The sequence below is a fragment of the Peromyscus californicus genome, unplaced genomic scaffold, assembly GCF_007827085.1.
Source record: "Peromyscus californicus insignis strain IS unplaced genomic scaffold, ASM782708v3 Scaffold_10__1_contigs__length_136768540, whole genome shotgun sequence".
NCBI lineage: Eukaryota > Metazoa > Chordata > Mammalia > Rodentia > Cricetidae > Peromyscus > Peromyscus californicus.
This window is the reverse complement of record NW_026294391.1, coordinates 136,245,267-136,533,624: the sequence shown is the minus strand read 5'-3', so window position 1 is coordinate 136,533,624 and position 288,358 is coordinate 136,245,267. Positions and strand designations below refer to the sequence as shown.

The 288,358-nt window shown below is 38.1% G+C and overlaps 3 protein-coding genes, 2 long non-coding RNA genes and 1 pseudogene across 12 annotated transcripts; 3 read left to right on the top strand and 3 right to left on the bottom strand.

Moving 5' to 3' along the window:
- Positions 1–58,498: 58,498 nt before the first annotated feature.
- On the bottom strand, positions 58,499–87,158 carry LOC128116445 (uncharacterized). Its single transcript, XR_008220466.1, has 4 exons — positions 85,615–87,158; positions 83,331–83,396; positions 74,975–75,042; positions 58,499–58,654 (listed from the first exon to the last, which is right to left on the bottom strand). It is a non-coding gene; the product is annotated as an uncharacterized LOC128116445 (long non-coding RNA).
- Positions 87,159–115,571: 28,413 nt separating this feature from the next.
- Positions 115,572–116,379, top strand: LOC128113367 (chromobox protein homolog 3-like; annotated as a pseudogene).
- A 21,180-nt stretch (positions 116,380–137,559) lies between these two features.
- Tmlhe (trimethyllysine hydroxylase, epsilon) lies at positions 137,560–253,226 on the top strand. Of its 8 annotated transcripts, none has more exons than XM_052742946.1 (9): positions 137,563–137,700; positions 196,818–196,880; positions 206,122–206,303; positions 218,891–219,067; positions 231,851–232,130; positions 233,792–233,911; positions 242,885–243,121; positions 251,807–251,945; positions 252,547–253,226. In XM_052742946.1, exons 3-9 carry the CDS (start codon positions 206,123–206,125, stop codon positions 252,676–252,678), a joined length of 1,266 nt encoding a protein of 421 aa, XP_052598906.1. In that variant the 5' UTR covers positions 137,563–137,700; positions 196,818–196,880; position 206,122; the 3' UTR covers positions 252,679–253,226. The 8 variants fall into 8 exon arrangements, with proteins under 8 accessions (XP_052598949.1, XP_052598906.1, XP_052598889.1 ...); XM_052742938.1 differs by lacking the exon at positions 137,563–137,700 and adding an exon at positions 194,041–196,443; XM_052742929.1 differs by lacking the exon at positions 196,818–196,880 and having other exon boundaries at positions 137,564–137,700.
- A 5,017-nt stretch (positions 253,227–258,243) lies between these two features.
- LOC128113382 (uncharacterized) lies at positions 258,244–269,104 on the bottom strand. The gene is made up of 2 exons (XR_008219428.1): positions 268,993–269,104; positions 258,244–262,669 (listed from the first exon to the last, which is right to left on the bottom strand). It is a non-coding gene; the product is annotated as an uncharacterized LOC128113382 (long non-coding RNA).
- Positions 269,105–269,322: 218 nt separating this feature from the next.
- Positions 269,323–269,884, top strand: LOC128113380 (histone H2A-Bbd type 2/3-like). Its single transcript, XM_052743028.1, has one exon. The coding sequence runs from the start codon at positions 269,323–269,325 to the stop codon at positions 269,689–269,691; it is 369 nt and encodes a 122-aa protein (XP_052598988.1). The 3' UTR covers positions 269,692–269,884.
- Positions 269,885–272,345: 2,461 nt separating this feature from the next.
- Positions 272,346–274,074, bottom strand: LOC128113373 (histone H2A-Bbd type 2/3-like). The gene has a single exon (XM_052743014.1). The coding sequence runs from the start codon at positions 272,905–272,907 to the stop codon at positions 272,539–272,541; it is 369 nt and encodes a 122-aa protein (XP_052598974.1). The 5' UTR covers positions 272,908–274,074; the 3' UTR covers positions 272,346–272,538.
- Positions 274,075–288,358: the final 14,284 nt, after the last annotated feature.

Here is a 288,358-nt window from a genome sequence, read left to right as displayed (position 1 = left end):
TGTCTTCTCATGTTTTCCCAGGGATCTCTCATGTTCTGTTCATATTTTTAAACAATTTATTTGGAAGACTTCCTTTTTATAAAACCAGTATTACTCTGATACCCAAACAATTAAAAATTAAAGGCCAAACTCCCGGTTGAACATAGACATAAAAATTTTCAAGCACTTAAAACCAAATTCAAGAACACAAGAAAAAGGTCATCTAAAATTGTCATATCAGCTTCAACCAAGAGATGCAGGGATGGTTCATTATATACAAACAATAAATGTAATCTACCATGTAGACTTAAGTACAGAAACCATATGATGCCAGCCAGCCACCCAGGAAGTAAAATGTGTAAAAATGAGGTAACAAGCCATGATCCATGTGACAAAGCAAAAATAGAAATATGGGTTAATTTAAGTGTAAGAGTTAGCTAGTAACAAGCCTGACCTATCAGTCAAGCATTTATAAGTAATATTCAGCATCTGAATTGGTTATTTGGGATCAGGTTGTCAGAACAGGAAACATTCAATTACATATGGCAGTCCAACTTGGGGCCAGAATTTCTTCATAAACCCTGACAAAAGCTTAAGAAGGGACTCTAGACACATAAGAACAGAGTCAAGAATGGCTTTTTGGTAGCTGCATTTTCTCAGGTGAGCTCTGTTTGCTGGCAGTGAGCAGAGGCACGGCTCCTTTAAGAGACAGTTTTCTGACTCAGCATTAGCAGCAAAATCCACATGGCTCTTTCAAGAGGCCCTACTGCCAAACAGGAGTTTATAAGTTTATAAGTAGTTGTGGCATACTACTGGGTGGCAGCATGGACCCCAAAACTTCCCAGAGTTGGGGCAGTAAACATGGTTATCAGAGCTGGTGGTAGATGTACCTCCACCATAAGACTAGTCTCTCAAGGAATGGGGCAGAGCCAGCCACTTTGGTCCTAGCCATGACACTTAACAGTTTAAAGACTCATGTGGTCAGCAAAAGATAGAGATATGCAGTAAAGACAGATTCAGACAAAAATAAAACTCTCTAAATAGGTTACAGTGTGTTTAAAAGTATATGTAGGCTTGGGAGAGAAAAGAAAAAGGGTAGAGAAAGTCCTTAAAAAAGGAATAGAGTAATAAAACATAATAAGCCACATAAAGATAGAAAATACACAGAGAGTCTAGATCATGTATATTATTGTGTTGTCTTTAAAATTTTTGGCTGCTAAGAGGCCTTGGATTATGAAAACTGCTATATTAAACCAACCTATATATTTTAAAATTATCTTGACTTTAAAATTTAAGTCAAAAGATATGTTACTTTGGAAGAGAGGTTATACTTCTGTTTCCACAGGAAATGATAGGCTGTAGAGTCTTCCAGGTTAAGAAAAATCAGGTTTGATCAAGGAAACCCCCCTGAAAAATCTCTGATGAGAACGGATGGCCCAGATGATCCAATGTACTCTCCCTACATATTAACAACAAACATGCCAAGACAGAATTCAGGGAAACAATCCAATTTACAATAGTCTCAAAATATCTTGGAATAAATATGACTAAGGAAGCTTAAGATTTGTGCAAGGAAAACTTCAAGACACTGAAAAAATTGAAGAAGATACTAGAAAATGGAAAGGAAAGGCCACCCATGCCTATGGATTGATAGGACTAATATTGCAAAAATAGTGAATCTACAAAGAGCAATTCCCATCAAAATTCTAACGCAATTCTTCACAAAAATTGAAAAACAATTTTAAAATTCATATGGAAACACAAATGACCCAGGGAGAAAATAATGCTAGAGATATCACCATTCCTGATCCCAAGTTATACTACAGAGCTATAGTAAATAAAGCATTAAAGCAGATACACTGATCAACAAAATTGAATTGGGCACCCATATATAAGCCCATACTCTTACAGTAATCTGATTTTTTAACAAAGAGACAAAAAATAAACATTGAAGAAAAGACAGTATCTTCAATAAATGAGACTGGATAAAATGGATTGCCAAATACAGAAGACTGAAACTAGATCATTATGTCTCTCTTATCCTGCACAAAACTCACCTCCAAATGAATCAAAGACAATGTAAGACCTGATACACTGAACCTGTTGGAGGAGAAAAATAAGGCATATACCTTAAATTATAAGCACAGTAAAGAATTTCCCGAACAGGATCCCAGTAGTTCAAACATTAAAAACATCAATAGGGCATTTGACAAAATCCAACACCCCTTCATGATAAAGGTATTGGAGCGATCAGGAATACAGGGAACATACCTAAACATAATAAAGGCAATTTACAACAAGCCAACAGCCAACATCAAATTAAATGGAGAGAAACTCAAAGCAATTCCACTAAAATCAGGAACGAGGCAAGGCTGTCCACTCTCCCCATACTTATTCAATATAGTACTTGAAGTTCTAGCCAGAGCAATAAGACAACATAAGGAGATTAAGGGGATACAAATTGGAAAGGAAGAAGTCAAGCTTTCCCTATTTGCAGATGACATGATAGTATACTTGAGCGACCCCAAAGATTCCACCAAGGAACTGATACAGCTTATAAACACCTTCAGCAACATAGCAGGATACAAGATCAACTCAAAAAACTCAGTAGCCCTCCTATATACAATGGACAAAGAAGCGGAGAAGGAAATCAGAGATACATCACCCTTTACTATAGCCACAAATGACATAAAATACCTTGGGGTAACACTAACCAAGCAAGTGAAGGACCTATATGACAAGAACTTTAAGTCCCTGAAAAAAGAAATTGAAGAAGATGTCAGAAAATGGAAAGATCTCCCATGCTCATGGATAGGCAGGACTAACATAGTAAAAATGGCAATCTTACCAAAAGCAATCTACAGATTCAATGCAATCCCCATCAAAATACCAACACAATTCTTCACAGACCTGGAAAGAATAATACTCAACTTCATATGGAAAAACAAAAAACCCAGGATAGCCAAAGGAATCCTGTACAATAACACAACTTCTGGAGACATCACGATCCCTGACTTCAAGCTCTACTATAGAGCTACAGTAATAAAAACAGCTTGGTACTGGCATAAAAACCGACATGTGGACCAATGGAATCGAATTGAAGACCCTGACATTAATCCGCACACCTATGAACATATAATTTTTGACAAAGAAGCCAAAAGTGCACAATGGAAAAAAGAAAGCATCTTCAACAAATGGTGCTGGCAAAACTGGATATCAACATGTAGAAGGCTGCAAATAGATCCATATCTATCACCGTGCACAAAACTTAAGTCCAAGTGGATCAAGGACCTCAACATAAATCCAGCTACTCTGAACCTGCTAGAAGAGAAAGTAGGAAGTAGTCTTGAATGCATTGGCATAGGAGACTACTTCCTAAATAGAACACCAGTAGCACAGACTCTGAGAGAAACAATCAATCAATGGGACCTCTTGAAACTGAGAAGCTTTTGTAGAGCAAAGGATATGGTCAACAAGGCAAAGCGACAGCCTACAGAATGGGAAAAGATCTTCACCAACCCCACATCTGACAGAGGACTGATATCCAGAATATATAAGGAATTCAAGAAATTAGACATCAAAATGCCCAACAGTCCAATTAAGAAATGGGCTATAGAACTAAACAGAGAATTCTCAACAGAGGAAACTCAAATGGCTGAAAGACATTTAAGGAATTGCTTAACATCCCTAATCATCAGGGAAATGCAAATCAAAACAACTCTGAGATACCACCTTACACCTGTCAGAATGGCTAAGATCAAAAACACTGAAAACACCTTATGCTGGAGAGGATGTGGAGCTAGGGGAACTCTCCTCCACTGCTGGTGGGAATACAAGCTTGTACAACCACTTTGGAAATCAATATGGCGCTTTCTGAGAAAATTGGGAATCAATCTCCCCCAAGATCCAGCTATACCACTCTTGGGCATATACTCAAGAAATGCTCAACCACACCATAAGAGCACTTGTTCAGCTATGTTCATATCAGCATTGTTTGTAATAGCCAGAACATGGAAACGACCCAGATGCCCTTCAACTGAAGAATGGATAAACAAAATGTGGTACATATACACAATGGAATACTACTCAGCAGAGAAAAAAAATGGCATCATGAGGTTTGCAGACAAATGGATGGATCTAGAAAAAATCATCCTGAGTGAGGTAACCCAGACTCAGAAAGACAAACATGGTATGTACTCACTCATAGCAGGATACTAGACATGAAACAAGGATGACTTGTCTGCTACTCACATCACCAGGGAGGCTAACTGGGAAACAGGACCCCAAGAAAGACACAGGAATCGCCCAATGACAGAGAAATGGAATGAGATCTACATGAACAGCCTGGACATGAGTGGGGGTAATGAAAGGCGAGGGTTGAGGGAAAGAGAGCTTGGGGGAGCGGGAGATCCCAGCTGGATCAACAACAGAGAGGGAGAACAAGGAATAGGAGACCATGGTAAATGAAGACCACATGAGAATAGGAAGAAGCAAAGTGCTAGAGAGGCCCACAGAAATCCACAAAGATACCCACACAACAGACTGCTGGCAATGGTCAAGAGACAGCCCGAACTGACCTACTCTGGTGATGGGATGGCCAAACACCCTAATTGTTGTGCTAGAAACCTCATCCAACTACTGAGGGATCTGGATGCAGAGATCCATGACTAGGCCCCGGGTGGATCTCTGGGAGTCCAATTAGCGAGAATGAGGAGGGTTTATATGAGCGAGAATTGTTGAGACCAAGGTTGGATAAAGCACAGGGACAAATAGCCAAATGAATGGAAACACATGAACTATGAACCAATGGCTGAGGGGTCCCCACTTGATCAGGCCCTCCGAATGGGTGAGACAGTTGATTGGCTTGATCTGTTTGGGAGGCATCCAGGCAGTGGGACCAGATCTTGTGCTCATTGCATGAGTTGGCTGTTTGAAACCTGGGGCCTATGCAGGATTGTTTGGCTCGGCCTGGGAGGAGGGGACTAGACCTACCTGGACTGAGTCTACCAGGTTGACCTCAGTCTGTGGGGAAGGCTTTGCCCTGGAGGAGATGGGAATGGGGGGGGGTTGGGGGGAAGGTGAGGGGGAAGGGAGGGGGGAGAACAAGGGAATCCGTGGCTGATATGTAGAACTGAATTTTATTGCAAAATAAATTAAAATAAATTAAAAAAAATCAATAGCCAAATAGAACCTCACGAAATGAAAAAGCTTCTGTACAGCAAAGGATATAATTGAGGAGTGAAACTTCAGAATGGGAAAAGAGTTTTACCAGCTATAGATCTGACTGAAGGTTAGTGTTTAGAATATACAAATAACAACAACAGCAAAACAAGAAAATAAACAACTTTATTAAAATTGAGGTATGAAACTAAACACAGAGTTCTCAGAAAGAAGAAATACAAATGGCTGAGAATTTTTTTCTTAATGATCAACAACCTACCAATACAAAGTATAAATTCTCATCTACTAATTTATTCCTTTGGGTTTTACAAGGGTAGATTTTTTTGCATGAGGATATCTGTAGTTGTGTAGTTCTACAATTAAATGGCAATGTAAGTCTAATTATTTAGAGAAATATTAGGGCAGCTATACTCTTTAGTATCAGTTCTATAAAGTTGATATTTTTATTTCTTTGCATGCAACTTTTCTCTTTCAATTGATTTAAATCTCTGACAAAGAAAGGGTGGGCACATTTTTGTCAGATAACACCCCTATAGTGTAGTGGGTAGCCATTCCAGCTTTGGTCTGGAAGTTCCAACCCCCACTGAGGCTTCGGTAACTATCATGCCTACAAGGCAGGGCCAAGGGAGGGCCCTGAAGACCTGAGATCTGAATGCGCTGGCTCTCTTCCTGCTTGGACCGTGGATGCTAGAGGTAGACCGAGGAGAGTTCTCTAGAGAACACCGCAGGACTGCGCTGCGACTTTTACAGAACCCGCCACCTACCTATCCCTTCATTTGTAAGTTACGCCATTAAATAAATCTCCTTTTAACTACATGGAGTGGCCTTAATAATTTCACCAATACTATAGCCATAAAGTAGGACTCCTACAAACCTCTTGAAACATCTATGGATTTGAGTCATGATCCAGAGTATGTCTGAGGAATTCTTACAAGTTTCTCCATCACAAATTTTGCATATTTCCCTAAACAAGATTTTTTTTATGAATAACCTTTTATTATTGCCATTGACAAAGTTTAATACCTTCTTGAGAAACTATTGGTACTGGACATTCAATAACCTTGAAAAACTCCCACTAGGAAGACTATACATAAGATCTTGTACTTAAAGAAAAATCACAGATGTGCTTATCTATACTGGAACCTCCCACCTAATTTTATAAGACTTTTAAACAAAGCAGAGATCTTTCCAAGGGTATCTTAGCATTGTAGCATTAAATGAGATGACTTAGACTGAAATTAAGGAGCATCTACAGACCCTACTGAGTGGCAGGTCTAGTGTAAATGGACTGTTGCAAAATGAAGAGTTCTCATATTTTAGTAAGATTTTTCTCCTTTCCTTTATAGTCTATACTCTGAATATTTCAGAAATCATTCTGATTCCCACATCCTAAAGTGTATTTAGGAGGAAGTTCATATGATATTATTTCAGGGGAGAATTCTTTTTACAATTGCAGTTGAATGGCTCTAATACCCTTCAAAAGGAATAAAAAAATCTTGCTAATATGACTCCATTTAGGGTTGATTGTAATATGAGAGACCCTCCACCAAAAAAATGTGATTAGAGAGCCTTATAGAGGTTTTTGATGAGGAGCTTTTTTCTCTTGATCTTCCTCTTTCAGTCATGTGAGGACACAGCAAAAGAACCTTGCATAATGTTGGCATCTTAATTTATTTTCTTTACTTTATAGCTTCTAAAACTATGAGGACATAATTTTTTCTTTATAAAGTATGCAGCCTCAGGTATTTTGTTATAATAAAAAAGCACAAATTAAGATAATGAGTATCAATTATTATAGAAAGTTCATAATCTAATAGATTTTTAGGAGCATGGATCATCACTTGCTCCAACTTGCTTTAACACTAAGATACAGAGAAGAGAACGAACTTAACAAAAGTCACAACAAAAAGTGTAAACACAAATAAGTAAGTTAGTTCAAATTTTGACATTTTGATTCTAGGTTCAATGACTAGATGAATCATATTCATATAGAGAAAAATATTAATGAAAATCTCATAGTCTTTGAAGGCTTGTGAAGAATGAGATAGCACTCTAAAAGAAAGGTGAGATAAAAGTGTTTCAAAAGATCAAGAAAAAGTTCAGAACTCATAAAATGTTGCCTAGATAGAAAATACAATTAAGCCTCCATTACTGGTTACCAAAAATATAAATTATTGATAATAGAAAGAAGTGGTGATCACAAGGAACTCACATGTATGACCAAGAGCAAAATTTGTCACAAAATAATACAGTTACCTACTAGAAATCCCACGCTCATTTTTATAAAACTAAAGACTCAAACTTATTTACTATGAACTTTATTTTATATATATCATACCTAGACAATCTGTTATATTGCCTTGACATATATACAAAGTACACAAGCATATTGCACACCTTTGGCACAAAGTTACTTTGGAAATTTCAATGAACAGAAAACAATACATAACATTAACAATAACTGTAATAGACATTTGGCCTGCTACACTTTTCTTACACTGACTGATTCATATTGTTTTGGATGTCTAATCACTATTAGTCATTCTAATAGGTGATATTTTTCATTACAGGACCACTTCATGTTTTTCTTTTCTTTTTCCATTCAGAAGTATACTTTTCATTTCTCCTCAAGCAATGCATAGACAAGCAACCATTAATTGTTCTAGTGTATAGCTAAACTTCTACCATACTCTTTTATGACTATTTATAGATGTGTTTTACTTGCTTTATAAAATTATTAGATAGGCAGATAAAGTGAATGTGACATTTTACAAAGTGTTTATATTATAACTAAATAGAAAGGTGACAATGCAACTATATGGGCTCACAACTAATTGGATAATTATACCTAAACAATTCTGCTCAGTGAATTGATCATAAATTCTATGAGGAGAGAAATCCCCAGGAATTTTTTATCAAATATTAAATGATAAATAAATATTAAGAGTTGAAGTAGATATAAGCTCCCATCCCTAACCCAGAGCTATCTCCAATTGATAACCACTCACAAAGGAAAAATTAGTTTTCTCCAGTGGAGTCTCACTGGGTATATAAACTACTTTTTTTGGTGGTTGTTTTTTTGTTTACAAATAACTCTTAAGAACAGGCTCCATGCCCAGAAGCAGAGGGCAAAAATGACATTTTTGGAGGTTCTTTGTCCCATAATGCTTTGTCAGGGATTTTTGTTTTTTACCTTACAGGTCCTTTGTGTATATTTTATGGTTTCCAGTTTTTTTATTTCATGGGATTTCTGTGTGTGTGAACATGTGTGTGTGTGTGTGTGTGTGTGTGTGTGTGTGTGTGTGTGTGTGTATCTGCATCTATACGTGTTTCTTGTGATTTTTCCTTTGGCTCTTTTTCTTCTGTTTGTTTTGTTCTATTTTTGTTTGCTTATTTTGTTTTATCTTATTTTATTTCATTATTATTCTTTAGATTTCTGTTTGTTTTCTGATGTGAGGGGGTGGGATTTGGATGGGAGGGGATGTGGGGAGAATATGGGAAGAATTGGGAAAGGGAACCCATAATCAGAATATATTGTATGAAAACATCTATTTTCAGTAAAAGAAAAATAGAAAAAATATTATGAAAAGAAATAAAAGGTATTGAATAGAGGGGCATCTATAGAACTTAGTCTGTTCAATATTTTTGCTTATGACTTGGTTGTAGACTAAGAGAACTGAAACAAATTCAATACTTTAAAAATATTGGAAATGAAAATTAAAACCACTTTGAGATTTCATCTTATCCCAGTCAGAATGGCCAAGATTAATAAAACTAATGAAATCAGATGCTAGTGAGGATGTAGGGAAAACAGAACACTTATGTACTACTGGAGGGAGTGCAAACTGGTACAGCCGCTATGGAGTTTCCTTTTCAAAATCTAAGAATATATTTACCACAAGATCCCGCTATGCTACTCTTGAGCATGTAACCAAAGGACTCTACATCTTACTACAGAGATACTTACTTTATAATCCTTGTTCACTGCTGCTCTATTTATAATAACCAGAGATTGGAAATAGCCTAGATGTCTGTCAACTAAAGAATGGATAATGAAAATGTGGTACATTTACACCATGAAATATTATTCAGCTATTAAGAAAAATGAAAGTATAAAATTGTAGGTAAATGGATGGAGTTAGAAGTGATCATCCTGAGTGAAATAACCTAGACCCCAAAGACAAATATTGCATGTTTTTTCTTCTATGTGTATGCTATTTTTAAGCTTAAGATATGCATATTTCAACTTGAGACCCATGCCATGAGAGGGAGCCCATGCCTGACAATGCCTGGAGGGCCAGAAATCAGAGTCCAGATAGCCCAGAGACTTAGGATAGAAACAATGACAGCAGGCAAGAAAAATAAAGTCAATGAAATGATTCCTAATGATATTTTTCTATACTCATAGACTTGAGCCTAGCATAACCATCATCAGAAAGGCTTCATCCAGCAACTGATGGGAACAGATGCAGAGACCCACAACCAAACATTAGGCAGAGCTCAGGGAATCCTGCTGAGGAGATCAAGAACAGATTGTAGGAACCAGAAGGATCAAGGACACCACAACAAAACAGCCCACAAAATCAACTAACCAGGGCTCACAGGAATTCAAAGGGAGCCTATCTGGATCTGACCCAGGTCCTCTACATATATGTTCTGGTTGTGTAGCTTGGTGTTCTTGTGGAACTACTAACAGTGAGAGTGGGGGCTGTCTCTGACACTTCTGCCTGTTTTTTGGACCCTTTTCCTCCTACTGGGTTGCCTCATCCAGCTTTAATGTGAGAGTATGTGCCTAGTCTTATTGTAACTCAATATGCCATGTTGAGTTGATATTTCTGGGAGGCCTGCTCTTTTCTGAACAAAAAGGAGGAAAGTGGATCTGGGAGAAAGGGAAGGTGATGAGGCTGGACTGGGAGGAGAAGAGGGAGGGGAAACTGCAGTGGGGATGTAATATATAAGAGAAGAATAAATAAAATAGAAAAAGATATGAATGTTCATTTAGAACACCCACAGAGGCCAGGTAGCTAATAAAGAACCCTGTTGCAGAAATTTGTTCAACTATGCAAAAATGTGTTGCAATTGTTTCTGTTGAGGAATATTTGCTTAACTATGTAAAGGTGTGTTGTATTTGTTTAATTATGTAAAGATGTGTTGCTGTTTCACCTTGCCTGACTAAGGCACCTGATTGGTCTAATAAAAGCTAAACAGCTAATAGCAAGGGAGGAGGTATAGGCGGAACTTCCAGGCAGGGAGAGTAAATAGGAGGAGGAATTTAGGCTTGGGGAAGAAAGTAAAGAAGACAACAGGGAGATGCCAGAGGTCAGAAAAACAGACATGGAGGAAGCATTAAAGCAGGACATACAGAATGAAAGGTAAAAAGCTCTGAGGGGCGCAAAGCTACAGAGAAACCCTGTCTCAAAAAAAAAAAAAAAAAGCTCTGAGGCAAAATGTGGATGAATAGAAGCAGGTTAAATTAAGTTAATAGAGCTAGTGGAACAAGCCTAAGCTAAGGCCAAGCATTCATAATTAATAATAAGTCTCTGTGTCTTTATTTGGGAGCTGACACAAAGAAAATTTCAACTCCAGAACCCTGGGGAGGAGAGGATCTTCCAAGAAATTAGAAACAGAATACAGTGTTATAAAGAAGAAACTGGAACAGGAAAGATTAAATGGAGTCAGGGATGGGAGGACACAGTAGAGGAGAGAATATGGGGAAGCATTACTAACACTAAAGGCCTATTGAAAAAGCCATATGGAAACCTCTACTGTAGAAGCATGTGTGTGTGTGTGTGTGTGTGTGTGTGTGTGTGTGTGTGTGTGTGTGTGTGTGTGTGTGTTTAAATGAAGTTACCATATAATGGGGGAACAACACCACAACTAGACATCATACATATCAAATAAAATTCCCAGTATCAACAATGAGTTACATCTTTTATCTGTTTGTTTGTTTTGTTTTTCAAGACAGGGTTTCTCTGTGTGGCTTTAGCTATCCTAGAACTCACTCTGTATACCAGGCTGGCCTCGAACTCACAGAGATCCACCTGCCTCTGCCTCCCAAGTGCTGGGATTAAAGGCATGGTCTGCCATCACCCAGCTGAGTTACATCTTTTGGGGTTGTTGGTTAGTGGAGTCCCACAGAACCTCCAAACATTACAGGCTATGGCCAATACTATTCTTTACCCTCTACAACTTGGGGGGAAGACCCTATTGCTTAAGATACCATATATTTATATCATAGAACTTGGTAAATATAGCTGGTACTCAACTGGAAGCTTCACCCACAGTGGCTAGTATTTATAGTGCAGGAAGATGCTATTCATGCCACTGAAGGAGAAAAATAATGATCAGCCTTAAACAGATATTAACCCTGAAAGGTATAATAATAACCTACCTAACAAGATATGACCACTGGTGCAATAATAGCACAAATGTTATGGGAATAGTCGACCAGTTTTTAAAAACTGGATTTAAGGCCCACTCCAAGGGATGGAGCCCATATATGACACTGTCAATGAGGCCAAGTACATAAGGCAATATAGATTATGGACCCTAGGAGAAAATGTATTGTTATTCTGCTAAATGAGCATAATGATAAAATAACTCCCAATGTCTTATTACTATACCCAGAGATCAGTGCATCACTCAAATCTTATCAGGGAAGTTTCTGCAATAATTAAAACAGATACACATAACTGATCAATAGAGAGAGAATAAGAGACTTTGGAATGCTCATCCCTAAATGGGATATCTATATTACATCCCTCCCCTCATCTATACAGGAGGCGGTGCAAAGATTGTTAGAGTCAAAAGTGGTGGATGACTTCAAGAAAACAGCATTTACTAGACACAGTAGGGCAGATGCACCTATGAACTTATAGAAATTCTGACAGCAGGTACAAGTTCAAGCCAGACAAAATCCCAATTTTGAGGAAAGGAAGTGGGCATGAAATACTACCCTTAACTAATGAACTAATAACAATTGGCAGCTTCTGGGAGAGGGAAAGTATGTTTTCTTCAATGGAGTGACATCTGGTATATAAACAGCATTCCAGGGCAGGCCCCTTGACCAATGCAAACTGAACTTGACTTTTGTTTTAGAGAGAGAAGAAACATGAAATTGGGTCAGAAGAGAGGTATGGGGGCATCTGGGAGGAATTGGTGGAGGGGGAAGGAATATGATCAAAATATGTTACATGAAATTCTCATAGAATAAATAAAAAATTTATTTAAAGATATGATAGTGATCACTGGGAAGTTATTTAAATACACAGGAAAGAGTACACTTCATTTAAGAGGTTGGTGTATAAGAAAAACTTAAATAACACTAAGCATATAAGTGAACAATGTGTGCTTACTTAACAAAAGTTTAATATAAAAATGAAATAAGACATAAAAATCCTAATTAAGCTTTCTGAAAAAATCACATCTGGAGGAGTATGACCTGTTTTGAGAGGTACATATAAATTTGATAAGTAAGTGAACTTTATCAACATTGTGTAGGACTAACAGTGGAATAGTTCTTTCTTTGTAAGGCAGTGGGTTTCTCAATACTGGAATTATTCAAGCATAGACAGAAATCTACATAAAAAGATGTTGTACAGGAAACTTGTCTTCAAAATGAGATGATAGTGAAAAACTAGAAGGGAAGTGTTTGAACCTCCCAGGTCTTTCTCACACTGGTTACCAGAAAAGGACTATAGGTATTCAATAAGATAATGACTCTTTTAGCCCAATGACCTGACAGGAATTTTGGTAGCTAGGACTGCCATACCAGCTTCCCAGTAAAATTTACCTCAATAAAATACATAAATACTAGGTTTTCTTTGTATAATCATGATGTAGAAAAGGTTGAGAACCACTGTGAAAAATGAATTCTGAGTTGTTTTGCTTTAAATTATCATTGGATATTGTGCTAATCAAGGTCAAAGTTGTCACTAACAATTCATCCAGATCTCTTTCTAAATGGCCACACCCATAACTGAGAGTGAAACATGAGTATGTTTATGATTCCACATATGAGAAAAAAGCATGCAATATTTATGAGTGTGGCTTATTTCACTTAAGACAATCTCAAGTTTCATCTGTTTTCTCACAAATATAATTTCATTCTTCTTTACAGCTGAATAAAATTCCACTGTGCATATATATCACACATTTTTATCCATTCATCTGCTGTTGGGAATCTAGACTGATCCCATGATTTGACTATTGCAAATACTTCTGCAATAAACACCACTGTGCAGGTATCTCTGTGGCATATTGGTTAAAATTGTTTGGGATATATTCTCAAGAGTGGTACAGCTAGATCATATGGCAGTTTTTAGAGCAAGTACAGTAATAGCTCTTGGCTTCAGAAAAATTTCTCTTGGGTTAGGCAAGAAAAAATGGCCTTGGGTTAGGCAAAACACGTAGGTATTATTTTCCTCATTTATGATTTAAGTCTAGGTTGTTGTGCTGGCTAGTTTTATGTCAGTTTGACACAAAGTAGAGTCATTTTGGAAGAGGAAACCTCAATTGACTTTTGATTGATGATTGATGTGGGAGGGCCTAGCTTACTATGGGTGGTGCCATGCCTGGGCTGGTGGTCCTGGATGCCATAGGCTTAGCCAGCTATGAACAGCAAGCCAGTAAATAGCACTCCTCCATGGCTTCTGTTCCAGTTTCTACTTCCAGATTTCTCTCTTGAGTTCCTGCCCCAACTTCCCTGGATGATGGACACCAAGCTAAAATAAAATAAACCTTTTCCTCACCAGTTTGCATTTAGTCATGGTGTTTTACCACACCAATAAAAACCCTAACTAAGACAGAAATTGGTACCAATTCATGGTATATTGCTGTGACAGGCTTGACCATGTTTTGGAGAGGTTTGTGGGAGGACTTTAAAACTTTGGTCTAGAAAAGCTGTTGAGTTGTCAGATGTGAAATTTGAGAGTAAATTTTGAGAAGCTCTTAAAGACTCTGCTGGGGCCATCAGTATTTTGAAATAAGAATCACTAAAGTGAAACCTCTGGTTCACTGGGACAATTGATACTGGCCAGTTGGGGTTGAAGAATCAGCTGTGATTAATAAGAGTCCAGCATTATTGAGGCCAAATCTTCTGGGAAGTGTTTCCTTAGGATCAGCACACAAAGTCTGTGGTCTAGAGAATGCCAAGGCTGTACCTTGAGCTGGCAGCCAAACTTGGTATTTTGTAATAGTCTCCAAAATGGCATGAAAGGGTCATGGAAAGAAGCTGAGGCTTGGTGTTGTATGGCAGGGGTACAGTCCCCAAAGAGAGGCCAGGAGAGCCCATTAGTAATGGTGTAGCTTCAGTTTCAGTAGAAGGCCGGGAAATGAAGGGATCATGGAGAGAAATTGAGGCTTGGCACTATGTGGCAGGGTTAGAGTCCCTGAAGAGAATCCAGGAGAGGATATTTGTGAAAATGTAGCCCAGTTGCATCAAAGATCTCAGCATTTTGGAGAAGCAAGTATCCTGGGATGACTGCTAAGGACAGCAGCAGCTGTGGAGTGGAGCAGGCTTGATCCTAAGAGATAAGCTGTGTGTCCTGTAGCAAGTCCTTTGGAGCCTAGAAGAGTATGAATCCCAGAAGCCTGACACTGAGCTTTACATTGCTGGACTTTGGTTTTTATTTTATTTGACTGTTACTGTGCCCTGGTTATTCCCTCTTGGAGTAAGAAAGTGTTTAATTTCTTTTTTCATTTTTTATTTTGCTCCTTACTTATTATTATTAAGAAATTTTCTATTCATTTTACATACCAAACACACAGTCCCCTCACCTCCCTCCTCCCACCCCCCAGCCTTCCCACCCAACCCCACACCTTCCCACCTACTCCAAGGCAAAGTCTCCCATGGGGAGTCAGCAGAGCCTGTTACACTCAGCTGAAGCAGGTCCAAGTCCCTCCCCTCTGCACCAAGACTGCTCAGGGTGTCACACCTTGGGCACTAGGCTCCAAAAAGCCTGCTCATGCATCAGGGACAGGTCCTGGTCCCACTGCCTGGGGGCCCCCTAAACAGTTTAAGATAAACGACTGTATCGCCTATCCAGAGGGCCTAGTCCAGTACCATCGGGGCTCCTCAGCTATTGGTCCACAGTTCATGTGTTTCCACTAGTTTGGCTGGCCTTCTCTGTACATTTTCCCATCATGATCTCTATGTCCTTTGCTCATAGAATCCCTCCTCTCTCTCATCGATTGGACTCCTGGAGCTCGGCCTAGGGCCTGGCTGTGGATCTCTGCATCTGCTTCCATCAGTCTTTGGATGAGGGCTCTATGATGACAGGGTATTCAGCCATCTGATCATTGGAGTAGGCCAGCTCAGGCATGTTGCATGAATCTTAAAAGTTCTTATTAATAAAATCAAACCCATGGCCAGTTATTGGGGTGAAATGCTGGATGGTCAGAGAGACAGAACAAGCCACAGCTAACCTCACCTGGCCAACTTCTCAGCTGATCTTGTTTCCTCAGACTGGAAGCCTCTGTGTCCCCATATCCGAATGAATCTCAGCTGAACTGTGCTGCTCAAAACCTAAAAGCTTAACTAGCCAAATGCTTCTAGTTTCTGGTCCTCATGCCTTATAAACCTTTCTGCTTTCTACCACCACTCCCTGGGATTAAAGGCTCGCTTTCTGGGATTAAAGGCGTGAGTCACCATGCTTGGCTGTATCCTTGAATGGATGGATTTCTCTGCCCCTGGAATGCTAGGATTAAAGGTGTGTGCTACCACTGCCTATCCTAAGTATCTAGTGGCTTTTCTGTTCTCTGACCCCAGATAAGTTTATTAGCATACACAATAATTTGGGGAACACAATACCACCACAAAGGTACCCTCTTGACTATTGCCAGTAGTCTAAGGTGCGGTCATCCTTGTGGATTCCTGGGAACTTCCCTAGCACCCTGTTTCTCACTATCCCCATGATGTCTTCATTTATCATGGTATCTCTTTCCTTGCTCTCCCACTCTGTCCCTGTTCCAGCTCAAACCTTCCATTTCCCCTATGTTCTCATCCCCCATCCCTTGCCCTCCATTACCCCCCTCACCCCCAGTTTACTTGTGTAGACTCATCTATTTCTTCTTCACTGGGCGATCTATGAGAATGTGGGTCCTTCCTAGGGTCCTCCCTGCTAGCTGGCCTCCCTGGAGCTGTGGTTGCAGTCTGGTTATCCTTTGCTTTACATCTAGTATCCATTTATGAGTGAGTATATACCATGTTTGTCCTTCTGAGTCTGGGTTACCTCACTCAGGATGATATTTTCTAGTTCCATCCATTTGCCTGCAAATTTCATGGTGTCATTGTTTTTCTCTACTGAGTAGTACTCCACTGTGTATATGTACCACATTTTCTTAATCCATTCTTCAGTTGAGGGGCATCTAGGTTGTTTCTAGGTTCTGGCTGTTACAAATAATGCTGCTATGAACATAGTTGAGCATGTGTCCTTGTGGTATAATTGAGCCACTCTTGGGCAATTGAAGACCCTGACATTAATCTGCACTCGTATGAACACCTGATTTTTGACAAAGAAGCCCAAACTGTACAATGGAAAAAAGAAAGCGTCTTCAACAAATGATGCCGGCATAACTGAATGTCAGCATGTGGAAGACTGCAAATAGATCCGTATCTATCACCATGCACAAATCTGAAGTCCAAGTGGATCAAAAACCTCAACATAAATCCAGTTACACTGAACCTCATAGAAGAGAAAGTAGGAATTAGCCTTGAACACATTGGCACAGGAGACCACTTCTTAAATTTAACACCAGTAGCACAGACACTGAGAGCAACAATCAATCAATGGGACCTCCTGAAAAAGAGAAGCTTCTGTAGGGCAAAGGACACAGTCAATAAGACAAAACGACAGCCTACAGAATGGGAAAAGATCTTCACCAACCCCACTCTGACAGAGGGCTGATCTCCAAAATATATAAAGAACTCAAGAAACTAGACATCAAAATACTGAACAATCCAATTAAAAAATGGGCTATAGAGCTAAACAGAGAATTCTCAACAGAAGAACCTCAGATGGATGAGAGACATTTGAGGAATTGCTTAAACATTCTTAGTCATCAGGGAGATGCAAATCAAAACGACTCTGAGATATCATCTTACACATCTTAGTCAGAATGGCTAAGATCAAAACCACTGAGGACAGCTTATGTTGGAGAGGATGTGGAGCAAGGAGAACACTCCTCCACTGTTGGTGGGAGTGCAAACTTTTTTTTTCTTTTAATTTTACAGGGACCCACTGCTAAGAGACTTTGAACTTTTAAAGAGATTTTAGAATTTTAGAGACTGGATATTTTAGAGACTTTAGATATTTTAGAGAGACTGGATATTTTAAAGAGACAACATTTGAAGTATTTGAGGTTTTAAAGACTGGGGGACTTTTAAAGTTTGGAATATGTTTTATATTGTGATCATTGAAATTAATATGACATCCTGGAGACAACATGAAAAGAAGGGTTATGGTTTAACAGTGATGTGTTTGTGTGTCGAGTTGACAACGGGTCAATTGTGTTGGCTTGTTTTATGTCAACTTGACATAAGCTTTAGTCAGTTTGGAAGAGGGGACCTCAAATGAGGAAATTAGCCTCTGGGAAAGCCTGTTGTGCATTTTCTTGACTGATTATTAGTGAGGGAGGACCCAGCTCACTGTGGTCAGTGCCAACTCTGGGATGATGATCTTGGGTGCTATAAGAAAGCAGGCTGTGCAAGCCAGAGAGTAAGCCAGTAAACACCATTCCTCCACAGCCTTTGCATCAGTTCCTGCCTCCAGAGTCCTGCCTTGAGTTCCAGCCCTGATTTCCCTGGATGAGGGACTACAAGCTGTAAGATAAAATAAAACCTTTCCTCCCCAAACTGCTTTTGCTCATGGTGTTTTACTAAAGCAATAAAACCCTAACTAAGATTATTGTCAATGGTATTTGGCCAAATTCATACAAGGTAAACCCAAGAGTAGAACATTTCCTAAAGACTAATGCAGCATTTGTCCATCATCTTTCATTGTTGCCTTAACTTTGAGCTTATGGCAACCTTTTCTTTTTATGTAGAACACTAGATGCTGTGTGCTGTTTTACCTTCATCTACCTATTCAAATGAGTCCCTTGTAAGTCCCATTCTTAGGCCTTAGAAAGTGCTGAGACAATCTATTGGATTGTGATATTTTAATTTAGAGTTGGTGGAGGTCTTAGGGATATAAAGCCAAATGAGACAAGAGCATTTACAGGTTGGGAAATGGGAAACAGTTTGGAATAAATTACCAATTTTCTTTTGAGTGTTTGAGCTCAAGATTTAAACAATCATCTTTATCCTGATAATGTTTTTTGTTAATCACTCTCTCCCTGAGTCATTCTGATTTCTGAGGCAAGGAGCCAATTTTCTTATACAGGAAGCTTATTGTTTCTCCCAGTGTCTGGGGGGTGGAGATACCTTAAGAGTTGGCATTTGAGCTTAGTGAGGAAGCAGGTAAGGCCTGCCAAGGGCTGGTACAAAACTGTTCTCCATCTTCTTAAGGGTGTCATTTCAAGCCCTAACAATTTCCAATAATTTCAGACATTCCAAAGCAGACATTATGGATACATAATGCTTTGTTTATTTATCTACCTGCCTACCTCTCTATCTCTCTACTATCCATGTTGTGATTAGGTACTAGAATGCAAATACAAAATCTCAATACAGTTTCTAACTTTAAAGAACTTCACATTATGAGAAAAACACAACAATTAGCACGATATGCTTTTCAACTACAACATATATATAACATTTTCTTATAACAAAAAGTTTTCTTTTTTGTCAACTAAATATGAAGTATATTTGAAAAGCCAATTGTATTGCTTCTGTAAAATTCTTCGTAGTTTTCTCTAAAAGGGGCATTGCAGTGGGAAAAATCTCTGGCCAAAGTTTGTTAGAAATGCTGCCAAAGTGGGAAATCAGCCAAAGTTTCTCTGGTGCCCTTCCAACCTCCCTGACTACTGGCTCTGAAATCTTCACTGTCTTCAGACTATCTCAGGTTTTACAACTCTCTCCCTACAGCACCTCATCCCTATCTGCCTAACACAGGAAGTTCCTGAGTATTTAATCTTTTCTCTGGTAAAAGTGTATCTCTAGTCTTTTTTTCCAGGAGGCACTAGATTTGGAAAAACAGAATCTCTGGAATTGGGCACTGATACAGAAACAGTGCATTACATTTTACCTCAGGTCAGTTCTACTATCATTCACAAAGGGCAGTGTCCCCCCCCCTCCCATATACTAAACCTTTACAGATATGGCCTACCAATTTCTCTTCTTTGTTTTTTTTTTTTTTTTTTGGTTTGGTTTTTTTTAGTCAATTTCTACAGTATCTGTCTTTTTAAAATTCATCTATTATTTTACATCCCAGCTGCAGCATCCCTCCCCTTCCTCCCTCCTCCCACCCTCCAATCCCCTCCTCTCCTGTCTCTATCCAGGGAAGGACACATCCCCTATGAATATCAATAAACATGGAATATCAAGTTGCAGTAAGACTAAGCACCTCCCTAAGTATTAAGGCTGAGCAAGGTGACCTAGTATGAGGAATAAGGTCCCAAATGCCAGTAAAAGAATCAAAGACAGCCCCTGCTCCCATTAGTAGTCCCACTAGAGGACCAAGCTACACAACTGTCAAATATATGTAGAGGGCCTAGGTCAGTCCCATGCAGGCTCTCTGGTTGTCAGTTCAGTCTTTGTGAGCCCCTATGAGCCCAGGTTAGTTGATTCTGTGAGTTTTCTTGTGGTATCCTTGACCCCTCTGGCTCCTACAATTCTTTGTCCTCTTCCTCCACAGGATTCCCAAACTCTGCCTAATGTTTGGCTGCAAGTCTTTGCATCTGCCCCCACCAGTTGCTGAATGATGCCTCTCTGATGGCAATTGGGTATCTGTATTTATTTTGCATCAATTCCACAGTATTCATGTTTCACTCTCTGTTACAGATGCAGTAATTTAGAAAGACACCTAATTTAATTGCTAGTGATAACTTTGACCTTGGTTTGGACAATTCACCAATCACATTTTAGATCAGCTCAGATTTCATTCTTCATAGTAGTTCCCAATTTTTTCTACATCATGATGATGCAAAGAAAAACTAATATTTTTACATTTTATTGGAACAAATTTTACTGGGCAGCTGGTATAGAGATCCTAACTACCCAAATTCCTATCTGATGATTGTTAGGGCTTAAAGAATCATTATTTTATTAAATATATATGGTCAATTTCTAGTAACCTGTGTGACAACTAACACACAGTTGTGTGATACTAACTGGAAGGATCCAAGACTTCCTTTTATTTTCTACTATCCTCTCATATTAAGGATGAGTTTCCTGTACAGTATCTTTCCCTGCTATTTAAACACTACCAAATTGTTTCAGTTGTATAGTGGGAAATATAGCAGAGTATTTTTAATTCCTTCCATCCCCTAAGATATTTCCTTTAGTGATTTCACTTTTCATATGCCAGAGTCACCTAATACATTCTTATTATTGTAACACTAAAATAGTTATTTTTAGAAAATTTAAGAATCAAAATTTTTCAAAAAAATTTATATTCATTTATTCTTCTCTGTTGCTTTTCTTTTTTATTTTAGTCCATGTTTCTGATCTTTAACATTCTCCTTTTTTTCTAATGAACATCATTTAACATTTATTGAAGGTTAAGTCTACTAGTGACACCATCCCTCAATTGTCATTTGCTTGAGAAAATCTTTATCTCTCTTTCCTTTTGTAGGAAAATTTCAACCCAATATCAATTTCTAGGTGGGTATGTTTTTTCTCTTGTCCTTTTAAAGATTTTTCTTGCATGATGTATGAAGAAAAGTGTTTTGTAGTTATTATCTTTACACTAAACCTAAGTGTCCTCCCCATGACAACCTTGGGTCTTGAAAGGCAATAAAAAACAACAAAACTTCTACTAATACCAGAATAGTTATAATCTAAAAAAAACATTCTAGCTATGGATTGAACTATGGATGGACATCAATTGGGAAGTAAGTTCAAATGCTTATAAGAGACTATAAAAGAAAATGGAAATAGAAAACTGGCATGTGAGAAAGTGAAAGAATTGTAGTTTAGGGTGCACTGTAGTAGCCTCAACTGGTTCTGTAACAAACTGAGCCCCAGATTTCTGAATATACACAGAAAACACAGTTAACTATTATATATATATATATGAAACATCTATGCCAGGCTTGTCTTGAACTTTCTATGATGCCTAAGATGACCTTGAACTTCTGATCAAACTCCTGATCTTCCTGTTTCTATCTCTCAAGTGCTAAGATGAGATTTCAGGCATGTGCAGTCACACTTAGGTGATATGTGTGTTGGGGGGAGGGACTGGAGAGATAGCTCAGTGGTTCAGACCACTGACTGATCTTCCAGAAGATTTCAGTTAGATTTTATGCACCTACATGATAGCTCACAACCACCTACAACTCCAGTTTCAAGGGATTTGACACTCTCTTCTGGCCTCCACAGGTACCAGTCACACAAGTGATGCACAGACATACATGCAAGCAAAATATGCATACACATAATATATATGTGTATATGTATATGTGTATATATATATTTCAGCCATAAAGAAGAATGAATTAGGTAATTTGTGGGAAAATAATATGTTTTATCCTATTTTTGGCACCTAGATTCTCTCTCTCTCTCTCTCTCTCTCTCTCTCTCTCTCTCTCTCTCTCTCACACACACACACACACACACATACACTAAATCATAAATGTATAGGTTAAATGGAAGTAAAAGTAAAATTGTCTAGGGGAACAAAAGGGACTAATAAGAGGGGAGGCATTTAGAAAGGGAGGGTAGGGATGAAATAGAAAGGAAAAATATATTCATTATGATACTCATCAAAAGGATGACAATAAAGTAAAAAATATGAGCATATATAAATCACAATTATTTCAGGAAGGAAGAACATTCAGTGGTCAGTACATAGTAACCAGTAAATATTAAGAGAAAACTAACCTAGTTTACAAATAATACATTACAATGAGATTTGTTTTACATTCACCAGGTTGGCAAAATCTAGTCTGATAACTCCAAGTGTTGGTGGGAATGAGGAGAAATAGGGACTTTGAATTGGTGGAGGATATTCATTGCAAAGTATTTTTATAGATAAAACTTGGAGTACACTTGAGTGTTGCTTTTAAAGAAATGGATAAATAAGCCCTAGTTCACATACTTAATAGAATACCCAGAAGAAATTAAATGAATGAACTAGATCAATGTGCACCAATATAGGAAAACCTTATAATATAATGCTGCATGAAAACTTTCAAAGGCTATGAAAAAGTAAAACAATCATCTCAGAATTTTAAGCATGAAAATAATATAATACATATATGCATACATATTCAGTGAAAGTATAAAGACACATTCTTAATTTTCAGTATGTTTGAAGTGTTTCACAAACAAAAAGTTAAAAATATATCAAAGAATAATCTTCACCACTCAGCATGGCATCACTAGTAGAACAAAACTGAAACTTATTAGGTAACAGTCCCCTGCTTTTCTTTGTAAGTGAAAGCAAAGTAGTTCTTCAGATCTACCTGGCTTATTCACAGGCCACACTAGATTATTAAAGGCACCGTGGGCAGGATATAAGGTCATAATCCTCTACTTCTTTTGTGATCTATGTAATTTGAGCATGACTACCTAGTCTTGCACAAATTTCCTGGAGGCTAGAGGGCTAACAGGGTCTCTCTCATTTTGCCTCAGCCTCAAATTTGAAGTCTGAATTCTCCCACAAAGATATGTAATGTATTTCCTAAATAGGATATTTATCCCTAGAATTTATTTCAGGGACTAAGGAAATTATTATCAAATATGGAGTACTGGTCTCCTTGTTCTTGGACCAGTAAGTAGTTAGTTCCCTGTAAAGCCTCTGGTTTTCCCTATGGCTTTCAGTGTGGGGTATCCTAGTCTCTGCCATTAATCACCAGAAATGGGAGGAATCTATTTCAAGTATTTGATAATGATAGGGCATGGAAATTCCTCACCATCTTTTATATTTTGGCAAGGTTGGAACTGGTGTGCTAGCTTGAATTACGTCTATGATGATACCAAGATTGCAAATAGTTTCTTTTCTTGGACGTGCTAACACAAGTTATGTCATTTATGCTATGATGTGATCTTAACCATTCCCCTCTCACTTTTTCTCTCTCCCATTTTTATGTGCTCCACTTTCCTATCACATCTTGTAACAAGTCTTACCCTTTTCTGGCCGTGTTCTGCTTCTCACAGGACACGAATAGCTTCCTCCACATCATAAACATACTATCAAACAGTTTGAAGTGAGAAAGAGGCTAGATCGTTCTGCTGGGACATTTTAAATTTTTTTTTTTAATTCTGGCATTAAAAACTGCTTTAATCAACTGTTTGGCCATCCCATCACCAGAGTAGGTCAGTTCGGACTGTATCTCAACCATTGCCAGCAGTCTGTTGTGGGGGTATCTTTGTGGATTTCTGTGGGCCTCTCTAGCACTTTGCTTCTTCCTATTCTCATGTGGTCTTCATTTACCATGGTCTCCTATTTATTGGCTTGATCTCTTTGGGAGGCATCCAGGCAGTGGGACCGGGTCCTGTGCTCATTGCATGAGTCAACTGTTTGAAACCTGAGGCCTATGCAGGATCGCTTGGCTCGGCCTGGGAGGAGGGGACTGGACTGAGTCTACCAGGTTGATCTCAGTCCGCTGAGAAGGCTTTGCCCTGGAGGAGGTGGGAATGGGGGGTGGGCAGGGGGGAAGGTGAGGGGGGCGGGAGGGGGGAGAACAAGGGAATCCGTGGTTGATATGTAGAACTGAATTGTATTGCAAAATAAAAATAAAAATATTAAATAAAAAAAAGAAAGACTCACTAAAAAAAAAACTGCTTTAATAGGTCCTTGAAACACTTAGGCATAAATTATTGGGGTGCATCCCCTAGCTGATTCCTTTCATTTGGCCAGGACTATCTAATGTCTATGATGTTGCCATTTAGAAGGGATTCCCCCACCACCTCCTTGGTTTGATGGGCTTTATGTTGGTATTATCTAAGGGCTGGATGAGTGGCAATATAACTCATTTTCTCACTTTTGTTTCCTTACAGAAAAAATACCACACTCTCCCATATCCTAGAGTCTCATTATCTAGACAGTGGGATACTTAGAGGGCAGTCCTTTAAAAAGATGTTTTGCAGTATCTGGCAATTCTGCAGCACTATATTATCAAACAGTCATAGTTTCTGGAATTGAAGGACCTCCTAGACGCATCTGAATATGCTGTTTTTGCTTTGACTTATAATAATATTGACTAATAAAGCAAGGATCGCAGGTTTCTGTTTTCTAATACTTCAATCTCAGGTTTTCTCCCACTTCTTGAGATTCCAATTATTTGCATCCTATTCTTATTACAAGGCAATAGCTCATACCTCTTTACCTGTTCAATTTCTTTCTTCTCAGCTCCACAAAGTGGCATATCAGGGTTTTTAACTTAGAACTTTAATTTTTCAATTTTCAGTTAGATCAGAGGCTAAGAGATACATCTCTTTTACATTTTAATTCTTTTTCTGATTTCTTTATCTCCTCACTCACAACCAGCTGGGTATTAATGGCTATTCAAAGTGATTACAGCAATGGACATCCTACTACAAGCAACAAGATTCTGCCTTTATTTAGCAAAGCAGAACAAGAAGCATTTTACAAACAGCTGCTTCAAATCTAGCAATTTCAGGACATCCCCATATCCATTCATTGATTTAAAAACATTTAATATAAAGGCAATTTATCCTTACATGAGGTTAGATGACCACCTCATGGTTATTTCCTCACAGCACATTTAGTGATACTGAAGTTATTAGTAATCATTATGGAATGATGTGGTATAAAACAGACTCTAGAAGATTTAAGGAGTAAATAGACAAAAGAAATGATGACAATTCTTCTGAAAAAAATGGCTGGGAATAGGATAAGGGACATACAATAGGGAGATAAGAAGTTAAGAGATCTGGCAGCTCTTGCAGGGTGCCTGGGTTCAGTTCCCAGCATCCATAGTCAGCTCACAGCCCACCTGTAACTCCAGTCCCAGGGGATCTGACACTTTCTTCTGCCCTCTACAGATACCCAGCACACACACAGTGAGTGCACTTACACACATGCAGGCAAAACATCCATATACAAAAATGATAATGATGATGATGATGATAATAATAATAGATACCACTAGCAAAAGGGAAAAACAATATACAAGTATGAGAAAAATCATTATCTTACATGTATTTGATAAAGAACTGCTGCACAACATATATGAATAATTTATAAATCAAAAAGAAAAGACAATAGGCCTAGTGTAGAGGTACATGTCTTTAATCCCAGTACTAGAAAAGCAGAGGCAAGAGGATCTGTATGAGTTTGAGGCTAACCTGTTCTACATAATGAGTTCCAGGCTAGTCAAGGATACAGTATGATACCCTATCTAAAAAAAAGTGACAGGACACTTCATAAATTTCCTCTATCCTTATGTTCCTATTCTTTTATCCTTGGACTTCTAGTTCCAGACAGTATAAACATTTTACTGTTTAAGGTGTATCTTATAGCCACATTATTCTACCACATTATTGCCTAAGTCTTTAGTAAAAGAAGCTCAAATTGAAATGTAAATCAAATCATAAACATTTATGCTCCCTTTGCTAATATAGTATGTATTAAGCATAGCACACCCATATTACTGTTTAAATTAATGAGTGTGGTGATATTTTATTTGTGCTCTAATAAATAAAGCTTGCCTGGAGATCAGAGGAAAAAGCCAGTCATTTTAAGTAAACACCAAAGTCATGCAATGTTAGCACACGCCTTTAATCCTATCACTTGAGAGGCAGGGATCTGTCTGAATCTATGTGAGTTCAAGGCCACACTGGGAACAGAGCCAGGCATAGTGACACACACCTTATATTCCAACACTAGTTAACCATGGAGGTCTGGAGGTCTGTACAGACAGTGACAGACTGGGCAGGAAGAGGAAATGATGTCGCTGGACAGAGAGAGCAAATCAGATGGCAGAACAGCAAGGCATATAGGTGAGGGTAGACAGGAAGTATCTCGCTTTTGGAAGCTGCAGAGTTGGTGAGGTGAGGTTAGCATGTGGCTATTCCTGTTCCTCTGATCTCTCTCAGGTTTTCACCCCTATATCTGGCTCTGTGTTTTCTATTAATAAGACTGTTTAGAAATTCATCTACAAGTGAGTATATATGATTAGCATTATAAAACATTTTTGTTAAAAATCATATAGAAAATGCCTCAATTTATAACTGATGATAGATAGGCATCCTTAAATGAATTTCATTGCACTGTGAATGCAAATATGTATATTATAATTCTAAATGTAGACAATCCATCCCTGCATGCTCTGCATATTTCATGATAACCACAGCCAATTCACCATAGAGAATATAAAATCCTACAATAATAATAAAATTCTTCAGTAAGAATTTCATTCACACCAACTGGTACTATTAAGTAAATGAAGTTCTAAGCAATCCAAAGATACTAATAATAGTTAAAATACTATACCATATTTATATTTCCCAAATCTATAAATGTTTCCATCTTAAAATGTTATACCAGCTGGATGTGATGGTGTATGTCTTTAATCCCAGTACTCAGAGAAGGCAGAGACAGGCATATCTCTGAGTTTGAGGCCATCCTGCTCTACAAAGTGAGTTCCAGGACAGCTAGGGCTGTTACACAGAGAAACCCTGTCTTCAAACACTAAAAAAGTATTAAATCATTCAGAAGATACAGATGGAATCATCAGCAATTTTTTGTTTTAAAAATATTTTGATATATTTCATCTTACATATAGTCACCTTACCAATTTTGTATTCATTTAAGTATTTTCCCATTAACTTTTCTGAATATATTTTAAACTTTTCCTGCCTCTAACTTGTACCATTTATTTCTAGGGCACAGAAGAGAACCTTTTCCTATTCATACATTAAGAATAGCATGACTTCAATAACAAAGTTGACTAATATGAAACAAAAAAATACAGCAAAAAAACTCAATAAAATTTAGTATAAACAGTATGCTTTTTAAAAACATTAATAATGCATTATACAATTGAACCAATTAATGTATTACAAAATACACCATATATTATGACTAAGAAGAATGGGTTCAAAATTCAAGATTTTAATTTATTTTATTAACCAACATGAAGTGAAAAATACATTCATCTCAACAAAAACCAAAAAGCAGTTGGTGAAATTATATGTTTATTATCATTGAGCATTCCCTAATACCATAGAAGTGTAAAGAAACTTTCCATTATCTTTCTTTCTTACTTTTATTTTACAATTATCTTTCTTTTTTTTAAGAAAATTTGTATTCATTTTACATACCAAACACAGATCCCCTTCTCTTCCCTCCTCCTGCTCTCCCAAACCTTCCCCCCCCAGCCCAACCCCCAGCCCTCCTCCAAAAATGTAAGGCCTCCCATGGGGATTCAGCAAAGTCTGGTACATTTGGTTGAGGCAGGTCCAAGCCTCTCCCCCTGCTTCAAGGCTGTGCAAGGTATCCCATCATAGGTAATGGTCTCCAAAAAGCCAATTCATACACCAGGGATAGATTCTATTCCCACTGCCAGGAGCCCTTTAAACAGACCAAGCTACACAACTGTCTTGCTTATGCAGAGGGTCTAATCCAGTCCCATGCAGGCTCCACAGTTGTCGGTCTAAAGTTCTTGAGTTTCCACTAGCTTGGTTCGGTTATATCTGTAAGTTTCCCCTGTGGTGGTATTGTGTTCCCCAAAATATTGTGTACCTTAATAAACTTATCTGGGGTCAGAGAACAGAAAAGCCACAAGATACTTAGGCTAGAAAATGTTAGCACATGCCTTTAATCCTAGCATTTCAGAGACAGAAATCCCTCTGTATCTCTGTGAGTTCAAGGCCGCATTGGAAACAGCCAGGCATGGTGACACACGCCTTTAATCCCAGAAAGCAGCCTTTAATCCCAGGGAGTGGTGGTAGAAAGCAGAAAGGTATATAAGGCGTGAGGACCAGAAACTAGAAGCATTTGGCCTGGTTAAGCATTTTGGCTGGTTAAGCATTCAGGCTTCTAGCAGCACTTCAGCTGAGAGCCATTGGGATGAGGACACAGAAGCTTCCAGTCTGAGGAAACAGGACCAACTGAGGAATTGGCAAGGTGAGATAGCTGTGGCTTGTTCTGTCTGATCATCCAGTGTTCACCCCAATAACTGGCTTCAGGTTTGATTTTATTAATAAGAACTTTTAAGATTCATGCTACATTCTCCATCATGATCTTGATGCCTATTACTCATTAGAATCCCTCTTCCCTCTCTTCAAATGGACTTCTGGAGCTCAGCCTGGTGCTTGATTGTGGATCTCTGCATCTGTTTCTGTCAGTTACTAGATGAAGGCTCTACAGTGACAGAGTATTTACTAATCTCATTATCAGGGTAGGCCAGCTCAGACACCCTCTCCACTACTGCTAGCAGTCTAAGCTGTGGTCATCCTTGCGAATTCCTGGGAACTTCCCTAGCACCAAGCTTCTCCCTATCTCTATAATGTCTGTCTTCTTCAATCAAGATATCTCTTTCATTGCTCTCCCACTCTGTCCCTGTTCCAGCTCAACCATCCCATTCTCTTATGTTCTCATCCTCCATCCCCTACCCTCTATTGCCTCTCCTTACCCCCGGTTTACTCAGGAGATCTCATCTATTTCCCCTTCCCAGGGCAATGCGTGTGTCCCTCTTAGGGTCCTCCTTGTTACACAGCTTCTCTGGAGCTGTGGGTTGTCATCTGGTTGTTCTTTGCTTTACATCTAGTCTCCACTTATGAGTGAGTACACACCATGTTTGTCTTTCTGAGTCTGGGTTACTTCACTCAGGATGGTATTTTCTAGTTCCACCATTTTTGCCTGCAAATTTCACAATGTCATTGTTTTTTACTACTGAGTAGTAATCCATTGTGTACATGTACCACATTTTCTTTATCCATTCTTCAGTTGAGGGGCATCTAGGTTGTTTCCAGGTTCTGGCTATTACAAATAAAGCTGCTGTGAACATAGGTGAACAAGTGTCCTTGTAGTATGATTGGACATTCCTTGGGTATATCCCCAAGAGTGTTATCATTGGGTCTTGAGATAAACTGATGCTCAATTTTTTGAGTCATCATACTGATTTCCAAAGTGGCTGTACAAGTTTGCACTCCCACCAACAGTGGAGGAGTGTTCTCCTTGCTCCACATCCTCTCCAACAGAAGCTGTCAGCAGTGTATTTCATTTTAGACATTCTGACAGATGTAAGATGATATCTCAGAGTCGTTTTGATTTGCATTTCCCTGATGACTAAGGATGTTGAGCAATTCCTTAACTGTCTTTTGGCCATTTGAGAGTCTTCTATTGGGAATTCTCTGTTTAGCTCTGTAGCCCATTTTTTAATTGGATTGTTAGATATTTTGATGTCTAGTTTCTTGAGTTCTTTATATATTTTGGAAATCAGCCCTCTGTCAGAGTGGGGTTGGTGAAGATCTTTTCCCATTCTGTAGGCTGTCATTTTGTCTTATTTGCCCTACAGAAGCTTCTAATTTTCAGGAGGTCCTATTTATTAATTGTAGCTCTCAGTGTCTGTGCTACTGGTATTATATTTAGGAAGTGATCTCTGGTGCCAATGTGTTCAAGGCTACTTCCTATTTTCTCTTCTATCAAGTTCAGTGTAACTGGATTTATGTTGAGGTATTTGATCCACTTGAACTTGAGCTTTGTGCATGGCGGTAGATATGAATCTATTTGCAATCTTCTATGTGTTGACGTCCAGTTATACCAGCATCATTTGTTGAAGATGCTTTCTTTTTTCCATTGTACAGTTTGGGCTTCTTTGTCAAAAATCAGGTGTTTATAGGTATATGGATTAATATCAGGGTCTTCGATTCTATTTGTCCACATGTTGGTTTTTATGCCAATAGTAACCTGTTTTATTACGATAGCTCTGTAGTAAAGCTTGAGACCAAGGATGGTAATTCCTCCAGAGGTTTCTTTATTGTACAGCATTATTTTAGCTATCCTGGGTTTTTTATTTTTCAATATGAAGTTGAGTATTGTTCTTTTGAGGTCTGTGAAGAATTGTGTTGGGATTTTGATGGGGATTGCACTGAATTGGTAGACTGCTTTTGGTAAGATTGCCATTTTTATTATGTTGGTCCTACCTATCCATGAGCACAGGAGATCTTTCCATTTTCTGATATCTTCTTCAATTTCTTTCTCCAGAGACTTAAAGTTCTTGTCATATAGGTCTTTCACTTGCTTAGTTAGAGTTACCCCAAGGTATTTTATATTATTTGTGGCTATTGTGAAGGGTGATGTAAGAAAGAAAAGATTCTAAAATGGAGCTAAAAACAGCTTCCTAGTTATCTGAGGCCAGCCACAGCCTGCGGGCTTGAGCTACAGTATGGCAGGTTTGTGGCATATGGGCTTGAATGCAGCATGGCTGATTCCTGCCACTGTACACAGAGGCATCTCCAAGCCATGCAGCATGGTGCATGGTAGATATAGCTTTTCCTAGTACAGACCAAAAAAAAGTTTCTGGGCTACATGTTGCTAGCTGGAGGCATAGACCCACTGCTCCTGAGAGTTGATGGTTCACATGGCCCAGAGCTGGAGGTGAATTACCTCCACCATATTGAAAAGCTAAAATAGGCAGAGTCAGCAACCAAGGCTGCCATGTCAGTCCCCAAAACACAGTTTAGCAGTTTAAAATCTCTCCTGGTCAGAGAAGGATTATAGATTCACAATAAGTCAGATTCAGATGGAATAAGCCTTTAAATGGTTTACAATGTGTGCAAAACTGTATGTAGGTTTGGAAGAGAGAGGAAAAGGAATATAGACAGTTACATAAAAAAATAGAAAGTTTTAAAAAATAAAGTCCTTAAAGAGACAGTAAAGGTAATATTAAAAATAAGCCACATAAAGATGGATATCACACAGAGAATCTGGATTGTATTGTCTTTGGGATTTTTAACTGCAGAAAGACATTTGATTGAAAAGGCTACTCAGTTAAACCAATATGTATATTTTAAAGGTATTTGGACTTCAAAATTTGGATCTAAGGATATGTTGCTTTGGAAAGGAGGCTTTACTTTTGTTTCCACAGGAAGCAAGAGGCTATGGATTTGTTCCAGGTTAAGATACATCAGGTTTGACTAGCCAAGACCCCCTGAAAAGTCTCCAGTGACACCATGGCCTAGACTATCCAACATCCAAAATCAAACTCAAGGCAACTGGCTCACAGTCTACATCAGTCAGGACTTGACCATAATTCTTAATTTTCTCAGGATCCCCATTAGATTGCCAGTGTCCTCATCCAGCAGGAAGTAGTATGAGAAGCTATGCCTAAATTCCCAAAATATTGTTTATAAATGATTTTTTATTTAAAGGGGGTTGATTATAAATGCAATCTCTTTCTATAGAAGAAAAGGGGATAGTATAGATATGATAAGATGTAAGGGTAGATTATTGAACCTACTTTTAAAAAGCAACAACTTGTTTGAAAATGTTTTACATTGCTATGGGTTTTAGTTGATTGATACAAATTTAAAGTTAATTTTGTTATACTATATGTATATTTCTACTCTTTTTTAAAGTATTTTGTTTGTGCAACTCATTTGAAATTGTAGTGTATAGTTGAGAAATACAGATTAATAGTTAATCATCTATGATAATCAAACTTATAGTCATGTTAGTTTAGTTTTCTAGGTATACATAGATATATTTCAGATAGATAGCTAATCTTCAAACACTTCAAAGACCTACAGAATATGGAATTTAAAATGTTTTAAAAACTTAGACTTTCTGCATGGAGAGACACATCTGCTCCTGGCAGCACTGGTTCAAAGACAAAAATGGGCATCAAAGATATTCCATATGGAGTTTATCTTCTTCTTGGCAAAAATAGCCATTTGGGCAAGAAACTGTTCTTGCCTGGACTGTTTGACAAAAATGTTGTATCAACTGGACATGAAGGACCCATAGGAAGGTGACCACTGAATTTTGCAAGGCAAAATGGTCCTTCAGGTTCCTGCTTTGCAGAGGAGACTGCCAGATATTCTACAGGACACATGGAGAAGCGATTAAAAAAAACTCAAGACCTGTAGGCTAAAGATGGATGACCCAACATTGCACAAGAACTTTGGGTGAATGTCGGGGCAGCCAGCTGTCTCTGTCATTTTAGATTTTTGGAAGTTGCTTACAATGCACTTCCTGTTTACTTAGGTAATATTATATCCTTCTGAGGTCTTTGATGTAGTTGAAGACTAGATAGTTATAATTATGGTTTTCCTTAGTTATGATAAGAGATAAAGTAGATATGAAACCTTAGATTCACAAATATAGGATAAATAAAATATTTTCTTTAAATTTGCCAAATATAAATAGACTAGATATTATAACTGTAATTCTTGCTTGATAACTGTTTTGTTATATGTAATTTTACCATGTTAAAGTTAAAACTTTCCTTTTTAATTAATCAGAAAAGGGAAAATGCTGTGGGATAATGCTTTTGTACACTGGTTTAATAAAATGCTGATTGGCCAGTAGCCAGGCAGGAAGTATAGGCAGGGAAAGCAGATAAGGAGAATTCTGGGAATAGGAAGGCTAAGTCATGAGATGCCAGCTTGCTGTGCAGGGAGCAGCATGTAATAGCACACAGGTAAAGCCATGGAACATGTAGCAACATATAGATTAACAGAAATGGGCTAAGTTTAAGTGTAAGAGCTAATGGCTGAGGAGTTTTAGTTAATATAACCCTCTGTGTGTTTACTTGGGGGACACGAGTGGGAGAGATTTGTCCCGACCGCCATCTGGCTGGGACACAGGAAAACTTCAGCTATAGTGATGTTTCTCTGATTTCTTTCTCAGCCCATTTATCATTTGTATATAGGAGAGCTACTGATTTTTTTTAGTTAATCTTGTATCTCCCCCACATTGTTGAATGTGTTTATCAGCTGTAGAAGTTCCCTGGTAGAATTTTTGGGGTCACTTATAGATAATATCATATCGTCTGCAAATAGGGAAAGTTTGACTTATTTCTTTCCAATTAGTATCCCTTTGATCTCCTTATTGCTCTAGCTAGGACTTCAAGTACTATATTGAATAGATATGAGGAGAATGGACAGTCTTGTCTTGTTCCTGATTTTAGTGGAATCACTTTGAGTTTCCTTCCATTTAATTTGATGTTGGCTGTCGGCTTGTTGTAAATTGCCTTTATTATGTTTAAGTATGTTTCTTGTATTCCTGATCTCTCCAAGACTTTTATCATGAAGGGGTGTTGGATTTTGTCAAAGGCTTTTTCAGCATCTAATGAGATGATCATGTGTTTTTTTTCAGTTTGTTTATATGGTGTATTACATTGACAGATTTTTGTATGTTGAACCATCCTTTCATCTCTAGGATGAAGCCTACTTGGTCATGGTGGATAATTTTTTTGATGTGTTCTTGGATTCAGTTTGCCAGTACTTTATTGAGTATTTTTGCATTGATGTTCATGAGAGAGATTAGTCTGTAATTCTCTTCCTTTGTTGCATCTTTGTGTAGTTTGGGTATTAGGGTAACTGTAGCCTCATAAAAAGAGTTTGGTAATATTCCTTCTGTTTCTATTGTGTGGAACAATTTGAAGAGTGTTGGTATTAGCTCTTCTTTGAAATTCTGATAGAATTCTGGTCCTGGGCTTTTTTTTTTTGGTTGGGAGACTTTTTAATGACTGTTTTTATTTCCTTAGGGGTTATAGGTTTATTTAAATTCTTTATCTGGTGTTGATCTAATGTCAGTATGTGGTATCTATCCAGAACATTGTCCATTTCTTTTGGACGTTCCAATTTTGTGGAGTACAGGTTTTTGAAGTATGACCTGATAATTCTCTGGATTTCCTCATTGTCTGTTGTTATGTCTCCATTTTCATTTCTGATTTTGTTAATTTGGATGTTCTCTCATTGACTTTTGGTTATTTGGATAAGGGTTTGTCTATCTTGTTGATTTTCTCAAAGAACCAACTCTTTGTTTCATTGATTCTTTGTTTTATTCTCTTTGTTTCATTGATTCTTTGTTTTGTTCTCTTTGTTTCTATTTTATTGATTTCAGCTCTCAATTTGATTATTTCCTGGCATCCATTTTTCCAGGTTGAGCTTTTGTTCTAGAGCTTTCAGGTGTGCTGTTAAGTCACTAGTGTGAGATTTCTCCAATTTCTTTATGTGAGTATTCAGTGCTATGAATTTTCCTCTTAGCACTGCTTTCATAGTGTCCCATAAGTTTGGGTATGTTGTACATTCATTTACATTAAATTCTAGGAAATCTTTAGTTTCTTTCTTTATTTCTTCCTTGACTCAATGGTGATTCAGTTGAACATTATTCAGTTTCCATGAGTTTGAATGTTTTCTGTAATTTGTGTTGTTGAATTCTAACTTTCAGCCATGGTGGTTCAATAAAATACAGGCAGCTATTCCAATTTTTTTGTATCTGTTGAGATTTGCTTTGTGACCAAGTATGTGGTTGATTTTAGAGAAGGTTCCATGTGGTGCTGAGAAGAAGGTGTATTCTTTTGTGTTAGGGTGGAATGTTCTGTAGATATTAAGTCCATTTGAGTCATAGCATCTGTTAGATCCCTTATTTCTCTGTCAAATTTCTGTCTGGCAGACCTGCCTATTGGTGAGAGTGGGGTATTGAGGTCTTCCACTATTAGTGTGTGGGGTTTGATGTGTTCAATTTTAGATTGAAGTCTATTTTGTTAGCCACTAGGATAGCTACACCAGCTTGCTTCTTAAGTTCATTTGATTGGAAAGTCTTTTCCAAGCATTTTACTCTGAGGTAGTGTCTGTCTTTGAAGTTGAGGTGTGTTTCTTGTATGCAGAAGAATGGATCCTGTTTTTGTATCCATTCTGTTAGCCTGTGTCTTTTTATAGGTGAATTGAGTCCATTGATATTAATGATATTAATGATCAATGATTGTTAATTCCCGTTATTTTTTGATGGTAGTGTGTATCTATTTCCTTTCTTTGGGATTTGCTGCTATGCGATTATCTATTGCCTGTGTTTTCATAGTTGCATCTAATGTCCTTAGGTTGGATTTTTTTCCTTCTAGTGCTTTCTGTAGGACTGGATTTGTGGATATTGTTTAAATCTGGTTTTGTCTTGGAATATTTTGTGTACTCCATCTATGGTGACTGAAAGTTTTGCTGGGTATAGTATTTTGGGCTGGCATCCATGGTCTCTTAGTGTCTGCCTAGGACCTTCTGGCTTTCAGTCTCCATTGAGAAGTTGGGTGTTATTATGATGGTTCTGTCTTTATAAGTCACTTGGCCTTTTTCCTTTGCTGCACTTAATATTCTTTCCTTATTCTGTATGTTTAGTGGTTTGATTATTATGTGATGGGGGGACGTTTGGGGGTATCTAGTCTATTTGGTGTTCTGTAAGCTTCTTGTATCTTCATAGGCATTTCCTTCTTTAGGTTGGGAAAGTTTTCTTCTATGATTTTGTTGAATATATTTTCTGTGACTTTGAGTTGGTATTATTCTCCTTCTTCTATCCCTATTATTTTTAGGTTTAGCCTTTTCATCGTGTCCCAGATTTCCTGAACATTTTGTGTTACGACTTTTTTGGCATTAGTGTTTTCTTTGACTGATGAATCCATTTCCTCTATCGTATCCTCCAAACCAGAGATTCTCTCTTCCATCTCTTATATTCTGTTGGTTATATTTGCATCTGTAGTTCCTGTTCATCCTCTCAGATTTTCCATTTGTGTCTTCTTCATTGTTTCTATTTCAGTTTTCAAGTCTTGAACTGTTTCTTTCACCTGTTTGATTGCTTTTTCTTGGTTTTCTTGGCTTTCTTTAAGGGATTTATTGATTTCTTCCAATTTTTTGTTTGTGTTTTCCTCAATTTCTTTAAGGGAATTTTTCATTTCCTCTTTAAAGGCATCTATCATCTTCATAAAGTTATTTTTAAGGTCTCTTTCTTCTGTTTCTTCTGGTCTTGCTGTTGAAGAATCACTAGGTTCTGTTGGTGCCATATTGTTCTTTATGTTGTTGTATGTATTTTTGCACTGGCTTCTATCCATCTCTTGGTCCAATTAGTGCAAGAAGTGCCTGTGTCTGAGAGAGTTGTTCTTGGTCCAATCTGTGCTGGCTGTTTCTGTGTCTCAGGGGGCCACTCTTGGTCCAATCAGAGCTCTTGGTCCAATCAGAGCTCTTGGTCCAATCAAAGCTGGCAGATTCTGTGTCTCAGGGAGCTGCTGAGGTCACAGGGGCATGAGTGGGTTTGGGGCAGAACGTGGGTTTTGTAGATTGCAGGGTCCGTTCCAATGGGAGGTACTGGTGGGAATACCTGCCTGCAGGAGTCTTCCCTGGTGACCTGCATCTGGGACAGCAATGGGTGGGGGTAGGGGGGCATGGGTTGTGCCCCTGGGGTCTAGGTCCTAGAGCTAAATTATTTTTCAAAGGTTTTCTTTGTGGGGTTTTCATCCATATTTTATTTTGGTCATTTCTTACCCCTCCCCTACTTATCTATCTACTCCTCTTTTCACTATTGTACCTTTTCACTCCCAGTATTATCTTTAATTTTATTCTATTGTCTTTCTCATCCCTCTCCCGTAAAGCTTCTTTATTAGTTAAAAGTGTCTCTTTCTAGTTTCCCAGCTTTTATTCATATTCATTCCTACAGTTAGAGGAAAATGGACACATACACACATATTACCACTACCACTACTAACAACAACAACTAACAAGATTCAACAATCATTGTTCACTGATATTTCTCATTATCAATGGTCTCAATTCTCCAATAAAAAGACATAGACTATCAAAACTTATGTAAAAACAGGACTATCCATCTACTGCATCCAAAAATCACATCTAAACTTCAAGAATAGATATTACCTCAGGGTAAAGGGTTGGAAAAATATATTCCAAGCAAGTGGACCTAAGAAGCATGCTAGTATGGAACTCCCTGGGACTAAAGCTGGATATCAACAACAACAAAAACAACAGAAAGCTTACAAATTCAAGAAAACCAGCAATTAATTACTGAATTAAAAATGAGTCAAGACATAAATTAAGAAATTAAAGACTTTATAGGATTTAATGAAAATGAATACACAACATACACAAACTTATGGGACAAAATGAAAATGGTTCTAAGAGGAAAGTTCATACTACTAAGTGCCTACATTAAAAAAAACTGGAGAAATCTCATACTAGCAACCCAACAGCACACCTGAAAGCTCTAGAACAAAAAGAGGGAGAACTCTCAAAAGGAGTAGAAAGCAAGAAATAGTCAAACTCAGGGCTGACATCAATAAAATACAAGCAAAGAGAACATACAAAAAATCAATGAAACAAAGAGTTGGTCCTTTGAGAAAATAAGATAGACAAATCCTTATCAAAATGAACTAAAAGGCTGAGGGAGAATATCCAAATAACAAAATCAGAAATGAAAAGGAAGTCATAGCAACAGACAAATGGGAATCCAGAGAATCATGAGGACATACTTTAAAAACCTGTACTTCACCAAAATGGAAAAATATAAATGAAACAGATGATTTTCTCAATAGGTACCACTTACTAAAGTTTAATTAAGATCAGATAAGCAATTTAAACAGATCTATTTCCCCTAGTGAAACAGATGCAGACATTAAATGCCTCCCAACCCAACCCCCCAAAAGCCTAGGGCCAGATGATTTTAGCACAGATTTCTACCAGACTTTCAAAGAAGAGTTAAGGCTAATACTCCCAAATTATTCCACAAAATAGAAACAGAAGAAACATTGCCCAACTCATTTGATGAGGCCACAATTACCCTGATACCCAAACCACGTAAAGACTCAACAAAGAAAGGGCATTGCAGACCAATTTTCTTTATGAACACAGATGCAAAAATTCTCAATAAAATACTTGAAAACCCAATCCATGAACATATCAAAAAGATCATATGACATGATCAAGTACTCTTCATCCCAGAGATACAGGGATGGATGGCTCAATATATGTAAATCAATAAGTGCAATCCAAAATACAAACAAACTGAAGGAAAAAAAACACATGATCATCTCATTACTAGATGAAGAAAAGACCTTTAACAAAATCCAACACCCCTTCATGATAAAAATCTAGGAGATATTAGGTATACAAGGGATGTACCTGGACATAATACACACAGTACACAAAAAGCCCATAGCCAATATCAAATTAAATGAAGAGAAACTCAAAGCAATTCCACTAAAATCAGGAACAAGACAATGTTGCTTACTCTCCCTAACTATTCAATATATTACTGAAAGTCTTAGCTAGAGCGATAAGACAACTGAAGGAGATCAAGGGTATAAAAATTGGAAAGGAAGAAGTCAAAGTATCTTTATACATGATATGACAGTATACATAAGTGACCCTAAAAATCCCACCAGTGAACACCTACAGCTGATAAACATTTTCAGCAAAATAGCTGAAACAAAATTAACTCACAAAAATCAGCAGCCCTCTTATATACAAATGACGAATGGACTGAGAAGGAAATCAGGGAAACAACACCTTTTACAATAGCTTCAAATAATATAAAATAAATTGGGGTAAATTTAACCAAGCAAATGAAAGTCTTGTATGACATAAACTTCAAGTCACTGAAGAAAGAAATTGAAGAAGATATCAGAAGATGGAAAGATCTCCCATGCTCATGGATCAGTAGGATTAACATAGTAAAAACAGTCATCCTACCAAAAGCAATCTACAGATTCAGTGCAATCTCCATAAAAATTCCAACATAATTCTTCACATATCTTGAAAGGACAATTCTCAACTCCATATTAAAAAAAAAACAGGACAGGTAAAACAATCCTGAAAAATAAAAGAACTGCTGGAGGTATCATCATTCCCAATTTCAAGTTGTACTACAAAGCTATAGTAATAAAATCAACATGGTATTGTCATAAAAAACAGACACATTGATCAATGGAATTGAATTGAAGACCCAGACATAAATCTACACAGCTATGGACACCTGATTTTTGATAAAGAAGCCAGAAGTATACAATGGAAAAAAGAAAGCACATTTAACAAATGGTACTGGTCCAACTGGATGTTGCTATGTAGAAGAATGCAAACAGATCCATATCTGTCACCCTGCACAAAACTCACATCCAAGTGGATCAAAGATCTCAACATAAAACCAGATACACTGAACCTGATAGAAGAGAAAATGGGGAATAACCTTGAATTCATTGGCACAAGAGAAGACTTTCTTAACAGAACACATTTAGCACAGGCACTAAGATCAACAATTAATAAATGGAAACTCATGAAACTGAAAAGCTTCTCTAAGGCAAAGGATTTAGACAATGTGTCAACCTACAGAATGGGAAAATACTTTCATCAACTCCACATCTGATATAGGACTAGTATCCAAAATATATAAAGAACTCGAGTCTAGATATAAAAAACCATATAATTCAATTTTTAAAAATGGGGCATATATAAAAATAGAGACTTCTCAAAAGAGAAAAGTCAAATGGCTGAAAGAAACATTCAATATTCTTAGTCATCAGGGAAATGCAAATCAAAATGACTCTGAGATTCCATTTTACACCTGTCAGAATGGCTAAGATAAAAAAATACAAGTGACAACTCATGCTGGTAGGGATGTGGAATAAGTAGAACATTCATCTATTGCTGGTAGGAGTGCAAACTTGTACAGCTACTCTGGAAATTATTGTGAGAGTTCCTCATGAAGATGGGATTCAATCTACCTCAAGGTCCAGCTGTTAAGTAAATGATAGCCAAGCTACAATATGTAGGCCCAGTGAGGTTAGGTATAGAAGGAGGGACTAGGGGGATACATAGATCTCCCTGAGAGGGGAAATAGATTTTATGGTTGAACTGAGGGTGGGGGTGAGAACAGGAGGATCAGGTGGGGAGGTGAGATGGGGTTGAAGAAAGAAATTCTGGGAGAAACAGCTGGAATTGAGGGGCACTTGAAGGGTGGTATAAAAGACTAATGCAAGGGCTGGAGAGATGGCTCAGAGGTTAAGAGTACTGGCTTCCAGAGGTCCTGAGTTCAATTCCCAGCAACCACATGGTGGCTCACAACCATCTGTAATGAGATCTGGCGCCCTCTTCTGGTGTGCAAGCATACATGCAAGCAGAATGCTGTATACATAATAAATAAATAAATCTTAAAAGAAAAAAAGAAGACTAGTGCAGTGGAAACTTTCTAAAATATATGAAGGTGATCCTAGTGAAGTCTCCAAATATGAGGGAAATGTAGTCCCAACTGGCCATCTCTTGTCACCAAACGACACTTCCAGTACTGAGACTGGGTTATATCCAGTTGTGTTCTTGGCCAAAGGGGTTCCATGGAAACCCCCAAACAGCCCAGGTTGTTGTCAAGATAATAGGTTGCTCTCCACAAACTGACAGCAAGGTCCTATTGCTGAAGACAAGACCCACAGAACTCACTGAACATGGAGACGACAATCTGATGCATACAGATTTATGTCTTATGTTCTAGTGTATTTAGTACAGGAAGGTACTCTACAGGCTATCGAAAAAGAAATGTAAACACCAACCCAGCCACAAAACCTTTGATCTACAATGCTTTGCCTGAAAAATATGCTGCTAGGGCAATGGTAGCACAAAGCTTGTGGGAGTAACCAACCAATGTCTGATTTGACTTAAGGCCCATACAATGAGATAGAACCCATACCAGACACTGCTTGAGTAACCACAATCCAGAGACCAGATATCCCAGAGACCTAGGGTAAAACCAAATACTACTGGTCTAAAAAATAATAACAATAAAATGACTCCTAATGACATTCTTCTTTACTTAAGATCAGTGCCTTATTCAGCCATCAAAGAAGCTTCCTCCTGCATTAGATGGGAACAAATACAGAGACCACAGCCAGATATTACCAGAGACTGAGAGACCTTATAACACACAGGTCTAAATGGGATATCTCTATTAAATCCCTCCCCTCAGAGCTCAGGGATCCCTGAAGAAGAGGAGGCAGAAAGAGTGTAAGAGCCAGAGGGGATGGAGGAGACCATGAGAACAAGGCCCTCTTAATCAACTGAGCAAAGCTCATATGAGCTTACAGAGACTGAAACAGCAAGCATAGGGCTTACATCAGGTCCTCTGCATATATATTATCACTTTCAGTTCGATATTTTTATGGGACTTGTGAGTGTGTGAATGAGTTGGTCTCTGATTCTTGCACCTTCTCTTGTGCTCTCTTCTTTCTGTTGGTTTGCCTTGTCCAACTTTGATGTGGTGAGTTTTGTTTAATCTTATAATATTTTATTTTGTTGTGTTTCGTTGTTATCACTTAGAAACCTGTGACACACTTCCTAAAAGAAGGCCACACCCACTTCAACAAGGCCTCACCTCCTACTCTTTTTTAAACACTTCCACTAATTGTGAACCAAGCATTTGAACATTGTTTTTGTTTTGTTTTGTTTTGGTTTTGGGTTTTGGTTTTTTGTGACAGGGTTTCCCTGTGTAACAGTCCTGGCTGTTCATGAACTCACTTTGTAGACCAGGCTGGCCTTAAACTCACAGAGATCAGCCTGCCTCTGCCTCCTGAGTGCTGGGATTAAAAGCGTGTGCTGCCACCACCCAGCTGCTTTGAGCCAGTCAGACATAATGATGTATTCCCTTTATCCTGGCACTCAGCAGGCAGATCTCTGGGAATTTGAGGTTACCCTGGTCTGCACAGTGAGTTCCTGGACTGCCAGAGATACATAGTGAAGTCCTGTCTCAAAAAACAAAACCAAACAAAGATGCAAACAAAAACCTATATGAGCCTATGGAGGGTATTCTCATTCAATCAACCAAACCTACCCATGTCAGGGGAAGCTTTTTGTGAATATTACCCTGGATTAGTGGAAGAAGGGAGCAACCCTCTATTCCTGACTATAGATGTGATTTGACTAGCTGCTTTATCATCCTGCTTTCAGATGGACTGTACCTTTCAACCGTGAGATAAAATGAACTCTTTCTGCCTTAAAAAAAGAAAGAAACCTGCTCTTTTCTAATGAGAGACAGAAAAGGAGTGAATCTGGATGGGAGAGGTGGTGGGAAGGAACTTGCAGGGTGAAGAAACTGTAATCAGTATATACTGTATGATAAAGAATATTTTTTAATAAAAGGGGAATGATGTTTTACTTGAAAGAAGCTAATAAAATTGATAAAATCTTGGAAATAATGACATAGAGAAATGACAATAACAAAAGCAATAAAGTATTAAAATATATATATTACCACAGACACTTTGAACACTAAAACTGTTATAAGACATCATAAATAACTCTATTCCAGTAAAATGAAATTTTAGATAAAGTAGAAATGTTGCTAAAAATTATACAGATTCGATCACTGTCAAAAGGGGCAGAGGACCAAAATGACACCTGAATTAAGACCCTCCAGAAAGTCTCTCCTTTCAGAGACATTAATTGAATAGATATTTGTTTGCACATATTTACAAGAACTAATGAAGCCAAATAAGATACTGTTGCCAGTTTTTAGTATACTAAGAAAAGAAACACTGCAGAAGTCATGAAGGAAAGAGTTTCCCATATTATCCCACTTTTAAGTCTAAAGAATGCAGCCTGGAAAGAGATGAAAGGAATTAAGCACAGGACTTAAATTTGTCCCAGTATCAATCAGGTCTACCAAATGAAAGCCAGTGTTAGGCACATCCTCATAGCCCATAGTTCTTGACGACTGAGCCTCCTTTTTTCTTATAGCCTAGTGCTATAAGATCAGCTTTAGTGAGGCCCAGGCAGACATACACCAAAAATTTCTGTACCAGGGTCAATGTTTGGAGGTAGAATTTCAATACCTACCAAGGCACCAGAAGACACTAGCACATTACTAGGACAGAAACTGAGATTGTGCAGATCCCTATTACTGTTGAGACTTGGGTATTGGCCCAGGCACACACACACAAAAAGACTGCTTCAACAACTCCTGCTCCAAATTTCAGGAGCATGACATAGAGCAGGAATTTGTTTAGGGGATAAGACAACATAATGATATCATTAGTATGCCATGCCAGAAACATAGATGGATGTATTTCTGGTTTTCTATAACATCAGACTTTATGGAATAACAATAATTTCACATGCTAAATCAGTTTTATTGACTTCAATTTTCCAAGTAATTTCAATTCTACTTTATAGTTGGCTATTGGCAACCACAGGTTCTTTTATTCTAACCTTAATTACTCTCAGATCACACATTATAAATAAGTCACAAAATGTCCCTCTCTCTCTCTTCCTCCCTCCCTCCCTTCCTCCCTCTCCCTCCCTCTCCTCTCACACCTGTAGCCTCAGACTAGCCTGGAACTCATTATGTAGCTCAGGCTGCTCTTAAATTTGTGGCAATTCTCCTGCCTCAGCCCCCTTAAGTGATGGGATTACACATATGAGCCACCATGCCCAACAAGATAATTTTTTTTTCAGGACAACATCACTTGTGGCATAACACGGTGATCTAGAGATAAAGGATGCTCAGTAGCATGGGTAGAGTTTCTGATGTTGTGCTGGTCTAAGTAGGCTAGGGGATTCAGCCTTGCAGTATTGGTGGCCATAAGACTATCTACTCTATTTCTCCTCCAACTTCCAACAACATAATAAGAAGGGAGTGATTATTCAACTGATAAAGGAAGGGATGATACACATCAAGTTGTTCCATAAACTCCTGGGACTATTCATTCCATGGTGAGGCACAAAACTGGGCATAATCCTGTTGTTCCTGATTGTAGGCAGGTGACTGAGATAAAAATGTAATAAACCCAGACATCATCAATGAGGGGATGGATTACCCTTTTCAGATACTCTTCTAATTCATTTTCAACACACTGCAGATTTGGAATAAGCTTAGACTTGAAGCACCCTCTAGTGCTGGAACAATGACTACAAAGGAAAAGCAGACTTATGCAAAAATGGTGCTTTAAGGCACCACAAGCAAAGGTATAGCTCAGAATCGCCTCTAACTTGTAATCCTCCTGTCTCTGTGTGGTACCACCACAACCAGCTAGGGTATCATTTAATGCTGAGATCATAGACATATCTATAGGTTCATAGTCAATAAGCAGTTTACTTAGAAAAGGTAGGTACATACAAATTCAGGTTATGAAAACTAAAATAAATACATAGTCTTTTCATGTAAAGGTATTATCATACATGAACAAACATTAAGAAAGTTCCGGGAAAGCCAGGCATAGTGACACTCACCTACAATCCTAGCACTTAGGAGAACTGGGGGTAGGGTTACTGTGAGTTTGAGGCCAATATGGGGTACATAGTGAATATCAGACTGGCCAGAGCTACATAGAAAGACCGTAACTCAAAAAAGAGCCTTCAGGGAACCATAATATAAGAAACAAAATAAGATACTAACAGCCAACTATATAGCATCACACATGTGTGAACACTTGGGCAAAACATTCAAAATAGCTGTTTTAAGGAAATTCAGTGAACTACAAGAAACCATAGAGAAATATTTTTTCTTTTAGAAATCTTCCCAAAGATTGAAGTAATTTTAAACAGAAATAATTAAAATTAATAATATATTAATCAAAAGATAAAGAGCCCAAGCCCTTGGTTTGGATCCCAAAGACCCAAGCTGCTGAAATTCTTTCTTGCCCCCATCCATCCCACCCCATGCTGTACCTTGCCCCTAAATGGGCAGATATCTACTGCTCAGGTACAAGCCAGGTCAGTCAGAAGAACATAGACCCCTGCTGTACCAAAGGCCACATTAGCTGCCAGAAGTCCAGCCCCCAATTCTGAGGAGACTCCCTCCTGGACCAGAGGTCATGCAGGCCACCAAAAATACAGACCACAAAGATTAGATCCAACAAAGACAAACTCAGAAATCAGCACCTAGACCTATATTCATCCCAAACTCAGATGCCTAGACACTAGTATAAGAACACAACCAACAACAGCCAGGACAATATGGCACCACCAGAGCCCAGCTACCCTCACTACAGCAGCTCCTGAATATCCTAATACAGCTGAAGCACAAGAAAACAACCTTAAAACTAACTTTATAAATATGACAGAGGTACTTAAAGAAGAAATCCCTTAAAGAAATCAAGGAAAACACAAATAAACAATTGGAGGAAATGAATAAATAACTTAGAGAAATCCAGGAATCTGGTAATATTTTATTTGTGCTCTAACAAATAAAGCTTGCCTGGGGATCAGAGGAATAAGCCAGCCACTATATTAAACATAGAGGTCAGGCAGTGGTAGCACATGCCTTTAATATTAGCATTTGGGAGGCAGAGATTCATCCAGATCTCTGTGAGCTCAAGGCCATGCTGAGAACAGAGCCAGGCATGGTGGCATAAGCCTTTAATCCCAGCACTAGTTAAACATAGAGGTCTGTATAGACAGGAAGTGATGGAGCTGGGTGGAGAGAGGAAGTAAGATGGCAGGGCACAGAAAGGTATATAAGGCATGAGTATACAGGAAGTAGCTCTCTTTAGACTGAGGATTTCCTAGAGGTAAGAACTTGTGGCTAGCTTGCTCTGCTTCTCTAATCTTTCAGCTTTCACCCCAATATCTGGATCCAGGTTTTCTATTAATAAGACTTTTAAAGTTCAATTTACATCTGGAGACCCAACATTTGTGGCACAAATTCAAGAAAAAGCCACTTGCCTGGGGCTCAGGCCTGAGCTGCCTGTGGCCAGATGAAAAAGCTGCTTGCCTGGGGCTTAGGCCTAAGCTGCAGGAGGCCTGAGTCTCCACCCCATGTGGGTTGGAGTCTCTTTGGCTTATTCTCTCGTGGTGGGTTGTGGGCTCTCTCTGGATCCCCATCTTGGACTGCTACCACACTAGATAGCTGCATTGAAACACCCTTGGGCTTCTACTATTCTATGCAGTTGGCAGACTTGGTGAGACAATTAAGATATCTTAAAGGGAGAAATTAGTTAAAAGAGAATTTTTCCCCATATTAAAAAATGGGAAACATTTTTACAATGGTGGAGATTTGGTCTCTGTTTGATAACACATTAGGCAATCTGAAAATGGAACAATTAAATGAGAGGATAATTAATGTTGATGGGATTTATATAACATCAATTATGAATATTATTTGTTTAATCATTTTTGTTTTATCATTTAAAAGATTGGTTAATATGAGGGCCAAGATAAAAGTTTTAGAAAAACATGTTAAAATAGATCATAGAGATATTCAGACCCAGAAAGAAGAATTTAAAGGTGAACCTATCTCAGTATTGCATTATATGATTACAGAGAAACAGCCTAAGGTTTTCAAACAGCCAACTGTAACCTATCCAGTAACTTTACATTACAGGAACTGCCAAATGCTCAAGGCTGTGTACGAGCTGATTAGACTTCTGTGCAAATGTTAGATTTGAGGAGATATAAGGAAGCTATAGTCTCATACGGTATGCATTCTCTGTTTGTAAAGCAGATGTTAAGCTTGTGGGCAACTTGTAATAGAATTATCCCTCAAGACTAGAAAGATTTGGTTACAGCTGTTTTAGAGGCTGGAACCAAGTTACAATGGAGGACCTGGGGGAAAGAGGAGGTTAAGACCATAGAACAATGATGTAGGGCTAGAGGTATGGAAATTTCCTGACATCAACTTCTTGGAGAAGGAGATTATGCTGTTACAAAAAGATAATGTTTATATGATGATCACACCCTAATTTTATGCTGCATGGCAGCCTTGAATGCTTAGGACAGAATTGAAGAAGTAGGAAAGAAAATTGAGTCATTTACAAAAGTTTTACAGGGCCCAAAAGAAACCTTCATGGATTTTTTTTACAAAGGCTGTCTTCAGCAGTAAATAGAATGATACCAAATTCAGAAGCAAACAGATAATAATTGAATTTTTGGATTCTGAGAACATGAATGCAGCATGCAAAAGAATAATCAGGCTATGAATGGCAAGATCAGCACACTTGGAGGATTGGATCAGGGACACAATTAATATTGAGTCTCATGACCATGATTATATGTGAATAGGAGGGGTGATATCAAAAGCTTTGAGGAAAAATAATAATGTCAAAATTTTTAATTGCAGGAAACAAGGTCATTTGAAAAGGGACTGTAAACATGGCGTTTCTAGAAACAATGTTTCTTCAAGGAACAATGGCAATAAAACACCCCTCCCTTCAGCATTATGCAGAAGGTGTGGTAAGGGTAAACATTAGACTAACGAATGTAGACCAATAAGGGACAGACAAGGTAATCCTTTGTGTCTGCCATTGGTAACCTCCCAGAGGAACCTCATGCAGGCCCCCACAGCAAATTCAGTTCAGATTTTTCCTGCCATCATAGAAGAAACCCCTTCTTAGAGTAATTAAATAACCAAATGCCTATTGGAATAAATCAGGCTTCTCAGGGGGATAAAACAGCTGTAGCAGAGAGAACAGAAAATTCAGAAGAAACCATAAAGCAAATTTTTTGGCAAACTTCTGTAAATGAACAAAGACCGAATTAAAATTATGAATAAATGACATTCTCTTGGAAGGTTTGGTAGACACAGGTGCTGATGTTACAATAATTGCACCAGAATCTTGGCATCCAAATTGGCCTCTTCAGGAGGTAAATGTTCAGCTGTTAGGGATTGAAACATTATCTCAAGTGAAACAGAGCACAAGATGGCTCGAATGTATAGGGCCAGAAGGAGAGAGAGGAAAATTAAAGCCATATGTGGCTAATATAGCCATGAATTTATGGGGGCCATGATCTATTACAACAATGGAATACTCAGATTAACATTCCTCCAACCTCAGAAACAAACCATAAACTAACACATGTTTCTGAGAGAAATATTAGGAGGTATTGTAAAGAGCAGTCACCAGCCATCCAGATTGTACAAGAACAGGAAACAACAACTGCTGATCTTCCAAAGACATCACCAGCTCTACCTTTAAAATGGTTACCAGACAAGCCTGTATGGGTTCAGCAATAGTCTTTAACAACAGAGAAACTTCAGGCTTTGAAGAGCTGGTACAAGAGCAGTTAAATGCTCAGCATATTGAAGAATCAACCAGCCCTTGGAATTCTCCTGTATTTGTTATTAAAAAGAAATCTGGTAAATGGAGAATGGTAACAGACCTAAGAGCAATTAACAAAGTAATTCAGCCAATCAGATTTCTAAAATCTGGAATTCCTTTGCCTACTCTGTTACCTAAATTGTAGCCTCTTGTAGTTATTGATTTAAAAAACTGTTTCTCTTCAATACTCTTACAAAAAAAGGACAAAGAAAGATTTGCCTTCACGGTGCCTACTTCTAATAATTCTCAGCTTATCAAGAGATATCAATGGAGAGTTCTCCCACAGGGAATGGTAAATAGCCCAACCCTGTGACAATATTTTGTATGATAGCCTTTGGAAGTAATAAGTAAACAAATTCCAAAATCTATAATTTACCATTACATGGGTGATATTTTACTAGCTGATTCAAATGCAGATACTTTAGAAAGAATGTTTGAAGAAGTAAAAAAAATTTCACCTTGTTGGGGATTACAAATTGCTCCTGAAAAGATAGAAAGAGGAGATTTTATTAATTATTTAGGGTATAAAATAGGTCTATAAAAAATTAGACCCCAAAAGGTGCAAATTAGGAGAGATTGATTATGAACTCTTAATGACTTTCAAAGATTATTCAGAGACATTTCCCATCTATGAACTGTTGTTGGGGTAAAAAATGATGAACTGAGAATTTGTTCAAAACCTTAGGAGGTGACAAGGACTTAAATAGTCCAATAGAATTATCAGCTGAAGCTGAGAGAGAATTGGCCTTGGTGGAAAAGAAAGTATGCTGTGGGATGTTCTGTATGGCAAATGTGTTGCTGATTAGTCAATAAATAAAACACTGATTGGCCATTGGCTAGGCAGGAAGTGTAGGCGGAACAAGGAGGAGAATAAAGCTGGGAAGTGGAAGGCTGAGTCACAGAGACACTGCCAGCCGCCATGATGAGAAACAGCATGTGAAGATGCCGGTAAGCCACGAGCCATGTGGCAAGGTATAGATTAATGGAAATGGATTAATTTAAGCTGTAAGAACAGTTAGCAAGAAGCCTGCCACGGCCATACAATTTGTAAGCAATATAAGTCTCTGTGTTTACTTGGTTGGGTTTGAGCAGCTGTGGGACTGGCAGGAGATAGAGATTTGTCCTAACTGTGGGCCAGGCAGGAAAACTCTAGCTACAAAAGTACAAGAAGGACATGCAGATTGTGTGGATCCAAAGCTTGATTGTATTTTGGTTATTTTACCCTCTAAGCATTCTCCTACAGGAATTTTAATGCAGAGGGAGGATATTGTTTTGGAATGGATATTTCTTCCAAATAAACAGAGTAAAAAATTAAAAACTTATGTGGAAAAGATCTCTGACTTGATTTTAAAAGGAAAATTGAGACTTTGTCAATTAGCAGGAATAGACCCAGCAGAAACTGTAGTACCTTTAACTAAGGATGAAATTGACAAATTATGGGCAGAAAGTGAACCTTGGCAAAGAGCTTGCAGTAATTTTTTGGGAGAGATTCACTTCAAAAATTGGAATTGTATGCTATTCTGTTGGCATTAATGGATTTTTCAGAACCTCTCAACATAGTTACTGTCTCTCAGTATGCTAAAAGTGTGGTCTTACATATTGAGACTGCAAAATTTATTCCTAATGAGTCAGAATTAACTTTGTTATTTATTAAGTTACAAGATATAATCAGGAATAGAAAGCATCCTTTGTACATAACTCACATCTGATCCCATATGGGTCTTCTAGGCCCTCTAGCACAAGGTAATGATGAGATTGATAAACTCTTGATAGGAAATGTGCTGGAGGCCTCAGAATTTCATAAAAAAAAATCATGTCAATTGTAAAGATTTAAAAAAGGATTTTTCCATAGCCTGGCAACAAGCCAAGGATATTATAAGGAAATGTCGTACTTGTTCTTACAATCAGACTCCACTACCAGCAGGATGTAACCCAAAGGGTACTCAGAGGAATGAAATCTGGCAGATAGATGTTTTTTACTTTGCAGAATCTGTAAAATTAAAATATGAACACCATACTATTGATACTTATTCAGAATTTCAATGGGCAACTGTTTTGTGTTCCAAAAAAGCTGATTCTGTAATTAGCCCTCGCTCCCAAGCCACCCCACATCCCTACATCTCCCAAATCAAGGTCTCCCATGGGGAGTCAGCAGAGCCCAGCACACTGAGCCTAGGCAGGTCCAAGCCCCTTCCCACTGCACCAAGGCTGTGCAAGGAGTCACACCACAGGGACCAGATTCCCTAAAGCCTGACCATGCACCAGGGACAGATCCCGATCCCCCTGCCTGGGTGACCCTCAAACAGTTCAAGCCAAACAACTGTCTTCCATATCCAGAGGGCCTAGTCCAGTCCCATGGGACCTCCACAGCCACTAGTCTAATGTTTTTTATTTATTAACACCATTTAGAAATTTGTTTACAACATGCCATGAACGTGTCATACTGTAGATCAAGCCTGCATGCCACGGCATCTCTGTATCATGGCTTACCTGAGAAACACAATTAGGAAGCTGCTCTTGCCTCCATTTTAGAACCGTTTTAAAAAGCTTTCTCAGGTTTTTGGTGGGAATTCTTGCTACCATGTTGGGCACCAAATGTAACTGTAAATTTCTCTGGTCCCACCCGGCCCCAATGTCCCAAAGCTGCTTATAAAATAATCACTCAGAGGCTTAATATTAACTGTAAATTATATGGCCTATGGGTCAAGCTTCTTGCTAGCCAACTCATAACTTAACTCAACCCATTTCTATTAATTTATATGTTGCCACGGGGCCGTGGCATTACTGGTCTGCTGGCACTTTGTTGCTCCTTCAGAGGTGGCTGGCATCTCCTTGACTCCACCCTTCTTCCTCGCGTCTTCAGTTTGATTGCACTGCCTAACCTTATACTGCCCTGCCATAGACCAATGCAGCTTTATTTATTAACCAATCAGAGCAACACATATTCACAGCACACAGAAAGACATCCTACAGCAAAGATGCATTACATTCATTTATACTGTGGAATATTTGTTTAATGATGTAAAGATGTGTTGCATTCTTTTATGTTTCATTTGTTTAATTCTATAAAGTTGTCTTCAACATCCTTAGCCATCAGGAAAATGCAAATCAAAATGACTCTGAGATTCCATCTTACACCTGTCAGAATAGATAAAATAAAAAACACAAGTGACAGCTCATGATGGAGAGGATGTGGAATGCAAACTTGTACATCCACTTTGAAAATCAATATTGTGGTTTATCAGAAAGTTGGGAATCAATTTACCTCAAGAGCCAGCTATACCACTCTTGGGCATAAAACCAAAGGGTGCTCAATTATACCACAAAGACACTTGCTCAACTATGTTCATAGCAGCTTTATTTGTAATAGCCAGAACCTGGGAACAGCCTAGACATCCCTCAACCAAAGAATGAATAAAAATAATGTACATTTACACAACAGAGTCTTACTCAGCTGTTAAAAATGATGACAGCATGAAATTAGCAGGCAAATGGATGGAACTAGAAAAAAATCATCCTGAGTGAGGTAACCCAGACCCAGAAAGACAAACATCATATGTATTTACTTATAAGTGGATATTAGCTGTTAAGTAAAGGCTAATCCACAAATCTAGAGAAGCTATTTAATAAGGAGGGCTTAAGGGGGATGAATGGATCTCTCTGGGAAGGGGAAATAGAGTAGTTTTAAGGGTGGACAGGGACAGGTGGGGATGGGAACAGGAAGGATCAGGTCAGGGGATGGAGGGAGAGAGTACTGGGAGAGATGACTGGAATTAGGGGGCATTTCAGGGGATAGGTAGAAACCTCCAGGAATCTATGGAGGTGTCCCTAGCAAAGCATCCTAGTAATAGGGGATAAGGAGCCTGAACCAGACATCTTCTGTAACCAGGCAAGACTTCCAGTGGAAGAATTGTGACACCAACCCAGCCACAAAACCTTTGACCTACAATTTGTCCTGCCTGCAAGTTGTGCTGGGGTAAAGGTGGTGCAGAAATTCTAGAAGTGGCCAACTAATGACTGGTAGCTTGAGACCCATGCCTCAAGAGGGAGCCCATGCCTGACACTACCTGGAGGGCCAGGAATCAGAGTCTGGGTAATCCAGAGACCTAGGATAGAACCAAACATAACAGGCAAAAAAAAGCTAATGAAATGATTCCTAATGATATTCTTCTGCTATACTGGTAAACCAGAACTTAGCATAACAGTCATCAGAGAGGCTTCATTCACAAATGATAGAAGCAGATGCAGAGACCCACAACCAAACATTAGGTGGAGCTCTCAGGGAATCCCACTGAAGCGGGAAAGGAAGGTTGTAGGAGCTAGAGGGGTCAAGGACATCACAAGAAATCTCACAGAATCAACTAACTGGGGCTCATAGGGGCTCACAGAGACTGTAGTGACAATCAGGAAGCCTATATGGTTCTGAACTAGGCCCTCTGCATATATGTTATGGTTATATAGCTTGGACTTCTTGTGGGACTCTTAACAGTGGGAGCAGGAGCTGTCTCTGACTGTTTTGTCTGCTTTTGTGACCCTTTCCCTCATACTGGATTGCCTTGTCCAGCCTTAATATGAGGTGAGGGGCCTGATCTTACTGCAATTTGATATGCTATGTTTTGTTGATATCCCTGGGAGGCCTAATATTTTCTGAAGGGAAATGGATGAGGAGTGGATCTGGAGAAGAAGAGAGGTGAAGGCAAGGGACTGGGAGAAGGGGAGGGAGGGGAAACTGCAGTCGGGTTGTATTGTATGAGAGAATAATAAATAAATTTTTTTAAAGAGGCAAAAAAATAACTGAACTTTGTAACACATCACGCAGTTTTGATTAATCTTTTTATTATTCTTTAACTATTTTTCTTCTGATTGAATTTTAAAATTTTAACTTGCAAAAATACTTGTATATATTTACAATGATGTATGTTTTAATCTAAGTGATTATAATATAAATATCTAATAAAATGAATTAAAACAAAAATATCAAACTTACATTAAATTAGAGAGAATAGCAGATTGATCTCATCTCGTTATTCATCTTCAACTCATGGAAAGCTTTATTTCATCTACACTGTTTTTCAGTAAATCCCTTATACTATATCACACTATAAAAATTTCAGTATGTGTGTATAAAATATACTCTTAAATTGAATTACTATATGGTGATATTTTGTTTGTGCTTTAACAAATAAAGCTTGCCTGGAGATCAGAGTGTGGAGCAAGCCACTAGTTAACCATTGAGGCCAGGCAGTGGTGGCACACACCTTTAATCCCAGCACTTGGGATCTCATGCCTTTGATCCCAGTACTTGGGAGGCACATGCCTTTAATCCCAGCACTAGGGAGGAGGAAACGGAAAGTTATATGACTAGGCAGAGAGAGGAATATAAGGCAGAGGGAGACAGGAGCTCGGCCTTTTTCAGGCTGAGGAGTTGTAGCGGTAAGAGGTGACTGTGGTTGTTCTGCTTCTCGGATCTTTCAGCATTTACCCCTATATCTGACTCCAAGTTTTTATTATTAAGACCAATTAAAATTCACACTACATAACTGAAATACCATTATTCCACCAAACAATATTTCCTTAATGGCATCAAATACTTAGCCAATGTTATTAATATCTGTATCTATATACCTTTCCTATCATCTATCACCTTTAAAAACTTACTTTCTTTCTTTCTTTCTTTCTTTCTTTCTTTCTTTCTTTCTTTCTTTCTTTCTTTCTTTCTTTCTTTCTTTCTGGCCACAGTTTCCCCTCCCTCCTCTCCTCCCAGTTTCTCCCATCCCCCTCTATTGCCACCCTTTAATCCACTCCTCCTCCGTTTCTCTTTAGGAAACATCTTTTTAATACATAGTTCCCAGCTCATGACTTCTGTCTTTGTTATTTCCTAAATGCCAAGAACATTGGTTCCTGAAGTAAAATAGCTTCAAAGCAATAAAGATAAAAAGACAGTCTTTTATTATACTTGGATTAGCCCATTTATATTACTATAACAAAATATTTGAGACTAGGTAACTTATGAAGAGATGTTTATAGTTTTGGTCCAGAGTTAAGGACATTCATATTGGTAAGTCCTAAGCCAGTGAAGAACATCACATGGCAATAAATAGGGAATGAATATGTATGTGTCCTGGTTTTTCTTCCTCTTCTCATAAAACCACCAGTATTCAAACATGGAGGTTCCACTCTGGTTGCATTTTCTGATCCTGATCATTTCCCAAAGGCTCCATCTCCAAATACCATTGTTTTGATACTGCAGAATGAGGATTAAGTTTCAACATGAGAATCCCCGAGGACACACTCAATCCATATTGGATCATTATTCTCTTGCCCTCTAAGGTTTATAGTCTGGTCACAATGTAAAATACAACCATTTTATTCCCAGTAGTCCAAAATGAATTCTAACATTAACTAAAAAGTTCAGAACTGAAGGTCTCAAGGCAAACTCCTTCCATGTATGAGCCTGTAAAATCAAGTTATTTATTTCAAGTACATGATGATAGGACAGATACAGGGTATATATTCCCACTGAAGAGGGGAGAAATAGGCAAATACAAAGGAAAACCAAAACTCAGCGAGAACACACTAAGTTTTTTTTTTTAATCTATTTTTTTTAATTTATTTTGCAATACAATTCAGTTCTACATATCAGCCACGGATTCCCTTGTTCTCCCCCCCTCCCGTCCCCCTCACCTTCCCCCCAACCCCCCCCCCCCATTCCCATCTCCTCCAGGGCAAAGCCTTCCCCACAGACTGAGGTCAACCTGGTAGACTCAGTCCAGGTAGGTCTAGTCCCCTCCTCCCAGGCCGAGCCAAACAATCCTGCATAGGCCCCAGGTTTCAAACAGCCAACTCATGCAATGAGCACAAGATCTGGTCCCACTGCCTGGATGCCTCCCAAACAGATCAAGCCAATCAACTGTCTCATCCATTCAGAGGGCCTGATCCAGTGGGGACCCCTCAGCCATTGGTTCATAGTTCATGTGTTTCCATTCATTTGGCTATTTGTCCCTGTGCTTTATCCAACCTTGGTCTCAACAATTCTCGCTCATATAAACCCTCCTCATTCTCGCTAATTGGACTCCCAGAGATCCACCCGGGGCCTAGTCTTGGATCTCTGCATCCAGATCCCTCAGTAGTTGGATGAGGTTTCTAGCACAACAATTAGGGTGTTTGGCCATCCCATCACCAGAGTAGGTCAGTTCGGGCTGTCTCTCGACCACTGCCAGCAGTCTGTTGTGTGGGTATCTTTGTGGATTTCTGTGGGCCTCTCTAGCACTTTGCTTCTTCCTATTCTCATGTGGTCTTCATTTACCATGGTCTCCTATTCCTTGTTCTCCCTCTCTGTTGTTGATCCAGCTGGGATCTCCCGCTCCCCCAAGCTCTCTTTCCCTCAACCCTCGCCTTTCATTACCCCCACTCATGTCCAGGCTGTTCATGTAGATCTCATTCCATTTCTCTGTCATTGGGTGATCCCTGTGTCTTTCTTGGGGTCCTGTTTTCCAGGTAGCCTCCCTGGTGATGTGAGTAGCAGACAAGTCATCCTTGTTTCATGTCTAGTATCCTGCTATGAGTGAGTACATACCATGTTTGTCTTTCTGAGTCTGGGTTACCTCACTCAGGATGATTTTTTCTAGATCCATCCATTTGTCTGCAAACCTCATGATGCCATTGTTTTTCTCTGCTGAGTAGTATTTCATTGTGTATATGTACCACATTTTGTTTATCCATTCTTCAGTTGAAGGGCATCTGGGTTGTTTCCATGTTCTGGCTATTACAAACAATGCTGATATGAACATAACTGAACAAGTGCTCTTATGGTGTGGTTGAGCATTTCTTGGGTATATGCCCAAGAGAGAACACACTAAGTTTTAAAGCTCTTAAGTCCAGCACCCTATACATATTTGCAGCAATGGGTGGGACCCAAGAACTTGGGCAACCCTACCTCTATGGATGTTTTTATGGCTGGTCATAGATCACATGGCTATTCTTTCAGATTGACTTTGCATTCTGCATGCAACTTTCCCTGGTAGACATTGCACACTGTTAGCAGCTATACATATCTGGAGTTCTTATTAAAGCCCCATACTCCTGACTTCTCCATCCATCTGCCAATTTAGAACTCTCTGCAGGAGCCCTGACCCTATGGCTAACTTCTACCTGGGATCCCAAGATTTGTTCTAAAACTTTAGCAGAAAATCATGACCTCATTACTCTTACATTCTAAATACCTATAGAATCAGTACCATATACATACCCAAAGATCTACCACTGGCATAAGTGGTGCCTAAGTCCATCTGAGCCATGGTTCCAGACATGAAATGCTTTGCCAAATGAAGCAGGGAAACAAATCCTGAAGCATCCATTAGTGGGAAGCCTATAGAGAATACACCTCAGAGACATTCCTGTAACATTTCTGGAAATCATCTGGACTTGTGATGAGTGAGGGAACCTCAAATATTTATGAGACAATCTAAAGGCCCTTTCATGCCACCTTTATGCAAAGCAACTGGCTCACTTTTATGTACATGAATTCTTTTAGGAAGCAGTGTCTCAGTTATACTCTTGTATATATTTTTGTTCTCTTTCTTTCTATATTCTTTCCACTGTTTCCTTTTGACCTTGAATGTCACTATAAATCTTACTAAAAGCCAATAGTAACTATGTCACAATTTAAATGCTTTGTTGTTTTGAAATCTTCCTCTGACAGATAAATTAGTAGATCACATTTTTGTGATGATAATTTATAAGGTTTTACACATGCTAGACAATTTTTCTCCTACAGAAGCTTTACCCCTAGCCTTCACTTTTTAGAGGAAGGGTTTGACTATGTATCTTAGGCTTGCCTTGAACTTGCTATGTAGCCCACAGTGGTCTTGACTTTGTGATTATTCTCTTTTTACTTCCCAAATTCTGGAATTACAGGCCAGTACCACCATACCAGGGAGGCTATTATTTTTAAGTTCAGAGTTTCATAGTTATATTTCAGAGTCTTGTCATAATTCAGTTAGATTCTCTGGGATCTTTGTGCTTTTTTTGATGTATGTGTTAATTTATATAAACTTCTTTTTAAATACCTCTTTTGTAGCATCCAATGGGGTTATGTGCTCTACCATTTATTTATTTCTTCTTAATTTCTTCCTTGGTCCATTGGTTCAAGAATAAGTTATTTAATATCCATGTAACTGTATAATTTTCAAAGGTTGTCTTGATATGATTACCAATTTTATTGTATTGTAGTTAGAAAAAAATAATTGAGTTGATCATTAAAAAATAATTGAAACTAGTTTTGTGACTTATTCTATTATCTATCCTGAAAAATGTTCCATGCATTGATGAAAAAAGAGTACATTTAGCAGCTTTTGGATAGAATGTTCTGTGGGCATCTATTAGGTCTTAATGATATATATATTACTGAAAATGGAGAGGTAAAGTCATATAGTATTATTGCATTGAGTCTAATTCTCCCCTTCAGGTTTATTAACTTAAAATGTATATTTTGTGTGTCATTTTTAATGTTTTTGAATAAAAGCCCACTTAATATATGGTTATTGTTACAGTTTGAATGTAAAATGTCTACCACAGGTTCTTCTGTTTAAACACTTAAGTTCCAGCTGGTGGCACCATTTGGAGAAGTTGTAGAAACCATGAAACATAGCTAGCAGACATAGGCTACTGGGGTGGGTTCAGAGAGTGTTAGCCCTTTCCAATTCCATCCTGTCTTTCTCCTGATCTGCCAAAAAGTGATGAGCTGCTATTTCATGCTCCTGCTACTAGGACTGAGCTGCCTCAGCCACTATTGCCTTCCTTCCTATGATGTACAGTCCCTTGAAACTGTAGGCCCAAATAAATCCTTTCTCCCTTAAGTTGATTTTGTTAGATATTTTGCTACATGTATGAGAAAACCCAACTAATTAAATTACTTCTTTCTTTTCCATTCCATTTGCATGAAGTATTTATTCTATTCCCTCACTTTCAGTCTGTGTGTATCCTTATTTTGAAATATAGATGTTTGATTTTACACGACATCTTCCTACATTTTACCTAATGCATTAAAATAGCCATTTTAATTTTATCTTAAAACAGGTCTATACTAAAGATATAAATTATTTACATGACATATTGACAATATTAGAGATTCAAAATTTACATGTATAGATACTCTAAACCAATTAATTTTATAGCATTTCAAATTTCTTTATTTTAGTTTGAAAAACTATAATTATCTTAGTTAGGGTTTTATTACTGTGAAGAGACACCATGACCCTTGACAACTCTTATAAAGAAAAACATTTAATTGGGACTGGCTTACAGTTCAGAGGTTTAGTCCATTATCATCATGGTGTGAAGCATGGTGGCCTGCAGGCAGGCAAGCTGCTAGAAAAGGAGCTGAGATTTCTTCATCTAGATCAGCAGGCAGCTGAAAGACACAATGACACAGTGGGCCTGACTTGAACATATGAGACCTCAAAGCCCACCCCAGTGACACATTTGCTCCAACAAGGCCACACCTACTCCAACAAGGCCACAACTCCTAATAGTGCCATTCTTTATGGACCTACAGGGACTGTTTTTATTCAAACCACATTAACCGACCCTTTCTTTCTTCCTTCTGTTATCCCCCTGCCCTTTTTGAGGCAGAGTCTCACTCTGTAATCTCAACTGGCCTGGAAATAAGTATGTATGTAGCTTCAGCTGGCCTCAAATATATGACACTTCCACTTCAGCTTCCCAAAGAGTGAATTATAGGCATGCCTGGCCAAACATTTCCTGTAGGACAGTTCTGGTGGAGATATATTTCTTAAGATTTTATCTGGAAATGTCATATCTACATAAAATATTTGGGGGGATATAATACTGGTTAGCACAATTGCTTCTTCATTACTATAAACACCTCATGCTACTCTCTCCTACCTGTAATGATTCTGCTGAGAAATCTGTTCTCATACCAATTAGGGATACTATTTTGTATTATTAAATAAATATTATTTTGCTGCTCTTGGGAATCTTCTTTTACCCCTTTTTCTACTTGCTTATTTATTCTTCTCTCATATATTACATCCAGACTGCAGGTTCCCCTCCCTCCTTTCCTCCCAGTCCCTCCCCCCTACCACCTCCCCTCTCTCCCAGATCCACTCCTTCTCTATTTCCATTTAGAAAAAGGCAGACCTCCCAGGGGTATCAAGTAAACATGGCATATCAAGTTATAATAAGATTAGGCACATACCCTCATATTAATACTGGACGAGGCAACCAAGTAGGAGGAAAAGGGTTCCAAAAGCAGGCAAAAGAGTCAGAGACAGTTCCCACTCCCACTGTCTTTAAGAGTCCCACAAGAACACCAAGCTACACAACCATAACACATATGGAGAAGACCTAGGTTAGACCCATATAGGTTTCCTGATTCTCACTCCAGTCTCTGTGAGCCCCTATGAGCCCTGGTTAGGTGATTCTGTGGGTCATTTTCTTATGGTGTCCTTGACCCCCTCTGTGTAGTTGGAAGTTTTCCTGTGTCCCGGCTGGCTGGCGGTCAGGACAAATGTCTCCCACTCATGTCCCCCAAGCAAGCACACAGAGGCTTATATTAATTATAACTGCTTGGCCACTAGCTCAGGCTTATTACTGACTAGCTCTTACAGTTAAATTAACCCATAATTCTTATCTATGTTTAGGCACGTGTCTTGGTACCTTTTCTCAGTTCTGCCTTGTCATCTTGCTTCCTCTGTGTCTGGCTGTGACTCCTGACTCAGCCCTTCTTCTTCCCAGAATTCTCCTTATCTGCTTGCTCTGCCTATACTTCCTGCCTGGCTACTGGCCAATCAGTATTTCATTAAACCCGTGTACAAGGGCATTATCCCACAGTACCTCTGGCTCCTACAATCCTTCCTTCCTCTCTTTGGTGGGATTCCTTAAGAAGTCTGCCTAATATTTGGTTGTGGGTCTCTGCATTTACTCCTATCATTTACTGAGTGAAGCCTCTCTGATGACTACTATGCTAAACTCTGGTTTACCAGTATAGCAGAAGAATGTCATTAGGCATCATTTCATTGACTTTTTTTGCCAGTCATGTTTTTGTTCTACCCTAGGTCTCTGGGATATTCAGCCTCAAAGTTCAGTTCTTTTAATTCTTTTTCTGGTTTAGTGATTTAGATGAATTGACTTAACTATTCTGGTTTTCATTTTCTTTGCACTGAATTGTATTAAGAGAAGAAATTACAGTACCACCTTGAGAGCAACCATTTCTTTCTTAATGTCTAGAATAAGTGTACAATATTTGTTTAATACATGTCTGCTGAATGAACAAAAGAAAAATGAAATACTCTGTTGTAGTCAACTGAACTTATTTTAGATTTGACTATTACACTGTCAATACAAAATTTATCTTATCAACTTTAGTAAAATTTATTTATTACTGTATGTAATAAGATCTGTTAAGTAACATCTAAATCTGTAAGATAATATACCACAAAGTTGTTTGCCAGAGGCAAATTCATCATTTGAAAGAGATTTTATAGCTGAACATGGTGGCACAAGCACTTGGGAGACAGAGACAAGTAGATCTTCATGAGTTCAAAGTGAGCTTGGTCTACATTGTGAGTTGGAGACCAGCCAGGGATACATAGCAAGACCCTGTCTTTAAAAAAGGGCATTTTATTGATTTGGCTGTTTACTTATGATGTAAATAGATTACTTATGATAGATTGGGTATAAGTGTAAATATAGACAGATAAATTAATAGAATAGTAAATGTGATGAAAACAGAGACATTTAAGTTTTCCATTTGCATTTACGTATAATTTCTAGTGTTTCCTCTGAAACTACACCATGCATGCAATGATTTTCTTAAAAGAGCTGCAGATGTGTTCAAGGCATTGAATGTATGATAGTTGACAAGAAAAATTAAACCTTTGTAAATAAGTGCCAGGCAAACACTTGGAGAAAAAAATGCACCTTGATTAAATTAATAAAAGAAGTAAGAAATTCTAAGCATGCAAATGCCAATGATTTTCACATAAACCAGAAATGTCATCTTTTTGCACCTTCTTATTGGCACTGGGGTTCAAAATGGAAATAAGCAGACTCTTTTTAAAAAGGGATGTTTGAAAATGCTAAATATTGTTGCTAATATAGTGTTAAATATGAAAAATATCAATGGCATTTTTATATCAGCATATAAACTAGGTACTTTGCATTCATTACTTTAATTCTCTTACTAATCCTGCAAGTTATGTATCATTGATACAAAATTGGAGATACAGATAACTTGACTAAGTTTGTAGTTATTAACCAAACCCTGTTTTGTTTAGCTTGGAGCCCAAGCTTTTAATGTTCTTCATGAAATGTCTGGTGCTAGATACTCTGAAACACAAATATCACCTCAAGGGTATTTGGTATTAAACATAACAAAGGGATAAAAAGCAGTGGTTGGCATGGAAAGGAAGTTTACACACATAATTCCCTTCAGAAGATGAAGTTTATTAGGGGAAAGGTCCTCATAGCCATGGTGGGGCCTTGAGGTGAGAAGAACAGCATTAGACAGAAACAATATAATATATGTAATATATGGACATCTAACCATGCTGGGTGCCTTAGAGGGAAAGAGAGGCTTTCCTTTAAAGCCTGAAGAGGAGCTTCACTATGAGTAAAAATGAAAAAGGAGGGAGAAGGAGGGAGGGAGAAAGAGAAGGAAGGAGGAGAGGTGAAGAGAGAGAGAGCATGGAAAGGATTGGATTACAGAGGAATCCCTTCAGAAAGCAGCCTTCATAGAGCCTCCCTGACCATATTCTCTGAGGGGTCTCCAGACTAATCCCCAGAATGATGGAAAGGTCTGACTTTTTACAACCTTTTAGTGGTGATAGAAGTTTCACATCACATGATTCAGTTCAACATAGCATAAGTGACAAATAACATGGAAGAGCCAGATACTGGTTAGATTATAATTCAGGGGCTGCTTTTATGCTACAACACAATTTCTTAACTCCCAGTCCCAAGAGGATTACAGGGAGCCATGGCCTAATTTCTTCAGGCTATATGATTTGACCTAAAGGTACATGTTGTGGAATATTCCTTTACACTGTGGGAAGGTATGCCACTGTGATTGGTTAAGTAAAAAGCTGAACAGCCAATAGCTAGGCAGGATTTCCAGGCACAGAGGATGCTGGGCAGAAGAATGTCTGAGTTACAAAGAGATGCCAGGAATGCAAAGCAAGCAGCATGGCATTACAAAATAAAGGTAATGAAGGCATATGAAAGAATGCAGATTACAAGATATGAGTTAATTTAAGTTGTAAGAGTTAGTTAGAAACAAGCCCAAGCTATTGGCCAAGTCTTCAGAATTAATAAGTCTCAGTGTCATTCTTTGTGAGCTGGTGGCCCAAAAATAAAAATCTATTTACATATGGTGCCCAATGTGGGGCATCTATTTCCACATAAGACCTGAGAAAACTTTTTTTAAAAGGTTCCAAACACATAAAAACAGGGCTAAATATGGCTCTCTAGTTCCACAGTTTCTCATGCAGGCCACAATACAGAGAAACATCTCCCAGCCATTGCCTGTGGGCTTGAGCTGCCAACATGCCATGAACTAAGCTGTGTTGTGGTTTAAGATTTTGCTTGTGCAGACAAAAAAGGTTGCAAATATGCAGTAAAGCAGGTTCAGACAGAAAAATCTTCTAAACAGGTTATAGTGTGTTTAATAATGTGCATATGCTTAAGAAAAAAGAAAAAGGATATAGACAGTCATAGAAAAATAGTTTAAAAATAATAGTAAAGTCTTTAAAGAAAGAGTAAAGAAATATAGGGGGAAAAGCCATATAAAGATGGGAAATACACAGGGAGTATGGATTCTATATGTTGTTTTGTTTACTTTGAATTTTTTGACTGCTAATGAGCAAAATACAGCTGCTGGGAGACATGGGATTGTAACAGGGACTGCTAAATTAAACCAACTTAGATTCTTCAGGGATATCTTAACTTTAAAAAAGAAGTAAAAAAAAATGTTACTTTGGATAAGAGGTTATACTTTTGTTTGCATAGGAATGAAAGTCTGTAGATTCATTCAAGGTTAAAAAGGATCAGGGAAGACCTCCTGAAAATCCTGGCTACACATAAAGAAATAAAACTAGAAAAACTACAGGACAGGTGATGTATATTTTACCTGCTCAAACATAAAAAAAATCATCTTGTCCATACTTGTGTTAATGTGAATATATATGTTACCTTTGAAAGTTTATGTATTTTCAGAGCAAGGGGACTAGCCACCAATGAAAACAGGTGGCCCAGGTGATCCAGCCTATCAGAGTACCTCTGTTATAGTTTCTTCAGAGTTCTACATCCAGAACAGCTTCAAGGATGCTGGCTGAGATTGTTCCAGCCCCATAGACTATTCTAGCAAGGACTTGACCATTATCCTAATTTTCTCAGGGTCCCCCAAAGATTCAAACACCCCTAGACAACAGGAAGTAGTCTAGCAAACACAACACTCACATTCCCAAGAGATAGGGGTGAGTGGTTCTTGGTCATTCGATGGTTTGTGGATGTTTGTTATCATTTAGAGGGATTTGTTACAAGTTGTTATTGGTCATGGTCAGAGAGAAAGCTAAAAAAAGGAGATTAAATTCAGGGATCTCTTTCTGAAGAGAAAAAGGGGGCATAGAAATGATAGAATAAAAGGGCAAATTATTGAGTCTACTTCTAAACTAAAAAAAAACTACTAGTCTTAAATATTTTACATTGGTATGAATTTTTATATATTGTATATTGATACAAATTTAAGGTTAGTTTTGTTATACAGTATATATGTTTCTACTGTTATTTAGGGTATTGTGTTTATGCAGTTCATTTAAAAATGTAATATATAATTAAAAATGCAGGTTAGTAGTTAGTCATCTATAACAAACTTGTAGTTATGTTAGATATGTTTTCAAGGATAAACAGATATATTTAGATAGATACATGGTCTCCAAACACTTCAAAGACCTACAGAATATGGCATTTAAAATGTTTTGTTAGCATGGGACTTTTTATGAACATGAGACACATCTGCTCCTGGTGACATCAATCTACTTCGAAAGAGGATGATGGGCATTGAAGGACCTCCATATGGAGTTTACTTTTTTGTGTCGAAAACTAGGCATTTAGGCAAGAAACTGCCCTTGCCTCAACTGCTGACAGTATGCTGTCCAAACTGGATAAGCAGGTCACAAAGAAAAGTGACTGTCAAACCTAACTGCTTCTTTCCACAGCACATGAACTAGTCCACTTCTCTTTCTCTCCAATTTCTCCACCATATATTTGCTCATCTTAATGACACCTAATTGCCTGGTGCCTTGCAGTGGATGTCTTCAGCCAGCCTGCACTGTGATGACCCAAGCAGGTCTGTGGGTGTCTTATGTTAGGACCCAGGCAGGCCTGTGGGTGTCTTCCAACTAACTGGGCTGTGAGGGTCCAAGTGGGCCTGTGGATATCTTCAGCCAGCATCTCAGTTGCTTTTTTACAGTGATGGAAATCTAACTGATACAGGAATTTCAGATTTTGGATTTTTGGATTGGGGATGCTCAATTTATACTACAAATAAAGCTTTTTAAAACATATTTATTACAATAGGAATGGTATTTCTGAGTCATAAGTAAACTGAATGCTTAACTTTATAAAAACCTGCTAGCTAGTTCTCTAAAGCTAGTGTACAATTTTATTTCACCATCAGCAATGTATGAGGACTTGAAATGTTCCACAGTCTCACCAGCACTGATACTATTATTCTTTTTAAACACAGTATTTTAGTTTGTATGAAGTTTTGGTTTGGTTTGATTTTTTTCTTATTTTTTGTCTTTTTGTGTTTTTGATTGTGACTTTACTTTTCCTTTGGGTAAAGAGAAAATAATGTTTAGTGTCTGTTCATGTTATTATTAGCTATTTCTGTATCTTCTTTTGTAAAGTGTATAATTATTTTGTTCTCTGCTAATATGGTACATTATGTTTATTTATATTTATTTTTGGTGTATAGGTGTTGTGTCTATATGTATGACTATGTACCTTGTACATGCAATACCTGAAAAGGCCAGAAGAGAGAGTTGGGTCTCTTGAGATTGGAGTTATAGGTGGTTATGAGCAGTAATGTGGAGGCTGGGAATTGAACCTCAATTTTCTGGAAGAGCAGGAAGTGCTCTTAACTTCTGAGTTATCTCTCCAGGCCCCATGATTTTATTTTTAAGAGTTCTATATGTATTCTAAACATCTGATATCAATAACACATATGAGTGGTGAATATTTTCTCTCTACTTCATAGCTTGCTTCTACTTTTGTAACATTTTTGGTGTGCAGGCATCTTTAATGTTGATGACATTTAATTTATTACTTTTTTCCTTTTTTTTCTATTTTTGAGATTATAATATAATTACAACATTTTCCCTTCTCTTTCCTCCCTCAACCCCTTCCATAAACTCCCCTTTTCTCTCTTTCAAATTCATGGCATTGTTATTCCAGGCATATATCCCTAGAATAACAATTAATACCATGAATATATATTCTTAAATATAACCTGCTCAGTCTGCATAATGTTACTTGTATGTACATTTTTAGGGCTGGTCATTTGGTATTGGATAACTAATTGGTGTGCTCCTCCCTGTGGAAGACTATTTCTCCCACTCTCAATATTTCTTTCCTTTATGCTTAGGTACTTTTTTCTGTGATAAGAAACATTTGCCTAATGCATATTTCCTTCTCTATGCACTTATGTTTTAGCATTTATATTCAAGGTCCATGATTTACTGTATATTTAGTTTTTTATATGGTATGAGTTAGGGAGGTGCATTTTCTCCAATATTCAGCAGTGTGGGAGACCTCCTTTCTATATTTTAATGGCATTGGTAACTATAAAAAATTAATTTAGGTAATCAAGACAAGGCAGTGTTGGCAGAGGAACATGTAGATCAATGGACGCAAATTGAAAAAAAAAAACAACAACAAAAGAAAACCACAGAAATAGAGCCACATGGTTTTGCCCAACTGATTATTTTAACAAATAAGTTAACAAAAAAAGTACATGACTTAGTTACTTTTCTATTGCTTTAAAGACAGTATGACCAAGGCAATTTATAGAGGAAAGAATTCAATTGGGGCTTACAGTTTCAGAGAGAGCGTCCATCATGACAGAGAGCATGACAGCAGGCAGGCAGGCATGAACTAGAGCATTATCTGAGAACTTAGACCTTGATTGACAGGCACAAGGCAGAGAAAGGACACTGGAAATGGCATGGACTTTTGAAACTTTAAAGCCCATTCCCAGTGATACATTTCCTCCAGCAAGGCCACACCTCCTAATCTTTCCTAAACAGTTCCACTGACTGGGGACCAACTACCCATTAAAATTTAGATTTCATCAGGTACCATGCCCTTCTACTCCCTGCCTCTATACCTCCTCCTGAGACTTGTGTTTGGTATGAATACAGGGTTATGGCCCAATGCCTACCACTCTCAGGCCTTGATCTGGGAACTGAGGAAGACAGATACAGGGAAGACAATAGCTAGCATGACTACAGAGCGGCAATCCATATTCATCTTGACATTTGCTCACTGATGCCCACTTTATAAATCTGGTTATACTGGAAAAAGAAAAGATGTGGAAATTTATCTTTTGAGATAAAAAAACAGAGTTTACAATTCTATGTATGCCCTGTGGCTGGGCCCTCTATTTGCCAAGAACAAGGGTTTCCATTGCAAAAACTGGGGCTGTAAAACAGAGGCTCCTGAAAACACATAGATGGATATCTAGAAAGAAAGCCCCCTCCCAAGAAATGCACAATAGGAAAATGTAATCCAATGGCCAGAAAATTAAAAATCTAGAAGTTCCCTAACAAAGATTCTGGCCTTTGGAAAACCTGTGGAATCAGACTCTATGCCACAGGAAGGAACCCTTGAGATAGAGTTAACCATTTCCAGCTGGAAATTGGCAAGAATTTTTGGCTGTTCTTAGACACCCAGCCCCTGTATTACATAGGGATAGGAACTAAACAGACTGTCAGCCCATTGACTGACAAAACTCATTGTGACTGGGGGCAGCCCAAATCAATGTTAGAGGATTACAAGGGGCTGAAACTTATCTAACTTCTAAACCTTTAACCTAGGCACTTCCCCTTATTCTGATGCTTGATATTCTGCCTTATGGGTTAATTCACCTGATAATGGCAATATTACCAAGCCCATGAGACTACTTGGTCGGCATGTACTAATGGTTTGACTAAACGTGCCTCTTTAGATGTTTTCCAAACTAAGTAGACAGGTTTATCAGGACCTAGAAGTATTATAAGTTTCTGTTTCTCTTACAGAAATCAGACAGGAGTGCTGGACACTGGGCCCCTGGACTATATAGGAATGGGAACTAACTAGCTTGTCAGCCCATTGACTGACAAAACTCATTGTGACGGGGGGCAGCCCAAATCAATGTTAGAGGACTTAGGGTCTGAAACTTGTCTAATATCCTACACCTTTAACCTAGGCACTTCCCCTTATTCTGATGTCTCCTATTCTGCTTTATGGATTAACTCATCTGGACAATAGCAATATTACCAGGCCTCTGAGACTACTTGGTGGGCATGTACTAATGGTTTAACTAAATGTGCTTCTTCTTATGCTTTATATAACATAGACCTTGGGCTACTAAAGATGAGGTGGGGGGAGCTCATCCCACTTTTGGTCAGAGCAAGCCTAGCCAGCTCAATAGCCATAGATACATCAGCCTTTATCATGGGAGATAAAAACTTTAGACTTACTTCTAATGAAATAAAGGTAACTATGCAAGGCTTTGGAAAAATATGTTGTTTCTATGCTAATCAATCAGGAATAATTTTTAAAAAATCTTGCCATGGTTTCGGAAAACTTCAAAAGAAAAAGAGACAAAGGCATACATAATAGATAATTGGTACCAGTGTCTGTTCTTTTGGTCCCCTGGCTAACTACTCTGCTATCAGCACTAGCTGGGCCTTTAATTCTCACTTGGTTTGGATTAATGGCAGAGCCCTGAATCTTAAACTATATGGCCAATTATGTATTAGTTCAGTGAAATTAATGGTCCCTAAGACCAACTACACCTCTTTAAAGCAGGATGAGTCCAAGATTTGATAAATTTACTAAGACTAGTGGGAAATATAACAGTCTCCCAGACCTTAGTAGGCCCCCAGACCTTAGCACAACTGACTCCATGATGGAAGTACCATTCAGGTCATAAAACTCAGCATGTAGACAGTACTACCTGCCAAAATGAAAACAAAGACTAATCCATCAAAGTCCATAGTTCTGGGAAAGTCTCTAAATGTGCTAACTTTGCTTTTTGGCTTCTTTTTTCCCCCATAGTTCTGCTTCTGGCTAACTGCTCTTCTTAACTGAAGTATGCCAACCCCAAACATGGTTTTTATACTTAAACTCTCACCCTGAGAAAGACTCAATGCAACACTGGGGTCCTGAACACCCAGTATAGTCACCAGTCAGCTAATAAAGACTTTCTATTGGCTTTAACCCATGTTCAATCAGTCTTCTTTGGAGGATGCTTCATAACATTTTCATGCTTGATTTTCAAATGAAAACAATAACCAGGTCATAAGTATACATAACATGATATAGCTACCCCATGTACAACCACAAATACATGTATATTTAACCAGGTCATACTTATGCCTAACATGATATAACTGTCCTATATACAACTGCAAATGCATTATGTAGTTTTGAATAAGTGGCAATGTCTCTTGAGGGGCACTGACATCTCAATTGATGTTATATTACATGATAAATGAAGGAAAGAAAACAAAAGTATGTACACAACATTCCTAACAAAATATGACAGAAACACTAAAGTCAATTATAATCCTGTTTCTGCAACTAATCACACGTCCTTAGTATTTGTAACTCCCTTCTACTACCCCATTCTGTATTTCCTCTACCCTCAGCAAGCACTTCACTAGGTTTAGGGTCTTTACCTGGTGTAGACAAATTTCTAAACAGTCTTATTAAATAAGAAACACAGAGCCAAATACAGATGTATAAGCTGTAGAGATCAAAGCAATAGCCGTAAACTAACCTTAGCTAACCACGTCGCCATAGCTTCCCAAGAGAGCTTCTTCCTGTCTAACTTGAACCTTTATTGCCTTCCTGTTCTCCCTTCTCATTGGCCCTAAGCCCAGCCACATCACTTCCTTGTCACTGCCTGTCTATACAGACCTCCAGGTCTCTATGGTTGGTATTGGGATTAACGGCGTGTGTCACCATGCTTGGCTGTGTCCTTGAACACACAGAGACTCTGCCTGCCATGTGATTGGATTAAGGGTGTGTTCCACCACAGCCTGACTTCTGTTTATGACTGACTATGACCTCTGATCTCCAGGCAAACTTTATTTATTAACATACAAATAAAATATCACATTCAACACAAACAAAATATCACCACAACCTGGAGGAGTGTGGGGGCCCAGAGAGGCTCTCTAGTAAGACATTACTCAAGGTCAGAGAATCTGAGTTTGCTTTACCCAGCAGAGCTGTATAATGGGATGATTTGTCCATGGGCATGGCTACCCTGTGTTTTGAAGGGTCTACACTTGACTGTATGTTATGCTTTGATCTTGAAAGGGGGAGGTCTTTTGCCTCGCCCCTTGGCATTATATAAAAAGCCCTTTTGAATAAACCTCAAGGTGACTGGGTATTGACCCAGGGCCCTCCTGTAGCTATCCTGTGTCTCTGTCTTTCTTATGGTCTCTTTCTATCTTTCTAATACTTCCTCATTTCTCTCCCCTCCCCCTAAACCCTTTGACAGGTCAGAGCTGGACTCCTACAGAGGAGTGACCTATAACTTCATTCCTGAAGAGTCTGTTCCCTTTGTCATGCTGCCTAGATTGGGTCATTGTACTTTCTCAATGATTTTAATCAGAGGACATAGTAACATCAAGAGGATCCCCTTACACTCCAGACATAATCTTTCTTATCTCCATTGTGGAGAAGCAATCTAATTTCCTCCAGTAGTCTGGATCAATCACCCCTCCTAACACTGTTATTTCTTACTTAGACTGCTGGCTTAAGGGAATTAGAAGCCCAAAGTGGCCCAGGGGAAGTCTGAGATTTCAGTTCAATGGAATTTTTTTTTTTTTTGTGTGTGTGTGTGTGTGTGTGTGTGTGTGTGTGTGTGTGTGTGTGTGTGTGTGTGTCTCCTGACAGGAGTACTCCCACATCTGGAACCAAAACTCCTAGACCTGCAGAACTTAAGATCACAAGAACAGGATTCAATTTTTTTTCCTAGTAGATCACTAGGGGTTATGATGGAACCACTCTCTTTTCTATCCCTTGATTCCTGGAACCAAGAATCCTGACTATGGTCAGGAGCTATCATATACTGGATGCTGATTCAAAGCATAAACTGCCTTATGGAGATAAGACCTTCAGGCTTCTGCCACCTAATTGGTATTGCAACTGTGTCTTTAAAGAGCCACTCCATCATTCTGTCAGGCCAGCAGCTTCAGCATGGTAGGGAATATAAGACCAGTTGGTGAGCATGAGCTCACTGTAGCACTTCTCTGACTGTGAAGTAAGCTCCTTGGTCAGAAGCAATACTGTGTGAAATATCAGGATGGTGGATAAGGCATTCTTTAAATACATGGATGGTTGTTTTGGTAGAAGCATTATGCGTAGAAAGGGCAAATCCAAAATCAGAATAAGTATCTACTCCAGTAAGGACAAAGCATTGTCCTTTCCATGAAGGAAATGGCCCAATTTGGTTGACTTGTCACCAGGTCTCTGGACAGTTACCCTGAGGAATGGTGCCATATCAGGGGCTTGGTGTTGGTCTCTGATGTTGGCAGATAAACCACTCAGCAGGAGCTATAGCCAAGTCTGCCTAAGTGAGTAGCAGTCCATGTTGTTGAGCCGATGTATATCCTCCATCTCTGCCACTATGGCCACTTTGTTCATGAGCCCAATGGGTGACAGAGATGGCTGGGGAAAGACTCTGACTGTCCACAGAAAGGTTATCCTATCTCCTTGATTACTAAACTCTTTCTTTGCATTTACATGGGACACAAGTATCTTCACATCTTTTGCCCATTTAGAGAGATCTATCTGCATATTTCTTCCCCAGATATCTTTCTCACCAACTTTCTAGTCAAGCTTTTTCCAAGCCCTGATAATATAACCAATTCACTGGCTACATCCCATAAATCAGTGAACAATGACACATCTAGTTGTTTCTCCTTCCAAACAATGTATGACCATATGTACTGCCCCAAGTTCTGTCCACTATAAAGGTTTCCCTTCACTGGTATCTCTCAGGGTTGCTCTAGAAAGGGTTTGTAATGCTGTAGTTGTCCACTTCTGGGTTGTGCCTATATAATATGCAGAAACATCAGTAAACCAGGTCCTGGTCTTCTCTTCCTCAACCATTCATAGGGCACATCCCATGAGGCTATAGCTGTTTGCTTGAGAGCAGATGGCATTGTAATAATAGTAGAAATGTCATTTAATGATAATTACCATGGCATATAATGGTAATGTGCAGAGTGGCTTACAGGCTGTGGTCCAACAATGCCTGTCTCCTCACAGAAAGTCCAAGAATCTAATAGTTGTTCAGTCCACAGGGCTGGATATCTCAGCTAGTCTTTAGTATACATTGGAATCCTGAAGAAGTAGGTTCTAATACCAGTGAAGGAATACCTCAGCAGCAGGACAGATGAACTTTCCAGTAAGTGTGAGGGCAAGCAAGAAAGAAGCAAAAGTTTCCTTCTTCCATGTCCTTTTATATAGACTTCCATCAGAAGGTGTGGCCCAGATTTAGGGAGGGTATTCCCACATCAAATGATTTAATAAAAAAATCCTCACAGGACTAATTTTAGTTAATTCCAAATGTAATCAGTTGACAACTAAGAATAGTCTTCACAGCCCTACACCCACAAGCATATAGACATCATTAATTAGACTCAGTGGATTATATAAAAATAAAAATAAAAGAGGACAATAAGTTGAAAGGGAGACATGGGGAGGTTCTGGAAAAAGAAGATAGAGGTAGGTGAATATGATCAAAATATATTGCATAATGTATGAAATTCCCAAACAGTAAAAAATGCTAAATTTAAAAAGTATATTATTATAATAAATAACTGAATTTTTTGGTAATATTTTATTTGTGCTCTAATAAATAAAGCTTGCCTGGGGATCAGAGGAAAAAGTCACCCATTATAAACAAACACAAAAGTCTTGCAATGTTAGTACATGCCTTTAATCCTATCACTTGGGAGGCAGGGATCTGTCTGGAACTCTGTGAGTTCAAGGCCACAATGGGAACCCTAACCCTGTTTAATTAGGTAATATTATATCCTTCTGGGGTCTTTGATGTAGTTGAAGACTAAATAGTTATAATTTTCCTTGGTTATGATAAGAGAAAAGATATGAAACCTTAGACTCACAAATATAGGATAAATAGAATATTTTCTTTGAATGTGCCAAATATAAATAGACTAGATATTGTAACTGTAATTCTTGCTTGATAAATGTTTTGTTATGTGTAATTTTACTATGTTAAAGTTAAAACCTTCCAGCCGGGCGGTGGTGGCGCACGCCTTTAATCCCAGCACTCGGGAGGCAGAGCCAGGCGGATCTCTGTGAGTTCGAGGCCAGCCTGAACTACCAAGTGAGTTCCAGGACAGGCGCAAAGCTACACAGAGAAACCCTGTCTCGAAAAACCAAAAAAAAAAAAAAAAGTTAAAACCTTCCTTTTTGATTAGACAGAAAAGGGGAAGTGCTATGGAATGTCATTCTGTATGCTGTGAATGTGTGTTGCTCTGATTGGTTGGTAAATAAAATGCTGATTGACCAGTAGCCAGACAGGAAGTATAGGTGGGATAAGCAGAAAAGGAGAATTCTGGGAAGAGGAAGAACAGAGTCAGGAGTCACCAGCCAGACACAGAGGAAGCAAGATGATAAGGCAGAACTGAGAAAAGGTATCAAGCCACATGGCTAAACATAGATAAGAATTATGGGTTAAATTAAGTGTAAGAGCTAGTCAGTAGTAAGCTTGAGCTAATGGCCATACAGCTCGTAATTAATATAAGCCTCTGTGTGTTTATTTGGGTCTGAGTGGCTGCAGACCAGGTGAGACACAGGAAAACTTCCAACTACAGAATTTCATTCAATCACAGAATCTCAGCTTAAGTCAATTATAGGCTCATCCTATACCAAAATAACACTATCATTAAGCTAAAACCCATCAGAATACTTCTGTACATCAATTCCATGTGCTGTCTATAATTATTGCATGCTGACATTTCTGGGCAGAGTTTTCTGAACCTTTCTTGCTTCAGGGAGCTGTCCAATTCAGAAATTCCTTTCTCAAATCAGCTCTGCTAAACTTATTTGTATGATGTTTCCCTGGAAAAGAGTCACTAGAGATATACTTTGGATCCTACTCCTGATACAGCTCTCTTAGAAGAGAAACATCATACAAATTAATGTAATAGAAAAGAAGCCTATTACATTTTTGTTTGATCTGTACAAACAAAAATTCTCAAACAAATGAAACAAAGGCTACATTGGATCTTGGCAAGAGGGAATATTGGCCTGTGAACCAATTTCCATACTTGAGCCAGTTTGCAAATCCAGAACCCCCTGAGTGAGGGGATGGCCAGGTCCCCCTGAGGTAGTGTCTAGCTAAATACTTAGGAGTTTCACTGTTAGCCTTTGTCCCATTCTGATGTTTACCATATAAAACATAGAACTTGGCAGAATTTTATGGTTCTTTCCCCTAAACCAGTGCTCATAGGCAAAGCTTCTGAATCTGCATTAATCTTATTGGCTCAGAGTCTACATCTAATTATTGTGGGAATGGGTTCTCACTTCACCTACTATCCCTCCCCCAACCACAGGCAATATAACATGAAGGACTCCAGCTGCTTGAGTTAGGACAGGGTAGTAAACATAGGGCATTTTCTTGAAATACAGTGTCAGGCTTACCACCATGAAAAGTGACACGAAATAGAATTAAATGGCCACTATCCTCAGACCACTGTCTGAAGGAGTCTCTGGACCTGCCACAGCCCTGGTAGGATGGACTTGTATTCTGGTTCACATTATTTCTGGCAAGCTTCACAGGTTGTGAGCCATAAAAGGACTACAAAAGCAAGCAGACAATGACATTGTGGAACTTAGTCTTGCCCTTGTGTTATGGTGGCCTCGGTAGGATGTAGATTCCAGGTATGACCTAGCATTGCAGCAATGCTGATGGCATAAGACCCACTAACTAGATTTATCCTATAACTCTAGGTAGTACAGCATGGATAGAGAAATCATCTAATTGGGGTAGGAAGAGGCACACGTTGCTACTTTGAAGTCTAGGGCCAGACACTATAGTGAGGCTCAGGGCTTAGCAAAATCCCATGATGCCTGATCCCAGGAAGTGATGGTGAACAACATATCTGGGCCCACCTTAGCCACAAGGAGAATCATTCAGGGGCAAACTACCCTTTCAGACACTTCATAGCCCATCCTGAACAATCCAACTACACATTTGTGACAAATTTGGACATGGGGTGCCCTATAGTGCCAACATAATGGCAGCATCCCAATAATATCCTTGCAGAAAATCTAGACATAGAGTATCACCTAATATTGAAATAGTGGAAGCAACTACATGCAAAGAGAAAGGAAATAGACTAATTAGAGTTTCTAAAGGATGGAAACAAATAAATCCAGATTTGAAGACCGGGATAAATACCTAATATTTCAATGTGAAGAAGTCATACATCAACAATATCAAGAACTTCCAGGGATCCATGGATTTACCTAAAAGATAAAAATAAGACATCAGAAACTGATCATATAGCAAGAATATATTAAAAATTTGAAAGAATTAAAAGTTCACAAAAACTAAAAATAGACTGGCAACCCTGAAATTATATACACACAAGTAATTATATACACACAACATTATACTCACTGAGTAGATTATATTTATATATTTAAGGACACACACACACACACACATATATATATAGATATAGATATAGATATAAATACATATATATGTAACCACAGTTAAGAAAGAGAAGCCAGAGTCCATGAATTTGAAAGAGAGCCAGGAGTACATGGGAGGGGTTGGTAAGAAGAAACAAAAAGGAGGAATTATGTAATTATATTTAAATTTGAAATATTAAAAAGTTAAATATGACTGTGTGATTTAGGGATCTCATTAATGGGTATATATCCAAAGGTAATGAAATCAGTATATCAAAGAGTTACTTACATTCCCATGTTTTTTTGTAGCACTATTCCCAATAGCTAGGGAATCAAGTGAAATGTGTAATAGATGAATGAGTAAAGACAATATAGTACATACACAAAATGAAATACTATTCAGACAAAAGAATGAAGAAATTCTGTAATTATAATAGTGGATGGAAATGGAAGACATTATATTAAGTGAAATAAACCCAGCACAAAAGCAAATACTACGTTATACTACTCATGTGTAGTCTAATAAAGATTTTCCCATAGAAATTGAGAGTAGAATAACAGTTGCCAGAGGCTGGGAATAAGGAGAGGGTGGGATAAGGAAAAGCTAATCAATAGTTACACTTAAATAGGAGAATATTTCAGAATATTTAGGTTATACTTACTTGAAATATTTAAATTACCCTTGAACAGAAGAAAGAAGCTCTGGTGTGTGCTTGTATTTAGGATGACTCTAGAAAGTGATAATGTACTGTACATTTTAAAAACCTAGAGTAAAGTGACTTGGGATGTTTTGTCACAAAATAATAAATATTTATGGAAGTATATATTATATGTACAACTTTTATATGTCAACTAAACAATAAAAAGAAATGAGTTCCTCAAAGAATAAGTAAAAATATGTTTTTTTAAAGAAATTGGTCACATGCTTAAGTATTACCTGAGAAAAGTAAGAATCCAAATTCTTTTCAAGTTAATGTAATGAGTACTCTTTGATACATAAAACACGCAATTTAATTAAAAGAGGCAGTTCTTAAGAGTTTTCATAGCCAGGTGGTGGTGGCACACACCTTTAATTCCAGAACTCAGGAGGCAGAGGCAGGCAGATCTCTGAGTTCAAGGCCAGCATGGTCTACAGAGTGAGTTCTAGAACAGCCAGGGCTGCACAGAGAAACCCTGTCTTGAATAACAATAAATAAATAAATAAATAAATAAATAGATAGATAGATAAATAAATAAATAAATCTTAATATAATATAAAATGACTTAATACTTAGGTTTACTGATAAAAATAAGCTTATTTCTATATTACAAAATTTGTCAGCAAGAAAATTAAAATGATGATGAGTAGCTGTTTTTTTAAATTTCCTTAATTACCTTTATTCATTTATGGTGTGTGTGTGTGTGTGTGTGTGTGTGTGTGTGTATTTGAGTATGGGCACATGCATTCCACAGTGAGTAGGTGGCAGTCAGAGAACAACTTTCAGGAGTCAGAGTGTAATATGCTCTCTCGTCGGGACTGCCAGCCAGCAAATAATGACATGGAGACATATTATTAATTATGAAAGCTAGGCCTTAACTTAGGCTTGTCCCACTAACTCTTATAACTTAATTCAACCCATTTATATTAATCTACATTTTGCCTCATGGCTTTTTAACCTCTCTTTCATTCTGTATGTCCTAATTTCCTGCTTCCTCCATGTTTCTCTGTCTGGCCCCTGGTATCTCCCTGTTGTCTCCTTTTCTTTTCTCTTCAAGCCTAACTTCCTCCTCCTTGTCATTCTTCCTGCCTGGAAGTTCCACTTATACCTCCTCCCTCACTATTGGCCATTTAGCATTTTATTAGACCAATCAGGTGTCTTAGGCAGGCAAGGTAAGACAGCAACACATCTTTATATGATTAAACAAATCCAACACATCTTTTTTTTTTTTTTTTTGGTTTTTCGAGACAGGGTTTCTCTGTGTAGCTTTGAGCCTTTCCTGGAACTCACTTGGTAGCCCAGGCTGGCCTCGAACTCACAGAGATCTGCCTGTCTATGCCTCCCGAGTGCTGGGATTAAAGGAGTGCGCCACCACCACCCGGCCCAACACATCTTTACATAGCTAAACAAATATTCTGCAACATAAACAAATGCAACACATCTTTACATAGTTAAACAAATATTCTGAAATATGAACAAATGCAACACATCTGTACATAGTTAAACAAATGCAACACTGTGGTGATATTGTGTTCCCCAATATATCGTAGACTCTAATAAATTTATCTGGGGGGTCAGAGAACAGAACAGCCACTAGACAGATATAGAGGCCAGAAAATAGTGGCACTCACACCTTTAATCCTATCACTTGGGAGGCAGAGATCCATCCGTATCTCTGTGAGTTCAAAGCCACACTGGAAACAGCCAGGCATGGTGACTCACGCCTTTAATCCCAGGAAGTAATGGAGGAAAGCAGAAAGGTATATAAGGCGTGAAAACCAGGAACTAGGCTGATTAAGCTTTTAGGCTTTTAGCAGCAGTTCAGCTGAGATTCATTCTGGATGAGGACTCAGAGGCTTCCAGTCTGAGGAAATAGGATCAACTGAGGAATTGGCAAGGTGAGGAGGCTGTGGCTTGTTTTGCTTCTCTGATCTTCCAGCATTCACCCCAATTCCTGGCTTCAGGTTTGTTTTTATTAATAAGAACTTTTAAGATTCATGCTACACAACACATCTTTGCATAGTTAAACAAATATTCTGCAACATCAAAGCATCAAACTCAGTTCATCAGGCTTGGCAGCCTACTAGCTATTTAATATATATTGCTTTTTATAAGCAATCCAAGTGTAATTATTTAAAAAATAAGCAAGTTAGGGGCTGGAGAAATGGTTCAGGTTAAGAGCATTTGCTGCTCTTTAGGAGACTGGAGTTCAGTTCACAGCTCCCATGTGCTATGGCTCACAGCTGCCTATAACTCTGATGCTCTCTTCTGGCTTCCATAGGCACCCTCATATACATGGTATATATACACACACATGCACACACACACACACACACACACACACACACACACACACACACACAGAGAGAGAGAGAGAGAGAGAGAGAGAGAGAGAGAGAGAGAGAGAGAGAGAGAGAGGAAAGTCATGTACAGATTATTAAAATAAATATTTTAAGCAAAATAAGTGAGCTAAATAGATGTAAATAAGATAACTATTTCAACATAAAAGATTCCTTTTCATTACCATAAGGCTTTAACATTCTTTTTTTTAATTTTTATTTTTTCTTATAACTTCTTCCTTAGTCATTTCCATCTTGATTCCTAATATGAGATATGCTGTTGTTCTCTTTCTGTATTCTCAATATGATAATGAGGTCATTGATTTAGAAAGGTATTTTATGTGTTTATTCATGGTTCTGCCAGGAATTCATAACAACAAAGGACTCTCTAGGAGGCCCTGATGAATGGACAAAGGAAACTTTAGTTCTGTGTCCTTGTACTGGATCAGACATGAAGCCAGTCTGATGCTGGGGACAGTGCCTCACAGGAGTATACATTAAAGCTCCTGGGAACAGGACACTGCCTCCTGGGCTGTGGTTATTGTCCTAAGGAATCTGTCTGATGTTTCCCATGTTCTGTTTAACATTGTCTGACTTGCCTCTCTGCTAAACTTTGTCCTTTACCCCCAGCGAATAGTATATAAGATAGTATACTTAATAAATTTGCTTAGCATAAGGCATCATCTTATGCAATATTTCTTATCTAACTATTGTTTTTATCTTTTTAACGTTTTATAAAATCTTTATTGACAAATAATTCACATAGTACATAATTTGTCTGTTTGCACAATTTGATAGACTTTAGTCCAGCATCCTCATAGGCCCATTTCTTATCCCAGGTCCTCCCATTCAACCTTGTGATGTTCAGGACCTGTACTCTTCTGGTTCAGACCAGTTCTGAAATTTTCAGTTTTATGCTACAAAATATTAAGGTTACTTCATTGTTCAATTTTCAGCTTTATTGAGATATATTTGAGAAAAGGAATATATTCAAAGTAAAAATAATCAAAACTTTTAGTATGCATCTTCCTATGTATATGTGATAACAATTAATGAAAAAAGAGGCTATGTATTTTTTTTCTTTTTTTATTTAAAGTTTTTTCATTTTACATAGGAACCACATTTCCCCCTCTGTCCCGTCAGCCCACTCCTTTCACCTTCCCCCATCCAACCTCCCATCCACTCCTTAGAGAGAGTGAAGCCTTTCATGGGGACTCACCAAGGTCTGCCTCATCAAGAAGAGGCAAGACCGCCAGGTGGTGGTGGCACACGCCTTTAATCGCCTTTAATCCCAGCACTGAGAGAGAGCCAGGCAGATCTCTGTGAGTTTGAGGCCAGCCTGTTCTATAGAGCGAGATCCAGGACAGGCACCAAAGCTACACAGTGAAACCCTGTCTCAAAATAATAAAAAAATAAAAAAAGAGGCCAGACTAAGACCCTCCCTGCTGCAGCTGCATCAAGTTTGAGCAAGGTATCCCACCATAGGGAGTGGGTTTGAAAAGGGCTTTAACATTCTTATCATTAAGAATGAGAAGTTATGCCCAGTGGTGGGATCCAGGACAGGCACCAAAACTACACAGAGAAACCATATCTCGAAAAACCAAAAAAAAAAAAAAAAAAAAAAAAAAAAAAAAAAAAAAAAAAAAAAGGAAAAAAAAAGAATGAGAAGTTAAGGCTAAGGGAAACTTGTAAACAATTTATCATATTTAGCCAAAAAAAGGAAAAACCTAACAGAATAGAAATAAAATTTTATCTCCTCTACAGTCTCTCTAAAGATATTTGGGACAGTTAGTAAACATGTTCTGTGTCACACTGACAAACTGTACTTTGAAAAAGCATATACTTCTAAAAAAGAATGATTCACAGATTTGCCAATCTATAGATTGCTGGTATGACAAGACAGATGGTTCACAATGATTTTATTTCCAGCATCCACTGGAAATTAAGGTCAGTGGGGGTTAAGAATTTAAATAAGATATGTAACTAAAGTTAACAGAGTGACTGGAGAGATCATTCAGTGGTTAAGAGTACTTTTTATACAACAGTGAAGAATTGAGTTTGGATCTTAGCACCTATATAACAATTCAGGTGTGGCCTTTCACATGCCTGTAACTTCATCACAAGGGGGCAAGGGTGCTGTAGGATGGTCTGTATGTCAAATGTGTTGCTGATTGGTCAATAAATAAATCACTGATTGGCCTGTGGCCAGGCAGGAAGTATAGGCGGGACAAGGAAGAGAAAAATTCTGGGAAGTGGAAGGCTGAGTCAGAGACACTGCCAGCCGCCGCCATGACAAACAACATGTAAAGATGCCAGTAAGCCATGAGCCACATGGCAAGGTATAGATTTATAAAAACGGATTAATTTAAGATATAAAAACAGTTAACAAAAAGCCTGGTATAGCCATACAGTTTGTAAACAATGTAAGTCTCTGTGTTTACTTGGTTGAGTCTGAGTGGCTGTAGAACTGGTGGATGTCAGAGATTTGTCCTGACTGTGGGCCAGTCAGGAAAACTCTAGCTACAAATGGCGCCCAACGTGGGGCAAGAGTTTCCACCTAAAAACTGAAAAAAAAAGATTCTAAAATGGAGCTAAAAACAGCTTCCTAATTGTCTCTCTCAAATGAGCGGCAGCTGCCGGTTTGAGCTACTGGTGGGTTCCTAATGTGCGCGCTCGACCTGCGGTATGGCAGGAATGAGGCCTCTGCAAATGACACATTAAGCTGCTTGGTGGATTTAGCCTTTACTAGTACAAAACAAAAAAAAGAGGTTTCTGGGCTACATGCTGCTTGGATAAAAGCATAGACCCACGATGGCTCCCAGAGCTGGCGGTAAGCATACCGCCGCCATGTTGGGAAGCTGAGGTGGGCGGAGCCAGCAGCCACAGCTGCTGCAGTTTAAGGCAATAGATTCACAATAAGACAGATTCAGATGTAATAGTTTAAAATATGTGTAAAATACATGTAGGCTTAAAAGAGATTAAAAAGGTGATATATACAGTTACAAAAACAAATACATAGTTTTAAAAAATAAAGTCTTTAAAGAGACAGTAAAATTAATATAAAAAATAAGCCCTGTAAAGATAGATATCACACAGAGAATCTGGATTGTGTTGTCTTTGGGATTCTTAACTACAAAAAGATATTTGATTGTAAAAAAAGCTGAGTTAAACCAATATACATATTTTAAAGGTACCTTGACTTCAAAATTTAGATATAAAGATATGTTACTTTAGAAAGGAGACTCTGCTTTTGTTTCCACAGAAAGCCAGAGGCTATGGATTTGTTGCAGATTAAGACACATCAGGTTTGACCAGCCAAGACCACCTAAAAGGTCTCCGATGACACCATGGCCCAGATGATCCAACATCCAGAACCGTTTCAAGGCAACTGGCTCAGATGATACAGCCTCACGGACTACTCCATGATCCTAAAATTTTCTTTGTTTCCCCAGAAGATACAGCGCCCCCCTCCAACAAAAAATAATAAGAAAAGCTACGCCCAAATTCCCAAATATACCAAGCTAACTTTGGAGATGTATAAAGGTTAAAACCTTCCTTTTTTTTAAAAAAAAAGGGAAAGTGCTGTAGGATGGTCTGTATGTCAAATGTGTTGCTGATTGGTCAATAAATAAATCACTGATTGGCCTGTGGCCAGGCAGGAAGTATAGGCGGGACAAGGAAGAGAAAAATTCTGGGAAGTGGAAGGCTGAGTCAGAGACACTGCCAGCCGCCGCCATGACAAACAACATGTAAAGATGCCAGTAAGCCATGAGCCACATGGCAAGGTATAGATTTATAAAAACGGATTAATTTAAGATATAAAAACAGTTAACAAAAAGCCTGGTATGGCCATACAGTTTGTAAACAATGTAAGTCTCTGTGTTTACTTGGTTGGGTCTAAATGGCTGTAGAACTGGTGGATGTCAGAGATTTGTCCTGACTGTGGGCCAGTCAGGAAAACTCTAGCTACACAAGGGGACAGAGACAAGAGGGTTTCTTGGTTTTGCTGGCTGCCAGCCTAGGAAAAAAAAAACAAAACAAAAAACAAGTTACAAGTTTAGAGAGAGATTCTACCTCAAATCAATAAGATGGGAGAGTGATAGTAGTTGACAACCAATGCCCTCCTCTGGTTTCTGTGAATGTACACACCACACACATGTGTGCAGACACACATACTAAGGAGGGTTTATTTTCATAAGGAATAGCTTTAAGATATGAGAATGTTAATTTGTTATTTTAAGAGAAGAAAGTATATTTTTTCTCCTAAAGTAGATAACTAGTTCTTATATAAGAAAAATTTAAGACAAAAACTGAGTGAATGAAAAACCTGTTAAAGTTTATAGAAGATGGCTCTTGTAAAAATAATCTTATTTTTAATCAAGTTAAGTAAGGATAAAGGGAATTGTAGGATTTTTTCCTAAAAATTGAGCATTAACATCAAAAGTAAACTGACATAAAACTATAATTTGAGACTTAAACATAAGTATAACAAGCAATGAAATTGAAGCAGTAATGATGAGTCTCAACTGAAAAAAAATCTGGGATCAGACAGATTTACTGTTGAATTTAGACATCTGAAGATGAGCCAACAATAATTTTCCTAAAATTATTCCACAACATATAATATGATGGAACACTATCAAAGTTATTTTACAGTATTTACCTGATACCAAAACTGAATGAGGACATATACACAGGCAAAAAAAAAAGTAAATTATAGACCAATTTCTCTGATTAACTTGAACCCAGAAATCTGAATGAAACATCTGCAAACTGGATTTAACAAAACATTAAAAAATCATATCATTGCCGGGTGGTGGTGGTGCACGCCTTTAATCCCAGCACTCGGGAGGCAGAGCCAGGCGGATCTCTGTGAGTTCGAGGCCAGCCTGGGCTACCAAGTGAGTTCCAGGACAGGCGCAAAGCTACACAGAGAAACCCTGTCTCGAAAAACGAAAAAAAAAAAATCATATCATATGCAAATTAGCTTCATTCCAGAGAATCAAATATGATGCAACATACCCAATAAATGTAATATAACACATAAACAAACCAAAAGACAAAAAATTTCCATGATCACCTTAATAGATGTAGAAGAAGCCTTTGACAAAGTTCAATGTTCCTTCCCATAAAAGTTCTGGAGAAACTAGGAATGGAAAAAAAAATACCAGGACAAACCTAAAGTCAGCAATATAATAAAGGAAAACATTTCCTCTACAATCAGAGACAAAAAGGTTATTCACTCTCTACTTCTATTGAATATAATCCTTGAAGTCTTAGCCAGAAAAGAAAGCAAAAGAAATAAATAAAATAATATAGACATGAAAGGAGGATGTCAATTTATCCTTATTTGCAGATGTTTAAAAACTTGTCAGAAGAGACCCAAAATATTCCATCACAAAACTCCAAGAACTGAAATTGCCACACAAAATTCAGTAGCTTTTCTATATTCCAATAATGAATGTGGTGGGGGAAAAAAAGCAGGAAAATAATGCCATATTCAATACCATCATAAAATAACTAGGATTAAACCTAATAATATGAAAGACCTCTATGATAAAACTTTTAAAACACTCAAAGAATGCAGTTGAATAAGACACAGAGATGGGTCGACTCCCTATGATCACAGACTGTGATAATTTTGTAAAAATATCTATATGTCCAAAAGCAATGTCGAGATCCAATACAATTCCCTTCAAAATTCCATTGGCATTCTACACAGAAATAGAAACAACAGCAACAACAACCCTATTTCATATGGAAACACAAAAGACCATGAGTAGTCAGGGCAATGGTGATTTAAAAAAATATTCTGAGGTATAACTGTACCAATGAATTTAAAGAAGACACAAACAAACACCTCATTGAACTCCAAGAGGATAACAATAAATACTTGGATGATGGCCAAGAAAATACAAATATGTGGCTGAATGAAATGATGAAGATAATTCAGGATTTGAAAACTAAATTCAATAAAGGAAATGAAATATTGAAGGAAACACAAGCCAAAATGAAGATGGAATTGAAATAACCCCAATATCCTAATTAGAAAAATCAGGAGAGAGCCTAACAAGTAGAATGAATCAAGCAGAAGATAGACTATCAGCACTCACAGATAAAGCAGAGTATCTAAACCAAATATGAAAAAATGAAAACACAGGAAAGGAACACACAGGAAATATGGGACACCACCAAAATACCAAATATTAGGCATAGATTAAGGAGAAGAATCCCAGATCAATGGCATAGATAAGATCTTTAATATGATCATAGAAAAAAACTTCCCTAAACTAAAGATGATACAGATAAAGATAGAGATGATAGATAGAGATAGAGATATATAGAGATGATATAGAGACAGAGACAGAAACAGATGCAGGAAGTATATAGAATCTGCAAATTGACAAGATCAAAAAAGAAACATCCTAAAACATAATATAATTAAAACACTAAATATACATAATAAAGAAAAATATCAAAAGCTACAAGAGAGAAAATACAAATTACATATAAAGGAAAACCCATCAGAATAACACCTGATTTCTTGATAGGTACTCTGAAGGCCAGAAGAGCCTGGAGTAATATATCCTAAGTTCTAATAGACTATGACTGTACCCAGCAAAACTATTTGCCATAGTTGAAGAAAGAGAAACTTTCCATGATACAAGCAGCCTAAAATATCATATACAATAACAACAAAATCACTAAGCAGAATACTGGAAGCAATACTTTGAACTGAAGAGAGAAATAAGCACAGCCATGAGACTCTCAAAAAAATAAACTAAGTTATAATTTAATGAAATACAAACCAGAAAAAAAATGACTGCAATCTACACACACCTTTCAAAACTAACTCTAAATATTAATGGCCTCAACAGTAAAAAGACACAGGCTAACTAAATGGATTAAGAAACAAAATCCATTGATCCATTATCTACAAGAAACACATCTTAGCTTTAAAGATAGGCACCACCTTAAAGAATGGAAAAAAGTGAAAGAATGGAAAAAAGTATTCCAAGCAAATGGAAACAAGAAGTGAGCAGGCATTGCCAACCTAATATATGACAAAATAGACTTGAAACTAAAACTAATCACAAGAGACCAAAGAAGGGCATTTTATTTTAATCAAGGGATCAATTAATCAGGATAATATCACAATACTAAAACTTTTGGTTCATCCAGTTTCATAAAAGCATACTAATGAAATTAAAGACACAGATTAACACAAATCCAATAATTTTAGAAGGTTTCAACACCCACCCCACTGTCTCCAATAGATAGGTCATTTAAACAATAAATAAATAAATATGGAATCTTCAGAATTAAATGGCATCTTACATTAAATGTATGGATCAGATACTTACATTTTACTCATTAGCATGTGGAAGCTTCTCTAAAATAGACCACAACCAGGAACATAAAAAAACCTTAAAAAATACAGAAAAATTGAAACAATTCCATGCATCCTATCGAGCCATTATGCAATAAAATTTAAAATCAAAAGCAAACAAAATTTTAGTAAGTGTATATACTCATGGAAATTAAACAACTTTTTACTGAATGATGAATGGGTCAAAGAAGAAATCAAGAAAAAAATGAAAAAGTATTCCTGAAAGTAAACAAAAAGAAAAATACAACAAAAACTCTGGGATCCCAGGATTTTTCTTTTGTGATACCAACAAGTTCACAAATCATGATATGGAGACTTAATATTAGTTATGAACGCTCAGCCTTTTCTTAACTATTATTTTAATTTGTTTCTTTTTATCTATGTTTTGCCTCAGGGTTTTTACCTTTCTTTATATCTTACTTTCCTGCTGTCTCTATGTTTGGATGGCTGGTAGATGCTTGGTTGGCCCCAGGTGTATCCCTTTCTTTCTCCCTTGTTCTCTCCTCCTTCTTTTCTCTCAAGTGTAGATTTCTCCTACTTATTCTCTCTGCCCACCAGCCCTACCTATCCTCTCTCTGCCTAGCTATGGGCCATTCAGCTCTTTATTAGACCAACCAGGTGCCTTAGGCAGGCAAGGTGAAACAAATGCAATACTTCTTTACATAATTAAACACACATCCTTACATCATTAAACAAATACAGCACAAACAAATGTAACACACCTTTATACAGTTAAAGTGATATTCTACAGAATAAACAAATGTAACACATCTTTGTCTAGTTAGAATTATTTTAATATTAATTCCATACCACTCTGGGACACATTAAGAGGGAAGTTTATAACTGTCTTACATTAAAAGATCTGAAAAAGTACAAATAACTTAATGATGCAACTCAATAATTTAGAAAAACAAGAACAAACCAAACCCAAACCCAGTAGACAACAAATAATAAAAATCAAAGCAGAAATTAAAGAGATAGTAACAAATAAAACAATACAATGACTCAATGAATATGAGAGCTGGTTCTTTGAGAAGATAAAGAAGATTGACAGACCCTTAGCCCAAATAACCAAAAGAAAGTAAGAGATTACTCAAATGAACACAATCAGAAATGAACATGGAGACATCCCAACTTCTTTTCAATATAGTCCTGGAAGCATTAATTGGAGCAAGAAAGACAAGAGAAGAAAATTAAAGGGATACAAATAGGAAAATAAGAACTCAAATCATCCCTATTTGTAGATGATATGATATTATACAAAAGAGATACCCGCCCCTCCCTTCGGATGTGGCTGAGCTGAGGCATGCAGCCGGAGACTCTGCAGGACCCGCGTGGCCCGGAACATCGGAGTAGTGAATTCTTCAAGTCTTCAATTAAAAAAAAAATGACCTCCAATGTAGATGTATCCAACCTTCTTATTAAATAAGAAACACAGAACCAATGCAAAGAAGAAAGCCAAGAGGTCAGAGCTAAGAGCTAAAACCTTACCCTTCCTCCTGCGGTGGTCCTACCTCTCCGAACCAGAGCTACCCCTGTGTTAAAGTCTTTATATAGAGTTCCTGTCTTGCCTTCTCATTGGTTGTAAACCCAACCACATGACCGCCTCCTCACGGCCTGTCTGTATAGGCCTCCAGGTTTTCCATGATTGGTATTAAGATTAAAGGCATGTGTATCCAATAATGGCTGTATCCCTGAACACACAGAGACTTACCCAGCTCTGCCTACCAAGTGCTGGAATTACAAGCGTGCACCACCACTGCCCTGCTTTCCTATGGCTTGCTAATAGCTCTGACCCCCGGGCAACTTTATTTATTAACATACAAATAACATTTTAATACAAATAAAATATCACCATATTTCCCCTTTTCTATTTTAATAAAAAGGAAAAAAAAGGAAAAAGCTTATAACTAATATAAGAAAAACTATATACAAAAGGACAATAACTATATACAATATATACAAGTAATAAATACCTAAACAATGTCTAGTCCATTTGTATTTGACAAATTCAGAGAAAATAATTTCATTATCTATCCTATTTTGGTAAGTCCAAAATGTATCCTAATTAATCTTCAACTAACTAACCTTCAACTATAACTAACTAATCTTCAACTCCCTCAGAGACCCAAGAAGGAAATAATATTAGCTAACAAAAATAAAAACAGGAAGTGCATGCAAGCAACTTCCAAAAAATTTGTGAGTTGACAGAAACAGCCAGCTGTCTGGACAGTCACCTGAGGTTTCTCCGCAGTGCTGGGGCATCATCTTCAGCCTATAGGCTTAGCATATCTGACAGACTCATTTGTGAAGTAGGATGTACACAAGGTCAACAGTTCAACCTCACATTGAGTGAGAGCAGTCCATGTACCAGAAACACCTGAATTCCACTAGTGTCATGTCATGATTCAGGATTTTAAATTCTGGAAATTGTTGATGGTTTTTTAATTCAGCTGTCCATTCTTCTTGGCTGTGTATATATGGCTTCATCTCAGCATCCCATTCTTCTCCATATCCCTCTATCAAATGCCAGTCTACTATTGAGAGGCGTGAGCTTAGTTACTCTTCAAGAATAACTGTTTCAGCTGCTGTTCCATTGCACATCAGAGGCCATCGGCCCACTGCCTGTTCAGCTGCCTTCGAAGAAAAGGGCACTGTACCTTTTCTGAATTGCTAAGGCCACTTCAGGGATGGTGCCATATTGTCCTGGCCTCTGAAGATGCCTTTTGATAAAGCCATAACCACACTTGTTTTGGCAAGAATCAGTAGTCCTTTGTTTCATGTCCTGTCTGTTCATTTTGTCAGCAGTTGATTCGAGGATACTTTGTTGTCCAGTGGCTAACTTTAGCCACAATGAAAGCTAACTCCATATACAGTTTCTTCATGCCCATATTTTCTCTGAAGTAGATTGGTACTGCCAGGAGCCGACATGTCTCATAATCATAACAAAAAAGAAAAATTTTCTAAGTTATTAAAACATTTTAAATGCCATATTCTGTAGATCTCTGAAGGGTTTGAAGATAACCTGTCTATCTAAAATATATCTACTCAATCTTGAAAACATATCTAATATAACTACAAGTTCTATTATAATGTCTAACTACTAACTTTCATTTCTTTATATCCTAATAGTTGGTAATAACATTCAAGGATCAGAAAATTGCATTATATTGTTAGATGAACGGTACAATTAAAAAAATATATATAACATTTTCTAACAATATCAATTTCAATATATATAATTTGTATACAATATAAAACAATCCAATCCAATGTAAAGTATTTACATTTTTCTTTTCTTTCTTTCTTTTTTTTTTATAAGAACCTTAAATCTAATCTCCTTTGCTTAGCCTTTTTCCTAACCCTTGACAACAACTTGTAACCAACCCCCCTAATCAATGAAAATTATCCCAGACCCAAAACCCATTAAAAGACCAAAAAAAAACCAACCGCCCCACACCACCTCTTTGGGAATGTGGGCGTCGTATTCTTGAAATTGCTTCCTGCTGGGTATGGGCGAAGGTATCTTTATCCTGAAAGAAAAATTTTAGGTTAATTGTCAAATTCTAGGAAAGGTAAATATATCCTTCGTTATCCAGTCTGTGTATAATGCCAAATATCAGGGTTTATCTCAAATCCTTATTCAAGTAGTCTTTGAGACTGGATCATCTCAGCTAGCTCTTCTCAAAATTGCTCTGAGCACTTTGTAGTTCAAAGCTGATCTGTAGATGATGTTTGTCAGCTTAGTGATGTTATTATTGTCCACGTGGAATTGTTGTTGTTGTGGGGCCCCATCTTCTTCCTGGAGACTTCAGTTGATGTTAGGCCTAACCGTGATTTTCTGCAAAAAGCTGATAAGAGACTCGAACACAAAGACTATATATGCAACTTTTTAGAATTAGTTAGTACTCTATATGACCATTTATATCTTAAAGTTTAAAATGTATATATATCTATATATATATTGATCTTGTAAATTTTGATATAAAATTCATACTTTAAGAAAAGTTTAAAGAATCAGAATAGAATCAAAGAGTTGAGATTCGTAATAGAATAGTCCCTTAATTAATTTGGCTTTTCTCCTGTCCCATAGCAGAAGATGGCTCTTTTCTTCTGGCATGATACAGGGAGTTTGCATTTTCCTTTTAACAACATGCTTGAGTTTAAAGAAGGAGAGAGCCATTCTCCAACTCCAAAGTCAGCTTTAAATTTTAATTGAACTGGGACTATTAGAAATTAAATAGTGTTAAATCTTTAAAGAACAGCAGAAACAAACATTTAGAAAGACATAAAAATTTTTTTAGATAACATAACCATACGCCACCTCACTCTGTTTCTTAAGATAGATGATTTGTCCCTTTTCTTCAGTTGTCTCATTTGTCCAGTGTTCTTCAGATTCCTTAACCTTCATTCTCCTAAAAGACAAAAACAAAAACCTTTCCCCAAGGTGGTTTTTTTTTGGGGGGGGGGGATGTTCCTTTTTGACAAGTTATCTGATTAAATGAAAACGCATGTGTTACTGGTGTAAGTTAGTTTAAATTGGATGTTTACGATAGTTGATGAACTATCACCTCCTCTAATTAAGAGGTTTCTCTTGTTCAAATCGAACCTTTATCAATTTTGATGGTACCCACAGCTTATCTTCTCCTGTAGAAACAAAAGCAAAACCTCGTCCCCAATGTAACACATATCCTGGTTTCCATTCTGAGGTCAGCACATCCTTAAAGTATATATGTAGATGTATCCAACCTTCTTATTAAATAAGAAACACAGAACCAATGCAAAGAAGAAAGCCAAGAGGTCAGAGCTAAGAGCTAAAACCTTACCCTTCCTCCTGCGGTGGTCCTACCTCTCCGAACCAGAGCTACCCCTGTGTTAAAGTCTTTATATAGAGTTCCTGTCTTGCCTTCTCATTGGTTGTAAACCCAAACACATGACCGCCTCCTCACGGCCTGTCTGTATAGGCCTCCAGGTTTTCCATGATTGGTATTAAGATTAAAGGCATGTGTATCCAATAATGGCTGTATCCCTGAACACACAGAGACTTACCCAGCTCTGCCTACCAAGTGCTGGAATTACAAGCGTAAGCTACCAATGCCCTGCTTTCCTATGGCTTGCTAATAGCTCTGACCCCCGGGCAACTTTATTTATTAACATACAAATAACATTTTAATACAAATAAAATATCACCATATTTCCCCTTTTCTATTTTAATAAAAAGGAAAAAGCTTATAACTAATATAAGAAAAACTATATACAAAAGGACAATAACTATATACAATATATACAAGTAATAAATACCTAAACAATGTCTAGTCCATTTGTATTTGACAAATTCAGAGAAAATAATTTCATTATCTATCCTATTTTGGTAAGTCCAAAATGTATCCTAATTAATCTTCAACTAACTAACCTTCAACTATAACTAACTAATCTTCAACTCCCTCAGAGACCCAAGAAGGAAATAATATTAGCTAACAAAAATAAAAACAGGAAGTGCATGCAAGCAACTTCCAAAAAATTTGTGAGTTGACAGAAACAGCCAGCTGTCTGGACAGTCACCTGAGGTTTCTCCGCAGTGCTGGGGCATCATCTTCAGCCTATAGGCTTAGCATATCTGACAGACTCATTTGTGAAGTAGGATGTACACAAGGTCAACAGTTCAACCTCACATTGAGTGAGAGCAGTCCATGTACCAGAAACACCTGAATTCCACTAGTGTCATGTCATGATTCAGGATTTTAAATTCTGGAAATTGTTGATGGTTTTTTAATTCAGCTGTCCATTCTTCTTGGCTGTGTATATATGGCTTCATCTCAGCATCCCATTCTTCTCCATATCCCTCTATCAAATGCCAGTCTACTATTGAGAGGCGTGAGCTTAGTTACTCTTCAAGAATAACTGTTTCAGCTGCTGTTCCATTGCACATCAGAGGCCATCGGCCCACTGCCTGTTCAGCTGCCTTCGAAGAAAAGGGCACTGTACCTTTTCTGAATTGCTAAGGCCACTTCAGGGATGGTGCCATATTGTCCTGGCCTCTGAAGATGCCTTTTGATAAAGCCATAACCACACTTGTTTTGGCAAGAATCAGTAGTCCTTTGTTTCATGTCCTGTCTGTTCATTTTGTCAGCAGTTGATTCGAGGATACTTTGTTGTCCAGTGGCTAACTTTAGCCACAATGAAAGCTAACTCCATATACAGTTTCTTCATGCCCATATTTTCTCTGAAGTAGATTGGTACTGCCAGGAGCCGACATGTCTCATAATCATAACAAAAAAGAAAAATTTTCTAAGTTATTAAAACATTTTAAATGCCATATTCTGTAGATCTCTGAAGGGTTTGAAGATAACCTGTCTATCTAAAATATATCTACTCAATCTTGAAAACATATCTAATATAACTACAAGTTCTATTATAATGTCTAACTACTAACTTTCATTTCTTTATATCCTAATAGTTGGTAATAACATTCAAGGATCAGAAAATTGCATTATATTGTTAGATGAACGGTACAATTAAAAAAATATATATAACATTTTCTAACAATATCAATTTCAATATATATAATTTGTATACAATATAAAACAATCCAATCCAATGTAAAGTATTTACATTTTTCTTTTCTTTCTTTCTTTTTTTTTTATAAGAACCTTAAATCTAATCTCCTTTGCTTAGCCTTTTTCCTAACCCTTGACAACAACTTGTAACCAACCCCCCTAATCAATGAAAATTATCCCAGACCCAAAACCCATTAAAAGACCAAAAAAAAACCAACCGCCCCACACCACCTCTTTGGGAATGTGGGCGTCGTATTCTTGAAATTGCTTCCTGCTGGGTATGGGCGAAGGTATCTTTATCCTGAAAGAAAAATTTTAGGTTAATTGTCAAATTCTAGGAAAGGTAAATATATCCTTCGTTATCCAGTCTGTGTATAATGCCAAATATCAGGGTTTATCTCAAATCCTTATTCAAGTAGTCTTTGAGACTGGATCATCTCAGCTAGCTCTTCTCAAAATTGCTCTGAGCACTTTGTAGTTCAAAGCTGATCTGTAGATGATGTTTGTCAGCTTAGTGATGTTATTATTGTCCACGTGGAATTGTTGTTGTTGTGGGGCCCCATCTTCTTCCTGGAGACTTCAGTTGATGTTAGGCCTAACCGTGATTTTCTGCAAAAAGCTGATAAGAGACTCGAACACAAAGACTATATATGCAACTTTTTAGAATTAGTTAGTACTCTATATGACCATTTATATCTTAAAGTTTAAAATGTATATATATCTATATATATATTGATCTTGTAAATTTTGATATAAAATTCATACTTTAAGAAAAGTTTAAAGAATCAGAATAGAATCAAAGAGTTGAGATTCGTAATAGAATAGTCCCTTAATTAATTTGGCTTTTCTCCTGTCCCATAGCAGAAGATGGCTCTTTTCTTCTGGCATGATACAGGGAGTTTGCATTTTCCTTTTAACAACATGCTTGAGTTTAAAGAAGGAGAGAGCCATTCTCCAACTCCAAAGTCAGCTTTAAATTTTAATTGAACTGGGACTATTAGAAATTAAATAGTGTTAAATCTTTAAAGAACAGCAGAAACAAACATTTAGAAAGACATAAAAATTTTTTTAGATAACATAACCATACGCCACCTCACTCTGTTTCTTAAGATAGATGATTTGTCCCTTTTCTTCAGTTGTCTCATTTGTCCAGTGTTCTTCAGATTCCTTAACCTTCATTCTCCTAAAAGACAAAAACAAAAACCTTTCCCCAAGGTGGTTTTTTTTTGGGGGGGGGGATGTTCCTTTTTGACAAGTTATCTGATTAAATGAAAACGCATGTGTTACTGGTGTAAGTTAGTTTAAATTGGATGTTTACGATAGTTGATGAACTATCACCTCCTCTAATTAAGAGGTTTCTCTTGTTCAAATCGAACCTTTATCAATTTTGATGGTACCCACAGCTTATCTTCTCCTGTAGAAACAAAAGCAAAACCTCGTCCCCAATGTAACACATATCCTGGTTTCCATTCTGAGGTCAGCACATCCTTAAAGTATATATGTAGATGTATCCAACCTTCTTATTAAATAAGAAACACAGAACCAATGCAAAGAAGAAAGCCAAGAGGTCAGAGCTAAGAGCTAAAACCTTACCCTTCCTCCTGCGGTGGTCCTACCTCTCCGAACCAGAGCTACCCCTGTGTTAAAGTCTTTATATAGAGTTCCTGTCTTGCCTTCTCATTGGTTGTAAACCCAAACACATGACCGCCTCCTCACGGCCTGTCTGTATAGGCCTCCAGGTTTTCCATGATTGGTATTAAGATTAAAGGCATGTGTATCCAATAATGGCTGTATCCCTGAACACACAGAGACTTACCCAGCTCTGCCTACCAAGTGCTGGAATTACAAGCGTAAGCTACCAATGCCCTGCTTTCCTATGGCTTGCTAATAGCTCTGACCCCCGGGCAACTTTATTTATTAACATACAAATAACATTTTAATACAAATAAAATATCACCATATTTCCCCTTTTCTATTTTAATAAAAAGGAAAAAGCTTATAACTAATATAAGAAAAACTATATACAAAAGGACAATAACTATATACAATATATACAAGTAATAAATACCTAAACAATGTCTAGTCCATTTGTATTTGACAAATTCAGAGAAAATAATTTCATTATCTATCCTATTTTGGTAAGTCCAAAATGTATCCTAATTAATCTTCAACTAACTAACCTTCAACTATAACTAACTAATCTTCAACTCCCTCAGAGACCCAAGAAGGAAATAATATTAGCTAACAAAAATAAAAACAGGAAGTGCATGCAAGCAACTTCCAAAAAATTTGTGAGTTGACAGAAACAGCCAGCTGTCTGGACAGTCACCTGAGGTTTCTCCGCAGTGCTGGGGCATCATCTTCAGCCTATAGGCTTAGCATATCTGACAGACTCATTTGTGAAGTAGGATGTACACAAGGTCAACAGTTCAACCTCACATTGAGTGAGAGCAGTCCATGTACCAGAAACACCTGAATTCCACTAGTGTCATGTCATGATTCAGGATTTTAAATTCTGGAAATTGTTGATGGTTTTTTAATTCAGCTGTCCATTCTTCTTGGCTGTGTATATATGGCTTCATCTCAGCATCCCATTCTTCTCCATATCCCTCTATCAAATGCCAGTCTACTATTGAGAGGCGTGAGCTTAGTTACTCTTCAAGAATAACTGTTTCAGCTGCTGTTCCATTGCACATCAGAGGCCATCGGCCCACTGCCTGTTCAGCTGCCTTCGAAGAAAAGGGCACTGTACCTTTTCTGAATTGCTAAGGCCACTTCAGGGATGGTGCCATATTGTCCTGGCCTCTGAAGATGCCTTTTGATAAAGCCATAACCACACTTGTTTTGGCAAGAATCAGTAGTCCTTTGTTTCATGTCCTGTCTGTTCATTTTGTCAGCAGTTGATTCGAGGATACTTTGTTGTCCAGTGGCTAACTTTAGCCACAATGAAAGCTAACTCCATATACAGTTTCTTCATGCCCATATTTTCTCTGAAGTAGATTGGTACTGCCAGGAGCCGACATGTCTCATAATCATAACAAAAAAGAAAAATTTTCTAAGTTATTAAAACATTTTAAATGCCATATTCTGTAGATCTCTGAAGGGTTTGAAGATAACCTGTCTATCTAAAATATATCTACTCAATCTTGAAAACATATCTAATATAACTACAAGTTCTATTATAATGTCTAACTACTAACTTTCATTTCTTTATATCCTAATAGTTGGTAATAACATTCAAGGATCAGAAAATTGCATTATATTGTTAGATGAACGGTACAATTAAAAAAATATATATAACATTTTCTAACAATATCAATTTCAATATATATAATTTGTATACAATATAAAACAATCCAATCCAATGTAAAGTATTTACATTTTTCTTTTCTTTCTTTCTTTTTTTTTTATAAGAACCTTAAATCTAATCTCCTTTGCTTAGCCTTTTTCCTAACCCTTGACAACAACTTGTAACCAACCCCCCTAATCAATGAAAATTATCCCAGACCCAAAACCCATTAAAAGACCAAAAAAAAACCAACCGCCCCACACCACCTCTTTGGGAATGTGGGCGTCGTATTCTTGAAATTGCTTCCTGCTGGGTATGGGCGAAGGTATCTTTATCCTGAAAGAAAAATTTTAGGTTAATTGTCAAATTCTAGGAAAGGTAAATATATCCTTCGTTATCCAGTCTGTGTATAATGCCAAATATCAGGGTTTATCTCAAATCCTTATTCAAGTAGTCTTTGAGACTGGATCATCTCAGCTAGCTCTTCTCAAAATTGCTCTGAGCACTTTGTAGTTCAAAGCTGATCTGTAGATGATGTTTGTCAGCTTAGTGATGTTATTATTGTCCACGTGGAATTGTTGTTGTTGTGGGGCCCCATCTTCTTCCTGGAGACTTCAGTTGATGTTAGGCCTAACCGTGATTTTCTGCAAAAAGCTGATAAGAGACTCGAACACAAAGACTATATATGCAACTTTTTAGAATTAGTTAGTACTCTATATGACCATTTATATCTTAAAGTTTAAAATGTATATATATCTATATATATATTGATCTTGTAAATTTTGATATAAAATTCATACTTTAAGAAAAGTTTAAAGAATCAGAATAGAATCAAAGAGTTGAGATTCGTAATAGAATAGTCCCTTAATTAATTTGGCTTTTCTCCTGTCCCATAGCAGAAGATGGCTCTTTTCTTCTGGCATGATACAGGGAGTTTGCATTTTCCTTTTAACAACATGCTTGAGTTTAAAGAAGGAGAGAGCCATTCTCCAACTCCAAAGTCAGCTTTAAATTTTAATTGAACTGGGACTATTAGAAATTAAATAGTGTTAAATCTTTAAAGAACAGCAGAAACAAACATTTAGAAAGACATAAAAATTTTTTTAGATAACATAACCATACGCCACCTCACTCTGTTTCTTAAGATAGATGATTTGTCCCTTTTCTTCAGTTGTCTCATTTGTCCAGTGTTCTTCAGATTCCTTAACCTTCATTCTCCTAAAAGACAAAAACAAAAACCTTTCCCCAAGGTGGTTTTTTTTTTGGGGGGGGGATGTTCCTTTTTGACAAGTTATCTGATTAAATGAAAACGCATGTGTTACTGGTGTAAGTTAGTTTAAATTGGATGTTTACGATAGTTGATGAACTATCACCTCCTCTAATTAAGAGGTTTCTCTTGTTCAAATCGAACCTTTATCAATTTTGATGGTACCCACAGCTTATCTTCTCCTGTAGAAACAAAAGCAAAACCTCGTCCCCAATGTAACACATATCCTGGTTTCCATTCTGAGGTCAGCACATCCTTAAAGTATATATGTAGATGTATCCAACCTTCTTATTAAATAAGAAACACAGAACCAATGCAAAGAAGAAAGCCAAGAGGTCAGAGCTAAGAGCTAAAACCTTACCCTTCCTCCTGCGGTGGTCCTACCTCTCCGAACCAGAGCTACCCCTGTGTTAAAGTCTTTATATAGAGTTCCTGTCTTGCCTTCTCATTGGTTGTAAACCCAAACACATGACCGCCTCCTCACGGCCTGTCTGTATAGGCCTCCAGGTTTTCCATGATTGGTATTAAGATTAAAGGCATGTGTATCCAATAATGGCTGTATCCCTGAACACACAGAGACTTACCCAGCTCTGCCTACCAAGTGCTGGAATTACAAGCGTAAGCTACCAATGCCCTGCTTTCCTATGGCTTGCTAATAGCTCTGACCCCCGGGCAACTTTATTTATTAACATACAAATAACATTTTAATACAAATAAAATATCACCATATTTCCCCTTTTCTATTTTAATAAAAAGGAAAAAGCTTATAACTAATATAAGAAAAACTATATACAAAAGGACAATAACTATATACAATATATACAAGTAATAAATACCTAAACAATGTCTAGTCCATTTGTATTTGACAAATTCAGAGAAAATAATTTCATTATCTATCCTATTTTGGTAAGTCCAAAATGTATCCTAATTAATCTTCAACTAACTAACCTTCAACTATAACTAACTAATCTTCAACTCCCTCAGAGACCCAAGAAGGAAATAATATTAGCTAACAAAAATAAAAACAGGAAGTGCATGCAAGCAACTTCCAAAAAATTTGTGAGTTGACAGAAACAGCCAGCTGTCTGGACAGTCACCTGAGGTTTCTCCGCAGTGCTGGGGCATCATCTTCAGCCTATAGGCTTAGCATATCTGACAGACTCATTTGTGAAGTAGGATGTACACAAGGTCAACAGTTCAACCTCACATTGAGTGAGAGCAGTCCATGTACCAGAAACACCTGAATTCCACTAGTGTCATGTCATGATTCAGGATTTTAAATTCTGGAAATTGTTGATGGTTTTTTAATTCAGCTGTCCATTCTTCTTGGCTGTGTATATATGGCTTCATCTCAGCATCCCATTCTTCTCCATATCCCTCTATCAAATGCCAGTCTACTATTGAGAGGCGTGAGCTTAGTTACTCTTCAAGAATAACTGTTTCAGCTGCTGTTCCATTGCACATCAGAGGCCATCGGCCCACTGCCTGTTCAGCTGCCTTCGAAGAAAAGGGCACTGTACCTTTTCTGAATTGCTAAGGCCACTTCAGGGATGGTGCCATATTGTCCTGGCCTCTGAAGATGCCTTTTGATAAAGCCATAACCACACTTGTTTTGGCAAGAATCAGTAGTCCTTTGTTTCATGTCCTGTCTGTTCATTTTGTCAGCAGTTGATTCGAGGATACTTTGTTGTCCAGTGGCTAACTTTAGCCACAATGAAAGCTAACTCCATATACAGTTTCTTCATGCCCATATTTTCTCTGAAGTAGATTGGTACTGCCAGGAGCCGACATGTCTCATAATCATAACAAAAAAGAAAAATTTTCTAAGTTATTAAAACATTTTAAATGCCATATTCTGTAGATCTCTGAAGGGTTTGAAGATAACCTGTCTATCTAAAATATATCTACTCAATCTTGAAAACATATCTAATATAACTACAAGTTCTATTATAATGTCTAACTACTAACTTTCATTTCTTTATATCCTAATAGTTGGTAATAACATTCAAGGATCAGAAAATTGCATTATATTGTTAGATGAACGGTACAATTAAAAAAATATATATAACATTTTCTAACAATATCAATTTCAATATATATAATTTGTATACAATATAAAACAATCCAATCCAATGTAAAGTATTTACATTTTTCTTTTCTTTCTTTCTTTTTTTTTTATAAGAACCTTAAATCTAATCTCCTTTGCTTAGCCTTTTTCCTAACCCTTGACAACAACTTGTAACCAACCCCCCTAATCAATGAAAATTATCCCAGACCCAAAACCCATTAAAAGACCAAAAAAAAACCAACCGCCCCACACCACCTCTTTGGGAATGTGGGCGTCGTATTCTTGAAATTGCTTCCTGCTGGGTATGGGCGAAGGTATCTTTATCCTGAAAGAAAAATTTTAGGTTAATTGTCAAATTCTAGGAAAGGTAAATATATCCTTCGTTATCCAGTCTGTGTATAATGCCAAATATCAGGGTTTATCTCAAATCCTTATTCAAGTAGTCTTTGAGACTGGATCATCTCAGCTAGCTCTTCTCAAAATTGCTCTGAGCACTTTGTAGTTCAAAGCTGATCTGTAGATGATGTTTGTCAGCTTAGTGATGTTATTATTGTCCACGTGGAATTGTTGTTGTTGTGGGGCCCCATCTTCTTCCTGGAGACTTCAGTTGATGTTAGGCCTAACCGTGATTTTCTGCAAAAAGCTGATAAGAGACTCGAACACAAAGACTATATATGCAACTTTTTAGAATTAGTTAGTACTCTATATGACCATTTATATCTTAAAGTTTAAAATGTATATATATCTATATATATATTGATCTTGTAAATTTTGATATAAAATTCATACTTTAAGAAAAGTTTAAAGAATCAGAATAGAATCAAAGAGTTGAGATTCGTAATAGAATAGTCCCTTAATTAATTTGGCTTTTCTCCTGTCCCATAGCAGAAGATGGCTCTTTTCTTCTGGCATGATACAGGGAGTTTGCATTTTCCTTTTAACAACATGCTTGAGTTTAAAGAAGGAGAGAGCCATTCTCCAACTCCAAAGTCAGCTTTAAATTTTAATTGAACTGGGACTATTAGAAATTAAATAGTGTTAAATCTTTAAAGAACAGCAGAAACAAACATTTAGAAAGACATAAAAATTTTTTTAGATAACATAACCATACGCCACCTCACTCTGTTTCTTAAGATAGATGATTTGTCCCTTTTCTTCAGTTGTCTCATTTGTCCAGTGTTCTTCAGATTCCTTAACCTTCATTCTCCTAAAAGACAAAAACAAAAACCTTTCCCCAAGGTGGTTTTTTTTTTGGGGGGGGGATGTTCCTTTTTGACAAGTTATCTGATTAAATGAAAACGCATGTGTTACTGGTGTAAGTTAGTTTAAATTGGATGTTTACGATAGTTGATGAACTATCACCTCCTCTAATTAAGAGGTTTCTCTTGTTCAAATCGAACCTTTATCAATTTTGATGGTACCCACAGCTTATCTTCTCCTGTAGAAACAAAAGCAAAACCTCGTCCCCAATGTAACACATATCCTGGTTTCCATTCTGAGGTCAGCACATCCTTAAAGTATATATGTAGATGTATCCAACCTTCTTATTAAATAAGAAACACAGAACCAATGCAAAGAAGAAAGCCAAGAGGTCAGAGCTAAGAGCTAAAACCTTACCCTTCCTCCTGCGGTGGTCCTACCTCTCCGAACCAGAGCTACCCCTGTGTTAAAGTCTTTATATAGAGTTCCTGTCTTGCCTTCTCATTGGTTGTAAACCCAAACACATGACCGCCTCCTCACGGCCTGTCTGTATAGGCCTCCAGGTTTTCCATGATTGGTATTAAGATTAAAGGCATGTGTATCCAATAATGGCTGTATCCCTGAACACACAGAGACTTACCCAGCTCTGCCTACCAAGTGCTGGAATTACAAGCGTAAGCTACCAATGCCCTGCTTTCCTATGGCTTGCTAATAGCTCTGACCCCCGGGCAACTTTATTTATTAACATACAAATAACATTTTAATACAAATAAAATATCACCATATTTCCCCTTTTCTATTTTAATAAAAAGGAAAAAGCTTATAACTAATATAAGAAAAACTATATACAAAAGGACAATAACTATATACAATATATACAAGTAATAAATACCTAAACAATGTCTAGTCCATTTGTATTTGACAAATTCAGAGAAAATAATTTCATTATCTATCCTATTTTGGTAAGTCCAAAATGTATCCTAATTAATCTTCAACTAACTAACCTTCAACTATAACTAACTAATCTTCAACTCCCTCAGAGACCCAAGAAGGAAATAATATTAGCTAACAAAAATAAAAACAGGAAGTGCATGCAAGCAACTTCCAAAAAATTTGTGAGTTGACAGAAACAGCCAGCTGTCTGGACAGTCACCTGAGGTTTCTCCGCAGTGCTGGGGCATCATCTTCAGCCTATAGGCTTAGCATATCTGACAGACTCATTTGTGAAGTAGGATGTACACAAGGTCAACAGTTCAACCTCACATTGAGTGAGAGCAGTCCATGTACCAGAAACACCTGAATTCCACTAGTGTCATGTCATGATTCAGGATTTTAAATTCTGGAAATTGTTGATGGTTTTTTAATTCAGCTGTCCATTCTTCTTGGCTGTGTATATATGGCTTCATCTCAGCATCCCATTCTTCTCCATATCCCTCTATCAAATGCCAGTCTACTATTGAGAGGCGTGAGCTTAGTTACTCTTCAAGAATAACTGTTTCAGCTGCTGTTCCATTGCACATCAGAGGCCATCGGCCCACTGCCTGTTCAGCTGCCTTCGAAGAAAAGGGCACTGTACCTTTTCTGAATTGCTAAGGCCACTTCAGGGATGGTGCCATATTGTCCTGGCCTCTGAAGATGCCTTTTGATAAAGCCATAACCACACTTGTTTTGGCAAGAATCAGTAGTCCTTTGTTTCATGTCCTGTCTGTTCATTTTGTCAGCAGTTGATTCGAGGATACTTTGTTGTCCAGTGGCTAACTTTAGCCACAATGAAAGCTAACTCCATATACAGTTTCTTCATGCCCATATTTTCTCTGAAGTAGATTGGTACTGCCAGGAGCCGACATGTCTCATAATCATAACAAAAAAGAAAAATTTTCTAAGTTATTAAAACATTTTAAATGCCATATTCTGTAGATCTCTGAAGGGTTTGAAGATAACCTGTCTATCTAAAATATATCTACTCAATCTTGAAAACATATCTAATATAACTACAAGTTCTATTATAATGTCTAACTACTAACTTTCATTTCTTTATATCCTAATAGTTGGTAATAACATTCAAGGATCAGAAAATTGCATTATATTGTTAGATGAACGGTACAATTAAAAAAATATATATAACATTTTCTAACAATATCAATTTCAATATATATAATTTGTATACAATATAAAACAATCCAATCCAATGTAAAGTATTTACATTTTTCTTTTCTTTCTTTCTTTTTTTTTTATAAGAACCTTAAATCTAATCTCCTTTGCTTAGCCTTTTTCCTAACCCTTGACAACAACTTGTAACCAACCCCCCTAATCAATGAAAATTATCCCAGACCCAAAACCCATTAAAAGACCAAAAAAAAACCAACCGCCCCACACCACCTCTTTGGGAATGTGGGCGTCGTATTCTTGAAATTGCTTCCTGCTGGGTATGGGCGAAGGTATCTTTATCCTGAAAGAAAAATTTTAGGTTAATTGTCAAATTCTAGGAAAGGTAAATATATCCTTCGTTATCCAGTCTGTGTATAATGCCAAATATCAGGGTTTATCTCAAATCCTTATTCAAGTAGTCTTTGAGACTGGATCATCTCAGCTAGCTCTTCTCAAAATTGCTCTGAGCACTTTGTAGTTCAAAGCTGATCTGTAGATGATGTTTGTCAGCTTAGTGATGTTATTATTGTCCACGTGGAATTGTTGTTGTTGTGGGGCCCCATCTTCTTCCTGGAGACTTCAGTTGATGTTAGGCCTAACCGTGATTTTCTGCAAAAAGCTGATAAGAGACTCGAACACAAAGACTATATATGCAACTTTTTAGAATTAGTTAGTACTCTATATGACCATTTATATCTTAAAGTTTAAAATGTATATATATCTATATATATATTGATCTTGTAAATTTTGATATAAAATTCATACTTTAAGAAAAGTTTAAAGAATCAGAATAGAATCAAAGAGTTGAGATTCGTAATAGAATAGTCCCTTAATTAATTTGGCTTTTCTCCTGTCCCATAGCAGAAGATGGCTCTTTTCTTCTGGCATGATACAGGGAGTTTGCATTTTCCTTTTAACAACATGCTTGAGTTTAAAGAAGGAGAGAGCCATTCTCCAACTCCAAAGTCAGCTTTAAATTTTAATTGAACTGGGACTATTAGAAATTAAATAGTGTTAAATCTTTAAAGAACAGCAGAAACAAACATTTAGAAAGACATAAAAATTTTTTTAGATAACATAACCATACGCCACCTCACTCTGTTTCTTAAGATAGATGATTTGTCCCTTTTCTTCAGTTGTCTCATTTGTCCAGTGTTCTTCAGATTCCTTAACCTTCATTCTCCTAAAAGACAAAAACAAAAACCTTTCCCCAAGGTGGTTTTTTTTTTGGGGGGGGGATGTTCCTTTTTGACAAGTTATCTGATTAAATGAAAACGCATGTGTTACTGGTGTAAGTTAGTTTAAATTGGATGTTTACGATAGTTGATGAACTATCACCTCCTCTAATTAAGAGGTTTCTCTTGTTCAAATCGAACCTTTATCAATTTTGATGGTACCCACAGCTTATCTTCTCCTGTAGAAACAAAAGCAAAACCTCGTCCCCAATGTAACACATATCCTGGTTTCCATTCTGAGGTCAGCACATCCTTAAAGTATATATGTAGATGTATCCAACCTTCTTATTAAATAAGAAACACAGAACCAATGCAAAGAAGAAAGCCAAGAGGTCAGAGCTAAGAGCTAAAACCTTACCCTTCCTCCTGCGGTGGTCCTACCTCTCCGAACCAGAGCTACCCCTGTGTTAAAGTCTTTATATAGAGTTCCTGTCTTGCCTTCTCATTGGTTGTAAACCCAAACACATGACCGCCTCCTCACGGCCTGTCTGTATAGGCCTCCAGGTTTTCCATGATTGGTATTAAGATTAAAGGCATGTGTATCCAATAATGGCTGTATCCCTGAACACACAGAGACTTACCCAGCTCTGCCTACCAAGTGCTGGAATTACAAGCGTAAGCTACCAATGCCCTGCTTTCCTATGGCTTGCTAATAGCTCTGACCCCCGGGCAACTTTATTTATTAACATACAAATAACATTTTAATACAAATAAAATATCACCATATTTCCCCTTTTCTATTTTAATAAAAAGGAAAAAGCTTATAACTAATATAAGAAAAACTATATACAAAAGGACAATAACTATATACAATATATACAAGTAATAAATACCTAAACAATGTCTAGTCCATTTGTATTTGACAAATTCAGAGAAAATAATTTCATTATCTATCCTATTTTGGTAAGTCCAAAATGTATCCTAATTAATCTTCAACTAACTAACCTTCAACTATAACTAACTAATCTTCAACTCCCTCAGAGACCCAAGAAGGAAATAATATTAGCTAACAAAAATAAAAACAGGAAGTGCATGCAAGCAACTTCCAAAAAATTTGTGAGTTGACAGAAACAGCCAGCTGTCTGGACAGTCACCTGAGGTTTCTCCGCAGTGCTGGGGCATCATCTTCAGCCTATAGGCTTAGCATATCTGACAGACTCATTTGTGAAGTAGGATGTACACAAGGTCAACAGTTCAACCTCACATTGAGTGAGAGCAGTCCATGTACCAGAAACACCTGAATTCCACTAGTGTCATGTCATGATTCAGGATTTTAAATTCTGGAAATTGTTGATGGTTTTTTAATTCAGCTGTCCATTCTTCTTGGCTGTGTATATATGGCTTCATCTCAGCATCCCATTCTTCTCCATATCCCTCTATCAAATGCCAGTCTACTATTGAGAGGCGTGAGCTTAGTTACTCTTCAAGAATAACTGTTTCAGCTGCTGTTCCATTGCACATCAGAGGCCATCGGCCCACTGCCTGTTCAGCTGCCTTCGAAGAAAAGGGCACTGTACCTTTTCTGAATTGCTAAGGCCACTTCAGGGATGGTGCCATATTGTCCTGGCCTCTGAAGATGCCTTTTGATAAAGCCATAACCACACTTGTTTTGGCAAGAATCAGTAGTCCTTTGTTTCATGTCCTGTCTGTTCATTTTGTCAGCAGTTGATTCGAGGATACTTTGTTGTCCAGTGGCTAACTTTAGCCACAATGAAAGCTAACTCCATATACAGTTTCTTCATGCCCATATTTTCTCTGAAGTAGATTGGTACTGCCAGGAGCCGACATGTCTCATAATCATAACAAAAAAGAAAAATTTTCTAAGTTATTAAAACATTTTAAATGCCATATTCTGTAGATCTCTGAAGGGTTTGAAGATAACCTGTCTATCTAAAATATATCTACTCAATCTTGAAAACATATCTAATATAACTACAAGTTCTATTATAATGTCTAACTACTAACTTTCATTTCTTTATATCCTAATAGTTGGTAATAACATTCAAGGATCAGAAAATTGCATTATATTGTTAGATGAACGGTACAATTAAAAAAATATATATAACATTTTCTAACAATATCAATTTCAATATATATAATTTGTATACAATATAAAACAATCCAATCCAATGTAAAGTATTTACATTTTTCTTTTCTTTCTTTCTTTTTTTTTTATAAGAACCTTAAATCTAATCTCCTTTGCTTAGCCTTTTTCCTAACCCTTGACAACAACTTGTAACCAACCCCCCTAATCAATGAAAATTATCCCAGACCCAAAACCCATTAAAAGACCAAAAAAAAACCAACCGCCCCACACCACCTCTTTGGGAATGTGGGCGTCGTATTCTTGAAATTGCTTCCTGCTGGGTATGGGCGAAGGTATCTTTATCCTGAAAGAAAAATTTTAGGTTAATTGTCAAATTCTAGGAAAGGTAAATATATCCTTCGTTATCCAGTCTGTGTATAATGCCAAATATCAGGGTTTATCTCAAATCCTTATTCAAGTAGTCTTTGAGACTGGATCATCTCAGCTAGCTCTTCTCAAAATTGCTCTGAGCACTTTGTAGTTCAAAGCTGATCTGTAGATGATGTTTGTCAGCTTAGTGATGTTATTATTGTCCACGTGGAATTGTTGTTGTTGTGGGGCCCCATCTTCTTCCTGGAGACTTCAGTTGATGTTAGGCCTAACCGTGATTTTCTGCAAAAAGCTGATAAGAGACTCGAACACAAAGACTATATATGCAACTTTTTAGAATTAGTTAGTACTCTATATGACCATTTATATCTTAAAGTTTAAAATGTATATATATCTATATATATATTGATCTTGTAAATTTTGATATAAAATTCATACTTTAAGAAAAGTTTAAAGAATCAGAATAGAATCAAAGAGTTGAGATTCGTAATAGAATAGTCCCTTAATTAATTTGGCTTTTCTCCTGTCCCATAGCAGAAGATGGCTCTTTTCTTCTGGCATGATACAGGGAGTTTGCATTTTCCTTTTAACAACATGCTTGAGTTTAAAGAAGGAGAGAGCCATTCTCCAACTCCAAAGTCAGCTTTAAATTTTAATTGAACTGGGACTATTAGAAATTAAATAGTGTTAAATCTTTAAAGAACAGCAGAAACAAACATTTAGAAAGACATAAAAATTTTTTTAGATAACATAACCATACGCCACCTCACTCTGTTTCTTAAGATAGATGATTTGTCCCTTTTCTTCAGTTGTCTCATTTGTCCAGTGTTCTTCAGATTCCTTAACCTTCATTCTCCTAAAAGACAAAAACAAAAACCTTTCCCCAAGGTGGTTTTTTTTTGGGGGGGGGGATGTTCCTTTTTGACAAGTTATCTGATTAAATGAAAACGCATGTGTTACTGGTGTAAGTTAGTTTAAATTGGATGTTTACGATAGTTGATGAACTATCACCTCCTCTAATTAAGAGGTTTCTCTTGTTCAAATCGAACCTTTATCAATTTTGATGGTACCCACAGCTTATCTTCTCCTGTAGAAACAAAAGCAAAACCTCGTCCCCAATGTAACACATATCCTGGTTTCCATTCTGAGGTCAGCACATCCTTAAAGTATATATGTAGATGTATCCAACCTTCTTATTAAATAAGAAACACAGAACCAATGCAAAGAAGAAAGCCAAGAGGTCAGAGCTAAGAGCTAAAACCTTACCCTTCCTCCTGCGGTGGTCCTACCTCTCCGAACCAGAGCTACCCCTGTGTTAAAGTCTTTATATAGAGTTCCTGTCTTGCCTTCTCATTGGTTGTAAACCCAAACACATGACCGCCTCCTCACGGCCTGTCTGTATAGGCCTCCAGGTTTTCCATGATTGGTATTAAGATTAAAGGCATGTGTATCCAATAATGGCTGTATCCCTGAACACACAGAGACTTACCCAGCTCTGCCTACCAAGTGCTGGAATTACAAGCGTAAGCTACCAATGCCCTGCTTTCCTATGGCTTGCTAATAGCTCTGACCCCCGGGCAACTTTATTTATTAACATACAAATAACATTTTAATACAAATAAAATATCACCATATTTCCCCTTTTCTATTTTAATAAAAAGGAAAAAGCTTATAACTAATATAAGAAAAACTATATACAAAAGGACAATAACTATATACAATATATACAAGTAATAAATACCTAAACAATGTCTAGTCCATTTGTATTTGACAAATTCAGAGAAAATAATTTCATTATCTATCCTATTTTGGTAAGTCCAAAATGTATCCTAATTAATCTTCAACTAACTAACCTTCAACTATAACTAACTAATCTTCAACTCCCTCAGAGACCCAAGAAGGAAATAATATTAGCTAACAAAAATAAAAACAGGAAGTGCATGCAAGCAACTTCCAAAAAATTTGTGAGTTGACAGAAACAGCCAGCTGTCTGGACAGTCACCTGAGGTTTCTCCGCAGTGCTGGGGCATCATCTTCAGCCTATAGGCTTAGCATATCTGACAGACTCATTTGTGAAGTAGGATGTACACAAGGTCAACAGTTCAACCTCACATTGAGTGAGAGCAGTCCATGTACCAGAAACACCTGAATTCCACTAGTGTCATGTCATGATTCAGGATTTTAAATTCTGGAAATTGTTGATGGTTTTTTAATTCAGCTGTTCATTCTTCTTGGCTGTGTATATATGGCTTCATCTCAGCATCCCATTCTTCTCCATATCCCTCTATCAAATGCCAGTCTACTATTGAGAGGCGTGAGCTTAGTTACTCTTCAAGAATAACTGTTTCAGCTGCTGTTCCATTGCACATCAGAGGCCATCGGCCCACTGCCTGTTCAGCTGCCTTCGAAGAAAAGGGCACTGTACCTTTTCCGAATTGCGAAGGCCACTTCAGGGATGGTGCCATATTGTCCTGGCCTCTGAAGATGCCTTTTGATAAAGCCATAACCACACTTGTTTTGGCAAGAATCAGTAGTCCTTTGTTTCATGTCCTGTCTGTTCATTTTATCTTGTTTATTCGAGGTTACTTTGCTGTCCAGTGGCTAACTTTTGCCATAATGAAAGCTAACTCCATATACAGTTTCTTCAATGCCCATATTTTCTCTGAAGTAGATTGGTACTGCCAGAAGCCGACATGTCTCGTAGTCATAACAAAAAAGAAAAATTTTCTAAGTTATTAAAACATTTTAAATGCCATATTCTGTAGATCTCTGAAGGGTTTGAAGATAACCTGTCTATCTAAAATATATCTACTCAATCTTGAAAACATACCTAATATAACTACAAGTTCTATTATAATATCTAACTACTAACTTTCATTTCTTTATATCCTAATAGTTGGTAATAACATTCAAGGATCAGAAAATTGCATTACATTGTTAGATGAATGGTACAATTAGAAAAATATATATAACATTTTCTAACAATATCAATTTCAATATATATAATTTGTATACAATATAAAACAATCCAATCCAATGTAAAGTATTTACATTTTTCTTTTCTTTCTTTCTTTTTTTTTATAAGAACCTTAAATCTAATCTCCTTTGCTTAGCCTTTTTCCTAACCCTTGACAACAACTTGTAACCAACCCCCCTAATCAATGAAAATTATCCCAGACCCAAAACCCATTAAAAGACCAAAAAAAAAACCAACCGCCCCACACCACCTCTTTGGGAATGTGGGCGTCGTATTCTTGAAATTGCTTCCTGCTGGGTATGGGCGAAGGTATCTTTATCCTGAAAGAAAAATTTTAGGTTAATTGTCAAATTCTAGGAAAGGTAAATATATCCTTCGTTATCCGGTCTGTGTATAATGCCAAAATTCAGGGTTTATCTCAAATCCTTATTCAAGTAGTCTTTGAGACTGGATCATCTCAGCTAGCTCTTCTCAAAATTGCTCTGAGCACTTTGTAGTTCAAAGCTGATCTGTAGATGATGTTTGTCAGCTTAGTGATGTTATTATTGTCCACATGGAATTGTTGTTGTGGGGCCCCATCTTCTTCCTGGAGACTTCAGTTGATGTTAGGCCTAACCGTGATTTCCTGCAAAAAGCTGATAAGAGACTCGAACACAAAGACTATATATGCAACCTTTTAGAATTAGTTAGTACTCTATATGACCATTTATATCTTAAAGTTTAAAATGTATATATATCTATATATATATTGATCTTGTAAATTTTGATATAAAATTCATACTTTAAGAAAAGTTTAAAGAATCAGAATAGAATCAAAGAGTTGAGATTCGTAATAGAATAGTCCCTTAATTAATTTGGCTTTTCTCCTGTCCCATAGCAGAAGATGGCTCTTTTCTTCTGGCATGATACAGGGAGTTTGCATTTTCCTTCTAACAACATGCTTGAGTTTAAAGAAGGAGAGAGCCATTCTCCAACTCCAAAGTCAGCTTTAAATTTTAATTGAACTGGGACTATTAGAAATTAAATAGTGTTAAATCTTTAAAGAACAGCAGAAACAAACATTTAGAAAGACATAAAATTTTTTTTAGATAACATAACCATACGCCATCTCACTCTGTTTCTTAAGATAGATGATTTGTCCCTTTTCTTCAGTTGTCTCATTTGTCCAGTGTTCTTCAGATTCCTTAACCTTCATTCTCCTAAAAGACAAAAACAAAAACCTTTCCCCAAGGTGGGTTTTTTTTTTTTTGGGATGTTCCTTTTTGACAAGTTATCTGATTAAATGAAAAGGTATGTGTTACTGGTGTAAGTTAGTTTAAATTGGATGTTTACGATAGTTGATGAACTATCACCTCCTCTAATTAAGAGGTCTCTCTTGTTCAAATCGAACCTTTATCAATTTTGATGGTACCCACAGCTTATCTTCTCCTGTAGAAACAAAAGCAAAACCTCGTCCCCAATGTAACACATATCCTGGTTTCCATTCTGAGGTCAGCACATCCTTAAAGTATATAGGTTGATTTAATTTCGTAGTTTTTTCTATTATCCAATGTCTCTCTGCAGCTGTTGTTCCTTTCTCATTGGCATTGAGAAAATTCAAAGTTAATAGAGCATTATGTAGTCTATTTCTGGGGGTTTTTGTTACTCCTTTTTGTTTATTTAGCATATCCTTTAGGGTTCTGTTTGATCTTTCTATAACTGCTTGACCTGTAGGATTATGTGGTATACCTGTAACATGGTTTATATTATAATAAACAAAAAACTGTTTCATTTCAACAGAGACATATGATGGAGCATTATCAGTTTTGATTTGTGCAGGTATACCCATAATGGCCATAACTTCTAGCAAATGAGTGATTACAGAATCAGCTTTTTCAGAACTCAAAGCAGTTGCCCATTGAAATCCTGAATAAGTATCGATAGTGTGGTGTACATATTTCAGTTTTCCAAATTCTGCAAAGTGAAACACGTCCATCTGCCAGATTTCATTCCTCTGAGTACCCTTTGGGTTACATCCTGCTGGTAATGGTGTTTGATTGTAGAAGGAACAAGTAGGACATTTCTTTACTATTTCTTTGGCTTGTTGCCAGGTTATGGAAAATTCCTTTTTTAAACCTTTACTATTTACATGATGTTTTTTATGAAATTCTGAGGCCTCCAGCACATTTCCTATCAATAATTTATCAATCTCATCATTGCCTTGTGCTAGAGGGCCTGGCAGACCAGTATGGGATCGGATGTGAGTTATATATAAAGGATGACTCCTTTTTCTGATTGTATCTTGTAATTGAATAAATATTGAAGTTAATTCTGAAGCATCGTGGATAAATTCTGCAGTCTCAATATGTAATACTACTCTTTCAGCATACTGAGAGTCAGTTACTATATTGAGAGGTTCTGAAAAATCCATTAATACCAACAGAATAGCATACAATTCTGATTTTTGAACTGAATTATAAGGACTTTGAACCACTTCACTTAAATTTTCTGATTTGTAACCTGCCTTTCCTTGTTTGTTGGCATCTGTATAAAATGTACGAACTCCAGATATGGGTTTTTTTCTCACAATTCGAGGCAAGATCCAATCAGCTCTCTTTATAAGATCAATTCTATTGCTTTTAGGATATTTGCTGTTAATTTCACCCAAAAAATTACTACAAGCTTTTTGCCAAGCTTCATTTTCTATCCATAATTTTTCAATGTCCTCCTTAGTTAAAGGTACGACAATTTCTGCTGGGTCTATTCCTGCTAATTGACGAAGTCTCAATTTTCCTTTCCAAATCAATTCAGAGATTTTTTCCACATAAGTTTTTAATTTTTTATTTGGTTTATTTGGTAAAAATATCCATTCCAGGCCGGGCGGTGGTGGCGCACGCCTTTAATCCCAGCACTCGGGAGGCAGAGCCAGGCGGATCTCTGTGAGTTCGAGGCCAGCGTGGGCTACCAAGTGAGTTCCAGGTCAGGCGCAAAGCTACACAGAGAAACCCTGTCTCGAAAAACCAAAAAAAAAAAAAAAAAATCCATTCCAATATAATATCTTCCCTCTGCATTAATATTCCTGTAGGAGAATTCCTAGAAGGTAAAATAACCAAAATGCAATCCAGCTTTGGATCAATACGATCCACGTGCCCTTCATGTACTTTCTTTTCTACCAAGGCCAATCCTTTCTCAGCTTCAGGTGATAATTCTCTTGGACTATTTAAGTCCTTATCACCTTCTAAGGTTTTAAACAAATTATTCAGTTCATCATTTTTTACCCCAACAATAGTTCTTAGATGAGAAATGTCTCCAAATAATCTTTGAAAGTCATTAAGAGTCTGTAGTCGATCTCTCCTAATTTGCACTTTTTGAGGTCTAATTTTTTGAAGTTCTATTTTATATCCTAAATAATTAATAGAATCTCCTCTTTGTACCTTTTCTAAAGCAATTTGTAATCCCCAGCAAGGCAAAATTTTCTTTACTTTTTCAAACATTCTTTCTAAAGTATCTGCATTTGAATCAGCTAGTAAAATGTCATCCATATAATGATAAATTATAGATTTAGGAAATTTTTATGTACCACTTCTAATGGCTGTTTTACAAAATATTGGCACAAAGTTGGGCTATTCAACATTCCCTGTGGGAGAACCCTCCATTGAAATCTTTTAACCGGTTGAGAATTATTATAAGTAGGCACTGTGAAAGCAAATCTTTCTCTGTCTTTTTCTTGTAAGGGTATTGAAAAGAAACAGTCTTTTAAATCAATAACTATGAGAGGCCAGCCTTTTGGTAACAGAGTAGGTAAAGGAATTCCAGATTGTAAAGAGCCCATTGGCTGAATTACTTTGTTAATTGCTCTAAGGTCTGTTACCATTCTCCATTTACCAGATTTTTTTTATAACAAATACAGGAGAATTCCAAGGGCTGGTTGATTCTTCAATATGATGAGCATTTAACTGTTCTTCCACCAGCTCTTGTAAAGCCTGGAGTTTCTCTGTTGTTAAAGGCCATTGCTGAACCCATACAGGCTTATCTGTTGACCATTTTAAAGGTAGAGCTGTTAGTGTTTTTGGAAGATTATTAGTTGTTGTGCCCTGTTCTTGTATGACATGGATGCCTGGTGAGCACTCATTAGAATAATATCTTTTAATATTTCTCTCAGAAACATGTACTAATTTATGATTTGTTTCTGAGATTGGAGGGATATTAATCTGAGTATTCCATTGTTGTAACAAGTCTCGACCCCACAGGTTCATAGCTATGTTAGCCATATATGGTTTTAATTTTCCTTTCTGTCCTTCTGGACCTATACATTCAAGCCATCTTGCACTTTCTTTCACTCAAGATAATGTCCCAATTCCTAAGAGTTGAATGTTTACCTCCTAAAGAGGCCAAGTTGGATGCCAAAATTCTGGTGCAATTATGGTAATGTCAGCACCTGTGTCTACCAGACCAGACAACAAAACACCATTTATTTTTATTGTTAGTTTTGGTCTTTGTTCATTAATAGAAGTTTGCCAAAAAATTTTCTTTATGTTTTTTCCTGTATTTCCTATTTTCTCTGTTTCATCATCTCGACTAACATGATTTATTCCAATAGGCATTTGGTTATTTAATTGCTCTGAGTAGGGGTTTCCTCTACAACTGCAAGAAAGGTTTGAACTGGATTTACTGTGGGGGCCTGCCTGAGGCCCCTCTGGGAGTTTCCCGAAGCTCGAGGCAGAGGGTTACCCTGTCTGTCCCTTGTTGATCTACATTCGTTGGTCCAGTGTTTTCCCTTACCACACCTTCTGCATACTCCAGAAGGAAGGGGCATTCTGTTGCCAGTGTTCCTTGAAGAAACATTATTTCTAGGAATGACCTGTTTACAATCCCTTTTCAAATGTCCTTGCTTTCCACATCCAAAACATCTAACATTGCTCAAATCTTTTGAAATTGCTTTTCCTACCCACATATCATCATGGTCATAAGCCTCTAAATTAACTGTATCTCTAATCCAATCTTCCAAAGGTGCAGATCTTGCCTTTAATGGCCTGATTATTCTTTTGTACGCTGCATTTGCATTCTCAAAGGCTAAAGATTCAATTATTATCTGACTAGCCTGTGAATTTGGGACCATTTTTTGTACTGCTGAAGTCAATCTTTGTAAGAAATCTGTGAAAGATTCTTTGGGGCCCTGTATAACCTTTGTAAATGACTCAGTTTTTTTCCTGGTTCTTCAACTCTGTCCCATGCATTCAAAGCTGCCGTTTTACATAGAACTAGGGTTTGGACGTCATATGAACATTGTGTTTGTACTGAAGCATATTGGCCTTCGCCAATAAGCTGATCCTGGCAGACTTGTATTCCGCTATCCCTCCATTGTCTTTCTATATTTTTAGCCTCATTACTGAACCACATTTTCCACTGGAGATTTTGTCCGGGTTCAAGAACAGCCTGTGCCAATTCCCGCCAGTCCTTTGGTAGAATCCTATTACAAGTTGACCAGGTGTTTAATGTTTGCTTTACATATGGGGAGTGCATGCCATAAGATGCTATTGCCTCCTTAAATCTTCGTAAGTCTAACATTTCAACTGGAACCCAAGTATTTTGTTCATTCTCTTCATCAGGTAGCTGCTGTACGGCTACTGGATAAATTAAGGGTGATTGTGTGAAAACTGGCTTTCTTTCTGTAACCTTATGATCCAATTTTGAAACAACTTCACTATTTATTTCTTCTGTCTGAATTTGAATTTCTCTATAATTCATTTTTACCGGTTTAACAAGTTTTTCTAAGACTGTTATCCTGGCACTTAAGTTGACGATCTTTTTAAATAGTAAAATGAGGATAAGAAAAGTAATAAACTGAGTAATTCGTTCAATATTAATCTTTTCATATAGTTGTTCCATTGTCAGAGTGCCTAAAATTTCAAACAAAGCCCAATTTTCTTCCAATGTACACATAAAGCCCATTTTTTTTTAATGTAGAAAAAAATTCTCTTTTAAATAGATATGTTAATTGACTTACCAAGTCTGGGTAGAACAGTAGAATCCCAGGGAATTTCACAGCCACCTGGTGTTCGAGGTGTGAATCCAGCGAGAGAGAGAGAGAGAGAGAGAGAGAGAGAGAGAGAGAGAGAGAGAGAGAGAAAGCATAGCTGCTTGAGCTGAGTCAAGCCTTGGCTTTACAGGCAGGGGCCCTGTTCAGCAGGGCAGGCCTGAGTTGTTTGTAGCAGTTGCAAGTAGCTCCAGCTGCGGGTCAGTCAGGCCTGGGCCCAAGCTAGGCAGCCGGGCCGCCCAGGCCTGAAACCGGACCTGCCGCCAAGCCAAGCCAAGTGGTTTTTAATGAATTCTTGTCACGTTGGGCACCAAATGTAGATGTATCCAACCTTCTTATTAAATAAGAAACACAGAACCAATGCAAAGAAGAAAGCCAAGAGGTCAGAGCTAAGAGCTAAAACCTTACCCTTCCTCCTGCGGTGGTCCTACCTCTCCGAACCAGAGCTACCCCTGTGTTAAAGTCTTTATATAGAGTTCCTGTCCTGCCTTCTCATTGGTTGTAAACCCAAACACATGACCGCCTCCTCACGGCCTGTCTGTATAGGCCTCCAGGTTTTCCATGATTGGTATTAAGATTAAAGGCATGTGTATCCAATAATGGCTGTATCCCTGAACACACAGAGACTTACCCAGCTCTGCCTACCAAGTGCTGGAATTACAAGCGTGCACCACCACTGCCCTGCTTTCCTATGGCTTGCTAATAGCTCTGACCCCCGGGCAACTTTATTTATTAACATACAAATAACATTTTAATACAAATAAAATATCACCATACTCCAATAAAACTACATTGCAAAAAATGGGAAAGAAACAGAATGGAAAGAGTAAAAAAGTTGAAGAGGCAGAGCCTGAAGAATTTGTGGTAGAAAAAGTACTGGACCGGCGTGTAGTGAATGGGAAGGTGGAGTATTTCCTCAAGTGGAAAGGGTTCACAGATGCTGATAATACTTGGCAACCAGAAGAAAATTTAGATTGTCCAGAATTAATTGAAGCATTTCTTAATTCTCAAAAAGCTGGTAAAGAAAAAGATGGTACAAAAAGGAAATCTTTATCTGACAGTGAATCTAATGATAGCAAATCGAAGAAGAAAAGAGATGCTGCTGACAAACCAAGGGGTTTTGCCAGAGGTCTTGATCCTGAATGAATAATCTGTGCCACCGACAGCAGTGGAGAATTAATGTTTCTCATGAAATGGAAGGACTCAGATGAGGCAGACTTGGTGCTGGCAAAGGAGGCAAATATGAAGTGTCCTCAGATTGTCATCGCCTTTTATGAGGAGAGGCTGACTTGGCATTCTTGTCCAGAAGATGAGGCGCAATAATTGTTTGCATTTATATATATAAAATCTGGATCTCTGGTTTTGAATTACTAGTGTGGAAAAAATAGCGTTCTAATGAAAATCGAGTTTGATATGCTGGTTTTGAAGTATTGACAGTAGTTGGGATATTTTTGGTTTTTGTTCTGCATCAAAAGGCACTGATTCCTTTGAGCAAATGAAAGCTTTCTGTAGTTGCTTCTTTAACAATAGAATATTTGATACCATGTTGTATTTCCTCGGCTTTGAAGAACATCTTTTCTTAAACGCTGAGATTTTACAGTCATTACTCAACCAGAACTTATTTTTAACTGGGACACAGAAGGACCATTCTGGGTTTTTTGTTTATATGTGTGTGTATGCATAAAACACTTGCGTAACTGTTTTTCATTTTGTCTTGTTTTTTAATGCTCAAAAACTGTAGATGAAAACGTGTTGATGAGATTCCATCATTGTGAACGTTTTCCTAAAATCATAACCTTTCAGATTAAGTAGATGATTCTGTAATTTATTGGATAGTTTTACAGCAACCACATCAGAATTTATGTATTATCACATAAACACAGTAGTTTATTTACAAAAATTTGTCCTTACAAACTTCCCCTTCAGAAAATGGAATTAGACAAAGTAGTAGTATGATTTAATAGCAAGACTTAAGCTGGGTGTGGTGGTGCATGCCTTTATTCCCAGCATGAAGGCAGACAGACCTCTGATTTAGACTAGATCAGCCAGGGCTACACAGAGAATCCCTGTTTCTAAAAACCAAACAAAAAGACTTAAATGGGCATGTAAATGTTCCTCTAGTGAACCATTCCTTTATAGAAAGTTGAAATCTACTAAAAGGTTATGATTTGTGGAATATCTGTTTGCTGTGGAAATGGGATCATGGTTAGAGATGATGTTGGCAAATTCAGACCCGCTGACATAAATGAACAAAATCTGGTAATATAAATTAATGACTTGCATGCTTTTTCTGTACCCTGACTCATTCCTTACTGGTAGGATCAATCTTTTCAGTATTTGTGTTCTGGTTCAATGAGCCAGAAAAGTAACTTTGTAGTATCAGAATGTCATCCAACTGTATATTTACTTTATTGTAAATAATGGTGAACAGTGTTCAATAAATAGTTTTATATTCCTTTAAAAAAAAGAGATACCCAAAATTCCACCATGAGACTTTTAGAAATGAAACTACTTTTAGCAAAGTGGCAGAGCATAAAATCAACTTACAAATATATTCCAACAACAAACACACATAGAGGTTACAGACACTCCCATTTACAATTGCATCAAAACTAATAAAATACCTTGGAATAAACCTACTCGAGGAGATGAAAAATATCCACAATGCAAACTTCAACTTGCTGAGAAAAGGGTTGAAAAAAACCCACTAGAAAATAGAAAGACACTTCATGTTCATGGATCAATAAAATTAATATTGTGAAAATGACTACTTACCAAAAACAATTTACAGAGTCAACTCCAATCAAAATACCTATAACTTTCTTATTTCTCCTGCAAAGCAGTGTTTCTCTGTGGAACAGTTCTAGCTTTCCTGGAACTCACTCTGTAGACGAGGCTGGCCTCGAACTTACAGAGATCAGTCAGCCTCTGTCTTCCAAGTGCTAGGATTAAAAGTATGCACCACCACTGCCCAGAGTTCTACAACATTCTTAGAGAAATATTTTAAAAATCCTAAATTTCATATGGAACCAAATAAGAACACAGAAAGCCAAAACAATCTTTAGCAAAAAGAAGACTACCGGTGGGATGGCTATTTCAGACTTCAAAATATATTATATAGTTATAGTAATAAAAATAACTAACCTTGAGCTACTTGCTTAAAGCAGGTGCTACAGACAACTCAGGCCTGCCCTGCTGAACAGGGCCCCTGCCTGTAAAGCCAACACACGTGGTTGGAGCTTAAGGAAGTCAGAGCCAAGCCTTGACTGGGCTCAAGTGGGAACACTTGGCTGGATTCAAGCTCTTAGGCAGAACTTGCAGCTACGCTTCTTGCGTTCTCTCTCTCTCTCTCTCTCTCTCTCTCTCTCTCTCTCTCTCTCTCTCTGGATTCACACCTCGGACACTAGGTGTCTGTTTTGAAATTCCCTCAGATTTATACTGTTCTACGTGGACTTGGTAAATCACTTAACATATCAGATATTTTAAAGGAAACTATGTAAAAGAGAAATTTTTTCCACATTAAAAAAATGGGTTTTCTGTGTACATTGGAAGAAAATTGGGCTTTGTTTGCAATTTTAGGCAGTCTGACAATGGAACAACTATATGAGAAGATTAATGTTGATCAAATTATGCATTTTATTACTATGCTTATCCTTATTTTACTATTTAAAAAGATAGTCAATTTAAGTGCCAGGGTGACAGCTTTAGAAAAACTTGTTAAACCTGTAAAAACTCAGACAGAAGAAACTAACAGTGAAGTTGCTTCAAGATTGGATCATAGGGTTACAGAAAGAAAGCCTGTTTTCACACAGTCACCCTTAGTTTGTCCAGTAACCATATAGCAGTTGCCTGATCAAATGACTACATAAAATATTTGGGCTTCAATTGAAATGTTAGATTTACGAAGGTTTAAGGAGGCAATAGTATCTTATGGCATGCATTCCCCATATGTAAAGCAAATGGTCAACATATAATAGGATTGCACCACAGGACTGGTGGAAGCTGGCACAAGCTGTTCTGGAACCCAGTCAAAGGCTTCAGTGGCTAACTTGGTTCAAGGATGAAGTTAAAAACATAGAAAAACAGTGGAGGGATAAAGGAATACAAGTCTGCCAGGATCAGCTTATTGGAGAAGGTCAATATGCTTCAGCACAAACACAATGTTTATATGATGTCCAAACCCTAATTTTATGTCAAACAGCAGCCTTGATTGCATGGGACAGAGTTGAGGAACCAGGAAAAAAAACTGAGTCATTTACAAAGGTTGTACAAGGCCCAAAAGAATCTTTCACAGATTTTTTACAAAGACTGACGTCAGCAGTAAAGAGAATGGTCCCGGATTCAGAAGCTAGTAAGATAATAATTGAATCTTTGGCCTTTGAGAATGCGAATGCAGCATGCAAAACAATAATCAGGTCGTTAAAGGCAAGATCTGCACCTTTGGAAGATTGGATTAGAGACACGGTTAATGTTGAAGCTCATGAGCATGATGATACGTGGGTAGGAGAAGCAATTTCAAAAGGTTTGAGGAATGTTAGATGTTTTGGATGTGGAAAGCAAGGACATTTGAAAAGGGACTGTAAACAGGTCATTCCTAGAAACAATGCTTCTTTAAGGAACAATGGCAACAGAATGCCCCTTCCTTCTGGAGTATGCAGAAGGTGTGGTAAGCGAAAACACTGGACCAACGAATGTAGATCAACAAGGGACAGACAGGGTAATCCTTTGCCTCAGTCTTCGGGAAACTCCCAGAGGGGCCTCAGGCAGGCCCCAATAGCAAATCCAGTTCAAACCTTTCCTGCAGTCGTAGAGGAAACCCCTACTCAGAGCAATTAAATAACCAAATGCCTATTGGAATAAGTCATGCTGGTCAGGATGATGAAACAGAGAGAATAGAAAATTCAGGAGAAAACATAAAGAAAAATTTTTGGCAAACTTCTATTAATGAACAAAGACCAAAATTATCAATAAAAATAAATGGTGTTTTGTTGTCTGGTCTGGTAGACACAGGTGCGGACATTACCATAATTGCAACAGAATTTTGGCATCCAACTTGGCCTCTTCAGGAGGTAAACGTTCAACTGTTAGGTATTGGGACATTATCTCAGGTGAAACAGAGTGCAAGATGGCTCGAATGTATAGGTCCAGAAGGACAGAGAGGAAAATTGAAACCATATGTAGCTAACATAGCTATGAACCTGTGGGGTCGAGACTTGTTGCAACAATGGAATACTCAGATTAACATCCCTCCAATCTCAGAAACAAATCATAAACTAGCACATGTTTCTGAGAGAAATATTAGAAGGCAATATTCTGAATGGTCACCAGCCATCCATATTATACAAGAACAGGGCACAACAACTGATGATCTTCTAAAAACAATAGCTCTACCTTTAAAATGGTTAACAGACAAGCCTGTATGGGTCCAGCAATGGCCTTTAACAACAGAGAAACTCCAGGCTTTAGAAGAGCTGGTAGAAGAACAGTTAAATGCTCAGCATATTGAAGAATCAACCAGCCCTTGGAATTCTCCTGTATTTGTTATTAAAAAGAAATCTGGTAAATGGAGAATGGTAACAGACCTTAGAGCAATTAACAAAGTAATTCAGCCAATGGGCTCTCTACAATCTGGAATTCCTTTGCCTACTCTGTTACCAAAAGGATGGCTTCTCATAGTTATTGATTTAAAAGACTGTTTCTTTTCAATACCCTTACAAGAAAAAGACAGAGAAAGATTTGCTTTCACAGTGCCTACTTACAATAATTCTCAACCGGTTAAAAGATTTCAATGGAGGGTCCTCCCACAGGGAATGTTGAATAGTCCAACTCTGTGCCAATATTTTGTACAACAGCCATTGGAAGTGATATGTAAAAAATTTCCTAAATCTATAATTTATCATTATATGGATGATATTTTACTAGCTGACTCAAATGCAGATACTTTAGAAAGAATGTTTGAAGAAGTAAAGAAAATTTTGCCTTGCTGGGGACTACAAATTGCTCCTGAAAAGATACAAAGAGGAGATTCCATTAAGTATTTAGGATATAAAATAGAGCTACAAAAAATTAGACCCCAAAATGTGCAAATTAGGAGAGATAGACTACAGACTCTTAATGACTTTCAAAGATTATTTGGGGATATTTCTCATCTACAAACTATTGTTGGGGTAAAAAATGATGAACTGCATAATTTGTTCAAAACCTTAGAAGGTGACAAGGACTTAAATAGTCCAAGAGAATTATCACCTGAAGCTGAGAAAGAATTGGCCTTGGTAGAAAAGAAAGTACATGAAGGGCACGTGGATCGTATTGAGCCAAAGCTGGATTGCATTTTGGTTATTTTACCTTCTAGGCATTCTCCTACAGGAATATTAATGCAGAGGGAAGATATTACATTAGAATGGATATTTTTACCAAATAAACCAAATAAAAAATTAAAAACTTATGTGGAAAAAAATCTCTGACTTGATTTGGAAAGGAAAATTGAGACTTCATCAATTAGCAGTAATAGACCCAGCAGAAATTGTCGTACCTTTAACTAAGGAGGACATTGAGAAATTATGGACAGAAAGTGAACCTTGGCAAAGAGTTTGCAGTAATTTTTTGGGAGAAATTAACAGTAAATATCCCAAAAGCGATAGAATTGATCTTATAAAGGGAGCTGATTGGATTTGCCTCTAATTGTATGGGAAAAACCCATATCTGGAGTTCGTACATTTTATACAGATGCCAACAAACAAGGAAAGGCAGGTTACAAATCAGAAAATTTAAGTAAAGTGGTTCAAAGTCCTTATACTTCAGTTCAAAAATCAGAATTGTATGCTATTCTGTTGGTATTAATGGATTTTTCAGAACCTCTCAATGTTGTAACTGACTCTCAGTATGCTGAAAGAGTAGTATTACATATTGAGATTGCAGAATTTATCCCTGATGCTTCAGAATTAACTTCACTATTTATTCAGTTACAAGATACAATCAGGAAAAGGAGTCATCCTTTATATATAACTCACATCTGATCCCATACTGGTCTGCCAGGCCCTTTAGCACAAGGCAATGATGAGATTGATAAATTATTGATAGGAAATGTGCTGGAGGCCTCAGAATTTCATAAAAAACATCATGTAAATAGTAAAGGTTTAAAAAAGGATTTTTCCATAACCTGGCAACAAGCCCAAGAAATAGTAAAGAAATGTCCTACTTGTTCCTTCTACAATCAAACGCCATTACCAGCAGGATGTAACCCAAAGGGTACTCAAAGGAATGAAATCTGGCAGATGGATGTGTTCCACTTTGCAGAATTTGGAAAACTGAAATATGTACACCACACTATCGATACTTATTCAGGATTTCAGTGGGCAACTGCTTTGAGTTCTGAAAAAGCTGATTCTGTAATCACTCATTTGCTGGAAGTTATGGCCATAATGGGTATACCTGCACAATTCAAAACTGATAATGCTCCATCATATGTCTCTGTTGAAATGAAACAGTTTTTTGCTCTTTACAATATAAAGCATATTACAGGCATACCACATAATTCTACAGGTCAAGCAGTTATAGAAAGGTCAAACAGAACTCTAAAGTATATGCTAAATAAACAGAAAGGGGTAACAAAAACCCCCAGAAATAGACTGCATAATGCTCTATTAACTTTGAATTTTTTTAATGCCAATGAGAAAGGAACAACAGCTGCAGAGAGACATTGGATAATAGAAAAAACTACAGAGTTAAATCAGCCTATATACTTTCAGGATGTGCTGACCTCAGAATGGAAACCAGGGTATGTGTTACATTGGGGACGAGGTTTTGCTTTTGTTTCTACAGGAGAAGATAAGCTGTGGGTACCATCAAAATTGATAAAGGTTCGATTTGAACAAGAGAAACCTCTTAATTAGAGGAGGTGATAGTTCTTCAACCAGCATGAACATCCAATTTAAACTAACTTATACCAGTAACACATGTCTTTTCATTTAATCAGATAATAACTTGCCAAAAAGGAACATCCCCAAAATTAGTCTTGGGGAAAGGTTTTTGTTTTTGTCTTTTAGGAGAATGAAGGTTAAGGAATTTGAAGAACACTGGACAAATGAGACAACTGAAGAAAAGGGACAAATCATCTATCCTAAGAAACAGAGTGAAATGGCGTATGGGTATGTTATCTAAAAAAATTTTATGTCTTCCTAAATGTTTGTTTCTGCTTTTCTCTAAAGATTTAACACTATTTGTTCTTCTAATAGTCCCAGTTCAATTAAAATTTAAAGCTGACTTTGGAGTTGGAGAATGGCTCTCTCCTTCTTTAAACTCAAGCATGTTGTTAGAAGGAAAATGCAAACTCCCTCTATCATGCCAGAATAAAAGAGCATCTTCTGCTATGGGACAGGAGAAAAGCCAAATTAATTAAGGGACTATTCTATTACTAATCTCAACTCTTTGATTCTATTCTGATTCTTTAAAACTTTTCTTAAAGTATAAACTTTATATCAAAATTTACAAGATTAATATATATAGATATATAGATATATAGATATATAGATATGCATTTTAAACTTTGTTAAGATATGAATGGTCATATAGAGTTCTAATTAATTATAGAAAAAAGGCTTCAATTAGCTGCATATATATGTCTTTGTGTTCGAGTCTCTTATCAGTTTTCTGCAGGAAATCACGGCCAGGCCTAACATCAACTGAAGTCTCCAGGAAGAAGTTGGGGCCCCACAACAACAACAATTCCATGTGGACAATAATAATATCACTAAGCTGACAATCATCATCTACAGATCAGCTTTGAACTACAAGGAGATCAGAGCAATTTTGAGATGACTAGCTGAGATGATCCAGTCTCAATGACTACTTGAATAAGGACTTGAGATAAACCCTGAACTTTGGCATTATACACAGACTGGATAATGAAGGATATAGTTACCTTTCCTAGAATTTGACAATTAACCTAAAATTTTTCTTTCAGGATAAAGATAACTTCACCCATACCCAGTAGGAAGCAATTTTAAGAATATGACGCCCACATTCCCAAAGAGGTGGTGTGGGGCGGGTGGTTTTTTGGTCTTTTAATGGGTTTTGGGTCTGGGATAATTTTCATTGTTTAGGGGAGTTGGTTACAAGTTGTTGTCAAGGGTTAGGAAAAAGGCTATGCAAAGGAGATTAGATTAAAAAAAAGAGAGAAAGAAAGAAAAGAAAAGAAGTAAAAGACAATTACTAGTTTTAAATACTTTACATTGGATTGGATTGTTTTATATTGCATACAAATTATATATATTGAAATTGATATTGTTAGAAAATGCTATATGTATATTTCTAATTGTACTTATACCGTTCATTTAACAATGCAATTTTCTGATCCTTGAATGTTATTATTACCAACTATTAGGATATAAAGAAATGAAAGTTAGTAGTTAGACATTACAATAGAACTTGTAGTCATATTAGATATGTTTTAAAAATTGAGCAGATATATTTTAGACAGGTCATCTTCAATCCCTTCAGAGATCTACAGAATATGGCATTTAAAATGTTTTAATAACTTAGAAAATTTTTCTTTTTTGTTATGATTATGAGACATGTCGGCTCCTGGCAGTACCAATCTACTTCAGAGAAAATAGGGGCATTGAAGAAACTGCATATGGAGTTAACTTTCATTGTGGCAAAAGACAACAAAGTATCCTCGAATCAACTGCTGACAAAATGAACAGACAGGACATGAAACAAAGGACTACTGATTCTTGCCAAAACAAGTGTGGCTATGGCTTTATCAAAAGGCATCTTCTGAGGCCAGGACAATATGGCACCATTCCTGAAGTGGCCTTAGCAATTCAGAAAAGGTACAGTGCCCTTTTCTTCGAAGGCAGCTGAACAGGCAGTGGGCCGATGGCCTCTGATGTGCAATGGAACAGCAGCTGAAACAGTTATTCTTGATGAGTAACTAAGCTCATGCCTCTCAATAGTAGACTGGCATTTGATAGAGGGATGTGGAGAAGAAAAGGATGCTGAGATGAAGCCATATATACACAGCCAAGAAGAATGGACAGCTGAATTAAAAAACCATCAACAATTTCCAGAATTTAAAATCCTGAATCATGACATGACACTAGTGGAATTCAGGTGTTTCTGGTACATGGACTGCTCTCACTCAATGTGAGGTTGAACTGTTGTTACCTTGTGTACATCCTACTTCACAAATGAGTCTGTCAGATATGCTAAGCCTATAGGCTGAAGATGATGCCCCAGCATTGCGGAGAAACCTCAGGTGACTGTCCAGGCAGCTGGCTGTTTCTGTCAACTCACAAATTTTTTGGAAGTTGCTTGCATGCACTTTCTGTTTTTATTTTTGTTAGCTAATATTATTTCCTTCTTGGGTCTCTGAGGGAGTTGAAGATTAGTTAGTTATAGTTGAAGGTTAGTTAGTTATAGTTGAAGATTAATTAGGATAGAAAGTGAATTAGATACATTTTGGACTTACCAAAATAGGATAGATAATGAAATTATTTTCTCTGAATTTGTCAAATACAAATGGACTAGACATTGTTTAGACATTTATTACTTGTATATATTGTATATAGTCATTGTACTTTTGTATATAGTTTTTCTTTTGTTAGTTATAACCTTTTTCTTTTTTCCCTTTTTATTAAAAGAGAAAAGGGGAAATATGGTGGTATTTTACTTGTACTGAAATGTGATTTTAATTGTATGTTAATAAATAAAGTTGCCTGGGGGTCAGAGCTATTAGAGCCATAGCAAGTGCGTGGCGGCGGTGGCGCATGCCTTTAAGGACCTGGAGGGCAGTACATACAGGCAGTGACGAGGCAGTCACGTGTTTGGGTTTACAACCAATGAGAAGGCAGAACAGCTAGACTATATAAAGACATACACACAGGAAGTAGGTCCCTTTTGAAGAGCTCTCTTGACTGAAGAGGATCGCTGAAGCAGGAAGGGTGAGGCTCTTAGCTCTGACCTCTTGGCTTTCTTCTCTGAATCGGCTCTGTGTTTCTTATTTAATAAGATGGTTGGTTACATCTACAATATGTGCTTCAGAAATGGTATGACAGTCACAGAAATACAATAATCATGGTGTAAGACTATAAGACTATCAACCATAGTTCTAGTAATTAACTTAAAATGTTGCATGCAATGGAAATAACCAAATTTGTCTATGAATTGCATTACTATAGTAGGAATTCTCATCAGCACTTTAACTATGACCATTTTATTTGTCACATATAATGTTTAATTGCTTACCCTAGTACTTTCTTGACTATAATCCTATTCTGTTTAATCTTCAAGAAGGTTCTTGAAAGAACAGAAAACTGCAGGTTTCTATTCACTTTTAGAACTTATCTTGGTATAGAATAAATCCCAGAAGTCTAATAAAGAAACTGACTCACTCATAAAACTTGAACTTGAATTATCTCATCATAACAAATTATCTAAATACAAAAAAATAATTTGGTAGAACTTCATTCTAAATCAGACAGTATAGAAATTGTTAAGATAAATGAGTTTCATAAGATTTATCCAATTCAAATTACCTACAATATCTTTCTTAAAAATGTATCTTCTCCCCCCCTCTCTCTCTCACATACACACACACACACACACACACACACACACACACACACACACACACACACACACACACGTATGTACAAAGAGGATAGAAGAGAGCACAAGATCCCCTGGAGCTGGAGTTACAAGCTACTGCCAGCCACCCACCATGAGTGCTTGGAAATGAACTCTAGTCCTCTGCAAGAACAAGTGTTCTTCATTTCTGAGCCATCTTCCCAGCCCTACTACTTATTTATTAAACAGTAGGTGGTGTGAACTTGAATTAGAGAAACAAAATTGGCATTTGAGAAGATGTAAATCTAGAGTTAAGTGTAGACCCATGGAGAGTCTGGATGACCACATTAGCTTTCTTGAGTCCTTAAAGCTTCCATAATTTTTAAACCTCTGCACCCTATGACCCATGATGGGAGAGATACAATTATCCAAATTCTGAAAATAATTGGTGGCATAACTATTCTAAAATTAATAAATAGTTGATAAGCAATACTTTGTCAGTTTCATATTTTCTAATGTGACACAAAAGAGCAAAGCTTTAATGCTAGTACAAGCCGTGTGTGACCCACAAACTAGAGCTACAAGAGACCATACTAAGTTCTTTTTGCCATTCACACTGCACAAAACATCAGAGTCTCAACTCTTAGATCTAGAGCTCTCAAAAGGACCTTTTTAGAAGAACTCTTTAATATTCCCAGAACTCTTCATTTTTTTAGAAACCTCAAGGTAAAGCTCACTAGGGAATTTTCCTCCCACATGCAAATATTCTTTGACATAGGTTTTCCCAAGGCCATAGATCAAGACTTCTGTGCTATCATGAAAGCCTTATCCTTTTTCCTGCTGTCCCCTTCCCTTTCTATAAAGTAAAATCCATGGAACTACACTATAGTTGGCTTTAAAAAGCTGTTTTAGTGGAGGAATATAAGAGAGCAATTGTTGGCTTTGTGGTCTAGTACCCCTAAATAAGGACTCTTAACATCAATGCCTGTGCATGTTCTCATTGAGAATTACCTGAAATCATAAGGAAGGAGCACAAAGCTACCCTTGATATTTTAGACATCTCAATCTTAGGTGCTTTCATATACTCATTGGAAATGGTACCATGAACTGTATAATTAGTCACCTACTTGCTGCCCAAGTATAGAAACCCTATACATTCTATACCTATAAAACACAGATTGAATTTACAGACACCATATACTCAAGACCCAGAAATTACACATGTGAATATGAGTAATTGCTGAAATGATGTCACAGGATTCAATTCAGTAAGGTCTTCTTCATTAAATTTGATTATAACCATTTTGTCCTGCTCTAAAAGGACCACTAAGTGGGCTGAGAATATACCTGTTGGCAGAGTGGGCTTTTTAAACCATGCATAAGGCCCTAAGTTCAATCTCCATCACACACAAAAAGGGGACCACTAAAGAAAGTTTCACATTGTCATGTTTAAGAGCTATGCAGACTAATGAATGGACAAATTTAACTGACTCTTGTTCAAAAACCACTAGGTGGCCATCGTTTTCCAGCCTTCAATAGCCTATGTTGCCTCTGGAAAATTTACTTGTGCTGTTCTGCCTCTTCCCTCATTTAGACTGTTCTGTTCACTCCCACTTTCCAAATAGTTTTTCCTGAAAGAGCCCTTAACAGCTTCCATATTCATAAACCAAACCAATCAGTGATTGAAATTGGTGTCAACCCTAAAATATTGAAGAAGTGTAGTCAGAAGGTTTCTCCAGTCCTGCCTGGCCCCATAGTCCCACAGCCACTCAGACCCAAGTAAACATATAGAGGCTTCTATTACTTACAAACTGTATGGCCTATGGCAGGCTTCTTGCTAGGTAGCTCTTATAACTTAACCCATTTCTATGTGTCTATAAGTTGCCACATGGCAGTGGCTTACTGGTACTTTCACATCTTGCTTCTCCTGGCAGTGCTAGTGTCTCTCTCCAGACTCTGCCTTTCTCTTTCCTATCTCTCTCCTTGGATTTCTGCCTGCCTCTAAGCTTTCTTGCCATAGGCCAAATCAGCTTTATTTATTATCAAATGGGAGTTACACATATTCACAGCATACAGAAAGACATCCCCCAGCTGTTTCTGTCATAACTCACATTTGTTGGAAGTCACTTGTTTGCACTTCCTGTTTAACTAGGTAATATTATTTATTTCCTTCTCATATCTCTGAGGGAGTTGAAGATTAGATAGTTAAAGTTTTCCTTGTTAACAAATTCAGAAAAGAAACTTACTAAAGAGGTATAAAGTGTATAAGTTTGAAAGACATCAAAAGATAGTTTTGGGTTGGTAATGCAAATTAGATAGAAGGTGAATTAGATACAACCCTTTGGATTCACAAAAAATAGGATAGATAATGGAGTATTTTCTCTGGATTTGTCAAATGCAAATGGACTAGACATTGTTGATGTTTTTGTTGCCTGTATATATTGTATATAGTTATTGTACTTACTGTATATAGCTTTTCTTAGGTTAGTTATAACATTTTTATTTTAGAAAAAAAGGGGGAAATGTGGTGATATTTTATTGTGCACTCCAATAGAGCTTATCTCAGGATCAGAGGAAAAAGCCAGCCACTATATTAAACATAGAGGTCAGGCAGTGGCAGCACACACTTTTAATCCCAGCATTCAGGAGGCAGAGACTCATCTGGATCTCTGTGAGTTCAAGACCACACTGGGAACAGAGCCAGGTGTGGTGGCACACGCCTTTAATCCTAGCACTAGTTAACCATAGAGGTCTGAAGGTCTGTACAGACAGACAGGAAATGATAGAGCTGGGCAGAAAGAGGAAGTGATGCAGATGGGCAGAGAGAAGAAGTAAGATAGCAGGGCACAGAAATTTATACAGGTGTGAGTATACAGGAAGTAGCAGGAAATAGTTTTCTCTGGAGGCTGAGGAGTTGGTAAGGTAAGGTTGGCTGTGGCTTGTTCTATTCCTCTGATCTCTCAGTTTTCACCCCAATATCTGGCTCTGGGTATTTTTTTTATTAATAAGACTGTTTAGCAATTCGTCTTACAAAGAAGGGCTGGGAAGATGGCTAAATGGGTAAAAAAATTGTCATGAAAGCAATAACTAAGTTCAAGTCCCTAGCACTCAAGTAAAAGCTAGTATTGGTGTTAACTAGCTTGCCTAGCCAAAATGTCAAGTTTCAAGTTCAGTGAAAGATCCTTCTCTGCCTCAAGTAAATAAGGCAGATAGTGATAGGACACTTGGCACCCTGCTTTGGTCTCCACATGCATGGGTGCATGCACTCACACACAAACACACAGACACATGCATACACATCACACACACAAACAAAATACAATGATGGGAAAGAGTTGGTTTATCCCAAGGAAGGTTCAGGAAAGGTTCCTGGGGGCTCGCTCTTGGAATATTTTGTATTTTATAGCCAAATCAGACTTTTAAGCATATTGGAGAAGTGAAGCCATTCTATAAAGAGTGGATGTGAACAATTCTTGTTCAACAACAACAAAAATATTGAATAAAGTACCACGTGGCTTTAGATCTTCCCTTGCCTATGTTAGGGGCTTATGTATGCTACTAAACAGAACTAAACTTATCTCCTCATTTACCACTATAAATAAGGTTTATGTAAGAAGATATTCAATTTTGCTGTCTGTCTAACACAACCAACAAATAAATACATAGAAGAAATTTCTTAAGGTGAAGGGAACATATGGTGTGTGTGTGTGTGTGTGTGTGTGTGTGTGTGTGTGTGTGTGAGAGAGAGAGAGAGAGAGAGAGAGAGAGAGAGAGAGAGAGAGAGAGAGAGAGAGAGATTAGTAGCTAGTTGACTGGTATCTTGAGTGGTGGATGACAAGGGTACCTATTTCCAACATTTTCCAATTTTTGTGTTCCTTTCTATGAGTCTTCAGATATGACTTGTTATCACAGCTTTGTGTCAACAGAAATGGCTACTTCTTTAAGTCAGACCACAACACAGTGAACTATGATTCTTAATTGCCACCATGAGCTGTACAAAAACCATAAATAGCTACACTTGAATACTGCTAATCTATTTTATTATCTGAACTTTGAATTATATTAATTTTGGTGAGTTCATTTCATGGAAACTCTTGTTAAGGAGCTCGTTTTAGTTTCTTAATATATCCTCATGTGAGCCTGCCTGGTACAGAGTCTCTCCTCAGAAGTTTCAAACAACCATGTCACAATCATCCTTTGTACATTAAGTGATCTCATCACAGAATAACAAAAAATATGAAAAACATGTAAGGAATCATCAAATTAATTTGACGTTGTGACTTTCAGATTCCACACTGAGACCAAACAAGTCATTATGATGGTGACAGAAAGAATTGTTGGTGTCTAGGATTTTGATTAATTCTTAAGATTGAGAAGCTGACCCAAAGGATACATGTGTTAAATTTAGTTAAATTTGGCCTAAGATTGTTTATATATGTAGCAAACTCTAATCTAACAATATGTTAACATACTGCAACCTATTTTAATATACAAAAGTTCTCTTTAATCCAGTCTTTCTTTCAAGTTTCAGTCAGCTGCTATCCAAAAACATTACATTTAAAATTTTAGGAATGAGCATTTTTAAAGTTTTAAATAATTAATAATTTAATTTATCATATCATTTTAATTGTTCTATTTTACCAATATATTTGATTAGTATTAATTATCAGTTTGATTGGATTGAGAGGTGCTTGGAGGTTAGGAAAGGCTAGACGATTCTCTGCGATCATCTGTGAAAGTTCTGACCTAACCAATGGCTTCAAGGACTCAAAATTTGAAGACAATATTTAATTGGAAGGTCAAGAAACTATGTAAAATGGTGCCTAGTTGGAGGAAGTAGGTCACTGAGGGTGCCGCTTTGAAGGGTACATCTTGGCCCCTGTCTGGTCTCTCTCTTTCTCTCCATCCTGGATATTATGAGGCAAGTGACCTCTGCCATATGCTCTCATTTCCATAATACTCTGCTTTGTTTCACGTCCAAAACACTGGATCCAACCAACTATGGGCTGAAACCTTTGAAACCATTAGAAAAAATAAATCTTTCCTTCTTTTGACTCTTTCCCTTAGGTTGCTGTTAATGACAAGTGTGACAATATGTATAGTTTTGAAAATATATAGGAACTATATACATGGTGTCCGTCATCCGCTGGGGATCTTGGAATACATCCCTTAAAGAAAAGGAAGACAACTGTAGTAATTTCATTCTTGTCATACCAGCTGAGGTTCAGACAGCTACAGGCTGTAAACTGCTCAGACAATGCCTAAACAACATAAACCGCAAGCTGTAACCAAACATGCTAATTTTGTACATCACTCTCATGTTCTATTTACAAATAACTGATTGCCCATGTGGTGGGGGTAGAGCTTTCTATATCTTTCCTGATACTGAAAGCTGCCATATTCATGAATTGTTCTTCAATCAAATAAACAGTCCTAAATTTATTTAACTCTTTTATTTTAACCATTTTAGGGACCATTTTGACTAATACAAATGCAAATCAGCATATACAGCTTGAACTTTTTAAGAATTCTTAAGGTAGGGCAAAGGACATGGTCAATAAGACAAAACGACAGCCTACAGAATGGGAAAAGACCTTCACCAACCCCACATCTGACAGAGGGCTGATCTCCAAAATATATAAATAACTCAAGAAACTAGACATCAAAATCCAATCTAATAATCCAATTCAAAAGTGGGCTACAGAGCTAAACAAAGAATTCTCAACCAAAGAATCTCAGATGGCTGAGAGCCATATGAGGAATTGCTCAACATCCTTAGTCATCAGGGAAATGCAAATCAAAATGACTCTGAGATACCATCTTACACCTGTCAGAATGGCTAAGATCAAAAACACTGAAGACAGCTTATGTTGGAGAGGATGTGGAGCAGGGGAACACTCTTCCACTGTTGGTGGAAATGCAAACTTGTACAGCCACTTTGGAAATCAGTATGGCAGTTTCTCAGAAAATTGGGAATCAATCTTCCTCAAGACCCAGCTATACCACTCTTGGGCATATACCTGTAGATGTAACCAACGGTTTTATTAAATAAGAAACACAGAACCAATGCAAAGAAGAAAGCCAAGAGATCAGAGCTAAGAGCCTTACCAGCCTGCTGCAGCTAGCCTCTTCAGCCAGGAGACCTCTCCGAAAAAGAGCTACTTCCTGTGTGTTTGTCTTTATATAGTCTTTGTGTTCTGCCTTCTCATTGGTTGTAAACCCAAACACATGACTGCCTTGTCACTGCCTGTCTGTAGAGACTTCCAGGTCTTCTATGGTATTGAGATTAAAGGCGTGTGTCTCCAATGCTGACTGTATCCCTGAACACACAGAGATCTACCTAGCTCTGTCTACCAAGTGCTGGGATTAAAGACGTGTGCCACCACTGCCATGCTCTTGCTATGGCTCTAATAGCTCTGACCCCCGGGCAACTTTATTTATTAACATACAATTAAAATCACATTTCAGTACAAATAAAATACCACCATATATACCCAAGGAATGCTTAATCACACCACAAGGACACATGTTCAATTATGTTCATAGTGGCATTATTCATAATAGCCAGAACCTGGAAACAACCTAGATGCCCCTCAACTGAAGAACAGATAAAGAAAATGTGATACATATACACAATGGAGTACTACTCAACAGAGAAAAACATGACATCATGAAATTTGCAAGCAAATGGATGGAACTAGAAAAGATCATCCTGAGTGAGGTAACCCAGATTCAGAAGGACAAACATGGTATGTACTCACTCATAAGTGGATACTAGATGTAAAGCAAAGGATAACCAGACTGCAACCCACAGCTCCAGGGAGGCTAGCTAGAAGGGAGGACCCTAGGAAGGACAAATGGATCACCCAGCGAAGGAAAAATAGATGAGATCTACATAAGCAAACTGGGGGTGAGGGGGGTAATGGAGGGCAAGGGGTGGGGGATGAGAACATAGGGGAACAGGAGGTTTGAGCTGGAACAGGGACAGAGTGGGAAAGCAAGGAAAGAGACACCATGATAAATGAAGACATCATGGGAATAGGGAGAAACAGAGGGCTAGGGAAGTTCCCAGGAATCCACAAGGATGACCCCACCTTAGACTACTGGCAATAATCGAGAGGGTGCCTAAGCTGGCCTACCCTGGTGATCAGATGGCTGAATACCCTAACTGTCATCATAGAACCCTCCTCTAGTGACTGATGGAAGCAGATGCAAAGATCTATGGCCAGGCACCAGGCTGAGCTCCAGGAGTCCAATCGACGAGAGAGGAGGGATTCTATGAGCAAAGGCCATCAAGATTGTTGTGCCCAGATCGTGACCCCCAGAGAGACCACCAAAGACGAGCATGCTGGAATGCAAAAGCAAGGTTTAATTCTGGATATCCAAAAGGGATACAAGCCTAGGCAGGGACTTCGTCCAATACATCCAACACAGTGGAGGCTGGAGGAAGTGCCCGCCTGTCTGCAAGCTCAGTTTTTAAAGGGAAAAATCACAAGGTTACATCGTTTAGGGGTGCTAGTACAGGTACAATTCTGATTGGCTCACTTCTAGGGGCTTTCTAGAAATCATGGCTTAATCTTACTTCTAAGGGAGTGGTTGCCCGCCACCATTTCTCATTGGCTGCCCTCAGGTGGGGGCATTTTTATGGTCAGTTACCTTGGAAACCAGGGAGAGGACATTCCATAGTCTGGCAGGCATTACCTCGTGACTATCTTGTGACTCTGTACTTTTACACTTCCTGGTTTCTGGTATCTGGACTGACTTGTTTCAGTAACTATTGGCCTATTCCTAGAAGGAAAAATCTTAGGCCTTAGTTTTTGGGTGAAGGCATTTTGGTCTTATTTCTAAGATGGCTCATTTTGGTCTCACAAAGATCATGATGGGAAAATGTACAGAGACGGCCAGTCAAACTAGTGGAAACACATGAACTGTGGACTGCTGTGGGATGGTCTGTATGTCAAATGTGTTGCTGATTGGTCAATAAATAAATCACTGATTGGCCCGTGGCCAGGCAGGAAGTATAGGCGGGACAAGGAGGAGAATAGAGCTGGGAAGTGGAAGGCTGAGTGAGAGAGACACTGCCAGCTGCCATGACGACAAGCCGCATGTGAAGATGCCGGTAAGCCACAAGCCATGTGGCAAGGTATAGATTAATAGAAATGGATTAATTTAAACTATAAGAACAGTTAGCAAGAAGCCTGCCACAGCCATACAGTTTGTAACCAATATAAGTCTCTGTGTTTACTTGGTTGGGTCTGAGCAGTTGTGGGACTGGCGGGTGGCAGAGATTTGTCCTGACTGTGGGCCAGGCAGGAAAACTCTAGCTACAGTGGACCAATATCTGAAGAGCCCATCCATGGTACTGGACTAGACCCTTTGGATAGGCGAGACAGTTGTTTAGCTTAAACTGTTCAGGGGGTTCCCAGGCAGGAAGTGGGATCGAGACCCATCCTTGGTGCATGAGCAGGAATTTTGGAGCCCAATGCCTATGGTGAGACACTTTGCGCAGCCTTGGTGCAGGGAGGAGGAGCTTGGACCTGCCTTAACTGAATGTATTAGGCTCTGCTGACTCCCCATGGGAGCCTTTGCCTTGGAGGACGTGGGAATTAGGGGTAGGTTAAGAGGGAAGGCTGAGGGGTAGGAGGAGGGAGGACAGGGGAATGTGTGGTGGGTATGTAAAATGAATAGAAAATCTCTTAATAATAATAATAAAAAAAGATGAGCCGGGCAGTGGTGGCGCACGCCTTTGATCCCAGCACTCAGGAGGTAGAGCCAGGTGGATCTCTGTGAGTTCAAGGCCAGCCTGGTCTACAGAGTGAGATCCAGGACAGGCACCAAAGCTACACAGAGAAACCCTGTCTCGAAAAACCAAAAAAAAAAAAAAAAAAAGACAATTGAAATTTCAATAAAACGCTAATAAAACTAAGATGTTAAAGTAGAATACAGAAATAATATTAGTCACAAATAATGATCCCCATATATCATTCACTACAGTAGTGCATACAAGACATGATGGTAATTTTGCCTAGATCAAGAGTTGGCAATTTTTTAAAATCTTTTTTTTTAAGATTTGTTTATTCATTTTATGTAGGAGTGCTCTATCTGCGTGTACACCTTTATGCCAGAAGAGAGCATCAGATCCCACTATAGATGGTTGTGAGCCACCATGTGGTTGCTGGGAATTGAACTCAGGACCTCTGGAAGAGCAACCGTGGTCTTAACCACTGAGCCATCTCTCCAGCCCCCAAGGCAAATTAGAATCCATAGACCCAATCTTGCTTCCTGTTTCTGTAAATAAGCTTTTATTAGAAAACCTCCACACACATTCACTTATGTGTTTTCTGTGACCTGTGGCTACTGCTACTTTATAAATTAGAATTTAGTTACAGACAGATTGTATATGTCTCAAAAATAGCTGAAAATATTTACTATATGATTTTACAGATAAATAGTTCTAACCCCTGGCTTGGACTATAAGCAGTGAAGGGAAGAATAAATGAATGTGCATATTATATCTTGAAAGTTGAATACAAACAAGCTTAGTATGTTCTAGGAAAAGAAGAATATAATTGTGGGAAATTTTTCTATTTAATATCCTACACATTATTCCTAGGTTGTTTGTTTGGACTTTGGTCTTTTGTTTTAGACAGGTTCTCATCATGTAGAAGTGACTAATCTCAAACTCATAATGTTCCTGACTGGGTCTTCTTAGTGCTGAGATTACAAGTATGTGAAATCATGCCCAGCTGTTCCTAGGTTTTAATCCATCCATATATTCACTCATTCCTAAAATATGCTCTGTGTCATACACTATGTGAGTTGTTTTACACACACACACACACACACACACACACACACACACACACACTCAAAGAAGTCAACTTCTTGCCTTTTCTTGGGGGACTTTATAATCAATTTCCTCTTATCTTTACTGATCTCATTCACTATTATCATGTTCCTTCATATCACTAGACATTAGATCATGCTTCCCTTCTATTTGGAATATTTTTCTTTTTCCTATTTTTCTGATCATCACTGATTTGTTCTTTAAGCATAAAATTATAAGGGCATGAACTTTGTCCTGGTTTTGATCATCATTTTGTACTCAGAGATCAGTGCAAAGGTTGACATATAGTAAGACTCAATATTTGTTGCATGAATGAACACCAGCCAGATTAAATCTAGATTTTCATTTTATTTAGCTATTCTTCTTAGCATTAATTCACATTTTGGGTATAATCTTTCATGTGTATATTCAGTGGTCTTAGGCAATTCTTAGACAAATATTAATTGAAGAATACATCTTATGCTTGAAAATCAGGTTTGAAAAATAAAAACGTTCTTTTGTATTTGAAAAATACAAAATTTCAAAATTCTGCTTGTTCACTGCAAGGTAGAGACATACAGAAAGAGAAATTATAATCCAGAATAATTGGTAAATGAGGCATATGGACTCAATGGAAAAGGAGAATATACATTTATATAGAAATTATAGTGCAGGAATCACGGAGGAATATCTAAATTGAGTTTAAAAAAAAGACTATCAATTTTCCAAATAAACAACTGTAGACAGGAAGAATTCCAAGATAAAAACCACAGAGGAATATTAAAAGCCTCAGTCATAATGAAAACTTTTTCTTCTTCTGTTGATGTTGAATTCGCAAACTATTTTCTTTCGTGCCTTTATGACAGATTACTTTACGATCCATTTCTTAGTTTTTCTATTATGCAATATTATTAAATTTCATTCACACAAAGTTGTTCATTCCTTGTGGTTTATTTCTCTTCTAAGGCTCACTATATTAGCACTGTAGCTGGGCCTTTGATTCAAAATGTTCATCTGAATTTATGGAAATCCAGTAGTGAGAGATATGTGACATGTGGAAGGTTAATGTAAGAAATTTAGTTCTTACAAAATCTCAGTAAGTTACTTTTAAGACAAACATAACCAGAAGATTATAGAAGAGCACAGAAATAGCAGGCAGTCAACCCGAGTTTTACATGTATTTTAATATCCTGGACCCATCTTTCTCTTATTATACCTCCAAAATTGTTCAATGTAACTAGAGCAGTTGACTGATCTTTCTGGAACCTAGTCTTTAAATGCGCCCCCGTGACGCTCCCACTGTGCATGGCCGGAAGGAGCGGGGCGGGGCCTTAAGGTTCTCGCAAGGCTAGAGCAGCCTGGGGGAGGGGAACGGGAGCCAGACTGCCTTGGGGGCTGGGTAGTAAAAAGCAAAAGGAGCGACAAGGCTTCACTTCAGCCGTCTTTGCTTGCTTTTGTCTCCGCAAACTTCTGAATCGCGACCACCAGCCCAGGTAGGTGCCGCCCCTCGGGTCTGTGAAGGGGTGTCTTAGCTGGCCGGGACCCACGGGTTCACCTAGTCTTGTGCTTTGTGCCTGGCACAGTGGGCTGTGGTGGCTTCAATCCCCATCCCAGGGTGATAGTACTCACCTTACACTGGCTGAGGAAGACACTCCTGCCTTTCCGTAAGGCTATCGTCACGATTTGTGCTAGTTTTGCGACACAGTCTTCATGGAGATCAGTATAGGGCCAGTTGGGCCTAACTAAACACTGTGAAAGAGCTGGAACAAGCTGGGCTTGAGACTGACGCCCAGTATACATGGTTTCAAACTCAGACCTTCCAACCTTGAATCTGTCACTCATTTGGTCTCTAGAGTTCAGCATGCCTCACTTTGCTCAGCCATGAAGCTGAGGGAGGAACCCTGCTTTTGCACGAATTTACAGCACTGCCTTATTTCTATCTCATTTTTACTAATGTTCTCTGACCAGATTTTACCCTTAGTGTGCCCCTTTCAGAGCAAGGCTGTCAACATAGTTGCAGAATAAGTCTTGGGAGAAGGTAGGTTAGAAACCTTTCTTTCTGTTCTGAAAAAAACTCTGAAGAACCTCTTAAAACTACTGGAAACGACATTCATTTAGTGCACGAATTGAATATTAACTCTGAATAATGCTCTTGTGAATACTTTATTAGTAAGGATTAGTAAGGATTTAAACAAAATTATTGTTCAAAATGTTATGTATTAAATGAACATAATACACCACCAGCTAGTTTCATGAAAAAAAAAGTTAGAAATTTTACTATTTAATTACTGAATAAAAACTCTGAGCTCTCCTATTTGGGAACACTTCAATAGTCTATTTCCATACAGTGGTCTTATTTTATTGTTGCTTTTTAGTAAGGTGTTGACCTTGTTGGGATACACTGTGGTTAAAACTTAAAAGCAGTTCATTTTACATTAGGTAAGTGACTACAAAGCAGAAATAATATAAGCACTTTGGGCCAATATTGGGACTTCCAAGTCTTCCCTATTATAGAACAACCATGAAAAGAAAATATGATTTACCACAATATTAAAGAAGTCATACATTGTTTCATAAGTAATGTGATGAACAGAATGTTCACTGGAGTGGTAGAGTCTGGGGACTTCTACCATGTGTTCCTCCCAGTTCTTTCTTGAAAATACAAACTGGGACAGATAGGTAACTTCCTTGTCTTGGTGTCTGTCTCAGGAGTCTCAAAAGTAAAATTCTGCCCCTGTTTGTCAACTCTGAGAATGACAACAAAATATCCATTCAGTGTCTGCTGTCTGGCAGCTGTGTTTTAGGCCTTTCAAATCTGGGGCTTGAGGACTAAACTTCTGGAACAATAAACCTCTTTGCTCTTAGGATTCTTTACCTAGTGATCAGAGATCCACCAGTTGAGTCCCACTATGACCTTATCTACAACACCAGGTACCCCTCATGTTTATCTGAGCTGTACATAAAACTTCTATCGTTCTATGCAAAGACTAACAGCAATGAAAAAAATCTTGGAAAACCTATCCTGTGCCACACCTGCGGGTTCTAGGTAAGGAGTGGCTGATAATGAAGGAGATGTTCTGAGTAAGAAAGGAAATTGATGGCTTCTCTGTTGTGCATCTGTTGAATGGCCTTGAGGGTGACTTTAGGCTTAGTTGTTTGGCAGGACCCACTGGTGACTGCTTTGTTAGTCATATTTTTGCTCTATTAATCTGTTTTCCTGTATTCCTCATACTTTGTTTAGTAATGAATGCCTACTCTGTGCTAGGAGGACAACCCATTTACTGCCCTTAGGAGCATAGAAATGTAACATAAAAAGGAGACAAGAATTGAACTTTAAACATGCTCAGTTATGAGGCATCTTCACCCTTCTCCATCATATGTTTCTAGCTAGTATAGAGTCTTGTCACTTCCACATCATGAATATTTTAAAAATCAATCCATTTTTCTTCTACCTTCCAAATTTCAAGACATCAAAATGTAATCAAAATACATTATATTCATGTATACTTATATCGTATTGAAACCCCTTTGTATAATTTAATTCCTTGAATACCTAACTGTGGGTTATCTACTGCTTGTTCATATTATTATTATATTATTATTTATGTAACTTTATGTTTAATATTTTGCCAAACTTTTCGAAAGGGCTGTACCATTTCACATTCATCAGATTCACATAAACCACCCTCAGTGTATGAAAATTTTGAATTAATTTCACCCTCCTCAATCTCATTATTTTTCTTTTCCAAAAACAATTACAGTTTTTCTTGTAGTGTGAGCTATTATACAGACAGACATGTAGACCAATGGAATATAATAGAGGATCCAGAAAGAAACATCTTAATTTTGCCAAAGGGATCAAAAACATATTGGAGAAAAGACAGCTTCTTTGACAAATAGTGCTGGAAAAACTGTCTATCCACATGTAGAAGAATGAAACTAGACCTATATCTCTCCCCCTGTATGCAAATCAATTCAAAGTGACCCTAAAACCTTAAATATAATGCCTGAAAATTGCTGGAGAAAAACAAAGGGAAAATACATCAGGATACAGGTATAGGTAAGGACTTTCTGAAAACAACTCCAATAGCACAGGGAATAACTCCAGGAATTGGCAAATAGGATTACATGACACTAAAAAGCTTCTGTACGACAAAGGAAAACAAGTCCTACTGTATTTAGAAGGCCTTTTTTCCTTGGTGTCATCTAGCCTGTTGGCTCTTAGATTAGTGGTTTTACCCTAGTTCTCAGGTATGGATTCCATCTCATGGAATGTGCCTTAGTTAAATCAGCTATTGGTTGGTTACTCCCACAAGCTTTGTGTCACCGTTGCCCTAGCATATCATTCAGACAGGATACCATTGTATATCAAAGGGTTTGTGGCTGGATTGGTAATACATTTCTCTTTTGGTAATGTTCAGAGTGCCTTCCTGTGCCAAAGATGCTAGAACATAGGGGTGAAGGCTCTCTGTAGGCATCAGCTCAACTTCTCCATGTTCAATGAGTTGTGTAGGTGTTGTTTTCAGTAATGGGGCCTGCTGTCAGTTTGTGGAGAACAACAAATAACCTTGGCAGCAGCCTGGGTTGTTTGGGGATTCAAGTGAGACCCTTTAGCTAACAACTCAGTTAGATGTAACCCAATCGCAGTACTGGAAGCTTTGTTTGGTGACAAGAGATGGCCAGTTGGGGGCTCTGTTTCCCCATTATCTGATGATTTCCTTTAGATAGCTTTCATATATGTATATATTTTAGGAAGTTTCTATTGTATGAAGTGTCCATACTATCCCTCAAATAACACTTAATTTTAGCTGTCTCTCCCCATATTCCTTCCCTCAGCCCCCTTGATCCTACTGTTCCAGCCCCAACCCTCAATCATAATTATCTATTCTGTTTTCCTTTTCTAACAAGAGCTATCTGTACTGTACCCTCTAGTTCCTTCCTCTATACCTAACCTCACTGGGACTATGGATTGTAGCTTGGTTATCATTTACTTAATGGCTAATATCCACATACAAGTAAATACATACCATATTTACCTTTCTGGGTCGGGGTTACCTCATTCAGGATGATTTTTTTTCTAGTTCCATCCATTTGCCTATAAATTTCATGATGCCATTATTTTTAACAGCTGAGTAATACTCCATTGTGTAAATGTGTCAATTTTTAAAAATCTATTCTTCTGTTGAGGGACATCTAGGTTGTTTCCAGTTTCTGGCAATTATGACTAGAGCAGCAATGAACATAGTTGAGCAAGAGTCTTTGTGGTAGGATTGATCATCCTTTGGGTATATGCTCAAGAGTTATATAGCTGGACCTTGAGGTAGATCTTCCTGAGAAACCATCACACTGATTTCCATAGTGGCTGTACAAGTTTGCATTCCCACCAACAATGTATGCATGTTCCCCTTACTCCGTATCCTCACCAGCATGAGCTGTCATTTGTTTTATTGATCTTGGCCATTCTGACTGATGTAAGATGAAATCTCAACATAGTTAGTTTTGATTTTCATTTCCCTGACAGCTGAGAATGTCAAACATTTCTCTAGTGTTTCTCAGCCATTTGAGTTTCCTCTTTTGAGAATTCTTTGTTTAGATCTGTGCCCCATTTTTTATTGTTTATTCTTCTCTAATACAGTATATCCTAACCAAAGCTTCTCCTCCCTCCACTCCTTAGAGTTGCTCCCTAGGTCCCCACTCCACCAGGTCCACTCTCCTCATTTCCCCCAAGAAAGAGCAGACCTGCTAGGGACATCAACCAAACACTGAACAGCAAGAGACAATAAGACTAAGAACAAACCCTCACATCAAGGCTGGGCAAGGCAACTAGGAGGAAAGGATCCCAAAAGCAGGCAAAAGAGTCAAAGATACTCCCACTCCCACTGTCAGAAGTCACTCCCAAAACGAAGCCAACAACCATAACATATATGCAGAGGACCTAGCATAGACATATGCAGGCTCTGCAGTTGCCACTTCAGTCTCTGTGAGCTCCCATGAGCCCTGCTTAGTTGATTCTGCTGGCTGGGCTCTCCTGGTGTCCTCAAACCCTCTGGCTCCCACAGTTCTTCCTCACCCTCTTACACAGGTGTACCCCATTTTTAATTGGATTCTTTGTTTTCTTGATATCTAAGTTTTTGAGTTTTTTATATATTTTGGATATTAGCCTTCTATCAGGTGTGTAGTTGGCAAAAAGTTTTCCCATTCTATAGGCTGCCACTTAGTTAGAATGACAGTGTCCTTTGCTCTGCAGAAGCTTCTCAATTTCATGAGGTCCCATTTATTAGTTGTTGATCTTAGTGCCTATTCTAACAGTGGTCTGTTCAAAACATCTTTTCTTGTGCCAGTGAGTTTGAGGCTATTCTCCACTTAATTCTTCTATCAGGTTCAGTGTATGTGGTTTATGTTGAGGTCTTTGATCCATTTGGAGTTGAGTTTTGTGCAGGGTGATAAGTATGGATCTATTTGCTGTAATTCTCTTTATTTGTTGGGTTTTTATGTGGTTTTGGTATCAGGGTATCTGTGGCCTCATAAAATGAATTGGGCAGTATTCCTTCTGTTTCTATTATGGAATAATTTGAGGAGTATTGCTGTTAACTCTTCTTTGAAAGTCTGGTAGAATTCTGTGCTAAAACCATCTGGTCCTAGGATTTTTTTAGCTGGGAGGCTTTTAATGACTACTTTTGTTTCACTAGGGGTTATAGTTCTGTCTAAATTCCTTGTCTGATCTTGATTTAACTTTGGTAAGTAGTACCTATCAAGAAAATTATCCATTTTTTTTTAAGATTTTTTTTCAATTTGATGAGGTACAGGTTTTTAAATTATGTCTTCATGATTCTGTGGCTTTCCATAGTAGCTGTTCATATGTCCTCCTTTTTACTCATAATTCTATTAACTTGGATATTCTTCCTCTGCTTTTTAGTTAGTTAATTTGCATAAGGGTTTGTTGATCTTACTGATTTTCTTGGAGAGCCAACTCTTTGTTTTATTGATTCTTTGTATTTTTTGTTTGTTATTATTTTATTGATTTCAGTCCTGAGTTTGATTATTTCTTGCCATATACTCCTTTTGTGTGTGATTTTTTTTTGTTCTAGAGCTTTCAGGGGTGCTGTTAAATTACTAATATGAGATCTCTCCAATTTTTTTTATATAGGCACTTAGTGCTATGATCTTGCCTCTTAGAACCACTTTCATTGTGTCCCATACATTTGTTTATGTTGTTATTCATTTCCATTTAATTCTTTAATTTCTTAATTTCTGACTTGATCCATTTTTCATTGAGTAGAGACTTCAATTTCCTTGAGTTTGTAAGCTTTCTGTTGTTTCTGTTGTTGTTGATATCCAGATTTAATATGTGGCTGTCAGATAGGATGCAAAGTGTTATTTCAACTTTTTTGTGCCTGTTGAGACTTATTTTATGTCTGAGTATATGGTCCATTTGAGAAAGTTCCATGAGGTTCTGAAAAGAAAGTATTTTCCTTTGTGTTTGGGTGAAATGTTCTGTAAATATCTGTTAGGTCCATTTGGTTTCTAACATTTGTTAGCTCCTGCATTTTTCTGTTTAGTTTTTGTCTGGATGATCTGTCTGTTGGTGAGAGTGGGCACTGAATTCTCCCACTATCAGTGTGTGAGGGTCAATATGTGATTTAAACTGTAGTAGTGTTCTTTTACAAACATGGGTGACCTTGTGTTTGAAGCATAGATGTTAAGAATTGCAGTGTTCACTTGGTGGATTTTTTTCTTTGATGGTTATGTAGTGCCCTTTCCTATGTCTACTGATTAGTTTTGGGTTGAAGTCAGATATTGCGGTGGCAACCCTAGCTTGCTTCTTAAGTCCATTTGCTTGGACTATCTTTTTCCAGCCTTTTACCTTGAGGTGATGTCTGTCCTCAATGTTGAGGTGTGTTTCTTGGATGTAGCAGAAGGATAGATCCTGTTTTCACATCAATCCTGTTAGTTTGTGTCTTTTTACTGGGTAATTGAGACCATTAATATTAAGAGATATCAGTGAGCAGCATTTGTTGACTCCTGTTATTTTGTTATGGTGGTGTGAATGTGTATGTGCATGTGTGCATGCATGTGTGTGGTGTTTCCCCTCTTTTGCTTTGCTGGTCTGGGGTTATTTTATTTTTTTCTTGTGTTTTCTTGAATGTAGTGAACCTCTTTAGGTTGGAGTTTTCTTTTTAGCTCCTTCTTAGGGCTGGATTTGTAGATAGATAATTGCTTACATTTGGTTTTATCATGGAGTGTCCCATTTTTTCCATCTATTGTGATGGAAAGTTTTGCTGGGTATAGTAGTCTGGGTTGGCATCTGTGGTCTCTTAGAGTCTGCAACACATCTGTCCAGGCCCTTCTGGCTTTTAGAGTCTCCATTGAGAAATTGGGTACAATTCTAATAGGTCTGTCTTTATATGTTACTTGTTATTTTTCCATTGCAGCTTTTAATATTCATTCTTTGTTTTAACTATTTTGTGCCAAGGGGACTTTCTTTTCTGATTCGATCTATTTAGTTTGGTGTTCTGTATGCTTCTTGTAAAGAAGGCATCTCCTTTATGTTGGGGAAGTTTTCTTCTATGATTTTGTTGAAAATATTTTCTGTGCCTTTTACCTGGGTTTCTTCTCCTTCCTCAATTCCTACTTTTCTTAGATTTGGTCTTTTCATACTGTCCCAGATTTCCTGGATGCTTTGTAGGATTATTTTATAGATTTAACATTTTCTTTGACTTGATTATCCATTTCCTCTGTCATGCCTTCAATGCCTGAGATTCTCTCTTCCATCCCTTGTATTCTGTTGGTGAGGCTTGCCTCTGAGGTTCCTGTTCAAGTTCCTAAATTTTTCATTTCCAGATTTCCCTCAGTTTGGGTTTTCTTTTTTTTGGTTTTTCGAGACAGGGTTTCTCTGTGTAGCTTTGCGCCTTTCCTGGGACTCACTTGGTAGCCCAGGCTGGCCTCGAACTCACAGAGATCCGCCTGGCTCTGCCTCCTGAGTGCTGGGATTAAAGGCGTGCGCTACCACCGCCCAGAGAGTTTGGGTTTTCATTACTGTTTCTATTTCCACGTTCAGGTCTTGAGCTGTTCTATTCATTTCCTCTCACTGTTTGTTTGTGTTTTCATAGATTTCTTTAAGAGATTTGTTAATTTCCTCTTTAAGGACCTTTACCATCTTCATACAGGTGGTTTTAAGGTCTTTTTCTTGTGCTTTAGTTATGTTGTAATATACAGGGCCTGCTGTGGTAGGGTTTCTGGACTCTAGTGGGGACATATTGTCCTGGTTGTTATTGTGTTTTTACACCGGAATCTAAGCATATGAGTTTGGGAAGATTGTAATTCTAGGTGCTGATATCTGGTCTTGTCTTTGTTTGGTGGGTGTTTTTGTTCCTTAGTTTCTGTTTCTTAGGAGAGTATGATTCTTAGGAGAGATTGCTGTGTGTTGCCTGGTAGGGAATTCTTTTTGGGTCCTCATAGGTGTGGCCACTGGGGTTTCTAGGTAAAATTTGTTTCTAGGTCCTGGAAACTGACACTTAACAATGGGGGTTGGCTGGAGGTGGGAGGCTGAGGGGGACCACAGGAGGGTGGAAAGCAGGGTGTTCCACCAGGATCTTCTTAGTCCCCTGGTAATGGGAGCAGAGAGTGAGGAGAAGCCACAGCAGGTGGTATCCTACAGAGCTGGGGGTGAGACTTGGGCATTAGACTTGAAGGAATGGAGGGAGAGGTAAAAATCTGCTGAGAGGCTAACTGATTACCTGGAAAGAGTGGCCTGTGGGTTCAGAGGGATTGCCTGCTGGAATTGGAACTGGGACAATGGGATGAGTCAAGGGAAGGAAGTTTGAAGAAGGAGTTTTTTGTGATCTACTGGAGGTGGTGACAGAGAAGTGGAGGCCAGAGCAAGTAGTCTGCTACAGAGGTGGGGATGAGAGTGGGAGATTGGATTTTGATTTGGAGGAGAGGTTTAAAAATTGAATATCTGCACTTAGCCTACCTGCTTCCCTGTCCAGAGTCTAATTAATGCTTCTTAGTTTATTGTTTCATTTTGGCTTATAATCTGATGTCATGAAGGGGTATTTTTGACAACTTTTCATTTTGTCTTTGCTTTTGGATAAGTAATTTTGCCAGGCTCTTGACTAAGCCACTCCAAAGCCCTTCTATAATTGCCTAATTTGACTGATTTTCAATTTCTTACTCTTATTCTTCACTGTCCAAAAGTAGAATCTGTATTATCTTTACTACAATTCCTAATGCAGTCTGCTCAGATTTAACTGTATCATTCAGTAAGTAAAATATTGTAGTTGTTGGCCAGCAGCATTTCAGAAGTGGCTGTTTCTTTGTTGTATCCATGATGATATTGATATTGGCTCACGTGTGATTACATGTTCTTATTGGCATTTCCAGCTGTTTCTACTTTGGTATTTCTGTTTATTCTGTAACCAATAATTGTTGGAATTTTTAGTCACTTTTGTTTTATTAGCACAGTTTAATTATACATAAATGGCTTTCATTATGGTATTTTCATATTAGCATACAACTTATTTTTAGTCTATCCACTCCCATCTGTCCTCCCTTATCTTTTCCCTCCTCCCCTTGACTGCTTTCTACTTCCATAATAGTCTTCCTTCTACTTTTACATCATCTTCTTTTCTGATACTAGAGGTTGAACCTAAGACCTTGCACATGCTATAGTAACATTAAAATACATCTCTAGTCCTTCATTTTCCCCCTAGATACCTCATATGAGAGAAAACATATGCTACATGTTTCTCAGTATTTATTATTTCACTAAACATGATGATCATCAATTCTAATCATTTTCCTGAAAATGCCAGAATTTTGATCTTTGTGGCTGAATTTTACTACACTGAGCACATATGCTATATTTTTTCATTCATTTACATTGATTAGCATCTAGATTTATTCCATAACTGGAATGTTGTGAGTAGTACACCAGTAAATAAGAATGTATAAGTATCTCTTTTGAATATTGACTTTGATTCCTTTGGTATATGTACTTGAATGATAAAACTATTTTATATGATAGTTCTATTTTTAGGTTTGTTAAAAATATATTTTAATTGAAATAGAATTATATGATTCTTCCCCCTTCCCTTTCCTCCCATGACCCCCTCTCTCAAGGTGAAAGCTTCTTTTTCTTTGGTTATTACTGTCACATACATAATACATATTTATATATGCAGATGCACAAATATATATAAATACAACCTGCTGAGTCTGTTTTTGTTGTTTATGTGTATATGGTTTCAAGACTGACCACTGTATATTAGACAGCCAATAAAGGGGCTCGTCCCTGAGAGAGGCTAATTCTTAGTTGCCTGTAGTTCTTTTTCTAGGAATGGAACTCCATGAAAATTCTCCACTTCCATGTTGACATATTGATTAATATTGCCATTGTTCCAGTCTTGTTTATGCAAACATTTCAAGGAGAGACTTCCTGATATTCTGGGTCTTATAATCTTTCTTTCCCTTCTGCCATATTCTCTTGCTATAGATGCAAGAGCCGTGATGTAGATGTATCCACTAGGAATGAGCTTCTTAAGATCTGTTATCTGTACATTATGTCCAGTTGTGGTTGTCTGTGATGGTTTCCATTTGCTATAAAGAGAAGCTCCTTTGATGAGGGGTGGTACTTACACTTATCTGTGGGTATAAGGATAAGATTCAGCATGCAGTAAAGAACTATGTTTGTCTGGCAAAGTGGTGGTAGTAGATTCTTTTCTTTAGCCCCAAACATTTAAAGGAGGTTTCTCATGCCTGGTACAGGGATTTTGTTAGTCTATGGTTCTTGTGGGAAGTATTGTCAGCCCAAGTGGCTTAACTTCCTTAACTTTTATTTTAAATTTTTTTTTAGAAATCTCCCTCCTGATTTATGCAATGGCTAGACTAATTTACATTTCCACCAACAGTATAAAAAGCCACCCCCCCCGTCTCGCAAAACTACACAGAGAAACCCTGTCTCGAAAAACCAAAAAAAAAAAAAAAAAGCCACCCCCCAACATTCTCACCATCATTGTTGCTGTTTGTTTTCTTCCTTTCTTTCTCTGCTGCACAGAAGCTCTTTAATTTCATGTCAAATCTTCATGTCAAATCTCTGGGCTTTCAGAGTCATATGAAGAAAGTTACTATGAATACTATATCTTGAAGTGCTTTGCTTAAGCTTTCTACTAGTAGTTTCAGATGTTCATGTCTTATATTAAGGTCTTTGGTACATTTTGAGTTGATTATTGTATGTGGTAAGAACTAGTTTTATTTTTCTATTTGTATAGATCCAATTTTATCAGCAAAACCTATTAAAGGGGCTTTTTTTAAAAAAATGTGTTTTAGCATCTTTATCAAGAATCAAATAGCTGTAGCTGTGTATATTTATGCTCTATTCCATTCCATTAGTTTGCATATCTGTTTTAATACCAATACAATGCTACTTTTGTTACTATTGCTTTTTGTGTATTTTAAAATTAAATATTATGATTCCTAGAGAATTACTCTGTTTGCTCAGGATTGTTTTAGCAATCCCTAAATAGGTCTATATGAATTTTAATATATTTCTTTTAGTTCTGTGAAAAAGGTCATTGGTATTTTCATGAGATTGCATCTGATCTGTATATAGATACCTTTTTGTAATATGGTTGTAGCTGGAGTTTTCCTGCCTGGCCCACAGTCAGGACAAATCTCTCTCACCTGCCAGTCCCACAGCCGCTCAAACTCGACCAAGTAAACACAGAGACTTATATTGGTTACAAACTGTATGGCTGTGGCAGGCTTCTTGCTAACTGTTCTTTCAGTTTAAATTAATCCATTTCCATTAATCTATACCTTGCCACATGGCTCGTGGCTTACCGGCATCTTCACATGCTGTTTCTCATCGTGGTGGCTGGCAGTGTCTCTCTGACTCAGCCTTCCACTTCCCAGCTTTATTCTCCTCCTTGTCCCGCCTACACTTCCTGCCTAGCCAATGGCCAATCAGTGTTTTATTTATTGACCAATCAGCAACACACTTGACATACAGACTGTCCCACAGCACTTCCCCCCCCTTTTTTTTTAAAAAGGAAGGTTTTAACCTTAACAAAGTAAAATTACATATAATTTGGGAATTTGGGCGTAGCTTCTCTTACTACTTCCTGCTGGAGGGGGGCGCTGTACTTATGGGGAAACAAAGAAAATTTTAGGATTATGGAATAGTCCGTGAGGCTGTATCGTCTGAGCCAGTTGCCTTGAAACCATTCTGGATGTTGGATCATCTGGGCCATGGTGTCATCAGAGACCTTTCAGGGGGTCTTGGCTGGTCAAACCTGATGTGTCTTAATCTGGAACAAATCCATAGCCTCTGGCTTTCTGTGGAAACAAAAGCAGAGTCTCCTTTCCAAAGTAACATATCCTTATATCCAAATTTTGAAGTCAAGGTACCTTTAAAATATACATTTTGGCATAACTCAATAGCTTTTACAATCAAATGTTTTTCTGCAGTTAAAAGTCCCAAAGACAACACAATGCAGATTCTCTGTGTAATATCCATTTTTACGTGGCTTATTTTTTATACTACCTTTACTGTCTCTTTAAAGACTTTATTTTTTTAAAACTATGTATTTGTTTCTATAACTCTATATATCATCTTTTTTGTCTCTTTCAAGCCTACGTATCTTTTACACACATTGTAAACTATTACATCTGAATCTGTCTTATTGTGAATCTATTGCCTTAAACTGCAGCAGCTGTGGCTGCTGGATCCACCCACCTCAGCTTCCCAACATGGCCATGGTTTACCACCAGCTCTGGGAGCTATCGTGGGTCTATGCTTTTATCCAAGCAGCGTGTAGCCCATAAACCTCTTTTTTTTTTTTGTTTTGTACTAGCAAAGTCTAAATCCACCATGCAGCTTAATGTGCCACTTGCAGAGGCCTCATTCTCGCCATAGGCAGGTCGAGCACGCACGCTAGGAACCCACCAGTAGCTCAAACCAGCAGCTGCCGCTCATTTGAGAGAGACAATTAGGAAGCTGTTTATAGCTCCGTTTTAGAATCTTTTCTCAGTTTTTAGGTGGAAACTCTTGCCACCACGTTGGACGCCATTTGTAGCTGGAGTTTTCCTGCCTGGCCCACAGTCAGGACAAATCTCTCTCACCTGCCAGTCCCACAGCCGCTCAAACTCGACCAAGTAAACACAGAGACTTATATTGGTTACAAACTGTATGGCCGTGGCAGGCTTCTTGCTAACTGTTCTTTCAGTTTAAATTAATCCATTTCCATTAATCTATACCTTGCCACATGGCTCGTGGCTTACCGGCATCTTCACATGCTGTTTCTCATCGTGGTGGCTGGCAGTGTCTCTCTGACTCAGCCTTCCACTTCCCAGCTTTATTCTCCTCCTTGTCCCGCCTACACTTCCTGCCTAGCCAATGGCCAATCAGTGTTTTATTTATTGACCAATCAGCAACACACTTGACATACAGACTGTCCCACAGCATATGGTCACATTTAAATTATTAATTCTGCCAATTTATGAGCATGAGAAGGCTTTTCCATTGTCTACAATCATCTTTGGTTTCTTTCTTCAGTGTCTTAAATGTTTCATTGTGTAGGTCTTTCATCTTGATTATATATATTCTTAATTTTAGATTTTTTTCTTCAGTGCTCAGAACTGAACCCAGGGCCACAAAATTACCAGTAAGAGCTCTATAATTGAGTCATATCCCCAACCCATTTTTATTTTCAGGTATTGTGTGTGTATGTTATTGAACATACATGCAGGTGTGTGTGTGTGTGTGCACGCGCGTGCTCATGTGTTAAGATATGTAACATTATGTTAAATTTGTTGATTTGCATATGTTGAGGCATCCATCCATCCTGGGAGTTAAACAACTTGATCATAACATGTAATAGTTGCTGTGGGATGTCCTATATGCTGTGAATATATGTTGCTATGATTGACTGATAAATAAAACACTGATTGACCAGTAGCCAGACAGGAAGGATAGTATAGGCAGGACAAGGAGAGAGGAGAATTCTGGGAGGTGGAAGGCTGAGGCAGGGAGACGCTGCCAGCCACCAGGAGGAGAAGCATGATGTAAGATACTGGTAAACCATGAGCCACGTGGCAAGGTATAGATTTATAGAAATGGGTTAATTTAAGATATAAGAACAGATAGCAAGAATCCTGCCACGGCCATACAGTTTATAAGTAATATAAGTCTCTGTGTGTTTACTTGGGGGACGCAAGTGGGAGAGATTTGTCCCGACTGCCAGCAGGCTAGGACACAAGAAAACTTCAGCTATAAATAGTTTTAATGTGTTATCAAACTTCATCACTATGTTATTGGGGATTTTTACGTCTATGTCTACCAGCAATAATGCTCTACAGTTTTTGTTGTTCTTATATCCTTACTTGATTTTAATATCACATAAGTACTAGACTTACAGCGTATAGAAATGTTCATTTCCTTTCTATTTTATGGAGTATTTTAAGGTGCATTGGCATTGGTTCTTCTTTAGTAAAATTGAGCAGTGAGTCTTTTTGATCCTGTGATTTTCTTTTTTCCCCAGAATTTATTTTTTAATGTTTTTAGTTGAAATAGAACTACATCACTTTCTTCCCTCCAGCCCCTCCATTCCATGCTCAAGTTAATAGTCTTTTTTCCTTTTATTTTATTTGGTGTGTGTGTGTGTGTGTGTGTGTGTGTGTGTGTGTGTGTGTGTGTATGTGTGTGCACTCATGTGTGTGCAAATATATATACAAATACTACCTGCTGAATCCATTTTTATTAGTGGTTTGTATATCGTTTTATAGCTGACGACTGAATTGAACAACCAATAAAGGAGCTTATCCCTGGGAAAAGTTAATTCTCCTTCTCTTAGAATTCATTAGTTGCCTGTAGTTCTTTTTCTAGGGATGTCACCCTGTGAAGTTTCCCCCCTTCCATGTTAATATGTCTATTGATATTACCACTGTTCCAGTCTTTTTTATGTAGACATTTCTAAGAGAGACTGTTTCACAGCAGACTTCCTAGTATTCTGGTGCTTAGTCTTTCTACCCCTCTTCTGCAATGTTCCTGAACCATAGATGCAGGAGCTGTGATGTAGATCTATCCACTGGGGCTGGGCTCATCACAATCTGTTGATCTCTGTATTATGTCGAATTGTGATTTTTCTGTGATGGTCTCTACTTGCTGTAAAGAGAAGCTTCTTTGAAGAGGGGTAGTAGCTATGCTTATATCTGAAGATTTAGAACTAGGAACTGCAGATGAAAAAACTGTAGTGTTTGTCTTTCTGGGTGTGGATCACCTCACTCAATATAATCTTTTCTAGGTTGATCCATTTACCTATAAATTTCGTGATTTCATTTTTCTTTACAGTGAATAGTATTTCCGTTGTGTATATGTACTACATACTCATTATCCATTCATCTGTTGAAGGGCATTTAGGTTGTTTCCCTTTCCTGGCTATTGTGAATAGGGCCTCTGTCCTCCACATGTGCCCCCCTCACCTCTCTCACACACACATACAAAATAAATAAAGTGCATTTTTAAAATGTACCATTGACCATCAGGAAATATAAAAATCTGTGTAGTCCATGCAAGGTGAGGTTTGGAATCATCTTTGAAGAATGGAAACTTTATAAAGAATAAACAGTAGGGATGAAGCTTCCAATAGAATAACAGCTAGATTTCTTCATGTTCTATGACTCAGGTATGTGATGTCTTCAGTACTATCTTCAGTAGGTCTTACTGATAAGTTCTGGGGAATGGGGGTTACCAATAGCATTGGTTACATATAATATTTGGGGATCTATGGGACCTCATTGACCAACAGTTATAAAAGAGGTAACTTATTCTTGGTAGTAGGGGTTTTATTTGGTAGTGTCCGCTGTCTAGTTGTGATTGGTCCCCCATTATAGGGTAACTCCATTTAAACTTCATATATGAATATTTATTCTATCAGTTCTGTTCTTCTAGAGAACCTTGACAAATATATTTGTTAAGAAAGTTGTCAATTACCTATCATCTGTAAGTATTCTAAATAAAACATACGTATCCAAATCTTTAAAGATAACATCCACATTTGAAAGAAAACATGATATGCTTGTCTTTCTGAGTCTGTGTTACCTCACTCAGGATGAACTAATTAAGGGACCATGGGGGAAGAGGGGATCTTTCAAAGAATGGGAAATAGAATATAGTGTTATAAAGGGGAAAGTAGGAAAGAGAACAGGAAGTATTAAATAGGGTAGGGTGAAATGGCAAGATAGAGAAAGGAATATGGGGAGGTCTAAGTAATACCAAAGGCCTTTTGAAAAAGCCATATGGAAATATAGTACTGTAGAAGCTTGTGGGGGGGGTGAGATTTTTTAGAGTAGCTTATGGGCTGTGGTTCTGCTAGTCCAACACTGGCTGTCTACCAATGGAAAATCCAATAATCTAGTACTTGTTCAGTCCACAAGGCTGGATATCTCAGTTTGTCTTCAGTGTACACAGGAATCTTGAAGAAGTAGGCTCTAATGCCAGTGAAGAAATGAACTTGCTAGCCAGAATGAAGACAAACAGGCAAAGAGAGAGAAAAAGAGCTTCCTTCTTCCAAGATCTTTATATAGACCATCAGCAGAAGGTATGGCCCAGATTAAAGATGATTCTTCCCACCTCAAAGATACAGATTAGAAGTGTGTCTTCCTACTTCAAATGATTTAGTTAAAAAGTTTCTCACAGGTGTACCCAGCTGCTTGGGTTTTAGTTAATTCCAGATGTAGTCAAGTTGACAAGAATAGCCACCACACCATGGTTCAGTTGCCACTGCTTTTCACACCCATTTTTTTTTTTTAGCTGACATACAAAGTAATTATTGTGATATTTTTATACATATATTTATTTGGACTTTGTTTGTGCTCATTCTCTTCCCCCCACCCTTCTTCCCCCCACCATTGGCACCCTTTATCTCTCAAAACAGTTCCCTTCTGCTTTCATAGTGTGTATATGTATGTGTACTCTTAAAGCACTTCTCCCATAGTAATTTCTCATTTAGAATGAAAATTTGCATCTTTCTAAGGATGATGAACATTTTTTAAAAGATATTTCTTAGATGTTTTTATTTCTTATTGTGAGAACTATGTTCATATCTATGACCTATTTTTAAGTTAGGATCATTGTTTTCTAATACTTTGGGGTTTTGTTGTTCTTTGTATAATCTATATATTAGTCTCTATCAATATATAGTTGGTCAACATTCTCTTCTACTCTGTGGACCTCCTCTTTACCCCATTGATTATTTGCTTTACTTTAAGAAGCTTTTTAGTTTTATGAGGTCTTATTTTTCAATTATTGGCTTTAATTCCTGAGCAAATACAGTTCTATTCAGAAAGTTCTTTCTTACACCTTTATCTTATAAGGTCCTGCCTATGTTTTTTTTCTATCAGTTTCAGTGTTTCAAGTTTCACATTGTCTCTGACCCATTATCCATTTGGAGTTGATTTTATGCAAGGTGGTAGACATGGTTTTAATTTCATTCTTCTACAATATGAACATCCAGTTTTCCCAATATTATTTGTTGAAGATAATGTGTCATTCCTGTAGTGTGTATTTTTGGCATCTTTGTCATATCAGAGGATTCTAATTACATTCACTCATATTTGAGTCTTCTATTTTGTTCCATGGATCTACATGTCTTTTTTGCCACTACAGTGTTCTTTTTTTCTTTATTATTACTATACCTCTGTATATAGCTTGAAATCTGATATGGTAATCCCTCCAACATTGGTCCTTTTGCTCAGAATTGCTTTGGCTGTGCAGGGCCTTTATTGCTTCCATATGAATTTTAGGATTTTTTAATTTCCTTTTATATATTTTATTTTTCATATTTGCTTGTGTGATTTAATTCCTCTACTTTATCTTCAAGTACTAATATTCTATCTTCTACCTGATTGATTCTTGCAAAGCATTCCTCTGAGTTTTCTAATTGAGTTATTGATGTTTTTCAACTTCTTCATTTCAGCTTGAATTTTCTTCAGTATTTCTTTCTCTTTATTGAATGCAGTTTTAAAATCCTGAATTGTCTTAATCATTTCCTGGTATACATTTAGGTCAGTCTTTCTCAACCTTCCTAATGCTGCACCCCTTTAATGCTGTTCTTCCTGTTTTGGTGACCCCCAACCATAAATTTATTTCATTGCTTCTCCATAACTGTTTGCTACTGTTATGGATTATAATATAAATGTCTGATATACAGGTTATCTGATATGCAACCCCCAAAGGGGTCACAGCCCACAGCTTGAGAACCACTGATCTAGGTAATTCTCATTGAGGGATATTTCTACAGGACTGTTGGATGTAGGGATGAGCATACTATCTTGTTCTTTCATTTTGTGTGTGTGTGTGTGTGTGTGTGTGTGTGTGTGTGTGTGTGTGTGTGTGTGTGTGTGTGTGTTGATCTGGGCATGTAGACTTCTTTCATTGATTGTGTGTCTGATGTGAGATTCTAGGCTGACTCTGTTGTGTGGAAGTTTGGTTTGTTTTTGCTGTTGTCCAAGCTTGGATGATTTCAAATCTGGTATGAAGAGTTGTTACATTAGTCCTTTAGGCACTTAGTGCTGATTTTTTTATTGGAGTGGTGGGAGTTATTCCAGTTAAGTAGTAACCAAGAAAGCATGCAAATGTGACTCCCAGGTTGGTCTGCCTGGGCTCATGCACAAGCTCTGCTATATGATCTAGGCTTGGGCGTGTGAGTAAAGTTTGGGTAGCAATCTAGAACACTCACCAGGCTGAGCTGGTACACAGTGTGTGTGACCAGGGCTAGATCTGCGAATGGGGAAACACCTCAGGGTTGGGATATGGCAGTGCATTTTAAATCCAAATCAGTTAATGCTTTTTGTGTTCTAACTTTGTACCTTAAACCTTACTCCTTGTACATTGATGGTGAAACATTTATTAGTGGCAAGAACAGAGGTTGATAGCTACCCATATTAGCTATATATGCGTATAGCTTTGAAGATATGTTTTTGGCCCATAGTGTTCTGGCAACCAGTATTGAATTTAGTTATTGTGGTGTCCACCACAAAGTGCCTCTAAAATGTCTAACCAAAAGGAGTGTAATTGGCCAAGTGCCCAGCTGCTGCATTCCTTAATCCATTATTATTTTCCTGCCAAAGCCACAGTTCCCATGGACGGCTCCCAAGTACTGAATGAACAAGGCAAGAATACTAATGAAGACCATTCCATGGAGACCTGGATTCTTCTAATAGCCATTTTTGGCTTGAGGGCTCTCCAACAATTTTGCTGAAACTGTACAACTGCATTGCAGTCTAAGATCTTGCTTACATCTCCTTCTTCAGGAATTAGTCCTGCATCATGGTATGATAGTTGTCCCAGTTTTTTAACTCTCTCTACATATTCCTTCACATGAGTTTACCCCAATAACTTTCTTGCATATATATTTCTATCTTGGCAGCTGTTTGTTTTGTTTTTTTTCCCTTTTTATTATTATTAAGAATTTTTCAATTCATTTTACATACCAACCATAGATCCCCCCTCCTCCCTTTTCCCACTCCTCAGCCTTCCCCCTTAAACCATCCCCCTTCCCACCTCCTCCAAGGCAAGGCATCCCATGGGGAGTCAGCAGATCCTGGTACATTCAGTTGAGGCAGATCCAAGCCCCTCCCCTCCCTGCACCAAGGCTGCTTAGGCTGTCACACCATAGGCACTGGGCTCCAAAAAGCCCACTCATGCACCAGGGACAGATCCTGATCCCCCTTCCTGTGGGCCCCCTGAACAGTTCAAGCTAAACAACTGTCTGGCCTATCCAGAAGGCTAGTCCAGTACCATGGGGGATCCACAGGTATTGGTCCACAGTTTATGGGTTTCCACTAGTTTGGCTGGCCATCTTTATACATTTTCCCATCATGATATCAGTGTCCCTTGCTTATAAAATCCCTCCTCTCTCTCATTGATCCGACTCCTGGAGCTCAGCCTGTAGCCCGGCTGTGGATCTCTGCATCTGCTTCCCTCAGTCACTGGATGAAGGCTCTATGATGACAGTTAGAGTATTCAGCCATCTGATCACCAGAATAGGCCAGTTCAGGTCCCCTCTTGACTATTGCCAGTAGTCTATGGTAGGGTCATCCTTGTGGATTCCTGGGAACGTCCCTAGCACCCTGTTTCTCCCTATTCCCATAATGTCTTCATTTATCATGGTATCTCTTTCCTTGCTCTTCCACTCTTTTCCTGTTCTAACTCAAACCTTCCATTTCCCCTATGTTCTCATTCCCCATTGCTTGCCCTCCATTACCCTCCCTCACTCCCAGTTTGCTCATGTAGATCTCATCTATTTCTCCTTTGCTGGGCTGTGTCCCTCTTAGGGTCCTCTTTGTTAGCCAGCTTCTCTAGAGCTGTGGGTTATAGTCTGGTTATCCTTTGCTTTACCTCTAGTATCCACTTATGAGTGAGTACATGTAGCTGAATTTTTCCTGTGTCCCACCCGGTCTGCAGCTGCTCAGACCAAAGTAAACACACAAAGGCTTATATTAGTTAAAACTGCTCAGCCATTAGCTCAGGCCTACCCCTGACTACCTCTTACACTTAAACTCAGCCCATTTCTGTTAATCTATATGTCACCATGTGTTCCTTTACACGTGGCTTTACCTGTGTGCCATTACATGGTGGTCCCTGGATGGCAGGCTGGTGTCTTCTCTCCCAGCCTTCCTGTTCCCAGAATTCTCTTTGTCTGCCTATCCCACCTATAGTTCCTGCCTGACTACTGGCCAATCAGCATTTTATTTATCAACCAATCAGAGCAACACACATTCACAGCATACAGAGCATCCCACAGCACCTCCCCTTTTCTGTTTAATTAAAAAGGAAAGTTTTAACTTTAACATAGTAAAATTATATATAACAAAACAGTTATCAAGCAAGAATTACAGATACAATATCTAGTCTATTTATATTTGGCAAATTCAAAGAAAATATTCTATCTTATATTTGTGAGTCTAAAATTTTATATCTAATTTATCTTTTATCATAACCAAGGAAAATTATAATTATAACTATCTAGTCTTCAACTACATCAAAGACCTCAGAAGGATATAATATTACCTAAGTAAACAGGAAGAGCATTGTAAGCAACTTCCAAAAATCTAGAATAACAGAGACAGCTGCCTGCCTGGACAGTTGTCCAAAGTTCCTTTGCAATGTTGGGGCATCCATCTTCAGCCCATAGGTCTAGTATCCCAGTTATTTTTTCCTGTGTCCTGTAGAATGTCTGGCAGTTTCTTCTCTGAAGCAGGAACCTGAAGGACCATCTCACCTTGCAGAGTTCAGTGGTCACCTTCCTATGGGTCTTGCATGTTCAGTTTATGAAACATTTTATCATCAAGGACACTTTTTTTGCCCAGTGGCTAACTTTTGCCACAAAGAAAGCAAACTCCATAATGAGTTTCTTCAATGCCCTTTATCTTCTCTGAAGTAGATTGGTGCTGCCAGAAGCTTACATGTCTCAATGTTGAAAAAGTCAAAATTCTTAAAACATTTTAAATGCCATATTCTGTAGGTCATTGAAGTGTTTGAAGATTACCTACCTAATTGAAATATATCTATGTATACCTAGAAAACTTAACTAACATGACTATGAATTTGATTATCATAGGTGATTAACTATTAATCTGTATTTCTTAATTATCCATTACAATTTAAATGAGTTATATAAACATAATACCTTAAACTAGAGTAGAAATATATATATACAGTATAACAAAATTAACTTTAAATTTGTATCAATAAACTAAAATCTATAGCAACATAAAATATTTATCATGTATTTCTATAACAAGTACATACCATGTTTGTCCTTCTGAGTCTGGGTTACCTCACTCAGGATGATATTTTCTAGTTCCATCCATTTGCCTGAAAATTTCATGATATCATTGTTTTTTACTGCTGAATAGTACTCCGTTGTGTATATATGCCACATTTCCTTTATCCATTCTTTGGTTGAGGGCCATCTAGGTTGTTTCCAGGTTCTATCTATTACAAATAATGCTGCTATGAACATAGTTGAGCATGTATCCTTGTGGTATGATTGAGAATTCCTTGGGTATATGCCCAAGAGTGTTATAGCTGGGTCTTGAGGTAAATTGATTCCCAATTTTCTGAGAAACTGCCATACTGATTTCCAAAGTGGCTGTACAAGTTTGCATTCCCACCAACAGTGGAGGAGTGTTCCCCCTGCTCCTCATCCTCTCCAACAGAAGCTGTCTTCAGTGTTTTTGATCTTAGCCATTCTGACAGGTGTAAGATGTTACCTCAGAGTTGTTTTGATTTGCATTTTCCTGATGACTGAAGATGTTGAGCAATTCCTTAAATGTCTTTCAGCCATTTGAGATTCTTCTGTTGAGAATTCCTTGTTTAGCTCTGTAGCCCATTTTTCTAATTGAATTGTTTGGTATTTCGATGTCTAGTTTTTTTAATTATTTTTATATATTTTGGAGATCAGTATTCTGTCAGATGTGGGGTTGGTGAAGATCCTTTCCCATTCTGTAGGCTGATTGTTTTGTCTTATTGACCATTTCCTTTGCCCTACAAAAGCTTCTCTGTTCCAGGAGGTAATATTTATTAATTGTTGCTCTCAGTGTCTGTGCTACTGGTGTTATATTTGGGGAGTGGTCTCCTGTGCAAATGCATTCAAGACTACTTCCTACTTTCTCTTCTATCAAGTTCAGTGTAACTGGATTTATGTTGAGGTCTTTGATCTACTTGGACTTGAGTTTTGTGCATGGTGACAGATATGGACCTATTTGCAATCTTCTACATGTTGATATCCAGTCATGCGAGCACCATTTGTTGAAGATGCTTTCTTTTTTCCATTGTAAAGTTTTGGCTTCTTTGTCAAAAATCAGGTGTTTATAGGGGTGCAGATTAATGCCATGGTCTTCAATTCAATTCCATTGGTCCAAATGTCAGTTTTTATGCCAGTACCACGCTGTTTTTATTACTATAGCTCTACAGTAGAACTTGAGGTCAGGGATCTTGATGTCTCTAAAGGTTGCTTTATTATACAGGATTCTTTTAGCTATCCTGGGTTTTTTGTTTTTCCATATGAAGTTAAGTATTGTTCTTTCCAAGTCTGTGAAGAATTGTGTTGAGATTTTGATGGGGATTGCATTGATTCTGTATATTGCTTTTGGTAAGATTGCCATTTTTACTATGTTAATCCTACCTATCTATGAGCATGGGAAATCTTTCCATTTTCTGATATCTTCTTTGATTTCCTTTTCAGGGACTTAAAGTTCTTATCATACAGGCCTTTCACTTGCTTTAGTTAGAGTTACCACAAGTTGTTGTATATTAGTTGTGGCTATTGTAAATGGTGATGTTTCTCTGATTTCTTTCTCAGCCCATTTAGCATTTGTATATAGGAAGGCTACTGATTTTTTTGTTAATCTTGTTTCCTGCCACATTACTGAAGGAGTTTTTCAGCTGTAGGAGTTCCCTGGCAGAATTTTGGGGGTCACTTACGTATACTATCTTATCATCTACAAATAGTAAACGTTTGACTTCTTCCTTTCCAATTTGTATCCTCTTGATCTCCTTTTGTTTTCTTATTGCTCTAGCTGGAACTTCAAGTACTATATTGAATAAATATGGGGAGAGTGGACAGCCTTGTCTTGTTCCTGATTTTAGTGGAATCGCTTTGAGTTTCCTTCCATTTAATTTGATGTTGGCTGTCAGCCTGCTGTAAATTGCCTTTGTTGTGTTTAGGTATGTTTCTTGTATTCCTGATCTCTCTAGAACCTTCATCATGAAAGGGTTTTGGATTTTGTCAAAGGCTTTTTCAACATCTAATGAGATGACCATGTGGTTTTTTCCTTTCAGTTTGTTTGTATGGTGTATTACATTAACAAATTTTCATATGTTGAACCATCCTTGCATCCCTGGGAATGAAGCCTATTTGGTTATGGTGGATAATTTTTTTGATGTGTTCTTGGATTCTGTTTGTCAATATTTTATTGAGTATTTTTGCAGCAATGTTCGTTAGGGAGATTGGTCTGTAATTCTCTTTCTTTGTTGCATCTTTGTGTGGTTTGGGTATCAGGGTAACTGTAGCCTCATAAAAAGAGTTTGGTAATGTTCCTTCTATCGTGTGGAACAATTTTTAGGGTATTGGAATTAGTTCTTTTTTGAAAATCTGGTAGAATTCTGCACCATAACCATCTGGTCCTGGGATTTTTTTTTGGTTGGGAGATTTTTAACGAATGTGTCTATTTCCTTAGGGGTTATTGGTCTATTTAAATAGTTTATCTGGTCTTGATTTAACTTTGGTATATGGTATCTACCCATAAAATTGTCCATTTATTTCAGGTTTTCCAATTTTGTGGAGTACAGGTTTTTGAAGTATGACCTGATGATTCTCTGGGTTTCCTTGTTGTCTTGTTGTTATGTCTCCCTTTTCATTTCTGATTTTGTTAATTTGGATGCTCTCTCTGCTTTTTGGTTAGTTTGGATAAGGGCTTGTCTATCTTGTTGATTTTTTTCAAAGAACCAACTCTTTGTTTCATTGATGCTTTGTATTGTTCTCCTTGTTTCTATTTTATTGATTTGAGCCCTCAATTTGATTATTTCCTGGCATATATTCCTCCTGGGTGAGTTTACTTCTTTTTGTTCTAGAGATTTTAGGTGTGCTGTTAAGTTGCTAGTGTGAGATTTCTACATCATCTTTATGTGGGCATTTAGTGCTATGAATTTTCCTCTTAGCACTGCTTTCATAGTGTCCCCATAAGCTTGGGTATGTTGTACATTCATTTTCATTGAATTCTAGGAAGTCTTTAATTTATTTCTTTATTTCTTCCTTGACCCATTGGTGATTCAGTTGGACATTATTTAGTTTCCATGAGATTGTAGGCCTTCTGTAATTTTTGTTGTTGTTAAAATCTAACTTTAAGCCATGGTGGTCCGATAAGATACAGGACGTCATTCCAATTTTTTTGTATCTGTTGAGATTTGCTTTGTGACTGAGCATGTATTCAATTTTAGAGAAGGTTCCATGGGATGCTGAGAAGAAGGTATATTCTTTTGTGTTAGGGTGGAATATTATGTAGATATCTATTAAGTGTATTTGAGTCATAATGCCTCTTAGTTCCCTTATTTCTCTGTTAAGTTTCCATGTGGCAAACCTGTCCATTGATGAGAGTGGGGTGTTGAAATCTCCCACTACTAGTGTATGGAGTTTGATGTGCGATTTAAGCTTTAGTAATGTTTCTTTTACAAATGTGGGTGCCCTTGTATTTGGGGCATAAATGTTCAGAATTGAGACTTCATCTTGGTGGATTTTTCCCTGTGAGAAATATTTAATGTCCTTCCCAATCTCTTTCGATTGATTTTAGTTTGAAGTCTATTTTATTAGGTATTAGGATAGCTACACCTGCTTGCTTAAGTCTGTTTGATTGGAAAGTCTTTTCCCAGCCTTTTACTCTGAAGTAGTGTCTGTTTTTGAAGTTAAGGTGTGTTTCTTGTATGCAACAGAAAGATTGATCCTGTTTTTTTTATCCATTCTGTTAGCTTGTGTCTTTTTATAGTTGAACTGAGACCATTGATATTAATGGATATTAATGACCAGTGATTGTTAATTCCTGTTATCTTTTGGTGGTAGTGTTTTTAATTCCTTTTTTTTGTATTTTTTAGTGCAGGATTATCTATTGCCTGTGTTTTCATGTGTGTACCTAACTTCCTTAGGTTGGATTTTTCCTTCTAGTGCTTTCTGTATTGCTAGATTTGTGGATAGATATTGTTTAAATCTGGTTTTATCATGGAATATTTTGTTTACTCCCTCTATGGAGATTGAGAGTTTTGCTGGATATAATAATCTGGGTTGGCATCCATGGTCTCTTAGTGTCTGCATAATGTCTGTCTAGGACCTTCTGGCTTTTAGAGTCTCCACTGAGAAGTCAGGTGTTATTCTGATGGGTCTACCTTTATATGTTTCTTAGCCTTTTTCCTTTGTAGCTCTTAATATTTTTTCTTTATTCTGTATGTTTAGTGGTTTGATTATTGTGTGGTGAGGGGACTTTTTTTGGATCTAATTTATTTGGTTTTCTGTAAGCTTCTTGTATCTTTATGGGCATTTCCTTCTTTAGGTTGGGGAAGTTTTCTTCTATGATTTTGTTGAATGTGTTTTCTGTGCCTTTGAGTTGGTATTCCCCTTCTATCCCTATTATTCTTAGGCTTGATCTTTTCATGGTGTTCCAGATTTCCTGGATGTTTTGTGTTATGACTTTGTTGGCTTTAGTGTTTTCTTTGACTGACAAAGCTATTTCCTCTATTGTATCTTCAATGCCAGAGATTCTCTCTTCCATCTCTTGCATTGTGTTGGTTATACTTGTATCTGTAGTTCCTGTTCATTTATCAGATTTTCCATTTCCAGCCTTCCCTCAGTTTGTGTCTTCTTTATTGTATTGATTTCAGTTTTCAAATCTTGAACTGTTTCCTTTACCTTGTTTAATTGCTTTTTCATGGTTTTCTTGGCTTTCTTTAAGGGATTTATTGGTTTCTTTCAATTTTTTGTTTGTGTTTTCCTCAATTTCTTTAAGGGAATTTTTCATTTCCTCTTTAAAGACCTCTAGCATCTCCTTAAAGTCATTTTTAAGGTCGATTTCTTCTGTCTCTTCTGTTTTGGGTTGTTCAGATCTTGGTGATGTAGAACCACTAGGTTCTGATGGTACTGTATTTGTCTTTATGTTGTTGATGGTATTTTTGCACTGGTGTCTATCTCTCTCTTTTTCCACTTGGTGCAAGTGGTATCTGTGTCTGAGGGAGTCTCTCTTGGTCTGCTTGATACTCTTGTTCCAATGGGAGCTCTTGGTCTAATCAGGGTTTTTGGTCCAATCGGTGCTGATGAACTCTGTGTCTCAGGGAGCAGCTCTTAGTCCAATTAGTGCTGACTGGCTGTGTCTCAGGGAGCAGTTGCAGTCTCCAAGGGAAGGTGAGGTTTGGGGGAGGTGGGGCTTGAGGGTTACAGGGTCTGGTGGGGGATGGTAGTATTCTGACATGTCTGCAGGAGACCTGTCTACTGGCCTGAAACTGGGACTGCAATGGGTGGTGGTGTAAGGACACAGGGCTGTTCCCCTGGGCCCAAAGCCTAGAGGCTGGGGTGTTCAGCTATAAGGACAAAGACTCACCTTTTAGTCCAGTTGGCACTGTTGTGCTCTGTCTCAGGGAGTAGTCCTTGTCTCTGAGCTTTGTTTTGTTTTGTTTTGAAACAGTGTCTATATATCCTTGGCTGTGCCAGAACTTGCCATTTAAACTAGGCTGGCCTCAAACTCACAGAGCTCTGCCTGTCTCAACCTCCTAAGTACTGGGATTGAAGGTGTGTGTTACCATTCCTGGCTTGACATCTGTTGTTTTAGAAGATTTAAACCAATGAGGTTGTCAACATTGCAATTGGGGAAGTTTTATATATAATCTGCATATTTCATATCTAGCTCTTCTCCAGATGATTCTTTTTAGACATGCCTGGTGTTGCTGGATCATCACTCCCCGCTTCTCTCCACAACCCATTCTCTCCTATACTTTACTTACTTGCCCACCTCAGGTGGGAATTTAATTATGAGAACTTGATGTAAATGAATATTCCTTTAGTTCATATAACCCAATACATTATTTGGTAGTTATTACTAGATGCTGGTAACATTGAAGAAAATGATATCATCCTTGCTTTCCTTGGATTTTTTTTTTCCAAAAAGCAAGCAAACAGTCAAATAACCACAAAAATTTAAACAAATGCATAATTATAAGTTTTAATGAGTACATTCACAGAGAAAAGCAAAAGTGATCCTTAAGGAAGTATTCAGTGTATTATTGATCCTCTTCTTTTCCCTGTATCCACTAATTACCTTGATAGTTTTATCCAGTCTGTTGACTTTTAATAACAATGGACAATTCCCAAATTTGTATCTCTAGCTCATATTTCTTTTTTGATCTAAAAAATTATATACGTAGCTGCCTCTCTGTTATTTCCACCTATAAAGCAAGGAAATAGCTCAAGTTTAAAATCCTTATCAACTCCCCATCTTTTCCTGCAAAACTATATTCTTCCTTATCTTTGTTAAGAACAATTCCACTCTCTCCGTTTCTCAGTCCAAACAACTTAGATCATCATTTTCCCCATTCTGTATCTAATTAGTGAGGAAATCATATTGTCTGTACCTTCAAAATATACAGGTTCTGTTTCCTTTTCAATGTATGTGCTGCTACCACTCTAATCTAAACTACTATTATTCCTGCATTTCTGCAGCAATAGCAGTATTGCATTAGCCTACCAATAGGTCTCTCCTCTTTCCAGTTCCTTAATACAGCAACCAAAACAGTCCATGTAAAATTCATCAACCTGTTACTTATTTTCCTAAAACAAAACAAAACAAAACAAAAAACCAACCTATAATGGTCTTTCATTTCTATCACAATAACAACTATATTTTTAAAAAATCTAATCTGGCACACCCACCCCCATTTCTGCCTTCTCTTTTCTTATTGAACTTCAGCGATAGTGACTTCTTTGCTACTCTTTGGTCCTAATAAATGATCAGAGCTTAGAGCCTTTGCACTGGTTGTCATCTAACACTTGCTTTACCTCTGATATCCTCATGATTAACTTCTCTTTTGATCCTCTTTTTCTATTAGTCATCTTTCTGAGTGAGTTCTACCCTGACCAAGATAGTTAAAAGTCCAACTCCAATATACTTTGTATGTTTTGAGACAAGGTTTCCTGTAGAACAGATTGGCCTCAGACTTACTAGGTAGTCAAGGATGACCTTGAATTCCTGATCCCCTTGCCCAACTATTGGGTAAGCATGTGTTACCACACCCAGATTTGCCTTGCTGTTTTATTACCTTATAATTACTATATAATTTATATATTCTACTTGTATTTACCTACTTTCTCTTTAACAGGTATGTCCAACCCATGGCCCATGGGCCACGTGTTCCCTGGGATAGCTGGGAATACAGGTCAAACACAAAATCATAAACTCACTTAAAAGCTGTACAGATTTCTCATGTACAGATTCTAGCTTCAAATTTTTAGATTTCTGTGTTTAAGCTGGAGTTTTGTAGAGATCAGGACATAAGAAAGGAGACATGAGACAGATGTGAAAATGATGCCTTAGGAGGGTGGCTAGTAAAACACATGTGATATTAAAGTAGAGGAGAGAAAATACTAGGCATGGAAAGGTTTTAATGCTATGGTTAAAATATCAGAGTGGGATGGAGGGTTAACTAAAACTAAGGAATGTAGATGTAATTCAGTGGTCTTATCAGACAAGAAACACAGAGCCGATTCAGAGAAGAAAGCCAAGAGGTCAGAGCCAACAGCCTCACCCTTCCTGATTCAGGGATCCTCCTCAGCCAAGAGAGCTCTCCGAAAAAGAGAGAGCCCTACTTCCTGTGTGTCTGTCTCTCTAGTCTCCTTGTTCTAGCTTCTGATTGGTTGTAAACCCAATCATGTGACTGCCTCGTCACTGCCTGTATGTACCACCCTCCAGGTCCTTAAAGGCGTATGCCACCACTGCCACGCACTTGCTATGGCTCTAATAGCTCTGACCCCAGGCAACTTTATTTATTAACACCACATTTCCTCCTTTCTAATTTAATAAAAAGGAAAAAAAAGAAAAAGGTTATAACTAACAAAAGAAAAACTGCATACAAAAGTACAATAACTATACACAATATATACAAGTAATAAATGTCTAAATAATTTCTAGTCCATTCTTCTTGGCTGTATATATATGGCTTCATCTCAGCATCCTGTTCTTCTCCACATCCCTCTGTCAAATGCCATATTCTGTAGATCTCTGAAGGGTTTGAAGATGACCTGTCTAAAATATATCTGCTCAATTTTTAAAACATATCTAATATGACTAAAAGTTTCATTGTAATGTCTAACTACTAACTTTCATTTCTTTATATCCTAATAGTTGGTAATAATAACATTCAAGGATCAGAAAATTGCATTGTTAAATGAACGGTATAAGTACAACTAGAAATATAATATAGCATTTTCTAACAATATCAATTCCAATATATATATCTTGTATACAATATAAAACAATCCAATCCAATGTAAAATACTTAAAACTAGTAATTGTCTTTTTCTTCTTCTTTCTTTCTTTCTCTTTTTTTTCTTTTTTTTTTTTAAACAAGAACCTTAAATCTAATCTTCTTTGCTTAGCCTTTTTCCTAACCCTTGACAACAACTTGTAACCAACCCCCTAAACAATGAAAATTATCCCAGACCCAAAACCCATTAAAAAGACCAAAAAACCACCTGCCCCACACCACCTCTTTGGGAATGTGGGCGTTGTATCCTTAAAATTGCTTCCTGCTGGGTATGGGCGAAGTTATCTTTATCCTGAAAGAAAAATTTTAGGTTAATTGTCAAATTCTAGGAAAGGTAACCATATCCTTCATTATCCAGTCTTTGTATAATGCCAAAGTTCAGGGTTTATCTCAAATCCTTATTCAAGTAGTCTTTGAGACTGGATCATCTCAGCTAGTCATCTCAAAATTACTCTGAGCACCTTGTAGTTCAAAGCTGATCAGTTGTCTCATTTGTCCAGTGTTCTTCAGATTCTTTAACCTTCATTCTCCTAAAAGACAAAAACAAAAACCTTTCCCCAAGACTAATTTTGGGGATGTTCCTTTTTGGCAAGTTATTATCTGATTAAATGAAAAGACATGTGTTACTGGTATAAGTTAGTTTAAATTGGATGTTCATGTTGGTTGATGAACTATCACCTCCTCTAATTAAGAGGTTTCTCTTGTTCAAATTGAACCTTTATCAATTTTGATGGTAACCAAAACTTATCTTCTCCTGTAGAAACAAAAGCAAAACCTCGTCCCCAACGTAATACATACCCTGGTTTCCATTCTGAGGTCAGCACATCCTTAAAGTATATAGGCTGATTTAATTCTGTAGTTTTTTCCATTATCCAATGTCTCTCTGCAGCTGTTGTTCCTTTCTCATTGGCATTAAGAAAATTCAAAGTTAATAGAGCATTATGCAGTCTGTTTCTGGGGGTTTTTGTTACCCCTTTCTGTTTATTTAGCATATCCTTTAGAGTTCTGTTTGATCTTTCTATAACTGCTTGACCTGTAGGATTATGTGGTATGCCTGTAATATGCTTTATATTGTAATAAGCAAAAAACTGTATCATTTTAACAGAGACATATGATGGAGCATTATCAGTTTTGATTTGTACAGGTATACCCATGATGGCCATAACTTCTAGCAAATGAGTAATTACAGAATCAGCTTTTTCAGAACTCAAAGCAGTTGCCCACTGAAATCCTGAATAAGTATCGATAGTGTGGTGTACATATTTCAGTTTTCCAAATTCTGCAAAGTGAAACACGTCCATCTGCCAGATTTCATTCCTTTGAGTACCTTTTGGGTTACATCTAGCTGGTAATGGCGTTTGATTGTAGAAGGAACAAGTAGGACATTTCTTTACTATTTCTTTGGCTTGTTGCCAGGTTATGGAAAAATCCTTTTTTAAACCTTTACTATTTACATGATGTTTTTTATGAAATTCTGAGGCCTCCAGCACATTTCCTATCAATAATTTATCAATCTCATCATTGCCTTGTGCTAGAGGGCCTGGCAGACCAGTATGGGATCGAATGTGAGTTATATATAAAGGATGACTCCTTTTCCTGATTGTATCTTGTAATTGAATAAATAGTGAAGTTAATTCTGAAGCATCAGGGATAAATTCTGCAGTCTCGATATATAATACTACTCTTTCAGCATACTGAGAGTCAGTTACTATGTTGAGAGGTTCTGAAAAATCCATTAATACCAACAGAATAGCATACAATTCTGATTTTTGAACTGAATTATAAGGACTTTGAACCACTTTACTTAAATTTTCTGATTTGTAACCTGCCTTTCCTTGTTTGTTGGCATCTGTATAAAATGTACGAACTCCAGATATGGGTTTTTCCCTCACAATTCAAGGCAAGATCCAATCATCTCTCTTTATAAGATCAATTCTATCGCTTTTGGGATATTTGCTGTTAATTTCTCCCAAAAAATTACTGCAAGCTCTTTGCCAAGGTTCACTTTCTGTCCATAATTTTTCAATGTCCTCCTTAGTTAAAGGTACGACAATTTCTGCTGGGTCTATTCCTGCTAATTGACAAAGTCTCAATTTTCCTTTCCAAATCAAGTCAGAGATTTTTTCCACATAAGTTTTTAATTTTTTATTTAGTTTATTTGGTAAAAATATCCATTCTAATGTAATATCTTCCCTCTGCATTAATATTCCTGTAGGAGAATGCCTAGAAGGTAAAATAACCAAAATGCAATCCAGCTTTGGATCAATACGATCCACATGCCCTTCATGTACTTTGTTTTCTACCAAGGCCGATTCTTTCTCAGCTTCAGGTGATAATTCACTTGGACTATTTAAGTCCTTGTCACCTTCTAAGGTTTAGAACAAATTATGCAGTTCATCATTTTTTACCCCAACAATAGTTCTTAGATGAGAAATATCTCCAAATAATCTTTGAAAGTCATTAAGAGTCTGTAGTCTATCTCTCCTAATTTGCACCTTTTGGGGTCTAATTTTTTGTAGCTCTATTTTATATCCTAAATAATTAATAGAATCTCCTCTTTGTATCTTTTCAGGAGCAATTTGTAATCCTCAGCAAGGCAAAATTTTCTTTACTTCTTCAAACATTCTTTCTAAAGTATCTGCATTTGAGTCAGCTAGTAAAATATCATCCATATAATGATAAATTATAGATTTAGGAAATTTTTTACATATCACTTCCAATGGCTGTTGTACAAAATATTGGCACAGAGTTGGACTATTCAACATTCCCTGTGGGAGGACCCTCCATTGAAATCTTTTAACCGGTTGAGAATTATTATAAGTAGGCACTGTGAAAGCAAATCTTTCTCTGTCTTTTTCTTGTAAGGGTATTGAAAAGAAACAGTCTTTTAAATCAATAACTATGAGAGGCCATCCTTTTGGTAACAGAGTAGGCAAAGGAATTACAGATTGTAGAGAGCCCATTGGCTGAATTACTTTGTTAATTGCTCTAAGATCTGTTACCATTCTCCATTTACCAGATTTCTTTTTAATAACAAATACAGGAGAATTCCAAGGGCTGGTTGATTCCTCAATATGCTGAGCATTTAACTGTTCTTCTACCAGCTCCTCTAAATCCTGAAGTTTCTCTGTTGTTAAAGGCCATTGCTGGACCCATACAGGCTTGTCTGTCAACCATTTTAAAGGTAGAGTTGTTGATGTCTTTGGAAGATCATCGGTTGTTGTGCCCTGTTCTTGTATAACATGGATGGTTGGTGACCATTCAGAATATCGCCTTCCAATATTTCTCTCAGAAACATGTGCTAGTTTATGATTTGTTTCTGAGATTGGAGGGATATTAATCTGAGTATTCCATTGTTGCAACAAGTCTCAGCCCCACAGGTTCATAGCTATGTTAGCTACATATGGTTTCAATTTTCCTCTCTGTCCTTCTGGACCTATACATTCGAGCCATCTTGCACTCTGTTTCACCTGAGATAATGTCCCAATACCTAACAGTTGAACGTTTACCTCCTGAAGAGGCCAAGTTGGATGCCAAAATTCTGGTGCAATTATGGTAATGTCCGCACCTGTGTCTACCAGACCAGACAACAAAACATCATTTATTTTTATCAATAATTTTGGTCTTTGTTCATTAATAGAAGTTTGCCAAAAAATTTTCTTTATGTTTTCTCCTGAATTTTCTATTCTCTCTGTTTCATCATCCTGACCAGAATGACTTATTCCAATAGGCATTTGGTTATTTAATTGCTCTGAGTAGGGGTTTCCTCTATGACTGCAGGAAAGGTTTGAACTGGATTTGCTATTGGGGCCTGCATGAGGCCCCTCTGGGAGTTTCTCAAAGACTGAGGCAAAGGATTACCCTGTCTGTCCCTTGTTGATCTACATTCGTTGGTCCAGTGTTTTCCCTTACCACACCTTCTGCATACTCCAGAAGGAAGGGGCCTTCTGTTGCCATTGTTCCTTGAGGAAACATTGTTTCTAGGAATGACCTGTTTACAGTCCCTTTTCAAATGTCCTTGCTTTCCACATCCAAAACATCTAACATTCCTCAAACCTCTTGAAATTGCTTCTCCTACCCATGTATCATCATGCTCATGAGTTTCAACATTAACCGTGTCTCTAATCCAATCTTCCAAAGGTGCAGATCTTGCCTTTAACGGCCTGATTATTGTTTTGCATGCTGCATTCGCATTCTCAAAGGCAAAGTTTCAATTATTATCTTACCAGCTTCTGAATCCGGGACCATTCTCTTTACTGCTGAAGCCAGTCTTTGTAAAAAATCTGTGAAAGATTCTTTTGGGCCTTGTACAACCTTTGTAAATGACTCAGTTTTTTTCCTGGTTCCTCAACTCTGTCCCATGCATTCAAGGCTGCTGTTTGACATAAAATTAGGGTTTGGACATCATATAAACATTGTGTTTGTGCTGAAGCATATTGACCTTCTCCCATAAGCTGATCCTGGCAGACTTGTATTCCTTTATCCCTCCACTGTTTTTCTATGTTTTTAGCTTCATCCTTGAACCAAGTTAGCCACTGAAGCCTTTGACTGGGTTCCAGAACAGCTTGTGCCAGCTCCTGCCAATCCTGTGGTACAATCGTATTATATGTTGACCAAGAGTTTAACATTTGCTTTACATATGGGGAATGCATGCCATAAGATACTATTGCCTCCTTAAACCTTCGTAAATCTAACATTTCGATTGGAGCCCAAATATTTTTTGTAGTCATTTGATCAGGCAACTGCTGTATGGTTACTGGACAAACTAAGGGTGACTGTGTGAAAACAGGCTTTCTTTCTGTAACCCTATAATCCAGTCTTGAAGCAACTTCACTGTTAGTTTCTTCTGTCTGAGTTTTTACAAGTGTATCAAGTTTTTCTAAAGCTGTCACCCTGGCACTTAAATTGACTATCTTCTTAAATAGTAAAATAAGAATAAATATAGTAATAAAATTCATAATTCTATCAACATTAATCTTCTCATATAGCTGTTCCATTGTTATACTGTCTAAAATTGCAAACAAAGCCCAATTTTCTTCCAATGAACACAGAAAACCCATTTTTTTTTAAATGTGGAAAAAAACTTCTCTGTTAAATAGTTTCCTTTAAAATATTGGATAACTAAGTCCTCGTAGAACAGTCTAATCCGAGGGAATTTCAAAACAGCCACCTAGTGTCCGAGGTGTGAATCCAGCTCAGCAGTTAAACGGTTTTTAACGGATTCTTGTCACGTTGGGCGCCAAATGTAGATGTAATTCAGTGGTCTTATCAGAGAAGAAACACAGAGCCGATTCAGAGAAGAAAGCCAAGAGGTCAGAGCCAACAGCCTCACCCTTCCTGATTCAGGGATCCTCCTCAGCCAAGAGAGCTCTCCGAAAAAGAGAGAGCCCTACTTCCTGTGTGTCTGTCTCTCTAGTCTCCTTGTTCTGGCTTCTGATTGGTTGTAAACCCAATCATGTGACTGCCTCGTCACTGCCTGTATGTACCACCCTCCAGGTCCTTAAAGGCGTATGCCACCACTGCCACGTACTTGCTATGGCTCTAATAGCTCTGACCCCAGGCAACTTTATTTATTAACACCACAAAGGATGCCTGGAAAAGTCATATCAAAAACTATACTTTATAAGCTGACTATAATTTCAAAACAAATTTAAACAGAGGTACCCTGCATGAGTGGATAACGCTACTCCCAGAAGCCATGGTTATTAATGAAAATTCCAGTGTCAGGTACAAGATGCTTCCCTGTGAGTTATTGGCCAATGAGGCCCCCAGCAACTCCCAAAACAATACAGGCTATTGTTGTCCCTCTTGGTTACTGACTCGAACTAGATTTTAAAACAATGTTGCTGAAGAAACCATACACTTGGTTACAGGACATAAATAAATCAATCTGGAACTGAGCTGGATGCTTCCATCATACTGGGTCGCTTTCATAGTGACAGAAGATGCTATTCAAGCTGCTGAGGGAAATAGTTAACAGTTTTACCCAGATGTGGACACTGCATTTTACAATACTGACCTGTCAGACAATAATTTTCCATTGGTGCAATAGTAACATAATGATGATGGGGACAATCAACTGCTTTCTGAGTGGAGTTGAGACCTTCTCCACAGAAGGGAATACATGTCTGGTACTGTAAACTTAGTCAAAATCCTGTTGCTGGGGAAGTCATAAGCCCTAGGGAGAATCTACCACAAATGTTTTACTAATTGAATGTGTTCTGAACCTCCCTTCTGTGTACTTATATTTATACCCATAGATAAGTGTTGCTCTCAGTCTGTGTCAGAGCAGCTTCTTTTGTTACTGGGCAACAGCTAATGCAGAGACTCATAATCAAAGTGCTGAGAAAAATTGATTATCAGATATTCAGCCCTAAACAAGACATTTATATCATCCCCAAACCCCAGAGAACATCATGTAAGAGGAGGCAGAAAGATTGTAAAAGTCAAAGGATGGGAAGAAGTGATATGAAACACTGTCTTCTGGATATCATGTTGCCATTGCAATCATAAAAACATAATAGTCATGGCTGTTTGAATAAGATATGTACCAAAAAAAGAAAAAGACATGGAAGTAGGATAACTAGTTGAGATGAAGAAAGAATTCAGCAGGAGTGGGCAAGGAATAAGAAAGAATGATATGGGGTGAATTTGATAATTCATTGTATACCTGGATGAAATTGTCAAAATTTTAAATGAAAAATTATGAATTGTCTTCAATTTTTTTTGTAATATAATTGCATGGTTCTCAGGCATAAACTTTATAGATGGCTAAGAAAGCAAGAGTTTATATCTGTTTTATTCACTGATATATAGCAAGTATTAGATGGAAACAATGCTGGATACTATTTATGTACGTAATAAGTTAAATTAATTGACTAATTAATTTTATATATTTATTTTTAAATTAAATTCACTTTCAATTATACATAAAATACAAAATTGTACATAATTTAGTGGAGTACTATGTGATATTTAAATACATATTGATATTGTATAATCAATTTAGTGAAGAATATTTTCTCCAATAATTAGTTAATGAGAGTGTTAGGGAAGGTTTGTCAGTAAATTGATGTTTAATCTGAAACCTGGAGGATATGAAGAAAGAATGTAGAAAGAATGATAGTCTTGAGATGGGCCGAACTATATGAACTCTTCAGTGCCATTGAAAAGGGATAAGCCAAACCTTGTGTCCTCTCTCAAGGATCTCACTGAAAATGGCAAAAGAAAATTGGGCAAATTATTGTTGAATAAGTTGAAAGTTCAGTGATAAGTGTATGAACAGAAAGGCCTGTGAAGACACTGAGTGGGTAGTTACTTTTCCTAAGAGAGCTGGGAATATGTTTTAAATACGGTAACATCTAAGTTAGTTCTTAGGCAGGAGAGTGACATGATAGAAGTGTTTTAAGAAGATTAATCTGGCAATAATATAGAAAATGGATTGGAATGTGGATGGACTGGAGGCAGAAAAACCATCTAGTTTATGGCAGTAGTCCAGGTATGAGGTGATGAAGGTATCTATAGAAATGGAAAGAGGCAAATCTGAAAGACGTTTAGAAGAAAAAAATTGACAGGAGTTAAATGTTTTCTTGGCTTGATGCCTTTCAGGAGATAATGGTTCTTCCTTCATAATAACCAGATTGACCTATTATGTAATTGCCTACCCTGACTAGAATTTCTAGCTATGGCTATTTTCCAAAAACTTCTGTTATTGTGATTGATATTTGTTGGACCTTACTTTACATTAGTATGATTTTAGTCCCCCAAAGTTAAGAAGTTCTCAAAAATAATTTGGAATACAAAATAGCAAATCATTCCATTAAAATAAAAAAATACAATTATAGGATTGGGTAGGAAGTTTATAATAATCTCATAGTTCCATGTCTGTGTGCGTGTGTGCATGTGTGCATGTGTGCACTTGTGTGCATGTGTGTGTGTGTGTGTGTGTATGTGAAAACAAAAAGATGTAAAATAAGGATAAATATAAGTGACATGTACCCAAATGATTAGTATTTGGAAGAATAAAATTCCAAATTACCTCATGACTATAAAAATACAGATTTTAAGACAGCAAGAAATATTCTATGATTTTAGAAAAATTACTAGTATATTTACATGGGTAACTTTTAACTCATATGATGCTATTAAACTACTCTCATTGAGCAAAGGAATTAAGTAAATGAAGAAATGTGCTGCACCAATTCATGTGAAAAGGAAACATGTACCTCATGTTCTGAATTTTATTTCAAGTCTTTTATTAATTGCTTTCAGCCTTAATTTCTTTGGTTCTGATGAATTCCTAATGTGAATTCTGCAGCAAAAAGACTAGAATGTAGGGGATGAAGGTTCCATGCAGGCACGAGCTCAACCTCTCTATGTTCAATGATCTGTGTGGATGTTGTCCTTAGTAATAGGGCCCTGCAGTCAGTTCTTGGAGAGTGATTCTCTGTCCTAGCATCAGCCTGGGTTGTTTAGGTATCTCTTTGGGACCCTCTTGGCCAACAGCTCAACCAAATGAAACCCAAGGCTGCCACTGGAAACCTTGCTTGTCCATAAAAATGGACAGTTCAGATTCTGTATCCTCCATTACTAGGAGTCTTCACTGGGATCACCCTCATAGAGTACTAACTCCATATCTGATAGAGGTCCAATATCAAAAATATATAAAGAACTCAGAAACTAGATATCAAAAAATAATCCAATTTAAAAAATGGGGTACAAATCTAAACAGAGAACTCTCAATTGAGGAGTCTCAAATGGCTGAGAAACAAAGAAATGTTCAACACTCCTAGCCATCAGGGAAATGCAAATCAATACTACTCAGATTCCGTCTTAATACCTGTCAGAATGGCTAAGATCAATAACACAAGTGACAGCTCATGCTGGTGAAGATGTGGAGTAAGGGTAAGGAGAACACTCCTCCACTGCTGGTGGCAGTACAAACTTGTACAGCTACTTTGGAAATCAATATGGCAGTTTCTTAGAAAATTGGGAATCAATCTACTTCAAGACCCAGCTATACCACTCTTGGCCATATACCCAAAGGATGCTTAATCATACCACAAGGACACTCACTTATGCAAGTGAGATCTCATATTTACAGTCCATCTCACATTTCAGGGGTATTATACAACAGTAAGGGTCACTGGAAGTCATCTTTGAATTCTACCTATCACAAATATGAAATCATAAATTCAAAAAATTCTATAACACAAAGCAGAATAAATGTAAAGAAAACTTCATCTGGTTGTATATTTTTTAAGGTCAAGCACAGAAATCCTTTATTTAGTTGAATCCCAGTCACAATGGGTGGGGGAAACCCTGCATTATTTTTTCAGCTCCTCCATATAGCTAGCATTCTTTTATATTGTTGTTCCAGACTATGTAAACACTTTGGCAGCTCAGACTGAAAGGGACAGTGCAAACAGGTGGAGGTAAATATGTCACCATTGTTATGAAGGGTTTTTTTTTTCTTTGCCACCCCCCCACCTTGCCCCCAGGCCACCCCCCATTCCCATCTCCAGGGCAAAGACTCCCCTGGGGATTCAGTTCTACCTGGTAGATTCAGTCCAGGCAGGTCCAGTCCCCTCCTCCCAGGCTGAGCCAAGTGTTTCTGTATAAGCCCCAGGCTCCAAAACAGCCAGCTCATGCAATGAGCACAGGACCCAGTCCCACTGCCTGGATGCCCAAACAGATCAAGCTAATCAACTGTCTCACTTATCCAGAGGGCCTGATCGAGTTGGGGGATCCTCAGCTATTGGTTCATAGTTCATGTGTTTCCATTAATTTGGCTATTTGTCCCTGTGCTTTTTCTAATCTTGGTCTCAACAATTCTTGCTCATACAATCCCTCCTCTTTCTCACCAATTGGACTCCTGGAGCTCCACCTGGGGCCTGGCCATATTTTAATAAAATTTCTGGAAAATAAAAAAATTAAAAGCAGTTAGAGTCTCAGAACCATGCACCAACCTTGCTGTGAGGTAGTACCCTTTCCTTTCTATTCCCTGGCCTTCCCAAGACCTCATATGCCTCCCTCAAGATCCCAGAGCAAACATCATGTATTTCAGAGAAAGACTAGTAAGAGGGGCATTGATTGGGATGGGAAAGAGATTAGAAAGACTAAAGGGAAGAATAATCAAATGCATTATATGCATGTATGAAATTGTCAAAGAACAAACTTAAAAAAGCAGTTAGAAAAGAAAAGATATATTTTTATAAAGAATGACAATGGCTTTTTGAGTTCTCAGAATCAATATGAAAATAATAGAGCAACACTTCTCAGCATATGAAAGCAACTGCAAATCTACAAGTCTATCTATGCCTGGTGAACTTTGTATAAAGGCTTTAAATACGGATGTAAAATGGATGTTTTTTAGATAGTTCTTAATCTGTGAAACCTATAACCAAGAACTGAAGAAAATATTAAAGATCCTCAGGCAGAAAAACAAAATGATCCTAAATGAAAACTTAGATACACAATGGAATGAAATACAGTAGAGAAGTTGCACATCAATATAGACATGAATGCTTAATAATTGTATAAAGTGTCAGTAACATATGAGGTATGTGTATATGTAATTAAAAGAGAGAGATAACATGAAGTTGGGTGGGTAGGGAGTTTGAGAGCATAAAGGAGGAGTTAGGGGAGCCGAAAGAATATGATCAAAATACATTGTATGAAAAAAGCATTTAAATAAAACAAGATAATAATAGCATTTGAGGAGAGGAGAGTAAGTGGAGTTAGTATAAATTTTCTAATTTTCATTACGTTTGATTTTTATTAACACATATAAATGTTGTATATAAATGGGATTCACTGTGATAGTTCCATATATGCATACAGTTTGAAATGATGAAATCCAACCTTTACTGTCCATCTTCCCCTACATATATATCCTTCCAAACCTTAATTAATCACTATTCAGTATTTAGATCAACTATGTTTGGCCTCCACATATCAGAGAGAACATGTGTCTAGTTTTACCCATTTTACCCAAAATGACAGAATTTCCTCCTTCTGTTTGGCTAAAAATATTCCTCTGTGTGTGTGTGTGTGTATGTGTGTGTGTGTGTGTGTGTGTGTGTGTGTGTGTGTGTGTGTGTGTGTGTGTGTAGTAGTAGTAGTAGTAGTAGTAGTAGTAGTAGTAGGAAGGTTTCTCTGGTCCTGCCAGGCCCCCACAATCCTGTGGCCCACTTACAAAATAATCACTCAGAAGCTTAAATTAATTGTAACTACTTGGCCATTAGCTCAGGCTTATTACTGACTAGCTGTTACACTTAAATTAACCCATAATTCTTATCTATGTTTAGCCATGTGACTTGGTACCTTTTCTCAGTTCTGCCTTGACATCTTGCTTCCTCTGTGTCTTCCTGGTGACTCCTGTCTCAGCCCTTCCTCTTCCCAGAATTCTCATCTACTTATCCCACCTATACTTCCTGCCTGGCTACTGGACAATCAGTGTTTTATTTATCAACCAATCAGAACACCACATATTCACAGCATACAGAATGATATCCCACAGCATGTGTGCATATCTGTCTGTCTATCTATGTATGTATGTATGTATCTATCTATCTACCTCTCTCTCTCTCTCTCTCTCTCTCTCTCTCTCTCTCTCTCTATCACATTTGCCTTATCTGTTCATCATTTTAGGACCACACAGTCTGATTCAATACCTCAACAGTTTTTAATACTCCAGCAATGATTGTGGGTATGTAGCTATATATGTTTTGTGCTGACTTTAGTTTGGAGGTTTAATTTTTTTAGTAAGCATAAAAATAAATTTCATTAGATTTTAATACATATAAGTCATTGTACCTTGCTCTTATTTACCTCACTACCCTTGGACATCCCTGCTAGTCCCCTATATTTAAACCTAGAGTCAGCATATAAATGAAAACAGAATATTTTGGTTTTTTCTAAAATGCCTATCATGTTCTTTCTCCCTATTGGTTTTAAGCCTCTTCTTGTCCTACTTTTTAGTGCCCCTTCGACCTTCCTGTCTTATGTATGCATGTCCCTATGTGTCCATGTCTCTCTGTGTGTGTCTGTATCTGTGTGTGTGTGTGTGTGTGTGTGTGTGTGTGTGTGTGTGTGTGTGTAAATATAACGAGAAATCCAAGGGAGTTTGCTTAAGAGTGATAAGGAATTTTTAGAAGATAAATCGGAAAAGACACCTTATTAAACAGAATAGGTGAATCATCACAGGGTTCTGGAAGGCTGAGGTCTTGTCCCCCACTGCTCCCACCGCCTGAGCCAGTCCCACCATCCAAGCCCATGAGGGAGAGAAGAGAGTGGCCTACACGTGTCTCAGGTCTTAAGGGTAGCCCCAAGGCCACGCCCCAGGGGTTGGTACTTCAAGGTTATAGGTAGGTAGATCATCCACTACATGTAAATATGGGAAAACATGAAATATTTGCCTTTTTTGAGTCTGGCATATTTTGCCTAATATGATTGTCTTCATTTCCATCCATGTTCCCATAAGCAATGTTATATGTAGCTGTGTAGAATTACTTCTGGTCCTTCTATGCTATTCCATTACACTGTCTGTTTTCCTGTCAGTGCAATGCTGGTTTTGTTACTATGACTCTCTGGTATATACATCCTTGGATGGACATGGTATGTAATATTAATATGTTTTTAATTCAGTTTGTATTTTATTGAACAATTTTCATCTATATTCATCAAGAAAATTGGTTTACAGTTTTCTTTTTTGTTGTATATTTGATTTTTATATTATGTTAATGATGGGGATATCTCCTGGAGCTGCCCCCTCCAAACCCCACTCTCAGAAAGCCCACCAAGAGTTAGCCCCTCCCCAGGGCTGCTCAAGACCACACCCACAGACTACTTAAGATCTGGCCACCATATTTGCCATGTGATTCCTCCCCTGCCCTCCTTTGAGTCACCCAGGAGTTGATTTGCTCTGTTCATTAAACCTAGATTTATCAATTTGGCCTGATCTGACTTAGTACATCGGCAGTGGCAGATATCCAATAATCAGGGAGTCAAAACTTATCAGTTAATATTGACTTCTTGGAATTAATGCATTCCTTTCCTCTGTTTTATGGAAAATTTGAGAAATGTTGGTGTTAGCTCTTCTTTAAAGGTTTGGTAGAATTTTCAGGTTGATCTCAGTCCTCGGGGGAGGCTTTGCCCTGGAGGAGGTGAGAATGGGGGGTGGGCTGGGGGGAAGGGGAGGGGGTGGGAGGGGGGAGAACAAGGGAATCCGTGGCTGATATGTAGAACTGAATTGTATTGTAAAATAAAATAAAATAAAATAAAATAAAAAAGGTTTGGTAGAATTTAGAGGTGAATCTATTTGTTCCTGGGTTTGTTGTTGTTCCAATCTCACTTCTTTTTAGGATATTTTTTAGGATATTCTTTTTAGGATATTTTATATCTTCTTGACTTAATTTTGGTAGTTCATATGTATCTTGTATTTTATTGATTTCTTCTAGATTTTCCAGTTTTTCTTTTTTTTTATTTATTTTTTTTATTTTTATTTTGCAATACAATTCAGTTCTACATATCAGCCACGGATTCCCTTGTTCTCCCCCCTCCCGCCCCCCCTCACCTTCCCCTCAGCCCACCCCCCATTCCCACCTCCTCCAGGGCAAAGCCTTCCCCATGGACTCTGAATGGGTGAGACAGTTGATTTGCTTGATCTGTCTGGGAGGCATCCAGGCAGTGGGACCGGGTCCTGTGCTCATTGCATGAGTCGGCTGTTTGAAACCTGGGGCCTATGCAGGATCGCTTGGCTCGGCCTGGAAGGAGGGGACTGGACCTACCTAGATTTTCCAGTTTTTAATGCAGGTTCTCAAAATACTCATGGTATGCTGGATTTCATTGAAATCTATTATAATGTCCCATTTTTCATCTCTAATTTTCTTAATTTGTGTCTTCTCTGTTTTCCTTAGATTCACATCCTAGTGTTTTCTGTTACTGTGACAAAACACTATGACAAAAAATAAGCTGGAAATAAAGGGTCTATTTGACTTATACTTTCCAATCACAATCATGGTCTATCATTGCAGGAAGTCAAGACAGGGATTCAAGCAGGGGCAGTCAGGAACCATGTAGGAAAACTGCTTACTAAGTTTCTCCCACTGGCTTGCTCACTACCTTTCTTGTGTAGTCTTTGCCCAACTGCCTATGGATAACACCACTCATAGTAGGCTGGGCCCTCCCATATCAATCTTTAATCAAGGAAAGTGCCCCACAGACATGCCCACAGGTCAGATGAAGATAATTCCTCAATTCAGTTCTCATCTTCCAAGATCACTTCAGTTTGTATCAAGTTAACAAAATCCTATACAGTTGACCCCTTGTCAGCTTGGTACACAAAGACATTGCTATTCAACTTTCAACTTCTTTGTCCACAAAATCTCCTGTTAATATCATAATCTAGGACACAGTCCAACTTTAAAAATCCAGGAGTCTCTAAAAATTTGAACACTTTAAAAGCCAAGTTCTATTTTAAAAGTAAGTCTATCACTTGCAGAATCATCAAGCAGTGTAAACCTAGTGCTTGGCATCTGGGACTTCCTCACAATCTTCTAGGCTCCAAAAGGTTCAAACAAACTTCACTTCTCTGGCTCTGCCATCCACAGAACACAGCTTGTCTGGTAAGCTCAGTCTGGCTCCACTCCATACTTACTGTTGTCTTTAGTGGTCATCTCATGGTCATGACATCTCCAGTATCCTGGGGTCTCCACTGCAACTAAATATACACCTTCATCAGTGGCTTTCTGGTCTTTCTGAAGGGGCTACAACCCTGTCATATGGTTCCAAACTTCAGTTTCTCGCAATGACCACTTCAGTGCTTGTGTCTCTACTACAGCTAAGGTTGCACCTTCACCAATGGCCTCTCCTGGCCCCTTGAAGTGCCAAGCCTCAGCTGTTTTCCATGACTCCCTCACTTCTGCAGCTTTCATGCCACCAAAATCAGTACCACTTGGGAAAATTCTTATACAATATTTGCCAAATTTTACTGCCATTTTGATGTGCATCCTTGCCGTTCCTTTCACACCCCACCACCACTGAACTGCAGCTTCTTTATACAGACCCTGAAGAAACAACTTCTCAGAAGATTTTGCCTCGGTGATACTGGTCTTTTATTAATAACATCTGATTTTTCTACTCCAGCTCCATTGTCACAGTAAAGCATACTTCCACAGACTGTTAATTCAAATATATCATATAAACAGCCCCAAGGAGTCTTTAAGGGACTGTTAAACTTCCCTCTGAAACTTCATAAACCAGACCTCCACCATCTGCATTTTTCTCAGCATTATCTTCCAAGTTCCCATAACAGCTTATTAAGCTCTGATCACCCAGTAGCTTTTCTTTCTTTTTTTAAAAAGGCTATGTATAATTTTATTCCAATAAATTGAAAAGTTAGATGAACTATTAAAATGTCTTTGAAGTCACAAACTACAAAAGTTTGCCCGAGAAGAGACAGACAACTTGACTAGCCTATTAACATCCGTGAGAGTCAGTGAAGAAGCATCTTCCCATGAAGAAAACCCCAAACCTGGACAGCATCCCCAGTGAGGCCACCACCAGGTATGTGATCTAAGGAGACTGGACACTTCCACACAGACTTTCAGAAAGTCAAAGAGGGAACGTGGCTGAACTCATTTGGATATTAGAAGCAAAACAGAACCAAGCAAAAAGCCTGAACTCACTCAGTAGCTTTTCAAGCCAAAAGCTCCAAATTCCTCCACCTTCCTCCCACAAAACAGTCCAAGGCATAAAAGCCACATGGTCAGGTCTATCACAACAACCCCCAAGTTCCTGGTACCAACTTCTATATTAGTTACTTTTCTGTTACTATGATAAAGTGTCATGACCAAATGCAACTTATGGAAGAGATTATTTTGGCTTACAATTTCAGAGAGAGAAGAATATATCAAGTCAGGGGAGAGTCATGGCAGTGAGTAGCAGGCATGGGAGCAGGAACAGGAACAGGAAGCTGAGAGATCACTTTAACTGCAAACATGAAACAGAAAGTGAACTAGAAGTGAGGTGAGACTATAAACTCTCAAAGCCCTCTACCAGTGACTGTATCCTCCAGCACAACTCTACCACCTAAACCTGCCCAAACAAAACCACCAATGAAGCATCAAGTGTTCACACATCTGAACCAATGAGAGACATTTCTCACTCAAATCACCATAGATTGGCTAGTGTGTTTGCCACTCTTGAATTTTCAAAGAACCAACTCAGTTTCGTTAAGTCTGTATATTATTCTTTTAATACCCATTTCATTAATTTCCACTGTGATCTTCATTATTTCTACTATTTTTAAAATGCTTTTTATTGTTTTGTGTGTGTGTGTGTGTGTGTACGTGCGCACACACACACACACACACACACACACATACACACACATGTGCGCACACACACACATATTTGTGCCTGTGCCTGTGGAGGCCAGAAGAGTGCATCAGATCCCCTGGAACTGGAGTCACAGACAGTTAAGAGCCACCTGATGTGGGTGTTAAGAACCAAACCCAGGTCCTCTGTAAGAGAAGAATGTACTCTTAACTGCTGAGTATCTCTCCAGTCCCCTACCTCTACTGCTTTTGAGTTTTGTGGCATGAATCCTAATTGATCTTGATAAAGACCCAGAGCCTGATATCAGGCTAAATGCTGAAAGATCAGAGAGACAAAGGAACAAGCCACAGCTACCTCTCACCTCACCAACTCCTCAGCTAAAAAGACTGAGCTCCTGTCTCCTCCCACCTTATATTCCTGTAACACAAATCTTAAAAGATTTTGTTAATAAAAAAAAAACCCTGGAGCCAGATATTGGGGTGAAAGCTGAAAGATCAGAGAAACAGAACAAGCCAGCCACATTCTTACCTCTATGAAATCCTCAGCCTCGAGAGTTCTTGTTTCCTCATACCTTATATATCTTTCTGTGTCCTGCCATATTACTTCCTGGGATTAAAGGCATGTGTCCTTCCCAAGCAAAGACATGAGATCTCAAGTGCTGAGATTAATGGTGTGTGCAACCATACCTGGCTCTATTCCCAGTCTGGCCTTGAACTCACAGAGATCCAGAGTGATCTCTGCCTCCTGAGTGATAGGATTAAAGGTGTGTGCCACCACTGTCTGGCCTCTATGTCTAATCTAGTAGCTGGCTCTGTCCTCTGATCTCCAGATAAATTTTATTGGTGTACACAATATATCACCACATATTCCTCTTTCCAACCAGCCATATTACTTTCTGTCTCAACGTCCTTAGTGCTGGGATTAAAGGCATGTGTACCTCCCAAGTACTGGGATCAAAGGCATTAGATCCCAAGTGCTGGGATTACAGGTGTGTGCCACCAATGCTTGGCTTCTATGGCTAACTAGTAGCTGGCTTTGCCCTCTGGTCTTCAAGTTATTTATTTGTTAGAGCATACACAAAATATCACCACATTTCCCCTTTTTTGTCTAAAATAAAAAGGTTATAACTAATATAAGAAAAACTATATACAATAAGTACAATAACTATATATAGTTATAGCAATAATTACATCAATAATGTCTAGTCCATTAATATTTGATAAATTCAGAGAAAATACTCCATTATTTATCTTATTTTGGTGAGTCCAAAGTGTTGTACCTAATTATTTCACTTCCTATCCTAACTTGTATTACCACCTGAAAACTGTCTTTTGATGTCTCTCAAACTTATACACTTTACACCTCTTTAGTGAATTTCTTTTCTGAATCTAGTAACAAAGAAAACTATAAATATAGCTATCTAATCTTCAACCCCATCAGAGGCCCAAGAAGGAAATAATATTAATTGAGTAAACATGAACTGCAAGCAAGTGACTTCAGAAACATGTTAGAAATGACAGAAACAGCTGGCTGCCTGGACAGTCACCCAAGGTTCCTTTGCAATAGTGGGGCATCCATCTTCAACCTACAGGTCTAGCATATGTGAGACTTTTCTATGAAGCAGGATATTCTGAAGGCTGACCTACCTTGTCTTGGCAAAGTTCAATAGTTCTTTTTTTTTTTTTGTCCTGCTTGTCCCATTTGGACAGCATACTGTCAGCAGTCCAGGCAAGGACATTTTCTTGCCCAGTGACTAACTTTTGCCACGAAGAAATTAAATTCTTTGTGGAGTTTCTTTGATGCCCATCATCTTCTCTGAAGTAGATTGGTGAGAGCAGACACGTCTCATTATCATAAAAAAAGAACCTATGTTTTTAAAACATCTTAAATGCCATATTCTGTAGATCTCTGAAGTGTTTGAAGATGACCTGTCTATTTGTTTGATCTTAAGAACATACTTAATATGACTACAAGTTTGATTGTAATAGGTAACTAATTACTAACTTGCATTTTTTATATCTCAATTAGTTGGTAGTAATAATAACTTTAAAGGACTAACAATTTGCATTACATTGTTAAATGAGCTCTATAGGTACAATATCTTGAACAAGAGTAGAAATGTATGTATAGTATGTTCTAACAAAAATAATCTCAACTTTGTATCAATATACATATAAAATTTGTATACAATATATAAAAATCCAATCCAATGTAAAATATTTAAAACTAGTAGTTGCTTTTTAAAAGTACATTCGATAATCTACCTTTTATCTTAACATATCTATATCATCCCTTTTTTTCAGAATAGATTCAATAATCTACCCTTTTATGCTATCATATCTGTATCTATTTTTTCCAGAGTAGATTCAATAATCTACCCTTTTATCCTATCATATCTGTATTCCCCCTTTTCATTTTCAAAACAAGAACCCTGAATCTAATCTCCTTTGTTTAGTTTTTTTCCTTGACCATTACCAATAACAACTACCCTAAGCAATGACAATTATCTATGACCCATTGAAAGACTGAAAAGCATCCACCCCACCTCTTGAGAATGTGGGTGTTGTGTTCTTAAATTTATTTCCTGCTGTTTAGAGGTGATGGCATCTTTAGGAGATTCTGAAAAGGAAATTTTGGGTTAATTGTCAGGTCTTAGGAGAGGTAGCTGCATTATTTGTTGTCCAATCTCTGCGTAATGGGAAAGTGCAGGGCTCATCTCAAGTCCTGGCTAGAATAGTCTGTGAGGCTGGATCATCTCGGCTAGCCACCTTGAAATTGTCCTGAGCAGTTTGTAGTACAAAGCTGACCTTTGGGTGGTGGTTGTCAGCTTAGTGGCATTGTCATAGTCCATGTGGAGTCATTGCTGTGGGTCCCCATCATCATTTTTGAGACTTCAAAGGTTGCTGTTAGGCATGGTCATTGTTTGTTGCAGAAAACTTAAACATTTTAAATGTCAAATACAGTAGATCTCAAAGAAGTTAAATGATCAATATTTGTTATGTATATCCAGAGTACAAAAACTTAATTCCTAGTTACCTGATAGAGACTCAAACCTGAAATCATGCACAGGAAGCTTGATGAAGCCTTCTTCTAGAATTAGTTAGTGCTCTATATGACCATTAATATCATGATGAAAAGTTTAAAATATATATTATTCTTATAAATTTTGAGATAATATTCATACCTTATGAAAAAGTTTTAAAGAGTCAAAATAAAACCAAAGGATTATGAAATTAGTGGCAATAAATTAGTTCCTTAATTTTTGTTTTTCTTCTGTTCCATGTCAGGTGGCTCTTTTGATATAAGACAGAGATTTTGGATTTTCCTTTTAACAAGCATGCTTGAGTTTAGAGAAGGAGAGAACCACAGTCTAACTTTAAAGCCAGCTTTAATTTTTAATTGGACTAGGACTTCAAAAGACCATTTGCATTATGTGTCTGTAGAGAACAGCAGAAACAATCATTTGGGAAGATTTATGAAATTTTATCCTGTTGGAGAGGTGATATACCAATAGGCCAATTTACTCTTTTTCGTGGGACATTTTTTCCTGGATGATTTTTCCTTTATCTTCAAATGTCTCATTTGTCCAATGTTCCTCAGATTCCTTAGCCTTCATTCTCCTGAAAGACAAAAACAAAAACCCTTCCTCCACCCTAACTTTGAGGAGGCTCCCTTTTTGCAAGTTGTATCTGATCAATTGAAAAGCATTTGTTAGTGGTGTAAGTTAATTTACATTGATTGGTCATGCTGGTTGATGAACTATCACCTCTTCTAGTTAAGATGTCTCTCTTGTTCAAATCGAACCTTTATTAATTTTGATGGTATCCATAGCTTTTCTTCTCCTGTAGAAACAAAAGCAAAACCTTGTCCCCAATATAACACATATCCTGGTTTCCATTCTGAGGTCAGCACATCTTTAAAGTATATAGGCTGACTTAATTCTGTAGTTTTTTTTTCTAAATGCTAATGAGAAAGGAACAACAGCTGCAGAGAGACACTGGATGATTTTTTCTTTATCTTCAAATGTCTCATTTGTCCAATGTTCCTCAGATTCCTTAGCCTTCATTCTCCTGAAAGACAAAAACAAAAACCCTTCCTCCACCCTAACTTTGTCTTTCAGGAGAATGAAGGCTAAGGAATCTGAGGAACATTGGACAAATGAGACATTTGAAGATAAAGGAAAAATCATCCAGTGTCTCTCTGCAGCTGTTGTTCCTTTCTCATTAGCATTTAGAAAATTCAAAGTTAATAAAGCATTATGAATTCTATTTCTTGGGGTCTTTATTACTCTTTTCTATTTATTTAGCATATCCTTTAGAGTTTGATTTAATCTTTCTATAAGTGCTTGGCCTGTAAGACTGTGTGGTATACCTGTAATATGCTTCATATTGAAATAAGCAAAAAGCTGTTTCATTTTACTAGAGATATATGTTGGAGCATTCATGATGGCCATAACTTCTAGCAAATGTGTAATTACAGAATCAGCCTTTCAGAACTCAAAGCAGTTGCCCATTTAAATCCTGAGTAGGTATCAGTGGTGTGTTGTACATATTTCATTTTTCCAAATTCTACAAAATGAAACACATCCATCTGCCAGATGTCATTCCTTTGAGTACCCTTTGAGTTACTTCCTGCAGGTAGTGGAGTTTGGTTGTATAAAGAACAAGTAGGACATTTCCTAATAATTTCCTTGTTGCCAAGTGATGAATAAATCCTTTTTCAAGCCCTTGCTATTGACATGGTGTTTTTTTTTTATGAAACTCTGAGGCCTCCAGCACATTTCCTATCAATAGTTGATCAATTTCATCATTACCTTGTGCTAGAGGGCCTGGAAGATCCATTTGGGATTGGATGTGTGTTATATATAAAGGATGATTCCTATTCCTGATTATTTCTTGTAACTGAATAAATAACAAAGTTAATTCTGACTCATCAGGAATAAATTCTGCAGTTTCAATGTGTAAAACAACTCTTCCTGCATACTGAGAGTCAGTAACTATGTTAAGAGGTTCTGTAAAATCCATTAATACCATCAGAATAGCATATAATTCTGACTTTTGGACAGTATCATAAGGGATTTGAGCCACTTTACTTAAATTTTCTGATTTGTAACCTGCCTTTCCTAATTTATTTGCATCAGTATAGAATGTAGGGGCTCCAGATATTGGTGTTCCCCATACAATGTGAGAAAGGATCCAGTTAATTCTCTTTATAGATTTAATTTTCTTGCTTTTGGGATGTTTGTTGTTAACCTCTCCCAAAAAATTACTGCAAGATCTTTGCCAATGTTCATTTTCTGCCAATAATTTGTCAATTTCATCATTAGTAAAAGGTACTACAATTTCTGCTGGGTCTATTCCTGCTAATTAACAATGTCTCAATTTTCCTTTTAGAATCAACTCAGAGCCCTTTTCCACATAAGTTTTTAATTTTTTACTCTGTTTATGTGATAAAAAGATCCATTCTAAGATAATATCTTTCTTCTGCATTAATATTCCTGTAGAAGAATGTGTAGAGAGTAAAATGACCAAAATGCAATCAAGCTCTTGATCCAAATGATCCACATGTGTATCCTGTAATTTCTTTTCCACCAAAGCCAATTCTCTCTCAGCTTCAACTGATAATTCTTTTGGACTATTTAAGTCCTTGTTATCATCTAAGATTTTGAACACATTAATCAGTTCTTGATTTTTCTACTCCAATAGTGGGCCCTAGATATGAAATGCTTCCTAGCAATCTTTGAAAGTTATTAAGAGTCTGCAGTCCATCTTCCCTAATTTGAACCTTTTGAGGTCTAACTTTTTGTAAACCTATTTTATATCCTAAATAATTAATAGACTCTCCTCTGTATTTTTTTTTCAGGATCAATGTGTAATTCTCAGCAAGGCAAAATTTTCTGTACTTCCTCAAACATTCTTTCTAAAGTATCTAAATTTGAGTCAGCTAGTAAAATATTGTCCACCTAATGGTAAACTGTAGATTGAGGAAATTACTTATGTATCATTTCCAATGGCTGGCTTACAAAATATTGGCACAGGGTAGGGCTATTTAACATTCCCTGTGGGAGAACCTTCCATTGATATCTCTTAACAGACTAAAAATTAATATAAGTATGCACCACAAAGATGAATTTTTCTGTCTTTTTCTTGTAAAGGTATAGTGAAGAAACAATCTTTTAAATTGATAGCTATAAGAGGCCATTCTTTAGGTAACAGAGTAGGCAAAGCAATTCCAGACTGTGGAGAGCCCATTGCCTGAATCAGCTTATTAACAGCTTTTAGATCTGTTACTAATCTTCATTTTCCAGATTTCTTTTTAATAACAAATACAGGAGAATTCCAAGGGCCTGTTGATTCTTCAATATGCTGAGCATTTTAGCTGCTTCTATACCAGCTGTTCTAAGGCCTGTAATTTCTCTGGTGTTAAAGGCCATTGCTCAACCCATGCAGATTTGTCCGTCAAGCATTTTAATGGTAGGGCTATTGGTGCCTTTGAAAGATCAGCAGCTGTTGTGTCCTGTTCTTATACAACCTGAATAGTTGGTGACTGTTCTTTATAATACCTTCTAATAATTTTCTCAGAAACATATGTTAATTTGTGATTTGTTTCTGAGATTGGAGAAATATTTATCTGGTTAATTCATTGCTGCAACAAATCACGTCCTCATAAATTCATTGCTATATTAGCAATATAAGGCTTTAATTTTCCTCTCTGTCCTTCTGGCCCTATACATTTGACCCATCTCGCACTCTGTTTTACATAGGTAACGTTCCAGTCCCTGACAGCTGAACCTATACCTCCTGAAGAGGCCAAGATTCTGGTGCAATTATTGTTACATCTGCACCTGTGTCTACAAGACCTTCAGTAACAATGTCATTTATTTGCATTTTTAAATTTGCACTTTGTTCATTTTGCAGAGGTTTTCCAAAATGTTTGCTTTATGGTTTCTCCTGAATTTTTTGTTCTCTATTCTATAGCTGTTCTATCTTCCAGAGCAGTATGGTTTCTTACATAGGCATTAGGTTCTTTAATTGCTCTGGGAAGGAGTTTCCTCCACCAGGACAGGAAAGAACTGAATGGAATTTGACGTGGGGGCCTGCTAGAGGCTCCCCAAGGCATTTTCTGATAACAAAGGGTTACCTTGTCTGCCCCTTGTTGATCTACATTCATTAGTCCAGTGCCTGTCTTTGCTACACCTTCTGCATAGTCCAGAAGGAAGGGGCATTCTGTTTAGATTATTCTTAGAAAAAACATTGTTTCTAGGAGTGCCCTGTTTACAATACCTTTTTAGGTGACCTTGTTTACCACATTGAAACACTTGACATTTCCATTTTTCTTCAAACCTCTGGAAATCACCTCTCCTATTTAAGCATCATCATGATCATGAGATTCAGTATCAATTGTATCTCAGATCCATCCCTCCAAGGGTGCTGATCTTGTCTTTAACAGCCTAATTACCCTTTTGCATTGGGTATTAGCATTTTCAAAAGCCACAGATTCAATTATTATTTGTCTTGCTTTTGAATTTGCTATCATTCTATTCACTGAAGTCAATCTTTGTAAGAAATTAGTGAAGGTTTCTTTTGGGCCCTGTATAACTTTAGTAAATGGTTCATTTTTCTTTCCTACTTCTTGAATTTCATCCCAAGCATTCAAGGGTGCTGCATGGTCTAAAGCCAGGGTGTGATCATCATATAGAGATTGCCTTTCTACATCAGCATAATCTCCCTCTCCAAGAAGTTGGTCTTGGGAGATTTCCATACCTTTGGCCCTACTTCATTGTTCAATGATCTTAGCCTCATCTTTCCACCAGGTTCTCCATTGTAATTGAGGACCAGCCTCCAAGACTGCTGTAACCAAATGTCTCCAATCTTGAGGTATAATTCTATTACAAGTTGACCAGAGTTTCACATTTGCTTCACAAAAGCTAAATGCATGTCCTATGAGACTATAGCTTCCTTAAATCTCAAATCTAACATTTGCACAGGAATCCATTCAGCTCTTACATAGCCTTGAGGATATCTATTTGATAGTTCCTGTAAGGTTACTGGATAAATTAAGGTTGGCTGTTTGAAAGTCTTAGGCTGTTTCTCTATAACCTTATAATGCAATGCTGAGGTTGGTTCTCCTTTAAATTCCTCTATCTGAGTCTGAATATCTCTATGATCTATTTTAACACGTTTTTCTAAAACTTTTATCTTAGCACTCATATTAACCTACTTTTTTAATGATAAAACAAAAATGATCAAACAGATATTTATAATTGACATTACATAAATTCCATCTAAATTTATTTTCCTCTTATTTAATTACTCCATTTTCAGACCGTCTAGTGTATTATCAAACAGAGACCTAACTCCCTCTATTGTAATAATGTTTCCCATTTTTTTAATGTGGAAAAATATCTCACTCTTGTCTTTTTTTAAATTATTTCCCCCCTTTAAGAAATCCCAATTGACTCACCAAATCTGCTGATGATGATTCAGAAGATGGTGAAGTTAGACAGCTACTTAGTGTGGCAGGAGCCCTAGAAGGGGGTCCATTGAAAGCCCATGAGCCACCAGGAAAGGGAACCCACTGTCTGAAAACAACTGGCAGGGTAGTGACTCTGGCCAAGTATAGCTCTGGCCTGTACCAATGGCTGCAAAGCCACAGGCACGCTGCTTTTTCATGAATTCATGCGCCAAAAGTTGGACACCAGGTGTAGGATGAATCCTAATTGGTCTTTGTAGCATGAATCTTAGAAGGTCTTATTAATGAAAATAAACCTGAAGCCAGGTATTGGGGTGAATGCTGGAAGATCAAAGAAGCAGAACAAGCCACAGCTTCCTCACCTCGCCAATTCTTCAGCTGATCCTGTTTCCTTAGACTGGAAGCTTCTGAATCCTCATCCAGAATGAATCTCAGCTGAACTGCTGCTGCTAAAAGCCTAAAAGCTTAACCAGCCTTGTTCCTGTTCCTTATGCCTTATATACCTTTCTGCCATCACTTCCTGGGATTAAAGGCTGTTGTTACCACACCTGGCTGTTTCCATTGTGGCCTTGAATTCACAGAGAGCCGGATGGATCTCTGCCCCCAGAAGGCTAGGATTAAAGGTGTGAGTACCACCATTTTCTGGCCTCTGTATCTAGTGGCTGTTCTGTTCTCTGACCCCAGATAAGTTTATTAGGGTGCACAATATTTTGGGGAACACAATATCACCACATTTCCCCTTTTTGTCTAAAATTTAAAAAGTTTATAACTAATACAAGAAAAACTATATCCAATAAGTACAATAACTATATACAATATATACAAGCAATAAATACTTAAACAATATCTCGTCCATTTGCATTTGACAAACTCAGAGAAAACAATTCCATTATCTATCCTATTTTGGTAAGTCCAAAATGTACCTGATTCACTTTCTATCCTAACTTATATTACTAACAGAACTATCTTATAATGTCTTTCAAATTTATACACTTACACCTCTTTAGTGAGTTTCTTTTCTAAAAATGTCTAGTCCATTAACATTTGACAGATTCAGACAAAAAACTCCATTATATATATATTAACAATGTCCAGTCCAGTAACATTTATCTGAGTTTATCACTCAGACAAAAAATTTTTATTACTTATCCTATGTAAAACAAGTAGTTCCTTTTAAAAAGTAGATTCAATAATCTCCCTTTTTATCTTATTATATCCATATTCTCTTTTTCTTTTCATAATAGATTCAATAATCTACCTTTTGTCATTTTTATATCTTCCCCTTTTTCTTTTTAGAGTAGATTCCCATTTATCCTATTATTTCTTCACCTTTTTCCTCAGAGTAGATTCAATGATCTACCTCATATCTATATTCTCTTTTTTCTTTTTTAAACAAAAACTCTGAATCTAATCTCCTTGTTCAGCTTTTTTCCTGACCATTAACAATTAACAACTTGTAACCAACCATCATAAACAATGACAATATCCATAACTTATTAAACAACCAAAACCTCCCATCCCACATCTTGGGAATGTGGGTGTCATTTTCTTAAAATTACTTCCTGTTTTCTGGGGGTGAAGACATCTTTAGGGAATGCTGAAAAGAAATTTTTTAGGTTAATTGTTAAGTCCTGTATCATTTGTCCAGTTTCTGCATAATGGGAAAGTGCAGGGCTTGTTTCAAGTCCTTGTTTAAGTAGTCTGTCAGGCTGGATCATCTCAGCTAACCACCTCGAAATTGTCCTGAGCAGTTTGTAGTCCAAAGTTGATCTTTCTGTGGTGTTAATCAGCTTAATGGCTTTCCCATAGTCCATGTGGAATCATCTTTGTGGGGTCCCGTCATCCTTTTGAAGATTTCAAAGTTACTGTTAGACGTGGTCATGGTTCCCTGCAGACTTTTTTTTTTTTTTTTTTTTTTGTGTGTGTGTGTGTGTGTGTGTGTGTGTGTGTGTGTGTCTCCTCTGTGGGGTTTGGAGCAATCACAGTCTGATAAATGTCTGTCTCTCAGAACCATGAGTGTTCTTCCCTAGAAGAGAAAATCTTCACAGCAATTTCTCTCCACCATTTGTCTTGCCAAATTTTCCAAACTGACCTTTGCCAATGTTTTCTTGTAACACAATGGTCCTGGCAATTGTTCTCTGAACAAGCAGTAGTAAATCCTTCATCCCAGGTAGCAGCATCACCGCAGTCACCAACACGATGAGAAGAAGCCAGCAACTCAGAGCAGCAGCCACTGCCTCCATGGTCCCACTACCACCGTTTGTGGCTTGGCCCTGGCCACAGCTTCTTCTTAGCAAGCCTCCCAGGCTGGCCTCAAACTCGGGATCTTCCTGCCTCTCCCTTCTTCAGCAAATCCTACCAGAGTGCTCCACCACAACCGGCTGAGGGTAGCTTAGGTCTGAGGCCACAGGCAAGCAGCTTTTTCGTGAATTCATACCATGAACGTTGGGTGTCAGATGTAGCATGCATCTTAGAAGGTCTTATTAATGAAAATAAACCTGAAGCCAGGTATTGGGGTGAATGCTGGAAGATCAAAGAAGCAGAACAAGCCACAGCTTCCTCACCTCGACAGTTCCTCAGCTGATCCTGTTTCCTCATACTGGAAGCCTCTGCGTCTTCATCCAGAATGAATCTCAGCTGAACTGCTGCTGCTCAAAAGCCTAAAAGCTTAACCAGGCTAGTTCCTGGTCCTCACACCTTATATACCTTTCTGCTTCTTGCCATCACTTCCTGGGATTAAAGGCTGTTGTTACCACACCTGGCTGTTTCCAGTGTGGCCTTGAACTCACAGAGATCCATGCCTCCAGAAGGCTAGGATTAAAGGTGTGAGTGCTACCATTTTCTGGCCTCTGTATCTAGTGGCTGTTCTGTTCTCTGACCCCAGATAAGTTTATTAGGGTGCACAATATTTTGGGGGAACACAATATCACCACAGGTCTTAATAAAAACCTGGAGCCAGATATCAGGTTAAATGCTGAAATATCAAGAGACAAAGAAACAAGTCACAGCCACCTCTCACTTCACCAACTCCTCACCTGAAAAGACTGAGCTCCTGTCTCCTCCTGCCTTATATTCCTTTTTCTGCCCAGCCATATCACTTCCTGTCTCAACCTCACTAGTTCTAGGATTCAAGGTGTGTGTGCCTCTCAAGTACCGGGAACAAAGGCATGAGATCCCAAGTGCTGAGATTAAAGGTGTGTGCCACCACTGCCTGGCCTCTATGGGTAACTAGTGGCTGGCTTTGCCTTCTGATCTTTAGGCAAGCTTTATTTGTTAGAGCATATACAAAATATCACCAAAGAGTTTGACTTGTTCTTGTTTTTCTGAAATCTTGATATGCATCATTAAATTATTTTTTGAGATTCTCTGATTTTTAATGAAAGCACTCATAAACTTTCTTATTAGAAATGCTCTTGTTATATCAGCAAGGTTCTGTTAAGTTGTGCTTTCAGTTTTATTTGAATTTAGGAATTTCTTTGAAATTTCCATAGAATATTCAGTAGAATATTCCATGTTCTACTGAGAAGAATGTATACTCTGTTTCTTTGGATGGAATACACAGTATACATGTGTTAGGCTCATTTGAACTATGTTGACTTTTAGTTTGTATGATCTATTTGTAAGTGAGAATGGAGTGTAAAATTACTATTATTTTACAGTACCTCTGATATTTTATATTCATTAATATTTTTATGAAATTGTAAACCCCAACATTTAGTCCATGTATTTGTGATTGTTGTATATTTTTGATTGTTTTCTTTATAAATATGGTTTCTTTATCTCTTCTGACTAATTTTGGTTTGAAACCTACTTTTTTCTGATATTATAGTGGCTACAATAGCTTTTTTTCAGCTTCTATTTACTTAACAGATTGATTTCTATCTTTTCATTCTAATTCTGTATCTTTCCCAGTGAGGGATATTCTCAGAGACAATAGATAGATGGATCCTGTTTTTTAATCCAGTCACTAGACTGTATCTTTTATTGAGTTAAAATCATTTACATTTTTATTTTTGAGTTTTGATCATTTCTATGTTTGGGGGATTAGTTTTCTGGTTGCTTGAATTATTTTTTTTTTGTTATTTTCTTTCTCCCCTATTAGTATTAAAAGTTTGTTGGATTACTGTGTTGTCAAATAATCTTTTTGTACACTGTGAATATGTGTCTTTGCCAGGGCACTTTCTGATTGGTATGTATAATAAAGAGCTGAATGACCAATAGCCAGTTAGGAAGAGATTAGGCAGGACTTTCAGGCATAAAGAGACAAGAAAAAGAGATAAATCTAGGCATGGGAGAGACACCAGAGGACCTGGAGAAGAAACAGGAGGTGCAAGATGGAAAAAAGGTAAAAAGCCATTATCTATTTATCTATTATAAAAACATAGATTAATATAAATGGGTTAATTTAAGTTATAAGAGCTAGTGGGACAAGCCTAAGCTATAGGCTGAGCTTTCATAATTAATAATAAGTCTCCATGTCATTATTTGGGAGCTGGCAGTACAGAGAAAGACTTGCTACAGTACTGTGTTGGACACTGGTAGTTTGAACGTAATTGACCCCTAAAATCTCATAGGTAGTGGCACTATTAGGAGGTGTGGCTTCGTTGGAGTGGGTATGGCCTTGTTGGAGGAATTGTGCCACTGTGGGGCAGGCTTTGAGGATTCTTATGCTCAGGATACTGCCTAGTGTTTCAGTTGACTTCCTGTTGCTTACTCCAGCACATCTGCCTGCATGCTGCCATGTTCCTCATCATGATGATAATGGACTGAATCTCTCAAACTGTAAGTGAGCCACCCCAATTAAATGTTTTCTTCGTAAGAGGTGCTGTGGTCATGGTGTCTCTTCACAGCAATGAGAACCCTAACTAAGACAGACATAATGGATTCTTAGCTAGTAATTCATCTACTCCCATCATAAAATTTTTTATTTTGTACCCTTTTGATTGAGACTGTCTTTTATGCTTGAGAGTCCTTTACACACTACTGTAAGCTTGCTGGTCATAAATTGCTTTAGGTTATTCTTGTCTGACATATCTGTATCTCTATTTTAAAAGTAGATTTATGAGGAGAATCACCACAGAGGGATATGTACTTGATGCTTCCAAGTGAAGTCAATGGTCCAGTGAAGCCTTTGGCTCATTCTCAACAGATGGAGCAACTGATTTTTGTTTTTTGTTTTAGAGGCTCCTTTCAAAATAAAATGACTCCTAAGGACAACATTCTCAACTGGCCTTGATAGCCAAAAAGAAAAAAAAATGGTTAATTTTGACCATCTTCATGGCCAACCTTCTTATTAAATAAGAAACACAGAACCAATGCAAAGAAGAAAGCCAAGAGGTCAGAGCTAAGAGCTAAAACCTTACCCTTCCTCCTGCGGTGGTCCTACCTCTCCGAACCAGAGCTACCCCTGTGTTAAAGTCTTTATATAGAGTTCCTGTCTTGCCTTCTCATTGGTTGTAAACCCAACCACATGACCGCCTCCTCACAGCCTGTCTGTATAGGCCTCCAGGTTTTCCATGATTGGTATTAAGATTAAAGGCATGTGTATCCAATAATGGCTGTATCCCTGAACACACAGAGACTTACCCAGCTCTGCCTACCAAGTGCTGGAATTACAAGCGTACGCTACCACTGCCCTGCTTTCCTATGGCTTGCTAATAGCTCTGACCCCCGGGCAACTTTATTTATTAACATACAAATAACATTTTAATACAAATAAAATATCACCATATTTCCCCTTTTCTATTTTAATAAAAAGGAAAAAAAAAAGAAAAAGCTTATAATAATATAAGAAAAACTATATACAAAAGGACAATAACTATATACAATATATACAAGTAATAAATACCTAAACAATGTCTAGTCCATTTGTATTTGACAAATTCAGAGAAAATAATTTCATTATCTATCCTATTTTGGTAAGTCCAAAATGTATCCTAATTAATCTTCAACTATAACTAACTAACCTTCAACTATAACTAACTAATCTTCAACTATAACTAACTAATCTTCAACTCCCTCAGAGACCCAAGAAGGAAATAATATTAGCTAACAAAAATAAAAACAGGAAGTGCACATAAGCAACTTCCAAAAAATTTGTGAGTTGACAGAAACAGACAGCTGTCTGGACAGTCACCTGAGGTTTCTCCGCAGTGCTGGGGCATCATCTTCAGCCTATAGGCTTAGCATATCTGACAGACTCATTTGTGAAGTAGGATGTACACAAGGTCAACAGTTCAACCTCACATTGAGTGAGAGTAGTCCATGTACCAGAAACACCTGAATTCCACTAGTGTCATGTCATGTTTTAGAGGCTCCTTTCAAAATAAAATGACTCCTAAGGACAACATTCTCAACTGGCCTTGATAGCCAAAAAGAAAAAAAAATGGTTAATTTTGACCATCTTCATGGCCTTAAGCACCAAACATGAAATTATAACCAAAGATTAAAATGACTGGTAATTTTTAGCAGTTCATGAGATCACAAATCTGTATGAGATAATATTAGGCAATATTTTCTCATTGAGGATTTTCTTCTTGATAAGGAAGATGCTGCTCAGATATAGAACATTATGACCTTGGCTCAGTTCAACACTGCAGCCAAGAGAGACATACCCACTATTGTTTTAACTTAAAAGTCAAATGATGGCTAAATCTACCCTCTCTTTCCTTCTCTAGAAGCTACCTGAGAAAGATTTCACACTGATACTAGCCACTCCAACAGCTATCAAAGTGCCTGAAAACTAGTCCTGGGTTTATCACTCAAGAGTCCAGCCTTGGGGACCAAAGGAAAACCCTTGAAAAGAGTCCCGTGAACAGATGTTTTGAGCCCATCAAGAGATGCTAATGGACTTTAAATTCTGATATTTTAAAATGTTCTTTCTTTAGGCCTGTCTTGGTTCTCTGCCTAGGATTTGGAATGCTAATAACCCTGTTTTTCTCTTATAAAGGAAAACAGTTAATTGAGGCCGGCTTACAGTTCAGAGTTTTAGTCCATTATCATCATGACAGGAAGCATGATGTCATGCAGGCAGACATGGTCCTGGAGGGGTAGCTAAGAGTTTTACATATGGATCAGCAGGCAGCAGGAAGAGACAGTGAGCCACTAGGCTGTGGCTCTCCCTTTTCCTTGCAGCCTGTTGGCCACCAGTCCTTGAGGACAAGGGGCAGAAGTAATGACAGAAAGCCTTGGACAGCCTGTGAACATGACAGAGACATCTTTCTGGGAGACAGCTCGATGAATCTGCTCAGCTTTATCCCAGAGTATAGGGAATATATAGGATTGGGAACAGTAACTAAGGAATCACCTAATTTGCATTAAACAGCACACTCCTATCATAAACCTCCTAGTACAAGTCTTAGTTATCGTATGTGGAAGTATAGTCCTGTCCTAATGTTCCTAGCACAATGTCTAATTACCATATAGGCAACCGGGAGGGGGGGAAAGCTTCTGTAGAGAACTGCGTCCAAGATCACACTATAGATAAGAGGCATCTGGGCCTAGAGACAGTCTCCAAATAAGGTCAGGTAGAGAACAGGGTGCCTTCCCCCAGGGGGAGGGTGTAGTCCATGTTGCTGAGCTCAGAGAGAGCTGCCAGTCCATGATAGACTACCACCTCTGACCAGCAGGGCCTCCCAGCACTAGGCCTGGCTAGAGCTTTTGAAACCTCAGTGCACCCCCCACCCCCCAGTGGCACACTTCCTTCAACACAGCCATACCTACTCCATCAAGGTCACACTTTCTAATAGTGCCTTTTCTCATGGGCCTATAGGGGCCATTTTTGTTCAAACCACCACATTCCACTACCTGGCCTCCATAGGCTTGTAGCCATACCATAATGAAAAATGCATTTAATACAACTTCAAAAGTTCCTATAGTCTATAACACTCTCAAACTTGTTTAAAAGTGTGAAGTTCAAAGTCTCTTCTGAGATTCATGTAATCTCTTAACTGTAACCCCTGTGCAATCAAAATGAAAAAACAGATCATATACTTCCAACATATAATGGCATAGGATATATATTACTGTTTCAAAATGGAGGAAAGGAAACATAGTGAGGAAATACTGGACCAAAGCAAAACCAAAAACCAGCTGGGCAGACTCCAAACTCAGCATCTCCATGTCTGATGTCAAAATGCTCTTCAGCTATCAGACTCCTTTCAGCTTTGTTGATTGTAACACACCTCTCTCTCTCTCTCTCTCTCTCTCTCTCTCTCTCTCTCTCTCTCTCTCTCTCTCTCTGTCTTGGGCTGGTTCCACTCCCTGTTAGCAGCTTTCCTCAACCGGCATCCCATGGCTCTGGCATCTCCCACAATTCGGGGTCTCCAAGGCAATCTAGGCTTCAACTTCACAGGAATGCTAATAACTCTTCTTGCCTTTACTTTCTTATATCTCTTTACAGGCACCAGCCAAGGACTTCCTTTCCACCCTATATCTGACAGTTATTCAAATAAAACCACTGATGAACATTCAAGGTTCCTTGGAAAGACCCCAACTGCTGCACCTGACAACCCTACTCAGCTTTAAAAGGCCATGTAGATTATGACCCCAATTCCCTAATGGCAGCTAAGGTTACTTCTTCAGAGGAGAGAATGATGAGGACAGGAGATTTAAAAAAAAAAAAAAACAGGACAGACAGTTTAGGTGTAGGAGCTCCAATTCATGCCCTTGGCCATAAACTAAAATTGTCCTTGATCCCGTACTACTGGAGGCCAGAATTGCTGAAGTATTTGGGGGCTATGATCCCCTGTCTGTCTCCTAATTGATTTCAGGGTTACTTCTTTAGATGAGGAGAATGATGAGAAGAGGAGACAGAAACCTCAAAGCAGCAGTTCCAAAAATGCCCTTACTGGAGAAATGCCAGAAGAGGGTTCTAGTTCTTGTTTTTGGTTTGTTTTTTTTTAATCTCCTAAGTGAGTACTTTTGCCTAAAGGCTCTATGTGACTACATGGCTAAAGAGAGGAGGCACCTAAACACCTTGCTGGGACAACTGGACTAATCAGCTCATACCCTTCCCCATACTTAATCCTAGTTTCTGCCATCAGTCCTTTTAAAAAAGGCCCCAGCAGCTTGATAGTATCCTATCTCCTGGGACCCCTCCTCTTATGCAAGAGCCCTGTTCTCTATAAACATTCTTCCCTCCCTCTTTCCCGCCTTCTTTTACTCCTACTTATGAATCTATAATAAACTTTCCTATTTATATGAAACTCAAAAAAATATGTTTTTTCAAGATTGCAATCTTGATAGGCAATTGTTTACTTCTAAGGATTGACTATACCATTCCATGCTTTCCTGGTTTTTTAGCATTGCTGATGAGAGGTATACTATTCTAATATGCTTGCCTTGTAGATGAATAAGTGCTTTTCTTTATTTTCTATTATAGCCTTTTTTTAAAGAACAATTTTTTTTATTTTATTTTATAATTTAATTTAATTTTACATATCAGCCATGGATTACCTTGCTCTCCCCCCTCCCGCCCCCCCACCTTCCCCCCAGCCCATCCCCCCATTCCCGTATCCTCCAGGGCAAAGACTCCCCTGAGGATTCAGTTCAACCTGGTAGATTCAGTCCAGGCAGGTCCAGTCCCCTCCTCCCAGGCTGAGCCAAGTGTTCCTGTATAAGCCCCAGGTTCCAAACAAGCCAGCTCATGCAATGAGCACAGGACCCGGTCCCACTGCCTGGATGCCTCCCAAAAAGATCAAGCTAATCAACTGTCTCACTTATCCAGAGGGCCTGATCGAGTTGGGGGATCCTTAGATATTGGTTCATAGTTCATGCATTTCCGTTCGTTTGGCTATTTGTCCCTGTGTTTTTTCCAACCTTGGTCTCAACAATTCTTGCTCATACAATCCCTCCTCTTTCTTGCCAATTGGACTCCTGGAGCTCCACCTGGGGCCTGGCCGTGGATCTCTGCATCCAGTTCCCTCAGTCATTGGATGGGGTTTCTAGCATGACAATTAGGGTGTTTGGCCATCCTATCACCAGAGTAGGTCAGTTCGGGCTATCTTTCGACCATTGCTAGTAGTCTATTGTGGGGGTATCTTTGTGGATTTCTGTGGACCTCTCTAGCACTTTGCTTCTTTCTATTCTCATGTGGTCTTCATTTATCATGGTCTTTTATTCCTTGTTCTCCCTCTCTGTTCTTGATCCAGCTGGGATCTCCTGCTCCCCTAAGCTCTTTCCCTCGACCCTTGCCCTTCATTACCCCCACTCACATCCATGTTGTTCATGTAGATCTCATCCATTTCTCTGTCATTGGGTGATCCCTATGTTTTTCTTGAGGTCCTGTTTTCTAGGTAGCAGCCCTGAAGTTGTGAGTAGCAGTCTAGTCATCTTTGTTTTACATCTAGTATCCTCCTATGAGTGAGTACATACCATGTTTGTCTTTCTGAGTCTGGGTTACCTCACTCAGGATGATTTTTTTCTAGATCCATCCATTTGTCTGAAAACCTCATGATGTCATTGTTTTTCTCTGCTGAGTAGTATTCCATTGTGTATATGTACCACATTTTATTTATCCATTCTTCAGTTGAAGGGCATCTAGGTTGTTTCCAGGTTCTGGCTATTACAAACAATGCTCATATGAACATAGCTGAGCAAGTGCCCTTGTGGTATGATTGAGCATCGGCATAGGAGATCACTTCCTAAATATAACACCAGTAGCACAGACACTGAGAGAAACAATCAATCAATGGTACCTCTTGAAACTGAGAAGCTTTTGTAGAGCAAAGGATATGGTCAACAAGGCAAAGCGACAACCTACAGAATGGGAAAAGGTCTTCACCAACCCCACATCTGACAGAGGACTGATATCCAGAATATATAAAGAACTCAAGAAATTAGACATCAAAATGCCCAACAGTCCAATTAAGAAATGGGCTATAGAACTAAACAGAGAATTCTCAACAGAGGAAACTCAAATGGCTGAAAGACATTTAAGGAATTGCTCAACATCCCTAATCATCAGGGAAATGCAAATCAAAACGACTCTGAGATACCACCTTACGCCTGTCAGAATAGCTAAGATCAAAAACACTGAAGACATCTTATGCTGTAGAGGATGTGGAGCTAGGGGAACTCTCCTCTACTGCTGGTGGGAATGCAAGCTTGTACAACCACTTTGGAAATCAATATGATCAATATGGTGCTTTCTTAGAAAATTGGGAATCAATCTCCCCCAAGATCCAGCTATACCACTCTTGGGCATATACCCAAGGAATGCTCTATCATACCACAAGGGCACTTGCTCAGCTATGTTCATATTATAGCCTTTAATGTTATAGATTTGCTTTGTATTTTTGACATCTTGACTATAATATGTCATAGAAAGACCTTTCTCTGGTTATGACTATTTGGGATTCTAAATGCCTCTTATTTTTGGATGTCCCTTTCATTCTCTAGATTTGTTTTTCTATTATTTCATTGGATGGAGTTTGGATGCCTTTGGTTTTTTTATGCACATACATATATGCACATGTAAAGGTCAGAGAACAACTTGCAGGAATCTCCTACTAACATGTGTGTCCTGAGGATCAAACTCAGGTCTTCAGATTTGGCAATAAATGCCTTTACACACTGCACCATCTTACTGGCCCTACATTTAATTCTTAAAAATTGCATTTTACTTATTTTATGTGTATGTGTACATGTACATATGCCACAACATGTATGTGGAGGTCAGAAGATAACTTGAGAAAGTTGGTTCTATCCTTCCACTGTGTGGATCTTAGAGATCAAGCTCAGCTGAGTCATTTTGTCCTCCTGCCTTTAGTTTTTTGTCTAGTAAACTCTGCTAAACATTGAAGGAAAGAATATGGGGAATGAAGAGTTGGCTCAGTGCTTAAGAGCACTGGCTGCCCTATCAGAGGACCCAGGTGCAATTCCCAGAACCCATATGACAACTCACAAATGTCTGTAACTCCAATTCTAGAGGATCTGATGTTCTCTTTTGGCTTCTATAGGCACTGCATGCATATGATGCAGAGTACAGGCAATACATACCAACAAAATGCCGATACCTATACAATAAAAATAAATAAAATCTCAAAAAATTAGGAAGAAACATTGCCAATATTTTGCATAACTTTTTAAATAAAGCTAGAGAGAGAACACTTAATAATTTATTTTGTGAAATCAATATTTTGATAAAATGCCTGATAAACATGCCTCACATATCTGCATACAAGGTACACATACATACATGCAGGTAGAAGATTCATGCACATGAAGTAAAATAAATAATTATAAATTGTAGACGAATTTCTAAACAGTCTTATTAAATAAGAAATACAGAGCCATTTCTCTGATTTCTATGGCTTTCACCCCTGTATATGGCTCTGTGTTTCTTATTTAATAAGACTGTTTAGAAATTCGTCTACACTAAATTTTAAAATAAATCAAAAAATAAAATTTTAATTAAAAATGAAACAGGATAAGCCATGTATTCCTGTTTAGTATTGTACTTGAATTCCTAACTCTATTTTATATATATACATATATGTGTGTGTGTGTGTGTGTGTATATATATATATATATACATATATATATATATATATATATCATTGTACAAGAATACAAGAAGCAGAAATATGAGGCACAAAGTTTAGAAAGCAGGATATAAAGCTGTTGTTCATACATGTCATCCCTTATACAGGAAATCCTAAGAAATCTCCAAAAACAGTTACTGGAAGAAAAAGTGATTTTAGCAAGGTCAAAATACAAAAATCTGTCGTATTTTATATATACTATCAACTGCAAATTCAAATTCCTAAATGCTCTTGTAGTAGCATAAAAAACAACTTACAAATTAATTTAATAAAAGTTCTGAGGGCTCCCAAGTCCACGGTGGAAGGGCCATATCTCATGAAGGTCTTCTTGTTCTATCATCACATGGCAGAAGACATTATATATTGAAGAAATCAAGGGAAATGGAAATATGGGGCCAAAATTTCCTCTTTCCTAAGTGACCTGGTTGTGTTGGTAACTTTTCTCATTGCTATGACAAAATATCTGACAGAACAACTTTTAAAAGGAAGGATTTATTTTGGCTAATGGTTTGAGGTAGCCCATCGTGATAGGGAAGGCCTGGCAAAAATAGCAACTAATTGTAGCTTTGATATCAGGAGCAAGCAAGCAGAGAGAGATGAATTCTGGTATATATAATATATAATATATAGATGCATTCTATATATATAATTAATATATGTTAATATTTATTGGGCAAAATGAATGAATTTACAGCTGCTTAAGAGTGGATTTGGAAGGACTTATTTTTATGTTGCAGGGTGTATTTGAGTAAAAACTAAGTATTATACTGTGGGTTAGGATTTTTTCTTTGAAGAGACAGCAAATATTTTAGACTTTACAAATCACATATTAACTTAATCTGCATTCCTTTTTTGTGTTTTCAACATTTTAAAAATAGAAAATCCATCTCTCATTTATGGGGCCCATCATAGATAATACCTCTTTGCAGGAGGTGAGAAACAAGAAACAGAGAAGAAAATAAATATAGCCATATGTATATCAATAGAGGCCTTTCATTATTCTCCTCTTTGCTCTCATCCACAAAAGCTCAATAAATTTAACTTTAGTTACCAACTTCATAGCCTGTTATTTCAGAATGCTCTCAAGAAATCACTAAATTCTTTTGAGTCTCTAGCTATGAGCTTTTTATGTTATTAGTTTCATCCCATAAATCAGCATAAAATTCAGTCCCTATTATCAAACCCACATACATATATACACAAGTCCACTCAAAATTAGCATTTTGTTTTTAGTAACTTTACTACTTATTTGTCAGATCATTAAATAGGTTCACATCAAGAGCCACATAGATTTATCTTGGTTACATGGCTTTCTCCTTCTCTTCCCATACAACAAATTAAGATAACTATGCTTTTCAGATATCTGGTTTGTCTAATTGAGATTGTTTTATAATACTTATAGCTATAGTTATAATTGTAGCATTATTCCCATGGCCTCGTAAAATTATGTTATATTGTTACTCTCTCTTGTCTTCTAGGATGTGGTGCCATAAGTTGTTGCACCTACAAAGCAGGCTCCAGAATTTGATGAAGAGAGGAGACATAGGTCAAGCTCTTCATCTGTCCAACTTTAAAAGTTTATTTTCATTATCCATCCATTGGTGCCATACAGCTTCCAAGTCTGTGAATTGTACTTGGCACCAACGTGAAGATCATTTGGGTAAGAGATGTGTGAGGAAATACTATTATTTTTTTAATTATGGTAAAAATAGATAGTGTAAAATATACCATATTAATCATTTAAATACACAACTCAATACTATTAAATGTTTGTTTTGTTGTACCACAAAAAAATACTTTTTGTGTAGTTTGAACATGCTTTCAGTAGAGTTGGAATGTTATCTGGAGACTTATCTCCAAGATTATTGTAGAAATCACAAGAAAGAAAAAAACACCAGGCAACACTAAAATCCCAGCTTAGTTAGCGATAACTCTGCAGTGCTCCAGCCAAACTCCATACCCTGTATCATTCTAGGAAAAAAAGAAAGCCTCAATATTCATGGAAAAGTATTTAAAGCATGTAGACTAGGGATATTACAACCACAGAAAGTACTACAAGGTAAAGGGGTAGAGAGAGCTTTACCCCTTGTATTGATTCCTAAGGCTCCTGAAAGGATTTCAAACTGAATAGTGTCAGAACACAGTCCAAGAATGGAGTCATGTAAGGGAAATTCTGAGTGCTTGTGAGAAAACTCCAAGAAAACAAAAGTCTTGTGACCTCAGTTTGTTCAAAAGCACAGAATTGTTCTTGGAATGTGCTTTTGTGCCCCTACCAGGTGTAGTGAATAGGTGTGAGTTTATTTTAGCTGTTGTTACTCATACACCTCTATGAAAAAAAAATTTTTTTTGCCACATGTGGCTTGTCCTTGTAATTGTATACTTTGCTCAGGTGAGTCTTCTTAACCCTCAGAGTATAAATTATCTGATGTTCTGAATAAAGTTGGCTTTTGCATAAGACTTTAGAGCACCTCATTTTTAGGCCCACTCTCCCAGGTTGACATGGCTAACTAGAGCAGTAAACAGATCGAGTGAAACATGGAAATATATTTTCTCACAATTCTAAGGGTCTTTGGAAAACCACAGTATTGGAAAGGCTGCACTCCTTTCAAAGGTCTAGGAGAGAATTTCCTTTACCTAACCTATTCTGTTTTCTTTCACTTGCCAGCAATTCTTGGCTTTTTGGTTTGTTTGCTTGCTTGCTTATAAAAGCATCACTTCAATCCTTGCTCCCATCTTCACATAGTTCTGTACATTATTTTGAAGTCAGCCTCTTCTTATAAAGATGGCAATTATTATAACTTTTTAAACTTGGCTATATCTGCAATGACTATAGATGCTCCAACGATGTATTTATTCTGTCTTCTCAAGTTTCTTTTGTCAACGTTTTATAGTTTTGAATACAGAGATGCTACTTTGTTGGTTAAATTTTTTTTTTTTTTTTTTTTTTTTTTTTTTTTTTTTGGTTTTTCGAGACAGGGTTTCTCTGTGTAGCTTTGCGCCTTTCCTGGAACTCACTTGGTAGTCCAGGCTGGCCTCGAACTCACAGAGATCCGCCTGGCTCTGCCTCCCGAGTGCTGGGATTAAAGGCGTGCGCCACCACCGCCCGGCTTGTTGGTTAAATTTATTCCTAAGTATTTTATTTTATTTTGGGAGCTAATGTGAATGGAATATTTTTCTTGACGTTTTTGTAGCTAATCAACATCAGGCTAATTTTCTTGATGTTAGTAATTTGTTTTATCTTGATTAACATGGCTAAAGATTTATCAGTTTTATTTCTTTCAAGGAAGTCATTTTTGGGTTCATAGATTTTCTTGTCTCCTATTTTCAATCTGGTTCTTGCCAAATTTTGACTGTTCACTAAGTTTAATTTGCTCTTGTCCTATTTCTTAATGTTATAACTTAGGCTATTAATTTTAGACCTTCTTTTCTACTGTATGCATTTATTGCAATATATTTCCTTCTAACCACTACTTTAATGCTTTCTAAAATTTTTTGTAAATTGTATACTCATTTTCATTTAGTTCAGAGTGTTTTTATTTTACTTGAAACTGTTAAATAGTATATTTAAATGCCTATAGCTTAATTTCTAAGTGCATGAAACTTTTGTATTTTTCTGCTATTTAATTCTAGTTAATTCTATTATACTGAGAAAACATTCTGTCTTTAGATTCCTTTAACCTTTTTTGAGCTTTGTTTTATGGCTCAGAATGTGGTCTATCTTGGGGGATTTTCATGTGTACTTTAGAACAGTGTCTCTCTGTTCCACTGGTCAATTTGTCTATTTTTATAGCAGTTATATATACTGTGTTGATTACTATAGCTTTGTAATGTCTTTTGAAATTAGGTAGTATGATGTCTCTACTTTTGTTCTTTCTGGCCAAGACTGTTTTGACTATTTGGAGGTCTTAAGTTGAAATATTTCTTCTAATATCATAAACAAGACAGAAAGGTCACAGTTGCTGTTTCTATTGAATATAGGACTAGAAATCCAAACCAGGGTAATTAGATGAAAAAAAGAAATAAAGGTATGATTTTGCATATAGAAAACCATGAGGGTTCCACACAAATACTGAAATAACTAATACATTAATTAAGTAAGGCTGTAGGATATATATATATATCAGAATAAATAAAAATAAAAAAATTAAAATAAATAAATAAATAAAATAAAAACACTTTCCTTTATATATATATATATATATATATATATATATATATATATATATATATAAAATGAGCAATTAGAGGGTGCAAAACTTTCAGTGTATGTATCATAGTTCTGAGATTGAGAATCCCTGGAATAGGTTATAGGCATCCCAACTGTTATTCAAAAGTCATTCTTAAAAAACCTTAAACCATCAATGTTTATGCCCTTTGCCAATAGATATATGTGTGAACTGAGTCACATTAAATATTCACACTTACAAGTCTATCATGGTTTTTACTTTCTCCTTTTCTCATGTCTTCTTTGTGCCTGCACAATGCTTCATTTTCTTCCAGGGACAAGTAGAATACACTTGAAATTTTCCATCTTTTTTTTAGTGTGCATGCAAACTTGCAGAAGTATGCATCTTTCCAAACACAAAATGCACATTGGAGCTTTTCAAGACCCTTTATAACTACCTCATTCTCTGGTTCACCTTGTTAGATTTCTGGGTATTCTTTTAGTGTGTTTCTTGCCTCCACAAAACCCAGGGCATGGGCTTCTCTGAACTGTAGTCAGATACTTTCCTCTGTCCTGCCCCAGTCCCATAGTCCTACAGCAGCTTTTAAAATAATCACTCAGAAGCTTAATAATTACAAACTGTTTAGTCTATGGCTCAGGCTTATTGCTTGCTAGCTATTACATATTAAATTAACCCATTTCTATTCATCTATATTTTGCCATATGGCCGCAGCATTACCGGTCTGCTGGCATCTTGTTCCTTGGGCAGCTGGATGGTGTCTGCTCTGACTCCTCCCTCCTCCCTGGCTCTTTCTTTGGATTTCCCGCTTGGCTATAGCCTGTCTTGCCATAGGCCAGAGCAGCTTCTTTATTAACCAATGGTAGCAACACATATTCACAGCATACAGAAAGACCATCCCACAGCATTTCCCCTTTTCTGTCTAATCAAAAAGGAAGGTTTTCATTTTAACATAGTAAAATTATATATAAAAAAACAGTTATCAAGCAAGAATTACAGTTATAATATTTAGTCTATTTGTATTTAGCAAAATTAAAGAAAATACTCTATCATCTATCCTATATTTGTAAGTCTAAAGTTTCATGTCTAATTTACCTTTTATTGTAACCAAGGAAAACTAATTATAACTATCTTGTTTTCAACTCCATCAAAGACCCCAGAAGGATATTATCTGAGTAAACCAGAAGTGCATTGCAAGCAACTTCCAAAATTCTAGAAATGACAGAGACATCTGGCTGCCTGGACAGTCACCCAAAGTCCTCTGTAATGTTGGGGCATCCACTTTTGGCTATAGGTGTAGAATATCTGACAGACCATTTTCAGAAGCAGGATATTTTGAAAGACCGTATTGCCCTGTTTTGGCAAGGTTCAGCAGTCACTTTTCCTTGTGTCCTGATAAATGATTAATATCAAGCCTCTTAGTGATTATTATAATAATGGCAGCTGTGGGACTGAGCAGGACTGGGCAACTTTCGGCTACACTGAACTCTTTTCCAAATCAAGTTAGTTCACATTGACAGCATAGTTGCTGGTTTTCTTGGTTTGTCTACTCTTATGGAAATACTGATAATGGAGCCAGAGTAGGAATAAGGAATATCTAAAACAGACCACATGTTTCTGCTTTTACTACCTAAAGTTCAGTAGATATTTTCTTGAACAAATGTTTCTTTTTAAAGTAAATTTTATTGTGTATATTTAATGTAAGTAACATGGTATTATGAGATACATGTAGACAATAAAATGATTAGTTATTAAGCAAATTAACATTTATAAACTATTATTAACTATGCTCACATTGTACATTAAATTTATAGTCTTGATCATCCTACTCCTCTGCTACTGTGTATTTCCTATTTCTCCCCAGTTGTCTTTTTCCCAGTAACTACTTCTTTATCCTCTATCTCTGTATAGCTGAATTTTTTATTTTCCACATAATATGTGAAATCATACCACATTTTTCATTCCATACTTGACTTATTTCATTAAACATTATATCCTGTAGAGCCATCTGTTGTGGCAAATGGCAGGATTTTTTTAATTGTCTGCCTGTCTATCTATGTATCTATCTATGCATCTATGTATGTATGTATGTATGTATGTATGTATTTATGTATGTATGTATCTATCTATCTATCTACCTATCTATCTATCATTTTTAAGGCATTGTCTCACTTTGTAGTCAAAGCTAACCCAGCTCATTATGTAGCCTTGGTTGGCCTCAAACTCAAGATCCTTTTGTCTCAGCTTCCTGAGTGCCAGAATTACAGACCCATGCCTTAGAGAGTTAGCACTGAAGAAGAAGAAGAAGAAGAAGAAGAAGAAGAAGAAGAAGAAGAAGAAGAAGAAGAAGAAGAAGAAAAGAAGTGACAATTGGAGGCAATGAGGACTTAGCTAACTGTGCTGGCTAGTTTGATGTCAACTTGATATAAGCTAGAATCATCAGCGAGAAGGGAAACTCAATTGAGAAAATGTCTCCTTAAGGGCTGTAGGCAAGCATGTAGGGCATTTTCTTAATTAATGATTAACAGTGGGCCCAGCCCATTGTGGGTGGTGCCACTTCTGGGCTGGTGGTCCTGGATTCTATAAGTAAGCAGGCAAGCCAGTAAGCAGCACTCCTCCATGGCCTCTGCATTAGCTCCTGCCTCCAGGTTCTTGCCCTGTTTGAGATCCTGTCCTGATATCCTTTAATGATAAACAGTAATGTGAACGTAAGCCAAATAAACCCTTTCCTCCCTAAGTTGCTTTGGCCATGGTATTTCATCACAGCAGTGATAACCCTAAGAAAGAAACTGGTACCAGGAGTGAAGGGTTGTTATGACAGACTTGACCATGTAAGTTTTGGGAAGATTGTAAATGTACTTGGATCTTTGGGCTAGAAAATCCTTGAGTGTTGAGACTTCAGTGGGCTGTTCTGTAGGAGTCTTTAAGATAAAGAATGTTGAGTGTAGTCCAAACAATGAAAGCCTGGCTTGTAAAGTTTCAGATGAAAGCAAAGACTCTATCAGGCCATTTGTGTAAAGAATCTGTGGTGTTTGGTCAGCTGCAGCTGAGGAATCAGCTGTGATTAGGAAGACACCAGCATCATTGAGGTTAAGACTTCTGGGAAGTGTTATCACAGGGTCTGCACACAGGAGCTGTGTTCCAGAGGAGGACAAGGTTGTACCTTGTGCTGGTAGCCAAACTTGATAGTTTAAAAGCCACCCAGATGGTACTGGTTTTGAAGGCATGATGGGTCGTGGAGAAAAGCTGAGGATTGGCTCTGAGTGGCAGGGCTGCAGTCCCTGATAGAGCCCAGGAGGGGCTATTGGTGAAAATGCAGCCCAGTTGCTGCAAGAGACCCCAGCATTTTGGAGATGCCAGTACCATGGGATGACCACCAATAACAACAGCAGTAGTGAAGAGGAGCCAGCCAGAGCCTATAAAACAAGCTGTGTGTGCTACACAGGGCAAAGCTAGAGAAATGACCCAAGGCCTTTGGAGGAGTCTAGAAGATCATGAGGGGATCCCAGATATTGGATGTTGAATTATTTATACTGTTGGAGTTTGACTGAACTTTTAAAGAGATTTTGGAATTTCACAGAAACTTTGGATTTTCAGAGAGACTGGATATTTTATAGACAATTTTTAAGTGTTTAATTTTTTAAATGATATAGGACTTTTAAAATTTGGAATATTTATATTAATGTGTAATCTTGGGGATAAACAAGAAAAGAAAGGCCTTGGCTTAACAGTGATAGAGTATAATATGGATCATGTGGTAGACTTATTTTTGGCTTATTTGAGAATTCTCTATACTGATTTCTAAAGCAGCTGCAGTAGTTTGCAATTCTACCAACAGTGAATTAGAGTTTCTCTTTCCCCGCGTCCTTACCAGCATTTGTTGTTCATTGTTTTGTTGATCGTTGTCATTCTGACTGGGGTAAGATGAAATACCAAAGCTGTTTTAATTTGCATTGCCATAATTGCTAGGAAGGATGAACACTTTTTGAGATACTGCTTAGCCATTTTTATTTTTTTGAAAACTCTATTCACCCTTTGATCTACAATGGTGTCCTGCCTGCAAGATATGGTGGCATAAATCTTGTAGGACTAACCAACCAATATCTGATTTGATTTAAGGCCTACTCCAAAAGATAGACCCATAACCAACACTGCTGTGATGACCAAGAAGCTGAGACTAGATAGCCCAGGACCTAGAGCAAAACCAAATATTACTCTTCTACTAAAAGAACATAGCAATAAAATGACTCCTAATGACATTCTGCTATACTCAAAGATAAGTGTGCTGTGGGATGTTCTGTATGTTAAATGTCTTGCTTTGATTGGTTAGTAAATAAAACACTGATTGGCCAGTAGCCAGGCAGGACGTATAGGCAGGACACGTAGAGAGGAGAATTCTGGGAAGTGGAAGGCTGAGGCAGGGAGACGCTGCCAGCCGCCACCATGACAAGAAACATGTAAAAGATACTGGTAAGCCACAAGTCATGTGGCAACTTATAGATTAATAGAAATGGGTTAATTTAAGATATAAGAACAAGAAGTTTGCTACGGCCATACAGTTTATAAGCAATATAAGTTTCTGTGTTTTACTCCGTTGGGTCTGAGTGGCTGTGGGACTGGCGGGTGAGAGAGATTTATCCTGACCGTGGGCCAGGCAGAACTGGAAAACTCTAGCTACATAAGTGCCTTGCACAGACACCATCAGAGAAGCTTTAAGAGCCAGAGAGGATGGAGAACACCAAGAAAACAAATCCCTCTAATGATCAAAACACATATGAACTCAAAGAGACTGAGGCAGCATGGATCCTGAATGGAACTGCATCAGGTCCTTTGTGTATATATTATGGCTTCCTTTCAGAAGAGGAGACAGAAAGAGTGTAAGAGCCAGAGGATATGGAGGATACCAAGGCAATAGGGCCCTCTAAACTAACAGGATTGACACACATATGAACTCACAGAGACTGTGACAGCATGCACAGGGCCTGCATGAGTCCACACCAGATGGGGTCCTACAGCTGAAAGGAGAAGTGGACACATGCCCTTATTCCTAACCCTGAAGCAATCGCCAATTGATAACCATTTGCAAATAAGAAATTAGTTTTCTCTAAAGGAGTCTCACTGGGGAAATAAACTACTCTTAAAGGTAGGCTGCTTGCCCAGCAGTAGAGGGTCAACAGAAAATGAACTCAATGGATAGGATGAAAGGGTAGATTAATGAACCTACTTTTAAAGAATAACAACTTGTTTAAAATGTTTTACATTGCTATAGATTTTAGTTTATTGATACAAATTTAAACTTAATTTTGTTATACTGTATATATATTTCTATTCTTGTTTGAGGTATTATGTTTATGTAACTCATTTAAAATTGTAATGGATAATTAAAAAATAGATTAATAGTTAGTCATCTATGATAGTCATATTTGTAGCCATGTTAGTTAAGTCTTCTAGGTATACATAGATATATTTCAGATAGATAGGTAGTCTTCAAACACTTCAAATACCTACAGAATATGACATTTAAAATGTTTTAAAAATTTAGACTTTCTGGACAGTGAGACATGTCTGCTCCTGACAGCACCGATTTACTTCAGAGAGGAGTATGGGCATCGAAGACACTCCATATGGAGTTTATCTTCACCTTGACAAAAATAGCCATTTGGGCAAGAAACTGTTCTTGCCTGGACTGCTTGATCAACTGGACATGCAGGACCCATAGAAAGGTGACCACTGAACTTTGCTTGACAAAATGGTCCTTCAGGTTCCTGCTTTGCAGAGGAAACTGCCAGACATTCTACAATACACAAAAAAAAGTGAATAAGAGACTCTAGGCCTGTGGGCTGAAGACAGATGCCCCAACTTTACAAGAAAACTTTAGATGACTGTCCAGGCTGTCAGCTGTCTCTGTCTACCCTGCAAGACTCCCAAAAGTTGCTTGCATCCTTCTCCCATTTCTCAGGTAGTATTATATCCTTCTGAGGTCTTTGATGTGGTTAAAGACTAGATACTTACAATTTTCCTTAGTTATAATAAAAGATAAGTTAGATATAAAACCTTAAACTCACAAATATAAGATAGATAGGCTCTCTTCTTTAATATTGTAACTGTAATTCTTGCTTGATAATTGTTTTGTTATATGTAATTTTACTATGTTAAAGTTAAAACCTTCCTTTTAAAAAAAAAAAAGAAGGGGAAGTGCTGTGGATATCGCTATATGTAAATAAACTCTGATTGGCCAATAGCCAGACAGGAAGTATAGGCGGAACTAACAGAGAGGAGAATTGAGAAAGAAGGAAGGAAGAGGGACGGCCTGGAGCCGCCGCCAGGATAAGGAAGATGTAAAGTACCGGTAAGCCATGAGCCACGTGGCAAAGTAAAGATTAATAGAAATGGGCTAAATATAAGAGTAAGAGCTAGACAATGACGGGCCTGAGCTAATGGCCAAGCAGTTTAAATAATGTAAGAGTCTGTGTGTTTATTTTATAAGTGGACTCTGGGACTGGCGGGACTTGGTGGTGGGAGCTGGAGAGAAATTCTCCAGCTATAATTTTTAATTTTTTTTATCTTTTATTTTACTTATGTTTTCCCTCTATCTTTTTACCCCATGGGTCCTTTGTGTATATATTATGGCTTCCAGTTTGGTGTTTTTATGGGATTCCTGAGTGTGCGAGCGAGTAGGTCTCTGCATCTGTATCCATTTCTTGTGTCTTTTCTTGGGCTCTGTTCCTTCTGTTTGTTTTGTCCTATTCTGGTGAGTTAGTTTTTTTTTAATTTATTTATCTTAATAATAATTTTTTATTATTATTCCTTAGAAGCCTGTTTGTTTTCTAATGAGAGACAGAAAGAGGGTGGGCCAGATGGGAGAGGTGGTGAGAGGACCTGGGAGGAGCAGGGGGAGGGGAAACCATAATCAGAATATTTTATATGAAAAAAATCTATTTTCAATAAATGGGGAAAAAGGATTAGAAAAAAGAAGCTAGGAGTATTGAAAAGACATGAGTAGTCCGCATGAAACAGAGGGGGACCACACTGGCCTGGAGAAAGAGTCAGAAAGAGAAAACACAGAAGTATGCCATGCTTGGAGCCCAGCAGCTTCTACACTACAAGGAAAGATTGAGTTCTTGTGCTATCTTTTTTACTTAGTCCTTATAACTGCAAATTAATTGGAGTAGTTTTCTTTTACTTCTTAAACAAAAGCTTTATTACTTTTTAAAGCTTTTCATCATTTAATTTTAATACATTTTAATTAAAATAGAATTGTACAACTTTTTCCCTTCTCTTTTCTCACTCCAAGTACTCCCAGGTGCCCTCCCTCCAATACCTCTCTCGTCCCCCACTCTCAAATTGATGGCTTCTTTTTCTTTGATTATTGTTATTATATGTATACATATATTATGTATGTATGAATATATAAATACAACCCTGAAAAAAACCTCTCTGTTCAGATCCATAGCCCATTGTTTTACTTGGGTTCTTTGTTTTGTTGACTTTTTGTAGTTCTTTCCACATTCTGGATATTTACCCACTGTTAGATGTATAGCTGGCAAAAATTCTCCCCCATTTTATGGGATTCCCCTTTATTCAATTAATTATTTCCTTACTCGTACTTTTTAGTTTTGTGAGGTCCCAGTTGTCAATTGTTGGCCTTAATTCCTGGGCAAATGGAGTCCTATTCAGAAAGACCTCCCCTACACCTATGTCAGTTAGGGTACTTCTTATATTTTCTTCTAGCATTTTCAGGTTTCACATTGAGGTCTTTGATCCACTTGGAGTTAGTTTTGGTGCACAGTGATAGATATGGGTCTGATGTCATTCTTTTATAGTATACATCTAATTTTTCCAGCATCATTTTGTTGAAAATGCTGTTTTTCCCCTGGTGTATGTTTTTTGCCCCTCTGTCAATATCAGATGGCTGTAATTACATATACTCATGTTGGAGTCTTCTATTTTGTTCCATTGGTCTATATGTCTTTGTGTGTGTGTGTGTGTGTGTGTGTGTGTGTGTGTGTGTGTGTGTGTGTGCCAGTACCATGCTGTTTTTATACTCTGCAATATCTCTTGAGATCTGGGATGGAGCATTTTGTTTTTGTTGTTGTTGTTTTGTTTTTTTGCTCAGGATAACTTTGACTATCTGGGATCTTTTGTGGTTCCATATGAATTTTAGGATTTTTTTTTCTATTTCTATGAAGACTGCTGTGGGATTTTGATTGGAACTGTATTGAATCTACAATAACTTGTTTTTGGTAGAATGGTCATTTTCACAATATTGAGTCTACCAGTCCATGAACATGGAAGATCTTTCCATTTTTCTAGTATCTTCTGCAGTTTCTTTCTTCAGAGATTTAAAGTTTTCATTGTATATATTTTAACCTGATGTGGGATGGTCTATATGTCAAATGTGTTGCTGATTGGTCAATGAATAAATCACTGATTGGCAGTGGCCAGGCAGGAAGTATAGGCGGGACTAACAGAGAGGAGAAGGGAGAGAACAGGAAGCTGGGTGGGGGAGACACGGCCAGCCGCCATCAGGATAAGGAAGATGTAAAGTACTGGTAAGCCACAAGCCACGTGGCAAGGTATAGATTAATAGAAATGGATTAATTTAAGCTGTAAGAACAGTTAGCAAGAAGCCTGCCACGGCCATACAGTTTGTAACCAGTATAAGTCTCTGTGTTTACTTGATCGGGTTTGAGCGGCTTGGGACTGGCGGGTGAGAGAGATTTGTCCTGACTGTGGGCCAGGCAGGAAAACTCTAGCAACATTAACCTATCAGAAGTTGATTCTTTAATAATATGAAGCATTTCCTATTCCCAGATAATTTTTCCATTGTCATTTATAGAGAAGTCAATCTTTCTTGTGTTGTTATAAAGTGACACCTTTTTCATATACCATATTTCCATGTATTTATGGGTCTAGTTTGGAATGCCATTTTGTTTTCTTCATCTATTCTATACTAATACACTTAAAACTTTAATTTTATAATGTGCTTTTATAGCTGGTGTCTCATACCTTCTTTTACAAAATTGTTACTTTCTCATTTTTCAAAATGAGTTTTAGAATTATCTTGTCTAATATATGAAAATTTCTAAGATATAGATTGATATTACATGAAATTTGTCCATTAATTTTTAAGTAAATTTATCTTTTCTAGTTTTGAAATTGCCTATCTGTGAACATGGTATTTCTACCTATTGGCTTCCTTCAAGTCTTCTAGAATAGTTTAATAGATTTCTTCATGTTACTTCTCTACATTTTATTTCCAATCATATTATAGTTTCTATTGCTTTTGTAAATTTTGCTTCATTTTTACTTTTGCTAAATAGGTAAACTGGTGTATAGCAAAGTCATTAACTTTCTGTTGATTCTAATTTTTTTTATTACTTCAACATAACAGAAGAATTGCTAAAATAGTACAAAATACATCTTGTGCACCCTCTCCTATTTAGGTATATATCTAAGCCTTTTATACTCTTATGTGTTTTATATACCAAAATCATACCATTTGTATCATAGAAATTGTATATTTTTAAATGCCGAGGGCCTGTCCTTTATTACTCTTACTTGTTTGCTGTGGGATGTTCTGTGTGGCAAATATTTTGCTCTGATTGGTTGGTAAATAAAACACTGATTGGCCGGTAGTCAGGCAGGAGGAAGTGTGGGCGGGACAAGGAGGAGAATAAAGCTGGGAAGTGGAAGGCTGAGAGAGAGACACACTGCCAGCCGCCACGATGACAAACAGCATGTGAAGATGCCAGTAAGCCACGAGCCACATGGCAAGGTATAGATTTATAGAAATGGATTAATTTAAGCTATAAGAACAGTTAGCAAGAAGCCTGCCACGGCCATACAGTTTGTAAGCAATATAAGTCTCTGTGTTTACTTGGTTGGGTCTGAGTGTCTGTGGGACTGACGGGTGACAAAGATTTGTCCTGACTGTGGGCCAGGCAGGAAAACTCTAGCTACACTTGTTTGTTAGTAAAAGTCTTTTAGAAAGAATGTTTTTTACTGTTGGTATTTAGTTTTCCTAAATAAGTATTTCTGTTAAATCTGATCTTTTCCCTAGAACTGCAATATGCTAGCACTGTGATGCGCTTTGATTATGTCTGGCTTCGAGACCACTGCCGCTCAGCATCATGCTATAATTCTAAGACTCATCAGCGGAGTCTGGACACTGCCAGTGTGGATTTATGTATCAAACCAAAGACCATTCGTCTAGATGAAACCACATTATTTTTTACTTGTAAGTATACAGGGGTTTCTTGGATTTTTTGAGGTATTCTTTTAAAGAATAATGATTTTATGAAAATAATGGTTTGGCTCTTTCCAAAATAGGGAATTTTTTCTGTTAGTTTTCCCCCTTGCTTTGGAAGCAGTTTCAATATCCTTTTGATTTTTTTGTTTGTTTTGTTACAGCTAACATCATACTTAATTTTCAGACAGGATAATCTCTAAGCTAGGAAACATTGCAAGGGTGTCTGCTTTCATCAGTGTTCTGTCTTGATTTGTTTTGCATTTTGTTTTGAGACAAGGTCTTGTAAAATAGCCCCAGCTGTCCTTAAATTCACTATGTAGATCAGACTGGCCTCATACTAGTGATTCTCTTGCCTCAGCCTTCTGAGTGCTTGGGTTGCACGTATAAGAATTAACATTCTCAGAAGAAAGTAAGGAGACCTTGCTTCCCTTGCTTAGGCCAACCCATACCTCCCTGGGAAACCCCTGTACCAGGAGACCAGCATGAATGGCCTCCTGCATACCATTTCCCCTGCTGAAGCCCTCCTATGCCTCCTGAAAATCATACTCCAAGTGCAAGCCACTGCCTCCTGTCCAGGCCTGCCTATAGCTCCCAAGATTTTTTTCTGGGATATCAGCCTGCATATCCCCTGTAGCAAGAAGGAGACCAGGCTTTCCCTACTTAGGCCTACTCACATTGTCCAGGAACTTCTTGCTCTAGAGAAGAAACCTAGGCCTCCCCTGCTGAGGCCTAACTATACATCCAGCCACACTTCAGGCAAGGACCATGGGCTCCATGCTGACCTACAGCTCCTAAGAATTTTGCTTCAGAAGTACAACCAACACATCCTTCTTCAGAAAGAAGAGAATCTGGCTTAGTCTACTTGGGCCTGCCTACACCACTCCAGATCTTCTTTCACAATCCCCACAGAGGAAAATGAGCATCTCAACCTTCTGAACATTGTAAATTTCTCTGCTAAAAGAAGAAAGAGAAGTTTTAAAAGAAAGACTTAAGGGAAGAAAGGAAAAACATCAACAAACAAACTGTTCAAGATGTGCAAGTCCCAGAACAGGCAAAAAGAAAAAAAAAAAACAAGACCATATGTCTCTTCCACAAACTAATCACATAATAATGGCACCTAAATGTAAGTTACCTGGAAAAACTTCCAGACAGAGAACTTAAAAGAATAATTACAACTATGTTCAAACAATTCAAAGACATGAATATACTCCAAAAGAACAAAAACAAAGACATGACTGAAATGCAGAAATAAACCCAAGATATAAAAATATAATTTAACAAAAAGAATTGCTGAACAAAAGCCAAGCTGATATGATGCTGGAAATGAAAAATTCAAAAAATTAAAAACTTCAGTGGAAAGACTCACCAACAGAATAGATAATGTAGCAAACAAAAGGCTCAGAGCCAGAAAAAAAATGTTGAGAAATTAGATCACTCAGTAAAAGCCAATGAGAAGTTTTTAGAAAATACATTAACAAGTATGAGGTAGAGGAACAGGGAGTTTGTTGTGAGATCCTTTCTCCTAGTAATGTCAGAAGCTACACCCCTAAAGTCTCACCAACATGACTGCCTAAACATGAGCTGAACAAGGACAACAACAATCATGATCATATGGATGAGGAAAAGTCTAGGAGACCTCAATCCTATGCAAAGAACTTCAGGCAACTAAGGAATGCTGAAAGTGGGAGAGGTAGTCTTCTCCACAGGAAGAGGTACACCAACTGGTCATCCAATACCAAATGGTCAGCCCAATAAACATACATACAAATAACATTATACAGACTATGCATGCTATGTATTTAGGTAAATATACATATGAAAAATAATTAATGAAAAAAGAGGCCATAAATATGGGAGGTGCATCATGTATTAAAGGATTTAGAGGTAGGAAAGGAAGGGGAAGAAATTATGTAATTATAATCAAACAATAAGAAAAATTTAAAAACTATAAGAACAGGCCCTGGAGAGATAAATCAGTAGTTAATCAGTTGCTGCTCTTGAAGAGGATGTAATTTGGTTCTGAGCACCCACATACTAGCTTCCTATCATCTGGAACACCATAAAAAAACTAACCTTTGAACTGTAGGCATAGAAGAATACCATAGCAAAAACATAGAAATAGACGAAATTTTTCTAAACCTAGAGAATAAGATGCCCATTCAGGTACAAGAGGACTACAAAACACCAAAGAGCCAAAGCCAGAAAAGAAATTCCTCATTACATGTTGTAGTTAAAACATTAAAAACACAGAATAAAGAAAGAGTATTGAAAGTTGCAAGAGAGAAAAGTAAAGTCACTTATAAAGGCAGGCCTATCAGAATAACATCTGATTATTAGACAGAAACTTATAGAGACAGAAAGGCCTGAAAATATGTAGTCCAAGTTCTGAAACCACAACTGTCAAACTAGACTACTATACCCAGGAAAACCATCTATTAAAACTGAAGAAGGAAAAACTTCCTATGATAAGAATAGATTAAAGGAATTTATGACCACTAAACCAGGATTACAAAGGATATTTGAAGGACTACTTTGGTCTGAAGAGAAGGATAAACACACCCAAGAGTCACAGGAAATAAACAATCCCAGAAGAGTTAATTCAAAGAAGTCCAAGAAAACACTACGAAACAACAAAATGACACAAATTAGTGCACAATTTTCAATAATACCTCTTTTTTTTTGGTTTTTGAAACAGGATTTCTCTGTGTAGCTTTGGAGCCTTTCCTGGAACTCACTCTGTAGCCCAAGCTGGCCTTGAACTCACAGAGATCCGCCTGCCTCTGCCTCCCGAGTGCTGGAATTAAAGGCATGCGCCACCACCGCCTGGCTAATACCTCTTAATATTAATGGTCCCAGTCAACCCATAAAGAGACACAGATGAACAGATGTATTAGAAAGCAGGATGCATCTTATTTATTGCCTCAAACAACACACACACACACACACACACACACACACACCCCTTACCTGCAACAATAGGTAACACCTTATGGTAAAGGGATGGAAAAATGTAGTCCAAACAAGCAGAGCTAAGAAGCAAGCTATTCTAATATCTGACAAAATATACTCAAATTAGAACTAGTTAGAAGAGATATGGAGGGTCACTTCATATTCATTGAAGAAACAATCCACCAAGAAGGTATTATATTTGTAAATATATGTGCACCAAACACAGATACACCTAATTTTATTTAAAAAAAAAAACATACTATTAGATCTGCAACCACAGATTAACTCCAACACAGTGATAGTGGATGACTTTAACACCCCACTCTCACAAATAGACAGGTCCCCTGCAAAAAACTCAAGAGAGAAACTGAAGTTAACTTACATCATAAAATAAACAGAAAATGAAAAGGATCTAACAGACATCTACAAAACAATCCAACCAAACACTAAAGAATGTACCTTCTTTTCAGCAGCTCATAGAACTCTCTCCAAAATTGACTACTTATGAGGATTCAAAGCAAGTCTCTACAAATACAGGAAATTTGAAATAACATCCTGCATTCTATCTGACCACAGTGGAATAAAGGTAGATATCAAGAGCAATACAAAATACAGGAAGTACATAATATCATGGAGACTAAACAATACAACACTTCTGAATGATAATTGGGTGAAGAAAGAAATCAAGCAGGAAATTTTCAAATCCTTAGAATTGAATGAAAGTAAAAACACAACATAATAAAATCTATGGGACACAAAGAAGGCTGTTCTAAGAAGAAAGGTTATAGCACTAAATGCCTACATAAAAAATGGAGATATCTCAATTAATAACTTAATCATGCACTTGAAAACCATGGAAAAACAAAAACAACACCCCAAAACAGTAGATAAGAAGAGATAAACAAAAATCATGGATGAAATAGAAGCAAGAAAAAAAATAGACTCAATGAAACAGAGTGTTGGTTCTTTGAAATATTAACAGGTTTGACAAACTTTTAACCAAATTAACTAGAAGGGAGAGGAGACACAAATTAATAGAACTAGAGATGATTAAAAGGGAGGTATTACAACAGAGACAGAAAATTCAGAGAATCATAAGGATATACTGTGAAAAGCTTATATTCCAGAAATGTGGAAAGTCTAAAAGAAATAGATGAATTTCTAGATGCATATGACTTCTAAACTTACATGAAGGAAATAATTCAAACATACCTATAACAAGCAATTAAATAGGCACAGTCATTAAAAATACCCCAACTATTTAAAAAAAAAACAGCTCAGGATCAGATGGATTCAGGACAGAACTCTTATTACAACTTCAAAGAACACCAATACTCTTAAAATAATCCCATAAAGTAGAAATGTAAGGAACATTTTCAAATTGTTTTTATGAAGCCACTAATAACTTGATAACAAAAAACAGATAAAAAATTATAGGCCAATATCTCTAATGAACATAGACACAAAAATTCTCAATAAAATACTTGTAAACTGAATTTAAGAGCATAAGAAAAGGTCATCCATCATAATCAAGTGGCTTTCATCCTAGAGATGCAGGTGTGGTTCAGCATACATAAGTCAGTAAGTGTAATCTGCCACAGAAATTAGACTTAGGGACAGAAACCACATGATCATCTTATTAGATACAGAAAAGAACTTCAATAAAATGCATCTATTCATGATAAAAGTCCTAGAGAGAATCAGGATGCAAGGGATGTATCTCAAATTAATAAAGGCAATATACAACAAGCCAAAAGCCAACATACTAAACAAATAAAAACTCCAATATTTCTACTAAAATCAGAAACAAGGATGCCCATTCTCTTGATTCCTATTCAATGTAATGCTTGAAGTCTTAGCTAGAACAACAAAACAAGAAAAGATAAAGTGGATACAAATAGGAAAAAAAATCAGATATCCTTATTTGCAGATGATATGATTCTATGCATAAAAGATCCTAAAGACTCCAACAGAAAACTACAGCTAATAAATATATTGAGCAAAGTAGCAGAGTGAAAAATTAACATGAAAAAAAAAACAGTAGCCGTCCTCTATACCGATGGCAAACACTAAGAAAACAGGGAAACAAACCCATTCATAATAGCTTCAGAAAATGAAATATTTTGAACTAAATCTAACCAAGGAAATGGAAGACTTGTACAATGAAAACATTAAGACACTTTTAAAAAGTGATGTAGATACCAGATGATAGAAAGACATCTCGTGCTTATGGGTTGATATTGTGAAATGGCCGTCTGACCAAAAACAATCTATAGATTGCCTGCAACCCCATCAAAATTCCAATGCAATTCTTTACAGAAATTGAAAAAAAATCTCAAAATTCATATGCAAGCACAAAAGACCCAGAATAACCAAAACAATCCTGAACAATAAAAACAGTTAGATATCGCCATCCCTGATTTTCAAGTTATACTACAGAGATACAGTAGTAAAAACATCATATTACTATTGTATAAACAGACATATTGGGGATGGAGAGGTGTTTCAGTGGTTAAGATCACATACTGCTCTTATATAGGACTGAAGTTGGATTCCCAGAGTGGGAATGAATATTTTAAGTGGTTTACAACAGCCTATAACTCAAGCTCCAGGGAATCCAATGCCTCTGGCTTCTGACGGCAGGTGCACTCATATGCACATACCCATACACAAACACATACACACAAAATAAAATGAATACTTTTTTAAAAACAAACACATTGATTAGTGGGAACAGAATTGAGGACCCAAATATAAGCCCATGCTCCTACAGCCGTCTGACTTTTGACAAAGAGGCTTGGAGAAAAAAACCAGCATCTTTGACAAATGGTGCTAGCAAATTGAATAGCTGCATATAAAACTGGATCGTGTTTCTTACCTTGCACAAAACACAACTCCAAATGCATTAAGAATCTCAACATAGGACCTAGTATCCTGAATCTGATAGAGGAGAAAGTAAGAAATACACTTCAACTTATAGGCACAGAATGATTCTCTCTCTCTCTCTCTCTCTCTCTCTCTCTCTCTCTCTCTCTCTCTCTCCCTCCCTCCCCTTCCCCTCCCCCTCCCCCTCCCTCTCCAGGGTTTCTCTGTGTAGCTCTGACTGTCCTGGAACTAGCTCTGTAGATCAGGCTGGCCTCGAGCTGAAAAGTCCATCTGCCTCTACCTCCCAGGTTCTACCACTGCCTGGCTGGAAGTGACTTTCTAAACAGGACCCCAGTAGGGCAGCCGTTAAGACAAACAATTAATAATTGAAACTTCATGAAACTTAAAAGCCTCTGTATAGTAAAAACACCATTATTTGAGTGAACAGTCAGTCTATAGAAAGAGAAAAAATTACTAGCTCTACATCTGACAGAGGGTTAGTATCTAGAATATATGAGGAACTAAAAATTAAAAAAAACACCAAGAAAACAAACAACCCAATTTAAAAAATGGGAGCATGAATCTAAGCAAAGCTCCCCAAAGAAGAAATAAAAATGGTTGATAAATCATTTTAATACTTTAAAAACATTCAGCATTCTTAATCATCAGGGAAAGACAAAGTAAAACTACTTTCAGAATTCATCTTACTACCCTAGTCAATATGACTAATATTTTTTTTAAAGAGTACTAGATTGTGTGTGTGTAAAGAGAAACACTTACTTACTGTTGATGGAGTTCAGACTGGTGTAGCACTATGGAAATGTACGGAGGTTCCTAAAAAAGCTAGAAATAGATCTATAGTATAATCCAGCTATATAAATTCTGGGCATATATCCAAAAGACTTTCTGCCCTACTATAGAGGTACTTGTTCATTGCTGCTCTATTCAATATAGCTAGGAGATGGAAACAGTCTAGATATCAGATGATGAATGGTAATGAAAATGTACATATATTCAACAGAATATTATTCAGTTGTAAAAAATGAAATTCATATATAAATGGATACAGCTGGAAATTACCATTCTGAGTCAGATTACCTAGATGCAGAAATACAAAAGCTGCATGTTCTCATTTGTGTGGATGCTAGCTTTGATTCATTTGTATGATACATGTGTTTAAAATTAGAGTAACCATAGAAGTCAGAAAGCTAGTAAAGGGACATGAGAGGAGAATTTCAAGGGAAGTGTAGCTAGAGTTTTCCTGCCTGGCCCACAGTCAGGACAAATCTCTCTCACCTGCCAGTCCCACAGCCATCAGACCCGACCAAGTAAACACAGAGACTTATATTGGTTACAAACTGTATGGCCATGGCAGGCTTCTTGCTAACTGTTCTTACAGCTTAAATTAACCCATTTCCATAAATCTATACCTTGCCACATGGCTCGTGGCTTACCGGCATCTTCACATGCGGCTTGTCATGGTGGCAGCTGGCAGTGTCTCTCTGACTCAGCCTTCCACTTCCCAGAATTCACTTCTCTGCTTGTCCCGCCTATCCTTCCTCCTGCGGTGGTCCTACCTCTCCGAACCAGAGCTAACCCTGTGTTAAAGTCTTTATATAGAGTTCCTGTTCTGCCTTCTCATTGGTTGTAAACCCAACCACATGACCGCCTCCTCACGGCCTGTCTGTATAGGCCTCCAGGTTTTCCATGATTGGTATTGATTAAAGGCATGTGTATCCAATAATGGCTGTATCCCTGAACACACAGAGACTTACCCAGCTCTGTCTACCAAGTGCTGGGATTACAAGAGTACGCCACCACTGCCCTGCTTTCCTATGGCTTGCTAATAGCTCTGACCCCAGGCAACTTTATTTATTAACATACAAATAACATTTTAATACAAATAAAATATCACCATATTTCCCCTTTTCTATTTTAATAAAAAGAAAAAGGTTATAACTAACAAAAGAAAAACTATATACAAAAGTACAATAACTATATACAATATATACAAGTAATAAATACCTAGACAATGTCTAGTCCATTTGTATTTGACAAATTCAGAGAAAATAATTTCATTATCTATCCTATTTTGGTAAGTCCAAAATGTATCTAATTCACTTTCTATCCTAATTAATCTTCAGCTATAACTAACTAATCTTCAACTCCCTCAGAGACCCAAGAAGGAAATAATATTAGCTAACAAAAAAATAAAAACGGGAAGTATATGCAAGCAACTTCCAAAAAATTGTGAGTTGACAGAAACAGACAGCTGTCTGGACAGTCACCTGAGGTTTCTCCGCAGTCCTGGGGCATCATCTTCAGCCTATAGGCTTAGCATATCTGACAGACTCATTTGTGAAGTACGATATACACAAGGTCAACAGTTCAACCTCACATTGAGTGAGAGCAGTCCATGTACCAGAAACACCGGAATTCCACTAGTGTCATGTCATGATTCAGGATTTTAAATTCTGGAAATTGTTGATGGTTTTTTAATTCAGCTGTCCATTCTTCTTGGCTGTGTATATATGTGGCTTCATCTCAGCATCCCGTTCTTCTCCACATCCCTCTATCAAATGCCAGTCTACTATTGAGAGGCGTGAGCTTAGTTACTCATCAAGAATAACTGTTTCAGCTGCTGTTCCATTGCACATCAGAAGCCATCGGCCCACTGCCTGTTCAGCTGCCTTCAAAGAAAAGGGCACTGTACCTTTTCCGAGTTGCTAAGGCCACTTCAGGGATGGTGCCATATTGTCCTGGCCTCAGAAGATGCCTTTTGATAAAGCCATAACCACACTTGTTTTGGCAAGAATCAGTAGTCCTTTGTTTCATGTCCTGTCTGTCCATTTTGTCAGCAGTTGATTCGAGGATACTTTGTTGTCCAGTGGCTAACTTTTGCCACAATGAAAGTTAACTCCATACGCAGTTTCTTCAATGCCCATATTTTCTCTGAAGTAGATTGGTACTGCCAGGAGCCAACATGTCTCAAAAAAGAAAAATTTTCTAAGTTATTAAAACATTTTAAATGCCATATTCTGTAGATCTCTGAAGGGTTTGAAGATGACCTGTCTAAAATATATCTGCTCAATTTTGAAAACATATCTAATATGACTACAAGTTCTATTGTAATGTCTAACTACTAACCTTCATTTCTTTATATCCTAATAGTTGGTAATAATAACATTCAAGGATCAGAAAATTGCATTACATTGTTAAATGAATGGTACAATTAGAAATATACATAAAGCATTTTCTAACAATATCAATTTCAATATATATAATTTGTATACAATATAAAACAATCCAATCCAATGTAAAGTATTTAAAACTAGTAATTGTCTTTTTCTTCTTCTTTCTTTCTCTTTTTTTTAAACAAGAACCTTAAATCTAATCTCCTTTGCTTAGCCTTTTTCCTAACCCTTGACAACAACTTGTAACCAACCCCCCAATCAATGAAAATTATCCCAGACCCAAAACCCATTAAAAGACCAAAAAAAAAAAAAAACAACTGCCCCACAGGGAAGGGTAATGAGTATCAGGTGGTATGAAGGGGGAAAGAAGATAAAGGAACAGGAAGGTTTAGGTGGGATGGGGACTAGAGCAGCTGGGTAGGAAGAGGGAATAATGAAAAGGGTAACTCACATTTGAAAAAGCCATATGGAAACCTACTACTTTAGAAGCTTCCTAAGTATATAATAAACAAATATAAAAAAGAGTTTAAATCGCGTTACTCAATAGCAGAGGGAAGAATACCTATCCCACATAGTATAGGCTCTGAAATTAAAACCTCAGTGCCAGGTATAAGTTAATTTTTTATGCGGTGGGATGGTCCTTCTATATACTGTGAATGTGTGTTGCTCTCATTGGTTGATAATAAAGCTGTTTGGACCTATGGCAAGGCAGGATAAGGTTAGGTGGAAGAATGAAACTGAGGACTCAAGGAAGAGGGATGGAATCGAGGCAGACCTGAGCCAGCCACCCAAGGAACAAGATGTCAGAGGACCAGTAAGCCACAGACCACGTGGCAATACATAGATTAATAGAAATGAGTTCGTTTCAATGTAAGAGCTAGTTAGTAATAAGCCTGAGCCATCGGCCAAGCATTTATAATAAATATAAGCTTCTGTGTGTTTATTTGGGGCTAGGCGATCGGGACAGAAAGGCTCCACCTCTGGTTACACTTTTATAGTTGTTGGTTAGTGGGAAAAAAAGCAATGGACTAGAGGCTTGGTTCTTTGGGTCAGTCTTTTAACTATGTTAGCACATTAAAGGGCTTAGCTGAAACCTTAAACCTTTGTCTTGTAGTCTACCATGAATAAAGGAGAATTTGCAGTCTCCTACAGGACATCTCCAGACACTGTCAGAATCAGTTGGTAGCACAAACTCGATAATGAGATGGAAATGGAATTCACATATGTTTTATCATCCTGGAAGCGTTGTCTCCATCTAAATCATCTCTCAAGAAATTAAATTAGGAGTCATGACAACTCTTGGAATAAAGCCATCATCAGTTTGGTGTTTACAAGAGGAATAATTGCAGACAGATTGCAGAGACTTTTGAGGTCTCATGTAATTCTTAGACACACACACACACACACACACACACACACACACCACTGAGAGTCCAAAGGGTTACTGGGTTTGAGTATTCAGGGAACTCATCATTATGGTGACATTTTATTTGTACTAAAATGTGATTTTATTTGTATGTTAATAAATAAAGTTGCCTGGGGGTCAGGGCTAATAGCAAGCCATAGCAGAAGCTGGGCGTTGGTGGTGCACGCCTTTAATCCCAGCACTTGGGAGGCAGAACTAGGCAGATCTCTGTGTGTTCAAGGATACAGCCAGCATGGAGACACACGCCTTTAATCTCAATACCAACCATAGAAGACCTGGAGGTCTGTATAGATGGGCAGTGATGAGGAGGTCATGTGGTTGGGTTTACAACCAATGAGAAGGCAGAACAGAAAGTCTATATAAAGACAGATACACAGGAAGTAGCTCTCTTGCTGAGGAGGACAGCAGCAGCAGTGAAGGGTGAGGATTTTAGCTCTTAGCTTTTGCTCTGACCTCTTGGGCATCTAACTTTGCAATTGGCTCTGTGTTTCTTATTTAACAAGACGGTTACATCTACACATCATGATAGATGGTGTGCCTCCAGAGTACTTGATATTACTAAGCAAACTTGTATTTTGGCAATTGGATAGCATTTACAAATATAAACTCTCTTCCTCCATTTCTGCTGATCCTTTCTTATTCCTTCTCTTAAAATATTATACAAGTTATTTGCAAAACTTTGCCAGACACAATTTAGTGCTTTGCTTCCTTTATGGTTTCAGTGGGGGGGGGGCATAGGCATATGATGATTTTTTAAAATATTTTATTCTTTCATCATTTGAGAAATGTATATAATGTATTTTGATCATATTTACCTCCCCATACCCATTACCCTCACTTATCTCCCTCCTACTTCAGCCAAACCCCTTCTCCTTGCCAACAAGTCCTCCTCCTCCTCTCATGTCATCATTGTGACCCATTGAGTTTAAGGTTAAGTGGAGTGGGGATCAGATGGCAAGGTAGAAGAGAGAATATTGGGTGGGATAACTAACACTAAAGACCTTTGGAAAAGCCATATGGAAACCCCTTACTGTAGAAGCTTCCTAAAATACAAGTGTGTGTGTGTGTGTGTGTGTGTGTGTGTGTGTGTGTGTGTGTGTGTGTGTGTGTTTAAATTGAGTTACCTATAATAAGGGAGACAGTGTCTCTTCCAGGTACTAGATACCATGAAATAAAAACCTCAGTCCCAGGTATGGTTAACACTTTTAAAGTTGTAGGTCAGTGGAGTCCCTTAGATAACCCCCCCCAACATTATTTGCTATTGCCATTGCTCCTGGTTACCCTCCAGAACTAGATTATAAGACCCTATTGCTGAAGACACCTCATACTTGAGTTGTAGAACATACAGAAATCAAGCTTTTACTAACTGTGAAGCTTCAACCCTACTGGCTAGCTTTTATAGTGCTGGATGGTACTATGCACACCTCCAGGGGAAAAAAAGAATCAACAGTCTTCCCCATATGTTAACTCTACAAGCTATAATAATGACTGACCTGGCAAAATAATCCCACTGTTTTAAGTGGCACAAATGCTATGGAAGTAGTCAACCACTTTCTGTTTGGATTTAATACCCACTTTACAAGATGGAACTCATGCCTGGTATCATTACTGGTCAAAAAAAAATGGTGACTTGCTAGATCTTTGTCCCTTGGAGAGAGCCTAATACTACTATTTTACAAATAGATATAGTAATAAACTGCCCCATAATTTTTGTCTTTATACTCATAGATTAGGTATCTTCCAATCCTCATCAGAGAAATTTATTTTTGCAGTAGGTGGTGATTAATACACAGAGACCCACAACTGGTCAACATACAAAGCAAAATCGCCTGTGGAAGTCTCAGCTCCAAATAGGACACCTATGTCACACACACACACACACACACACACACACACACACACACACACACACACACACACACACACACCCCAAGGCTCAGGAACCATCTAGGAAGAGGGGATACTTCTACTCTTTGATGAACTTTGTAAGAAAAGTACTTGCCAGACATGACAAAGCCATTGCACACAGAACTCACAGTTGTGACTGTTTGCATATGATCAAGCCAGCCAAAATTCCCAGCATGGATGAGGAAGAGACTCATGAAGTAGTCTCAGTGAATTTAAAAACAGAACACATAAGGTTTGAGGGGAAAGTGGTGGGCAAGAGGAATTGGAGGGGAGTGAATGGAAGGTGGATTTGATCAAAACATGCATCTATGAAATTCTCAAACCATTAAAAATGTAAAACTAATGTCAGAAAAATAAATGAACATTTTTAAGTAGTAAATTGTCAGTTTTTCTAAATTTTATTTTAATGCTTTTTTTTCTCTTAAAAAGGGCCAGATGGTCATGTGACTAGATATGATCTGGATTGGCTGGTGAAAAATAGCTATGAAGGGCAGAAACAAAAGGTTATCCACCCTAGAATATTATGGAATGCTAAACTCTACCAAGAAGCCCAGGTTCCATCTGTTGATTTCCAGAGTTTCTTAGAATCAAATGATGAACTGAAGAAGTTTCTGCAGAACTTTCTGCTATATGGAATTGCATTCGTAGAAAACGTCCCTCCCACTCAAGAACACACAGAGAAGTTGGCAGAAAGGGTCAGTTTAATCAGGTAATTTACTAACTTTCTGAAATCCACAGTAAGTAATTTCTAGAGTGTGAGCACCAATTAAAAGATGTAAAAAGATCTAGTTTCATGGAGCATCTTCCTCAATTGCATTAGGCCCAGGTTTAGTCTCCAGTACTGCCACCCCCCCTAAAAAAAGTAATCTCTCTCCTCCTCCCTTCCCTCTCCATCATTACTTCCTCCCTGTACTATATTCTGCTTAAAAGGGGCCTGAATTTGTACTATATTTTAAAAATATAGAGTGTCTAAAAATTATCCAGTTTTTATCTTTGTAAATTCCTAACTCTCTATCATAGATTGGTTGTTAATGGTTCATTGGATACATTGTATTGAATTTAATTAGCATATTCACACCCTATATTTTATTTTGGTCATTACAGCAACCTTTTAATCATGTTTTATTGTCTGTTCCACTGATAAGCACCTGGTGCTAAGATACAATCAGTGACTTTTCCAGGATCACTGTTACAGTAAGCAGTATACCTTGGGTTTCCTTATCCTAAATAAAGTATTCTTTTCATTACTATTCTCCATTTCACATATAGCTTGATCTTCTGTAGCATTAAATGCGACATAAACTTACTTCATTACAAATAGTATTTTTTATTTAATAAAATTCATGTGTAATTAGTTCATTGTGTTACTCAAAGTACCAAAGTGTGCTGAGTCATTTGAACAGTGCTAGTAAAGCATAATCAATGGCATTTGTGAGCCATTCGGTTTGAAACACAATTCCAAAGCTCTAAAGTAAATGAAATTGCTGCTAATCAAACTATTGAGAAGGCTTGGAAACTTTTATTTCAAAAGTAAAAGCATTTCCTGTTTGCTCTTGGATTTAGGTGTTGTGGTGCAGTCCTTTAATCCCAGAACCTTGGAGGCAAGGGCAGGTGTATCTCTGAGTTCAAGGCCAGCATGGTCTACAGAGTGAGATTCAGGACAGCCAGGGCTACACAGAGAAATCCATCTTGAAAAACCAAACAAAAAAAGTATCCTTTCCTCAGATCTGAACCCACTGAGAAAATAAATGCAAAATCTAATCTATTATTCTACAGGAGAAATACAGCAGGTCTCATAATTGCAACAAAAATATCATTTTCTCTTTTTCTTGTTCCTCTGTGTTCAAAAGATTAAATGAAAAAAAACCTCTATGATATATGAATAATAAGGAAACTTCTGTCACCCTTATTAGATTATCTATTAGAAAAGGACTGTTGTTGAAAAATCTGAATATTAATGAAAGACTGTAGTTCTTATAATAAAATTGTGCTTACTATAAGCAGCCACATCATTGTTTCTATAAGAGGAAAGTAAACAAAGGGAATAGCCTTGAATGAGGAGGCTATTAAAATAATAATATAAACAACAGGCAATGATCTCTGAGCTTTCAGAATGTGCAGTATTTCAATGGTTTTCAGTTCACATTCCCAGAGTGTCAATCAGTGACAGAATTTTTAAGACTGGTATTTTTAACTGTCAGTTTCACCTTATAGATAGCAATCTGTAACAACAATAACTATTATATATATATGTTAAGAGGAAACAATGATGAATAAAATTAAAAATGTTACAATTAAATATTACATTAAGTATTACATTAAAAATTAATTATTACAAATATAGTTTTTTTTCTTGATTTTACTTGCCAGAGAAACCATCTATGGAAGGATGTGGTATTTCACTTCAGATTTTTCCAGAGGTGACACTGCATACACCAAGCTAGCTCTAGATCGGCACACTGACACTACCTACTTTCAAGAGCCCTGTGGGTAAGTATATTATACTTTTCTAGTGTACTCTTCTTCTAGTTGATGGTCTTGAATAGTTTCTTAATTGTCTTCCATTCTATTTCAATGAAGGTCATGCCTACTTACTGTGGACTTTATGAGTATTTCTTTGTCTTCCTCTGGAAACTAGTCATTTAATAATATTCTAGTTCAGTCTTCATTAAACTTTTAAGAATATAATTTGTATTTAAAATACAACACATATACATGTGTGTATGTGGAAAGAGACAGACACTGGCTTACACTGTAGCCCTGGATGCTCTGTCCTAGAACTGGAATTCAGTATGTAGCCTAGCCTTGAACAATTCTCCTGCCTCAGCCTTCCAACCCACTATACAGTATTACAATATTTTCTCAAAGTAATTACAGCTCACCAAAAAAGTTAACTAACTATAATATAAGCTTTAGAAATTACATTTTTGGCATGATGACAGAGGCCTTTAATTCCAGAACTCAGGAGGCAGAGGTTGGTGGATCTTACTGAGTTCAGAAACAGCCAGGGCTCAACAATAAGAATTTATCTTTTAAAAAAAAAATTGCTTCTTGCATTTAATTACTGTGTTATAGCAAAGAGGTCAGTCCTATAAACATTGCTGTTATTAGTATGCTATTAAGAAGACTCTGGCCGGGCGGTGGTGGCGCACGCCTTTAATCCCAGCACTCGGGAGGCAGAGCCAGGCGGAAATCTGTGAGTTCGAGGCCAGCCTGGGCTACCAAGTGAGTTCCAGGAAAGGTGCAAAGCTACACAGAGAAACCCTGTCTCGAAAAAACCAAAAAAAAAAAAAAAAAAAAGAAGACTCTGAATCTAACAAGAAGTTGAAGAGGAGAAATGGCAGAAAAATAACTTTTTTTATATTAAATCAATAGCTATACACTAGTAGGCATATACTATATTCAGATTCCCTACTATTTGCTACTTAATAGAGGCCTCTATGGTTGTTGCTTTGTCATTGTTGATCTTGCTTCTGCATACAGATTATGAGCCTGAAGCAATGATATTAGTTAGATGATTGTACATGTGCATGTAGTGTTAAAAAGATAGTAGGAAAGAGTGACAGTACCCAGCTGATTATTGTTACATTGGTTTATTTGAAGAGTTTGTATCTTTAAGAATATTCTGGCCGGGCGGTGGTGGCGCACGCCTTTAATCCCAGCACTCGGGAGGCAGAGCCAGGCGGATCTCTGTGAGTTCGAGGCCAGCCTGGACTACCAAGTGAGTTCCAGGAAAGGCGCAAAGCTACACAGAGAAACCCTGTCTCGAAAAACCAAACAAAAAAAAAAAAAAAAAAAGAATATTCTGGGTCAGTGAGATGGCTCAGCTGGTTAAGACACTTGTCAACAAACCTGGTAACCTGTGTTTAGTCTCTGGGACACCCACATGGTGGAATGGGAGAACCGTTTCCCAAAAGTTTTCCTCTGGCCTCCACACATGTACTATGGCATATACACATATGCACGTTCTGCCAACATCAGAGATAAACAACTACATTTCCCTTTTACCTTTTCTAGTCAATTATAAAGACTGAGTAGATTTGCAGGGTAGTGATAGTGGTGAAGAGTTAAGGCTGTGACATCAACTAGACCTTGTCCTGCAACCCAATCTGAACATGTATTATTAGCTTTTTGATGCTGAGCATGTAAGTTAAAATCTCCAAGCTTCCTTATCTTCATCTATAAAATGAGATTAGCAATACAATCTATCCATTAATGTTGATAAGGGATTAAATTTTGTAATAAATTTAAAGCATTTAACATTCTTCTCAACACATACTAAATATTCAGTAAGGATTAGTTGTTATTACCATTTTAGTTATTGTAATCACCACTATCATCTTCATTGTTACATGCCTATCTTTTCTAAAGCCAGCTTTGCTCTGGATGTCATCATTTCTTCAACTGGAGATTTTCCTCTATCTTTAGCCTTTCCATACCTGTTGACTTCCTATCAGTCAACTTTTATTAATTCTCTGCTTTTGTATACTTGTATAGACTCTGTATTCCTTTTTCTATCTTTTTATAGCTAAGCTTTTTTAAAAAATATGTATTTAATATTTTATGAAAATTATTATTATTAGCATGCATTAAGTGTAAGGGGGTCTCATGATAGTTTCATACATGTTTATAATATAATCATATTCACCCTTCTATTATTCTTACCTATCTATACTCCCTTCTCCCTTTCTGTTTTGTTATCCCTGGTAGCCCCCTTTCAGTTTCATGTCTTTTTTCTTCTTATCTGCCATATGTTCAAAAACACATGTAATACTTGTGTTTTTATGGGATTGACTTACTGTGCATAACATATTGATCTCCAGTTCCATCCATTTTCCATCAAGTGACATATTTTCATTCTTAACAGCCAAAAACATATTAATGTGTGAGTGTGTGAGTTGCATTTCTGTGTGTGTGTGTGTGTGTGTGTGTGTGTGTGTGTGTGTGTGACAGAGAGAGAGAGAGAGAGAGAGAGAGAGAGAGAGAGAGAGAATTTCTTTATTCACTCCTCTATTGGCTAGGCATATTTTATAACTCATCTGCTGTGAATAGTGTAGCAAGAAACACAGGTCTGCAACTGTCTCTGTGGTACACTGACTTGGTTGCTTTGGTTATATTCCCAGGAGAGATATAACTAAATTTTTATTTTCCTTCTATTTAAAATATATATTTTTTCTCACATAATATATCCTTATTATGGTTTCCCCTCCCCCTGCTCCTCCCAGGTCCTCTCACCACCTCTCCCATCCGGCCCACCTTCTTTCTGTCTCTCATTAGAAAACAAACAGGCTTTTAAGGAATAATAATAAAAATTATTATTAAGATAAATAAATTAAAAAAAAAACTAACTCACCAGAATAGGACAAAACAAACAGAAGGAACAGAGCCCAAGAAAAGACACAAGAAATGGATACAGATGCAGAGACCTACTCGCTCGCACACTCAGGAATCCCATAAAAACACCAGACTGAAAGCCATAATATATACACAAAGGACCCATGGGATAAAAAGATAGAGGGAAAACATAAGTAAAATAAAAGATAAAAAAAAATTTTAAATCCCTGACATGACATTATGAGACAAAAAAATCTCTAAAGATGCCATTGAGTTCATTTTCTGTTGACCCTCTACTGCTGGGCATGCAGCCTACCTTTAAGAGTAGTTTGTTTCCCCAGTGAGATTCCTTTAGAGAAAACTAATTTCTTATTTGCAAATGGTTATCAATTGGCGATTGCTTCAGGGTTAGGAATGAGGGCATGTGTCCACTTCTCCTTTCAGCTGTAGGACCCCATCTGGTGTGGACTCATGCAGGCCCTGTGCATGCTGTCACAGTCTCTGTGAGTTCATATGTGTGTCAATCCTGTTAGTTTAGAGGGCCCTATTGCCTTGGTATCCTCCATATCCTCTGGCTCTTACACTCTTTCTGTCTCCTCTTCTGAAAGGAAGTCATAATATATACACAAAGGACCTGATGCAGTTCCATGCAGGATCCATGCTGCCTCAGTCTCTTTGAGTTCATATGTGTTTTGATCATTAGAGGGATTTGTTTTCTTGGTGTTCTCCATCCTCTCTGGCTCTTAAAGCTTCTCAGATGGTGTCTGTGCAAGGCACTTATCTTTGAGTATAGCAGAATGTCATTAGGAGTCATTTTATTGCTGTGTTCTTTCAGTAGAAGAGTAATATTTGTTTTTGCCCTAGGTCCTGGGCTATCTATTCTCAGCTTATTGGTCATCCCAGCAGTGTTGGTTATGGGTCTATCTTGTGGAGTGGAGTGGGCCTTAAATCCAATCAGATATTAGTTGGTTAGTCCTACAAGATTTATGCCACCTTATCTTGCAGGCAGGACACCATTGTAGATTGAACAATTTATAGGTGGGTTGATGTTTACCTTTCTCCTTTGGTAGCATGCAGACTACCTTCTAATACCATGAACACTAGTCAGGAGGGGTGAAGGCTCCATGTTGGCCCCAGGTCATCTTCTCCATGTTCAATGAGTTGTGTAGGTATTGTCTTCAGTAACACGGCCTTGCTGCCAATGTGGAGAGCAACCCATTTTCTTGGCAACTGTCTTGGTTGTTTGGGGATTCCTATGGGACCCCTTTGTCCAAAAATTCAACTTGATGTAATCCATTCCCAGTACTGGAATCTTCATTTGGTGACAATAGATGTCCAGTTGGGGCTTTTTCTCCCCCATCATTTAGCAATTTCCTTTAGATCACCTTCATATATGTATATATTTTAGGAAGTTTCTACTATATTAGGTTTCCATTCTACCCCTTGAATGGCTCTTAATTTTACCTGTCTCTCCCTGTATTCCCTCTCTTATCCTCTCCCCTACCCGACTTGATCCTTCCCTTCCAATACCTCCATCCATTCATAACAATCCTATTTCCCTTTCCTAGGGAGATCTGTCAGTCTCCCCTAGTCCCTTACTCTATGCCTAATCTCTGTGGTTCTATGGATTGGAGTTTGGTTATCATTGACTTAACAGCTAATATCCACATATAAGCAACTGTATACCATATTAGTCTTTCTGACATAACTAGATTATCTATTAGTTCTAATTTTTAGTTTTTTGAGAAACCTCCATAATGATTTCCAAAGTGATTACACTAATCTACATCCAAGAATGAAGTAGTTATTAGAGTTCCTTTTTCACTACATCCTCACTAGCATTTGTTTGTTTTCTTGTTTTAAAATCACTGTATTAATGCTTTAGAATTTCATAGTGTGTATTTTTTATCATATTCAATTCCAATGCCTCCATGATCCACCCCTAACTCCCTATGACCCCAATTTTATGGCTTTTATAAATATAGCCTATCAACTCCAATTTGTGCTGTCCATATACTAAGAACTACACTATTAAAGACAACTGTCTCTCCCTCCCATAGAAGCCATCAGCTGTCCATAGCTCCACAGTGAGGGGTAGGGGTTCATGAACCCCTTCCTACTCCATGCCGGAATCTTGTTTTCTTGATAGTTACTCTGACTGAAGTGAAATGGAATATCAATATATTTTTAAATATAAATTTTATTTTTATGTATTTATTATAAATAGTAATGAGTTTCATAATGGTACTATTCCTCAAGGCTTTCATACTTAAGATAAGCCTTCCAAATGACTGCTTCCATCTTGTTGCTTTTTATCACCTATAGATCACAAAATCTACCTCTCTTCTGAGTTAAACATTTTTAAGTAACTGCTAAATAATACAGACCTAAAAGTTTCACAGAAAGTTTCATATGATCACAAATTACTTTTCACATTTTAATTGTATTTCCTTTAGATTCTTCTTGATTTTATTCCTTTATCTTTCCTTATATGTCTTGCTTGTTTTACTTTATGGTATATTTTCCCATATTTTTACATGTTTCAATAAATTGCTGTTAAGTTATATATTAAAATATAATTACATTGTTTCTCCCTTCCTTTTCTACCCTCCAATCCCTCTGATGTACCCCACCCCACTTTAAACCACAGCCTCTTTTTCTTTGTTGTTGTTATATAAGCATTGTGCTTATTGAATTAGAATGATGCTTCCCTCCATAGGCTCATATATTTGAATCCTTGGTCCCAGTTGGTAGAACTGTTTAGGAAGGATTAGGAGACGTGGCCTTATTGGAGGAAGTATATTACTGGGGTGGATTTGAGGTTTAAAAAGCCCATGCCATTCCTACTTATCTCTTTCTGTGTGTGCGTGTATGTGTGTCTTATGCTTATACATTAAGATGCAAGCCTTTCTTAGCTACTTCTCTAGTACCATGCCTGCCTTCCTGCTACCATGCTCCTCACCATGATGGTCACAGCTCTTAACTCCCTGGAATCATGAGCCCCAAATTAAGTGCTTTCTTTTATAAGTTGCTTTGGTCATAGTGTTTTATCATGGCAATAGAAAAGTGACTAACATGGTCCTACTGCAGCCATGGTCTGTGTAAATGTCCATGGCCCATGTTGCCACCAAAGGCTACAAGGATGCCTGGCCTCTGGGCTTCCACCTGTGGCCTTGTTGGGTCCAAGGAATGTGCTGCTGCCAGGTCCATGCCAACCTGAGTGGTCTGCCCTGCCACTCATGGCCATGGCGTCATCCAGACCTGAGCTGCTGCCAAGGGCTATGTTTAGGTCCATGGCCCTACTGCAACCAGTGTCTATGTTGAGATATGTGGCTTCTGTTACCATTGAAAGCCATATGTGACTGCCCAGGGTCTGGACCACCACCTGGGACCATGTTGGAGTCCAGGGACCATGCTGCTGCTGAGCCCATGCCAATCTGAGAGGCCTGTGCTGCCACCTGGGGCCATGTTGGAGACCAGAGACCATGCTGCTGCTGAGCCCATGCCAATCTGAGAGGCCTGTGCTGCCACTTGGGGCCATGGTGACATCCAGGCCCAAGTTGCTGCTGCTGGCCCTATCTGGGTCTTGGTTCCATCACAGCTGGAGTCTATGTTGATGTCAATAAACATAAACAGCTTTGCTTAGTCTTAAATAACAAATAAGAATTTAACTGGAATGATATTGAAGCATGGAGAAAGGACCCTAGGAAGAGGCAAACCATAACCAAATATAGTGGTATAAATCAACAAGGCATATTCAAGGAAAAGAGTATGCAGTTCCTGTTGTTGTAGCATAGAGAACCACAGAATGCTCTTAAATTGTTAAATATTGGCATTTTTAAAGTTGAGTGTGGCTGGCAAATGGCTCATCAGGTAAAGGTTCTTGCCTCTAAGCCTGATTACCTGAGCTTGAGCCCTAAAAACCATGTAATGTGTGGTGGTTTGAAAGAAAATGGCCCCCAAAGAGACTGGCATTATTAGGAGGTATAGCCTTGTTGGAGAAAGTGTATCACTGTGGGGGCAGGCTTTGAGGTCTCTTTTGCTCAAGCTTCCCTCAGTGTGACTTTCATTTGACTTCCTGCTACCTTTTTGTCAAGATGTAGCACTCTCAGCTCCAGCACCATGTCTGCCTGCACGCCTCCATGCTTACCACAATGATGATAATGGACTGAACCTCTGAAACTGTAAGCGAGCCACCCCTGTAGTTAGAAGGTTCTCTGGCCCCACCTGTGGATAGACTAGATATAACTGTAATTCTTGCTTGATAACTGTTTTTATATATATTTTTTCTATATTAAAGCTAAAACCTTCCTTTTTGATTAGATAGGAAAGGGGAAGTGCTGGGGGAAGTCTTTCTGTATGCTGTGAATATATTCTGTTCCCATTGGTTAGTAAATAAAGCTGTTTTGGCCTATGGTAAGAAAGCTTACAGCCAGGCAGGAAATCCAAGCAGAGATACAGAGAGAAGAAGGGCAGAGAGAGAGAGACACCAGCTGCCACCATGGAAGGGGCATCAAGATGCCAGCAGACTGGTAGTGCCACAGCCATGTGGCAACTTATAGATTAATAGTTATGGGTTAAGTTAAGTTATAAGAGCTAGCTAGCAAGAAGCCTGCCATAGGCCATACAGTTTGTAAATAATATTAAGCCTCTGAATGATTATTTTATAAACAGCTGAGGGACTGTGGGGCTGGGCAGGACCAGAGAACCTTCTGACTACACACCCCAATTAAATGTTTTCTTTATAAGAGTTGCTGTGGCTGGGCAGTGGTGGCACATGCCTTTAATCCCAGCACTCAGGAGGCAGAGGCAGGTGGATCTCTGTGAGTTCGAGGTCTGCCTGGGCTAGTGTGAGTTCCAGGAAAGGTGCAAAGCTACACAAAGAAACCCTGTCTTGAAAAAACAAAAAAAAAAGTTGCTGTGGTCACGGAGTCTCTTCACAGCAATAGTAACCCTATTTAAGACATAGTGGAAGGAGACAAGTGCCTCTCACAGGTTATCTTTTTACCTACTCTTGTGTGCATTGGCACACAAAATCAAATACCCTCCCCATTCCAGAAAGAAGTAAAACTAAAACAAAATTTTGTTTTGTTTTGTTTTAAGATATAGCTCAGTTGGTAGAGTACCTGCCTACCATATACAAAGCCCAGGGTTCAGTCCCCAGCACCAGCATGATTGATGTGTGGTGACATATGCTGTAGCTGAAGTTTTCTCCAGTCCTGCCTGGCCCATGGTCAGGACAAATCTCTCTCACCCGCCAGTCTTGCAGCTGCTCAGACCCAACCGAGTAAACACACAGAGACTTATATTGCTTACAAACTGTATGGCTGTGGCAGGCTTCTTGTTATCTAGTTCTTCTATCTTAAATTAGCCCATTTCTATAAATCTATACCTTGCCACATGGCTGGTGGCTTACCAGTATCTTACATGTTGGTACTCATGGCGGCAGCTGACAGCATCTCCTGACTCAGCCTTCCTGTTCCCAGAAAAAATTCTCTGCTTGTCCCACCTATACTCCCTGCCTGGCTACTGGCCAATCAGCATTTTATTTATACAGAGCGATATCCACAGCAATATGCCTGTAATCCCAGAACTTAAGAGGGCTATCCTTGTCAGCTCCATGGTAAATTTGAGGCCAAGTTAGTATACATGGGACCTTGTCTAAACAAAATAAAACAAATGGAAAAACACACCACCACCAACAACAACAAAAAACCCACCTTTCCTACTAAAATAAATATTTTTTCTTTTTTATGGAGCTCACTACAACTTGTGTAAAACTTTATTTTTTATTCAAATGTTATTCACACTAGCTTCATCTCTTCTTACTAGATTATGAGCTTCTTCAAAACAGATACTATATCTTGTTCATGTCTATATTCCCATGTCTTTCCTGGCATATATATACCCTAATACATATTATACATCTTTGAAATAAATATGTAGCAATATTATTTAAGAGTAAAAAAGGTACAACTTTCTATAAGGGAAAAACAATTAGGAAATAGATTTCTTTCTTCATTAAAATTACCAAAGTAGGTTCAGTAGTCATTTCTGATATAATATACTATAATTTCAGTATGTTTTCTTTTATCCACTGAACAAAAGAATTTACTTTGCTTTCTTTAGCATTCAAGTATTTCATTGTCTTAAACATGAAGGAACAGGTGGCAGGACACTGTTAGTAGATGGATTCTATGCAGCACAACAAGTACTTCAAAAAGCACCTAAGGAATTTGAACTCCTCAGCAAAGTGCCGTTGAAGCATGAGTATATTGAAAATGTTGGAGAATGTCACAACCACATGATTGGAGTTGGGCCAGTCTTAAATATCTACCCATGGAATAAAGAGCTCTATTTGATCAGGTGAGTACCAAACAACTATTCTCCCATGTGATATATTTATTATATATCAAGCTCTTGACTAATATATCCACCTATCTCCTGGAATCATCATTTGGCTGTCTTATAGAACATACAGTGTATCATATTCAAAATCTAGTTCAGAGTCTCCACTCACCTTAAGCTCACCTGTCTACATATTTGCTCATGTTTCATTGAATGATATACACACTAAATTGCCCAAAGAAAAAACTAAAAGCCACCTTCAACCAGTCTATCTCCCTCACACTATGCAACCAATCTAACTAGATTTACCTAATAATTTTTCCTCAAAGTACCCAGTGCTTCCTATTCACAATACCACCTTTTGTGTGAGACCACCATCACCTCTACACAGTACCATTGATTTCACCCTTACCCACCTTCTATACATTTTGTGTTATAGCTAGAGAAATCTTTTAAAATTTTATTTATTATTGTGTGTTTATGTGTGAGAATATGTAAGTGTATATATGCCATTGCATATGTGTGAAGGTCACAGGAACACTTTTCAGGGGTTGGTTCTCTCAGCATTGGATCAAGAAATTGAAGTCAGGCCTCTGTGTGTGTGTGTGTGTGTGTGTGTGTGTGTGTGTGTGTGTGTGTGTGCGCGCGTGTGTGCACCTGTGTGTAGATATATATTATATAATGTATAAATACAATGTATATTAAATATATTGTATTTTATTTATATATATATATATATATATATAAATACTTGTACAGCAAGTGACTTTCCCTGCTGAGCCATCTCACAGGCCCTAAAGTAATTTTTTTGAAATACAAATCTTACTTTATCATTCTCCTGTGAAAATCCTAGATCCACTCGGTATCTTCCAAAGAACCAAGTTATTCTCATAACTTACACAATTTTGCATGGCCTGCCCCCTTTTGTTGTTGTAGCTTCAACTAATACAACTCATGTTTCCTATACAAATTCTGCCCAGGACATACTACATTGCTTTAGATTTTAAGTTGTTTTCTATGTTGCAGCCAAGATTTTTTATATTATTTTACTTCCATTTAAGCTAACTTCTACAGGACATCATTCTTCCACAAACATTTCTTGAGTATCTACAAAGATACAGGCACTGCTTTTGATGCCACAGTTAATAATTGTGAGAAAAACATTAGAAAATTCATGGTTGTGATATAATTCTCATTCTAATAGAAGAAGCTATTTTATTTTTAAAAGCAAATATAATATAAATTATATCAAATGGTAATGAAGGAGATGTGGAGTACAGAGGCAGCTTGACAAGAACTGCAAAGGTAACAATGTAGTACAGGAAAGGTCAATGCTTTGCAGCCTTAACCAAGTCATTTAACCTATTTGTCATGAGTTTTTGAGTTTAAATAATACCAACCATACCCATTGTTAAAAATAAGTTGTCATCTCTAACCTTTACCCTGGAAGGCAGAAGGAATTATGTCAATAGTAATTCATTTTTCTTGGATAAGTTCTTCCCAGAAATACTCCCTCAGTCATCTCTTGTATACCCACTATATAAAATAAGAAGTATGTCCAACATTTTATTATGAACACCTTAACACACTGAAAATTAAAATCATTTAATATGGAAAAGCTCACCCTTCCACCAACTTCCTACCATTAAGATATTACTATTCTTGTTTTATCATGGAACCCTCCATTTCTCTGTCAATCTGTCATGATTAGTTTTGATGTCAGCTCAACACAAGCTAGAAGTCACCTGAGAGGAGGGAATCTCAATTGAGAAAATGCTTCAATAAGATTGGCCTCTAGACAAACCTGTAAGGCATTTTCTTAATTAATGATTGATGTGGGAAGGTCCAGTCTACTGTGGGTGGTGCCATCCCTGGGGTGGTGGTCCTAGGTTCTATAAGAAAGCAGGCTGAGCAAGTCAGAGGAAGCAAGCCAGTAGTAAACAGCGCTCCTCCATGGCCTCTGCATCAGCTCCTGCCTCCAGGTTCCTGCCCTGTTTGAGTTCTGTCCTGATTTCCTTCAGTGGTAAACAGAAATGTGGAAGTGTAAGCTGAATAAACTCTTTCCTCCCCAAGTTGTTTTGGTAATGGTGTTTCACCACAGCAAAAGAAACCCTAAGACACCATCTATCCAACCATCAATTGATCATGTTTTTTGAAGCATTTTAAAGTATATTGTAGAAATGAGTATATCTCACACTAAAATACTTTAATATTTATATAAAATAGAGTTCAGTATGGTTTTATACCTTTTTGTTTTCAAGTGAAAAGTATATATAGTAATGTTTTAAAATGTTAAATACAAACTTATGGTGATCTGAGAAATGAATATACTTCTGTGTCATGAATCTATATCAATATTTAAAATATTATCCTCAATAGAGGAAGTACCTTTCTATTTTCCTGTCAGACCCTGCATATATAGTCCCAAAGGAAGCCACTGTTTGTTTTGTTGGTTTAAATGATAAGATATAAATAAGATATAAAAAATTATATCTAAGTTGTTTCTAATTTAGTTTCATTATGATTGAAATTGCTATAAAATTTTCCATAAAAGTACTTTTGTGAATATATATTTTCATTTCAATCACATAAATACATATGGATGTGTATTAGTTACTTTTCTCATTGCTATGACAAAATACCTAACAAAAGCAATTCAGGGAAGGAAGGGTTTATTCTGGCTCATAGTTGGAGAGTGAGGTAGCAGGTTATAAACCACAGTCAGGGAGCAGAGAGATATGAATGCAGGTGCTCATCCCACTTTCTCCTTTATATTTAATTCAGGTGTCTGGCCCATGAAATGGTGCCATCCACATTCAGGGTGGGGCCTCCTTACTCAGTTACACCTCTCTGGAAACACCCTCAGAGATTTGCCCAAAAGTTTGTCTCTCAGGTGACTTTAGATTCTGTCAACTTGATAATCAGTGTTAATAATCACAGAATAGCACAGATATGTCATAGAATCCAAGAATGTTTAATTTCAGTAAATAATGTTTTGCCAAACTAGTTGTACCATTTTATACCCTCATAAAGAAAGGATGAAAGTTACATCTGTTTCAAGTCCTTACCAGTACTTGGTGCTGTCAGTTGTATTCATTTTAGCTACTGTTATAGATACTTTTTTAGGATAGCCTTATGAGCAAGTGTTCACAGGAATTGGATAATTCTATCTGCATGGTGCTATCAACAATGAGTAAAATATTAGAGAGATCCAATTACCTAAAATAGTAAGCTGTGGCAGATTCATTCTTTTCCAAGTTTCAGTTGCCTTATGTGTAAAAGGTGGCTAATAACAGTTTTCCTTCTGGGATAGAGAAATAAGCCAACAAAATAGTATTTATATAGCTACCAAATATATAGGACTGAAGCCTCTAGAAATAGTATTGAGTGTCAACACCATGTTTCCTCACTGTCTTCCTCATATGGACATGGCTCCTAAAAGCCTGGGAGGAATCACTATTCATTATGGTCTTTCATTTGATTCACTGATAGTGGTCCTGTGAGGTCCGCTAAGCAGGTGTTTATTTAACATATGAGGAAAAAAGAATATTGGTTCTAATTATGCTATATACTAAAACCAGCAAATGCCATCTGAAACCATTATTTCTCTTTTTTTGTTTGTTTTGTTTTTGTTTGTTTTTCAAGACAGGGTTTCTCTGTGTAGTTTTGTGCCTTTCCTGGATCTCGCTCTGTAGACCAGGCTGGCCTCGAACTCACAAAGATCCACCTGCCTCTACCTCCCAAGTGCTGGGATTAATTGCGTGCGCCACCACTGCCCGCATTATTTCTCTTTTAAAGGAAGACCTTTAGCAGTGTCTACTAAAATCTGACAATATACATACCTGTAGTAAAATGTAGTTTATTTTTTTAACTCTGTGGGAGCCCTCCACCCAGCTCCCAAATAAATACATAGAGACTTATTCTTACTTGTGAATACCCTGCTTTAGCTTGGCTTATTCCTAGTGAGCTTTTCTTAAAATATCTCATCTATCTTTTGCCTCTGGACTTTTAGATTTCTTTATTCTATATGTCTTTTTTTTCCTTCTTACTCTGTGGCTGGTTATATGACTGGGTGGCTGGCGGCTGGCATCCTCCTCTCCTTTTCTCACTCCTCGCTCTCTCTCATTCTTCTTTCTCCTCCTATTTATTTTCTCTGACTGGCAGCCCTTCCTATCCCTTTCCTGCCTGGCTATTGGCTGTTCAGCTTTTTATTAGACCATTCAGGTGTTTGGGGCAGGCAAAGTAACACACCTTCACAGAGGTAAACAAATGCAACATGAAAGAATACAACATATCTTTGCATAATTAAACAAATATTACACAGCATAAACAAATGTAACACATCTTAAACCAATTTTCCACAACATTTCCCCCTTTTTGTCTAAATAAAAATGAAAGGTTTTAATTTTAACATAATAAAACCACATACAACAAAAACAGTTATCAAGTAAGAATTACATTTACAATATTCAGTCCATTTGTATTTAGCAAAGTCAGAGAAAATACTCCATTATCTATCTTATCTTAGTGATTCCAAAGTTTTACACCTAATTTACTTTCTATCATAACTAAGGAAAACTATAACTCTAAATATTTACTCTTTAACTCCACCAACAACCCCAGAAGGATGTAATATTACCTAACAACAGAGACATCTGGCTGTCTGGACAGTCACCCGAAGTTCCTCTACAACATTGGGACATCCATCTTCAGTCTACAGGCCTAGAATATCTGGCAGACTTTTCAGTGAAGCAGAAATTTGAAGGACTGTCCTGCCTTGTATTGGTAAAGCTCATCAGTTGCTTTCCTCTGTGTCCTGCAGAATATCTGGCAGATTCTTCTGTGAAGCAGGAATCTCAAAGAACTGTCCTGCCTTGTCTTGGCAGAGTTCAACAGTCCTTTTCCTGTGTCTCGCTTGTCCAGTCTGTACAGCATACTGTCAGCAGTCAAGGCAAGAACAGTTTCTTGCCCAAATGGCTAGCCTTGTGACATTGAAAGCAAACTCCATATGGAGTTTCTTGAATGCCCATCATCCTTTTATGAAGTAAATTGCTGCTGCCAGGAGCAGATGTGTCTCATTGTCATGAAAAACCTTAGGTTATTGAACATTAATATCTTAATTGCCATATTATTAAAATATCTTAAATGCCATATTCTGTAGGTCTTTGAAGTGTTTGAAAAATCATCTATCTGTCTAAAATATATGTATTTGACCTTGAAAACATACCTAATGTGACTACAAGTTTGATTATTATAGATTAACTACTAACCTCATTTCTTAATTATACATTTGCATTTTTAAATGAGCTACATAAGTACAATACCCCAAACAAGAGTAGAAACATATGTACAGTATAACAAAAATAACTTTAAATCTGTAACAATATACCAAAATCCATGCCAATGCATAATATCTGAGATTAATAGTTGTCTTTTTATCCTATATTCCTATATTTTCCTAAATGATAACAAACATCCATAACCCACCAAATAACCAACAACCATCCATCCCATCTCTTGGGAATGTGGGCATCATGTTCTACAGATTGCTTCCTGTTGTCTGGGTGAAGGCATCTTTAGAGGTCCCTGAGGAAATTGAGATAATGGTCAGGTCCTAGGAAGACCAGGCTTTGTTGACAGATATCACCTGTCAAGATTCAGGAGGTCTTCCCTGATCAAATCTGGTCCATATCAACCCTGAAGGAATCCACGGCCTCTCATTTCCTGTGGAAATAAAAGCAAAACCTTCTCCAAAGCAATGCATTTTTGTTTATCCAGGTTGGTTTATTTCATCAGTCCCTCTTTCGATCCCATGTCTCTTAGCAGCTGTTGTTTGCTTATCAGCAATCAAAAAATTCAAAGTCAACACAATACTATATAGGATTCAGACTCCCTGTGTATTCCCCACTGTTATGTGGCTTTTTTCTTTTATATTACTTTTACTCTTTCTTTAAAGACTTTATTATTTTTAAACTCTTCCTTTCTATGACTGTCTATACTCTTTCTCTTTTCTTTCTTAAGCCTTTGCACATTTTTAAACACACTGGAACCTGTTGAGAGGTTTTTTTTCCCATCTGAATATACCTTTACTGCATATCTCTATCCTTTTCTGACCACATGAGCCTTTAAAAAGCTAAGTGGCACAGTTAGTACCTCCACCAAGGTTTTGGTGGCTGGCTCCACCTGCTTCTGGGGTCCATGAAAGCCAAGCCTAAAGGGCCCAGTTGGAGGTGTGTGACCTGGAACTGCATTCAATCCCCCAGTTCTGGAATGCCAGTGCTCTGAACTGTGGAAGGCATTTTTTAACTTAGGTTTTTGTTCCTACTTAATGTACTGGCTTCTCAAGGGCTCACTGTACAGCAGAAACTCTTAAAGGAGCCGTGTCATTCTTTTTTTTTTAAGCTTTCTCAGGCCCTATAGAAATTTGAGCCTCACATTGGAATGACAAAATGTAGTTGGTTGGTTTTCACTCTTTTGGGGGCCTGCCACCCAGCTGCCAAATAAATGCACGGAAATTTATTCTTACTTATGAATGTCCGGCTCTAGTTTGAGTTGTTTCTATTAAGCTTTTCTAACACAACTTAACCCATTTCTCGTCTATGTTTTGGCTCTGGGCTTTTTACCTTTCTTTATTCTATGTGTCTTTTCTTCTGATTCCATGGCTCGTTGTGTGACTGGATGGCTGGCCCCTGGCATCCTCCTCTCCTCCTTTTCTCCCTCCTCCCTCATCTCTCTTCTTCTTCTCTTCTTATTCTCTCTGCCAGCCCCCACCTATTTATCTCTCCTGCCTAGCTATTGGCCATTCAGCTCTTTATTAGACCAATTGCGTGTTTTAGGCAAAGTAACACAGCTTTGCAGAGTTAAACAAATGCAACATAAAGGAATGCAACACATCTTTGTATCGCTAAACAAATATTCCACAGCATAAACAAATATAACACATCTTAAACTAATATTCTACAGCATAAACAAATGTAACACATCTTAGACTAATATTCCACAACACATACCTTATAACCCAGAAATTCCATCCTTAAGTTTATACCAAACAAAGTGAATACATACATTTACCAAGATAAGTAATAGAATGTTCATGGAAGCACTACTTATAATAGTTCCAAAGTAGAAACTACTCAAATGTTCATTAACAGTAGAATGAATAAATTATGTTATGCAATTAAATTCCATACAGCACCAATAATGAATACTACCAAATGAATTTCATAAATGTAATATTAAATGAAAGATGCCAGACACAAAAGAGGAAATACCAAATGATTCCATTTTTATGAAACTTTTTATAAACAACGTTTAGTAATAGAAATCAGAATGGTAGTTACCCTTGGGTAGGAGAAAGAGTGTGACTGGAAAAAGGCTCAAGAAAATGTTAGTGTTCTGGCAATAATTGGTGTATCTCATTAGTAGTGATTTGAATGCCACGCCATCATGAAAATTCATCAAGATTTATTTGTGTAGTTTTCTATGTGTAGTATACTTCAATAAAAAAAAATTAATTACCTTTTCTTTTAGACAGGGTACAACTATGTAGCCTCAGCTGGCCTCAAACTGAAAGAGATCCACCTGCTTGTGCCTCCTTAGTGCTATGATTAGAGGTATGCGTACCACAGCTGAACAGAAAAACATCTTAAGAATTTTCAGTGGTCCTCATAGTAAGCAGATAAAGTCCAAGGCCTTACCACACCCTTCATGACTATATATATAATCTTGCCCCTCGCTACTTCCTCTATTTAATTTCTTCAATCATAATTATCCTTGCTTACTTAATACAAGCCACATGGCCTGCTTGGTGGTCTGTAAACATAATAAAATGTCTTTGTATCCCAAGACTGTATTTGCTATTCTCTCTGCCTAATGCACTTCCTTCAGCTTGTCGTATACTTGATTTCTATTCATACAGGCACCATCTCCAGTGTCACTTCTCCAAAAATTCCTTCAGCACCCAAAAACAAATTTTTCAGTTACCCTTAAACACATATCACGGTATTTTCACACAGCATCTGTAGCTAGCTGAAATTATCTTATTTATATTTGTTGCATTTATAAATTTGCATCTTTAATAGAATATAAACTTCCCAAAAGCTGGGATCATGTCTCCTATGTTCATCATTACATATTTATTTCCTAATAAACTACTTGGCAATGGCAGGTGCTCATGTAAGTGCTAGTGTTGAATGAATAATAGACTGAATGAAGATCTCTGAGTAAAACTGTCTACTGCTCTATATTTGCTCTATAAATGCTCTAGTATTTGTCCAATAAAAGGAAATACTTGTGGAATTATCTTATTCTGTTTTTTTTTAAAGATAGCTTTGTTTATACAGCTTATGTTGTCCTTCTTAGTTTAATGTAAAAAGTTCAAATCTGCTATTGATTTAGTACCCTTTGACCAGTAAGTACTTACTCAATGAAACACACTTCAGATAAAACACCATATCCTGAGATGGGAGAAATCAGCTGAAATTTAACTTTGACTCCCTGCCCCCAGAGTCTCCAAAGAAAAACCAAAATATGACCAGCCATAGTGGAATTCCTATCTCTGATGCTGTATTCCTAAGAGTGTATTGATTCACTGTTGTTTCAAGTATGGAACAAATAGAGACAGCATTATCTAAAACAGTTCAGTAAACAGTAAATGTCTTTATCATGTGTCAGAGATCTTTATTTCTCATGATTCTATATAAGGTACAACAACTATGACCGGGCTGTCATCAACACCGTGCCTTATGATGTTGTCCATCGTTGGTATATAGCACACCGAACCCTAACAACTGAGTTGAGAAGGCCTGAAAATGAGCTCTGGGTCAAACTGAAGCCTGGAAAGGTAGGCCCTAAACTCTATAAAGATATCAAGTAAACTTGCCATAAGAAATCAGTGAAGAATGATACTTGTTTAATATGTGTCACCATATTACAAAGGAAAAAATTTTTTCTTAAGTCCTAGGTATTGTTCCTGGTCATGCCATTCATTCATTGATGATCTGGAAGCAGGCAACATGCCATCTCTATACATCAGACACTTACTTTAATGATGAAGGGATTTAACTAGGATCCTTCCAACTTAATAATTCCATTTTAAACCTTGATATATTCTCTAACTAAATATCTTCAGCTTTACACAAAATATAATTGAGAAAGAATAAACTGAGGATTATAAAGGAAGAAACCTGATTTACTTTGAAGAAAAGATAGTTGCTCAAAGAATATAAGCTCCCCAGGTGCAGAACATATAAATTATTTTCTTTTGCTATTTAGCCTGCTGTGGGGTTAGACACATCTTATTTTCCCTTTAGTTTGCTTAACTTTAAAAAAAAAATATTTCATCAAATGTAACCCATAGAACAATCTTTCAGTGATCTCTTCTGATTTAGATTCCCTATGATTTGCCCTAGTTCTGATTGTTTTCTCTTTTTATACACTCACAGGTACTATTTATAGACAATTGGCGAGTCCTTCATGGCAGGGAATCATTCACTGGTTACCGCCAACTCTGTGGCTGCTATTTAACAAGAGATGATGTATTGAACACTGCTCGTTTCTTGGGGCTTCATGCTTAAAATTGAAAGCACTGGGATTATAAGTACAGTTGGCACTCTGCTACCAGAATTTTGTATCAACACAACAGTATTGTATCAAAATTTGTTTTACATTGTCTCCTTCCCATTCCATAAAACAGAAGCTTTTTCTTACTTTACTAGGAGAAACCTGTTAAAGAAAGGGGACTTCTGAGTTATCTAATGTCAGCCATCTAGTAGGGTAGCTATCTTCCCAAGTTATAGTATGATCCTACTCTTTTCCTAAACTTTTTGATGTAATTATAAACACTGTACTTAAGAAATGTAATTGTCATACTAAAAGGAAACCAATAATATTATGTAATTTGTCTTCAGCTAAATCAGAATGCAATGCATTCTAGAAATGATAAAGTATTGATAAAGCAACATGTGTAAAAAATTTTCATCTTTTATAATTCATTTGACTAATAATATGTGCTTACTTTTATTTTGAATATATCCTATGATATTTTTCAGTTACTTCCAATTTCAGCAGATGATGGGATATTGCTTTTCTTTTTAATGAATAAACTGAATAGTATTCCATTGTGCCACATTTTTGTTACCTGTTAATGGAAAACAAGGTTGATTCCTTATTTTAGCTACTATGGATAATATATTGACAAACATGGGTGTGCAGATATGCTGTGATACACAGGTTTAATTTTCCTTTGGTATGTAATATACCCAGAAAGGGCATATGGATAATACAATAGTTTTATATCTTAACATTTTTGAAAGCTCTGTACTGTTTCCCATAAAGACTATACTAATTTACATTCCCACTGTGTCCTGGCCAGCGGGATCTTCAGCAGAGACCCTAGAAGGGGGAATGGCGAATGAAAGGGACAAGAGACACAAAGAATTGACAGTAAGACAGTATTCTGATCAAGCTGCAAAATTTTATTTTTTTCAGGTGGGTTTTATAGTAAGCAGGAAACTTTCTTTGGGAAAAGATTAGGGGACTGTTGAGTTGCCAAGCAACCCAACCAAGCAACCTAACCACAAAACATTGTTACTAATGGTCACTGTAGCAGAAAGATAAGGAAATGTTAAGTTATTTTCTAATAACTCAGGACTTGTCCAGGCATGTCAAAAGTTTCTGATTAGTGGCTCAATACTGGACAACAGAAACTTAACTCAGGCAGGCAATATGGCATGGCTCTTAAAATTGTCCTCAGTACCACTGTTAGTACAATAGTGTTATTTTCAGCATATAGCCTCACTAACTTTTGTGCTTTTTGGTGCTGATTATTGCAATTCTAGCTAGATCAAAATGATATCTCATTGTGGTTTGAATTGGCTTCTTCCTGAGGACTAGTGATGTTTAGCAACTTTTCAGATACCTCTTGACCATTTCATGTGTTCTCTTGAGAAATGTCAATCTAGAATTTTTGCCAACTTTTAATTAGTTGTTTATACTTTAACTATTGAATTTTTGAAGTCCCCTATATATTTAAACAGCCTTACCATTTCAGAAGTGTAGTTAACAAACCATTTATCTCATTCTATAGGTTTTCCTTAACTCTGCTATACTTCTGTATCTTTTGCCATGCAAAAGCACCTTAACATCCTTTAAGTTATCGAGGACTTTAAGTTATCAAGGACCCCAAAGAATATGGATGACATCAAATACTAATTGTATTAGACACTGAGAGCAAGAAATGTTTAAAAATTAAAAAGACAAAAGTACCAGTCCGTTAGTTATGAGGTACATGCCATTATAACATGTCATGCCACTGAACTGGCAAGACAATGGGAATGAAAAAAAGTAACACCTTAGTATTGCTATAAAAATAGTTTTTAATCTCAAAAGCCCATTAAAAAGGGTACCTAGAAACCCCATTGCATGTATCTGTAGACAGTACTTTGACAAGCAATGGACTAGAGGCTTGGTTCTTTGGGTCAGTCTTTTAATTATGTTAGCACATTAAAGGGCTTAGCTGAAACCTTAAACCTTTGTCTTGTAGTCTACCATGAATAAAGGAGAATTTGCAGTCTCCTACAGGACATCTCCAGACACTGTCAGAATCAGTTGGTAGCACAAACTCGATAATGAGATGGAAATGGAATTCACATATGTTTTATCATCCTGGAAGCGTTGTCTCCATCTAAATCATCTCTCAAGAAATTAAATTAGGAGTCATGACAACTCTTGGAATAAAGCCATCATCAGTTTGGTGTTTACAAGAGGAATAATTGCAGACAGATTGCAGAGACTTTTGAGGTCTCATGTAATTCTTAGACACACACACACACACACACACACACACACACACACACACACACACACACCACTGAGAGTCCAAAGGGTTACTGGGTTTGAGTATTCAGGGAACTCATCATTATGGTGACATTTTATTTGTACTAAAGTGTGATTTTATTTGTATGTTAATAAATAAAGTTGCCTGGGGGTCAGGGCTAATAGCAAGCCATAGCAGAAGCTGGGCGTTGGTGGTGCACGCCTTTAATCCCAGCACTTGGGAGGCAGAACTAGGCAGATCTCTGTGTGTTCAAGGATACAGCCAGCATGGAGACACATGCCTTTAATCTCAATACCAACCATAGAAGACCTGGAGGTCTGTATAGATGGGCAGTGATGAGGAGGTCATGTGGTTGGGTTTACAACCAATGAGAAGGCAGAACAGAAAGTCTATATAAAGACAGATACACAGGAAGTAGCTCTCTTGCTGAGGAGGACAGCAGCAGCAGTGAAGGGTGAGGATTTTAGCTCTTAGCTTTTGCTCTGACCTCTTGGGCATCTAACTTTGCAATTGGCTCTGTGTTTCTTATTTAACAAGACGGTTACATCTACACATCATGGTAGATGGTGTGCCTCCAGAGTACTTGATATTACTAAGCAAACTTGTATTTTGGCAATTGGATAGCATTTACAAATATAAACTCTCTTCCTCCATTTCTGCTGATCCTTTCTTATTCCTTCTCTTAAAATATTATAAAAGTTATTTGCAAAACTTTGCCAGACACAATTTAGTGCTTTGCTTCCTTTATGGTTTCAGTGGTGGGGGGCATAGGCATATGATGATTTTTAAAAATATTTTATTCTTTCATCATTTGAGAAATGTATATAATGTATTTTGATCATATTTACCTCCCCATACCCATTACCCTCACTTATCTCCCTCCTACTTCAGCCAAACCCCTTCTCCTTGCCAACAAGTCCTCCTCCTCCTCTCATGTCATCATTGTGACCCATTGAGTTTAAGGTTAAGTGGAGTGGGGATCAGATGGCAAGGTAGAAGAGAGAATATTGGGTGGGATAACTAACACTAAAGACCTTTGGAAAAGCCATATGGAAACCCCTTACTGTAGAAGCTTCCTAAAATACAAGTGTGTGTGTGTGTGTGTGTGTGTGTGTGTGTGTGTGTGTGTGTGTGTTTAAATTGAGTTACCTATAATAAGGGAGACAGTGTCTCTTCCAGGTACTAGATACCATGAAATAAAAACCTCAGTCCCAGGTATGGTTAACACTTTTAAAGTTGTAGGTCAGTGGAGTCCCTTAGATAACCCCCCCCCAACATTATTTGCTATTGCCATTGCTCCTGGTTACCCTCCAGAACTAGATTATAAGACCCTATTGCTGAAGACACTGCATACTTGAGTTGTAGAACATACAGAAATCAAGCTTTTACTAACTGTGAAGCTTCAACCCTACTGGCTAGCTTTTATAGTGCTGGATGGTACTATGCACACCTCCAAGGGAAAAAAAGAATCCCCATATGTTAACTCTACAAGCTATAATAATGACTGACCTGGCAAAATAATCCCACTGTTTTAACTGGCACAAATGCTATGGAAGTAGTCAACCACTTTCTGTTTGGATTTAATACCCACTCTACAAGATGGAACTCATGCCTGGTATCATTACTGGTCAAAAAAAAAAATGGTGACTTGCTAGATCTTTGTCCCTTGGAGAGAACCTAATACTACTATTTTACAAATAGATATAGTAATAAACTGCCCCATAATTTTTGTCTTTATACTCATAGATTAGGTATCTTCCAATCCTCATCAGAGAAATTTATTTTTGCAGTAGGTGGTGATTAATACACAGAGACCCACAACTGGTCAACATACAAAGCAAAATTGCCTATGGAAGTCTCAGCTCCAAGTAGAACAACTATATCACACACACACACACACACACACACACACACACACACACACACACACACACGCATGCACAAGGCACAGGAACCATCTAGGAAGAGGGGATTCTTGCACTCTTCAATGAACTTTGTAAGAAAAGTACTTGCCAGACGTGACAAAGCCATTGCACACAGCACTCACAGTTGTTGTGACTATTTTCAAATGACCAAACCAGCCATAGTGCCCAGCATGGATTAGGGAGAGAGTCATGAATTCCAACCCATACCTGAAGTGTTATTAGCAATTGTTAGCTGCTTGGGGAAGAAGAGATAGTTTTCTTTTGCTGCCTGGGGGACCAACCTCCATCAGCACAGGACTTGAAGGGAATCCATGGAGTTGGCTTACTAAGATGTTTTTTAGCTGAGGGGTAAAGGGAAAGACACTCACACACTCTCTTGATGGTTTTCTGCTTTATTCTTCTTCTGTATTCTCTATTCTTTATTTTCCTAGTGATTTCCTTCTCTCATTTTTGATGTTTTCCTTCTAACTCTATCTTTACTCTTGATTTTTTTTCTAACTCATTTTAAGTCTATCTTTATTCTTTCCCTTACAGCTTATATACCCCAGTAAAATCTTTCAGGCAATATAAAAATTACAATGTGGTTACATTCTATTTTTCAAGTAAATGAATACAAGTAAAAAACAACAGCATGTTTTCCATATCCCTTAACATGACTAAACATTTTAAGTATTACAGGTGAAATGCAAATTATCCCAAGAACCCATGTACATCCATACCCAAGCAACTTGTTATATATTAACAGTGTAAGTAAGCAAGGTATTCTTCTCAGTCAGTTCTTTTACTGGCAGGCTGCGTTTTGTGGTTACAAAGAAAGGACCAATCAATTTATTACTTATTTTGAAAGGTAATCTTTTTTTTTTTTTTTTTTTTTTTTTTTGGTTTTTCGAGACAGGGTTTCTCTGTGTAGCTTTGCGCCTTTCCTGGAACTCACTTGGTAGTCCAGGCTGGCCTCGAACTCACAGAGATCCGCCTGGCTCTGCCTCCCGAGTGCTGGGATTAAAGGCGTGCGCCACCACCGCCCGGCGAAAGGTAATCTTATAAGGAATCTTAAAGGTATCACAAATCTAAACTTTTGTACATGAAAGACAATCAGTCAGCTCCACTTTAAATCTTTAGGGTGCATATCCACTCACTAATAGCTTTTTTTTAATATAAGGAGATTGAAGGCAGAAATGGGTATAAAAAAATTAATCATCACCCTTGTTCATCAACCAGTCCTAGCAAGAAAAGTGTGTTAACTAGCAATAATTGGGCTGCTTTGTTCTTGTTCCCTGGCCTTAATGAGTTCCTCATTCAACTATGTGCCTTTCTAAAACTTTAGATTGTCTTCTTGGGTTTTTCACCTCAAAACAGTTTGACAAAAATATCTAGTCTAATCTTAAGTTATTTTCAAAGCCTTGTTTCAGCTATGATGCACTCTGAAACCTATGAACACAACTCCCAACATTAAGGATAGAAGAATTTAAACTAGCTGGGCCACAGGGACTCAATTGTTTTTCTTAATCATTAACCTAAGCCATAGTCTATACAGCTTCTCAATAGAAACTCATGTATTCTAGCTGTGTGAAACTTCCTTGTTTTATTTTTAATTATCAAAACTATTTAAACTAATATTATCAATTAGACAGTACAACTTAAGAAGAAATTATCTTCATACTAATCCACAGGTAAAAATTCCCAGTAGAATGGGATATTTCCATGAGATAAACACTACATTACAGGCAGTGGGGATCTCTCCACACCCAATCATACCATGCCAGACACCAGAGAAAGATGGCAGCAGCGAACATGTAAAGGCACAGCAGAAGCAAAAGACATTCTGCAGTCTGTGGTTTGGGGGCCTTGCCTATCTGAGATTCACCCATCAGGGATTTTCTTACTGGTGGGCTGACACCTCGAACTTCAATTGCCACTTGCTGTTCCTCTTACATGGCCACTGGCAATTTTCTTCAGGAATATGGTCCCTGAGAGGCTACCCATGCCCCAGTAGATGGTCCTACACCCATGCACATACAAGTAATACTAAGTAGACTCTGGATTTAAAGACTTAAAGACAGAACACATCAAGGTTTGAGGGAAAAGTGGTGGGCAAGCGGAATTGGATGGGAGAGAATGGGGGGGTGTATTTAATCAAAACATATACATCTATGAAATTCTCAAACAATTAAAAATGTAAAACTAATGTTGAAAAAAGAAAATAAGAAAAAAGCTAGTTAACTCATAATCTGTTAGTATACTTAATAAAATTTATCAGCTTTTTGAAACTGGAAAATCCCTCACAACTTGGAAATATTGGCCATTTATCTCACCTTCTTAATGCTATATGTTTTTCTTTATCTGTTACACTTTTGTGTGCAAATTTCTACAGATTGCAAACTCTGTACTCCATGGTGAAAAGAAAGAAATGATAAATGAACTCTGGTATGCTGTGAGGGATCCTCAGGCTAGCTATATCATCATTTGAGGATGTAGGCAAATGTGCCACTCCTACCTCTCTTTTTACTTTGTAATTTATTCTTCTCTCATTCAATGTATCCTGACCGCAGCCTCCCCTGTGGTGGTATTGTGTTCCCCAAAATATTGTGTACCCTAATAAACTTATCTGGGGTCAGAGACAGAAAAGTCACTTGATACAAAGGCTAGAAAATGATGGCAGTCACACCTTTAATCCTAGCACTCCAGAGGTAGAAATCCCTCTGGATCTCTGTGAGTTCATGGCCACGTTGGAAACAGCCAGGCATGGTGACACACACCTTTAATCCCAGAAAGCGAGCCTTTAATCCCAGGGAGTGGTGGTAGAAAGCAGAAAGGTATATAAGGCGTGAGGATCAGAAACTAGCAGCCTTTGGCTGGTTAAGCTTTTAGGTTTTGAACAGCACAGTTCAGCTGAGATTCATTCTGGATGAGGACACAGAGGCTTCCAGTCTGAGGAAACAAGACCAGCTGAGAAGTTGGCCAGGTGAGGTTAGCTGTGGCTTGTTCTGCTTCTCTGACCTTCCAGCATTCACCCCAATAACTGGCCACAGGTTTGATTTTATTAATAAGAACTTTTAAGAGTCCTGCTACACTCCCCCCCTCTCTACTCCTCCAAGTTCCCCCAACTCTCTAAGAATAGACACCAGCAAAACCCTCCAGGGAATTCTGATACACTCCAGGTTGTTTGAGAATCACTCAAGCACAGAGCCCTGTGCTGAATCCTTACTCCCTCCCTTCTCTACTAAATGACCTGAGGCATTCCCCAATCCTATGCTGAGCTTCAGTTTGTTCTGTGAATTTGGATTAGACAGCCTGTAAGGATTCTGCTGCTCACTCAGGAAACAAAAAAAACCCAGAAATTAGGGGTTACTTATAAATCCTCAAAGCCTACCACCAGTGACATACTTCCTCCAGCAAGGCTCTACCTCCTAAAGGTCCCACAACCTTCCCAAATAGTGCAACCAACTGAGAATCAAGTTTTCAAACACATAAGCCTATAGAGCACATTTCATATTCAAACAGCAACACTGCTCAAAATGCTTTTAATGGGAACAACAGCCCCATTCCTATTCTATAAATGGAAAACATACAGGTAAAGAGAGATTAAGCACCTCAGCTAAGGTCACAGAACAGAGTTTAGAAACCTGACACCAAAGCCAAATTTTCTAGTTAGCATGCCATATCATAATAAATGTTAACTTCCTCCCATCTCCACATTTACACAGTCTCTCTAACCATTCATAGTATAACAATAATCATCAGATCCACTTTCAGTTTGCTTAGCAAGATCTTTTAAAAAAGTCCCATGATCATCTAGTTTGACAAATAGTTTGCAAACATTAAAAAGTAATAAAAAGCGTTTTCTAAAAAATGTTATTCAACTCTTCTAGGTTTACTTCTTCCCAAGGTGGAAGCTTGGTAGAAAGAAATCAACTCATTCAGCATTTTCCCCTCCTAACTAGACTCCTAAATACCAGTCAGTTGTTAGATTCAAACCCATTGTCTTTGGCATTTGGGAGATCTACTCAGAGCCAGCTGCTGGTTGAACTTATCTCCTAGTTGTGAGGCCAGGCTCTATTTGTAGCCTGACCTGCATAACCCTGTACCTAGTCAGAGCTAAAGACCCTGGAAGTTTCTGACTTGACGGTGTTTCCTTTTTTACCACCCCCCTCCTTATTTTTGTAATACCAATGGATAAGGGTTAGTGAATTTGTAAATACCTTCACTTTAAACAATGAACCTGGCCTATGACCAGCATTTTACAAAGAATATTTTTGGAACATTCTGCCTTTCAGGAGATTAACTGCTATCTACCACAGTTTGCTTCTAGAGCAGTAAGCCTGATATTTCAACATGGAGATAATTATATGGTCTTTTTTAAATTTTTTATCATTGTTAGCCCTTTTCAGCTTACATTTTATATTTTGCCCATCATTGCCATGTGTTTGGAACTGTGGGCTTTCCATATCATGAACTCACTGTAACTTGAGTGAGAAATCCATACATTACTATGTGGATTTTACTCTTCCATCATTCCTTATATTGGACATACAAAGTATGACTGTATACTTCCTTGATCTGGGCTTATCTTTATAACTGCTTTTGCTCCAGGCTATAAAGCAATATAAAAGTCTTAGATTGAATAATAGATTCCAAACTTCCTTTCCGAAGAGATGAAAGAGGCAGGCATCTTTTACAACTCTGATAAACCATTTTAATTCATTTTGACATGTAGCATGCAGATTAATAGTGGTATTCTAACTTACTTTCTGTGTCAGCAGATAACCATTCCAGTTTAACTGAAGATATAGTCTGGTTAGTTTTTTGCCAACTTGACATAAGCTAGTGTCATCTGGGGAGAGGGAACTTCAACTGAGGAATTTCATCTGTCAGGAAGGGCTGTAGGCAAGTCTGTGGGACATTTCTTGATTAATGATCCATGTGGAAGGGCCCAGCTCACTATAGGCAGTGCCACCCCTGGGCAGGTGGCCCTGGGTTGTATAAGAAAGTAAACTGGGAAAACCACAAGGAACAAGCTAGTAGGCAGCATTCCTTCATGTCCTCTGCTTCAGTTACTGCCTCCAGGTTCTTCCTGGAGTTCCTGCCCTGGCTTCCTTTCTTGGTGGAGTGTACAATGTAAGCTGAGATAAACCTTTTCTTTCCAAATTGATTTTGGTCAGTTTTAACACAGCAACAGAGAAACCAAACTAGGACAGAAACTGATACCAGGAATGTGGAGTATTGCTGTAAATAACTTAACTATGTTTGGGGGAGAATTGTGAAAATGTTTAGAACTTTGGGCTGGAAAAGCCATTGAGTGGTCAAAATTTAGTGGGCTGTTATGTAGAATATTGGAAAATATCAGTGTTGAAAAAAATGCAGACATGGAGGTCTGGCTTGTGAACTTTCAGGGGGAAGCAAAGACTCCATTGGTATGATAAATTTGAATTAAGAATCTCAATTGGCTCTGAAGGATTAGCTGTGATTAACAAGAGACCAGCACAGATCACAAGAGTTAATGTTGTACAAATGTGTGAAGTTAGTGAAAGTTTTTTCTCCATTACCCCATTCTTCACAGTGTACACTTTGATGGTAGCCACTCAGTCCTTCCAATTCTAGTAATTGGTGTCCTCTCTTCATCTGCTTTCTAGCTTTTCTGATGCTTTCATTGAAGTAGGATAGTTTCATGGGAAGAACAAAGACTTGGACTGACCTAGTCTTGAATTCCATCTCTGTCTCTTATTATCTTTTGAGATGCTCTTTTCCTCCCATTAGCCTGTGTCTTCATGTTCAAGAGGGAGCTAATGAATGCATTTCACTCAGGATCTATGATAAAGAACAAAACAGTCATATGTATAAATTACATACTACAGTGAGTAAACACAATGAATAATACATAGTAATTGTTTACTATTGTTGCCAATATTATTAGAAAGGGTATAAGAAAATGCCGTATATACCTCAGAGATGATAAATAGGTGATGAAGCACAAATATGGTAACCTGGCATCTGAACGTCTAGGCCAGAGGATGTAGGGATAGGAAGTTGTTTGGAGGTTTTGGTTACAACCTTTGGTTTCAACCTTAGGGGTTGAAAGCTTAAAGAACAGAAGAGTAAAAGGCTAGTGAGACAAGCAAACTCTGAAGAGTATTGGGGAGAGTGGCCTGTAAGAAATAGGTTTTAGGATGAATGTGACAGGCAAGAAGATGTGCATGATTATGATTAAGATATACTGTACAGGGGGCCTATAAATTCACATATGATTTCATGTCCTCGAGAAAACTTTCTTAATTAAGTTCTTATTGCTCTATTTAAACAGATGGGAAGGACAGGATTTGAAGGAAAAGATTAGAACAGGAGAGGAGGCAGCAACTAAGATTTACATATTAAAGAGCAGATGAATGAGTCACAACTGACTTAGCAGATCTGTGTAGGGCACAAATGAGGAATTGTGATTCCTCAGTGAAAAAGTGAAAAAAAAAAAAAACAAGCAAACAAAAAGACCAGCCTCATTTACAGGCTAGCTCTAAGGATCCTTCAAGAATGCAAAGATAACTCTGGGAGTAAGCATGAAGGTGACTGGACAGCAAAATAATGAAGGCTGTTTGAAAAATGTTTCAGAAGTATATTCATCCCAGATCCCTCTGGTAACAATACTAGTATGTTAGTGGCCACTGCCTTCTCTGAACATAAGTCTAGAGGGTTATTCCATGACAGAAAATAAGTATTCTGGAATAGAAGTCCTGTATCCAGCCTAGGGTTGGACTTCCATACTGAAAATGCATTCTTCAAGCTGTGAATGTCCACCCTTCCTCTCTGATTCTGCCTGTATTCTGGCAGCTGAAAGAGTCTTCTGTGAGTCACCTAATTAATCAAGATGAAAAGGATCTAATGATGGTACTGATATTGAAGATTAACCCAGTAAAGAGTCCATATACATTATGATCAGATAAATAATTTGCATACTGTGAGGGAGAAAAGGACGACGACACCCAAGTAGTTGAGAGTATTTACCACCTAGATGCCAGTGACCATATCACAGGAGCAGCAGATGGCTTGGGGGTGTCAGCCCACCAGGAGGAAAATCTCTGATGGGTGAATCATAGATAGACAAGACCCCAAAACCACAGACTCCAGAATGTCTTTCACTGAAGCATGAATTCTAATTAGTCTTAAAAATAAAAACCAAAAGTCAGATATAGGGGCAAATGCTGGAAGATCAGAGAGAAAAAAGAACAAGCCACAGCCACTACCTCTACTTTGCCAATTTCTCAGCTTGAAAGACAGTGAGCTTCTGTCTCCTACCACCTTATATTCTCCTCTCTACTCAGCCATATCACTTCCTATCTCCACCTCCCCAGTGCTGGCATTAAAGGCATGAGATCCCAAATGCTAGGATTAAAGGTGTGTGCCACGACTGCCTGGTCTCTATGTCTAACTAGTGGCTTAGCTCCCCACTCTGATCTTCAGGCAAGCTTTATTTGTTAGATCACAAACAAAGTATCACACTTTGCTTCTGCTGTGCCTTCACATTTTTGCCACTGCCATCTTCCTCTGGTATCTGGCATGATGTAATGGGTATGAGGAGATCCCCACTGCCAGTAATGTAGTGCGTTTATCTCATGGAAACATCCCATTCTACTGGGCATTTTTACCTGTGGATTAGTATGAAGATGATTTCTTCCTAAGTTGTACTATCTAACTGATAATAATAATAATGTTAGTTAAATAGAGCTTTGATGATTAAAAATAAAACAAGGAAGTGTCACACAGCTAGAACACATGAGTTTCTATTGAGAAGCTGTATAGACTGTGGCCTAGGTTAATGACTAAGAAAAATAATTGAGTCCCTGTAGCCCAGCTAGTTTAAATTCTTCTAATCTTAATGTTGGGAGATGTGTTCACAGATTTCAGAGTGCATCATAGCTGAAACAAGGCTTTGAAAATAACTTAAGATTAGACTAGATGTTTTTGTCAAATAGCTTTGAGCTGAAAAACCCAAGAAGACAAAGTTTTAGAAAGGCACATAGTTGCCTTAAGGTCAGGGAGAAAATACAAAGCAGCCCAATTGTTACTAGCTGATGTACTTTCCATGCTAGGGTTGGTTGGTGATCAAAGGTGATGATTATACCCATTTCTGCCCTCAATCTCCTGAAATAAGAAACTATTGATGAGTGGGTATGCACCCTAAAGATTTAAAGTGGAGCTGACTGATTGTTTCTTCACGTATAAAAGTTTAGATTTGTGATTCCTTTAAGATTCCTTATAAGATTACCTTTCAAGATAAGTAATAAAGTGATTGGTCCTTTCTTTGTAACCACAGAATGCAGCCTGCCAGTAAAAGAATACCTTGCTTGCTTACACTTTTAATCTATAACAAGTTGCTTGGGTATGAATGTACGTGGGTTCTTGGGGTAATTTGTTTTTCACCTGTAATAATGTAAAATGTTTAATCATGTTAAGGGATATGGAAAGCAGGCTTTTTTTTTATTTGTATTAATTGTAATCATTCACTTGAAAAACAGAATGTAGCCATGTAGTGGTATTTGCTCCGCCCATGACCTTGGGCTATACAGCCCAAAGGAGGCGGTGCTTCCTGCTATTGTACATGACCTCTTATAAGGAGCTGGAGAAGGGTCACATGCTCTTTTCTCCCTGCTCCTGCCTGCGAGGTGGATTTGCTCCCGGTCAGATCAGAGGACGACTTCTGCTGTCTACTCCATTCTATAATCGTGAGTGTATTTCCTCAATTTATATCTTAATAAGTTCTGTTCCCCATTTAATAGACTCACATGGATTGATTGTAATAGAGCCACATTGTAATTTTTATATTGCCTGAAAGATTTTGCTGGGGTATATAAGCTGTAAGGGAAAGAATAAAAATAGAGTTAAAATGAGTTAGAAGGAAAACATCAAGAATGGGAGTTAAAAGGAATTAGAAGGAAAACATCAAGAATAAAGATAGAGTTAGAAGGAAAACAACAAGAATGAGAGAAGGAAATCACCAGGAAAGTAAAGAATAGAGAATATAAAGAAGAATAAAGAAAAGGTCTGTCTGAAGGAAACAGTCAAGAGAGTATGTGAGTGTCCTTGTCCCTAAACCCCTCAGATAGAAAGGTCTTAGTACTCACAGATGCCTTGGATTCCCTCTGAGCCCTGCACTGCTGGAGGCTGGCCCTCTTAGCAGCAAAACCTGGACTAATGTCAAATCATTGTATCTCTTATTGCTGTCAGCCTCCCCTCTTAATAGTAGTGGGGAACACAAACTCAAGAGAAAACAACTCACCACACACTCACATAAAATAAAAAAAAAAACAGAAAGGGGGGGAGGGGGAAATTAAAAACCAGAGGGACACATCCTTCCCAACAGATGTGCAAGTACAGTCAGAAACACACAAGACTGTGAGGGCAGGGGGAGAAAATAAGCCAGTGGGACCCCTCCACAAAGTCACTACCCTCAATATAGGAAACGATATACTGAGATAGCTGAAATGCCAGAAAACTAACTCAGATTCCCAATTTTTAAAAGGGCTCAAAAACCACATAGCGGGCACAAAACAACAGGTGAATAAAGTAAGGAAACCAATTCAGAGACAAACCAAAACAGAGACAAGCAATAGTTAGCTAAGTGGATGAAATTCAGCAATTTGGAGTACAAATTCAAAGATGTGGAGGTATCGGGGACTATGGGGGTCCATCCCCTTGATAGTCCCCTCCCAGGGTCTGGGAAGAATCTACAACCAGCTGATAATTAATCTTTGAGGATAAGAAATGAATCTAAGCCAGGCGGTGGTGGCGCATGCCTTTAATCCCAGCACTCAGGACGCAGAGGCAGGTGGATCTCTGTGAGTTCGAGGCCAGCCTGGTCTACAGATCTACAGAGCGAGATCCAGGAAAGGCGCAAAGCTACACAGAGAAACCCTGTCTTGAAAAACAAAACAAAACAAAACGAAAAGAAAAGAAAAGAAATGAATCTACATACACGAAACTCCTAGTCTATACATTTTATTATTCTGTGTCAGTTCTCTCTCTACAAGCTTCTATTCTGCTCTCATGTCTAGCTCCTTTCTTGCCTGATTTCTCTCTATATTTATCTGCTGTTCCCTCTAAGTTCTATCTTAATTCTCTCATCTTAGTTCTGCCCCATCTAGGTTCTCATCCATCTAGTTCATTCCCATCTTAGCTCTTCTCTCATCTCCTTCTCTCTCATCTTGTTCTTTCCCACCTGGCTCTTCCTCATCTTCCATCTTGTTCCTCTAGTCCTCTCTTCTAGCCCTTCAATCCAGTTCTTCCCCATCTCAGTACATTCCTCTCCAGTTCTTACCCATCTAGTTCTTCCGTTTTCTTTTTTCCCCTCTCTCTCTCCTCCTCTCAGTCTCCTTATTCTCTCCGTTCTCCCCAAGTCTCTCAGGAATCCAGTTATAAACCCAAGCAATAGCAACCCTCTGGCAGAGCAAGGTCACCAGGCTTGAATTCTTACAGGGTCATAAAGGCAGATAAGAGTTTTCCTCAGGCAGTGACCGCCAGGCTTTCTTTTTTTTTTTTTGTTTTTTTTGTTTTTTTTTTGGTTTTTCGAGACAGGGTTTCTCTGTGTAGCTTTGCGCCTTTCCTGGAACTCGCTTTGGAGACCAGGCTGGCCTCGAACTCACAGAGATCCGCCTGGCTCTGCCTCCCGAGTGCTGGGATTAAAGGTGTGCGCCACCACCGCCGCCGCCCGGCCCAGGCTTTCTTTTATAACCAAAAAGGGGAGTGGTGAAGGAGGAGGTCAACTGAGAACTAATGATTGGTTAGTATATCAAAAAGGGAATTTATGTGCTCAAGCTACAGTCCTAGAAGTGGTTAGGTAAGAAGTTAGGAGTCTATAGTGTTAGTAAAACTGTATAAGAAAGGAGGGTCTCAGCTTGAATTGCACAAGAAATAAAGCTATCCGCCTGACCTAAGAGACAGGCGTTGTTTCCGTAAGGGTATCACCTTAATTCAGGAGATCGTTTGGCCTTGGATGCTTGATAGGTATTTTAGATAAATACACTGTTAGGAGTTCTTGGAAGCACACAAGAAAATCATTTTAGGAACCAGCTAATATATATACAAAAGCTAAAATATCACCAAGATTTCTTAAGCCATGGCTTGACTTTCGGAAAAGTCCTTGACTTTTCCAAGTAGTAGCTTTTGTGATAGTAGCTGAATTCCATTACATTTTCCTGCAGCTTGCAGCATGGAGGAAAAAAAAAATCAACAAGGAAATTGAGACTCTGAGGGAAAATAGAAAAAAGAACAGAAGTGTTGGAAATGAATCAATCAAATGAAAAACACAGTGTAACGCACCATCAACAGACAAAACCAACCAGAAGAATGAATTTCAGGGATGGAAGGCTGGTTGAGACAATAACATATTCAGGCATAAATAAAGAAAAAAACAACAGTAATGAGCATGACCAAGTCTTTCAAGAATTCTGGCATATGTTCAAGGGACCCAATCTAAGAATCTACATGGTAGAAGGAGTTGAAATAAAAATCTAAAGGCAAAGACAATTTATTCAGTGGAATTATGATGGAAATTTCCCCAAACTTAAAGAAATAAATGGACATCCAAACGCAAGAGGCATTTAGAACTCCAAATACTCATCATCAGAGACAAACCTCTCCACAACATATCATATACAAGATGTCAAAAATACAAAGCAAAAACAAACAAACAAACAACAACAACAAAAACCATTAAAAGTTGTAAGGGCTGGGAATAGTGGTGCATGCCAGTAATCCCAGCACTCAGGGCAGAGGGTGGGAAAGATTGCTGTACGTTGGAGGTTTGGCCTGGTCTACACAGCAAGTTCCAAGCCATCCAGGGGTACATAGTGAGATTCTGACTCAAGCAAACTTGTAAGGGGAAAAAAAAAATCCCAACTCAGCAACAAAAGCAAACACCACACTAAAGAATAGCCTCAGATCTCTGGTCAGCAACCCTTGGAGACTGAGCAATACACCTCTGGGGGAACAATGAGTCATTGAAGAAATCAAGGAGAAAATTTTAAATTCCCACTGCTTGGGCGGAGGATATGGCTCAGTGAGTAAAGTGGTGGCTGTGCAAGCACAGGGGCCTGAGTTCGAATCCCCAGCACCCAGGTAAAAGCTGAGCACGGCAACTTCACCTGTAACTCCAGCAGTGGCAGAGGTGTGCAGGAACAGGTGGATACCTGGGGCCTGTTGGCCACCCAGTTTATCTGAAATAGCGGGCTCCATGTTCAGTGAGAGACCCTGTCTCAAAAAATGAGATGGAGAGCAACCGAAGACACCTGGCCAAAGTGTTGAGGTGACCACAGCAACCCTAGCGGACTTCGACCAATGAGGGGTCGCTAGGATACGCAGCCAGACGCAGAGGGGGCCCTTGGGATCAGCCTGGAGGCCCAGAGCCCAGCAGGCCAGCAGAGAGCCGCCAGGTGGAGCAGAACCAGCCTGTGAGGTCGCACTCCGAGGCCAGCATGCCCAGGACCAGACAGGGCAGCCGTCGAGGGTCGTCGTCGTCTCGCCGCTCCCGCACCTCCAGAGCCGAGCTGACCTTCTCTGTGAGCCTGGTGGAACACCGTCTTCGGGAGGGCGGCCATGCCCGGCGGCTGAGCGAAACGGTGCCCATCTTGCTGACTGCCATCCTGGAGTTCCTGACCCGCAGGCTGCTGGAGCTGGCAGGCAATGAGGCCCAACGCCGAGGCGCACAGAGGCTCATCACCCCGGAGCTGCTGGACGTGACTGTCTACAATAACACGCTGCTCAGCGAACTGTTCCAATTCGCCACCATCTCCCAGGTGGCCCCGGCTGGTCGCCCCCGTCGTGGGCGTCGACGTCAACGCTAGCTACTACCTGCTGCTGCTGTTGCTGCTGCTGGCTGGCTCTGGGTTGCTGACCTGCCCATCCGCCCCAATCTACCCACCGAGCATCAGTTCATCCCGCCCAAACTTTGCCACAGACAGCCCTGCGAGGCTGGTCAGCCTCGTCCCTTCCTTCTCCCTGTTGTGCTCTTATTAAAGCTTTAGTTCGAGAACCCCATAGGTTTGCTTCCCTGGCTTTTCCTTTGGCACGGGGTGGGGGTGGGGGTGGGGGCAGAGGGTGAGGTGGGCCTAGTTGGAGGAACACAGCGGGTGGGAGTGGTGCTGGGGTGCAGGTGACCTACAGGCTGGTTTCCCTAGTTTTTCCTTTGGGCATGAGGTGGGAGCGAGTGGAAGGTAGGGGAAGAAGGTCAGGGTGGCCTAGTGTGGCAACACAGTGGTGTTTGGGGTGCAGGTGTGGAAGGCAGGCGGGCAGGGATGGTGGAGGAACAGCCGCTTTGGAGGGAGACAAGGGGGACCTGGATGGGGGTACCCCCATGCACCTCTTGGCCCTGAACCAGCCTGGGCCAGCCTGGCCAGCTGCATCAGAAAGATGGCCTTCTCATGGGAGACCACAGAGCAGAGACGACCCACGTGCAAAGGCGGCCTTTTGGCTGGGGATGCAGACGTGAACAGAACAGTGGCACGTCAGGAATAATAGGGTCATGGAGGATCACGATGCTAGTTTTTGTTATGACTGATCCTAGGATGGTCCGCAAGATCTGCCAGGAGGCTGCCTTGGCAATGGCTGTAAATGATGTGAAAGCTAGCAATGGCTCCCGCCAGGCCAGGGCCAGTTCTAGCCTGCACAGGCTGGTCTCGGGTTTGTGGAGGCCACAAGGGTCCCAGTGCTAGGCCCCGCACCACACACAGTCATTTGCATACTTGGCGGACACTGGGCCCCGCCAGCCCATCAATCAGCGTCACCCAGGCCCCGCCCCCACAGGCTGTTATTTACATACGGGTCCTGTGGCCAGATACCATCCGACCTCCCTGACTAGGTTACTGCAGTGGCCCTGCCCGCCTCATCAGCTCTCTTTGCATATCACCGTGGCAACGGGTGAGCGCTGGGGCGCCTGCTGCAGCCACAGCGGAGAGGGAAGTGACGCAAGCCCTATCCCAGTCTGGGTGGTGGCTGTGCCCGCCCACGCGCCCCAACTGGAAGGTAGGAGGCCGCTCTGATCCGTGGTCCAACTCTGATCGTTAGGATTTCTTGGATCGCTTCTGGCAGGTGTCCAACAATCTCAAGACGAGCTTCCAATGGGATGCTGTGGCCCTGCCCAGAGTCTATTAATCCCAAACATGGAGGGAGAAAGACCACCGGCCCAAATATTCTTGGCCAAGTTAACTAAAACAAGCCTTTTATTTCTGTAGACACGTTGACTCCCCGCAAGGTGGGTTGCATGAGGTCAGCATTCGATGTGAAGAAGACAGACAATGCTTTTGTAGCTTAGGGGGATGGGGTTTTAAATTGTGGATATGGCGGATAAAATAGGTGGGGTTACAGAATATAAGCCTAACAATTTAGTCCTAACGACTCACGGAAACAAAGACATGGCTGCCAGGTATCTCAAGAAGTCCAAGGCATCTAAGACAGGTCACCACAGTCACTCAGCCCACCTTCCTGTTGGCCGCCAGCTGCCAGCCGGGCCTCCTACCTTCCAGTTGGGGCGCGTGGGCGGGCACAGCCACCACCCAGACTGGGATAGGGCTTGCGTCACTTCCCTCTCCGCTGTGGCTGCAGCAGGCGCCCCAGCGCTCACCCGTTGCCACGGTGATATGCAAAGAGAGCTGATGAGGCGGGCAGGGCCACTGCAGTAACCTAGTCAGGGAGGTCGGATGGTATCTGGCCACAGGACCCGTATGTAAATAACAGCCTGTGGGGGCGGGGCCTGGGTGACGCTGATTGATGGGCTGGCGGGGCCCAGTGTCCGCCAAGTATGCAAATGACTGTGTGTGGTGCGGGGCCTAGCACTGGGACCCTTGTGGCCTCCACAAACCCGAGACCAGCCTGTGCAGGCTAGAACTGGCCCTGGCCTGGCGGGAGCCATTGCTAGCTTTCACATCATTTACAGCCATTGCCAAGGCAGCCTCCTGGCAGATCTTGCGGACCATCCTAGGATCAGTCATAACAAAAACTAGCATCGTGATCCTCCATGACCCTATTATTCCTGACGTGCCACTGTTCTGTTCACGTCTGCATCCCCAGCCAAAAGGCCGCCTTTGCACGTGGGTCGTCTCTGCTCTGTGGTCTCCCATGAGAAGGCCATCTTTCTGATGCAGCTGGCCAGGCTGGCCCAGGCTGGTTCAGGGCCAAGAGGTGCATGGGGGTACCCCCATCCAGGTCCCCCTTGTCTCCCTCCAAAGCGGCTGTTCCTCCACCATCCCTGCCCGCCTGCCTTCCACACCTGCACCCCAAACACCACTGTGTTGCCACACTAGGCCACCCTGACCTTCTTCCCCTACCTTCCACTCGCTCCCACCTCATGCCCAAAGGAAAAACTAGGGAAACCAGCCTGTAGGTCACCTGCACCCCAGCACCACTCCCACCCGCTGTGTTCCTCCAACTAGGCCCACCTCACCCTCTGCCCCCACCCCCACCCCCACCCCGTGCCAAAGGAAAAGCCAGGGAAGCAAACCTATGGGGTTCTCGAACTAAAGCTTTAATAAGAGCACAACAGGGAGAAGGAAGGGACGAGGCTGACCAGCCTCGCAGGGCTGTCTGTGGCAAAGTTTGGGCGGGATGAACTGATGCTCGGTGGGTAGATTGGGGCGGATGGGCAGGTCAGCAACCCAGAGCCAGCCAGCAGCAGCAACAGCAGCAGCAGGTAGTAGCTAGCGTTGACGTCGACGCCCACGACGGGGGCGACCAGCCGGGGCCACCTGGGAGATGGTGGCGAATTGGAACAGTTCGCTGAGCAGCGTGTTATTGTAGACAGTCACGTCCAGCAGCTCCGGGGTGATGAGCCTCTGTGCGCCTCGGCGTTGGGCCTCATTGCCTGCCAGCTCCAGCAGCCTGCGGGTCAGGAACTCCAGGATGGCAGTCAGCAAGATGGGCACCGTTTCGCTCAGCCGCCGGGCATGGCCGCCCTCCCGAAGACGGTGTTCCACCAGGCTCACAGAGAAGGTCAGCTCGGCTCTGGAGGTGCGGGAGCGGCGAGACGACGACGACCCTCGACGGCTGCCCTGTCTGGTCCTGGGCATGCTGGCCTCGGAGTGCGACCTCACAGGCTGGTTCTGCTCCACCTGGCGGCTCTCTGCTGGCCTGCTGGGCTCTGGGCCTCCAGGCTGATCCCAAGGGCCCCCTCTGCGTCTGGCTGCGTATCCTAGCGACCCCTCATTGGTCGAAGTCCGCTAGGGTTGCTGTGGTCACCTCAACACTTTGGCCAGGTGTCTTCGGTTGCTCTCCATCTCATTTTTTGAGACAGGGTCTCTCACTGAACATGGAGCCCGCTATTTCAGATAAACTGGGTGGCCAACAGGCCCCAGGTATCCACCTGTTCCTGCACACCTCTGCCACTGCTGGAGTTACAGGTGAAGTTGCCGTGCTCAGCTTTTACCTGGGTGCTGGGGATTCGAACTCAGGCCCCTGTGCTTGCACAGCCACCACTTTACTCACTGAGCCATATCCTCCGCCCAAGCAGTGGGAATTTAAAATTTTCTCCTTGATTTCTTCAATGACTCATTGTTCCCCCAGAGGTGTATTGCTCAGTCTCCAAGGGTTGCTGACCAGAGATCTGAGGCTATTCTTTAGTGTGGTGTTTGCTTTTGTTGCTGAGTTGGGATTTTTTTTTTCCCCTTACAAGTTTGCTTGAGTCAGAATCTCACTATGTACCCCTGGATGGCTTGGAACTTGCTGTGTAGACCAGGCCAAACCTCCAACGTACAGCAATCTTTCCCACCCTCTGCCCTGAGTGCTGGGATTACTGGCATGCACCACTATTCCCAGCCCTTACAACTTTTAATGGTTTTTGTTGTTGTTGTTTGTTTGTTTGTTTTTGCTTTGTATTTTTGACATCTTGTATATGATATGTTGTGGAGAGGTTTGTCTCTGATGATGAGTATTTGGAGTTCTAAATGCCTCTTGCGTTTGGATGTCCATTTATTTCTTTAAGTTTGGGGAAATTTCCATCATAATTCCACTGAATAAATTGTCTTTGCCTTTAGATTTTTATTTCAACTCCTTCTACCATGTAGATTCTTAGATTGGGTCCCTTGAACATATGCCAGAATTCTTGAAAGACTTGGTCATGCTCATTACTGTTGTTTTTTTCTTTATTTATGCCTGAATATGTTATTGTCTCAACCAGCCTTCCATCCCTGAAATTCATTCTTCTGGTTGGTTTTGTCTGTTGATGGTGCGTTACACTGTGTTTTCATTTGATTGATTCATTTCCAACACTTCTGTTCTTTTTTCTATTTTCCCTCAGAGTCTCAATTTCCTTGTTGATTTTTTTTTTCCTCCATGCTGCAAGCTGCAGGAAAATGTAATGGAATTCAGCTACTATCACAAAAGCTACTACTTGGAAAAGTCAAGGACTTTTCCGAAAGTCAAGCCATGGCTTAAGAAATCTTGGTGATATTTTAGCTTTTGTATATATATTAGCTGGTTCCTAAAATGATTTTCTTGTGTGCTTCCAAGAACTCCTAACAGTGTATTTATCTAAAATACCTATCAAGCATCCAAGGCCAAACGATCTCCTGAATTAAGGTGATACCCTTACGGAAACAACGCCTGTCTCTTAGGTCAGGCGGATAGCTTTATTTCTTGTGCAATTCAAGCTGAGACCCTCCTTTCTTATACAGTTTTACTAACACTATAGACTCCTAACTTCTTACCTAACCACTTCTAGGACTGTAGCTTGAGCACATAAATTCCCTTTTTGATATACTAACCAATCATTAGTTCTCAGTTGACCTCCTCCTTCACCACTCCCCTTTTTGGTTATAAAAGAAAGCCTGGGCCGGGCGGCGGCGGTGGTGGCGCACACCTTTAATCCCAGCACTCGGGAGGCAGAGCCAGGCGGATCTCTGTGAGTTCGAGGCCAGCCTGGTCTCCAAAGCGAGTTCCAGGAAAGGCGCAAAGCTACACAGAGAAACCCTGTCTCGAAAAACCAAAAAAAAAACAAAAAAAAACAAAAAAAAAAAAAGAAAGCCTGGCGGTCACTGCCTGAGGAAAACTCTTATCTGCCTTTATGACCCTGTAAGAATTCAAGCCTGGTGACCTTGCTCTGCCAGAGGGTTGCTATTGCTTGGGTTTATAACTGGATTCCTGAGAGACTTGGGGAGAACGGAGAGAATAAGGAGACTGAGAGGAGGAGAGAGAGAGGGGAAAAAAGAAAACGGAAGAACTAGATGGGTAAGAACTGGAGAGGAATGTACTGAGATGGGGAAGAACTGGATTGAAGGGCTAGAAGAGAGGACTAGAGGAACAAGATGGAAGATGAGGAAGAGCCAGGTGGGAAAGAACAAGATGAGAGAGAAGGAGATGAGAGAAGAGCTAAGATGGGAATGAACTAGATGGATGAGAACCTAGATGGGGCAGAACTAAGATGAGAGAATTAAGATAGAACTTAGAGGGAACAGCAGATAAATATAGAGAGAAATCAGGCAAGAAAGGAGCTAGACATGAGAGCAGAATAGAAGCTTGTAGAGAGAGAACTGACACAGAATAATAAAATGTATAGACTAGGAGTTTCGTGTATGTAGATTCATTTCTTTTCTTTTCTTTTCGTTTTGTTTTGTTTTGTTTTTCAAGACAGGGTTTCTCTGTGTAGCTTTGCGCCTTTCCTGGATCTCGCTCTGTAGATCTGTAGACCAGGCTGGCCTCGAACTCACAGAGATCCACCTGCCTCTGCGTCCTGAGTGCTGGGATTAAAGGCATGCGCCACCACCGCCTGGCTTAGATTCATTTCTTATCCTCAAAGATTAATTATCAGCTGGTTGTAGATTCTTCCCAGACCCTGGGAGGGGACTATCAAGGGGATGGACCCCCATAGTCCCCGATACCTCCACATCTTTGAATTTGTACTCCAAATTGCTGAATTTCATCCACTTAGCTAACTATTGCTTGTCTCTGTTTTGGTTTGTCTCTGAATTGGTTTCCTTACTTTATTCACCTGTTGTTTTGTGCCCGCTATGTGGTTTTTGAGCCCTTTTAAAAATTGGGAATCTGAGTTAGTTTTCTGGCATTTCAGCTATCTCAGTATATCGTTTCCTATATTGAGGGTAGTGACTTTGTGGAGGGGTCCCACTGGCTTATTTTCTCCCCCTGCCCTCACAGTCTTGTGTGTTTCTGACTGTACTTGCACATCTGTTGGGAAGGATGTGTCCCTCTGGTTTTTAATTTCCCCCTCCCCCCCTTTCTGTTTTTTTTTTTATTTTATGTGAGTGTGTGGTGAGTTGTTTTCTCTTGAGTTTGTGTTCCCCACTACTATTAAGAGGGGAGGCTGACAGCAATAAGAGATACAATGATTTGACATTAGTCCAGGTTTTGCTGCTAAGAGGGCCAGCCTCCAGCAGTGCAGGGCTCAGAGGGAATCCAAGGCATCTGTGAGTACTAAGACCTTTCTATCTGAGGGGTTTAGGGACAAGGACACTCACATACTCTCTTGACTGTTTCCTTCAGACAGACCTTTTCTTTATTCTTCTTTATATTCTCTATTCTTTACTTTCCTGGTGATTTCCTTCTCTCATTCTTGTTGTTTTCCTTCTAACTCTATCTTTATTCTTGATGTTTTCCTTCTAATTCCTTTTAACTCCCATTCTTGATGTTTTCCTTCTAACTCATTTTAACTCTATTTTTATTCTTTCCCTTACAGCTTATATACCCCAGCAAAATCTTTCAGGCAATATAAAAATTACAATGTGGCTCTATTACAATCAATCCATGTGAGTCTATTAAATGGGGAACAGAACTTATTAAGATATAAATTGAGGAAATACACTCACGATTATAGAATGGAGTAGACAGCAGAAGTCGTCCTCTGATCTGACCGGGAGCAAATCCACCTCGCAGGCAGGAGCAGGGAGAAAAGAGCATGTGACCCTTCTCCAGCTCCTTATAAGAGGTCATGTACAATAGCAGGAAGCACCGCCTCCTTTGGGCTGTATAGCCCAAGGTCATGGGCGGAGCAAATACCACTACATGGCTACATTCTGTTTTTCAAGTGAATGATTACAATTAATACAAATAAAAAAAAAGCCTGCTTTCCATATCCCTTAACATGATTAAACATTTTACATTATTACAGGTGAAAAACAAATTACCCCAAGAACCCACGTACATTCATACCCAAGCAACTTGTTATAGATTAAAAGTGTAAGCAAGCAAGGTATTCTTTTACTGGCAGGCTGCATTCTGTGGTTACAAAGAAAGGACCAATCACTTTATTACTTATCTTGAAAGGTAATCTTATAAGGAATCTTAAAGGAATCACAAATCTAAACTTTTATACGTGAAGAAACAATCAGTCAGCTCCACTTTAAATCTTTAGGGTGCATACCCACTCATCAATAGTTTCTTATTTCAGGAGATTGAGGGCAGAAATGGGTATAATCATCACCTTTGATCACCAACCAACCCTAGCATGGAAAGTACATCAGCTAGTAACAATTGGGCTGCTTTGTATTTTCTCCCTGACCTTAAGGCAACTATGTGCCTTTCTAAAACTTTGTCTTCTTGGGTTTTTCAGCTCAAAGCTATTTGACAAAAACATCTAGTCTAATCTTAAGTTATTTTCAAAGCCTTGTTTCAGCTATGATGCACTCTGAAATCTGTGAACACATCTCCCAACATTAAGATTAGAAGAATTTAAACTAGCTGGGCTACAGGGACTCAATTATTTTTCTTAGTCATTAACCTAGGCCACAGTCTATACAGCTTCTCAATAGAAACTCATGTGTTCTAGCTGTGTGACACTTCCTTGTTTTATTTTTAATCATCAAAGCTCTATTTAACTAACATTATTATTATTATCAGTTAGATAGTACAACTTAGGAAGAAATCATCTTCATACTAATCCACAGGTAAAAATGCCCAGTAGAATGGGATGTTTCCATGAGATAAACGCACTACATTACTGGCAGTGGGGATCTCCTCATACCCATTACATCATGCCAGATACCAGAGGAAGATGGCAGTGGCAAAAATGTGAAGGCACAGCAGAAGCAAAAGACATTCTGGAGTCTGTGGTTTTTGGGCCTTGCCTATCTGAGATTCACCCATCAGGGATTCACCTCCTGGTGGGCTGACACCTCGAACTTCAATCATGCTGCTCCTCTGATATGACTAGTGGCAATTTTCTTCAGGAATATGGTCTCTGAGAGGCTACCCATGCCCCAGTAGATGGTCCTACACCCATGCACATACAAATAATACTAAGTAGACTCTGGGTTTAAAGACAGAACCCATTGAGGTTTAAGGGAAAGTGGTGGGCCAGCAGAATTGGATGGGAGAGAATGGGGGGTGTATTTAATCAAAACATATACATCTATGAAATTCTCAAACAATTAAAAATGTAAAACTAATGTTGAAAAAAGAAAATAAGATAAAAGCTAGTTAACTCATAATCTGTTAGTAAAGGTACTTAATAAAATTTAGCGGTTTTTGAAAAAAAAATCTTTTTTTTTTAAAACTGGGAAATCCCCCACAACTTGGGAATATTGGCCATTTATCTCACCTTGTTAATGCTATATATTTTTCTTTACTTTGTTTCTTCCATTTGGTGGGCTGTTTCTTCACTTGATTGATACTTTTTTTTTGCTTTATAGAAACTTTAAGTTTCATAAGATCCTACTTTTGATTGTAAATCTTACATCACCACAGGAGTCTTATTCAGAAAGTGTATGCCTGTGCCTATAAGTTGAAGACTCCTTCCTGCATTAACCTCTAGCAGTCTCTGGGTATCAGATCTTATGTTCAGGTCCTCTATCCATTTAGTTTTTTAAGCAAAGTAAAAGTAAGTTATTTCATTTTTCTGCATATTGAAATCCAGGTTTCCCTGCACCATTTGTTGAAGATGATGTCTTTTCTCCAATATATATTTTGGTTATCTTTGTAAAAAAAAAAATCATGTAGCTGTATTTTTGTGGTGTTGCAGGATATTTGCTTACACTGTGTGAAGATGTGTTGTAGATGAATTTCTAAATGGTCTTATTAATAAAAAAACAAACTCAGAGCCAGAAATTGGGGTTAAAGCCTGAGAGAGATCAGAGGAATAGGAAAAGCCACAGCTAACATCACCTCCCCAACTCTGCAGCTTCCAAAGCAAGGCTACTTTCTATCTACCCACACCTATATGCCTTTCTGTTCTGTTCTCTCATTTTCTCTCTCAGCCCAGCTACAACACTTCCTCTTCCTGTCCAGCTCTGTCACTTCCTGTCTGTCTGTACAGACCTCCAGAGCTCTATAGTTAGTGCTAGGATTAAAGGCATGTGTTACCACACTTGACTGTCTTCCCCAGTGTGGCCTTGAACTCACAGAGGTCCAGACAGATCCCTGCCTCTCAAGTAATAGGATTAAAGGTGTGTGCTACCATTGCCTGACTTCTATGTTTACTAGCCTGACTTTTTCCTCTGATCCTTAGGTAAATTTTATTGGGGGACATAGTATATTGGGGGGACATAATAAATCACTACAATGTGTCGTTGTGATTGGTTTAATAAAGAACTGAATGGCCAATAGCTGGGCAGGAAAGAATAGGCAGGACTTCAGGGTGAAGAGAGGAACTTGGGAAGAATCTAGGCACTCAAGAGACACCAGCAAGACACTGAGGAAGTCAGGCATACAGAATGAACAAGCAGTAAAAAGCCATATGGCAGAACATAGATTAATAGAAACAGGTTAATTTAAGTTACAAGAGCTAGTTGGGAACAAGCCTAATCTCAAGGCCAAGCTTTCACAATTAATAATAAGTCCTAGTGTCTTTATTTGGGGTCTGGCAGTTCAAGAAAATCTGAGGAGAAAGACCCACTACAGTGTGGACTAATATTTGGGCCCCCTATTCTATTACATTTACTTATGCATATATTTTTGTGCCAGTACTATGATGGTTTTAATATTATTGTTCTGTAGTATGATTAGAATCTAATAGGGTGATACCTCCTCTAGTGTTATTTTTGTTCAAGATTGCACTGAATGTCCTTGGTGTTGTGTGTTGTGTTTCTGTGTTGCTGTATAAATTTTAGAGGATTTTTTTATGTCTGTAGATAAAAACCCTAGATTTACTATGATTGCACTGAATCCATAGCTTTTATTTTTTTAGGATGGTCATTTTTGTAATAAGAATTATTCCAATCTGTGAGTGTATATATTTCCATCTTCTAGTTTCTTCATCAATTTCTTTCTTTAGTATCTTCACATTTTCATGGTAGAGATCTTTCATTTTCTTGATTAGGTTTATTCCTAAGTATTTTATTTTATTGTGGCTATTATGAGTGGGATTGTTTCCTTGATTATTTTTCAATGTGTTTGTCATTGGCACAATGAAATGCTGCAAAAACCAATTTCTGGAGTCTATATTCTATACTGATGCAAATAAATCAGGAAAGGCAGCATATAAATCAGGACATTTAAGTAGAGTAGTTCAAAGCCCTTACAATTCTGTACAAAAGTCAGAACTGTATGCCATTCTTATGGTATTAATGGACTTCACAGAACTTCTCAATATAGTTAATGACTCTCAATATGCAGAGAGAGTTATTTTACATATTGAAACTACTGAATTTATTCCTGATAATACAGAATTAACTTTACTGTTTATACAATTAGAGGAAATCAACAGAAATAGGGAACATCATATATATATATATATATATATATATATATATATACATATATACATATATATACATATATATACACATATGTGTGTGTGTGTGTGTGTGTGTGTGTGTGTGTGTGTGTGTGTGTGTGTGTGCTGGAGGCCTCAGAATAGCATAAGAAACACCATGTACATAGCAAAGGTTTGAAAAAGGACTTTTCCATTACTTGGCCACAAGCCAAGTAAATCATAAAAAAAAAATGTCCTACTTGTTCCTTCTATAACCAAACTCCATTGCCTGCAGGAAGTATCTAAAAGGTATACAAAGAAATGAAATTTGGCAGATGGATGCGTTTCATTTTGCAGAATTTGGAAAATTAAAATATGTACACTGTACCATTGACACCTATTCAGGATTTTAATGGACAACTCCTATGAGTTCTGAAAAGGCTGATTCTGTAATTGCATGCCTATTAGAAGTTATGACCATCATGGGAATACCTGTACAAATTAAGACTGATAATGCTCCAGCATATGTCTCAAGTAAAATGAATCACTTTTTTGCTTATTACAATATAAAGCACATTATAGATATACCACATAATCCCACAGGCCAAGCAGTCAAAGAAAGATCTAATCAAACTTTAAAGTATATGCTAAATAAATAGAAAGAGGTAACAATGACCCCTAGAAATAGATTACATAATGCTTTATTAACCTTGAATTTTCTCAATGCTGATGAGAAAGGGACAAGAGCTATGGAGAGACATTGGATAACAGAACTCCTTAGCTAAACCAACCTGTTTACTTCAAAGATGTTTTGACCTCAGAATGGAAACCAGGATACATCCTATATTGGCAAAGGGGTTTTGCTTTTGTTTCTGCAGGAGAAGAAAAGCTATGGATACCAACAAAATTAATAAAAATTCGATTTGAACAGGAGAAACCTCTTGATGAGAAGTAATAGTGCATCCATCAATGTGACAATTCTACAAGTTGCAAGGAAAAGTCAACAAAAAAGGCAATGTCAGGGCAGGGTTCTGTTTTTTGTCTATGCAGGATAATAGAAATATACATCTTCAAGAAATCAAAAGGCCTTGAACATCCAGACATCTACAGCAGAAGGGAAGGACCTATTGGCACCAATATACTCTACAGGGTAGTATCTCACTGCCTAACATCAATATCTCTTTAACTCAAGAAAAGTTGTGGTCCTGATTCCATTATAAATCAAGCTGGCTTTGGAGTTGGAATGTGGCTCTCTCCTTCTCTAAACCCAAGCATGTTGCTAAAGAAAAAAATTAGGAAATTTTGTCTCAGATCAGAAGAGCCAACTGTGTGGGACAGAAAAAAAACAATAATCTAGAGATCAGTGTTGTCAAGATTCTATTTCTCTCCAAGCTTATTCTTGATTCCTGGGAATCCTTCCTCACATGTCATGTCATCCTAAAATTCAAACTTTCTGTTTTCATATTAATAATGTTCAAGTTTTCCACACTGAAAAAATAAATCTTTCCATTAGCAATTGAAGTCTCCAGAAGGAAGATGGGGCCCCACAACAATGATTCTACCCTGTCCATAGTGATGCCATTGAACCAAAAAGCACTACTCAATGATCAGCTTTGGACTGAAAACTCCTCAGGATAATTCCAAGATGAGATAGTCCATCATATTACACTTCTAGCCAGAACTTCAGATAAACTTTATCCCTTACTCTGAAATTGGCTATAACAAACGTTATAGCTAAGTCCTCTTAAGACTTAACCATTTAACTTTCTTACAGGATTCTACAGAGATACCATCACCCACTAGACAGCAGGAAGCAATTTTAAGAAAATAATGCCTCCTCTCCCAAAAGATTTTATTTTCTCAGGGTTATGGATAAGTTGTAATAAGGTTAGTGGTGGAACAATAAAATTTAGACTCAGGATTCTCTTTTGGAAAAGAAAAAAAGGGAAATAGATAGGACAGGATATTAAGGTAGATTATTGTATTTACTGGTAAACTAATTTAGCAAACTATCAACCTTAGACAATTTGCACTGATATGAATTCTTATATATTGATACAAATGTAAACTATTTTCTATTCCCATTTAAGATAATTTGTATAGTGATACAAACTCAAAACTGTAATTGTCACATTGTACACATGTTCCTACTCCTATTTGAAATATTTTATATATTGATATAAATGTAAAATTATATTTGTCATACTGTCTGTGTGTTCTACCTCTGTTTAGGATATTTTGTATATTGATACATATTAAGGATATTGTTGTCATACTGCACTATACATTGCTACCTCTATTTAAGTTATTTTGTATATTGTAACATGAATCTTAAAAGGTCTTATAATAAAAAACCCAGAGCCAGATATTGGGGTGAAAGCTGAAAGATCAGAGAAGCAGAACAGCCATCCACTAGCTTACCTCTATGAAATCCTCAGCCTCAAGAGAGTGAGCTCCTCTACAAAATCCTCAGCCTCAAGAGAGTGAGTTCTTGTTTCTTCATGCCTTATATACCTTTCTGTGTCCTGTCATATTGCTTCCTGGGATTAAAGGCATGTTTCACCACTGCCTGGTTCTGTTTCTCTCATGTAGCCCAGTGTGACCTTGAAATCACAGAGATCCAGATGGATCTCTGCCTCCTGAGTGATAGGATTAAGGGTGTGTGCCACTACTGTCTGATCTCTATGTCTAATTTAGTGGCTGTCTCTGTTCTCTGATCCCCAGGTAAGCTTTATTGGGTTACACAATATATCACCAGAGAATATTGTCACAATTTTGAGGCCATTGTCCTTATACTGCATATCTGTTTACATAGTGTTTACCTTGTTAATGTGAAGTCTTAGTCCTTAGGTTAGTTAGATAGATAAGACTTACAGATTAATAGTCACCCATGCTTGTCATAGCTATAGTTATGCTGGTTAGGTTTTCCAGATTTACAGAAACATATGTCAGATGGATAGGTAATCTTCAAACACTTCATAGACCTAGAGAATATGGCATTTAAATGTTTTGATGTTTTGATAACTTAGAATTATTTTTATTAAGAAATTTTTTGTTCATTTTACATACCAATCACAGCTTCTCCTCTTCCCTCCTCCCACCCCTCCAGCCTTCACCCTCAGTCCACTCCCTATTCCCTCCTACAAGAAGACCTCCCATAGGGAGTCAGCATAGTCTGGTACATTCAGTAGAGGCAGGTCCAAGCCCCTCCCCCTGCCTCAAGGCTATGGGAAGTAGGCTCCAAAAAGTCAGCTCATGCACCAGGAATGGATCCTGATACTACTGCCAGGGGCCCCTTAAGCAGATCAAGCTATACAACTGTCTCTTTTATGTAGAGGACCTAGTCCTGTCCCATGAAGGCTCCACAGGTGTTGGTCTAAATTTCATGAGTTCTCACTAGTTTGATTTGGTTGTCTCTATAGGTTTCCCCATCATGATCTTGATGCCGCTTGCTCATAGAATCCCTCTTCTCTCTCTTCGACTGGACTCCTGGAGATTGGCCTAGTGTTTGGCTGTGGATCTCTGCATCTGCTTCCATCAGTTACTGGAGAAAGGCTCTATGAAGACAATTAGGGCATTCACCAATCTGATTACTGGGGTAAGCCAGTTCAGGCACCCTCTCCACTATTTCTAGTAGTCTAAGCTGGGGGTCATCCTTGTGGATTCCTGGGAACTTCCCTAGCACCTGGTTTCTCCCTATCCCCATGATGTGTCCCGCTATCATGGTATCTGTTTCATTGTTCTCCCACTCTATCCCTGTTCCAGGTTGACCATCCCATTCCCTTAAGTAGGGGATAGGGGAATAAGAACATAAGAGAACATAAGAACTTAGAATTCTGTTGATGTGAGACATGATTGCTCCTGGCAGCACCAATCTACTCCTGAGAGAATGTCGGGCATCTAAGATACTCTGAATGAAAATTTGTCTTCTTTTTGGCACAAAATGGCCTGCTGGGCAAAGAACTGCCCTTGCCTCAACTGCTGACAATATGCATGCTGTCCTTTCTAGACAAGCAGGACACAAGGAAAAATGACTGCTGAACCTTGCCAAGACAGGGTAAGACAGTCTTTCAAAATTACTGCTTCTAATAATGGTCTGTCAGATATTCTAGGCCTGTAGCCAAAATGGATGCCCCAACCATGCTGAGAAACATTAGGTAACTGTCCAGACTGCCAGCTGTCTCTGTCTATTCTTACAATTTTTCAAAAATTGCTTGCTTGCACTTCCTGTTTGCTCAGATAATATTATTTTACTTCTCAGGTCTTTGATGTGGTTGAAGACTAGATAGTTACAGTTATAATCTTCTCATATCTTAGTTTAGAACATTTTAGTTACTAAAATTAGATTCTTCAGGACAGGACAGCTATTGGAGTAATCTCTCTAACTTGCCATTTACCTATGGTCTGGACATTTCTGGATGTTTAGTATGTGTCTCTTGTTTGATGTTGTTCTTGTTGGTTGTATTTCTATTTTGTTTATGTTATTACCTTTCCCATCTCCTGGACAATACTTAACAATCGTTCCTATTGTATATAGTTTTGCATTAGTTTAGAACTTTCTTATTTAGACAAAAGGGGGAGATGTAGTGGATACCTTTCCACCTATGATCTTGAAGTACCTGCCCCTGGGGCATGGCCTCAGGGCTACCCTTAAGACCTGAGAAGCATGTATGCCACTCTCTTCTCTCTCTCATGGGCTTGGGTGGTGTGGACTGACTCAGGCAACAGAACAGCATGCAACAGGACCTCAGCCTTCCAGGACCCTGTGACAATTGGCCTATTCCCATTTATGTCCTAATGAAGTCGTTAAATCCCTTAAGCAGACTCCCTTGGATTCCTCGCTATACTTCTTTTTTTTTTCTGGTCTGCATTGGAAGTATTTTTTAAAGTTTCTTAATTTTTCAGAAAAGCACTTTGGAAAACCCCTGAAGTAGGAGAAAGAAATAAGTATTTCCAAATTAGATAATAATGAAAATATTCTGTGTTATTTCAAATAGAAATTAAAGTTTCCTAAACCCTTATATTAATTCTTTAGTTTTTCCATTTATTTTAATTCATTAATGGAAATATTCAGGACAATATTATTAATAATAACAAAATTAAACTCATATGGTGCCAGAGTCCTTTATAAATACTCTTAATCACTTTATGTGTATTGCTTCATTTACTAACATCAACTTAGGGCACAGGTTATTTAATAGTACTCTGCCCCGGCCAGCGGGGTATCAACGGGGGCGACCCACCTGTGGGAGAGAATGAGAGGGACGGGGGAGACACGAAAGGACGACAGCAAGACAGTGTGTTCTGATCAAGCTGCAAAGTTTATTCTCCTCAGCAAGGCTTATATAGTATGGGAGGGGGAGGGGAGGAGGGAAGGGGTGCACGACGTGCCGTACGTGCAGGTGAAGGGGGACATGCAGGTGAGGGGCTACGTGCAAGTCGTGCAAGTCGTGAGGCTGCTAGGTGGTAAGGTCACTGGTCAGGGCCCATTGTTCTGTTGCTATGCTACCTGACCTGCCTGACCTGTTCTTTATCTTCGGGGGCATCTGGTTTAGGGTAGGGGCTTGTTCTCTGGCTTAGCTAGTACTTTTCCATGGTCCATGTTTGGTCTCTGACATCTCCCCCTTCTATATGTATAGCAAAACAAAGAAAGGAGGCCCAAATGTTTTTGCCATGATGGGAGAGGGGTGACAGAGGCTCTATCCCTGATAAGTTCCATTATTGGCTGTCGGTTCATGCAGGCGTCCCCACATGCCCCGAAGGAGGCTGGAACGATGCAGTTTTTACAGGGGGCGGGTTTGAATTTGGGAGGAAAGGGTATAGGGTCTGCATAACCGCCATGCAATAGAGCTTGTCATCCAAGGCACCCAGGATGGTGGAGCACTTTAGTCTCCCTGCCTTCTGCAGTCCCAGCTGCACCCTCAATCCCCTATGTAGTGGGCTCCAGCTCCCAGGCACAGGTGCATCCTCCCCTGGGCAGAGGGGCCTGTGCTGATATGGAGTCTGTATCTGATTCATCGAGACCAGGATCATGGAGATCGAGGCGATGGTAATGAACCTGAATTTGTTTTGCCTGAAGTTCGGCCAGCTGACCGCACACAAATCGAGATAAGGCCCAAGGGCCGAATGTCAAGACAACAATGAGGCCAACCAAGGGTCCCAGAAGGGACGGCAGGAGGGTGGTTAGCCAGGGAGATGCAGAGAACCAATTTTGGAACCAGCCTAGCTCTTGATCTCTTTCTTTTCTGTGCTTCTCTAAGCCTTCCCGGACCTTGGCCATGCTATCCCTTGCTCCTCCTGTGTGATCAGTATAAAAGCAGCACTCTTCCTTAAGAGCGGCACAGAGACCTCCTTGCTGTAAAAAGAGGAGGTTGAGCCCTCGGCAGTTTTGGAGGACCACCTCTGAGAGGGAGGTGAGGGAGGATTCAAGGGCGGAAATGCCTCGCTTAAGCTGTGCTATATCCTCATCTATGGAAATTCTAAGCTCTGAATAATGTTGATTAGATAAAACTAGGGAAGCTATGCCAGTACCGGTCCCTGCAGCCCCGACCCCCAGGAGGACAGCCAGAGTGACTGCAGTCACGGGTTGGGGCATCCTACGCTTTCCTCCCTCTAATAAATTTTGCAATTGTGGGCGGTCTGACCCCACCCCCAGAGAAGAAAAAGAAAATTTGTAGGTGGGAGATATAAACTGTAGTCAGGTTGTATTCCTTCCAGTCCTTCTTGGCTTGTGGGCGTTGGCAAATGTTGATCGCGCACCATCACTGCCGGCGTGATCTCCTGAAGCTTATAAGAACCTTCTTAATAGACAAAATCTTAGACATGTTAGCAATATAACAGTGGTAAACTTTATCAGAGCAAAATTATGAGTCCTTGGAGCCTCAGCAAAACATCATGATAGCCAGAGAATGAAATCTGAAATGTGTCATTTATATATCTCTCAAGTCTCATATTTATTTTGACAAAAATTAATAAAATACATTTAGAACAGAATTATTAGTTCTAATCATATTTCTATAAGTTTTGATGAACAGTTCATCAAAAGGATCTGGAATTGTATCAATTTATTTATATTTAAGGCTCAATATTTAAGAATCTAGAGGTAAATAACAGCCTGTATTTAGACTGGCAGCTTTAGAGTGCCTTTGTCCTGCAGCTGCCAACATATGGTGTGACAAGGCAATTCAGGATTCATAAATGCTGGTCAATGTCATATAAAGACTTGTATCCTCCTCCTGACATTATGAAAACATCAGGACCTTTTTAAATATCATTGAGGAGATCATAGAGGCTTAGGTGTAACTTTGTGACTTGGCCTGGTGGTGATGAGGAATACCTGTAGTGGGGGATATGAAAAATCAAGCACCAATTCTTAAGAGCTCTTTAAGTATATGTAAGGCTGTTGTCTGTATATGAGCTCAAGGCATTCCTAAGATTAAAAAGCAGTGAAAGAAATGGTGTATAACTTCTTATTTCATAACCATAAATCATAAGGACATAAGCCTCGTGGGTAAGCTTCCATAGGGAGAGAATTTATAATTGTTGAACAGACATATGAAAAGGTGTATCCTGTAGAGCTAGTTGCCATTTTATAGACTCACAAGTTTTATAGTTTGATATAAATATATCATCTGTACAATAAATGTATTGTAAGATATATGTACATACATATACATGTATACATACATATAGGAGGTTGGGGGACTGTGAAGAAGCTATAATTGACAGTTAGTGTTGACAGTTAATCTGTATATATAATGAGGAACTTTGTTCTATCAATGAGTCCTGGATAAACAGAACTCGCATTTCCTGCTCTGTATGTCAGCTTTGGCCTCCATCATGGTAGGGTGAGTAGGCAAGTTAAAAGTGAAATGTTGACAATT

Excerpts from the sequence above, each read along its gene's own strand:
- Tmlhe (XM_052742946.1), top strand. The coding sequence starts at position 206,123 with ATGTGGTGCCATAAGTTGTTGCACCTACAAAGCAGGCTCCAGAATTTG. Across the intron at positions 206,304-218,890 it reads CCAACGTGAAGATCATTTGG|AACTGCAATATGCTAGCACT; the intron begins GTAAGAGATGTG and ends TCTTTTCCCTAG. Across the intron at positions 233,912-242,884 it reads TACTTTCAAGAGCCCTGTGG|CATTCAAGTATTTCATTGTC; the intron begins GTAAGTATATTA and ends TGCTTTCTTTAG.
- LOC128113380 (XM_052743028.1), top strand. The coding sequence starts at position 269,323 with ATGCCCAGGACCAGACAGGGCAGCCGTCGAGGGTCGTCGTCGTCTCGC.
- LOC128113373 (XM_052743014.1), bottom strand. The coding sequence starts at position 272,907 with ATGCCCAGGACCAGACAGGGCAGCCGTCGAGGGTCGTCGTCGTCTCGC.